Raw genomic sequence first — 288,358 nt, forward strand, 5'->3', positions numbered from 1 at the left:
GGCGCGGAGTACAGTGCGCGCATCGGAAAACATTACCCTTACCACATCACACTTTGTTTTATTTATTTTTCGCAATTCTCAAATACTTATCTGAATGATGATCATTCAGATCATGGTAGTAACATCTTTAATACTAATCATGGCGCTATCGCATTCGCGCGGTTCACGGTGTGCTATCGCGGAGTATCAATGGGCGCGGAGTACAGTGCGCGCATCGGAAAACATTACAGTGTGACTAACAGGTGCATCTCATCGGACCAATAGGCCTATTTCTCCCGATTGATTTCATTACTTTAGTAACGGCCTATATCCACGTCCAGATACTAATTTCGGGTCCTCCAATGTGGTAGCAGGACAGGGCTTGGAAGAAGCGAATGATGGGTTTCCAGATTATAGGTAGGCCTACCTAACTACCGAAGTAGGCCTAAGCATCACAGCTACAAAACAAAGAGAGTTGTTGTGTCAAGTTTGGTCTTGATCATTGAGATAGTAGTTTAAAAGGTCAGGGCAGGTATATGGGTAACGGGTGTTGGGTAATTGGCCTATCACAAGAACCGCCCGACCCGAGAACTGCGAAATCTAGTGTAACATTTTTTTCCATTAACTGCCCATGCCCCTATAAGCACCCACCCAGTGACTTTACTACACTATGATCCTCTTATCATTATGTACAGGATCTAACTACACGTGTATCAAAACACAGAACCATCTACAAATAAAATTCATATTTTGGGTAATTTTTTGTATGGTTTATTCTTTTATGTAAACAATATAAAAATAAGCACCCACCCAAAATTACTTTGTTAAGCACCCTGGGCGGTTAATGGAACAAATACGATACATAAGAAGCAGATGGACAGCAATTTGCAGTGTCCTTATGAGAGCCAATTGTTCTGTTGGCTGTAGATGTGATGATGTAACAGGATAAACTACCATTGCAATAGATGAGTACAAGTATATTGCCCTGCACTACAAGCAGGTTGCACTCATCACCTGTGCTTGTCTGCAATCATAGATTGAATACAATACCACTCTTTTCACAGATACTAATCTTATCAAAGATACTAATCTTACAGGTGCGAGTGATCAGCCTGATTTGAATATTCTATAGAATTACGAACCAGTTCTTTATCCCTGTTCTATGATAAATATGGTTGAATGCATAGGTAACATGTGAACATTGTAGTGCAGGGCGATATATTCAAAAATTATTCAAAAATAGGTAATCCTGTTACATCATCACTTATACAGCAAATTGGTTGTCCCTAAGAAAGCATAGTATTTCCCTGTACTTTCATGAATAAATTGTACAGTTATACTTTATGGAAATTGTTCAGTGGTCTCTTGAGCAATTTTGCACAGTTACTGACCATCTGCTTTATTCTTTTATGAGTGGCAAAAATTGACATGGTAATTAATTAGTTAGTATATGACTGATGATATACTTTGTTTGGCTTATAATTGGCAAAGACTCATAGCATCATGGATTGGTATAGGATCATTAGAATGGTGTCCACAGTAACAAAAAACAAATAATGTTTGCCAACTATAAGCCGATCAAAGTATAGTCCTGCAGTCAGTGTTATAAATAGTTTGATTGATGTGTACGTTCATATACCTGTAGCATCACAACTCAAGCACAAACACTGATATTAAAACTATAGTGTGCTAAATTCCTGTTTAGGCCAAAAAATTGTTATATTGATGTAATCTGAACCGAAATTTTCATTATGGGAGCATTTTGAAAAGATAAATGCACAGCCTGTTTTACCAGTATAACAAAACAATATGTGTACATCCATATCAAAACGATGCACTTGACGGCTGCTATGTGAAATGAGACACATGTAGCAGCCAACAAGTGCATCGTTTTGATATGGATGTACACATATAGCCCTTATTACTTGCTATTAAATGTGACTCCCTCCCAAATATTATTGTGTGGCATGAATGCAAAGACCCCTAATATAGGTATTATAGGGTCCACAACTTATAAGTTCCCCCCTACATACTTTTAGAATAAATCGAAAAATACTTGACGAAATGCAAACATGTAAAAAGATATGGGTAGCCTTATTTGTTTTACACATATGGACCAAATTATAGCGTCACACATCATTTCGTTCAGTCACAATGGGTTATTATGTAAAAGAAAACACCGTTTTTAACAGTGTTAAAAGTTGCATCTGAGTTCACAGGAGTCAACTCTCAAACAATACAGTAGGCCAGGAATATTCATGTGTTTGTTAAAGAAAAACTCAATCTTTGGTTTTCAAAAGCAAATCAGGTGTTTAAATCTTTTCTTTTTTAATGATAAATAGTTGGAATTGGGCAGGATATGTACTGCAGTGAGAAAAGACCATACATCGCCAGTTCATCACTTAAGAAAAGTCACATTTTAATCATGCCACGTTTGTCCGATTTCCTTCGCGGTCGAGCAATATGTTTGCTGGATAAAAATGTACCAGTGAAAGTGCTCGTCGTATGGGAGTTGTGCCTAATGCAATTCGAAAATTGAAAACAAAATTTCAGGTGACAGGAGAAGTAAAAAATCAGCCGAGAGCACCTCGTTGACGTGTCACGTCTGTTCGTCAGAAGATGTCAACAGTAAATATGGCTGAAACCAGCAACGGATCCGGACTTTGGTAAACAGCCTGCGCCGACGTTGTAATGCACTTGTTAACAGTGTAGGAGGACACATTTCCTACTGCACATCTTAGACGTTAAGTTTTATTTCCATTACAAACTCATGAACAGGCCTGACATACTGTATTGATTGAAATTTGACTCCTATGCCTATTTTTTTACATAATGAACCATTGTGACCAAACGCAATCATGTGTGACAGTGACACTACAAATTGGTCCAGATTTGTAAAACAAATAAGGTTACTCATATCTTTTTACAATTTTACATTTCGTTAAATAATTTTGGATTTCTTTCAAAAAGTATTAGGGGAACTTATAAGTTGTGCACTCTATATATTGCAAGTGTATCAATCTTTGCTTATATCAAATGTGAACGGACACAACTCCCATGTTGGCCCAATAATAATGTTTGAATGTTATATATTAATTTTTTTTTTGCATGACGTTTACAATATTTTTTTGCATGTATTTGAATTTCTGGTTATTAAGTCACTTTTGTCTTTACTTACTAGATTTACAACATTTGAACATGATGTTTGAATGATTAATGATTGCATTTAGATTGCCCAGGGTTCAGCAGCACAAAAATATATGTCCATTAGCCAAACATGGATTCATGTAGGGGTCAGCGGCACAAAGGCGTAACTCCATTTGAACAACTTACGGAGTTGTATTCTTTTGTGAAGACAAATTCAATAGATGAGATGAGATCTGTCTTTCTTTTGGGTGATTTGTGGTTTGCAGTCTTTGACTCAGTTAATGGTATAGTCATCAACATTGGAGTTATGTCTTTGTGCCGCTGATCCCATCACTAATCCACATATCTAATGGATGTAGGTCTTTGTGCTGCTGAGCCTAAGCTAGCTATCTAGATGCAATCCTTCATACCGCAGTTAATCTAATGGACATAGGTCTTTCTGCCTCTGATCCATTGGAATATTACATATCACTGATGTATACTTAAAAGATGTATGCTATTCATATCCACAGCCAAACATTCTAATTTAACAGTGTGTGACTGTTTGTTTGTTTAAAGAGGAAGCCCTGTCAGAGCAGTTCTTTTGGGGTGAAGCAAACCTGCCTGGTTATCAAATTAATCATTTGACAGGTGGTAATTGATGCAATAACATTTCAACATCAATTAGCACCTGCCAAATTCAGAGATAACCTTGTCACTGATTAAATTGATAACCATGCAGGTTTGGCTCACCCAATAAGAACTGCCCTGTTGAGGCTTCCTCTTTAATTTTGATTTCTTGTTTCCTATTTTTCTAGTAGTAATAATGATGATTCCAAATTGTTTATTTTATTTAAATATGGATATTACCATTCCATTGTTTCCAAGTAACTATCAGAATAGAACAATATCTTGAAACTTGCTTAAAATGTCTGTTCGGTCAAATTTGGTTAATACTTTTGACTTATGTATTTGTACATGTATAATCACTCACTGTGTTATGTTGCTGTCTTTCAATCAAATTTAATATTATCATTATAATAATTTGAATTATGTGTATTATTTTGAAGTATGGTGTAATGTAAATGTTTTACAGTTAATAATGCCTTTAAATACTGAAGCAATTTATTTCATGATTTGAAAGGGTTGTTATTTAAAAGATCAATGACGCTGTAAGTATACATGTACATGCTAACACATAATGTGTTGCATTCTGGGAAATCTGTTGGATGTTGCTGATGCTGATTTTCCACAAATTGGGGGGAAGTAGCCCCAATTCTGAATTTACTAAGTAATGATCCAAACTTACTATTGATGTATTTTCAATAATTAATAGAGACAACTACTTTAGGAAACTCAATCTGATATCAGCTTTAAATTAATATTTCAAATAATGCGGCAGTGATATTTGCAACATCCAACTGGTTTTCACAAATGGCATCATATGTGAAATTGGCATAAAAATACCTGGTTTATTTTTGTGGGCATTAATATAAATTTATGATTATTAGTATAGTTACAATTGGACAAAGTGTGCTGCTAGTGTTGATGTGTATACAATACAAACTCCCTTATCCAGACCTCTTTTAAATGATTATCTCTCTTATACGGCTGTGTAAAATTCATAGGAAAAATAATGGGTTTTTGCAATGACACCTTAAAGCCATAATGTGTGATTTGCTTCACAGCGACGCCCTCAAGTTTACCTTGGATTTCTACTTTTTGCATAATTAAAATGCCCAGTGGTGTACTAAAATACCACGTAAAAGACTAAGCCTGAAGTGCTTTAATAACAGTAAAATTTAACGTTTCATATTAAAACCGGGTCGACCCAGTTTTATTCAGAGTTCATCGATCGACTGCTTGCTAACATCTCCCATGGATGTCAGCTTATGTGTACACACATCGAGCGCGATGCTCCGTGTAGTATTACATGTTACGATCGGCGAGCGAGTACACGCATTTTAGGCGCTGGAATGAAATTGCAATTTTCTTCCTTATACCTCATTTATTTGGCTCGAAATTAAAAGGGGATAATGTGTAAAAATGTGATCAGTGAAAACAAACATTTAAATAGGAATCTATTCTTTATGCAAATCACACATTATTGCTTTAATTTTATGTTCTGAAGCATTAACAAGGTCATATATATACTGCGCCAATAAAGTATCCTTACATTTGGAAAAATAATCACAATTTCCAAACTGAACAATATTGGAGTAAAATTGTTTTTTTAATAGATGCACTGTCTAATCCTGCACATTATGACACCACATTGAATCCAATGTGACTTCAAGAAGTAAAGTTACAAGCATTTGATTAGACGAAGGTCCGGTTTCAAAAGTGACACACTGGCCTATTCAAAACTCCACAGACCACAAATCTGGTTTGAGAGTGGTGAATGACTAACTTATGCGTATGGCTTTAATTTAAAACAAAAGGAACAAAAGAAAACTAAAACAAAAGAACTGACAAATAAAGTGAAAGTTATAAAAAGTACAGAGAAGTAAAAACTGAAATAAAAACTGCTTTAAATAATGCTTCATTGAAGAAACTGTGTTGTCTCTTTGCTGCGCTTTTTGCGCCTTGTATAGGCCAGTTTATCACTTTTAAAACTGGACCTTCATCTATTCACTTGCTTGTAAATTTACTTCTTGAGGTCACATTGGATTCAATGTGGTGTCATAATGTGCAGAATTAGATAGTGCAGCTATTAAAAAAACAAATTTACCCAAATATTGTTCAGTTTTGAAATTGTGATTATTTTTCCAAGTGTAAGGATACTTTATTGGCGCAGTATATGTGTCTCATGCAGCACTAAAATACCATCTTTCAGTATTATATTAACCCAGATTGCATAATCTTTTTCTCGTTCCCATTTTGGCACTTTGGACATTCAATGCAGAATTCTCTTGCCCGTAATTTTCATTTATCGGGCCAATGCTTGCAATCGGTCCTATCATGGCTGGATGAAAGAGGTTGAACTGTAATTAGTTTACTGTAAAAGTGGCAATTTGCACACAACACATCTACTGTGAAAATAAAAACATGGGAATATGGTCTTTTATGTGTAAGTCTATGTACAAAATTGCAAATTTAAGAACAAGCGAAGTAGTTCAAAATTGGCAAATTGCAAAAAATTGCACACATACACACGCAAATAACCAATTTTACGGAAGTCAATATTGGACTAACCTGTACATTATAGACCACTTGACATCATTGTTTATCAACAAAGGCGAGGGACTGGTCTATCAATATGCTTGAACGAACTACTACACTGTTCAATGGCTTTCTTGTTCTATATGAAATGTGGTGGGCGATTTAAAATGCATGTGCCCTGAGCAAACTACGATGCGTATGCACACTGCGGGGCAAAGAACAATGGAAATTGCCATAATTCGCGCGATACTGCCGGGCAATGACGTCACATGTCAAGTGGTCTATATTAGAGTTAGTATTATCAACTGAGGTGCTATGCAGTGGATCTATTGTGAATGCAGGATTCAAAGTAGATTCAAACAATGTTTTTAATGTGTGATAAACATTTTATTGTAGCTATCGTAAACAACTTTACACTATTATATGTAGACATGAAGACATTGTAAATCTAAAATGTGACACGAGCTGGTCCATGGAGGTCAAAGGCAGCTAATTTGTAACTGAGATAAAGGCAAAAATATAAAGTAAAAAACAATAAAATACTTAAGAAAATAGACATCACAAAACTTCAAAACCAAGTATGCTAGACCTTTGGTGTTTTCAGTATATGATAGCGTAATGTTTGTAGTTGTTAATAATTATAATAACATAATTTTCGAAATGCTTCCTTTGATCTCCATGAACCAGATCGTATTACAAATTCATACTAGCTTTGCTTTGTATGGGAATTGGCAAAAAATGTCATTATTTACAACATTGGAAATGTTATTAAGCTGTAGATCAGGGATCCTCAATTGGCGGCGCATGCATCACTTGTGGTACATTGCCACATTCTAAAATGGTGCATGGCGGCTAGTTACAAAGTGTGCATAAAGATCATATTCATAGGTACCTCAAGTTGGTGCTACATGTATCTCATTTTGCTAGTGCCAGTCAAACACCTTTTAAACCAATATCCTATTGTTGAAGAGGATAATAAGTTTCTACCTATCATATGTCTGTAGAAAAAGGAAGTTTTTATACCTTCATTAATCAAGACATCATGATATGTCCAAAAGAGCCATCCTAATAAGCCATATAAAAAGGCTAAAATCCAGGAGCTTCCGAGGGTGCTGCCCCCCCCCTGGATCCCACTGGGGGTGGACCCACCTGGTTGTCAATCCACTCATTGTTGAAATTGAGTATTTGGTTTCACTATTTGCAACCTTAAGCCAAATTTTAGTGCTCTGTTGACCTACAAAGACAACAAATTTGGCTGATTCCATTTAGGTGCAAGTTGGGACATGTGTAAACATTACAAATATTCAAAAAAATCAGGGTTGAAAAAAATTAACCAATTTCATATTATAAGATCGTACATTATGGCTTTAATGGAAGACAATCTTATGAGGTTCCACAAAATGGCAAGACATGCAGATATTAATTTTTTTTTTTGGGGGGGGGTCATGGAACCATTTGGGACATTCCATGTTTATTTGTGTTCTAGATTTATTTTCTTGTAGTTAAAGTTTTGCAAGTTTCCTGTGTATAATCTATGCTTAAGGGGTACCTCACCCTGCCCAATTTTTTGCCTATTTTACATTTTTCTCAAAAATTATAGCGCATTGGTGACAAGTAAGATATGTATTTTTTATAGGGGTAAGGACTACAACTACTGCACTGGAAATTTTATTTCAGAACAGACAACAGTTGTGGAGTTACAGTCAAAAATGAGGGGAACCAAGATCAATAAATCAATAACTACTTGCCTTGAGTTGCTGAATTTTCAGTGCAGTAGTTGTAGTCCTTGCCCCTATAATATACATATCTTACTTATCACCAATGCGCTATAATTTTTGAGAAAAATGCAAAAATAGGCACAAAATTGGGCTGGGTGTAGTACCCCCTTAAAAAAGGACTTGTAAACAATTTATTATTGCATGTATTTTGTAGATAATTATGATTATTAAAAATTAGAGTCGTGCAATCTTCTGTCAACACACTATTGATGAGATATGTATAAAAAAACACCCTTTTAGGGGGAGAATGCGGACTTTGTATACCCCATCACTATGACCCATCTGACCTCAATATGCGTGTATACTCATTGAATGCTCAGTACCAGAAGTGAGTAAGCGCAATGGCTACCATGTGTAGAAGAGTATAATATACTGTGTGTAAATTTGCAAATTTTCACAGGGCAGCTATTGCACTTACCCACTTCTGGCACTTAGCAGACGATTTGAATGTGTCTGGTACAAAAATTCATACCCAACGACATGAAGCAATATTGTACGATTTATTCAAGTTGAGGCCCTCAAATTTTCAAAATTCTGATTTTATGGCTTCTTGAAGATATTCATCAGGACTGTTCATGGTAAATTGATATTTGTAATTTCATACAACTAGTCCAAATATTTCCACTTACTTGCAGACGTTTCGGCAAGCTGACAGCTTCCTTTATCGATGCTAAAAAGCAAACTTGATCAATACCAAATGACCAGCAGGGGCACTTTGGATGGTTCTAAAAAGATTCAGAAGTGTATACAACAGCTACAAAGGAAAATAAACAAGTAAAACTGTTTAATGAATACAACTACATCCAAAATGTGGGTGTAGAAAGACAAAACAATTTTTTAAACCTACATTTTGGATGTTATTGAAGTCATTAAACAGTTTTTAGCATTGATTTTTACTCAGTTAAAACTAATTGAGGATTCAGAACCAGAAAGCTGTAACTCACTGTGACTAGCTTTCACAAATTGTGCATAAAGTTGGCTCCTTGCTTTGGTCTTCAAAAATCAATATTTCCTCCACAATGTCTTTTGTTTTCTATTGAATTTTGTCATGGACTGTATCTGCTATAGTGCCTTGGCGACTTTATGCTCGATTTGTGGGAGCAGGTGATTGTGAGTTGAGGCTTTCTGGCTCTCAAGTTGAGAGTCTCATCCCTCGACATTTGTGATGCAATCAAGCAAAGTCAGTCGGAACTCAGAAATATTAAATTTTCAGTTTCTTAAAGGATAGTAAAAAGAGTTTCCAAAACAACAGGTAACAAAAGGAAATATTTCCTTTGTTTGATTGTATCTCAAAATCATTATTTCCGAGTTCCGACTGATTTTGCTTGATCGCATCACATATATTGCTGTATTGTATGACAAAGTCTTAGATTTTCAAAATTTCACAAGTCGATCATATTTGCTGATACACATATTCGCAATCTAGGCGATGGAAATAAATTTTCTTTCATTTCACATAAATAGTTTGGGCCAAAATTAAAATGCATAATCTGATATCTCGTTTTGTCTGTTTTGGGGGGAAAAATCTTAACTTGTCAGAAATCTTGTAATATTTCTTGAGGGGTCAATAGAGGTTATTGACCTATGCCATTGCAAATGACACCATCTTGGCACATAGTGCAATTTTATTCTAAGGGGAAATCCAAAATTTTGAATTGTCATACTTGAGGGCCAAAATGGTATTTCCTAAGTGTTATATAATAAAGGAATGTCACCAAAATGTTGATGATTTCTTTTCCATCCCACAGTAGAATATTTTTAAGTATTGAGGTGGAATCTATTTCAGGTGATATTTAGTTTTAAATTATTATAGGTGTGTTAACTGTTTGGGGGTTATGGTTTTTGATTGAATTAATAAAGTCCTTGACGATGAACCTATATAGTTAAGTTATAATTAATGTTACTTGTTTACTGTAGTCTTGAAGGGTCACCATTGGGCTATGCCAGTTAAAATCCATACACCCCCTATGGAAGACATGACCTTAATCTCCCTCACAGGGGGTGTAAATTTCAAATGAAGTCACAGATTCAGGTAACCCCATTTGAAATTCACACTCCCTGTGTGGGAGATTAAGGTCATGTCTTCCATAGGGGGTGTATGGATATCAGATGGAATAGTCCAAAATTGTTAAAATACAAGTTATTACACTCTTAATTAACACAGTCCAAATTGATCAGATTTGACAAATTTTTACACAAATTTCAGCAGATTTGATACGGGATCAACATATAGAGGTTGTGCGTGAAATTATTGGTTGGCTCCAAACAAAGGATCTGAACCGGTGTCCTTCACCATAATCATGGTACAGTGCAGTCCATTCAATCAAATGTTGTCATAAACCTATTTGGCCGTAGTGCATTTGTTATGTGTGTGAGACGAACTTTGGCAGTAGATTGCAATCAAGCTTTTGTTGAATGCATTTGGGTAGTCCGCCATATGTAAGGTATGATATGTCATATGCACAACCTCTATTTGCTGGTCATGTTAATGCCGATTCCAAAAAAATACAGCAGAAATATTTTTGGATTAAAAAATATCCAGTTTTGCAAAATGAAACCTGTATGGCTAAATCCTAATCCTTTAACTAACTGGCAGCAAAAGTCAAATTTTAATATTTTTGCAATTTGCAGTCGCAAAATTTTAAAGACTTGGGAACAAGTATTTTTAAATACTTGTTCCCAAGTCTTTAAAAAAATACTTAAAAGTATTTTTTTAATACAAAGAAATCAGTGCTGTATTTTTTTGGAATCGGGAATAAAACTGTATTTAGTTTAGACAAGAATTGCTTCAAAAGCGACCAGACTGTTTTGAGAGTGTACTCAACATTTCAGTCAAATCCTACCTTACTTTAGCTCATTGTATTACAGAAAACGGAACCCTTTGACACAAGCCATTAAGTGGGTTTATATTAATTTGAGAGTTGCCACACCAACAACCAAAATGTGTTTGGCTTACACTCATCACCTCCAGTGGGGGTGTGTTGCTGGTATACCTCCAGGGCGGGGGTGTGCCGGTGTGTGTGTGCTGGTGGGTACTCTCTTACACAATTTTCCCACCCCAAAGAAACATCACCCGCCGCTTCATGAAACAGGTATTATTAGGCAGCCTGAGTCCTGCACACACTACTGCTGCTGTTACAGCTAAAAGTTTCTCTGCCGTTCACAATTTTAGTGAAGCAGATAGTGGCAACAGTTATGCACTTTGTCATAAAAGCATCAAATTTAGCAGCGAGGCAAATCCATTATTTACACCCCCTTATTTTGCCACTACAAAAGATGCAGTCCCTGCTTCCCACGTCAGCTTTGCATTGCCATTAAACCATAGGCCATATTTTTTCAGATGCTTAACTTTGGCATCATGCCAATCTGCATCTTTGCTGGTCATGTTAATGCCATTGGCGTGAATGACCACAGGAGACACATTGGCATGGCGTGTCCTCCAATCATCATTGAAATAAAACCAACCGGAGATGAACCGAAGTGGGTCCAAGATGCTGTATGTTAGTGTCGGTATAACTTGGTTGTCAATCATAAAATTAAGTACTTTAGTATCGCTGTCCTCTTTTGATAACCTATTTATAAATTCTGTAACAAATTGAATAGTGTTTTGTGTACTACGCAGGAAGATCAACCCAGGACAACGTTTGCTGACTGGATTCCATGAGATAAATATATCATGACGGTTCCAGAAGTATGGAAATGGATTCTCTAACCACACTGTGTCAACATCGGATACCAAGACGTCTTGGTTGCGCTGAAGCAGATCAAGAACATACTTCCATCTGAAGTGTGTGTAAGATCGATCGCCAGGCTTCCTAGGTGTTGGTGCCTGGATGAGGCTAAGACTATCTGAGAACTTTGTCAGCTCATTATATGCAGCTAAATCGGTTGCAATTATTGTTATGTTAGGATAGATGTGCAATGTTTCGATACTTCGCAGCCAGTTTTCTGTCATGTCTACGTAGGTGTAACTGGACATTGCCAAGACAGTGAAGCCAGATTCTTTTCGTTGTTGATTGTAGATTTGTAGGTATCATTTGATTCTGATGTTGATGAGCCATCGATACCCAATCCCACCCGATCCATGGATTCATATGCAGTGTTGTAATGCATGCCATATTCAGTGTTGACTTCTTCATTCGACATGGCTTTCTTTTGTACGTGATGGACTTCAACTGATTGCTGCTTCGTCAGAACGTGGCCTGTAAAAATATGAACATGATAACTTGTTAGATCGAGTATATTACATGTTCACAATAATCCTCAAACTCTTGAAGGGGCAATGATACCCCACTTTTATATGATTCATTACCAATGAGGTAGATCTCATTGTACATCAATTGCCTGTACAAATCAGTGTGCAAAATATTTCCGTTTTGAAGAACCATTTGAGTTTGTTAAAGTCTTCGAGGGATCCGAAATGTGTAATTATTAAAGGTGGGTGACCTGATTGACAGCCTCATCTCCAACTTTACCTGATTGACAGCCTCATCCCCAACTTTACCGTACCAAAATGTAAATTTTGGTATCAGGCGAAAGCTGAAAGCGTCAAAAAACTGCCGAATTATAGTCTCAAATATGGTATACCATATTTTTGACTAACTCAGCAGTTTTTTGATGATATTTTCGGAAATACACCGATTTGGAACTCCTAATTTCAGTATGTTAATGAGAAAAATATGATCTCTTATTTGATATCAATTTATTACATGATCATGATGATTATCATTAATAAAAACACTGTAGACTATATACCATTTTTATGCTGTATTAAATGTCAGTAATTCCATGAAGAATTAGTCGCATTTACAATGAACATTTACATGATCTTTTTGCATGAATGCTTGAAAGTGACAACAGTTTATGTTACACATAAGTTTCAAAGAATTTGATTTTTCAAGTATATCAGGTCACCTTCCTTTAAAGAGGAAATAAAGAACAAACTTGGAAAGAATTCATCATCGTTTTGTTCTTCTTCCTCCTTCTCTTTTCCACCTTTCTCTTCTTTGTTTTCAACTTTCTTCTTCCTTCCACCACCGGCATCCTGTTCCTCTTATATCCAATTGCCTTTTCTTTGGCATCATCAGATGATCATCAATATCTTCTTTTGTTCTCCCATTTTTTATTCCTCCGCACCTCACATCCTTCTCTTCCATTCAATTTCTCTTCAAGGAAAGGAGATGTTAAAAAGGCCCACATTGCTCCTTGTCCATGGGCCCCGAGGCTCTCATATGCCCACTGTACATGTATCCAATAAAATAATTTGATGCGATTTATGCTGAATACCGAATAACAGGTTATTTTAAACCAATTGCGACCAAGGCAAAAACGGTGATTCACTGTACATTTATAACAAATCGGTAGCGTAAAACATGAAATTGTACCATAGTCCGGCGCTTTACCAACTGAGGTAATGGGGTTGAGGCCCACGTACATTTGTAGGTTTTGTTCGTATATAACTATGTGTATCGATGATTTACTCAAAACCCTTTACACTTTTGTGGAATCCAAGATTTGAACCCGAGATCGTACGTTAATCAACTTACCTATAACAAAGACCCCAATAAGGACTACAGGCATGAGGAATGCCCATCTTTGCAGCAGTGTCATAAAGATCAGTGACTTTCTACAAACAAACAAACAAATATAATCGTATTGATTTATCATTTACGGTGTAAACGTTTGAGTTATTTAAATAACATTTGTGTAAACTTGACCAAAAATGCGCTTGTAAGGTTTTAATTGCTGCGCTTTAACATCATGAACGGGTTTTTATTCAGGTTATCTTAAAAAAAAATTAACAAATCTCACTATTCGGACATGGTACCACTGCGTCATACTTGCATGCTTTTTGTACCACTCGTGCCTAAAGGGGTATGAACGTTTGGACAGTATTTATTGTGGGACATCAGACCTATCGAATTGCATTCTGAATACGAAGAATGTCCTTCTGATATCAAATAATTTTGATTTTTGAAATTCGCAATGTAATACACATTTTATGGCAAATCATTAAAATTGATATTTTGATATCTAACAATACTCGAAGTAAACTTTATAAATCTGATGACATGTACTTAAAGTGTATGTAGGTGGGATGAAAAGCCGACGATCAATTGAAAATTTTGACCTTTCGTATTGAAGATATGGATTTTTTCCCCAAAACACCCAAAAAAATTAGGTCTTTTTGGGAAAAAAATCCATATCTTCAATATGAAACGTTAAAATTTTCAATTGATCATTGGCTTTATCTCCCAGCTACATACACTTTAAGAATTTCATTAAATTTATCAAATTTACTTCGAGGACGGTTATATATCAAAAATGTGAAAAATATCAACTTTTAATCATTTGTCATAAAATTTGTATTACACCGTGAATTTCAAAAAATGAAAATTATTTGATATCAGAAAGACATTCTTCGTATTCAGAAAGCAATTCGATATGCCTGATGTGCTCCCATGTCCCACAAAAAAATACTGTCGAAACACCCAAAACGCTCATTCCAGATCTCTTAACATGCTTAAGGAGATACGACGATGTATCGGTTTTTGGCCATCGTATAGGCCTATATTCATTGCTAATGATAATGACTGCGGTAATAATTAAGGTGATGATGATGACAATAATAACGACTTGCAAACATAAATGTAGTTATCCTTTTATCCTTCATGTAAAATTATTGAATTATAGTATCAATAAAACCGAAATATATCATAATTTTCTCACATTAATTTTTCTTCAGAATGTCATATGGGGACACTATAAAAACGGATTACCTTCTTATACTCTGCAATCTCTGCATTTTCATATATTCGTATGGCATTAGCATTAACCTGCAACGGTAATCAGAGACAGACAATACATAAATTAATTAATTCTCATCGAACACAAAATTCAGCGCTCTGGAGGATTCATCAATACCTGAATATATTATGATACTTACTAAAAAAAAAAAAAACGGTTTGAAAACATTCGTTGTCAATTTTGCTGAAAGCAACTTCTTTGATAAAACGCACATGATACTGAGATATAAAAACATAAAGACAGAAGAGGGAGGGAGGAAGAGACAGCGGACAGACCGCTAAGGAGACATACATAAAGACAATCCGGTATACCGGACCGAGAAGACTGAGATGGAGATAGACAGTTGTTGATGCATATAGACAGACAGACATACACCCCTGCCCACTACAAACAGATAGAGACTGATACAATAGAGACAAATCGAGCAAAAGACATCCAAATCAACAATGAGAAACAGAGGGAGATGTTTTGCCGATTTTGGACGCACTTTCAAAACCGGTAGAATCAGATGTTAAGGGACCATTCACAAACACTTGTTAGGGGGGGCTGATGCAAAAACAAATCATCGCGAACATTTTTCGGGGCCCCTTTACAGACCTCAAAATTTCAGCCCCCCCCCTTTTGACATGAAAATTATGGGTCAACCCCATAGAAAAGCATATAAACTCAATTTTCCCAGGAAAATTTGTGGTCATTTTTTTCAGGGCCCCCTTAGGAGGGTCAACAATTTTCAGGCCCCCCTTTTTGCATCCGGTCCCCCTAACAAGTGTTTGTGAACGGTCCCAAAATAGGTAGGCCTATATATATAATAAAATTATTGTCCTGTTTGCTTGAACATTCCAAATTGGTGACAATTTAAATATTTTATTTATTATTTTGGTTCTTTTAATGAATTATACATTAGAGGACCTTGAGAAATTGTGTACATTTGCTGGTGAACCAGCGGCCAACATGGCCAAAAGGACATAATTATCTGCATGTATTAACAGTATTGTTATTGAAAAAAATAATTGTTGTTGTTGCAAACATCACTTTAATTGCGATTGGTTAACTTAAGTTCAATCTATACCGACTATTTGACGATTTGCCGTTGTTTTGAAACTAAAATGATACTTATCCCAATTTCGTATTTTGGACTTATTTATGAAATTGCATCGTAATTAAATTCAGCATTGTGCTAAGTGGGGCTTCATCTTTGTCAACACTGCTGTTTTCCTCGTTGTTTTTTGTTTTTTGGGGTTTTTTGTTTTTTTGCTCTAAAGTTTTCATTTCAAACATACGCAATTTTAATGACTTGTCCTCGGGGCCGGATTTACCTTTTTGGGGCCCTGTGTCAGGCCAAAATTTGGAGGCCCCAAACTCACCGTGAGGAAGGCATGTGCACTCAAGTTGCCATAATTTCAGACTATTTTAGCCCAAAATGATGGCGAATTTTGCTATAGACTATAGGGTACCTGCAGGTAATATGGGACCATTAAGGACGTTTAGCTTATGTGCATAAAAACTATAGAAGATATGCCCAAAAGAGATTGTTATGATGAACAACCTGTCCTTTAAGATTAATAAAACAGGCAATGTTATCTTGTTTTTATGTTTGTTTGGACGCTATGACGTCAAAATGACGTCATCGTCAAGTGTCCCATATTACCTGCATGTGCAGGTAATATGGGACACTGTGTTATCTCTATGGTGAAAATCAAAATGTTCAGAAAATCACTCTTTTGTTCTAAAAACATTTTTGTTACATGATTTTGAATGTTAAATGCAAATTTCAACAAGAAAATTCAATTTTCTAAATAGTTTTGCTTTTTGCATTGACAAAGCACGCAATTTCCTATGTGTCCCATATTACCTGCACCCATTCAGTTGAAAATCAGAGAAAATAATCATTTATAAAAGGAAAGTGCCACTTTTCAGTGGAATTTTACCTGCTGATAAGCTTAACCCATCACCTAAAGATCATAAAACGTGACAAATGCACCCTCAGTACCAGAGTATTAGGATACACAATCATAAAATGTGGCGTCATTGATTTTATATCAGGCCAAAAAAACGACGTAAATTTTTGGGCAATTTCACTCTTTTTGGCATTGATTTCCAAGAGTTTGATACACAGACTCCAAAACTGCATTTCTAGAAGCACAATTGATGTCTCTAAACACTTAACAAATCAACTTAAAGTGTGTACCTTCTCTAAGCTACTTTTTGTTAAAATGAAAACAGGTGTCCCATATTACCTGCTGTCCCATATTACCTGCACCTACCCTAGGTTAAAAAGAGCCAGTGCGATTTTGCAATGTACACTATTGGCCCAAAACATGATGTTTTGCGGGCTAAAAAGGAAGATGCATCTTCCTTTTTAGCCCGCAAAACATCATGTTTTGGGCCAATAGGTACTAGTAATTTGGGCATTGCACAGGGCAATTTTGGAGGCCCTGTGCCCGGGCCCATGTGGCCCAATGGTAAATCCGGCCCTGCTTGTCCATATAGGCCTAACAATTTCTACACAATTTTAGTCTTTTTACACTTTCGTTGGTATCACTGAAATGGCCTTTAAAAGGAAACGAGATGATTATTTCGAGTTACCAAAAGTCTTATAAATTCAACCATGTAAAACCTAAACAATCTAAAATTTCTTTGATTTTTAACGTATCTGTTCGTGTGTGTTCTTTAAGCGTTTGTAAATGCCTCCAACTGTGGAGGTGTGTGTGTTTTGTCACATTCACACTGTGCAGTCTGCTAACAACCGTGGAGCTCCACAGTTGAAGATAAGCTCAAAAATGGGGTTTTTGAGCCATAGAGGGGGGTATACCACCTGATTTTCTGATTAGAGCAACCTCCACAGTATGGCGGTTGGTGTGAGATTTGTGTAAAAAAATCTCCCCAGTTTGAATGTGGGTGTGTGAATCTCCCCAGTTGGAATATACACACACCTCCACACTTGGCAGCATTTACAAGAGTGTGTGTTTTTTCGCGAAATGTCCATTGGGCCCTTCACAATTGATTTTGAGTTTACTGTTTCCCTCCCGCCTCCAAAATTGAGAATTGCAAAATATTTAATTATGTGATTTTTATTTGACATTTTCTCTTTTAAATGACATTTTAATTACATTAATTTGATACTTTCGTACTTTCATCATCCGCAGTGTGACCGCTCATTTTAAATAAAGAAAATAATAAGTTCGTGTGTGTTCTTTAAGTTTTTTCGCGAAATGTCCATTAGGCCCTTCACAATTGATTTTGAGTTTACTGTTTCCCTCCCGCCTCCAAAATTGAGAATTGCAAAATATTTAATTATGTGATTTTTATTTGACATTTTCTCTTTTAAATGACATTTTAATTACATTAATTTGATACTTTCGTACTTTCATCATCCGCAGTGTGACCGCTCATTTTAAATAAAGAAAATAATAAGTAATTAATAGTTACCTTGTGCCTTTAAAAAATCTTAAACAGTAAACTAAGAATCAATTGTGAAGGACCTTACCAGCAGATATATGGTGCGGGGACTGGGCCCTGAGTCGGCACTGCAAGAATCGACAATCGTAATGATTGGCACTGCAATAATCGTAATCATATAAATTAATTAATTAGCTTTAATGATTCCATAAAGAACATTAAATCACTGCTCTATTGATTTATATCTAAATGAACTCACCTGATCCCACGAGTTTTCGTTCGCGTCTTAATGAAGTTACCACTGATGGCATCAAGTTTGTCGCAGTTTCCGTAAAGTTGCTTCATTTCTCGCCAAAAGTTTCGTTCATAATGACAACTTTTGCTAAAGCAATATCCTAAAGCACAGATTATCAAAGCATGAGTGTGCATAAGGCCTACTCGTGGACCCGGCCTGCTAGAGCGAGGTTCCTCAAGTGTTTAAACCTTGAATTTTTGTAAATGACTATAAATAAATCACAACAATTATAATAATATTATGCAACTTATACCTACCTTAAATAAATCGGTATTTTGTCTGGTAGATGATAGCAAATAGAATGGCACAAAAGTCAGATCCTTGATGATTTGATTTCGGCTTTCATATAAAGGTGTAATAATATATGTTAGGTTATCAAAACAACGCCATGCAACGAACCATTCCAGTATAAAAGCAATCATTTACCTTTTCGATCAAACGTGTTTTGCAGCTTTTTGCATAAATGTAACAAAAAGTCAAAATATGTAAGCTTTGTGCCATTTGTTGACCACACAAACGAAAAATACAATGCGGATCACAACTATCACACCTTGTGATTTCAATATACATTTAAGTTTTCTACACTTAAGGGGGTACTACACCCTTGCTCAATTTTGTGCCTATTTTTGCATTTTTCTCAAAAATTGTAGCGCATTGGTGACAAGTAAGATATGTATATTAGGGGCAAGAACTGCAACTAATGCACTGGAAATTTTATTTCAGCACAGACAACAGTTTGTGGAGTTACAGTCAAAAATGAGGGAAAACCAATATTTGATCAATAAATCAATAACAACTTTCCTTGAGTTGCTGAATTTTCAGTGCAGTAGTTGTAGTCATTGCCCCTATAATAAATTATCTTACTTGTCACCAATGCGCTATAATTTTTGAGAAAAATGCAAAAATAGGCACAAAATTGGCATGGGGTGTAGTACCCCTTAAGCATATAACTGTAAATCGTCATCAAGACCGGGATCTGTTATACAATATATCATTACATAATTAAGCATAATAATAATTAGCCCCTAGCCTATAGTTTATTCGGCCGGATTTTAAAGACTATCATTGATGAATAGTCAAGTTCCGGAATTGTCAAACTAGAGAAGCTTATACGTAGGCCTATATATAGCACAGAGGCCACATGATTTCGAGGTATAGGCCTAATATTAATGTTTTCGCACTTGACATTAAAGATTCTATTTAAAAAAAGGCTCCGATCTTTTGATTTTTAACTGTCATTTCTGAAAAACGACGTGAATGGAAAGTTGAGATATTCATGAAATTTGGGTTAAAATTTAACTTTTGTGATTTTTTTTACCATTTGTTACAAAAAATAACTTCCAAATTATGAGCTTGATAACTGGCTTGATATATGAACCTCATAGTATGCTGTGGAGAAATTATACGTGTCCTTAAGGGGGTACTACACCCCTGTGGTAAATTTGTGACTAATTTTGCTTTTTTCTCAAAAAATAATAACACATTGGTAACAAAAGTAATACATATTATTGGGGCAAGGAATCCAATTACTACACTGAAATTTCAGTGACTCAAGACAAGCAGTTCAGTATAATATGATAGGAAATGAGGTACATTCTAGCGGTACCTCTTTTCTTATCATAAGTAACGAACCACTTGTTTTGGGTCATTGAAATTCAGGCGTAATAACTGGATTCCTTGCCCTATAATATACATAACTTTTGTTACCATTGTGTTAATAGTGTTTGAGAAAAATGAAAAAATAAGCAAAAATTTATCGAGGGGTGTAGTACCCCCTTAAGTATCCTTTTTGAATGTACTCGGGACTGATGATGTGGAAGAGTGATGATCCTCAATCGTTTTTAATAATTTTCCACGAAATTTCTTAAAAACCTTGAAAGATTTAGTAAACTGCTGATTATTGTCAATATTTTTAGTCAGAGATCAAGTAATGATTTATAATTAATGTGTATTGTGTTCAATTTATAATCCATTCAAATCTTTATATTGTAGGTTGATCCGGGTGATGATCGCTTGTCATTCAGCACAATTTGGGTGCAACAAATCTATTCTTGCGTCAGGCCTAGCCTACAGATCATGGAAATATTCCTATACTGGTTGTCCCGATGGGTTGTTATAGTCGCGACCGGCGGGGGCACTCATATAGAAAAGTGACATAGTGGTATTTTGGGACGAAATTGTGTGAACAATAGGGGTCTTTTGAGGAAATGCTAAAAATTGGGGGTCTTTCGCGGGCATTGCATAGGCCTATGCTAACAAACTGGGGTCCTTCGGGGTAACATCCTAAAAATGGTATCTTTCGGCGTTTCGGGGCTTAAGAGAGTTTATTACTTTATGAGGCTGAAACAAGGGCCTTTCGAGGGAAGATCCTTAAAATTTGCTTTCGGGCATGCTAAAAATTGGGTCTTTTGGAGGCAAATGTTGTAACAGTAGGAATTTTTCAAAAAAGGGTATGGGAGCAAATATTCAGTTGTTGTATTGGGGTCGTGATCAAATGATCTGTCGGATCGGACCAATAAAACTGAGAAACAACGATTACGTGCAAGAACCCACACTATTTGTTGCCCAATTTTGAACACTTTAAAATTGAATTATTTTGAACCGGATTAAAAAGGATTTATTTTCCACTTCAGGCCCAGATTTCCGAAAATTAACACGAGGATGAGCACTGTCTTTGTAAGGTCTTTGGCTAATCTACTTTTATATCTATTTTTAAGTTTGATGTCTATTTCTACATATTGTTTTATAGCTTTTTATCTCTTCCAGATTCAACGTGGAATTGATCACACAAAAATTAAGGCTGACGGGATCACTCAAAGTGGAAAATTTTAGACATTGGTTTTGTATTGTATCTTTAAAAGTGATGATAAGTACAATAAAGTATACTGTAACATTTTTAGAAAGGAAATGATGCAAGGAATCCAACTAGCATGTCAGATTTCTGCAAAAACGAGAAAAGCGTCAAATTTTGATTTTCCATGGCAATTTTTTGTCGGTCCACTATAACAACTTACCTTGAGTATCCAAATTAACAAATATTGCATGGAAAATTAAAACTGCTCATTTTTGCAGAAATCTGCCGTGCAAGTTGCATTCCTTGCATTATTTCCTTTCTGAAAATGTATACTTATCATCCCCCGAGGCTAGATTGACCAGATAAGAATCACTTTTCACCATGTTTACCGTAAATAAACTGAATTCAACTGATCAAATGAAAGGGACACCGTAATTATATGATATCACGATTCAATTGAATACCTGAGTGGAAGAAGGGCCCAACTCCATCAAAACTGTTTTTGAGATATTAAGAAAAAACTTAATATTTGGAAAAGTTTTATAGACAGAATGTTTTCATCTTCAGGGAACCTTTAATACATGGCCATCATTATTACATACATTCGAAATTATATATGATGTTTCCATGGCAACGGTACAGGTCTTAATACGAGCTGGAGTTGGGCCTTTCTTCCACTAATATACTGCAAGTGGTATAGTTCCGTAAGCAGATGTGTTATAAATAGCTACAGAAATTTGGCAATTATCCATTAATTGCACAAGTTGAAGCACATAATGTTAGCAATAAAGTTTATTGTAGTGAAAAGCAGATTTCATGGAGGAACAAAAATTCCTCTTTAATCCAAAACTCCATGGAGTTGGGCCTTTCTTCCATGAAAATTATGATTAAATGTACGTGGCAGACTATTAGGCTCATCTTTCACACACAAGGAAGAGTCTGCTGGCAATAACATGCTGGGCGGTCTAACTCATTTTTGTTAAAAATTGGAGTTGGGCCCTTCTTCCACTCAGGTATTCAATTGCAAAGTGGCTTTTATATTCAAACATTGTCCAAATAGCTACAAATTTGAGCTATTTGGACAATGTATTGTATAGTACAATATTATTGAATGCGTACACGTGAAAAACGCATAATACATATCATTTGCATAATTCAATCATTTCATTTAAACAGAAATAAATTGGTTATTCTGTCGACAAACGTTCATTGAAATCCTTGTAGTATCAAAGGGGCTGTGGAATAATTATTGGGGGTGTGGTCCAAATGGCGTGTCAACAAATCATCCCTCCTCCCCCTTCGGCCTGAATAAAAACGGGTATAAAAATCGATGGTCCTCTTGCAAAATAATGTCTTGCTTGCAGGTTCACTCAAAGTAGGAAATTTTAGACGTTTTGCTTCTAAATGATGATAAGTACATAACAGTCCTATACATTTTTCAGAAAGGAAATGGTACAAGGAATCCAACTAGCACGTCAGAGTTCTACAAAAATGAGCAATTTTGAAAAAAAAAACCACCAAAATTGATTTTACATGCCATTTTTTTCAGTCCGTTGTAACAACTTACCCTAAATATCCAGATCGACGAAATTTACATATTTGTGTTATATAGACATAAAACTAGAAAGTTTTCCCACATTTTGACTTTTTTTTTCTTTGTTTTAAAAACACTGGTCAAAAAGGATCAAAATATGACTTTTTAAGTTTTGACTAAAAGTTTGGATATTTTAAGGTCCCCCGTTACCCTCACGCTCACCTTTTAATTATTGCACAGTCACAAATGTGTGGAGAGCAATTCCCCTGGGTTGTATTTTACACGCGTAATCTGTTTGTGCGCTTTTTAAATCTGTTTGAACTAAATGGGAAATAAATATATTAAATGCCTTTTTGATTTTCAAAGCGAAAACATTTTCTATGCACAAAGCAAACTTTAAGCAAGGCTGGTGTTTTAAAGTTAAGGCCACAATTGTGCAAACAAGTGTTATTGTTAATAAAACCTTCAATCTTAAGGGGGTACTACACCCCTGCCTAATTTTGTGCCTATTTTTGCATTTTTCTCAAAATTATAGAGCATTGATGACAAGTAGGCCTACGATATGTATGTATATTATAGAGGCAAGGACTATAACTACTGCACTGGAAATTTTATTTCCGCACAGACAACAGTTATGGAGTTACAGTCAAAAATGAGGGAAAACCAATATTTGATCAATAAATCAATAACTACTTGCCTTGAGTTCCTGAATTTTCAGTGCAGTAGTTGTAGTCCTTGCCCCTAATATACATATACTTGTCAGCAATGCGCTTTACTTTTTGAGAAAAATGCAAAAATAGGTACAAAATTGGCCAGGGTGTAGGCCTAGTACCCCCCTTAAGTAACTCTAGTAGATATGTGGAGAACGCTGTTCTTTCATATATACAATAAAACAAATGATGTGGTCGTTTTGTAACAGATGAAATTATAACTCTTAACATAATAAACATGTTAAAGACATGCAAATATTGCACTTTTCTTTTTTGATTGAAACCTCCTTATTCACAATACTTATTATTCTAATGATTTATTAATCTGTTCCAGTTACAGTGACACCTCATTAATTCCATTTCCCCTTTGGATGTATTTGCAATAAATATTTACTTCGAAAAATCAATATGCTGTTGCTGTATATAGGCAATAATTATTCAAATCAACCCTCCAGTGAACAAAACCTTTACTCAGGTAAAAATAAAAATAACTAGAGGCAAATGGTGGTGATAGACCACAAACCTAGCTGGGGCATGTTGGTGTTGTGGAGGTATCTGACCCCTGCAAAATGTTCCAAAAATGTTCCCCTGTCATGAGGTTTGTTGTCACCGAGTTTTGAGTCCTGTACTCCTCACAGATGTCCAGAAAATGCAATTCTAAGATTTGACCCAGATGACCTTTGACCAGACCCCTGCAAGATGTTCCATAATTCACCCCTGGTCATGAGTTGTCACTGAGTTTGAGCCCTGTACCTCTTACAGATGTCCAGATAACGCAATTCTAAGATTTGGCCCCAGAATGATGTCTTTTGAGCTGACCCGTGCAAAATGTTCCAATATGTTCCCCAGGTCATGAGGTTGTCACCGAGATTGAGCCCCGTACCCCTTACAGATGTCCAGATATTGAAATTCGAAGATTTGACCCCAGCTGACCTTTGACCTGCCCCCTGCAAAATGTTCCAACATGTTTCCCTGGTCATGAGGTTGTCGCCGAGATTGAGCCCCGTACCCTTACAGATGTCCAGATATTGAAAAGATTTGACCCCCAGCTGACCTTTGACCTGAAAAATATTCCAAAATGTTACTCTTCTCATCAAGTTTATTGTCACTGAGTTTGAGCTCCGTACCCCCTACATATTGCCAGAAAATGCAGCAATTCTAAGATTTGCATGACCCCTGCAAAATGTTCCCCTGGTTGTGAGGTTTGTTGTCACTGAGTTTGAGCCCCATAAATACCCCTTAGGGGGCTATCATTTTCTTTGGAAGGAGGATCCCAAATATACAGGGGGTCATAAATTTTCGGAAAGAAAAATACGGGGGGGCATAATACTTTTGATGACCAAAATGTAGGGAGTCACAAGATGACCACAGATAGTGTGTTTATTTTATTCAAAACTAGCGGGAGCTAGTAGAGTAAACAGGAGCAGTTAGTAAACGGGAGTGGTTAATAAAGATGTTGAACGGTGATGATAAACATTGTGTCTTGGACTAAAACATGAATAGGAATTATTATTATTACCCAGGTATAATTCTGGTTTACCCTGTGCACCCTGTGTTTTAGGGTTAGGGTTTGGTTAGGGGGTGTCATTTTCTTCGTGGGGGGGGGGGTCGGTGACCGGAGTAAAATTTTTTATGACCCTCCTATCGCGGGCACAATTTTTTTAGACCCCCCTATCTTGGGTCGAAAATTTTATGACCCCCACCCACTTCCACCTACACAGACTCAAGACAAATTATTCATTGCCGGAACAAAGGCGAGGAGCGCATCAAAACTTTAGAGCAAAGAAATTGTGTGGAGTGCGTTAAAATTTAATTGTGTGTGTAAAGAAGGCGCGCTATATGCGCAAAATATTTGCATTATATAATGAAAGATTGTGTGCAAGAATACATGCACAGCGCGCGAAAAGTTTGAGTCACCAGCCCTTAATAATTCTATACCCCCTATTTTGGGTGTTGAAAAATTAAAACCCCTATAATTGGTCTAAAAATTCTATGACCCCCACTCCCCAGTATATTCATGACCCCCCTTCCAAAGAAAATGACAGCCCCTTAAAATTTAAATTTAAATTAGGGTTAGGATTAGGGTTAGGTTTATAAACGGTGAGGATTAGGGTTAGGGTTATAATTGGGGTTGCTTAGGGTTAGGGTTATACTTGTGCGCAGGGTCTACCAGAATTATTCCAATACCCATGAATAGTCCTTGTAACTATCAGTAAATAGAATTAAATTAATTAAACTATGATCAGTCTTACCTTGTTAGTACTAGCTAGTATTTCTCATTCAAGATCACCATGATTACAGAAAACATCAAATGGGTGATAACCATGATAACAATAAAATGTACTGGTACCATTAACTGTACACATTTATAAACATTTATCATACCACGATGCACTGACCAATTCATCTAACACTGAAACCTTTTGGAAATGCAGTTTTAACTTGTTGTAGGGCATAAGGTTGTGCAATAGAAATGATTTACAATATTACTTGTATACCCTGACCAATTGACCCCTTAAACAGCTCAAATGTTACAGTCCATGACATATATACTACATCAAATGTAATGTGGCACCAATCAAAATCAAAAGATAAGCCAGAGCCTAATACTAGTACTTTTAATAGTAAACATAATATTAAACCCATAAATTTATACTACAATTACTGTTAAGGAGTGCCTTTAACACACCTGCATGGTTCATATCAAAAATCAAATTTCTATTAAAAAAACCTATATAAATATGCCATTACTGCTTCTCATATTCTGTCAGTTTCAATACATATTAAACCAACAAACTCTGTGCAGTATCCATACCTTCAGCATCACTCACAGGAGATGAGATTTCAAACCCCAGTAACTAAATTTCCACTGAATCTACCCATGCTCTTCCACACTCAAATCAACCCATGTCACAAAAACGAGGCTACAACCACAAACTAAAATTGAAACACATATCACCAACTAGGTAATTAGCTCGCAAAACTCTTGTCACCATGTCAATCCCTCAATAATACTATAGTAAACACCTATCACAATCACCAACATTCTGCAACCATATGCTGCAACAACCTTTCAATTCCAACTAACTGCATCCAAAATCATATTAGCCATCAATCCTCCCACACATACATTCCCATGGGCTTGCAGAAACAACAGGTCATTAATTACCTTTTCAACTAATTAAGTGCCTTAGGTTAAATAACAAATTACAGTAACAAACTAACAAACACATTCATTCCTTAAGAAAAACAATGATTCAAAAAGGCCAAACCATATCTTCACTAGTCAAATAATTCTTACATAGCATCAAGTCAGGGTTTCATACTCAAAGGGTAACAAAAAAACATGTGCAATTTCACTTAGTTGCCAGCGGAAGAAAACGGAAGATTACAGTGGTTTGTTTCAGCGGAAGAACCCGAACGATTACAATACCTAGCTGGGGGGTGTAAACCCCCCAGCTAGGTAATAATCTAGATGATCCAGTAATGCAAGTTTTGAGTAAGGGACCGTTCACAAACACTTGTAACGGGGGGGGGGGCTGATGCAAAAAAAGGGGAGCCCTGAAATTTTTTATTCCTCTGAAGGGGGGCTTTAAAAATGTCACCATGAGACACATAAAACAAATAAATAAAAAAAAATCCTTACCTGTTGAACTTAAATGCAAAGACTTAAATGCAAAGAACACTATTTTCTATGGGGTTGACGTTCATTTGTGAGCAAAATGGATGGGGGAGGGGCTGAAAATAATTTAGGTCCAAGGGGGGGGGGTCCTGAAAAACATGTGAATTTTTCTTTTTGCATCAGACCCCCCTGTTACAAGTGTTTTTAAAGGTCCCTAAGTTGCCTAGGGCTAGATTATAAAGGTTCCTGGATATGTATATTGAATGACATTGATGAGGTTGAATAGTCAAACAAGCAAACAAAATAGATCCAGCATTTTTGATTTTGAGTATTCTAATGATATAACTCTCCAAACATCCGCAAGCATATTATCAATCATCTAATCATGATAGTCCATCATGAAGGACCCTTGGCAGTCCACCCAACTAAGCACCCATGGAATAACTTGGAAGGCAGAAACCGAAAAGTTATGCCTTGTAAGTGCTCGATTGGGCCTACTGTAAAGGGTACGTTAATCAGGAATGCTTTCATATCACATCACAAAACGTGCACTTAAAGGGGTCTGGAATGAGCGTTTCGACGGTATTTTTTGTGGGACATGAGAGCACATCAGACATATCGAATTGCATTCTGAATACGAAGAATGCCTTTCTGATATCAAATAATTTTCATTTTTTGATATTCACGATATAATACAAATTTTATGACAAATTGTTAAAATTTGATATTTTTCACATTTTTGATATATAACAGTCCTCGAAGTAAATTTCTAAATCTAATGATAAATTCTTAAAGTGTATGTAGTTGGGAGGAAAAGACGACGATCAATTGAAAATTTTGACCTTTCATATTGAAGATATGGATTTTTTAAAAAAAAAGATCTAATTTTTTTTTGTGTTTTGGGAAAAAAATCCATATCTTCAATACGAAAGGTCAAAATTTTCAATTGATCGTCGGCTTTTTATCCCACCTACATACACTCTAAGTACAAATCATCAGATTTATAAAGTTTACTTCGAGTTCTGTTAAATATCAAAAATATCCGTTTTTAATCATTTGCCATAAAATGTGTATTACATTGCGAATTTCAAAAAATTATTTGATATCAGAAGGACATTCTTCGTATGCAATTCGATATGTCTGATGTGCTCTAATGTCCCACAATAAAATACTGTCCAAACGTTCATACCCCATCCCTTAATGAGCCATTTTTTAACAAATATGTCAGGCTTCCTACATGGTAAAACACCTACTTAGTGTATTAACCAAGGACCTGCTCCATGGTGCAACTATTATTATATCACTTAAAATGATACTCATAAGTCCTCCTAAACTTACTATTAGAAGTACTTCAGATGAAGGATGTTCTATATGGGTGACAATGCAATTTATAAAGAATTCTTTTTTTATGTTTAGTTTGCCTGACCAATAAATAGGTTTGATTAGAAAAATACAAACATTATGTTATTCAAATAATATTCAACCTAATATAATTAAAGCCAGACTGGTAATCATTTATATAACCATTTGAAAAGCAGTTAGCATACTGTAGCCCGTTTTTTATTGCTTTTTTGATACCACTTATTTGTTATTAGTTTTATAAACCAGACAAGCAGGTCCACCCACAGCAATCCCCACACCATCTCACTAAAATCAGAATTTTGGTATCCGAGGAAAGCTCATATTTCCTCATTGACCCTGTAAAATAGAATATGGCTGAAAGACATGTAGGCCTAGTTTGTTTTGATTTTGTGCATCAAAATGTGTCTAAATGGGTTAACTCATAGTCTAATGTTAATTCAATGCATTGAAATCGAATTGAATTGAAGTGAATTTTGGGCGATGTTCATTTCAATGCATTGGAATTGAATTGGAATCGAAATGAGTGGGCTTGGGCATGAATTGAATTGGATTGGAATTGAAATCATCGTGAGCAATGAAGAATTGAATTGGATTGGAATTGAAATCATGTTGAGTGACGAAGCATGAAGTGGAATTGAAATGAAATTCAGCTTTGATTTCAATTCAGCATTTCAATTCACAAGCAGATGTCTGTGATTCCAGATCATTCCACCTGTAAAAAGTGACATTCTCCTGTTCTGAATTCTGATACATTTCCAGGTCTATTCACACAAGAGACACACATTAAAAATTTAGCATCAATAGATCACATAGAACGTGAAGTTTTGCTCCATTTAAGCAAACTGTTTTCCCTAAACATGATAAATAAAAAGAAACAGTGGTCATCATAAACATAAAGTGTTACAAAACATATTGCAACTAAGTATTCTGGAAAGCTTTCATTTAAAAATGATAGCATAAAATACACATTGAAGAAAATTAAAAGTATATAAAATATATGATATCATTTTTCATACACAGGTATAGTTAAACTTTTTGAGACTTTTTTGGAATTCTTCTTAATCTTTCTTTAGAAGAATATCTACTGTCTCTCTTGTCATGTGGAACAATTATAGCTTCTATGTTCATAAAGACAGTAAGATCTTCTAATATGATGCAAATTGATTCTTAACATTTCCGATGTTTTTTATTGCTTGATATGATCGATAATGTGAATATGAGATTCCCCCCCAATTGCCGAAGATCTCAAACTTTTGGCACCAATCATAAAGCCCCAATTTTTCTCAAGCTCCTAATTTTTATGCTCAAAAGTCAATGTACATTTGAACAAATTGTGAGAAAACCATTAAAGAAAATGCTTATAATTATCTTTGACAGCTTTTTTCACACTTTTTCAAAAGTGCATGGATTTTGGATGTAAAATCTTAGGAGGAGCAGGAGACAAGTAGGGGCTATATAATAGTATCAAACCCTTGATGTTTGACATCTTTAACCGCATATCTTAAGTTTAGAAAATAATGTGCATGGTGGACAAGAAGTTAAAACAAATATTAAGATATTTAGGAAGTCATTCACCTAAGAACTAAGAAGTTCCAAAGTTTCATAAAATAGGACCCAGAGGTCAAGAATCACTCGCATTGTTTGAATGTGAAAAGTGAGTTAACATAACAATAAAGTGTCATCTGTTGAAATGCTTTTGTGACAAGTACTAAAAAAGTAGTGTACTTGATTTTGACTTTGTGTTGCTGACTCAAGTGTTATAAAATTGGTAGTCAAATTTAAAACATGCACTACAAAAACAGTGTCTAGATATTAAACACCATTCTAGACACAATCTTGTCCTCAATTTGTAAACATGTCTAAATGCTCAAAATTTTTGTAATTTGATGCCTTGTGTTAAGATATTAAACACTTGATGTTTTGAAGTTTGACATTTGTGTTTAGATGTTACATGTGTTTACAAATCGAGGACAAACAAGTGTTTATTTAACACAAACTGCAACTGTATTGGAATTGGAATTGAATTGAAATGAATGCTTAGAATTGAATTGAAATTGATTTGCTGTTAATTTCACTGCATTGTATTGGAATTGAAATGATTTTGAAAATGAAACATTGAATTGGAATCGAATTGAATTAATTCTAAAGCAAGGTGGATTGAATTGGAATTGAATAGCAAGACTCAGGGTGTTGAAATAATTGAATTTGAATCGAAATGAAATCAATTTTCCGGAGTGAAATAACAATATTCGATACTCGCATTGTTTAGGTATAAAACAATTGATATTTGTACTTTAATTGTGTAAATCAACCACAATTTTAAGCTGTGAACTTTTGGACACTTGAAAATGACATCTTAATTCAAAATTAAGTTTTAAAAAATTTAAAAAAAACCACACACACACAAAACAAAACGAAAAACACATTCTGCATTCTGCTATGGGCTTTGAGACAGAAGTATTTTTTTGTTTGGGCTAACATTGTTTCAGACTTAAAATGAACTGGGTTTGGAATTGGAAAAAACAATATAAAATATAATTTTTGAACAACACTTGAACTTCAAAAAAATATCTTGCACACATTTTAAATCATATAATTATTTATTTATTTATTTATCATTGACCTACTACAGGTAGTCATGGTAACAAACAGTAATGAATTTGTTCTGGACACTCTTTACATTAAAAAAATAATAACAACTTCAGTTTATCATTATCGACCTTGATGTAGTATTTTTTGCTTCAAAGAGGTAGTTTTGCAGCATGCCAATATGCCCTAGCTACATCTACGACGCATACGAGGGGGTATCCAAAAGTTTTTGACATCACCCAGAAGTGAAGGAGCTATATCGATGAAATTAGCGCCATATGTAAAGAAAGTAAACATACTTATGAGACCAATTTTGGAACATAATGTACATAAGGACCAGTGATTACACTGACAAAATTTCATCGATATAGCTCTTTCACTTCTGGGTGATGTCAAAAACTTTTGGATACCCCCTCGTACGTGCACATGAAGATGACATAATGATATGTGCAGGATGATGCGCATCACAGATGCACCTACGTATTGACATCACTCTCTCTAGGAGGCAAAAAGCACTATAGTAAGCCTACAATCACTTATTTCAAAACACCCACATAATTAAGAAAATTACAACCTATAATGGGCATGATTATCATATGCAGATCATCATTGCATCCAAGTGCAAGTATGCAAGTCCAAAATCTGCTGAATCGACACCGAGGATGAAATCACCCACAACATACATCCATTGCCTTTCTTACAGTGCCCTTGGTTGCTTACATGATATAATCATCTGGATAACCAATGAAAAGAGAGCTCTTACAGGTCAATAGCATAACCCATTCTTACCATATCTCTGATTGGCTCAATACACCACATAGCCCTAGTTCTTGAGGCTGCCACCAACCATAGGGTTAACCAAGTGCTTTATAGGTATGTACATTACCCATATCTGTTCAGTTTGGCTGGTATTCACTTCGGGTGTAAAACCTTTGTTCTAGATTGAAATTGGTTATACAGGGATATTTATTAAAAATACACATAATTCCCGTCGATCATGCCGATGTTTTTCTGTGTGATATTTATTATAGAGTATGAAACACTTCCAAGATTTTAAAAACAGTAATCCATGCAGGCTTGATGCTGTAAGTAAACTCCAATAGAGTATTCAACTATATCACTCTGACATTTTGAAAGTTCATAAAGTTTGTTTAACCTGGTATAAAGCCCCACCTAATATTCATTTTCATCCAGAACAAAATGTTACTGGAATTACCTTGTTGTAAGCATACTCAGTTAGCCTAGCATCAAGACAGGGATTTAGACAGTGCACAATCTGAGCTGCTTGGGACGGCAATTGTTAAACCCAGGCTACTTTTTGTACATTACAATGTATACAGCCCATAGCATGGTCCTCTATAACAATATGCGTACTGACGTATGGAATAAAGCGTAGTTTCAACATGTCCATCAATAACCTCAGATTGAGCATGTTATGCAAGGACTATAATACAGTACAGCTTAAGGAATAAGGCCATACAATCCCTCCTCAACAAAGTCTTGACAATAACGCTCATTTCATGTAGCCTTACATTAAGGATAGACAATTACACCAATTCCACTTAGATTTAACTTTCTCACAGTTTGAACTTTTGTAAGTTTAGAAAATGCACTCAATTGATGTCCAATGTATTTCACAATCAATCCATCCATCAAACTACCATCAGGAAAAACATAGGAAACAGAGGAAGATCATCTACATAGAAAAAACATTTACAAAAAATGTTCTTGTTGCACATTTTCATTGTTACATCACATCACATTATTGTAGTGTGTCGCTGATTAGGCCAAAAAAAAAAAGGTTTTGTCTCAAAGCTCGCGTGCGCATTTGTAAAATCGTGAGATTTGGAAAAAAACAAACAAAAAAAACCAATTTTTAGTTTTTCCAGAAAAATTCGGCGAAATTCAGATTTTTTTCTCCAAATACCATGAAAAAAGTCGGGAATAAAAAAAAAAAAAAAAAAAATTGTATTTCGCATTTGTTTTCAAACCACTCGTGAGCTTTGAGACAAACCATTATTTTTTTTGGCCTTATACCCACAGAGACGCACTGTACTGTTATCATAAATATGGAACACTGATAATTAACAAAAAACAAAAAAAAAAAAAAAAAGTTGGACTATAGTTGAATGCCACAGAAATAATTTGCGACCATTTTGAACCGTTCAACCTCACTTACTCAGCTCTCTTTTATCTTAATTTCTTGGGTACAGAACTTTTATACCTTAGGCTGCGATCACATAGAAGTATACTGTATACGTTTTATGGTATTCGCTATACGATATACGCTCATTCGATCAGGTTGAGTTCACATAGGAGTATACTATGTGAACTCAGTCTGATCTAATGAGCGTATTTCGTATAGCGAATACCGTCTATCGTATACAGTATACTTCTATGTGATCGCAGCCTTAGAAGCACATTTCTGCTGACCTTTATCATTATGCTTATAATTCGTCGGTCGCAACAAATAGTGGCGTAGAGTGAATGTTTCCAAATTTTCGGTTTTACATAGTGGTGTAAAGGTTTAGAGCTAGCTATATCCCACAGTTATTCCTTGCTAACTATTAAAGATACAGTTTAATAGTATGAACCTGAAACTTAATTTCAAATGGAATCGGGCCAATGAGAGATAACAGTGGAGGAACATCGACTCCGTTGATAGTAGCATATCCTTCAAAAACGTTTTGCTCAGAAACATATTTTGTCCATCACATATGCCTCTATGTGTTGCGACTGACGAATCGTTCAAAGGCTACCTCTTAATTTTTGGCAGTAATGTGTATTGCTTGAATAATGCCTTTCCTCCATTGGCACATATTCCTTTTATGGTATTATCTTCATGTAAGCACTCAAGTTAGCCTTGTATGGAGATAAGGATTATACAGCCTATGGAATAAAGCTATTTTTAAATAGCTTTATTCCATAGGCTGTTAAAATGAGGTTTTGACAATAGGCTAATTTTGTGTAGGCTTACATGAACAATAGACCCATTTTCTACATTCAATGCAGAATGACACTTCTCTTACCCAATTCTCTTACCCTGATTTTATCTGAGCAAGAAGCCAACATATATGAGATTGGAGCATATTGACAAAGTGCCATTTAAGTTTAATTGAAGCCTCCAAAATGCCTGGGCCAAAACGAGTAAAAAATATGCTCACATTTATACAAGACTTGGCAACAGTCTAGCTCAATATTACTGGGGTATTCAACAATTGCCCTTCCAAGCAACTTGACAAATTATTAGTCTTTACTGCATGCTACACACAGAGATTCAACATTTGCTATGATTTGCGACATACGCCACATCACAGCAACTGTCACGATTGACTGTGGTAGACGGGGCAAAAAAATCAAAACATACAATAAATCTGTGGGGTGGGGATCTTAAAGAGTGAAGTAACAATTTTGAGGTAAAATCTCTTTTTTTTAAATATAAAAATCAACAATTTGCTGCAAAATAAATGTTGAAAACTATATTTGATCCGTTAAGTTATTCTCCATCCTTAGTTCATAGATTAGGCCAAAAAAAAAAAAAGGTTCGTCTCAAAGCTGACGCTGCTTGTAAAATCCCACGATTTGACAAAAGACAAATGCGGAAATTTTTTTTATTTCAAAAAAAAAAATTTTTATAGTTTTTTCCAGAAAAAATCGGCGAGAGTCAGACTTTTTTCTCAAAATTTTCTCGCCGTGATTCTAAACCATCTATCTCGCTTTTTAAGAAAGTTTCCAAGCAGTGCACTTACTATAAAAATGTTGCTTTATGCCATAAAAGTTCGCGAATTCAATAAAATGCAGTTCCAATATCGCCAAAGTGCAGAATTCAACAGCATTGCAAGCACATGGATGAGTGTAAAAACTCAATAAGAACTGACATTTCATTTCAAATGAGTTCAAGTTTAGGCCAAATATCATTATATTAATCGAATTAGTGGAATATTTTGACTATAAAACATAATTCATGGTCAAATTTTTGTCACTTTTTCTTCGACTCACGCCGGGCCGGCAGTTCAGTGAGTTGTTCACAAATTACATGACAATCTAAACTGACCTAATCTGATCAACAGAGGGCCAGGTAGGCAATATATATATATATATATATTTTTTTTTTTTTTTTTTTCGGGCCTTTTTTTTTTTTTGAAAAAAAGTCGGGAATAAAAAAAAAAAAAAAAAAATCGCATTTCGCATTTGTTTTAAATTTCTCGTCAGCTTTGAGACAAACCTTTTTTTTTTTTTGGCCTTAAGGGGTCAATATCTAACTATCATTGAGGATGGCACTTTTGTTTAACAGCCACAACATGTTATCACCCATAAATTTCAGTAACATGCTTTTCTTCCTGAAACACATTAAAGTCTGAACTTCAAAAAATCTACATACTCATTTTCAGGAGCAAGATGCATTTTCTTAAAGAAGTTGCTTATCAGAAAGGGTTTTTTCCCTGTCAAAATTAATGCTATCATAAATCTTGCACAAGTACGACAATACTTAAGTTACCTCAAGGATGTCCTCTCTTTTCTTTTTGTATAATGCCTCTATGATATCACACATTTCTTCCCCCATTTCATATCTAGTACGAGATTGTCAGTATCAAAATTTCAGCAGCAAAAAGCATTGTTCAAATTGGGTAAATCCTCTTAAAAATGTCAAAAGTACATCTTAGTAAGAATTATTAAGTAATTGCATTGTGCAATTCCAGTTCAAATCCATACACCACTTATGGAAGACATGACCTTAATCTTCAACACATGGGGTGTAAATTTCAAATGGAGTCAACATTTAGGTAACCTCATTTGAAATTTACTCCCTGTGTGGGAGATTAAGGATGCACGTCTTCCACAGGGGGTGGGTGGATTTCAACTGAATACCCCACGGTGATATACAATATATAATCTCTCTACATCCCTAACCTTAATCCTAACCCTTACCCAATAACTACCAATTCTGAGCAAGCATATCATCTGTAGCATGATCACACTTAACACATTTATTCCATAAGAGCATCTAAATCATGTTGTGCTTGTCGTTTCATCTACTATACGAATGCTATTTTGATGTTAACCAGCACCATCATTTCACTTGCATGGTTATGCAAAGACGGTTATGCAACCCTACAAGTCAAAACCAAGGGTGAGAATAAACATGATTAAAGTTCTTCCAAGAAGGTTTGCTTTTGGGGGCAAAATTAGTTCAGTTCACCGGAACTTAATTCAGTAACAGAAAGGAAGCTTTTTCAATTCCTGCTCATTTCCCCCATGATACTTCATTTGTTTGTTTGTTTGTGGGTCAAATGTTGCATTCAAGTAATTCCTGTGTAGCCAATGTTGATTATAGGCAGTATGTTTTTGTTGATAAAAAGCATTGCATGATGTCCAAATTATTTATCACTAGCTGGTGACTTCCTGCGACTTCTATCGTCTGCTATCTTTGTGCTTCAAACAAACCCCGTGGTCTGCTAACTTGCACCCTCAGCATGGGCGTATTTTTTGGGGGGCTTTAGGCGCCAGCCTCGGGGTCAAAGTAGGGGCGGCAAAAACGAAGGGCGGCGGAAGAAGAAGGGCGGCAAAAACGAAGGGGCGGCAAAATTAATTCGCAAATAAAAAAGGGCGCAAAAAATTGAAAAAGCATAAAAATTTTTGAAAAAAGGTTGCTTTTAGGGCGCTAGCGCCTAAAATCATTGGGTCAACCTTTTCGGGCTGTTAAAGAAGGGGCGGCAAAATTGTTTCTTCTTCAGCCCCCCGGGGTTGGGGCGGCCACGGTACGCCACTGCTCAGCCTCGATTGAAATGCACTACCGGTACTCTTGACAACATAGGACCATCGTACATGACACAAATTACCTCTTTGCTTTTACCTGAAGCACATCTTTTGATATTAAAGATCTGTGTAAAACAGACTTAAATTTACAGATCACAGCAGCAATTGACGGATCTCATAATAATAATTATAATTTAATAATAAAATCAGAAAAAAAAGGTCATCATTCCAAATTATTCATGGAATGATTCAGGCACAAAACAGAAAGGCTCAAGGCTCAGTGTTAACACAAAATTCATTTGAGCGCCCACTGATATCGTATAGAGTTTAACAACTTACAACAACAAAATACGCAGAAAATAGAATATATTGTGAATTTATAAGCATCAGACACACTGCACTAAATGAAATTATTATAAGTTTTTAAGCTGCAAGCAAATTGTGTACTATTAAAATCGGCACAAGAGCGCATGTCACATGATCATTATTTTGTTTATTCTCTATGGTTACCAAGACAATTGAAATCCGAACAAGCTTTTGAAATTTGAAAGGTAACCCATCATGAGGACTGGTAGACATAGACATCATTTACCCTACTTAAAGCTAAAAATAAATGATTGCTTCTTTTGTACAGTAATAACTGATATCAAAATAAATTATTGCTGACATAGTTCCAAAATTGTACAAGAAGCTCTTGTTATATGCAGGACCTTATGTTCCAGTCCTCCCACATAACGGGCAACCTCTGGTATTCTGAATAAATTCACTGATATTACCATATGGTGATATGTATTTAAAAATAAAATCAGGCATAAATTCTGGATTACCCTTTGCACTATGGTTAGGCTAGGGTACAGGTTAGGGTAAGGATTAGGCTAAGGTACAGGATAGGGTTAGGATACTGTAAGGGTCTGGGTTATGAGTTAGGTCAGAGTGAGCCTAAATAGCTTGGAAGGATTAGGAGTGTAAGCTAGCTGCAAAGGGTATATATAGTCCATTTGGCATCCTTGAGGCAGAAATGTCAGTATGTGCTCCAGTAGGCGCAGTATTATATTCCCTGGTGTAGTGCACGTTAGAACATGATCGTTGCTAGGTCAACTGGCACACGCTTTCTTTGTTACGAACCACTGATCAAAATGATCACAACACAAAGCCTATGGTATATCATAATTCGGGAACAAGTGTATGAGCCCAGGCTTGAACCAGTAACCAATGGTTACCAACATGCACTATGACAGCGAATTGTGTGCGTTGAATCAAAGAACTGCTGCTACATGCGCAAAATATCTGCAACAAACAACTAACATCGCTATCTTGAGGAAGCCAAATGAGCTACTACAGAATTATTCCCTAAATTCAAAAAGTACCGAAAAAAACCCACGATACTTGCATTGCAGTAACAATAATATGCATTTCTCTTGCCACATTAAAAAATAAGGCCTACGATATTCAATTCTTATACATACAGCAACTATAATTTATATGAAACACTACAGAAATTAATCAAGCATTACAGAGCATTAGGCAAAAATATTCAAATAAAATACATTCAACAATTAAATCTCTGTTTACATTACAGTTCATCAATTGATAGTAATAATAATAATAAGTTTCATTCTAATAATAACAATAGTAATAATAATAACAATAGATAGTAAAACGTCACAATATGGTTAACAAATTCTTAGTATCAAACGTTACAAGTTCTTTTTTTTTTACTCATGTAATCAGAACACAAAAAAACATGTACAACTTATGTACAGGTTCTCGCCAAAAAAATCTTTTAAACTATACACCCAAATATCAGATTACTAATTCATTATAAAAAACTTTTTTTTTTCATACAAGGAAGGATAAAATTCTATTCACAATAAAGCATAGGCTATTTCATATAATATTCATTGAACCGTCCAGCAATGAGCTATTCCTGTTGAAATCCTTACACCCCCTGTAGAAGACATGACCTTAATCTCCCACACAGGGGGCTGTAGATTTCAAATGGAGTTACCCATTCAGGTAGCCCCATTTGAAATTCACACTCCTTGTGTAAGAAATTAACATCATGTCTTCCATAGGGGGTGTATGGATTTCAAATGGAACAATATTTATCGTATTGAAAATTGATTTCAAAATCAAATGCTTTTTGTGAACCGGGCAATTTTCATAATTCATATAGTTTCAATAACATGGCTAAATATAGTTCCATGAAGAAATTCCCAGAGTCTGATTCCAAAATTGAATATTCATGAACTGGGCATATTGACAATTTTTTACACTTCAAATGGTATGGATGAGTCAATCCTATGAAATGCTCGATTCCAAAATTTCTAGATTAATTTATTTCATGCGTCATACTTCCATGGTATTCTCAGAAATTCATTCCCGAAGTAAAAAAGCTTTATATCTCATGTTCTTCTAGTAATTGTTAAGCGTTGGGCAAATATTTTTTGCAGATGACACATACTTCACTAAAAGTACAACCAAGGCTTATGAAGTTCTCTAGCTTATAGTTTGAAGAACAAAGTGACAACGCGTGTGTGTACAGCGCGTTAACAGTGCGTAGTGCTGCGTCTCTGCTGCAGGTATGCGTGCCTTCAAAGTCAGCACAATGTGTGCGTCCGCGTCGGTACTTTGTACTTCAGCGTAGACTGATTGTAGTGTTTCATGCAACACTATTAATGTCACAATTGCATAAATAAATAACCACATCTTGGAACTGCATGAAATTAGTAATAGGTGTTTTCTAAGAACTATTTAAAAAAAAAAGAACTTTTTCTTGTATAAGTTATTGCTTGAGTATCAGAACTAAATGTTCTTCACAATTTTCCAGTTCAATTGATTATCTCTCAAAATTAAAAAAAAAAGGTTCTGAATATTATATGAATTAGCCTATGAAGCTCAGAAGATAAATTTTGACTGCTCAGTGCCAGAAGTGAGAAAGTGTAATAGCTGCCCTGTGAACATTTGGCAATTTACACACAGTATATTGTACTCATCTACACATGGCAGCTATTGCACTTACCCACTTCTGGCACTGAGAAATCGATTTGTTCACAAGATTTCATTTAGGCATCTTCTTCGGGAAGAAATAACATTAACAAAACAGTGATAAGGTCAGATTATAGTCCAACGTCTTTGCGTGTGATTATCTGTTGCGACAGAAATACGTTTTCCAGTTCTCCACAGCCACTTTCCGTTCTTGGCCTTAATTTCGTTTGGCTGCATCTGTCGCAACGAATGGATCATCGCCCGCAAGACGTCCAACTATAGCTCAGCCTATAGACAAGGGTCATTACTGATAACACTTTCTCCATGAAGTCATGGTCTAAACACAACAGAATCCCTCAACTAGGACAAATGGCTAAACTGTTAGAAAATGACATTTTGTTGTTTCCTCTTGGAAATGATTACACAAGGTTTCCCTCTATGAAAGCCAGGCAGAAGATTACCACAGCATATTGACTTCATTTACAGACTATATTTAGTTCATATGCTTCATAATTTCCTCAATGAAAGTCTTTACACAAGGGTGCCAAATTCTGCACTTATCAAGGGTGCCAAATTCTGCACTTACATGTAACAAGGGTGCCAAATTCTGCACTTGCTATCATAAAGGTTACATCATCTGATAAATCTAGCTATAAAAAACACTGCAGTCTAAAATAGTATCATTACTTTACAAAAGCTGGTTACTTTTACAACTTGATCTCTGACAGCAACTTACGCAACATGCCCATACCAATCATATTTTGCTCAACCTAACATATGTGTCCAATGTGAGAGGAATCATTTTGAAAGTTAGTTTTTATGATAGGTATGGGCACACTGATATATTGTACATGTACTTGCTGGGCTAGTGTGTGTCTTTGGAAGTATACTCCCGTCAAATGATAATCTGATTCCATAGTATCCCCACTCACTGTTACATAATAATCCCTATAGGCACTTGAACATTCCAATATGCGGAATCAATGCACAAGGTGTTTGTTGTTAAATAAACGTCAAATGCAAGAGGGAGGTATGTGCTTAATAATATCAAAGCACTTACGACCTTCTGCGACAGTTTTCCACACAGATATCCTTACATGTGTCAGTTGAACAAAATAGCGACTATAATAAATTGGTGTTAACCTTTGACCAGAGCATATTTCTGTGATGTTGACAAGGCGCAACTTCTGCATATGTCATTAGAACATGTACGATTTGCAAAGCACACATACTACGCTTCAGCGAGGCGCTTTGTTATTATCGCTAAAGAACGCTCTCTTCAAAGTTTTACAGCAAAATACTTTAAAACATACTTTTCTGTATTAGTAATGTCAGCCTTTTGACTAACATACAACTTATGTAAGGATTCTGTCCGGTAATGTAACATTTACAGAAAGACTATTGGGCTGACATTCAGTCCCAGATGAGGTTTGCCAGGGAGGAGAAATGTCAACACTGGATAAGCAAGCAGTACATGTACTACAGAGATGATTCTGATGAATTTAATGGATTATACACCAAGGTCACCAACTCACCATGTATCAAAGAGCGTAACAGTACACAACATACACCAGGTACAGTTACACGACTAACGCAGGCATCATGACAAGTTCCCTGTTGTCCAATTCAAGCACGGTGATCTTTGATACCTGAATAGTTGGGATATCTACATCCTCAATTTAAATGAGTTCCAGTTTTTTTGGATTCACCATCATTCCATTATGTGTCTAACACCTCTTGTGTTTATAATGCCCAAATGAACAGAATTTGGATACAGCAGATTCTGCAACATTTTCATGTCAGTTGTGAGAAACCAGTGAACCTCTGGACTGATTTGCTTTACGCTTGACAAACTTTGTTTGTTTTCCACGGAGCATTTTACCCCAAAATTCTATGCATTTTGCGACTTGGCCACCCAACGTTGTATACAATGCACCCACTTTCCAATACATGTATCATTTAATGTCACATTAGGCTGAAAATTGCCAGAGATGTGCTGGTTTTAGTTCCCATATATGACAATCCAATGGCAGCTTTCAAACTATTAGAGAGGCTATACAGAATCCACTCTCCTCCAAATTACATTCTTTGATCATGCCTTTAACAAGATCACCCATTCCCTCACAAAGCAAGTGTAACCTGTAAAACCCCTGAAATCACTCATTTCTTTCAAAATATTTTCACCAGCTTATTTCATAAGGTTACAGCAACTTTTCCATACGTAGTCCAATTTATACATCTAACCTGATCGAGTCTCAAGACTCCCATGAAATTTTGCTGTTCATTAAAAAAAGTTTTAAACATTTTTATAACAAGGTTAGTCCATTTCCTCTTTTTTTTCATCATTTTTTAAAATTAATATAAAAAAATTCTAGTTTAAAAATTCTTTACATACACAGCGTAACTGTACAAATTGTAAACAACATCTGCAGGAGAGACATTACGGTCTGTGAAATCTGAAAGATACAAAGGGAGAAACGATAATTTGTTAGGATGAAACTTTATTTGGCATGGTTATAATACAAAACTGGATGGCTTAGCAGGGCCTAGATTTTGATGAGAATCACAGAATCGATTCTCGTAATGATTCTCGTAAGATTCGGTTGCGAGAATCAACTTTTCTCATTGTATCATACAGTAAGTGCAGCGACTATGATGGATTTTGATTCTTGCAAACCAAGACAAAATTTGAGGCCCTGCTTAGATATTTAAAATCAAGTGTAAACCCAAGACGTTTCATATCAGGAGATATTGGGATTTGCAGACTAATTAGTAGCCAAAAATGTTGACTGCTTGGGGCGCAAAACTGTTAACTGCCAACGCTGCTTGGAGCACAGAAAGGGTTAACTGCTAAGAAAGAAGAGGCTTACACATCATACACTGGGACAGAGAAACATTCAAACATTGCAAAGCGAATGAGATCAAATCAAATGATGCTCGCCCCCAAGCGAGAGGTCTAGGGTTCAAGTTCCTGCACAGGCAGGTATGTCCAGAGTTTTTAATCTGGTATATCTGCCTATGCATGTTATGTTTCCACTTGTAATTTCATACTTAATTGTGCTAGTGTGCGATGCGTGATTCTTCTTTCCCCTGTATATTGATATATTAGGAATAACGATTAGGCATCATTAATTTGATCTTGTTCAGTAGTTTGTAATGTTGGAGTGTTTCTATGTTCCAGTGTATGATGCGTAAGCCTCTTCCCTTGTTTGCATAATTATATTAGGCTGGCGGGTAAGCATCATTAATTGATTTCGTACCCAGCAAACACAAAACGTTGTCCACATTTTTCGCAAAAGGCTATAAAAGGTTGTCAAAAAACGTTTAAATGTCGGGTTATATAAAGAGTATATTAAGAGTATAAAACGTTTTCATAACCTTAAAAACCATTTATTGATAATCTACTGCTCAGCAAACAAAAATGTTTTACAGAAAACGTTTAAATGTCGGGTTATATAAAGGGTATAAAAACGTTTAATAACATTCCAAAAACATTCTTGAAAGCTTGATACAAAACATTCTAAACAGAATGTTATTTTGGGGTTGAAAAAATATTTTATGAAAAATGTTTGCCCAAAATATTTTCAATAACGTTTAAAAACGTTTTCATGACCTTTATATAACTCGACATTTAAATGTTATTAAAAGGTTTTGAAAAAAACCTTTTAAGAACATTTCTGTGTTTGCTGGGTTCAAATATTTTAACATAATGTTATTTAAGTATTGACACAATATTTGGGAAAATTTTTGCAAAAATAGTTTACAATAACATTTTTTGAAAACATTTAAAAATATTGTTGTAGTGTGTTTTCATACAAAACGCTTTAAAACGTTATCATGACCTTTATATATCCCGACATTTTAATGTTATTAACACGCTTTTACCTAAACCAAAAGCCAAAATATAACTTATTTAAAACGTTTTTGTGTTTGCTGGGTACACTGGTATGTAATGTGTTGTTTGTTCTGTTTACCCTGACTGCTCACATCCATAAGTACCAGACTTGAGTCCTGTTTATCATGGACAGTCGTAGGTTACTCAGTTGTTAGAATGCTCGCCCCGCAAGCGGGAGGTCTGAGGTTCAAGTCCCCGCACAGGCAGGTATGTCCGGAGTTTTTAATCTGGTTTATCTGCCTATGCATTTTATTTTTCCACTTGTAATTTCATGTTTAATTGTGCTTGTGCACAGCAACTGATAGGTGTATCCCGTCATGCTCTGCAGTACCATAGTAGAACTGCACATGCCATAGAAAATGTACACAAAATGCTTATATCAGGGGAGCTTAGACTTTTGTTTGAAAAAATATGATCTCTAAAGTATTGTGAAACTATCCATAGCTCTCATTATCTAAGCGGCACTTGTTTATATTTTGTATACATTTGCTATGGAGCAAGCAGATAGACTGCAATGCATGATGGGATACTCCCTTTAGCTGCTGTGGTGCTAGTGTACGATGCGTGATTCTTCTTTCCCCTGTTAACTGCTAAGATTAAACAAAGGCAGTAAACCTTTTTCTGCTCCAAATAGCCTTAGCAGTAAGCAGTTTCATGTTCGAAGCAGTTGGTGTGTTCTTTCAGCTGGCAAAGAGTGATTTCTAGTATCTCTGCATTTTTTTATTTTTTGTCCTTTTTTAAGGGGGAAAAGTCACATGGATCAGGGATATTTCAACTCTTAAGTGTGTGAACGCGGAACTTGCATACGAGCAATGAACAGTCGAGTCGCATTCCCTTTGTCCTAAACAAAACAAAATAAATAAAAACAATCAGGTTTGTGGCTTTTCAGGAAGTGTTTCACAGGGGGCACCATATACCACAAATGACCTATAATCTGATGATGAAAAAGAATTGAGGCAAATTAAGTAGTGTTAAATATCAAAAATATCAATTTTTAATCATTTGCCATAAAATGTGTATTACATTGAAAATTTCAAAAAATCAAAATTTTTTGATATCATCAGGACATTTTTCGTATTCAGAATGCAATTCGACATGTCTGATGTGCTCTAATGTCCCACAATAAATACTGTCCAAACGTTCATACCCCACCCCTTAAAACGCTCTCCCTTATTTTTGAGCTCCTTTCCTTTAGTTGACCCTTGACCTCATCTTACCTTGTGTATATCCTGCTGTCTTCATGTACTTGCATCTCAGAACTCTTGAAGTCATTCAACTCCTTACGAATTGAAGCCTACAAACAGATCAAAAAAACAACTCAATGTAAATCCCATTTATGTTGTGTTTATCAAACTGAAACAATACATAGATTACAGCACTAACTATCAGGTGCACAAATTGAGTGACACACAGACAGACACAAACACGTCTAGCATTTCTATAGCCCCCTTCGTCACTTCTTGGCGGGGGACTAAAAAATATTGGGGAGTTGATGGAGTAATTAAAATCTTGTATGAGTGCAAAAAGTTTCAACAACAACAGTATGGCAATGTTGTTCGTTACATGATATAATATCGATATTTGGGTTTTAATATTGGGTGTGGGGGTGTGTGTGTGGGGGGGGGGAGGTGCAGACTGGTTGGGTAGTTCCCCATATCAGGTGAAAATGTGTCCCTTAGCACTGTTTGGACCAGAGCGTGTCCCCTCATATCTGAGATATGTCGCTGAAAAGTGATTAAAAAATACTACATTTTTTTGTACTATTTGTAATAACCACAATATCACCTCAGGAAGCCCTATTTTATGCTCATTACAAAACACACTTTATACTGCAATAACGGCAGGACAATACAATTTTGGACTGATTTAGAAACAAAATGGCTTCAATGCAAGAAGGTCATAATTGCTTTGATATTACTATGCATTTACAACCTTCTTTCCTTCACCCAACGGTGTCATCCTTGCTCTGGTACATGCATGTCTGCTTTTGCTATAAATAGGGCCCCTTGTCTACATTTCTCTACTATTGTATCATGTTGTATAGAGGCTACCCACAATTGAACACGACAAGATGCTGTCAAAATGTCACATGCATTACCTACATTGTGGTGATGTATCTCTGTGTATAATTTGTATCATGCTTTGTGCCATGCAGTAACAAACAAGTTGGCTGGCTGGCCTTGTTAGACATATCCAAATATGGGAATACCCATTTCAATGTTCAGGTTACATATATTTATCACCCCCATTAAATGTTAGCACTGATTGATATTTTGGTATTAAACGAGAAAAAAAACCCACCATTGTATACTATATTTTATTTTACTAGAGGGTCAGTCCATGTCGAAACAGATTGAGTGTACACCCACCCTCTTGGATTTTGCTCTCCTTTGGCTCAGGGGTACCTTTCATGGATCCCTAGGTGAGGTCACAAGAAAAAATTCAAATTCCATTTCGTTTTGAATGGCGGGCAATCAAAGTTTGGCGACCTCGACCAAAATTGTGAATTTAAGGGGTCCAAATGACAAAGTGCTCTCTTTGAGGGGCACTTTCTTCTTAATTGAATCAGTTGTGATCCTCTTTTTGAATGTGGTCACTCACTGGCTGTGTCTGAAATACCTAATGCCAAAAAGATAGATTTCGGAATGTCGTTGGGATTTCAGAGAGGGTCAAAATCAGCACTTCGTACTGTTCAATCAAATTATCTTGATTTTGAAGGACCCATGATAATGTCACAGTGCACTTATAGGTCCTAATTATGTTCAGAATGGATTAACCATATGCCAATGTCTATGAGCAATTAAAAAAAAGAGACATTTCTAGACCCCTACAGAATTTTAGGCCACCCCTAAAGTGGTTCAGCCACAAATGGCACTTTAAGTCGGCAAATTGTGACCCCTAATAACTTTAGGTGTACACCAGATATGAATTTCTAGTCTTTTGCATCTGAAAGAATGTACTTTAATGTTACTAGGAACATAAGATTTGTTTTGTATTTTTTGTGTTTTAGTATTAAGTTGACGCTTTCAAAAATAGTCATTTTTGCCTAACATACCATGCATACAAAATGCCAATTTTAGTATGATATTTTTTTATATTTTTGATCACTTTATAGCCATTTGTATTATTTATCCTGATATTTCAAGTTGCTCTTGAGTCAAGTAATAAGAAAAACTACTTTCTAATCCTCTGTATGGATTTTTAAGGGGTCAAAAATGCACTTCCTGGCAAAGATGCACATAAAGTACAGGTTATGGGGGTCAAATTTTCAGAATGCTCCCAATTATGTCAAGTAATATATCAAATTACTCGTATGGTCATGAGGATTCCAAAAATGTATAGTTTGTTATGTGTCAGACCTTTCAGGAGGGCGCTATGACGAAAAATGTTCATAGGTCAACGACCTTTTTGAAAGTATCAAAACACAAAAATACAAAACAAATCTTATGTTCCTAGTAACATAAGACTACATTCTTTCAGATGCAAAAGACTAGAAATTCATATCTGGTGTACACCTAAAGTTATTAGGTGTCAAAATTTGCCGATTTTAAGCGCCATTTGTGGCTGAACCACTTTAGGGGCCCTAAAATTCTGTAGGGGGTCTAGAAATTTCTCTTTTTTTTAATTGCTCATAGACATTGGCACATGGTTAATCCATTCTGAACATAATTAAGACCTATAAGTGCACTGTGGCATTATCATGGGTCCTTCAAAATCAAAGATAATTTGATTGAACAGTATGAAGTGCTGATTTTGACCCCTCTGAAATCCCAAACGAAATTCAAATCAATCTTTTTTTGGCATTAGGCATTTCAGACACAGCCAGTGAGTGACCACATTAAAAAAGAGGGTCACAACTGATTTAATTAAGAAGAAAATGCCTCTCAAAGAGAGCGCTTTGTCATTTGGACACCTTAAATTCCCAATTTTGGTCAATGTCGCCAAACTTAGATGGCCCGCCATTCGAAACGAAATTGAATTTGAATTTTTTCTTGTGACCTCACCTAGGGGTCCATGAAAGGTACCCCTGAGCCAAAGGAGAGCATAATCCAAGAGGGTGGGTGTACACTCAGTCTGTTTTGACATGGACTGACCCTAGATGAAATATAGCTCAATCCTTATTCCTTAGAAGGAGAACCTTATTCCTTAGAAGGGGATACTAATTACTTGTGAGGAAACCATAATTCCTTTAATTAGGAAATACCTAATAGGGAACAGAAGGCAAACTGGTTTTTGGTTATTGGGAAAAACCAAAACTTTTATCTTTAGTGTGATCATTTCTGTGATATAATAGAACAATCAAGTTTCTTATTCTCTTTTGCAACCAATATACTCAGGATAATTAATTTCTCAAAATATCAAGAGCTATCTTAAGAACTACTGAATCAATACTAGGCTTGTTTGTACTCATTTTAATGCATTTTTCATGCTGATTCCAAATATGGTCATGAAAATTTACATTTCTGAAATTTTTAAATTTGGTAGATTTTTTTTAAAACTTGTCGTCTGCAGTCGACACCCGCATGAAGAGAGTTAATGCCCAAGACATTAATGTCACAATATTATCCAGAGCTATTGTACAGTTATTTCTACTAATTAAATAATTAAAAAACATTTCATTTGATTTTTTACTCATTAAAATTATTTTGGAGTGGGATTAGTCCTCATATTGTTTACAATTTAGTTTTCTGGAATTAGAAAAAAGCTCTTTTTGTGTTCACCGGACACACTCTCAAATGTGGCCATTCAATTGTTGTAAAAGACAGACTGAGCACTGTAACATGACCAGTTTACATCCCCACAAAATTAGCTCAAACATTTATTACCCAGTTAACGGAAGGTGTAGCTATCGTAAAGAGCCAGTCTGCTAACCATCATGAACCAATAAGTCCATCCCAAGTGGCTCATAATAATATACACTCATCAAATGGAAATTATTACATCAGCTGGATTTATGTGTTGGCAAAATTTGACAACATTTAATGTCTCCAGAATAGTAGACATTGCCATTCATGTACTCGAAAAAATGGGTCATCAGTGTACAACCAGATACCGTAGAATATCATTCAATTCATTTAAATTTCAAAACCTTGATTAAATATTGAAATAAACTTTCTTTCAAGGTAAAGAGTTACCTTTCACTGCTATTGACAAATGCTATTTCTTTTCACATTTTTTTAACCAAGTAAATTCTGTGCTGGGAATTTTGGGATAAGGGTTAGTAGTGAGTAAAGTTATGTGAAAATATTTCAATTTCAACTTCAATATTTTGACAATGCTCATTAAAAATGTGGAAATCCATGATGATCTGGATTGATTCGGATTTTGGAAGTCCATATTGACCTGGATTTTTGAAGTCCACAATGATCTAGATTTTGGAAATCCATATTGATCTGGATTTTGGAAATCCATATTGATCTGGATTTTGGAAATCCATATTGATCTGGATTTTTAAGTCCACAATTATCTGGATTTTGGAAATCCATATTGCTCTGGATTTTGGAAATCCACAATTATCTGGATTTTGGAAATCCACAATTATCTGGATTTTTGAAGTCCACAATTATCTGCATTTTAAAAATCCACAATGATTTGGTTTTTGGAAATCCATATTGATCTGAATTTTGGAAATCCACAATTATCTGGATTTTTGAAGTCCACAAAAATCTGGATTTTTGAAATCCACATGGATCTGGATTTTGGAAGTCCACTTTAGCCTGGATTTAGTATCTTGAGTAGATTATCCCATAGTCATTTTTAGAAGCCTATAATTGCTGCATACCTTATCTTGTGGAGTAAGTTTTGTCCAAGGTTTATCAGCTCGCCTGTCGTATTCGTGGGCGTCCACGACCTCCACGTACTCATTGAATTTGATGATGTTCCGCCGCCTCAGTTCTTCAATTGTTGGTCGGAAGCTCAGCTAATAATTGTGCAAATGGAAAAAACAGAATGGTATGATTAAAATATTGACGCTGCAGTAGTGAATAGATTATTTTGGCATACAGTTTGACATACATTAATTAAAGCAACACACAAAAGTGACTGTAACTGGCTTTTTCCATTGCTGTACTGTATTGTTCAAAAACAGATAAATTTCAGATGAGAGTCACATTTTCTAAATAAACCTTCATCACCTATGGCTGCTACTTTACTCAGAAATTCAACTGAATGAAAGACAACGCACAGGTAATTCCACACGTTTGCTGCATCCCATAATCTCTGTGTGGGCACCTTGTCATGGTCGAGTCATGAATTTTTGAGTATAATTGATGATAGTAAACAACCATTTACAGTTGTAAATAAGAAACAAATATGCTCTGAAATCAGGCCTTATATCAAAAATGCCTGGACAATTAGCTCCTGGTTCCAAAGATGGTCCCTGGTCCTATAGTTTGTAGTGTCAAATATTAGGAGCCAAAACTTGGCAACCATGGGGAAAGCTTGGAAAGTATGCGTGCCTGCTTAATATATGCCTTGTCTGAAATCATTACAAAAAAACAAATTCAAGTCAGCATTTGATGCCAGTCAGCTAGGAACCTGGACCAAGTATTAGGAAAATAAAATGGATGGTTTCTTTTAATAATGAGCACATATATTTAGGGAAGTGAAAGATGAACAGTATTGAACACATTTCACTGATGTGCATCCCATTGTTGATAGCGCTCAGTGGCGTACCATGGCCGCTCCTACCCCGGGGGCTGAAGAAAATTCAATTTTGCCGCCTCTTCCTTAACAACCCGAAAAGATTGACCCAATTTTTTTTCGGTGGTTTGAAAAAGTAGAGAGCAAAAAGAAAGGGTTATAGGCGCTAGCACCCTAAAAGCAACACATTTTGATGTATAGTACCATTGTTCACAATTCTTTTACTACTTTTTCACATTTTTGCCGCCCTTTTTTCTTTGCTAATTCTTTTTGCCGCCCCTTCTTCTTCCGCCGCCCCTTCGTTTTGGCCGCCCCCTGCTTTTACGCCCCCCAAAATACGTGCATGGCCCTTACTTGGGTCTCCTCATGTGCCAATCTCATTGTTGAAGTACACACAAAGCTTCACCGACTGACACCAGCTATCTCCTTTTGTCTTACCTTTCTAACTAAAGTTCTCTTTTTCTCCTCCTTTTCAGTATTTATTTCGGACTCTGTCCTTTGATCTGTTGAAAAATCAAAAGAATAAATTATTCAATCATTCTTATCAAATATATATGGTTAATCACTTACAGGCTAATAAATGCGTATCATTTGTTGGAAGCGAAATTGTACAAAAATAATGTACGAGTACTGAGATGTTGATGTATTAGATGCATCAACATCTCAGTACGAGTGCATTATTTTATCAATACAATTTCTCGAGTAATAAGTAATATGTATTTAAACATGTTCAAGGACCACAAGTACATCGGTTTTTCCTGCCCAAAGACGATGATAGCAGATGCAGTCTTTTTACTTGTCAAGTAGAGATTTCTGAATATCCTACTCTCGTGTAGAACAATGTATCTGGTAGTAATTGCTAAAGTAGACATACTTGGGAGATATACTTGGGACAGAACTCCTTTCAAGTTGCAGTAAAAATATGGAAAAACAGGTGATTGGAATGAAGCACATTTGAACAGGTACATTTCAGTTAATTGACCTTTTCGGTAAATCCCATAAGCCTTTGCGGTACACCTGAGATGTCGCCATTTGACGTCACGCCGATCTTTGCACATCGTTTAACAAACATTGTTACTGTGCATTGCAAGTTGGCTTGACGTCAAATGCTTATGGGATTTACCGAAAAGGTCAATTTGTCTGAAATGTGTAGTAGTAAGTAAGTGTTTCCAGAAACTCTTCTTTTGCTCAGTCAGGTCAATCAAGGCAATAATGTGTCATCAATCTAGGGTTCAGAACCAGAAAGCCGTAACTCACAATGACCAGCTCTCACAAAATGAACATAAAGTTGGCTCCTTGCTTTGGTCTCTTCAAAAACCAATATTTCCTTCAAAATGTCTTTTGTTTTCTTTTGAATTTTGTCATGATTTATGGACCGTATCTTCTATAGTGCCCTGGTGACTTTATGCTCATTTTGTGGGAGCAGGTGATTGTGAGTTGGGGCTTTTTGGCTCTCAACCCTCATTATGTAACCCTCATAATGATTCTAATCATCTTCAAACCAAACCCTGTGTGCTCATTCAAAACTTCCTCCCTCTTTTTTCCTTGCACTAGGGGGCGGGGGCCCAAATAGGCAATTTTTGCCAGGGGACAATTGTCCCCCCTGGCAGCTACGCCACTGCACCCTTTCTAAAATGTCCACTGCACACTTATCACATGAAAAGGAAGCTCTTTTATTTCGCTACACTTGCAGCATATCTTATCTTCATATCACAATGTCTGGATTCCAACCTGAGACGTCAATGCCGTATCTCATCACTGAAAATCATTCAATATACATACATTGGACTATTCCATTTAAAAGCCACACTACCCCTGCTGAAGATATATGGAAATATGTTCCATAGGGGGAGTATGAATTTCAATTGGAATTAGCACATTAGGCAACTCCATTTGAATTTCATACACCCTCTGAGAAAGATTCAACCTGAATCTTCTGCAGAGGGAGGGTGAGTTTCAAATGAAACTGCTATTAATTCCATTTGAAATTCATACTCCCTCCGTGGAAGATATTTCCAAAATCTTCCACAGGGGTAGTGTGGATTTTAAATGGAATAGCCCATTCCGTCATATCATACCTCTGTAGATATTTTTCTGTTCCAATTCTTCTTGTGTCGGTCTTTGACTCAACCTCCTGCAGTAGAAAAAAACAGAGACATATACAAATTAAGTGAGGCCTTTTACCCTGTTTTCATGTTTTAATAAATGCAATATTCAACTTCAAATATGTGTCCGTCCATATCAAAACGACGCACTTGTCGGCTGCTACATGTGTCTCATTTCACATAATAGCTAGGAATAAATACCAGATTCATCTCAAGTGAAGGTCACTTCAAATCATCCGCAAGTCACATGGATTAGGCATACAGAGAAAATTCCATAACCATGTGACCTCGGGATGATTTGAAGTGACCTCCACTTGAGATGAGTCTGGTATTTATTCCTAGTTATCATTTGAAATGAGACACATACAGCAGCCGACAAGTGCATCGTTTTGATATGGATGGACACATATGTGACATGATCAAGGGAAACGAGTCGGATGACGCTAATATTGATTTTAAGATATTGGCAAAGAAACCGTTAAAATTCTTTTGTTTTATATTGTTTTCAGCTATGGATAAATTGATGTAACTTCGCAAAGAAAAGTTGTATCAACATGGGGTTCTCAGTTTTTGTAAGCTCTAAATGTCCTCTTTAGAAACATATGTAAAACTCATTTTTGACCAGGGTAGACATGTGACTCATTCCCTTGATCATGTCACATATATAAAACGTTGTTTTCCATCAATGATCTGGCCTTCATTCTTGAGATTGCCTGGCTCTGGTCTAGCAAATGTGATACGTTACTTCAGAACCAGTCTTAAATTATTTTTAAGCCAAAGCCAAAACTAAACATATCATACAATCTTGTCACAACATATTTCATGAATGTGAGAGATGTGTTCGTTTTGATTGATTGTTTTTTATTTGTTTTGCTTTTAATCAGCCCTGAGGTTGATAGGCCTAACTTGGAATGTAAAGTGATGGCTTTATCAACTGTAATTTTGTTTGGGCAAGTGTAGGGTATGATGGAGAAAAATTAAGGATTATACTTAAAATTTTGTATATATTATGTTTAAGTTAGTGACAAATGTAAAACACAATTCTACCAGTGCAAAAGAATCACCATCACTGCGACCATATTCATGCCAAACAATGACGAATTTGGGACAATAACTTTCAAAATACAATATTTTAGAACAATACTTGTGCACTTGGCTTATTCCATTGTCAAATGCAACAACAACAGCTGAATGGCAGACAAGTACAGGGTTGCCAAAAGATTTCAGCCCGAATCGCGGGTCAAATAATCGAAAAGTCGCCCAATTTTTCTCTTTACCATTGGTTTCTATGGGGCCAGGAAACTATCGGAAGTCGCGGGAGCCAATGTTGAAAAGTCGCCCAAATTTTTCTTAACCATTGGTTTCTATGGGACAGGAAATTGTCAAAAGTCATGAGGAAAATCTACAAAAGTAAGCCCACTTGGGCTACCAAATCGCTGGGTTTGGCAACTCTGCAGACAAGTATGATACAATGTGGAACACACAGGAAACAATGACTCAAAGGAGTGAATAGTTGCCTAGCAACCGATGCCAAACACGCCTAGTCAGAATGCTGATGCAGGCAATCCTCTGCGAGCAACGTTACACCATTCATTCAGGCCTGAGGAACTTGGCCTGACACATCATTTATCTCTACATAAACCCCACTCTCCTCAGTATTGGTTATTTGTAATAAGGGTCTTTTCTAGTATTCAATCAGTTTTGTGATGGTACTCATGATTTGGCGCTAGCTAACGTATTATACTGGAACTCGCAACCCGATTCTTAACCATTTGTGACCAAGATATACGCACACAATAATATGAACCACAGACGTTCATTACAATCATCTCAAACGTGAGCAAAATTCATGCTTTATACGTACAGTATGAACAGATTTAATTTGATCAAAAAGTACTTCACACTCCCGCCAAATATACCAATTAATCTGAGCATGATGTACTTCTTCTGTCGGGTAAATAAGGCGGTACTTTGCACTAACTTAACTTGTTAGTTTACCAGTAGGTGAACATGACTATGGGTCAAATGTAGGTGGGCTACCACCAAGGTTTACATACTGTATATAACACATATCTTGGTGTAGATTATTCATCCAGTAGTTCAAAACATTATTTTGTAAATTAAATCTAATACTGGAACTAAGATTTGCAACTCACTTTGCTACGTTGCGTCCGAAAACATCGGACTTCGTCAGGCATCTGATTGAAGATGTTGTGATGAGATGTTGTGACGTCACAACATCTGACGTCATCACAACATCTTCAATCAGATGCCTGACGAAGTCCGATGTTTTCGGACGCAACGTAGCAAAGTGAGTTGCAAATCTTAGTTCCAGTATTAGATTTAATTTACAAAATAATGTATATAACTTCAGAACATGAATATCATATGAAGTAACAGGGTAGGTGGTACTCTAGAAGTAACTCAACTACAGGGTCACTTCGCAGATTAAGAATCTAGCTGTGTATTTCCAGTTTTTGTGATATGTCCATTTATATATTTATAACTGCCTATCTACACTTGTATGCTCATGGCACGTATGATAAACATGACCTACGGTACCCGTGGAGTAGCTGAATGAGATAACCTGAGATAACCTCAGTATAGGAATGTAGCTGTGTATTTCAAGTGTTGTGGTCTGTCTGTTAGTATATTTATAACTACCAATGACACCTCCAGATATGTAGGCTGGTAGGCATAAGGTGAATCTGACAGGTAGCAGAGTACACTAATCATTGTGGCTTTATGATTCACAAGTAGCATTCCAGTGACTGTATTAATAGTTTACCATTCGAATGCTCAAGTAGCATTCCAGTGACTGTATTAATAGTTTACCATTCGAATGCTCAAGTAGCATTCCAGTGACTGTATTAATAGTTTACCATTCGAATGCTCAAGTAGCATTCCAGTGACTGTATTAATAGTTTACCATTCGAATGCTCTGGCGTTAATGCTGTGGCTAGGTACAATCAGACTGGATCGAGTCAATATGGGTGTGAATTTGAAGCGAATCTAATCAGAATTATCAGACCAAAGGCTGCATGACATTATAATCATCATAATTTTCATAGCATATCATACCATGTTTGTACACTTATCAAGCACTCCAAGTGTCTTAGCTAGCCACCCATCTGCCCGTCATTTTAGACAGGGAGTTTGCTCCTGGGATGGGCAAAAATAATGCGTCTGACAGATGCTACATTATAATTGTAGGTGTTGAGAAAGGCTTTTGACCTTTCTCAATGACCAGATTTGCAAAACAAGGCCATAGCAGCACATACCAAACTCTTCGAACAACCAATGGGCTGTAGAAGTCTGGTAAATGATTTAAAGGTCAAATAAGAACAGCAACTTTATTCAAGTGACGGCCAACCCTCAATTTATAGCCAAGACCCTTAGCAATAAGATTTCATGGTACATACACATAAATATAACGGAACAATAGTTCAAGAATACAGTGTGAAGTCAATCAAAGGAACATTTCAATTTACAAGCAAATCAGTCTTGCCTTGCTATGTGAAAAGTGTAAAGCATCTCGAATAAGCCAGGAAACATGTTTCCCTATTAAATCTTGGGCGTGTACAACATCACAGATGATGTTGATTTCCATAGCAGCATCTTATCTTATGATCTGTGTAAGGCAGGTTAACTTACTATGGCTACATCTGTAGAATGCCTCCATATAGATACATCATACATGTATCCTAAAATCACCTTGGAAGGAACAGTCCCAGGGAAACAACCTAAATGAAGACCCCCCCATATGATGGACAGACAACAGCAAAGCAAACTACAGTGCAATGGGAATTCTATCCATAGCTGAAGTTGGTCGGATAACAGACAATAGAGCTGAGTGGAGAGCATAGTGGCTTAGCTATCTTCAGGACCTATCCGTGTCATGGAAGGAACGTTGCAAAGTTAAGTGAAAGTGAACAGAGATGTTACAGAATCCTTGTGAGAATTATTCTCTAATTCTCAGCAAATATGAAACCAGTCAGAAAATATAAGGAGATAATTATTGAATATGTACAAAGTTCATACTACCACAATGTATTTTAGTCCCTAACAAACTCTATATGTGACAAGATCAAGGGAAATGAGTCGGATGTCGCTAATATTGATTTTGAGATATTGGCAAAGAAAGTGTTAAAATTCTATAGTTTTATATTGTTTTCAGCGATTGATATATAAATGTAACTTCGCAAAGAAAAGTCCTATCAACATGGGGTTTTCAGTTTTCGAAAGCTCTAAATGTCCTCTTTAGAAACATGTAAAACTCATTTCCGACCAGGGTCGACATGTGACTCATTCCCCTTGATAATGTCACATATATCCAGGATAAGGATAGAAAAAGTTTTGCAATTTTTTTCAGTGTGCTACAGGCATTGTATGATATTCCTCAATCAAGTCTACTAATTTGACTCCTTGTTTCTCTGTATTTTCACACCTCGCCGCCAACACTGATAGTGAGCGAAAGTAGGCCAGTACTATAGGTCTAAATCTTGTCTTCACTGTTAAGTTTAAGTAGAGCATGGCTAAAACTATATTTCCCAACTATGTTCCCAACCTAAACATCACATTTTGTGTCAGGATTCATTCCCAATGTAATCCAATTTCCTATACACTTATTGATCTTTCAATTTAGTTTCCTAACAAGAGAACTTAAAACTTAAAATGGAGGAAATTTTAGTCAATTACCATTGTTTTGAAACATGTCTGAGCTCCTGAAATATTACCCTAAAATCACACATTCGAGTATTGAAATAGGAAATTAAACCACAAACTGAATTAAGGAATCTAAGATTAGGACTACTTTTAGACAGAACTTGTCTATTCTTGTTGAAATCCACACTTCTTCTATGGAAAACGTGATCTTAATTTCCAATAAGGGGGGTGTAGACTTCAAATGGAGTAGCCCATTTGGGTAGCCTCATTTGAAATTCACACTCCCTGTGTAAGAGATTAAGGTCATCATCTTCCATAGGGGGTGTACAGGTTTCAATTGGAATAACTCAAATTGTGTTTTATCATGCACAAGGACCAATATGCGCTGTAACTGCTTTAAACCAACACAGCTTAAAGTCAGATTCTTACTCCACATCGCAGCGCGAGATGAAATTAAAATGTACCTTCTAATTTCATTGGGCGATGTTGCGATGTTTTAAAAAGCATGTGGGCTCTACATCTCCTTTTAAGGTCATTCTGCCGACCTTGACATACTAGCAGCCAATCACAAGCGTGCATGGTTGCGATATCGCAGCGCCATGCTATAAAGTTGAACAAAATCCAACTCCATCGCGGACCAAAATTTCCACCGCGCGATGAGAATTTTTACCGCCGAGCTCGTAAAAATCTGGCTCAGATTTCAGTTTTTATAGCATCGCATCGCGCTGTGATGTGGAGTAAGAAGCGGCCTTAAGACTGTTTCTTGACAATTATGATGCATGGCAAGTCTTTGTGAAACTTACATCAGGCTATTCCATGTAAAATCCACACTACCCCTGTGGAAGATTTAGCTAAAGTCTTCCACAGAGGGAGTATGAGTTTCAAATAGAATCAACATTTAGGTAACTTCCATTTGAAATACTCACTCCAGTTGTGGAAGATATTGGTAAAGCCATAATACAGGGGGAGTATGGATTTCAAAATAGTTAACTGTGACCAATTACATTGGAAAAACATACCCCCACTGTGGAAGATATTTCCAAAATCTTCCACAGGGGTAGTGTGGATTTCAAATGGAATAGCCCACACAAAGCAATCACAAAATAAATGATCTGCTGATGCCTTGAACCACGGCCTGCATTTTACAAGGAAACCCCATCAAATTTTGATAAAATGATGGATACAGGACAGGAATGGTTAGGTTAATTGCTTCCAACATAACATAAATCTGCTGAAAAAAAAAAAAAGATTACTGTTAAGCCTGTACGGTTGCCTCAGGACATGTTCACTTCTCATCGCATTCAATCCATCCATGTTAACCCCATGAATACTACCTTCTGATTGGCTATAATAAGGTTATAATGATTTATTGAGCCAATCAGCAGAATGGTAAGAATCAGTTGTACAGCTGAAGAGAATTGAGCTTGAATATTTAGAAGCTGTATTTTAATTGGTCACTTGGATGATTATGCCACAAATTAAACCAATTAAAAATGCTGTAACAAATTCTGTAATTCTCAAAGAGTTAACTTCATTTTCACAAACCCAATGTTATTCATCCATTTATATTCATACACTCTCGCCTCAACTCGCACAGCAGTCTCAAACCAAGATGCACTAAATCAAAAAACGCTTATCTTTTTAACATTTTCTTCTTCTAACATTGTTATATTTTGGCACAGTTGTCATGACAACACCTTGGTGGTTCATTGGTCATAGATAAAGATTACTGATAGAGCTAAATCTCTTGGGACGCATCGCAGACATATCTTACTAAGACCTGGCATTATACATATTCCATGTGTATGATGAGAAAAAGTGCAGCTAGGCAAGGCAACAACCATGAGAGTCTTGGTCTCTGTCTTTTCAAGTCAATAGACAGTACCTGATCTGTTAGCTACACATATATACTGCTTTATACCTTGAGAATACTCTGATTTAATCTAATTGCTTCCCAAATAAAAACAACAGTATCTGCTATGCAATTTCCTTGTATATACAACATTTCGGCTTTGGGAGAAGAGAGCAACCACGTTCGTGTAATTGCCTACAAAAGTGGACGCCGTTTAGGACTATGCAAACGTGGTCGTCTGAATCCGTACTCAATCGACATACTGAGCACGTTTTCCACCATTTTGTTTGTGTAGTTTTGTGTGTGTGATCGTTTGCAGGTCTACTTGAACCAAGGATGGTCCCCCATTCAGAGTGGTCCATGGTTTAAATGTGAAGTGCGAGTGTGTATCCTTGTTTGTTGGCAAACACCTATGCACCCCCACCTGCCTCCCAAGATAACCCCATGAGAACTACCTGCCGATTGGCCAAAACGAATATTGTGTCCAATTTTGAACCAATCAAGATCATTTGCAAAAGCAAGTTTGACCATAAATAGTCATAATTGGCAATTGAAATGAGCATTTCTAGTTATCAACCAATCAGAAATGCTGTAAGATGACCAGTATCTGCTGTTATTACTTAGGGAAAAGCCTGATTCTAACATGTAGGCCTATGCGTCACTATTTATTTATTTATTTAAACTTTCTTTACCCAGGGTAGCTCCTTCAATGTCAAGCACTGATTTCCAAGGAGGCCCTGCAGTAATTTAGTTGTGGATACAATGTACAACATTTTTACTTTGGAAACAATCTGATAAATAACATCTGCCTCTCATGCAAAAAGACAGTATATGCCATGTAATTTACCCATAGATACAACATTTTTACTTTTGATACAATCTGATGAAAAACACCTGCTTCTCATGCAAAAGGACAGTATCTGCGATGTTATTTACTTGTACATATAGCATTTTTACCTGGGGAGTACAGATCTAGTATACACTGCCAGCTAGGTACATCATATGGCCAAGGGACTACATGGTAATGTCTGATGTGTATTTAACATTTTCCCATACACGTCACATACTGTCACTACTTGTTACAGACTGTATAACATGTGCTGATGAGACACGCTTGGCACATTAACTACCGTACGATGATAAAACCCCTATTCACACATACTAGGGAATGATTGTGCAAAAATTGTAATCGGTCAAAATCCAGAATTGGTACGCAGGCATATACGCAAAACTGCTCTCTAAAGGTTTCAACTCATCCCATAAGGGGATGTGAGCAAAGATGCAAAAGCTTCTTACCGACGTTTTAAAATATAGGCCTATAGCTTAAATAATTTATTGGACTTATTTCACAACTCTATAAGTAAAACACAGAGGGCAGATTTGATTCTGGGACCTCTGGTATACTAGTTCAACATTCTATCAATCAATTGAGCTTAATGGGAAAGATTACTTAATTATAATTTGTCAAAACTTATTTCACAGCATTATGAGCAAAACACAGAGGGCAAAGAAAATGACCTAATTATTTTGATTCCGGGACCTTTGGTATACAAGTTGAACACTATCAATTGAGCTAATGAGTTTAATGGGAAAGATCACCTAATTATCAATATATAAATAGTCTTCAGTTGAACAAAATGTTTTACAAAATTGTGTAAAAAATATTTCCTAATAAAGCTATTTCAATACAGAAGATAGTAGCAAGCAACATCATTCATGTCTGCAAGAGCTTTTTAACAGTGTAAATTACATCAACGTCGTAAAAGTACCTTTTCAGTAACGATCTAGTAAATGTTACACCTTCCTAACATATGCTGTCCTCTTATATCGTTAACCTGGAGTACTCTTTGCAGAAAAAAATGTAATGACATCATGTATGTGGCATGTCAATTATATCAGATAGGAAATCAGTAACTATGTATACCACAAAGGCTCTATTATCTTGCCTGATATTGGCCATGCGCCTATGCTGATCATGTGAGCTGAAATCATTGATGCTATCTACCTGACTATATGCCCATCTGTATCATTTCAAATGGTGACAAATCTGAAAATCATTTGACTTTGTTATGTATTATTTTTTTAAAGGATAGTTTCCATCTTGACTGAGCGAACATTGATTTCCAAGTTTGGTAGCTTTGTGTATGAATTCTCTTTAATTTAAGATGCAGAAATGTGAAGGATGCGATGTAATGTAAATTAACCCCATGTCAGTCACTACCGGCCAAATTATCAGCCTCTACTAATTATTTTGATTGGGTACAAAGATGGCTATATCGTGTATTGAGCCAATCAGAGATATGGTAAGAATAGTCGGTAGGGCTAAAAGAAATTTAAAACTGGCCAGAGATCATAAAGCTTAATTTTGATTGGTTACTAAGATGATTATATCAAGTGATTAACCAATCAGTGACACTGTTAGAAATGCAGTACAGTAGTGCCCATGGGGTGAAAGGACAATGAGACATTTCTATACAAAATATGCGGCAAAACTTTAGAATAACAGTAGAATTAGGGTTAGGTTTTAGGGTTAGGATAACAGTTAGGGGTTAAGATTAGGGTCATGATGTTTAATGAAGGCCAGTGTCATAAAACATTACAAATAATTTGTTTATAACTTAAGTGCTACTTGTGCTCGTGACTGGCTTGTGTTTGACCATATTGAACAAATGTAACCGTACAGCACGAATGAGCCGTAAATTCCCTAAATTGTATTCTGAGTTACAGAGTAAAATGTGTATGAAGGTCGTATTCATCGGTCCCTCTAGCTGGCGCGACATCTATCTCATTTTAATAGTCAAACACCAATCAATAATCCTGTTGTTGATGAGGATAATAAGCTTCTACCTTAGATGTCTCTGGTCTTTGTTTGCTTTGGCTAAATCCTGTTCATCAAGTGGTGGGTTACCAAGCATTGTATTTTGTATAGGTATGTATAGCCAACAATTAACAATGAGAGAACTTTCTTGAACCTTGTTGACTTGGGGATGATTTGAAATGACTGCCAATTATGACTGTTTGATATTTATTGCCAGCAATGTGGAAAAAGAGGCACATGTAGGAACGAAAAAAGCTACCATTTTGTTGAAGGAGCAAAGTTCAACAAACCATAACCCCACTTCTGGATATCGTTTGAAGTCAAATAATATACCATTTTAAAGCTTATGATGTATATTTTCTAAACACGAAATAAAACAAAATTGACCGGGGGAGGAATTTAAGGCTCGTATCTGGTGTAGTAATTCACTAATTGTCTTTAGAACTGGCTAAAGACATTCTAAAATGAAAATGAAAGAATACATGTTTGCTTGAATCATTCTTCACAGAAATGGGTAAACAGTGTGAATTGCTGGCTGGTGCAGTCACAAATGCTGCACTTATACTTCAACAAGACTTCAACATGAACTTGTTCTCTTTTGCATTACTTCTAATTACATATAAACTAGTTCACTGAATTGGTAATATATTTTTCACTCAGTGTCACCGATTCTTATCCTGTATGTAATGTGAGGAAATAGCTATGTGATGATACCAGAAATTCATAGTGCTAAGCTTCACACATTTATGTTGCCAAGAAAGTTTCAATCTGCAATATGCGTGTATGTTGAAGACAGTCATAGCAAGGTCGCCTTAAAGCTACAACAAATTTGAGATCACTCCAAATTCTACAAATAATAGCTGTGGAAAAAGCAGTATTGTTCAGAAATTTTGCAGACAGCAACTCCCCTGCTCAGTGCCAGAAGTGGGTAAGTGCAATTGCTGCCCTGTGAACATCTGGCAATTTTCACACAGTATATTGTATTGATCTACACATGGCAGCTACACATGGCAGCTATTGCACCTACCCACTTCTGGCACTGAGCAGTCGCAACTGTATGTCGTCTACCATTCAACACTGGGCTATTCGAGTTGATATCCATACACCCCCTATGGAAGACATGACTTTAATCTCCCACAACAGGGGTATAGATTTCAAATTCAGTCGCACATTCAGGTAATACCGTAGATATAGAATTCCGTCTAGAAGCATATATGCCTATAAACTAGGGTTTTTTTTAACGAAAGATGTGAAAGGCCAATACCCTTCTCAAAAACATTGCAATAGATTGGTCTTACAAATATACATGTTTGTACAGCCGCCTTTATCAGTAATATAGTTGTTCAAACTCCAAATAACGTTTTTTGTTGAGAGTGTCTGCCTCTTGTCTCTTGTGTCAAAAAAACCTCGTTTAGAGGCATATATATGCTTGTAGACGGAATTTTACGGTATCATTTGAAATTTCATAGGGGTTGTATGTATTTCATTGTCCATGAATATTATAACAAAATAGACAGAATCCTCAGCAGCCAACATCAATATAAACCATCACAGCCATAATCAGATCCAACGTTCCTTTTAGGAGAAGTGCAACACAAACACTTCTTCTGTCCTGTCAGAATAGATAATACAAGCAGCTGAATGAATCCTCTGGGACCCGGATCAGTGGCAGAGGGGGGCAACGTGCCCCGGCGCCACCAAATTGACCAATTCAGCATTGATTCTGCGCCCCTCCAGCACATAATCAATTGAAACAATGCGCAATTATTCCAAGAATAGCAGAGGGGGCGCCAAATTTGTTTCTTGCCCCGGGCGCTACCAACCCTAGTTACGCCACTGACTCGGATTGCCGCACCCTAAAAAGATTTAAATCACTTTCTCAAATAAATGGAACACAAGTAGGTGCTCAGGGTAGATATTAATCTGTCCAAAACTTCCATTCCTCACTCTCCAATACATTCTCTTAGTCTAGTCTATTAAGAAGTGGCATAATAGAGGCCGTCATCATATGCCGCCATCTTGTGGGTACACGCTGCGATGGTCGTTCGATCCCCATGCGTGAACAGCAAAATCACCGCATCGACGCGTGATAACAGCTGTGTGGCAAGCTGCTCCCTGCGCGTAGTGTCCGATGCATGAACACACATATCATTTATACCCACAAGATGGCAAAGGCTGACGGCCTCTATTCCAATACATTCTTTTCTATCACATTAAACCCCTTCCCTAATCCTAACCCCAAACCTGCTCCCAACCTAAAACAAATCCTGACCCATTACCTAGGGAAAATGTGTGACTAGACTAGTATCCTAGCAATAAAGAAATACAATCGCCATAAAATTCACCCAGGTCTTTGAATGAAAGAGAACTGTTACCAAATTCTCACAAATTAAATAAATGTAGATATTTATATAGCGCTTTATGCCGTAAACAGCCTCAAAGCGCTTTACATTTATTCCGCCGTCATTAGAATATGTCGGAACCACTTGCAGCCTACAATTGGCGCATGGTTCATCAGTACAACGACTGTGACAACCCCTAACAGTTTCCCATTGCACCTTGGTGGGGTGAGGCAAGCGAGGCAAAGCGCCTTGTCCAAGGGCGTAACACGGTGGTGGGACGGGGACTCAAACCCATGCACATCAAGCGAGCTCTCAGATTATGAGTTCAAGGCCTTAACCACTGAGCCACCGTGCACCATTTTAGCTCAGGTTTTCTTTGTTTGCACATTATACATTATGTCAATCACTGCATAAATCCTCTATTACACAACTGTCTGAACTGAATCCAGCTGGGTCCGGGTGCAGCTGGCATTGATACAAGTATTACAATGTATGTTATTCTAATGCTGATCTTAGCATTAAATTGCCAAGCAACAAGTTTGAATCTTGCTGTTGAGTGTTTGTTATGATCAAGGAAATGGCCAACACAGGGCGTTGTACAGTTAAAAAATATTTGGGCGGCCATCAAGAATTAGGAAAAACAGCCAAAATGAGGTTTTTGTGACAATTGGTAAGATGCACAAACTTACCTAATCCTAAATCCTAACCCTGACTCGCATACTTTTTCATCCACATTGAATTCTAACCGTAACTCACATAATTTTCCACTCATATTGAATACATAATAGATTGACTTTGAGAATTAAAATTACCCTAACCATAACCCTAACTTTATATCCTATCCCCCTTACCTTTTTGCCTACTTGAATACTCCGGAAGTACAAACTTATCCTACCCCTAAATCCTAATCCCAACTCCCATAACTTTTCACCCACATTGAACACTTAATCATAAATCCGAACCCCAACTCACATGCATTTTTGCTGGAATATCTTTTTTTTTAAAGTACAAACTTACCCTAACCCTTAATCCTTATCCTAATCCCGAATCCTATCCCCTAATCCGAATCCCAAATCCTATCCCCTAATCCTAACCCAACCCCACAAGATATTCAGGAGTCATATCATTACTCCATATTAATGCATCCCAAGCTTCTCTGGAAACTTAACCCCATTTTGAATTGCATCTTACCTTAAGGTAGAAACATCGGCTACGGTGTCATGCACAGATTTGGTTTAAAATGATACAGGATGTGTAGTTGGGTGAGAAAAACTTGCCTGCCAAGTTTTAATTTTTGCCAACAAAGCGTTTTTGAGTTATGCCATTTTTTATCATTAGAAAGCCCCATTGACTTTGCACATAAAGTGGTTTTGACACTAAGCCTAGTTTACTAAAATTGGTAAAAGTTTGAAAATGGATACTATGTTTAAATATTATTTTTTCTCCTTTCTATCACATTTATAGAACTGCTTTTTGGATCTTTTTATTACAAAAATGTTACCAAATAATATTAGTGACTTTTTTTCCAATATATTGGTCAGTAATATAGGGATATTTGAAGGTAATGTTAGTACTTGCTCAAATTTTCTTGATTTGATCTAGAAACACTGAATGACCCAATTTCATAATTATTGTCTGAGCTAACCATAGGGCCAATTATAACAAACAAGGGGTCATATGAAAGGTTATTAAATTTAGAAACTTTTCTCGCCAGCTTTTTTTAATAAAGTGTTTCTATTTTAAGTTATGGGTGTTTCTAGATTTCCCTAATTTAAAAATAGAAAAAATGATTTTTCTCAAAAATTAAACACTTTATCCAAAAAATCTGGCGAGAGAATTTATTAACCACCCCACAAACTATGGAGACCATATCACATTCCCTCTAGGCTAGCAATAATTATTAGTAGAAAAAATTAGGGAATTTTCAAAAAATAAAGAAAAACATAAGCATTGTTTAAATTTTCATGAAACATTACAAATCAGTGGAGTAAAGACTTATCTTCAATTGGTTATATATTTGAAATGGATACATAATTCTGATTTGAAATAGTGGCTATTTTCCTGCATGGGTCTATTATCCGATGCTCCTACCTTAAACTTTATCTTTACAAGGTTCTTCCCCACATATCTACCTTATCCTTACTGTATCCGGACTGAAATTGGGTTTCATTAAAAAAGTAAGCCAATACAGCAAGGAGGCCTACTTATTCCATGTATGTCAACACAAAAACCACCAGCCAGCCAACCCTACTCTATTATCATGAAGAATAAAAAAACCCTTTGTAGCAATCTATCTATCTATCTACCTATCTAAATCTGATCAAGGTACCTGAATGAACTGTTGATATCGTACTGCCCCAAGGTAGCAAAGGGAGACATCTACAGTCACGCCTGCCTAAATCATGTCTATCAACACACAGGAATCCGACTTGCCTGCCGGTGCTTTATGTGGATTATTAGCTGTCTCTGCTTTACTGTTGTGTTTTGAACTTCATACAAGTGGTGAAATAAGTCGCGTAAGGGCATAGGCCTGCCTGCCTGCCTTTCATACAGAACGCTTTGATTTATGAATGTGATAAAGAACATAAGGGGGGAAAATCGACTGCCTGCCATAAAGAGACGGTTAGGTGGTGATGTAATAGTTTATAGTCAGTGTGTAATAATTTATGGACTTGACTGTGCCTTACTTAGGTGAAAAAGGGGGGCAGGGTCGCTAGGGAGTTAGTTAACCTTTTACTGGTGAAGTAGGTCGAGCATTAATAGCAGGTCACATAAGCAATATTGGTATATTCACACAAAGGACAATTTTGGGCACTTGAAGTCGCATTACATACATACAGTTATACATACAAAGAGACTTTTGTAACCTGCCAACAAGTGTGATGATATATAATGCAAACGCATTCTGCATATATTGTACATACTCTTTTATGCATAAGAATCCACAATTAATATTATCAGTACAGTCATTGCATGATTTTGAAAAGAAACCAAATTTCTTCCATGGGAACTGATGAAAGATGCAACTGACCTTTGCTCAATGCCAAGATACATGGTGCAGAATCCACAGATCTTCTGTTTTTTGAACATATGTGACATGATCAAGGATAATCAAGGATAATGAATGGTTTTGAAGGTTCATTATATCAAATCCAGTAGTAAAAGATGGTATATTTACTCACGTATTCAGTGACGTTTCTATGATAATCTATCATCTTCCTCAGACTGGCAACCCATACCACTGCTCACTGTCCTTTTGGCGAACGCCATAGGGGGGGCGTGGTGATGAGTTGGTCAGTGAGCAGTGGTATGGGTTGCCAGTCTGAGGAAGATGATAGATTATCATAGAAACGTCATTGAATATGTGAGTAAATATACCATCTTTTACTACTGGATTTGATATAATGAACCTTCAAAACCATTTTAACAACAATCCAGATGAACTTGTTCAAAGAAGGATAATGAATGTCGTTATACTGTTTTTGAGATATTGGCAAAAACAGTGTTCAAATTCTTTTGTTTTATATTGTTTTCAGCTATTGATAAATTGCTCATAACTCGGTAACCAGATGTCCAATTTTCATGGGGTTTGCATCAAAATGTAGCATTCGTAAACTTCCAGAAAATTATGTAATAAATTTCTAATTGAAATTACCGACATGTGACTCATTCCCCTTAATCATGTCACTTGCAAATCATCCTCTGGATGATCCATTAATTCTCTCCACATCAACGTACCTGACAAGTTTTGCTCCTACTGCACTTATTTGAACCTTTCTCTCTGTCTCTGACTTCTGTGGCAAGATATTCCTCTCTTCTAACACCTTCCTATCGGGTCTGTTACGTAGATGGAAAGCTAAACTGTCGTTACGTTTCACTTTGGCAGCTAGACTATCTAAAATGGAGGATGCAGAAAAAAAGTTTAGTAGTCATTTTGTTATAATCACGATGGAACTTCAACAAGGGAGGGCGAGTTAGCGCAGCGGTAGTTCCCTCGCTTTGCACCACTGAGGTCCCGGGTTCAAGCCCCGGCGCGGCCCCAGGACTCATGTGCACTTGGTTTATCCCGATTCCATGCTCGCTCTCGCAGGTTTTCTCCAGGATCTCCGGTTTCCTCCTGTATCGCAAAAAATCGGTGATTAGTTGTTTGGTTATCAAAAACTTCCTTCACCCAATGGAATTTGGGGAGCTGCACAGATAATTGGTGGATGTTACAATCTAAATGCGGATAGGTGTGCGCCGTTCGGCAGCAACCTAGTTGATGCGATCTGATTGTGATGATTCACAATTGCAGCGAATTTACAGCGCTTTGAGTCCTCTAAGATCTGGAGAAAGACGCTTTATAAATCCAAAATTTATTTATTATTAACAAGACTTAGAAATCATTGTTAAGTAAAATTTAGCTTTTTCGGATACCCGGGTACCCGAGTACATAATTACCCGTTAGGTGAGAGTCGTATGAATAAATGAATGGCATGCTTATAAAGCGCATTCCGTCAAATGACCCCAATGCACTGAACATCTTACACTACAACTTAAAACTACACATAATATATGCAAAGAAATAAAATATACACAGTTAAATGTTGAAAAGATGAGATTTAAGTGAACAAATGACAATTTGTGCAATTAATTTTCCATTTGTTGCTAATTTTGAACTGTTTAACTCCTTTTTAAATTAAAAATTCTAAAAATCTAAGCTTCCTTACATTAGCATATATTACACAAAATAAATATATTTGCACTATGTGATTTTTACGGTTGTTGCTGGAACACAAAAAGCACAAAAATAAATAAAGTAAAAAAATTTCCACTTTTCCAGGACCTTATCCTCCTGGGATGTAAATTAGACATCCAGTTCAAGTGCCGGTTTTTATTTGAACAAGGTGAAGTTTAAACTTACGGTGAGTATAATATGTAGATCTTTTGCCAGTTCCCCCTTTATTTATTTACGAGGTTGACTATTTTTCTGTGCAAATGACAGTGATTTAAGACAGCCTGCCATCCTGCCTGCTTTTGAGGCAGGTGCTCAAGCATAGGCTTGAGCTCTGTATTGAAACGCTGAACTACAACCAAGACTATTGTGTTGTGTATCAGGCAGACAGGTTTTCAAGTATAAACAAATGTTTTCATCCTGGGATAAGGGGAAAATCTTCTAACAGATTATTAAAAGTAGGATGCTGGTTTTATACATTCCTAAGGGACAGTTTACAAACACTTGTTAGGGGGGCCTGATGCAAAAAAGGGGGGCCCTGAAATTTTTGACCCTCCTAAGGGGGGGAGGCCCTGAAAAAAATTACCACACATTTTCCTGGGAAAATTGAGTTTATATGCTTTTCTATGGGGTTGACCCATAATTTTCATGTCAAAAAGGGGGCCTTGATATTTTTGAGGCCTGTAAATTTTTTTGCATCAGGCCCCCCCAACAAGTGTTTGTGAACGGTCCCTAATTAGGTCTAAATTTTTAAAGAAAATGCAAGATGGTACCAAACCCAAGTAAATTGAATGAAAACATTGTAAATATTTAAAATTACACCCCTTTTGAAACCTAACCGATACAGTTACACTTTCCGTTTGGAACGCTGTTTTTTTTAACAACCACAATACAGTTTATAGTTGTAGATTTTAATCCACATTTGTCACAAAAAAAGTGGTGCATTTTAAATATTTTATTGCCTCTAACAAATTGATTGACTTGTCTGTCCCCAGATAGAAGATACAGTACAAGGAGCTGCTAGAAAATACAGGGTGTATCAATTTTTTTTATGTAAACCTGCGCATGCCACAACATTTTCAAAGAAATGCCAGCATTAATAGTACAACATTCCATATATTTCCAATCCAAGATCAATAGCACAAATTGGTCTTGACTAATGCAAGTTAACCCTCATCCTATGGGGAGAGGGGCGGTGATTGGTGCAAACCCCCTTCAAGTTTTTGATCACAAGCATTAAATTACACATACATTGTACATGTATAAACCAACAAATGCATTTTCATTTTCGTAGGACCATCCTTTGCACTCATTTTAGTGTATTTTTGAAATCTGCTACCTTCCCCTAGATAGATAAGGCCAACCATGAAACTTTTGAGGGCGAGGATGGGGTGGGAAGCCCCAGCATTGGGGGAGGAGTAAAAATTACAATTGTTATTGATAATGAAATGATTGTGATCCAGAAAATATTGTTGCTCGTACCAAGATAAGCAGATCTATATCAGTATAAATCATTAACATTTTAGTAATTATTTGTCATAATTTATTCTCTTCTTATTTATGTCTCAACACCTGGCGATAAGCATCACCATTAGAGGTGTGGTCTTAATCAGGTATGAATTGTTTTCCCGATGTCGATAACCACAACCTATGTGTTTATTGAGTCAGGCTCCACCTACGTATATTTGGTAAATGCATTGTATTGCAGATATTACGGTTTCAATATTCATTGCATCGCTGAAATAAAGGATCTAGGCCTAAATAATGGGAAATATACAAAAACATATGTGACGTGTCATGTCAAAAGGAGACACTTTTGGGCAGGATCGTAAATAGAGAATTAGCCAAAATATGCCCGGGTGTGATTTTTTGTTGTTGCGAATTTGTGATGTTATTAATGTTAAAAATATTGTCTGATAGTTTCAAACCGGAATATAATTGGCATCTTGTATTTTTTTGAGATATTTTTAAGGCAATTCCTACTCTCATCAATGTCAATAATATTTTTAAAGGCCGATATCTCAATTTCCAATTTCATAATACCATAACTTATGAACTAAGTATTTTTGTGTGGGAATGTCCAATTTCATTGGGGAAAACGGCGTTGTGGAGCAAAATATCTCTTTATTTAAGATTTGTAAAAACCTAAAAATTGAACCTGACCAAAAGTGTTTCCTTTTGACATGACATGTCACATATTTATTTCCTGTAGGTGTACTAAAACCCAAGATGCGAGATGTCAGGGTGAAACATAACAGGCACACTCATTTGTAATCATTTATTTTAATGGTTTAAAGGACCCTCTGTGAGATGTCTGTGTCGTACCTCTATAGAGGGGGGGGCTTCATTTCACAATATTTTGTGGGTGGCATCAGCGTTCGAAATAGAGCCGGTCAGCCGGCCATTGGCCTGTAACTTTTAAGGTCAAGCCCGGCTGGCCTGTAACTTTTTGAGGCATATTTCGAACACTTGGTTGCATTTTTATACTGACATTACTTGCAGACACAGGTAATTTTTTTTAAAGAAACCCCTACTTCCTGTGTTTAAATGTCTGAAAAAATGCACTATGCGGAAAGGCGTCTACTGGTCAACAGAAATTTTGCTGCTAAAATTCTCAATCACTAATCCCCATTTCCTACACAGGTATTCCTAATCTAAGAAGCTTAGCTCATCAAACAGAAAGGTGGTTGTTAATGTTTGACTCCCAGTTGAGCAGTTAACAGCATAGACTCGTCACTGATGGACAACACACATTGCTGTATTGCCACACATATCTTATCTTAAAAAAGGTATTGTGTGTTTCTTATCATCATATTTTCAACTGAGCAGGTGGAAATCCCAGACATCCCAATTTCCCCTTCACCAGGTGTGGGATGTAGTCTTCATCCTTCCTAAATCTCTCCCATGTACACTTTTCCCATTAATATTGAATATTTCAACTGAATGCCCAATTCAAGCTGATTATTTAAATAAAATTTGTTTAAAAACTAAGAATTATGTAGTTAGAATTATGCAGTTCATTAAATTAAGGTGGCCCCCACACAAAAGTGTGTAAATAGCGAAGGTTTGTAAATACAAATAAGATGCACAATACCAAGTGTGAAGTTGATCAGTTATTGCATTTAAGCTGCAGAGTAAATGAATGAAAATGTTGGCAACATATGCAAATAAGCTCATTAATATTCCTAAATATGCAAATAACATGACACAAAAATCAAGCCTCCATATCCTATCACCAAACCAAATTTGAAGTTGATCGTTTATTGCATTGGAGCTGCACAGTGGATTAATGGTTTTGCTTCCGGATGGACACACAACCGGACAGACAAACAATTGCAATCAACCAACCAAACAAACGAAGAACAATCTGGGCGATAACATAAGCCCCACATATGTGTGGGGGCCAAAAATCAACAATACAAGAGAAAATTTGTTTAGACAACCCCACTGTCATAAATGTTAGAAGTCTGAAAAGTACGCACACAAAGTGTTAACCCCCCCCAACTCAACACATGAGAGTTACCAAATTGCGCAGAAAAGGGTTAATTTTTTTACCAGTAGCGAGGACCGCGAAATTGTCAAAATAGGGAGTATTTAATTTGCACTGGGCGATACAGGCAAAATTATATTAATTTATTGCTGTGATAGTCAATCCGATTAACTATGTCAATTCCCCATCGTATACCTCTGTTGGAGGCATAAAAATGTTTATCACAGTGGTTCATAGAATAGAACAGTACACAGCTTCCAGGGTGATACCACCAAACTACAGCCTCAACAAAACATATTCCAGCATAAAATTTCACCAGGGTTATGAAAAAAATATGAGTTTTCACCTGACTCCAAAATCTGCATTTTTATGGGTGGTAAAGTTGGGCGGTAGTGAGCCTGTCAATCGGGTCACCAACCTTTTATAATGCACAACAATTCTACCTCATTATTGAAATACAATAATAATTACTTGAATGAATCATTCAATTTCAGGTAAACCTGTAAAACCTTTCAAAGATTTTAATCTTGTTCACCTTTTCCAAAAAGTGTTTATAGCAATGCTGATGAATAACCAAAATAGTTAAATTTTAACCCAAATTTGAGGTATTAATAACCTATGTATAAATCAGCAAAAAGGAAAAACTGTTAGTAAATTGATCTTTTTCCTGAGCAAACCCTGGGGACGACACAGAGAGTTAATTCTATCATTTAAATACCTGAGTCATACCCTAGGCCTCAACAAATTATTAGCTTTTATAGATCTCTAGAATTACCAAGATATTCTGTTGATATCAAGTTCAAAAACCGAGAAAAAAAGTTCACATTTTTCCAGACTTGGATGCTTCAAAGTCTGGATGCTTCATAAATTTAATTGTTGTCTCCCCTAATCTTCCTGTTGGTGAATTGAAATTATCGTCAAAGTACTTATTAGCAATTTAAATAGCAATTTAAAGGGTTTTTTCAAAGTAGACATTTGGCATTCAGCAAGTCTGTATGCCTAGGGTATACATTTAATATTAATTCTTAGTATTATAACTGCCTCAGATATATTTTAAATAGAAAAAATAAACGGGTTAACATATAAGGACTAGACTGGGTCTCTCCAGATGATAAAATTTGGTCTTTCCATTCATCCTATAAATTGTTCGCCTACAATGATCAGTCTTACATGGTGACTGTGGAGTGATATCAATATCCCTCAAACTTGAGTCTTGCCCAGGAATACCGACATATACTAGCAGATTCCTATTGCTGCTGAACCCCAGAGGTATGCTGCTGCCTACAGTCAGTCTACTCTGAAGTACAAAGTACCAACGCGGACGCACACATTGTGCCAACTTTGAAGGCACGCATACTCAGCAGAGACGCAGCACTGCGCACTGTTTACGCGCTGTATACGCGAGCGTTGTCACTTTGTACTTCAGTGGACAAACTGTAGCTACTTTGTGGCTACTCTATAATAGTGCAGTACCAACCCAGTACTAGTGTGTGTATTGTACAGGTGATTCTGATGTGTGTACTCTAGAGTACTGGCAGTAAACACATATATGTACTCTAGAGTACCAAAGAAGTAGCTGAGCAGCAGTGTACTTCTGGTGGCAGAAATAATAGGAATCTGGTCGTGTAAGATGAATGCATACACACCGCCAGCTAGAACTTGCAATTTTCGATGCTCAACAGTTTTCTAAAAACTGGTATTAAAACTGTTTGGGACACATATTTGTACAAAATCAGCTCTGTGCCCTGAACAAAATGTATGTACATATAGAGTGCGTGTCAGTTTCAATTCTGCTATATTTGTAAAAATCTCTGGGGGACACAAAGCTATTTCAGAAATAAAATATTCTAAGGAAACCCACATAGTTAACAATAGTAAATCTGCACTGTGTGATCCTGCTTGAGCCGCAGTTACAGGTCCCCTGTCAATCACTTATTACAAATTATGAGTCCGTGCAGGAGAATTATGCTATTTATAATCAGGTTGATTTCTGGGTTTTGTTTTGGTGAACTACAACTGGTGGAGTGGGATAAATTTAACCTGTGTCACTGTCACATTTATAGGGCAGAAGCTGCACAGAAAGATTCCACATGCCCAAACAATTTCTTGTTTTATATAAAAAAAAATTATATTTTTGCACTGCAGGTCAATTCTGTAAATGTTAAACAGAACCAGACACATCCAACTTGGTCCTACAATACAGGATATTTCTAGCTTTCTTGGAACAACTGTTTTGTAATTCGACTGCTTAGTACCAGAAGTGGGTTAGTACAATAGCTGCCCTGTGAACATTTGTCAATTTACACACAATATATTGTGCTCATATATACATGGCAGCTACACATGGCAGCTATTGCACTTATCCACTTCTGGCACTGAGCAGTCAAATTATTCTTCATACCTGATCAGACATCATTGACAAGATTTAACCAAGAGATGACGGGAGAGGGGGGGGTGGTCATCATCATACGCAGAGGTTGTTTTCTGTATTCAACACATATGGGCAACAAAGTCCAACGCCCACTCGATTAACAGGAACCATGTTCTGCAAGTCCAACCTTAACTTGGTCAACAGCAATGGGTTTTACACACAACATAACCTCAACTGCTCAGTGCCAGAAGTGGGTAAGCGTAATAGCTGCCATGTGTAGCTCCCACGTATAGATGAGTACAATATACTGTGTGTATTGCACTTACCAACTTCTGTCACCAAGCAGTCGATAACCTCTGCACTCCACGCCCACTTCTTACTAGACCCCCTAATTTACCATACAAGGGAAAGCATTCCCTTCCATCCCACCCCAAAATAAATCCCAGATGAAATCTTGGGTATATTCACTTACTATTGTAAGTAGCATCATCTTCATCGTCATCCTCATTCTCTTTGTTGTTCTCATAGTCGCTAAGGCTATCTTCATCCGACTGATGACCTATGTCTCCATTACATTGTGGTTGGCTAGACGGGATAGTTTGTACAACACTGACAAACAAACAAAAAAGAAATTTTTATTGGTTACGGGGACAGGGATGGGTTTATATGTGACCATCCACAACGAACCCAGTGTAAAGTTGCACATTTAAGAATCGTAGATTTTGAAATTTGTCAAAATCTCCTTAAAACAAGCTTTAAGATGATATATCACATGCCCTGATTGCTTGAAAAAAAATTGCTTAAAATTTGGTCTCAAAATTCCTTTGTTTTCTATTGATTTCTATTTGGTTTATTGGTCCATATCTCCAAATCTGTACTGGCGAGTTTACACTGGGTTTGTCGTGGATGGTCACATATATAATAAACATTAATATAAATAGTATTTTCCGTATTCTCCTGTATTTGTCCAGTATTCTTTGGTAAAATCGATACAAAATACTGAATATCAATATTATTTTTTAACAACACTAACTTGGAATGTTGTTTAATTGCCAGAAGAATTACCTGACATATGTGTTGTGGAGCATTTCACACACACTGAAGAACTCGCATATTACTCACATATTATTTAAAGTCATTTCCAGGCATCAAAGTAACTTTTCTGATATCATTTGATTATTTATATTATAAACTTGAAGATTCAAAACCTTTTTGGGTATGGAAAAAACTTTTGTAATAATTTGTGAAAAAAATTCTTTTACACATTGAAAAACATGTAAACAGGGTTGTAGCTAGCTGATATTGAAAGTTAGTATGAAAGTCTTACATCATGTAACATCCACTTACCCAGAAAAGTTAAGCATTCCTCTATTATTTCTGTTAGTAGGCGTTCCTGGATTAAAACCTACTGATGATTGATGATGGATATCTGCAAGAGAAAAAAAATTAAACAAACGTTAATAATATTAATTACAATATAATTGATAGTAAAATTAAAGATTTATCAGCACATTCACACTTACTCTAAATATGCTGGAATCTAAATTTTGGTGAATTTTAGGTCATCTGGTTAAACAAATTACAGATTGTCCTCATTATTTTTTAAATGTGGACTGATGTATTGATGGTTAAATCCACCCAACACTGACTTCATACTTCATTCATACATACTCGGCAGTTTCAATGAGGCACTAATTCTTATTCTTCTTCTTCTTCGGTTGAGTCGGCATACTCAATGCTGTATGTTCGCCAACTTTTCAAAGGTTTCAGAGGAATTGCATTGTCAGAGATAATAATTTACAATAATAGATTCCTGCCATCAAATGCATCTGTTTTTATTTCAATATACTTGATTTTATAACTATCTGGACATGGTGATATAAATACTAATGTCTCTTGTTGAGTCATCATCCTTTAATAAAACATAATTCATTCAAACAAAATATCAAGTTGTGTTTAACACATCTTGGCATATTTTTCTGATGAGTGGTACCTAAAGTGAGGCATGAGTGCTATAAATACACCAATTTGCTGGATATTTCAACAATAAAATCAAACACAGCCAATGTTAAAACAAGAGCACCAATGGTGCTGTAGCTCATTTTCCCTAATTAAATATGCAAATTAGCTAATTAATATGCTTAACATTTGAGTATTTTTTGTTTATATCAGTTACTTTGTACCAAGTTTTGAATTTCTATGATCTTCACACAAAAACCGATTACACCTGTCGCACCTTAATATAAAGCAGGGCCAAATTTTTGAGCTGCATAGTCAATAAGATAACAATAATGTTAATTGGACCACTAAGTACTTATCTTGGAGACAAACAACTGGGTGAGAAGGAAAACAAGAAACAATTATATTGAGGGTTTAGGACCATACACTGCAAACCCAAAGTGCCTATATTTCAGCAGATCCTCTAAAATTGGTTTGGCAGTAACATTACTAAATATAGGCACAAATTTAGACCACTATTTGGGGAGTATACAATCCAGAAGATCAGATTTCAAATGTAGTCTGATAAATAGACTCAAAATTAGACATAGTGTCTAATTTTGAGCCCAAAACAGCATAGGGTGCATTTTACACATGGGTGGTTCTGGAATAAGAAGCAAACATGGGTATCATTATGGGCTCTTATAAATCATTGCAAAGGAGCAATTTCCATGGATTTCAATGGTGATGTTATTAATAGTAATTTTAACAGTAATTTTACATAAAGTTGTACAACAATCAACATTGAATAATAGTTAGTGATCTTCAGAAAAAGTGTAAAACAAACCATTTGGGCTGGTAAATTGGGAGGGAGCTAGCAGACCATGAATGTTTAAAATGTTAACATAAAACGTCTTCTGTTATGATGTGAAGGGTTGATATGAAAACAGGGAAAATCTGTTCCAACTGACCAGCAGGGAACCAAAGGATAAGCAATTGATAAGATTATAAAAAATCAGGAAAATATGACACAACCTCCAATGGGGAATAACATAAACGTCATAAAAGTTAAAAACTCTTTTCTCCATCTTTTAACTTTGTTTATACATTTTGTGTTATTTCCCCATTGGAAATTGATGTTGTGTCATATTTTCCCTGTTTTTAATACTCATTCTTTCATTTCTCTTGACAATTTTTCATTTGCCCGCCCTATTCCTTTTAAAGGAATTTTTATTAATGCTATTTTCATTTACAGCCTATTATAGATCTGTAGTTACAGCCCTTTAAACATGAGTGTATTTTTTTTAAAATCAGATTGTATGATCATCTACTGTTTGGAATTGGGGTATTTGCTCCACACATAATTCCATTATCTCTGTTGCTCAGTCATTTTATTGATATTGATACAACAACTTGACCTAACAAGTAGGTGTTAATATGTTAAAAAGACACAGAGTCTGGACATTAATTTCTTCTATGCTAATAGTCAATTGATTAAATTTCCTTGCATTTCTGGTTTATATTTACAGTGTACATGATCTGTGCAAGACCAATTAAGCCATTACATGTTGTAGCATTTAATGTGTTAATTGAAAAACTAGAACCATTGTGGTGGATATATTATGCTATATTATCTTACACTTCCCATAATGCATTTCTTCCATTTCAATATTCTGTACTGATTTGCTATGTTGTGCCACGGTCTACAAAATATAGCTCAGTAAACAGAGCACATCCAGATCTTGCAAAATATGTTTAATTCTTGACTAGCGGCCCTTGTTCAGCCAGTCTATTCTCAAAATGAAAACATGAAAAATGAAAAAAATGAAACCTGTACAAAGTAGTGGGAGCATTTGTTGAAATGAGGGGATGTATTATGTTGCAAAGGATTCTGGGAAGGGTAAGATATTTTTCTGTGCATGCTTGCTATCCCTATGGGTTTTCTTGCCCTAAACCTCTGTGTACATAATCTCTTATACCCAAAATTGTAAAAACACATACAGATCTAGGGTTAAATGCAATAGCTGCCAGGTGCTTTATTTTAAGATTATGTACAATATAAAATGCAGAAATTGTCAAATATCTATAGGGTAGCTATTGCAGATAATGGCCTTCTCGATATCATTACAAGTTTTGCAACATATGTTTGCCTGGCCTAATTAAGTGTATTAGCTCTCATTTTATTTACTCAGTAGTTCTGAATATGCACAAATTGGGAGAATTTGAGACACTAGTTGCTCATGGCTCGTGCACAGAAGTAAGGGCCTATAGACAGCACAAGCCCAATTGGTGCTTTATTTATTGAAGGCAAAGCAACACTGAAAAGCAAACATTGTAGCCGCACTGAATCAGTAAAGTTCAACATCTCTTTTACAAAATCACCAGATCAAGGAGTTTGTACAGTGTTTGTAATATGAAAAGCACCACAAACAGTCTGCATAGGAGACTATTCCATGAAATTTGGTAAAAATTTTCGTAAGAAAAAACACCAAAAATGACACTTTCCGTCCGAATTTTCCTAGCTAAATAAGTAACAATCATGAACGATCATGCAAAGATCGCAGCCTCAAATTACCAGATCCATTGCTCAAGCGATGTAGCAAGAGAAAGAAAAAACATACAGAAATCTAGACTATGCCTATAGTGCATTGCGTTTACGCAATGAGCTAACAAGGTCTACGTTTTCAACAACAACACACTTTGTGAAACTATTTCCTTATCCAAGGATACTGAAAACCATTGTAAACTGACATCAGTACAAAATTGGGCTATTCCATTTAAAATCCACACTATCCCTGTGTTAGATTTTGGAAATATCTTCCACAGGGGGAGTATGAATTTCATATGGAATAAGCACATTAGGCTGCTCCATTTGAATTTCATACACCCTCTGAGGAAGATTCAACCTGAATCTTCCACTGAGGGAGGGTGAGTTTCAAATGGAACTGCTAATGTGTTAGTTCCATTTGAAGTTCATACTCCCCCTGTGGTCAATATCATCCACAGGGGTAGTGTGTATTTTAAATTGAATAGCCAAATATTATAAATTATACCATACTGCTTCAATCCAAGCATAATTCCAGCATCAACTTACACAACACTGCGCCTTTATTTAAAGTTTAATATGAAACTTTAGAAAATCCTAGGTCTAAAAGACATTTTGGAAATGCAGACTAACGGTTAAATAAGAGTGTGGGTTTGGTCTGGTGAAAAGGGGGGAAGGAAAAGCTTAGCACTAGCGGTGCACAAGACGTCAACCTTTGCAATGGACGCAGGGTTCTATAAATAACACGCAACATGATTAGTTTTGCTAAACCCCAGTTAGGGACGCACCATTAGACTTCAAGGTGTTTTTTTTCACATGGAAGTTTGTTTTTTTTTTGCTGCCAAAGGCGACAAGTTTTTAAAAAAAATTTTCATGCATTTATACAGTTTGGTGAGGAAAGGGTTTTTTTTTTTTTTTAGTGTTGGTAGGGAAAGTTTTTTTTTTTTGCTCATGTAGTGGGGGTAGTTTTTTTTTTTCAAAAACTTCCTCCCCACCCCCTTGAAGTCTAATGGTGCGTCCCTTAGCAGGTGTCTGTTGAATTCTATGGATGCAACAAATTTGTCTTCTGGAGTTCTGTATTCAAGGGTGAATGAAACACTTGCTGCAGTACATTGAAGCAAATTTAAAGCAGTCAAATTTTTTAAAGTAAATCCCTAAAGCCATTCTAATATGTGACCATCCAGCACAACTGAGCCCTGAAGTCGCCAATCATCATTTTTAGATATTCAACCAAAATATTCTACTTGAAATTAGCTTTAAAATGATGTATATCATGTCTATAGTACTTGACATTTAAGTAGTGAAAATCAATAAAACAGTCAATAAATCCTTTGTTTCCTGTTGTTTATTGTTAAGTTCAATGGAGCATATCTCAATAGTGGCACTGGCGACATCCGGGCTCAGTTGTGGTGGATGGTCACATATATTTCAGTTGGTTTAGTATCACATATCACACAAGGTATTTTCAAATACAAGTCATTTTTTCAACAACAATTAATTAGCAAAAGCTCACAGTTCAGCACCTTGATTTTTAACACATTTTGATGCGCCATTGTGAAATACCCATAATTAGTATTTGGGTGAATCTGTAGTCTCCAACAACATTTGCCTGATGTAATTATTTATAATATGACTTGTTTACAGTAAAGTCAATAAGAAGTTGCGATATACGGCAACTGTCATCATGGAAAAAGTCTTGGAACACTTAAGAAATGCCAACATCTTCAGGAGTTTTCCAAAGTAAAGTGTTCCAACATTGATTGATTTGGTGAGGTGACGTGTACATTATCAATGTTGTAGATGTGTAGACGTTCTGTTTATTCCTGCAATATACATGTACACCATTTCCATGATCATGAAAAAACTCAGAATTTAAACAAAGTTGTGCCCAGTGTTCCTAGAACTTTTTCCAAGATTGTAGGTTTTTTTTAAAACTTGTCTGCACTCAAAGTCTCAAACCATTTCAGATCATTATATCTCTGGAATCTGGATTATCAAGTAAAATGGTGTGAGCAAATTTCACATGAAACCCACTCAGAAGTACTTTTACAGGTTCTTCTTAGATGTTAAATTGACTCAAAGTAATCAATGGACCTTGGTAGATTAGGCCATACACTATAAAAGGAAGTTTTCAATAATGGAACACCCCTACCAATTGTACAAGTGACTATGAATTCTGTTGAATATAGGCCTATTAGAGTTGGAACACTTGTCATGACTAAGGTGTTTCAGGTCACCTACATGTACAGACCAGTATACTGTCAGCAGTTTCCTTCTTTTGATGCTCTATATATATTTCTTCTGACCCACTTTCATGACAAAACACATCTGCAACACTTCGATGTCTTGACCACCTAGAACTTGACCATGTGATGGACGCCTTTGTAAAACTGACCACAGCAGGTCACTGAACACCAAAACTAAGACAAAACTCTTCCTGCCAGTACCCAATTGGCAAAATTGTAGAATGTAATGTCACTTAGTTGTTGACTTTAAGTTTAGGGGCCTCTTTCAGGAACACTTCAAAGCAATGTAAAAGAACAAACACACAGCAAGTCTGCAACATCTACATTATGTTCCAGACAACATTTCAAGAACCACTCTCCCTTAATTAAGCAGTCTACAACCATTCTACATTTAACTATGCACACATTTTATACAGTGATGCAAAACACTAAAATGCCGCTTTTGTGTCACAAGTCAGATCTGCTTGCCTGGAAAAATGTGGAAGCCAGAAAGATCCTCCTGAGGCCATTTTTTGTATTTTAAGGGCAATTTTGGCACTTGGAAGGAAATTCTTATTCCCCAATTAAGAAATATGTAATGAATAAATGGGACATATTGATATTTTTATGAGAAATTTAGCTAAATTCCTGGGAAATGCCTGTATATCTGAAATTGGCTCTAGGTCATCTGGACAATGTACATTCTTCTTGTCACCATTTTTATCTATGCCCGTGGAACGGTGGCATAGATATTGTATTTGTTCTGTTTAGTCTTCTCCTTTTCCTTCTCCTCCTCCTCAAGACCACTTCTTTGCACCCCTCTAGCTCAGGAACTAAAGTAGCCCCTGGGCCCATACTTGGTACAATGATGGCCCATGACCCCTAGATACATCCGAGGGTATCCCCGACCCCAGAGGTCAAAGGTCATGGGCTACAGGGGGCAATATGTGTGTACGATCCGTCCAGAAATTATGTAACATAAAATGCATTAATATAAATTTATGTTGAAGTGAAGTCGCCGTAGCATTGTAACATAATTTAAAAATAAAAATAATATACACACCGCCAGCGTATAAATTGCACAGATTGCGATATTGTCTAGAATCACTGATGAGTTATTGCAGTAGGCCTACTGAATGACGACACATGTGAGTTGGTAATTTCTAATTCTAGGGCCAAGGGATCGGTAAGAAATGCTTCAAGGGTGGTGTGTAGAGATATATGCCATCGGTGAAATATGAGGCCGTGAAGAAAAATTTGCGTGGGGGATAGGCCTCGTCCATGAAGCGTGCCTCTCGTCAGCGCTTTGCCAGGGGTGGTCTTGAGTCGTCGGCGCCAACTGAAGGCAATTAGTGGACACTTATTACAATGTGATTGAAAACTATGTTACATAATATGAAGGCCCAATTGAAGCAGTTTGTAGTCCATTTCTCATAGTAGCGTAGGCTACCTTGACTTTTTGACGAGGGGGGGGGGGGAGTGAGAGGCAAAGAAAATTGCCTCATAGGCGCGGGTTTATTTCGCGCGAAGCGCCGCATAGAAATTTGCAATTTACACTATTTTTTATCCAAGGTGTTTATCAAAATCGTGGCCTATTTAAACAAAACATGACTAAAGAATTCCCTTTCTGTTGGGATCATAGGCCTACTGATAATATTTTTCGGCTTCGTCGTGTGTATAATCTGCGTCTTGTTCACTTCCATCAATCTTTATACTCAGGCTAGGCCTATCCCGGATAGTAGGCCTAGGCCTATCACAGTCTCCTGAAAGTTGGACGTCCTCCTCCGCGCGAGGCCTAGGTAGGCCTACCCTAAAATTTATATCGTGGTAATGATGCACAAAATTAAAATCTTTTAATTTTGTGTAATAATATATTGTAGGCCTATGATTTGGCGCCCAATTGGGCGCTTTTTTATTTAAGGTGCTATGAGGATAATACTTACATCAATTAAAGTTTATAAAAAGGGCTTCCACATGGTGGTCACCAACTTTTGGATTTGGCGCCCAATTGGGCGCTTTTTTATTTTAGGTGCTATGAGGATGATATTTATATCAATTAAAGTTTATAACAAGGGCTTTCACATGATGGTTACTAACTTTTGCATTTGGCGCCCAATTGGGCGTTTTTTTATTTTAGGTGCTATGATAATGATACTTAGGCCTATATCATTTAAAGCTTATACCAAGGGGTATAAGTTCTCGTTTTGTGAATAGGTGAAGGGGGGGTAGGTGTGGTCACGGGCATAGATATTCGTGTTTGGTCAAACACAACTGTGGTTTCTAGTTTATTTTCTGTCTGTTACCTATCCTGATGTTTGACCTACAATAATGACCTATTACACATGGAAGGATGGGTGCCTTCAACCCAAGCTGTATAAACAATGTGGTACACGATATGTAGGTCACTATGGACAGATTCACCGGTTACATAATGATGCATAATTAATGAGTTAATTTGCATAAAAGCTAATTAATTATGCATATTAGAAGGCAGCTAGGCTATATAATATATTAGAACATATTAGAAACACTTTGGCCAAGTTTCAAGGCAAAATAATGCAAAATAAAAGTACCCTGAATATATGTAGGCATTTATTTTTAGCAAACTTTTTGACAAAAATTACATATTAGTTCATATTAATGAGCTTTTCCACTCATTTTAGCTCATTAACTTTATTGATTATTGATAAAAACAACAAGATACAAATAAAATAGAAATTGATATATTTTGAAAACCATGTCTGATTTGCTTTATTTATGCTCTATTTAATTAATCTGTTTAAAACATGCATTGAGCCCTTCCAAAATGCGTAAAATACCACCTTAATGTGTTGCAACTATAATTCGGTGTAAGTAGCTATCATCCAGTTTACTGAACTGAATGGATAAAAACAAATCAAATTATTTTGAGTTGCAAATTTCAGTTCTAGTATTAAATCTAATTTAAAAAAATAAAGTCTAACCTACACACAGCATCTACTCATTTCATTTTAATTATAACGGAGATAGACCTACTGATTACAAAAGTCGAAAATAAGTCTGTGGTTTATTTAAAGATATTCTTGTGCCCTAAAATATCCCAAGATTATCTTTATCAATGATCCATAACCTTCAGAAACATAAAAAAATCATCATTCTACTAATTATTAATCCTACTTTCTCTTCATCAAAAACTTGGATACTCAAAAGAAACATCACATTCACTTGCCACTTTTGTGCCTATTTTTGCATTTTTCTCAAAAATTATAGCACATTGGTGACAAGTAAGATATGTATATTATTGGGGCAAGGACTATAACTACTGCACTGGAAATTTTATTTCAGCACAGACAACAGTTGTGGAGTTACAGTCAAAAATGAGGGAAAACCAATATTTGATCAATAAATCAATAACAACTTGCTTTGTGTGCTGAATTTTCAGTGCAGTAGTTGTAGTCCTTGCCCCTATAATATACATATCTTACCTGTCACCAATGCGCTATAATTTTTGAGAAAAATGCAAAAATAGGCACAAAATTGGCCAGGGGTGTAGTACCCCCTTAATGACTGATATTCATCTTCCCCACATCGCTATTTTTGCTAACATGAATAATCAAACAAAGTTTTCCTGGATTAAATTTAGCACAGTAACTTTTTCTTTATAACACTGATGGCCAATTCCATGCCAAAAGTGCCTTTTGTAACGTCCGTAACAAAATTTTGGAACATAATTGCTCAAAACAGCAGCATTTATTTCAAATTTGCTAATGATGCCTCCATAGATTGATGTCAGACCTACTTCAAGATAGTAAAAAATAGAAAAAAATCTGAGGAAGCACCTTGACAGTTTTTTTTCATTATGAAAAACGTTACGGACGTTACATTTGAGATAAAATGTAACGTCCGTAACACTAAATTAACAGTGTAGGACGATACAGGAGTATTAATTTCAAACTTGCTTTTCATGTTTACATAGATTGGAGTCAGGGCTTGCTCAATATAGTTAACAGAAAAAAATAAAACACAGAACTGAATGGAGATTTAAGGATATGTACCATCTGTCAAAATGGCAGGCACTTTCGCGTAACGTCCGTAACGCTCGTTTCTAATTTCTGTAGCTAATTAACTAAGAAAGCCAAAACAAAATTGCTTCATTATATTGAACATTAGAGTATGTACTAGTAGCATACAAAGAAATAAAGTGTTATCCTAACAGCAAACATGTGTGCTATTCACTTAAAAGTTGCAAGTTGCATGTATCTGTAACGTCCGTAACGGTGGAATTGGCCTGATGCAAATTTAAAGGCACATTCACAGGACACATTTACAGATTTTGTGAGGGGTGGTTGACTGAATTTTTGACTTCATGTGGTACATTCCTTTAATTTGACATTAAATACCAAATAAAAAAAGCAAGAACATGTTTATTGACTAGTCAGAAAGTTTTGTGAAAATAATTGGATCTGATCAGTTGCATCAGCTCTTTGCATGGTTCTCAAACTTGATGGTATCTTGATCTGCGATAGGGTTTGGGCTAAAATGTTGCTAATTGTTGCAAGCTCTTTATGATACAACAAAATAAAAGCTAACATTATTACCAGTAGTTACTTCAGTAACATGTATGAGTACAACATTGTTATCCCTGTAGCTAGGAGATTTTTAATGGCACTATACTATGATCAGTTCATAATAGGTGCAAATAATTTGATTTTTGTCACTGTGCGAGTCCCAATTTACCCCAACATAAATTCACAAAATTGCACGCCTAGGTGCTGTGCCCAGTTACATATGCCATTCTATATCAATCCACAATGTTATGAGCCCCAGCTATTACGAGCTGATCAGAGTATAGATGACTACATTGTATACATGTACAACCCTGGCAAGCTACAATGATGTTCCTCACTCTTTAAATTTTGTAGGGTCCCCATGAAACAATATTTGTGCACAAATTTTTCAAACTCAAAAATCTCTGAATATCCCTTTTATAACTTTTTCATGTCATGCTGGTTCACTGGTTCTTTGTCCATATATAAAATACTTCAAAGCATTCTAAGTGGTACACAGAATTTTAATAATAAACAGACACTATTAGGAAGGAAAACATCAGGAACAACTCATAAGGGTGTACCCCCTTGTAAACTCTCTCCCAGGGGTTATTAAGATCACCCTGGGGAAACCTGTGTCAAAGTACTCTCTTAAGGTGGCTACCTGTCATACATAGATCAAATTTACTCATAACTTGCGGATAGTTCTAATATAATACGCAAGAAATTAGTACAAGTTGATCGCTCGCTCATTTCACAAGTTTATGCATTTTGATTTTGAGCAGATGAGAGTTGCGACAGGTGTTGTACTGTAGTAGACCTTGAGATAATTGAGGGTTAGCTAAGGGGAGGATGAGTACTGTTGGTTGTCATGCATGTATGCAGAGTAAATTATTTATATTATGCATTGGTCATCATGGACGGATTATGCTTCAAAAAAAGTTTCTTGCAATTAAATGTGCACTGAGCCTTAAACCTAACCGTACCGGTGGTTTGTTTGCTATCGGAAGTTAAAGAACAAACAAGAAGTCACCTGGCACCCCCTGGATTCGAACCTTTGACCCCTCGCATGCCACGCACAAGATCACAGGCCTGTACCCATGGTGTTTTCGCTGGCCTGGCCAGCGATTCCCTGAGTACCGTATATGACTTGGGCTGATTGCATCAGCGCATCATGTGATATCCATGCACGCACAGTGCTTTACATAGAGAGCTTTAGTGAGATTCAGTTCGGTTATTAGGATTAAACATTAACCTATCAACCCACCAACCGCTTCAGCAATCTCAAGATCCTTGGTTTGACTCTGAAATGGTCACCGGGTCTTATTGCCTGTAAAATACCTATACCCATTCACTTGTGTTCAAATAAATTTCTTATATTTTGTTTTGCTTGCTGTCACATGTACTATATGTTATTAAACAAATTAATTTGTATTATATATCTGCACTAAAATTGACCTTGCTTCTGACTAATTTGTCTGCACTTTTTGTTTCTTTCTCACATCCGATAATCTTTTAATAGAAGCATTTTTTTATATTATCTAATGCATTTTTTTAGTTCGAAATTACTTGATGTACATACATGAGTGCATTTTTGATACTATCATCTACCTTAATAAAGCCTTTCCAGTGATCATATCTACCATTTCCAGCATCCGATGAAGTCTGTTTATGCGATGAGTATCTCCCTTATTTATATTACTTGCCTTGCCATTTCACGATGTTGCTATACATGCATATCACATAATCTTTAAATTATAGCAAAGAGCTTCAATATCATCACACTGAAATCTGAGCTTAATTATATATTTTGTAGTATGTGAATATGGCAAGCAATAGATATTTGCGTGGAGTTATTTAAAATTGCTCATGTACAAGACTTTGTAAGTGATGTTTGCTCCCCTTTCACATCAGGTCTCTAAGTAAAAGTGATATTTTAATGGGGGCTAATTAACCTTAACCGTACTTAACAACACAAAACCACAATTCACAAAGCGTAGGCACAGGCAGGTATCACACATGATGCGATTGCGTCATCATGCGAACAGTCATATGGTCACGGAAACTTGGCCGGGCAAGCTACACCCCCGAGGCGAGGTAGGTCCATGCACATGTCTGGCACTCGAAGGGTCAGGGTTCAAAACAGCACCCGAGTAAAAAAGTTTTCTTTTCTTCTTCTTTCTTTCTTTCTTCCTTCCTCCTTTCCTTCCCCTCGCCAAAAAGCAGCAAGGGTGTTATGGTAAATCAATTTTCTTCAGAAAAATAACCTCTGCCCATTGTGTGTTGCTCATTTTAGACTATTTTTGAAAATACAGCGGCAAATTGCCACATTGCCCCTATATTCTTTGAGCCCTGCCATTTCACAAATAATATGCAACCTACTACATCTATTAATGAATTCCTCTGTATGACCATTTCATACTTTAATTACAGGAACTGCTATTATAAGTACATGGTAATAACTGGTCTTGGCTACTGAACGGTGTTTTATGGCTCATACCAAAGTCATATAACCTATTAATACTGAGACAACAAGGTGAAAAGTGTTTCAGTGACAAATGCGATGAAAGAATGAAAACACCCATTCACTAGCAAGTCTGAACCAATGACGTCATTATATCGATGGGGAGTGACTTAGCCACATGAAGGGAAAGGGTGGAGGGGGATCTGGGTCAGTACCAGGGGCGGACTGGCCACTGTGGCATTGTGGCGATCGCCACATGGGCCGCTTGGTTCTGGGCCGCTCAGGGCCGGTTGCTCAAAAAGGAGCGAAAAAGAAAGAAAAAGGAAAAAAAGGAGAAATGGAGAAAAAAGAGAAAGAGAGAAAAGGAAAAAGAGGAGAAAGAAAGGGAAAATAGAAGAAAAGGGGAGAGAATGGGGAAGGAGTATCTTAAGACATAGGCCCTAGGGCCTGAGGCATAGGTCCGAGCCGAAGGCCTGAGACATAGGGCTTAAGGTATAGGCCCTAACACTAAGCTATTATAGGCCGGCCACTAGTACCTACACCGCACACCGACATCGCCTGGCTAATAATTATTTGGTGCAGCAGTGACATTAAAATGAATACAGGGGAGCGATACACGTGAATTGCTATGCACGATTTTGATATCAGACGAAAATCTTCGGATACTGAGTTAGAAAATGATGAATATCTCCATAAATGAATTTTCTCAAGAAACCAGATGTGGTCTCATACACTTGAAAATACGTGTTGAACAGATATTATAGTCGTTAGCGTGCGCTTTGAAAATTGGCCGTGCGCTTTGAACTCAAAATTTGACCAAGACTCTCAATTTTATATTATGCGTTGGTCTTGTATGGACTACAGCGCCAGCAGCAGGCTATAGCGGCACTCGCTCAAGTGGAGAGAGTATAACCATTGACCGCAATGTCGTATACAAGCTTGCTCACAGAGCGAGAAATCAATTACCCGTCTATGTCAGTAGCCTTAGGTCACTTCGCTAATAATATGCATCTCATAAGGTCCGAATAAAATGGTCATGGGTGGCTGTGGCACAGTGTCATCGACCCTATATCTTCATGGCAGGAATAGCCATGGTAGGCTGAATCCACAGCCACGATTAGCCATTTGGTTCAAACCTTTAAAGCTCTTTAAAACTAATAATTAGTCGAGGGACATAACTAAGGCTACTCACAACGAGCCGGGTAATCGATCTTGGTTGTGCGTGAATAAGCTTGTATACCCCATTGAGGTCAATGGTCATCGACTTTTATACTGCCTACAGTGAGTGCAGCTGTACTACACGCTGCACGCTGTAGTCCATAGAGGACCAACGCAATATAAAATGGTCAAATTTTGAGTTCAAAGCGCACGGCCAATTTTCAAAGCGCATTCTAGCGACTATCATATCTGTTCAACACGTATTTTCAAGTGTATGAGACCACATCTGGTTTCTTGAGAAAAATTCATTTGCGGGAGATATTCATCAATTTCTAACCCAGTATCGGAAGATTTTCGTCTGATATCAAAATCGTGCATAGCAATTCACGTGTATCGATCCCGTGTATTCATTTTAGTGTCTCTGCTCCACCAAATAATTATTAGCCAGGCGGTGTCGGTGTGTGTGGATTCAACCTACCATGGCGATTTCTACTATGAAGATATCGGGGCGATGTCACTGTGCACCGTCGCGGCATCACCTATACAAAATAATGGCCTTTTGAATCAATTCTCTAGCAAGTAAACACAGCAAAAGGCCAATACTCTAGATGCCATACAGTAAAATTTTTAAATTTTAAGCCAACAGCAAAATATTGGGCTGGCTGTCAATGGAATATTGGTATTTCATTGCGCCTGCGGAATGAGGCTAGGGCCGGTATGGGCATTTGGTATTAGGCAGACATAGGAGAAAGAAACTTAGAGAAGAAAGGAGGGGATCATTGAGGGGATGAGTAATATAAGGGACTACACAGTGTGCCCGCTTTTTGTCTGCATAGTGATAGGGCTTAAGGCCTGTATAAATAGGGGCTGATAGGCCTACAGGCACTCGACTTTCGAAATGACTGGGATGTGCGGACATGGGACACCAGTTTGAAACTATACATGCTATAGGGGTCTTTTGGTGAGAGCTTCGACGCCATATAACCAAGGGGGTCATTCAGTAAGGAGGCCTCAAAAGGGGGTTCTTTCAGTGAGACTGGGACAAAACTTGGGTCAAAATATAAAAGTTGACAAATTTTTGATAATTGTTTTTCAAAAGTCATCAAAATGGGATTTTTTTTTGAGAAACAACGGTGAAAGACTACCAGAAATTTATCAAAAATTCTTTACAAAGGGGTGTCTTTTTGTGACAGGAAAAGAAAAAATAAGGGTCATCGAGTGAGGAGTTCAGTAATTCAGTAAAATAAAAAATAAAAAAGTGAAAAATAAAAAAGTGGTCATTGAGTGAGAGGGAGTTGAAAAATGGGGGTTAATGTGGGTTGTGGCTGCACTACACGCACATCGCTTCACTCATTTTTAGTGAGTGCCCCCCTCCAGGCCTTTGGCCCTTTGGACCACCATCAGCTATCAAAACTAGCACGGCTAGACCATCATTCGAAAACCTCTGGGCTGGGGTGCTCCTTGTAATGCAGGGATTACATTACATAATACTTACAGCCACCATAGACCCTAGAATCATTTCTAGGGTCTATGCAGCCACATTACTCAGTTCAATACTCAAACCAATTTCTTTCCCTTTTGATGTTTCAACTCATAGGCGTAGATCCCGGGGGATGGGGGATAAATAAAGATGTAGGCCTAATTCTATTATGTGCAAATGAGTCCAAACATAAAACATGCACACTACTTACAAATTGAATAACTGTTGGTTTGATCTTGATTATTGCAAGTGAGTGACAATTGATAAACTTATTTCAAGTCTGTACAAATGGAATTTGGCTTCAGAAATCGTTTTCAAATCCGGGCTCCCTGACCCCCTAGAATAGCTAAAACCCTTAGTTGTCCGGGGGCTTCGCCCCCTGGCCCCCCACCAGCGGCTTTGCCCCTGGACCCTACCAGCGGCCCTTACGCGGGCCCCTGGACCCCATGCGCTAGTCGCTACGCTCGCTTCGCTCGCTGCGCTCTATTTGTGTAATAGGACCGGTCTTCATAAATTTGCCACGGCCGCTAAAAACCACCAGTCCGCCCCTGGTCAGTACTGAATTTGCGTTTTGATTTTTTTTTAAATTGTTGATAAAAACACAAAGAATCAGTGGTTTTGAGCCAAAATTGATTAATTTTGGTTGAATAATTTTAGAAATTATGTTTGCAAAATTGTTTCAGCTTTTGGTGACATTTTAGGGTAATTTTAGCCTCCAGAAAAAAGGGGGAAAAAACAGAAGAAAAAAAATACCCGACCGACCGCCTACTTGAAAGGATCGTTTGCTCGTAGAACAGGTTTTCTCATCGCCTAATTGAAAAGTTCTCAAAAATGCTTTCTTCCTCCTTAACTTTACATGATGGTATATTATGTTGACAGAGGCAGAAATGTTTCTGCTTCCATTTACAGGGGAAAGGGTGGAAAGCACCATTTTGGCATGGTAGGTAATAATTGATGTGTTCTACATTTAATGTCACTTTGCTCTATAGTTTGTAAACTGATGGAAGCTGAAGTCCTTCAGCTTGCTATGCCCCACTTACACAGAGCCTGAAGTTGACTTCAGTCGAAATTAAACTTGACTTAATTTGCACGTAAACAGGGTCATCGTGTATTGAAGCTTCAGAAGTCGACTTCCAATGATGACCCAGAGCAACTTTTATTGAACTTCAAATTGCAGATTTTGCAGTGTAAACGAACACCCAGTTAATTTCATGATGATGGTTAATATTGAAGAATGACATATAAAAGTCAAATTCACATTTAGTCGACTACCATTCTTGGCTTGATGTACATGGAGTAAATACAATTAGATTCTATGTTGCAATTGAAGTCGTCTTCTCTGTGTAAATAGAGTCTATTTCTTGTCCACACTTATTGACACATCATGCAATGACTACTCAAGCCCTTCGGAAACCCTTACCGCTTAGAATTACAAAATCATTGGTGACAGGAGCTTCTGTTTTCGAATAAATGATAAACATAACGACAAAGGTAAAGAAAAGGATTGCAAAATTGGCTTGTTTATAAGTTATAGTCAGACGTACTAGACAAAATCCTTATTCGTGGTAAATATGCTATTTTAGGAAATAAGGCATGACAATTAGGTACCTGTGAGTACACAAGACCCCCTTTTTTGATAGTTTTAATTGACGTGATGCAATCAATGAGATGAAAAGCCCTTCCTTTACTACGTTAAGTGGTCAGGAATCCCTTGCATGATATCATGGTGACCATTCTGGTAAAATCTGCCTCCCAGGCTAGTTGAATCAGAAAATTATGCAAATACGGGTGTCGAAATGGCCTATTTTCAACGTCTCCGAAAAGGTTTTCTATGCCCTCTACCCCCCCCCTTTTCCGTTTTTGTTGATGTTTGTTTTGTTTTGTTTTTTTGAAGGGAGGGGGAGGGCCTAGCTCCATTGCATCCCCCTGGCTAATTGAATATTGAACGAGAGTGCTCCGGCTCTTAATCTCAAGAAAAAAAATTATTTCAATAACCAAACAGGTTATGCAAAATGCCATTGAAACTGCCACACTGTACTAACAGGATTTCCTGGGTATTTTACAAGGGACAGTCTTTAATACGTATCACTAATTGGTAAACATGTAACGCTCAAACCAAGTCAGGTCGCAAAATTAAATTAATTCCCAAGAATTCTGGCTTCTTTCATCTTGACATTTCCTGTCAGATTTTAAGGCTAACACTGTTGAGTAGATTGCGGGACAGTGCCTTGCTAAATGCCTGCAGTAATAATAATAATAATAATAATAACACAGACTTATATAACGCATCAAGCAAAGGCATCTGTGCGCTTTACAGCAGTACTCCAAACGTACACAAATTCTAGAAATATGAAGACATTGTATTATAATGGAATATGACACAATTTGAAATGACGACAACATTCCCATTTAGCTGTCAGTTCCAGAAACCCAAAACAATACCATCAATGCAAACCATGTACGCACGCAAGCAAGCACACAACCAGATGTACACAAAAAGTCACGCACACATACCCTTTACCCAGGGACCAATTAATCCCAATGATATCATTTTTTGGCAGTTTATCACTTCGGAACATACACATTTATACAACATAGGAATGACTCAAATGTATATTTTTATACTTGGGTTTCATAAAATTCAGCAAGAGATGTCACTTTTAACCAATTGAATTTTTCTAAAAATGATAAGAGGCAATAACTTGTGAGTGTTACTGATAAATGCAAGTCACTTGTGATTTTTAAAACCCCTGAGAACATCTGCCTTTCCTTTCTTACAGCCTTTCTGATTGGCTAATTATGAGATACAATCATCTGAGCGACGAATTTTAAAATACAGCTTCTAGAATATTTAGACTCTTCAGATCTACCACCATTCTAATGTTGCTGATTGGCTCAAAAAATTATAATAAATTTCTTCTATGTAACCAATCAGCAGGTAGTACCCATGGAGTTAAGCCTCTTCAGTCTTACCACCATGTCATACCATGTTGCTGATTGGCTCAATAAATCATAACAGTCTGCTTGTAACCAATCAGCAGGCAGTACTCATGGGGTTGATAAACTCACTAGTGTAAGTAATTGTTTCCGTGGGGAGGTGAAGAATTCGCTCGTACGATGCTAACATCACCTCATACACAGGTATGATTTATATGCTCTTGATGGGTCATAAGCTGAGAAAACATACTGATATTTCTTCCTTTCAATTTTTCCTTCAATAATGATTCCTAGTTTGATAAGATATAGCCCTATCTGTATGAAGCCATAATTTTTGACAGCATATATACGTGACATCATTTTAGGGAATTCATAAGTAGCAATGAGTTATATCTAGAATTGAAATTTTTTTAATCAATCAATATCTATATATATATGAAGTTCGCTGCTTTCTGTTCAATTTATAAACTTCTGCTGATGCAAACATAACAGTAATCCATAATTTGATTTACAAGTAGTACAGAGTGTATCAAAATGATTGGTACCCATTAGTATTGAAGTTTATTGACAAGCCTCTGCTTACAACAAATGCAACACCAGATCCTATTTAAATGATCACATTTTATAACCTTTTATAACAGTTATCTACAAATTAGGTACATCTTATGTTGCATTTTAATGCGGCAGTCATGTCCAAAATCACTGGAAACTGATGCGTACCAATCATTTTGATACACCCTGTATTGAGTTGCACATTTGAAAAAAAAAAAGCAATGCAGAGCTGCCAACATTTGAATCTTGAAAAAAGGGAGATTTCCTGTTGCAATCAGGGAGATTTGTCAAAATGTGTACATCTTAATGGACGAAACCATTTCCTTTCAGGGATTGCTCACGGAAATTTGAAAATGCCACAAAATAGTGAAAAACTGCGTAAAATTTCTAACTTTTGTGTGAAAAACAAAGAAAAGTGATTATTTAGCAGTAATCAACCGTTAAACAATCCATTCTAGCATTAATTCTAGGCCTACGATGGCAATGTTGAGGGGTTACTACAGTAAACAGAGCACAACATACACTTTTAAAACATGTTTGTTTTCACTTTTCAGTGCTTTATATTAGAAAACGGAAAATCACAGAATCGTCCAATTTGTAACACGGAATTTAAATTTTATAACACGGAAAAAACGTGGCTTTAATCATAGCTACCCCAGCAGGTATGGCGTTGATAATCAACAAAATACTACCACAATCAAGCTGGTATTACCCGTTTGTAGAATCAAGTCAGAGCACAATCTGAACCAAGCCCTTAAAGACTGATGCTTATCTTCATCAAGTATTCATACACTTTAATATCTGCCCATGAGCTACCTACGATACCCATCAAATTAATGCTATTACCCACCTAATGTATGAAAGTCGTTCGCATCAACCATTCATCACATCACAAAAGTGCGGGGCTTGACTTGCCCATTGTCAATTGAGAGTTGTAAATACATAACAGGCAAGTTGTAACAGGGCTGGTACTTGCCCTGGTGTCAAGTTGTAAATTTAAACTTAGAAGCACTAAAAATATTTGGAGCTGTTTCTGACCCTAACAACATTCTGGAAATAAAATTTTACATGATGAATTGAACTTAAAAGAAGCACTAGGTATATCTGGGCAAGTTGAAACATTGGTGGGCCCATTTTAAACCAAAGTAGCTGGTGTTTGATCAAGAGCAATCATGGTAAAAACTCGACATCAGTACACAGGTACATTGTACACACACTAACATTCTATTACTAGAAAAACCATTCAACATATTCAATGGGCCGACGCAAAGAAATTACCGTCAAAATGTGAAATACTATTAGTATTACTAGTAAGGGAAGTAGTGCATAAAACACTTTCTTATCACTCTATCTCAAGTTTTTTCTTAGCCCACAGCAGTTTAATTATATACAAAAACTAAACAGAAATAACATCCCGAGTTGTTTAATAATGACAGGAGGACTGATATTAAGTAGGATCCTATATCGCAAGATTCACTGGAATATTTAAGGCAAAAATACCCTTTATCAGGGTGAGTGTGCAAAATTACAACATATTTTATACATTACTAGCTTCTCACACAGGAAATCTATATTTAAGGGCATGAATGATATAGTAACATCCCCAATGTTGTCTGGGCATAGATTCCAAATCGCGGCCTTTCACACCTAGTGCTAGAGCAGGAGTCAGTAAACCTTTTTGAAGCACAGTGTCAAATTTCAAAATCTATCCTGTGGTGCAAGCCAGGGCAACTTGACTAACGTGTTAGGTCTAAGACCTGTTTAAGGGTCCCTTGTAGGGCATAGGAACAAACAGGGTCTAATTATGTTCTGGCTCACCAGCTTTATTTTGTAAACTTTCAGAGGGGTGGGAGAGGGAAAATGTTGAATTTATTTGCGCATAAATGAAGGTCAAATTTGGTTTTAAACTAGCCTAAACTATGATAACAGGTAGGTCGAGCTGGTAATGAATTGAAGTCTGTATGTTTGTTTCTAGAGACAACCTGCATGCCACGAAAACATACATACCAGAATCTTGTTGGGGGTCTATCTTGACATCCAGGACTGAGCAGGGTTGCAGAAGCATAGCATAAATTTGGAAGCTTTCATCATAGCGACATAAAAACTAGGGGGAGAAGATCATATCTCAGACTTCACATTCTTATTTATAATGTACAAGACACAACAGGAAAATGCCGACTGAGTTTAATAAGATGCTACCAACGTTACAATATGTTGCAGTATCGACCTTTATATGATTCAGAAAACATTTTTGACAACACTAGCCTTGCGGCGTTGTTTCCAACTGAGACATGTCACAGTCAGGTAAAGTAAAGACAGACTGATGAGGGGAAGTCGTTTGACAGACAGCCTCAGGCATTTCTTGCGAGTACCTGAGGGTACTACTAAATGTTAAGAACTCCTCTCTTTTAAGAAACAAGACAGATTTCTGATGGTAGATGGTTAACAAAATGCAGGTACAGCATGATCAACATCAGGGTACGGATCTATGAAACAGACTCTCTTCAAAACATGGAACAAGTGCACTAGATTTGAATGTGTATGGGATAAATAGTTTGTACCAGCATGCATCAAAGTCACATACTAGATGCACACATCTCTTAAGGTTATTAATTATTTTTAACTATAGAGTATATGCAATAAACCCAAGCGGAACGAGAGTTGCTAAGTAACCGCTAACCGAACCATAAACACATGCATGATCAGAGAGCGAGTCTTCAATTTCCCCATAGCTTCCCACGTTGTACACCACGTCAGTCGAATTTGGCGGTGTTCGTTTGTTTGTCCTCCAAGTTATAGCATTGTTCACTTTGTGTTGAACATTGTAAGTGGGCCTCACTAATGACATAAAGGTTACTGTTATATCATGTCAAGAGGCCACTTTCATGAATAAGCTAAAGCAGGGGTCGAAATAAGCGATAGCCCGATAGCCATGGCTATTAGGTTTTCTGTCGGGCTATTGGGTTTTATCTCCATGTAGCCCGTCAATACAGGGGTTTTCATCTTGGCATGAAAAATGAAAACATGTGAAAGAAAAATAAAAGCTTCGATCTCTAATATTTACGGCCTGTCCAGAAATTATGTAACATAAAATGCAATGTAACAACATTTGTTGAAGTGAAGTCACCGTAGCATTGTAACATAATTTAAAAATAGAAATAAAATACACTCCGCCGACATAATTACACAGATTGCGATATTGTCTAGAACCACTGCTGCTAAGTTATTGCAGTGCTGAATGATGACACGTACATGAGTTGGAAAATTTTCTAATTCTAGGGATCGGAAAGAAATGCTTTGTGGGTGGTGTGTAGAGATATGCCATCGGTGAAATACGACACAATGATCGGCCGTAGAAGAAAAAAAATGACAAAAAGTTACCCTTGAATTATGTTTTATAGTCATCATACTCCGGTAATTCAATAAATATCATAATATTTGGCCTAAACTTGAACTCATTTGCAATGAAATGTCATTTTTTATTGAGAAATGCATGGGTTCCATGTGGTGTCAATGGTGTTGAATTCTGCACTTTGCGAAGTTTACTGCATTTTGTGGAATTCGCTAACTTTTATGGCATAAAGCAACACATTTATAGTAAGTAAACTGCTTGGGAACTTTCTTAAAAAGTGAGATAGTTGGGTTACAGGCGAGAATCGTGGCGTGAAAAGCGAGATCACATTTTTTGCCGGGCTTTAACTATTTATACCATGAATCTATACCGGTAACACATCATTGACATTGTAACCAAAATCACAAAATCTGATACCAATTAATTAAAACGGTACATTCAATACTTGACACATTCAAGATTAAGAACCCTTCATTTTAGGATTTGGCGCATATTTTTAACATTTTCAGGGGTTCAGGGTTCTGAGAACCCCTGGTTTTAAAGCCTAGTGCTACCCCTGATTATCAGGCATGAGAATTTTCAGTTTAAAAACTGAATTCAGTTTTTTTTATAGTCAAAATTTCCGCAACTTTATTTAATTTCAGCCTGTTTTTTGGTACTTTTTGCCCAATTTCACGCGCATTTTCAGTTTTCAGGTTTTTTTAGGAAAGTGCAGTCTCATGCCTGGATTATGGAGGGTAAGGGTTACTCACTAATAACTGAATATTTGAACAAACGATTGGTTTGAATTGTGCGAAAACAATGTCTTTTTCAGGGCTATTGAATTTCCTTCAGGGCTATCAGAAAAAATGGCTAGATAGCCCGGATGGCTATCAGGAAATGGTCCCTTATTTCTACCCCTGAAACAGCCTATGTGGAGGAATTGTATGCATGAGCAATCACACCAATGACGTAGTAATGAATACCCTCTATTGTGATTTGGTAGTTCACAGCATCTTACGAATGGTAGTGAGCTTTGGCAAAAACTGCATTGCTTAATTCATAGCGAGTGTGTAGAAGAATTCAAATATCACAGATGTACTTTTATAGGTGCTGTGGTTCTTGAGTTACATTGTAAAGAGGGCTGAAACAACAACACTTTTGTAAAACGAACATAACTCATTAACAACAATAAATTAAGCAAGTTTGCAAAGTATACGATTTGTAGAATGAACTTTTGCAAAACATCAGCCTGTGTTAATTTTCAATAATATATTGATCTAGATAACGGAAATCAATTTTTAGGTTGCTTCCACCAACAATATCTCGTCTACCCTTAAGGGTTTATCTTATCCATTCAATTGATGAAACAAAGAATTACAGGTACAGGTGCACTATTAACGGTCGAGGCAGCACATACCGACTGCTCAGTTCCAGAAGTGGGTAAGTGCACTAGCTGCCCTGTGAACATTTAGTTATTTACACACAGTATATTGTACTCATCTACACATGGCTGCTACACATGGCAGCTATTGCACTTGCCCACTTCTGGCATTGAGCAGTCGATACATATAGAAACTTGCCGATGGATTATTTGCACTTTGGTCCATAATCAGAGACATCTGATTGTATCAATTTTACAATGTTTCAAAAACAATGGAAAGTCGTTCATACTCCAGCTATTGACTTAAAATTCTGTATCCCATGAAAAGCTGATTTACTAGGTTTGGGCATCTATATAGTATGCACAGAAGGTTGCCGGTTTATATCCTGTATCAGTGCATTCTCAGATATCTTCATCTGGAGTTTTGTGCCACCATATATTTTTAGTCATAATTTCAACAGATTAAATGGGCTAACTGTTCTTTTCTCTTTCAAAAGAAAGATGATCATATTTCAGACTTCACCGCCTTATAAAGTACAAGGTAAACAGGAAAGTGCCAAAGGAGTTTAATAAGACAATAACAATGTTACAACTTGTTGCAGCATCAAAGGTATGATTCAGAAAATATTTTGACAACACTATAGCCTTGAGATGTTGTTTCCACCTGTGGCATGTCACCATCAGGTAAAGCAAAGTCCAACTGATGAGGGGAAGTAGTCTGACAACAACTTGAGACATGAAAGACTTACCATTTAATGCATACCCTATACCCTTGCTGAAAGATAACGGTACTGTTTAAAGCAGCAATGTGAATTCTGCTTTGGTTGTGTGTTGTATTTAAGCACAAGAATGGGTAACTGTTAAAAGTCTGAAAATAGGCTGAGGCGCTTGGTGGGGAGGTTTATGGGCATTTTTTAATGTGTAAGCCAATTTGGGGCCATTTCCTGTCACCGTTATCAGCTTGACTCAAAACAATTTCTTTCATTCAAAAGATTCAACTGACGAGTTGTGGGAGTTTAACATATGTTGAGAACCAGACTTGGTTCAAACCTCACTCTGTTTGTTAAAGACTTGGGCTAAACTCAGTCTGTTGGATTCAAAGTTGGTTTGGAGTCATAACTCATCTGGACTCTGCCTTTAACTCCTACAACGTGAACTCCCAACGCTTTTTGAAAGTACACCTAACCTATACCAACCAAGAGTCTAAGGACTCACTCACCTCATGGTTACCCTAAACCTATCCATCTTCAAATAGATAGCTGATGACTTAAAATGATCAAGGTACACTCCAAGGAAATGGTTGCACTATGCCTAATTACAAGTATCACATAATTAATATTTGGACATTAATCACTATACTTCTTATTTATTGCAAAACCTTATATCTTAGCTTGACAGATTATCTGTGCCAACCAACCAAGCCGTAAGTGTATATTGGATCTCAATCACTCATCCTATTGCAAACCTACTCTCTACCATGGTTAACTTACAGCATCTACTCAGAAACATGTGTCTGAAAATCCCTAAATTAACTACAATCACTCATCTCATCAACCCAGGTAGTGATATTTGTGTCTTCTCCCTTATTAGGAACATCTATCGGCAATATATCATGTCTACGTCACCCTGCATCCACAGCGCATCTCATAATAGGTGTTGGTTGGTTGTCTGTGCCTAACAATCTATGTGTCTTTCAAGTTCCTAATTTGACTACAATCACTCATCTTACAAACCTTGTGATATCCACATCTTACCCTTCATTAAATAAGGAACATCTATCAGCAATATACCATGCCTAAGCCACTCAGCACCACAGCATATCTCCTAATATAGGCTGTTGCTCTGTGACTACCAAGTATCTAACGATTCCTTCAAATCTACCCATGCAGTGGTTTTCATATCTCCCCCCTCATTAACTAAGGAACATCTATCAGCAATATACCATGCCTAAGCCACTCAGCACCACAGCATATCTCCTAATATAGGTGTTAGCTGTTGCTCTGTGACTACCAAGTATCTAACGATTCCTTCAAACCTACCCAAGCAGTGATCTTCATATCTCCTCCCTCATTAACTAAGGAACATTTATCAGCAATATACCATGCCTAAGCCACTCAGCACCAAAGCATATCTCCTTATCTTGATGTTAGATCTTGACGTTTTTTGTTGCTCTGTGCCTACCAAGTATCTAACATTTCCTTCAAACCTATCCATGCAGTGATCTTCATATCTCCTCTCTCATTAACAAGTAACATCTGTCGGCAATATACCAAGTCTACTGTCTGAGCCACCCACCCACCCACCATACCATATCTCCTAATATAGGTGTTGGTTGTTGCTCTGTGCCTACCAAGTATCTAACAATTCCTTCAAACCTTCCCAGGTAGTGATCTATACATCTTACCCCTCATTAACTAAGAAACAATTATCAGCAATATACCATGCCTAAGCCACTCAGCACCATAGCATATCTCCTAATCTTGACGTTTATTTGTTGCTCTGTGCGTACCAAGTATCTAACATTTCCTTCAAACCTATCCAAGCAGTGATCTTCATATCTCCTCCCTCATTAACAAGTAACATCTGTCGGCAATATACCAAGCCTTCTGTCTGAACCACCCACCCAGTAACCATACCATATCTCCTAATATAGGTGTTGGCTGTTGCTCTAAGCCTTCCAAGTGTCTATAAAAATCCTAATTTGGCTGCAATCTATCATCCTACAACCCTACCCACAAACCAATCCAGGTAGATCGCCCCATCTTCACCCTCATTAACTAAGGAATATCTATCAGCAATATACTGTACCTTAGCCACTCAGCACCAAAGCATATCTCCTAATCTTGACGTTAGTTGTTGCTCTGTGCCTACTAAGTATCTAACATTTCCTTCAAACTACCCAGGCAGAAATCTTTGTATCTCCTCCCTCATTAACAAGTTACATCTATCAGCAATACACCATGACCAAATCTAAGCCACCCAGTACCGTAGCATATCTCCTAATATAGGTGTTAGCTATTGCTCTGAGCCTACCAAGTGTCTAAAAAAATCCCAATTTGGCTGCAATCTATCATCCTACAACCCTACCCACAAACCAATCCAGGTAGATCTTCCCATCTTCCACCCTCATTAACTAAGGAGCATCTATCGGCAATATACTGTATCTAATCCATCCAGCTACCATACCGTATCTCCTAATATAGGTGTTGGTTGTTTGTTAACTGACAGGATTGGTCATCGGATGAGGATGATAAGTCCTAGCTGTTTATTGTACACAGTGAAACCATGTCACTGTCAAATTGCCGTCTTAACGATTTTTACTACATAATTGACAAATATGCAACAGGAAACAATTTCAATCAATTTTTACTGTCAATGAATGATGTTGATCACTGACCGAACACAGCAATTGCGGACAAGATAGCTTTTGTTGCTTGTTATAGTCAAATATATCAATCACAAACGATGTTTGATATTTCGAATAATTTTTTTAAATACAGAGATTCACGAAATGTTTAATTCACAAAACAAGCTGCCTGCAATTGTGCTATTCATAGTAGCAGTTTTCTGTGACACAAAATGATTATTTATTTGAAAAAAATGTTTGTCTCAAAATAGCACTTTCTTTAATCTTACCAATTGTTGCTTTCATAGCACCAGATTTCTAAGACAGACAAAGTGTACAAATATTTACCTTAAAAAATAGTATTTATTTTTCATTTTCTTCCCCCCAAAATACACTGGACTTGCATATAAATTATAAATCCTTAATCTTCAGTAAAAGCAAAAAAATCCAAGATAACTTATGCACTGTAAGCTATAAGTGTAACCTATACACAACATTGGTAAACATTGTTACAAGTCTCAAATTGATCAGAATTTTTGCTAAAAGTCTTTTCTAAATTTAATCCTCTTGCACATTATACAAACCAGATCCCTACAAACTTCCTCTCTGCCAGGCCTCAATTTAAATGAGATGTACACAGATATTCTAATTTTGTACCAAAAATGAGACGTCTACTGCAAAAGCTTCGTGGTGACACAGTGTTTTGCTAAGGAAATACACGTGTCTAATATTAGAGTCATCGTTGACAACTCACTGTCCCCAAAGACACACCAGCATTAACTGAACCATTTTTTGTGTGTATCAAATGAGGTTTCAGAAAATGTTAAGTTTCCTTTCCCTGAAAATGATCACACATTTATTACTAATTTATCTATTTTAGGTTTTTTCTCCAGTCTGTAACTCACAATTGTTTGGACAGTTTTGTTGCTTACAATACATGTAGAGGAAAAATAAACCAAAGTCAGGGAGAGTGTGGCCTATAACGGTTAGTGTACAAAATGTACTTGCCTTTGGGGCATGAGGTTCCGGGTTCAATTCCCAGTGGTGGAGATTTGCTGGGATACTGACTTGGTGGAGAAAAAGTTCGAAATTATTTGGCAACATCTGTAGATTAAGTTCACAGATTTCTGTTCTCCATATGGTTCATTTAGAATCAGGAAAATGAAACATGAATGTACTCCGTCTTTGGAAGGATGTTAAGCTGTCAGTCCCATAGTACAGAGAGTCATGACTATACATATATCTCGCAGTCAGTTTTAAAAAGAGTAGGGTGTTAACCCCTGACTGTTCCCAATCCACACCAGTGTTAAAATGGACACAAGCAAAAATAAGCTTCATAATAGGAACTATCTTGGGTTGTCCAGGGTTGTCAAAAATTAACAAATCAAATCAAATGTATGTTACTGGAGACTCGAAACTCAAAAAAATGAGACTCGAAAAATGAGACCCGAAACTCGAAGTCGAAGATTAGCAACACACAAATCAAAGTCAGGGGAAGGACAAGGATTTTCGATATTTTTAGGTACAAAACCTGCACAAGTACCAGGTTTCAATCATTGAGGAGGGAAAGGGGTGGTGCACTAAGTATTAGGTGATTTCCTACCACAGAGAAATTCCTTTCATTCTTGACAGATTTCTAGACCTGCTACAAAACATGCTTCACTTGGCAATTCTATGTATCTTAAAATAAATAAATCAGTGACTTTATTGATTGCTCTAACTTGTGGGTGACCCAACCTGAGCCCTACCCTGTGGCCCAGCCTGAACCCTACCCTGCGGCCCAGCCTGAGCTCTACCCTGTGGCCCAGCCTGAGCCCTACCCTCTGCGGCCCAACCTGAGCCCCCACCCTGTGGCCCAACCTGAGCCCTACCCTGTGGCCCAGCCTGAGCCCTACCCTGTGACCCAGCCTGAGCCCTACCCTGCGGCCCAACCTGAGCCCTACCCTGCGGCCCAACCTGAGCCCTACCCTGTGGCCCAACCTGAGCTCTACCCTGTGGCCCAGCCTGAGCCCTACCCTGTGGCCCAACCTGAGCTCTACCCTGCGGCCCAACCTGAGCCCTACCCTGTGGCCCAACCTGAGCTCTACCCTGTGGCCCAGCCTGAGCCCTACCCTGCGGCCCAGCCTGAGCCCTACCCTGTGGCCCAGCCTGAGCCCTACCCTGTGGCCCAACCTGAGCCCTACCCTGCGGCCCAGCCCGAGCCCTACCCTGCGGCCCAACCTGCACCCTACCCTGCGGCCCAACCTGAGCCCTACCCTGTGACCCAGCCTGAACCCTACCCTGCGCCAACCTGAACCCTACCCCTGCGGCCCAGCCTGAACCCTACCCTGTGGCCCAGCCTGAGCCCCTACCCTGCGGCCCAACCTGAACCCCTACCCTGCGGCCCAGCCTGAGCCCTACCCTGTGGCCCAGCCTGAGCCCTACCCTGCGGCCCAACCTGAGCCCTACCCTGTGGCCCAGCCTGAGCCCTACCCTGTGGCCCAGCCTGAGCCCTACCCTGCGGCCCAACCTGAGCCCTACCCTGCGGCCCAGCCTGAGCCCTACCCCTGTGCCCCCGCCTGAGCCCTACCCTGCGGCCCAGCCTGAGCCCTACCCTGTGGCCCAGCCTGAGCCCTACCCTGTGGCCCAGCCTGAGCCCTACCCTGTGGCCCAGCCTGAGCCCTACCCTGCCCAGGCCCTACCCTGTGGCCCAACCTGAGCCCTACCCTGTGACCCAGCCTGAGCCCCCCCTCTGCGGCCCAACCTGAGCCCTACCCCTGCGGCCCAACCTGAGCCCTACCCTCTGCGGCCCAACCTGAGCCCTACCCTGTGACCCAGCCTGAGCCCTGCCCTGTGGCCCAGCCTGAGCCCCTACCCTGCGGCCAGCCCGAGCCCTACCCTGCGGCCCAGCCCGAGCCCCTACCCTGCGGCCCAACCTGAGCCCTACCCTGCGGCCCAGCCTGAGCTCTACCCTGTGGCCCAGCCTGAACCCTACCCTGTGGCCCAGCCTGAGCCCTACCCTGCGGCCCAACCTGAGCCCTACCCTGCGGCCCAGCCCGAGCCCTACCCTGCGGCCCAACCTGAGCCCTACCCTGCGGCCCAGCCTGAGCTCTACCCTGTGGCCCAGCCTGAACCCTACCCTGTGGCCCAGCCCGAGCCCTACCCTGCGGCCCAACCTGCACCCTACCCTGCGGCCCAGCCTGAGCTCTACCCTGTGGCCCAGCCTGAACCCTACCCTGTGGCCCAGCCTGAGCCCTACCCTGTGGCCCAGCCTGTGTCCTACCATGTGGCCCAGCCTGAGCCCTACCCTGTGGCCCAGCCTGAACCCTACCCAATGACCCAACCTCAGAGCAATGATTTTTACAGTGCGCTTCCAGACTTCTGATCATTATGCTAAATATACAAAAACATACACATTGTTTTCTAGCAGGAATTCTCACCATCACACAGAGTTAAATGACTTGTCCCAGCAACTCAAGCGCCTTATGAAGTTTTTCCCAATCATAACCCGCCACCACTTATAAATTGCCAATGGCCCACTAAATTAATTTGAATTCCTGTATTTTACATGTGTCTGTGGAAGACGACAGCTTTTTGGAAGATTTCCAAAGATTTTGCACACACCCAATATGATATACATTCCGTTTACCTGCCACAAGTGCTTTCAATGGGTTTGCTGATATTCATCTACACTAGCATCATTTCCAACATGCTCATCTGTCAGGACAAAGGTCTTTAACCCCCAATATACTTGTACACTCATAGAATGACCTTTCAATACATTTGGTACAGAATCACATACTTCACAACTCGAGGTCAAAGCTATAACAGTTGAATACAGGTATATGATCGATGGCATTAGTAATGAGACCATTTCAACTGCTCAGTGATAGAAGTGGGTAGTAAGTGCAATAGCTGCCAAATGTAGGAGTACAATGTACTGTGTGTAAATTGCCAAATGTTCACAGGGCAGCTATTGTACTTACCCACTTCTGCCACTGAGCAGTCGATTTTGGCTCAGTGTTAAGCTGTGATGTACTCATTACATTACTGGAATATGAAAGTGACCTGAAGTGACATTTGGTATGATACTGACATGACAATACAAGCAAAGGTCCTCTTTCTGAAACTGCAAAAATAACCATGTATACATTAATATGCTAGATTCCAAATGAGATGATTAAATTCAGGTCATGTTCAATCCAAATCAGTTCAATAAGTACGACCTTCTGACAACACCATGCCATCCAATGGACAACTGGACTTAACTGAACTATATTGAACTGAACTACATTAAATTGAACTAAATCATGTCATATACAACCATGCTGTACCTACCATTTGGGCCACCTATCCGCACTCCTCTCTTGGGCGGTAACTCTGGGGAGTCACTTTGCTTTGGCGGTGGCCTTGGACTTCCACCAGTCTTTGCTGGCAGTGGCGGTGAAAAATCACCCCGTCCATCTACAGAGCCTACCGGGTACGTATTGGCCCCGGTTTTAGGCACAGTTTCTGAGTGGTTAATTTCTACATGGGTTAGGAGTGTTGATGTGTCTTGTTTCTGGCCAATGTTTCCATCTGGGGTTTGTAATGTGCAATCTGTAAGGTCGAAAATATGATAAAGCAAAACAAAAATGGCAATGAATGAGTGAATATGTTGTTGATATGATGATATTGTTGCAAAAATGCAGAAAAATGTCATTTACAAATTAGTTATTATAAATATGTTGTAAACAAAAGAGAGTTAATATCGCAAAATGTACTAACAGCCTAGTACATAGAAAAGAGTGAGATCATGATATGATTTCAAATTGAAAACAAATTCTGAACAAGAGCACCAATGGTACTGTGGCTCTGTGCTTTTTGGTGACAGTGAAAGTCGAATGTGCAACAGGTGAAATCATTGTGTGACATATTACATTCAATGGTACATCTAAGCTATCTCATTTGCAGAGCATGCAATGATACATCAATCAATTTTGGGAATTACTATTTAGCCACATGGATCTAACCCAAAAGAATCCTGAACTTGCTTTTTCTAAGCATAGCGAGCGGAGCTCTTGTCCAGCACGGCCGGAGGGTCCGAGGCCCGCTTAAGGGTCCCGGGTGGGGTCCAGAGAGTTCCTGCACCACATGCAGGAAAGGCCATTTCAGAGGGTAAAAAGAACATTTCAAAGCTCCTGGCTTGTTCTACACTTTTAATAAAAAGTGCTTCCTTCTTCCAAAAAACATGCTATAAAGTTTCGAGTTTCCTATACTTTTATGCACAAGAGACACTCTTAAGAAATGTTTTTGGCTTTATTACATAACCAATATGGCTGATGTTGATATATGTGAAGCAGATCAATAAGGCAATAATTTTAATTGTTAAAATCATTTTCTGTGTTTGGCATCCACTGCCTCCCCCACCCCACCCCCACCAACCGGCACCCCATCATGGGCCTTGACGGTCAGTGTGCTTTTGGTTAAAATTTCAGGACGACAAACATTTTAGCAGATTTAGCACCCCAAAAGAGACCATTTTTGACATAAAAACCTGTTTTAGACTTTAAAAAAAAAAATGCTTCCTTCATCCTAAAAAGTGGTTTTAAATATTCAGTTTCCCATACTTTTGTACACGAGAGACATTCTTCTAAGTTTTATTTTGGCCTAATAACATGGCCTACATGACTGAAATTGATATATATAATGCATAATATAAAAACAATGATTCATCACATTTTTGACCCACCTTTCGGTATGTGGGAAGGGACCACATGGCGGAGGTACTAATGCGCATGAAGAACACATTGTTTGATAAGAGTAATTTGTAAAATTCGGTATGTTAAACACGCAGAGTGATGTCACTACAAATTGGGACTAAAATATTGACTGTACCTACCAAGTTTCATGCCCATATAACGGTTTTACTAATTTGACCTCATATGACCCCTGGATGACCTCAGATGACCCAGTAATGACCTTCAAACAATTGGCTCTGAATGTTGACTGTACTTTCCAAGTTTCATGTTCATATAAGAGGTTTTACTAATTTGAACTCAAATGACCCCTATGACCTCAGGTGATCTTGAAATGACCCTCCAAAATTGGGCTCTAAATATTGACTGTACCCATCAAATTTCATGCCCATACAACAGTTTTACTAATTTGACCTCATATGACGACCCCTGGTGATCCCGAAATGACCTTCCAAATGTTGACTGTACCGTGCCCATCAAGTTTAATGCCCATCCAACAGTTTTTATCAATTTGACCTCTGGACTTTCCCAAAATTTGGCTATAGCCTAAATGTTGACTGTACCTACCAAGTTTCATGCCCATATGACAGTTTTTACTAATTTGACCTCAGATGACCCCTGGTGACCCCAAAATGACCTTCCAAAATTTGACTCCAATGTTGACTGTATCCACCAAGTTTCACGCCCATCCAATAGTTTTTACTAATTTGACCCGAGATGACCTCTGGTGACCCCGAAATGACCTTCCCAAAATTTGGCTATAAATGTTGACTGTACCCACTAAGTTTCATGACCATATGACAGTTTTTACTAATTTGACCTCAGATGACCCCTGGTGACCCCGAAATGACCTTCCAAAAATTTGGCTTTAAATGTTGACTGTACCCACCAAGTTTCATGCCCATAGGCCTCACGACAGTTGTTAGTTTCGAACTAGCACCCATCGGGTCAAATAATTGATCTTTGTAACTTTTTTTTTTTTTTTGAATACTAAAAAAAAAAAAGTGATTTTCCCACATCCCTGCTGTCATTGATCGCTTGCCATTCCTTTTGATTTCTCTCAAAATTTAGCTCATGATTATTGCACAGCCTAGAGTAAAACATGAAACTTTGCAACTTGCAATGATTTTTGAAACCACTAATTTCAGTCACATTTGAATTTAATAATTATTATTATTATGTTCATCATCTAACATTAAAGTCATCATAGTTATTTTGAACTTTTCTATTTAATACTGCCCCCCCCCCTTATGACCTTGAATTATTCATTCATAACTGTGACGACCTTGAGACCATCCAATCAGAACAGATCAGAATCGATCAATACGCCAAAAGGTCATGACCTCCTCCTGCTTGTAAACATAAAACAAACAAGCTGCACCAAAATCATGGCGAGATCGGGACCATCGACGTAACATCGATCAAATAAACCTTGGTCTTGAATTTCTTAAGAAGTCCTGGCCTAAAACCATGTTGTTTTTCAAGAGAAAACATATCAATCTTTGATATTCTGAAGTATAAAATTGTTGTGCAAAGTGGAACATCATTAATTTAGGCTGTTTTTGCTATGGAAAAATACGGAAGTGGTTCAATTTTGCGAAGTGGGGTAAAGGAAAATCTCATTGATAATATAATTTTTCCTCAAAATAATGTCCACAATATGATTAAATAGACTGTATTTAACTATATTCTAACAAAACTACAATGAGTGTGATGAAATACTGAACATTTTGCATGACTTGATGACTTTCGGTCCGTGTTTTTGCACAAAATGGAGAGGTCATAAAAATATGTGCACTTGCGCAAGGAAAAATAGTCCACTAGGAAATTCATTTACCCGATCCATTAGTTCAGATTTATTCAAGATTTAGACATGTTCTTGAACATTTTTGGACATTCCTCAACTATTTCTTTAATTAAATTGTAAAGAAATAGTTAAGAAAAGTTATGAAATAGTAAATAACTTCTGAATCTGAACTGAATCTTACGAAATTACCCTCCGTTGGTTTCCGTCACATTCACGCAACTCAAATTATACAGACCAAAATAATCTCGAGCACACACGGGTACCACAAAACAACTCGTTCATCGTGGCTTTTTTACCAAAAAATCATATTTTATCGACAGTATTTGAAATCCACCTGGAGTGCAATCGATTACAAAATAAATAAGCAAAATTTAGAAACAAATTTCAAGACCAAATATCAAACAGACAAACATCCTTAGCATAAAAACCAATGCCCGAATTGGCTCTCTAATTGTTCCGATCACATAGCCTCTTTTAGCTTCGCTCAGAGCCAAAAACAAATGGTCATTGCACAACTTTTAATCTGGTAAGAATAGCTTACATGAAACTGTTTCCACTAGACAAGTGGTTTTCCCAAACTCACTCAATCCGCTTTGACTCATTCTGAGAAAATCACCATTTTTGGACTGAGTGAATTTTAAAATAGCAATGTAAGAACCAGAATGTGAGGACAGAGTGAGTTTTGGAAAAGTAAAGTAGATTCACCAGCGATAGGAGACTGAGCGTGTGACAAGATTCACCTGCGATAGGAGACTGAGCGTGTGACTAGATTCACCGGCGATAGGAGACTGAGCGGGTGACTAGATTCACCGGCGATAGGAGACTGAGCGGGTGACTAGATTCACCGGCGATAGGAGACTGGGCGGGTGACTATATTCACCGGCGATAGGAGACTGAGCGGGTGACTAGATTCACCGGCGATAGGAGACTGAGCGGGTGACTAGATTCACCGGCGATAGGAGACTGAGCGGGTGACTCTTCCATCCTAGTAGTTACTTACAATGTATGATTATGTCCAATTATTATAGCCTACATTCAAAACCCCACTTATGTTATCCCTTCCTGGACAATATCAAGAGCTGATTTCTACATTGATCACTTCAAATAAGATACTAGTGTCATAATTGAATGCAACATTATTAGGTATCAAGATTCAAAGATTCCATTCCTGGGAGACACATTATCTGATTCAAGACACTCATGGATAGTATCACACTCTTATACATTCTGATACACAAGTAGGCTAACAGAGGTTCCTACTGTACATGGTAACCCCATAACCTAACCCTATGTGTATCATACATCTTTATTCCTTGCCTCCCTAAGTTAACTGCAGAATCTATCAGTAAATCAACTGCTCAGTGCCAGAAGTGAGTAAGTGCAATAGCTTCCCTGTGAATATTTGGCAATTTACATACAGTCTATTGTACCCATCTACACATGGCAGTCACACATGGCAGCTATTGCACTTACCCACTTCTGGCACTGAACAGTCGAAATAACAAAGCAGATTCTGGCTGTCACTTTGTGTGTTTTTCATGATATTAGATGCATAGATATTTAAAATCACTAGCCTTTCGCACTGCCAATTCCCACCTAAAGTGAGACGAGGCATGTGAATTCAAACTTTTGCGAAAGGCCCTTGGATGAATGGCCTACTTTGGTCTCACACAAACACTCCATCTATAATAGATCATTGTTCACGTGTTCACTTTAGGTATCTCAAACCTATGGCAGTGCTAAATCATAGGCACACTGGAAGTAAGGTGCTTCAAAAATACACAGTATTTTATGTACACCTATTTCAGGGGTACAGCATGAGTACTCAAATGATCCAACAGGTACAATGTGAACTTCAGAGGTACTAAGCCATGAAGGAGAATCTTGTTGTGTAAAACTGTTACTTCATACATTGGTGACTACTATAAAAAGTTCTAGACATTATTATTTTCCAGTTTGTGGTCTGATAATGCCAAACTGATAATTCTGTAACAAAATAGTAAATAGATAAGATCATATGACGTCCAAAGAATCCTCAGAAGTACTAAAGCCAAGAAGGCGCATTCAGATATGTATGCCCATTACATCACACCCTTGTGAATCGGTTACATTAATATTTTTCAATGTTGTGGTCTGTTTAATGCCAAGCTGATAATCATAATAAAATAGTTCATGATTAGATCATGACGTCTCAACCATGAGTAAATCTGACTGTTCTCTCAACATGGGCCAAGCCCCACTGCACACACACACCACCCTAGGGCACAAGTCATGTTATTCTGATCTGCCTGGTCAACTTGGTGAATCCCCTTTTACTCATCACATTAAGTCAAAACACAGCAGACCTGATGCCGAGAGCAAAAAATTATTTAAACATCAAAATCAAACATTAACAAGGAGCGTCAATGTCAAGGTACATATTAATTGATGAGCTAATAATTAAGTCAAAACAACGCTGGAGACCTGATGCCTTTAGCAAAAAAATATTTAAACATCAACATTAAGGTGGTATTGGAGGCATTATAAAAGTGCTCTAAACATGCTTTAAACAGATTAATTGAGTAGAGCAAAGCACACCTATCAATATGCCTTTTGTTTGAAGCAGATCGGATGTATACGGTTTTCCAAATATATCAATTTATATTTTCTTTATATCTTATTGTTTTTATCAATAATCAATATAGTTAATGAGCTAAAATGACTGGAGAAGCTCATTAACATATAATTTTTGCCAATATTTTGCTAAAAATCCATGCATAAATGTTCAGGGTACTTTTATTTTGAATACTTTTGCCCTGAAACTTGGTCAAAGTGTTCCTAATGTGTTCTAATGTATTATATAATGAAGCCGCCCCCTAATTTGCATATTTGCATAATTAATTAGCATTTATGCAAATTAGCTCATTAATTATGCAAATATGCAAATTAGAGGGCGGCTTCACTATATAATACATTAGAACATATTAGAAACACTTTGACCAAGTTTCAGGGCAAAAGTATGCAAAATAAAAGTACTCTGAACATTTATGCATTGATTTTTAGCAAAATATTGGCAAAAATTACATATTAATGAGCCTTTGCAGTCCTTTTAGCTCATTAACTATATTGATAATTGACAAAAACAATAGGATACAAAGAACATATAAATTGATGTATTATGGAAACCGTATGTCCGATTTGCTCCAAACAAAAGGCACATTGATCAGTGTACTTTATCCTACTCAATTAATCTGTTTAAAACATGCTCAAAGCATTTCCTAATTTCTAGAAAATGCATCCAATACCACCTTAAACATTTACAACAAGCATCAATGTCAAGGTACATATTAATTGATGAGGTAATAACCAAAACAATGAAGCACAAAGCTTTGTTGTTCTACACAGCAGCTGAAAGGAGTATCCCATAATGCATTGCAGTATATCTGCATGCCCCATAGCAAATGTATACAAAAAATAAGCAAGAGCTGCTTAGATGCTTAGAGAGCTATGGATAGTTTCACAATACTTTAGGGGTCATATTTTTGCAAACAAAAGTCTAAGCTTCCCTGATATAAGCAAGTTATTTAAAGTTGAAATGAGGATTTTGTGTACATTTTCTATGGCACATTCAGTTCTGTTATGGTACTGCAAAGCATAATGGGATACTCCCTTCAGCTGCTGTGGTTGTTCTGCACACAATAAATAATCATCAAGATAGATGATACCTGATTTTAGACATCAGAAAAGAAAAGGCAACAAAACTGCCATCTCTGAACTCTAATCCTTAGACTGCAGCTCTTTTATAACATGGGTTGTTAATGCACTTTAATACTGTACCTGCCTACCAGTAGATTGTATGATTATACGACCAATCAGTGGGGTTACAAGTCAATCGTCAGAAAGGCCCTTAGTCCAAAAACCTATTTTAGTTGTAAAACCCTAATCCTTACTCTAACCCTAAACTAAACCACAAGATTGACCTATAACCTAAGTCCTAATCCTAACACTAAACATAACCCTAATCCAAACCCAAAATCTAACCAATTACCATAACTCTAATCCTAACACTTGCCCAAACCTAACCATATCCCAAACACTGACCCTAGCACTAACCCTAACCTTATTCCCAACACTAATCCTAACAGAAAATGTCATAATCCCCAACTTTAACCCTCTTCAGACTAACGACCATTCAGACCAATGGGCTGCTCCCATCAATGGCACTGCTTATTTAGAACCTACATGCTTTAAAAGTATGCTATCTGGGAAAAGAAATTGTGATTCCAATTCTAATAAGTGAAACATCGATCACCAAGAAATGTTTGCTTTTCCGTCCCAAACATGAAAACTGCAAGCTCATCAATATCACATAACTGGCAATTTGTTTCCACACAAGTAAAATGTCATCCCTTTTTAAAAACATTGAAATTTGCTGTCACCATCAATGGGAACATGAACTTAAAAATAAATCCTCTGAACATCACCACCTGGCAAGATTGACTGACTTTTGTAATCTGTAACTGACAGCAAGAGCAAATTGCAATAGCTCAGTGGACAAACCAAAAATCAAGTACATCTTAGCTCTTTTTATCAATTTTACTACATGATTTGAAAGTTTTCATAATAACACTGACTGGTAAATCATAATCCTAAAATGGACAAACCAAGCACTAAGCACTGGGTTCATTTTATCCATTTCTTTATGATTATTTTGGCAATTGCGTTCGGTATATCTGTAAAATCACTGTTACACCTAGCCAGCCCAACACATGGTATTATTTTCACCTTGACCATGCACTCATAATATATTATGATACAACCAAGATCACACTTCACACAAGGAAGTTATAGAATTCTTTGATTAAGAAGGGATCAAAACGTTAATCCTTTTGCAAAAATCAGTGCAAGGTAGAGGCATACTATTCAAAAAGGATTTGAATATACCACCAGATATATATAGCTTTACGCTTAGGTCATCTATGTATGATTAACAATATTTGTCCATCTTATACAATTTCTAAAATCAATTATCAATTTGTAGTGCAACCTTGACTAATTTCAAAAAGCAAGACAATTTTGAAAAAATGTTCAGAGAAATGTATCTGTTAAAGCAGACGATTCAAATGTGGTCACTTACCCCTAATACATGACAAATGCACATCCACCCAGAAATCATACACTGTGTTCATGACATTATTCAGTTTATGGCGTACCGACCGCACCCACGGACGGGGCGTTTTCCTCGGCGGCATGCGCCTCATATGCGATTTAAGCTCCTCATACTCCAGCTGAATTAGCCCCGTCTTATAATCCAAAGTGGCCCTGTACATTGCGTGGTAAAGATGTGTACGAACTCACACCGACCAAATAATACACTGTGCTTTAGTGCTGAACTGATGTAATCATCTCACCCAAACTTTTGTTGTCACTCCAAGTGAGCCGACTCTTACCGCAGAAACTTTCTGTGCACAATTTACATCACTCCACTCTCACTGCAACTTGCTGCGCCGTCTCCAAATGCGCGTTACATGAGGAACAGGAAGCCGTGGAACATACCTCAAAACTTGAAGGGGCTGAACTGAACTTCCACCTCCTAAAGGGACTATTCTGAGACAAACTCCTGCTATCCAGACCCTTTGTAAAGACTTCCTGTCAATTCCCTCTGCTTTAAATTCCCAAGTCTTAATAGCTATTTTATGCTGAGATAAGACAGAGAAGCTTCAAATTAAACTTTGTACACACAAAGGTATACTATCCACATCTGTAGATACATATTTTGTTGAGACCCCTGTCTCTGTGAATGTAGACCTTATATAATCAAACACACACTGCTTACAGTGTGGTTTGTGACATAATTTGTGGACAGGTAGTAGTTTAAGGCAAGGGGAAACACAGGCAAGAGAGGGGGATTTAGACAGCCGGTGAGTGATACACTTGAACTGGCATGTATCCAGTACAAGATCACACTTCATATAGTTCATACATACACCCAGGACAGATCAATGCTTCTCATTCTTGCGTGGAAAAAATCACAAATCTATACTATTCAATGTTTATGTGCTGTTACTTTCAAAAGGAAGATAGCATGTTATGCCAATATCTATTTGAAACTTTATACCCTAAAAGAAAAACATTTGTTTTAAAAACTATAAGATTGGAGAATGTTGAACTTTCCTGAATAGGATTGAGCTCCTCAGATTTTTTTATTGATTTTTTTTAGGGAGCGGGGAACAATCAATGCAATTTTAATACAGTAAAAATTATTTTTATTTTTCATAAATAGGCCTACTATTATTTTATCAACTTCTTTTCACAACATTACCATACTTAGTCTATTTCAAAAAGCGTTGAAATATTAGGTCATCAAAGTTGTTATTCCCCGTACGTATGTTTTCAAGGATAACATGAACTGCTAGAGCCCATCTCAGTTGGCACAATTTCAGGATTTCTATACTAGCCTGCCTCAACCAACCTCTGAACTTCTTTTAGTCCTCAAATGATCACTGGGTATTTTCAAAAGTTAATCTACATGCCAACTTGGGGTACATATACACCGTCCTGTAACTGATAGAATTCAAATGTTTCAGCAACTCACCAAGTTATTTTTGTCCAGTAGTAACCTTGGTAAGGTCAGCAGCAGATATCAAGCTTGTCTGCTTGTGACAGGCCATCAAAAGTCAAAACACCTTCATTGACAAGATCAAAAACCTTTTCACAGCTATGTTAATTAATGAAATTGGACAGATATATTAGTGGTGAATCTCTCTTTTGCAATCATAAAATCTTACATTTTGTCTCCACTTAAGTGGGTACTACACCCCTAGCCAATTGTTTGCTTATTTTTGCATTTTCCTCAAAAATTATAGCGCATTGGTGACAAGTAAGATATGTATATTATAGGGGCAAGGACTACAACTACTGCACTGAAAATTCAGCAATTCAAGGGAAGTATTTATTGATTTATTGATCAAATATTGGTTTTCCCTCATTTTTGACTGTAACTCCACAACTGTTGTCTGTGCTGAAATAAAATTTCCAATGTAGCAGTTGTAGTCCTTGCCCCTATAATATACATATCTTACTTGTCACCAATGCGCTATAATTTTTGGGAAAAATGCAAAAATAGGCACAAAATTGGCCAGGGGTGTAGAACCCCCTTAATTATCTATAAATCCATTATTTTAATAATAAGTAATTACGTAACAAATGACAAATGTTAAAATTACATACGATGTTCAAGACAGAACGTATACCATTTAAAAACAAAAATACTGAAAGATCAATTGGAAATAAAATCAAAACTGAAGTTGCAAATATTCTAATAATAACAACTACTAATGACAATATGAAATAACTGTCTCCAAAAAATGCTAATAACATTGTGTATAATTAGCCAACAGGGGCTCAATGGCTAGGCTAGCATAATACGTGCTTGCTATATATTCTAGTGGCTACAGGAAGCCTGTGGCCGTATGTCTGTCAATCAGTATTTCCTAGTGTCACTACGACAGACAACAGCAACATTCTTGGCACTGTGCCCGCAAGCCCGAGGAACACTTTAATCGCGGTTTTAATATAGGTGCTCTTTAAACTTGAGAAACAATTTCACTTGTGCAGTACCTTGATACTGGATTAGTGACAAATCATATTCTACAGTGCAAAGGTATCAGTTTCAAGGTTATTTTAAGTTTAAAATTGTTATGATTGTTATTTACTATATTTAAAAGCAATGTCTACCTTTCCTTGCTTTAGGTTTAGCTAAAGAGGAAGCCCCGCCAGAGCAGTTCTTCTGGAGTGAACCAAACCTGCCTGGTTATCAAATTAATCAGAGACAAGGTTATCTCTGAATTTGATAGGTGCTAATTGATGCTACATGTATAATATTAAAACATCAATTAGCATCTGTCAAATTCAGAGATAAACTTGTCTCTGATTAATTTGATAACCAGGCAGGTTTGGTTCACCCCAGAAGAACTGCTCTGGTGGGACTTCCTCTTTTAGAGGGTTCATTTGCTATAGCCAAAGATACTAGAACAAAGTTACAATTTGCAAATTAAAGACTATATAATAGTATGTGATGCATTTAATGATACTTCCATTGCTTTGGATTAAAAATTTGTAGCTCTGTTACCTTCTTTTCAAATTTTGTAGTGGGGGCAAAGAAATGTTTATGATACCCTGTGTGCTTCACAGGCTCTAACAATTCAAGGCTTTCAAAGAAAGCAGGTAATGAAGCGATAAATATCTAAGAAAATTTTTGTCTTAGGTGTAGATTTGACTTAACAAAGTTTACAACCACATCAAGATATAAGTTGGAAAGTCATACAACCTCCTTCTATGTATATACCAGAAGTCACCAAATATCTGTACTTAAGTTTGAAGTGGATCAACATATTTTCCTTTCCAATCAATTGTAAAAGTCGCCAACTTATTTTCATTTTAGTGATGTAAGGATGCACAACATGCATTAGTATTCTCATATCCCTGGTATTCTGATGTTGACAAATTTAGCTGATCACCAATTTGAGATTAATAAGGCATATACTGTGAGTTTTACTTCAAGCCTGTGGATTTTCTTCTACAATGCAAACTAAAAAATTTCTTGATTATTGCACGTACTCAGATATGAATTACATACATTAACTAGTGTGTTCCTATTTTTTGACTTGGCATTGAAAAGTAGGTAGCGCCACTTGCTTCAAAAGTGCAAGCACACAAAATATTCAAGGACATACGCATGCACTTCTAACTATTTTAAAGACGCAAGAGTGAACAAATTATGAGTGAGCCTCTGGCACAAGAAGAATAAGTTAATTAAAGAGTACACTAAGGATAAGTAGTTTGGTTGCAACTAAGGATAAGTAGTTTGGTTGCAAATTTTGTGTTTCACTTTCTTCTTTAAAATAAAAGAAAAAGTTTAACTATTGGATTGAATCAAAGTGAGACTGAATATTGGTAATCCTGCCAATTTCTAGCACTACTTTTGGTCATTTTGAGCTACTACCAAAAAATCTTCACTGATAAAGAATGTCCACTTTATAAGGTTCCCCACCAGCAGGTTGTGGCCCTGTTGGGAGGGGGGCTAGCTCATAACGCTGGAGACTACCAAGGAATAAGGCGAGAATATATTGCCTTAAATGGTTATTTGTACAGGACATGTGACACATTTTGGGAATGGGTATCTCATGGTCTCTAAGACATACTCCAAACAAAAAAGGTTGGCAACTCCTAAAATAATGGCAAGTTACACTTTAAAGGTACATGTATAATGGGCAAAATATTTCAGTTTCAGGTTTTTTAACCTCAAATTCAGTTTCTTTCCAAAATTTATCAAGCTGTTCCTTGAACTTGTTTGTAATCTTTGCTTCACCAAGTGAATCTGGGAGATTGTTACACTCAATATTACTTGGAATGAGAAGCAGTTCTTCCTGCAGTTTAATCCTTTTTTTCAATGCTGGCTTGTACAAATTGCAATTATGTCCCCTCACTCTGTGACCATGTGTGTCCTCAATCCCTTCCAGTCCTTTTAAGATCTTGAATGCTTCTATTAGTTCTCCTCAGAATATTCTCTGCTGTACAGTTTTCTCTTCTGATGCCGTTCAGATAGCTCAAATGTTTGGTGCTGGGGATGAGTTTGGTGACTTTTCTATGGACTTTCTCCATTATTGCAATATCTCTTTTAAGGTATGCTTATCGCTGTCGTAATGTGACATCATAATTGATCATTGCTAGGTCAACTGGTTCACGCTGTCTGTCTTCGGAACCACAATCAAAAGATGATCACAATACAGATTCAATGGGTTGTTAACATGTGTGCAAACTGCTCTCCTTAGTTGACCATTCTATTGTAAATGCTCTAAACAACTCTACTTGAAGGCTCCAGAAGAGCTATTTAATGCCTTCCTGCAAATTTCAAAAACAGTCTCTGGTATTTGATACAACTGTGATAGTAAATGTAATTTTAAATAATCAACCACAGCTTGCTATAAAGACAAAGTTACCATACAAAATGACATGGAAATCTTGTAAACCCATGATTTTACACCATCTGCCGATTCAACTCACGACACAAAGCCACCTTAATCACATTAATGCTTAACAACATGCAACAGTTTCAACTCAATGACCTTATCAACGAATCATCACATATTATCTACCCCACAATGCATTGCATCAAATAAACACTGACTGTACATCATTAATGAGGTCATGTAATCTCATTATCACTCCAACGCTACACCATTAATTGCAACGTGGGATTGGGTTATCAGTCCATCCTTTCCTTTAGTAATCAGCGTCAATCAAACATTAGCGGGTTCTTGCCCAATGGTTTGTACAACATTAATTCAATGATGATCCCTGGGATTAACAAAGCTTAACAAGCAAAATGTAGGAAATTGGGTTAATAAGACACAAGATGACAAGCATGTTAGACTGCCTGTATGTCAAAGTCCAAGTGGAATCACAAACAGCTTTCTGGGTTATCTGTGATTCACACATTAGCTGAATCTGCTTAGTCCGTACCAGTTTCTAACAATGACAGAATAGCTACACAATTGACAAATTTTCCCTAGATGTTCTAAACTGCTAGAAAACATGGCAATGCATGATTTTTTTTGTTTTTAGAATTAGCTACATATAACAACCTGCTACATGTATACTAACGTATCACGTAAGTTGAACTTTTTTGTTTAAATAAGACTTTTGAAAAAGTGCACTATAGTTCTTGGCAACAATAAAGCAACCACCCGTTAATCATAAGGTTTTTTTTTAATACTCAGGCATGAGGATGACCATCCATGAAAAAACCTGAAAAGTTTGAAAAAGCCTGAAAAAGCAAGTGAAATGAGGGTAAAAAGGCCATAAACAGGCTGAAATTAAAAGAAAGTGTGGATATTTGGACCACAAAAAAGCAGGAAATCCTATAAAAGCAGGAAAATTCTCATGTCTAAATACTTATTTTGAATTATTCATATCCTTTTATTCATGTTTATTCATTTATTCATTCAATTTACTTCTAAAATTAGCATCCCTGAAGCACTTGCCGTGCACCAATGTGGCTATTGAAAGTTAACACAGAAGTGAAAAAAAAAAAAATGATTTTCAAAGAAACAACATGAAAGCTTTGCATTAAAGCGCAATAAATGTGTTACTGTAGAAAACAGGAAACATAGGCTTAAGTTTTGTAAGTTCTGTATGTAACTCTACCATCTTAATCATAAGAAAATTCACTTTCAACTCAGAGGACATTCATGAATCTTAAGATTTTGAATTCAATCTATATGCATTCACTTGAATGTGAATGACTGATTTTATATGCTGTTGAAATAAACTTCCGGACAAGCACCTGAACATTTTTTCAAGTGTCTTTTCCTTTGTTTTATAAAAGGCATACACACAGAGACCTTAGAAATTTCTTCTTTTGAGACATTTGTTTACTCAGACATGAAAAAATAATTTGGAAAAAAATAGCTGAATACAGGTTACAATCAACTTAATCTGCTAGGGTTAGGATTAGGGTTGGAATTAAGGTTCAGGTAAAGTGTAGGGTAAGGGTTAAGTTCTGGTTGAGCATGCTGTATTTAACACTTGCCCACAACTTCAGTACCCTGACCAATATTATCCTTACATTAAATTGGTTGTTCTGTCTTATAAACAATTCTTTTTTTTTTTAATCTCCTGAAATTTCAGATTCACAAGATGCAAACTAATACAGCGATAACATAATGTAACCTTGACTGCGGTCCTAATATAAAAACACAGTCATATAAATTGAAATATTGAAGCAAAATCTTGTACAAAGCCTGAAGCACTATTCTATATGAATCATATGATTTTATTTTTCACCAAAGAATTTCAAAATACAGTTAATTTGGTTCGGTAATTTCTGGTCAAGTTACAGCAAATATTATTATAATGTGATTTTCTTTTGAAGAGATGACTTGCATGCCTACTTCATTTTATACCCTTATCCCCCATATGAGTACTACTTCTAAGTATATAAATGGCCTCTAAGAACAATTTTGATTGGTTCACTGAGGGGAATATCATGTTTTTGAACCAATCAGAGATAATGACAAGAAAAGTCAGTAGGACTACAGGGAATAAGCTTAAATTGCTAAGTAGATATCTAAAAGCTTGATCTTGATTTGTTACTCGGATGGTTATATCATGTTATTAGCCAATCAGAGGCTTTGGAAAAAAGTCAGTAATGCCCATGGGATTAATAGCAAGCTGGGCACTTGTTCTTAAGATGCATTAGCAGAAAATCATCTTTCTCGAAAAAACCTGTCAACTTCGGAATTAGCCCAATTACCTACTTCCATTTTAAATTTCACCAATCACACACAAAAACCCCAATAACCTTCATAAATATCGGCTCAAATCCCAGGGACACAAAAATCCATTTCAATAATAGTTACTGATCAAATCAGCTAGGCTATCTCACGCTATGCTCTCAAAACATTCTCACCTATCGGGACACAGTTCATCAATCCTAATATGTTTGTACATTTACAGATTAACCTTTGAACTTGTTGGGTACTAAAAAACTCATACCCACACCTTGAGGTCAATGTTTGAGCTATGAGTGTTTAAATTAAAGTTATTAGACCATGCCATTGACAATGAGACATTTCTTTGCTCTCCATGTCTCATTCTAACCATTTGGCCTTCCTATTTTACAAAATCATCAGCTAAATTTACATTTCTTGTCAAGTATTGTCAAGGCATCTATCACTCAAGCCACACTGAAATTTAGTTTTATCGTCAACCCACAAACCCTATCCTTTTCATCAAGCACAAAGGCCATGGTCAACCACAGATCATCAAGTATAATACAGATTAGAGAAAGATTGTGCAGCCAATGCGAAAAGGTTGAAATTGTAATAATAGGTATATAAAGTTTGCATATGCGAAATATTTCAATATTTTGAAAGATTTTATCAACAGGTCAATCGGTTCCTTTCAATACCCACCTGGAAAGCAGCATTGGGCTATTCCAGTTGAAATCCACACTCCCCCTGTGGAAGATTTTGGAAATATGTTCCACATCACAGGGGGAGTATGTTTTTCAAATGTAATTGGTCAGGGTTAATCATTTTGAAACTGATACTCCCCCTGTATTATGGTTTTACCTTTATCTTCCACAACTGGAGTGAGTATTTCAAATGGAGGCAACCCAATTGTCAATTCTATTTTAAACTCATACTCCCTCTGTGGAAGACTTTAGCTCAATCTTCCACAGGAGTAGTGTGGATTTTAAATGGAATAGCCCATTGCCTTCAAACCCATACAATATAATAAGTCTTTCCTCAACAGGTAATGAGGCATATAGCATGCAGAGCTCACATGCAACAGTTCTGCTATAAACAAAAATGCCACCTTGCTACTTTCACTATTCTCAAAAGGACATCACTCCCAACTCCATGTGGAGCCCTCCTTCTAGCTTCAATCACTTAGCAGCTTCAGCAATCCTAATCACATTTCATTATACTCCATCATAAGAAGATAAGATTTACAAATCAGACAGCTTGTTGAGTGCTGACCACAGCCAGCCATTGATTTGCTTATCCCAATTGACCTCATGATCTGATCTACAAATGATGTAATTTCTCAGAAACTGACCAACCAAAGGTATATATAATTAGCAACTTAATTGTCAAAGGTGCACCAGATGAACCCCATCAAAGCAACATACGGGCCCATTAACAGCTCAGTGAAACATATAGCCCTAATTAGAAGGTTTCTAATGCAACAGAGTGCTAACATGGATTCAGGGTCTGAGGATGGGGGGAGGGGTATAGACACTGCAATGTGATTTAAGTTTTTGCAAATATTGGGCTCTAAAATGATACTCAAGAGAAAGGGTATGTTATATGGGCTTGGGAAGATCAATATGTGTGACAGGCTTTTGTAAAGCTGAATCTGAGCTCTGAACTGATGCTCAGAAAGTAAAGGAAGTCAAAAATGAAAGACAGGACATTGCGAATCTAATCATTATAGTAGATCAAACCAGATCACAAATCATCAATGAAAAGAAAAAAGAAATATTTGCAATCAAACAAAGCGAGTACATTGTTGAGCAAAATGGACTGATTTTTATCTTATCAAATTGCTGTCATTCCCAATGGTTGTCCTTTGCTGACATCCCCATCAATGTCAAACTGAAAACTCCTGATGGATGAGACACGATAACGTTCATGCTGCTAAAAACCATACCATACTATACTATAAATGAATTGCAGTGTATTATTTAGTTCTGGAAGAGGTTCATTTGGATAGTTGAATGTTCAATTGGTAGCTAAGTTCTATAAAGCATATCCATGTACAAAGTACTCACATTTTATGGAGACTTGAAGTTTCGAAACCTTCTTGTCAGGTTTCCTAATCATGAGTGATGACTTGATCCAGGAACACTGGTGGTGTTTCTAGAAGATGTAGTGTTTCTAGAATTGTTCTGGATCAAATGGTCATAACTGTGACTGAGGTTGAATGCTGCGCCCCCTTGGTTGTTCATTGCTTTGTCTCACCTGCGACGAATCCATATGGATTCCCATATCCATCTGGGATATCTTTCGTCTTCTCGGTGGAGGAGCTTTTCAACCAAGGGGGTGCAGCATTCAACCTCAGTCACAGTTATGACCATTTGATCCAGAACAATTCTAGAAACACCTTCCTGGATCAAGTCATCACTCATAATTAGGAAACCAGACAAGAAGGTTTCGAAACGTCGAGTCTCCATAAAATGTGAGTACTTTGTACATGGATATGCTTTATAGAACTAAGCTACCAATTTATTATTTAGTTGCGCACATCTCGAAATCCATTTATCCAACATTGCACTCATTTCACATGACCGTAACACATTGTTCTATTCCTGTTGAAATCCATACTCCCCATATGGAAGACATGACCTTAATCTCCCACACAGGGGGTGTAGATTTCAAATGGAGTCACCTATTCAGGTTTGAAATTTGAACTCCCTGTGTGGGAGATTAAGGTCACATCTTCCATAGGTGGTGTACGGGTTTCAGTTGGAATAGTCCAATATCACTGATGAGAATGGGCTATTCCATTTAAAATACACACTACCCCTGTGGAAAATGTTAGAAATAAGTTCCACAGAGGGAGTATGAATTTCAAATGGAAAGAACACATTATAGGCAGCTCCATTTGACTTCCATATACCCTCTGAGAATGATTCAATCTGAATCTTCCAGAGGGAGGGTGAGTTTGAAATAGAGTTGGTTTACTAATCCTATGGATTAGCCCAATCTGTGAAGTGATCTGATCAAATCAGGCCAAAGGTAGCAATAATGAAATTGCTCTATTTGGCCTGGTTGGATCAGATCTGTTCTCTTTGGTATCAGGGCCAATGTCACAAAAACCTGCAACACATTGCAAGGTCCCCAAATGTGGTATTGCAAATAATACCAACTAGGGTTTGGAGACTTCGGATACATTGCCAGTCTTCATGAAATTGGGTCTTGATCACACTAGGGGGAGATTATAGTAATCACCTTGTCCATTCCCTGTTCCAGCAGGAAAGTTGGCCCTTGGGTCAGCATCACCACTTCCATTTAATTTACCTGTAAAAAAGGATGAAAAGAACAACAGAAATAAGGAAAAGGTTAGTTAATGTTACAGGGAAGTAAGAGCAAATGCCACAAGTACTACAATAATGACATGAAAGTGGTTCCAACTACCTATTGCTGATACCACCTATATACTTCCCATTGCTAATGCATTTCTTAAAACTGGAATACATTTCCTGAAATCAGACAATTTCATAAAATCTGTCATTCTAATTTTACCCCTGTGAAGAAACTTGTGTTACTTGTTATTATATAACATGCAACTTGCTGCAGATGACTTGTTTCTTTCTTTCTCTTTTTTTCCTTTGCTTATTCATACTTGTATTTTTACCAAATTTGAAGTCTGGCGTACACAGTGGCACAATCTGGACATGATAGTACAACAATACAGGGGCAACATTATATTTGAACACTGCCCCTAATAGTATAATGTGTTAACAGCCATGGAACTAATTGCACCTCACTTTTCAAGTTGGGGTGCAATGCCTTATTTGGGGTGCAATGCCTTATCAAATGCAGGTTTAGTAATGGTTCAGGCTGCATATAACTCGAAATCACAATTTATGAGTATACGGAGCCTAAAATTTAAAATGAATTCTTCAGCACAAAAAGTAGTAAAGTTTGAGTAAATTTGACAATTTTTCTTAGAAACTAAGCTGATTAGAAATGTGATGTATTTTTGTAGAGCTGCTTAATCATTATTTGGGGCTGGGCTTGGAGTGACAGAAGAATAGTGTGGGAAAAGCTTTATCACAATTTTGCACCCCCATTTTAAAAGTGAGGTGCAATAAGCATATTTTATGGTGTAAAATGCCATATGGCTTTCTTCCAGGTCAGTGTGTTATCGCCAAATTCAAAACCTGAAGTAATATTGCAAAATTTTGCACTGCCTTATTGTGCATGGTTGGTAATCGCTAGCTAGCTGGCAGTATTATGCAAAGTTATTATTATAAACATTTTCTGTATCAAATTCCATTTCAGTAAAAATTTAACAGAAATCTACAAGATAAAAGATTCACTCCCAACACCGAGTACATGTTTTAATATTTTATGATGAACAATAGTAATATATAAAATATGCATGTGACATTTGAAATATCTATTATTATCAGATTGATTGCAGTATAGTCCCACCCCGCTTTTGGGTGAACATTTTTCAAAATTGGGGTGGGACTATACTCAATTTCAAAAAAAAAAAAAAAATTTTTTTTTTTAAGTTTTTATTTTTTCGGTTTTGTAGTGTCCCTAGACCTTGACCTAAATGCTAGGATCATGGTTGACCTAAAAAAAAAAAATTTCAAGATATTTTGTATTTTTAATATGAAAATTGATAATTTGTATTTATGTCATAGTCTATTAATGATTTCAAAATGCATTGAATTTGAATGCATTTTGAAATCATTAATAGATTATGACATGAATACCAAGTATCAATTTTCATATTAAAAATACAAAACATCTTGAATTTTTTTTTTTTTTTTTTTTTTTTTTTTTTTAGGTCAACCATGAATGATCCTAGCATTTAGGTCTAGGTCCTGGATACTCCAAAGTTGAAAAAATAAATAACTTACAAAAAAAAAAAAAAAAAAAAATTTTTAATTTCTGAAATTTTTCGAAAATTTGAGGGCGGGATTTTACTCGAAGGTGGGACTATACTCGCATCAGTACGGTAATTTCCAAAGTAATAGTGGCACTATGTGCATGTATCAATAGTAATGCTGCAGGACTACTGTGTGCAATGCATGCAGCATGCTACTTATGTGATCATCAGTCACCATTTACCAGGAAATGACTGATAGCCTAAGTATGCTAAACCTTACTACATATAGCTAGTATGCTAAACCTTACTACGTACAACTCAGCCATGATCAGAACTACAATGAATCATCAATACCAGCTATAGAGGGCAGCAAACTACTTTCACAACTGGGTCGCATTCATCAGAGATGGCCTTTTACGTACACTCATCTAATTTACACTTGTAACTGGCACATAATTTGTCCATAATGAAGCACTTGGCATATGCCTCTGATGCAATAATAAGTCAACATGTGTTAATTTCTTGGTTTTTTTTATTCCACGTGCAACTATACTGCGCCAATAAAGTATCCTTACACTTGGATAAATAAACACAATTTCAAAACTGAACAATGTTGGGGTAAATTTGTTTTTTTAATAGATGCACTCTATAATGCTGCACATTATGACATCCCATTGAATCCAATGTGGTTTTCAGAAGTAAAGTTACAAGCATTTGATTAGACGAAGGTCCAGTTTTAAAAGTGACAAACTGGCCTATTCCAAACTCCACAGACTAGACATCTGGTTTGAGAGTGATGCGTTTGGCTTTGATTTAAAACAAAAGGAACAAAAGACAACTGAAACAAAAGAACTGACAAATAAAATGAAAGTTATGAAACGTACAGAGAAGTAAAAACTGAAATAAAAACTGCTTTAAATAACGCTTCATTGAAGAAACTGCGTTGTCTCTTTGTTTCGCTTGTTCCGTTGTTGGGAATCTTTTTGCGCCTTGTATAGGCCAGTTTGTCACTTTTAAAACTGGACCTTCATCTATTCAAGTGCTTGTAACTTTACTTCTTGAGGTCACATTGGATTCAATGTGGTGTCAAAATGTGCAGAATTAGATAGTGCATCTATTAAAAAAAAATTTACCCCAATATTGTTCAGTTTAAGTGTAAGGATACTTTATTGGCACAGTATATCTGCTAGCTCATTGATGCCACAAGGATGCATACATTTATCTTGATATCCTTGCCACAAGTTATTTTCTGGTTACCTGTTCACATGGTCAAATATCCAGGACAAAATGAATGTGTTTATTCCCCATTGTTTTCCTTATTTTCAGCAAGTCATGTTGCTAAGTACCAGGAGTGTGAGCATGTGTTATGTTTGACTGCGATTTCCTCTTTCCGCGCCATGAGTATTTTCAAGCTATACTCTCGAGGTCAACTATTTAGGATAATAATACGTTTATACCTTTGTTTCCTCTTTACAACGCATTGTTGCTACGTAGCAGGCGTGGTAGCACATGTATATGTTTTCCTGCCACTTTTCTTGATGTCATATTGGCCTCAAGGACGGACAAATCATGTTTGCATCATGATCATTCTGAGGTGATATCATAGCAAATGCCAAACATAGGTCATGGAGAGGGGAATTGCACAATTGGTTAATCATTATATTCAACCCTACACTGAACACCCTGTACACTGATATACGATGGCTGCAGTTAAAATGCTAACTAAATCAATTCAATATGATTAATTCTTCTCATATGAATGAATCACCGGTCTTCTCTCAGTATAAAAACAAATGCATTCATCATACTATCAAGTAAAATAGTAATAATTGGGCCAATTTCAAATTCGTTTTGACCACTTAAGGGATCTAAAATGAGCGTTTATTGCGTTTAGACAGGATTTTTTGGGACATGAGAGCACCTCAGACCTATCGAATTGCATTCTGAATACTGAAGCATGTCTTTCTGATATCAAATAATTTTCACTTTTGAAAATCACAATATAATACAAATTTTATGACAAATTATAAAAAATTGATATTTTTCAAATTTTTGATATATAACAGTCCTCGAAGTAAATTATACAAATCTAATGATATATTCTGAAAGTGTATGTAGCTGGGAGGAAAAGCCGACGATCAATTGAAAATTTTGACCTTTTATATTGAAGATATGGATTTTTTTCCCAAAAAGACCTATTTTTTTTGGTGTTTTTGGGAAAAAAATTCATATCTTCAATACGAAAGGTCAACATTTTCAATTGATCGTCGGCTTTTCATCCCACCTACATACACTTTAAGTATAAATCATCAGATTTATAAAGTTTACTTCAAGTACTGTTAAATATCAAAAATATCAATTTTAATGATTTGCCATAAAATGTATTCTCTCTCTCTCTGTGTCAGGTGGCGCTGTGTAGCGCTGCTGTGGTCTTCACAAGAGTACGCCATCTCACTCGATCTGATGCCAAGTGCGTTGCACCTTGCATTCCCTGGTTAGAAACCAGCTTCACGTCATTAGTCCAAGATGTTGGTGGCCGTCCTCTCCCTCGCTTGCCTTCCATAGCCCCTTGCAAAATCTGTTTTTCTACACCTCCATGTTTCCTGACAATATGGCCAAAGTACTTCAGCTTTCTCTCCATTATGCCGCTTCTGATGGTTAGACTAGTACCAATCTTGTCGAGGATCCAGGAATTTGTTCTCCTGTCTTTCCATGTCACTCGTGAGAAGCCTCCTGTAACACCACATCTCAAAAGCATCTACTCTTTTCCTATCATTCTTGGTCATAGCCCAAGACTCGCATCCATAAGTGGCAATGGAAAACACAGTTGCACGGCGTAGGCGTACCTTGAGGTCAATGGATAGGCCTCTGCTTTTCCATATGCTTGACATGCCCTGCACAGTTGTCCTTGCAATAGCCAGTCTTCTCTTAATTTCAGTTGTGCTGTCACCACTGTTGTTAATCATTGAACCCAGATATTCAAATTGCTTCACCTCCTCAATCTGCTGTCCATCTATCACAAACTCATCACTTTTCCGCTCTCTGTCTACAACCATTATTTTTGTCTTCTTTGTGTTCAGGAGAAGGTGTTTTTCTTCGCTGGCCTCTTTGATGCGCTTCAAAAGATCAATCAGCTCTACTCTGCTGCTACAAATAAGAGTGGTATCATCGGCGTACCTCAGGTTAGTAATTCTTGTACCGCCAAACTTCACTCCACCTTCAAACCCCTCCAAAGCTGTTCTCATTATGTCTTCAGAGTAGATGTTAAATAGGTTTGGTGATAGCACACAGCCCTGTCGTAAGCCTCTTCCAATCTTGAACCAATCTGTGTCTCCACTACTTGTTCTGACTGCCGATTCTTGGTCTTCATATAAGCAGCTGATCAGATCCACAAGATGACTTGGGAAACCCATCTTTTCATAGTTTCCCACATCTGAGGGTGGCTAACACAGTCAAAAGCTTTACTGTAATCTATGAAGCACATGTAAAGAGGAAGTCTATGCTCTCTGCATTTCTCAATCACATTCCTGATATTGACAATTTGGTCCCTAGTACCCCTTCCTTCACGAAATCCTGCCTGCTCATCAGCTATTTCTTGCTCCATTTTGTACTTCATTCTCTTGATGATGATCTTCAGAAGCACTTTACTTGCATGACAAATCAGGCTGATGGTCCGGTGATTGGCACACTCTTTCAAATTTCCTTCTTTGGCAGTGGAATAAATACTGCCCTGCACCAGTCTCTCGGCCATTTCTTCTTTTTCCAGATGATACCACATAGACGCCCACATTAGGTCTATCCTTCTTTCCCAGTTGCCTTCCACAACTCAGAAGCTACATTATCAATGCCAGGTGACTTAGCATTTTTCATTTGTTCCATGGCAAGCTCAACTTCAGATCTCAATGGTGGAGGTTCTTCCTCACTCGTTTCACACTGTACATACGCCTTGTCATCTTGTGCCTCAAACAGCTGGGAACTATACTGAACCCATCGCCTTTTGATGTCTACACTTTCGGTAAGAGTGTTACCTCTCTCATCATTTATAACATCCATCCTGGGGGTCCACTTCTTGGTAAGTTCTTTGGCAATACCAAAAGCTATTTTTGAGTCACCCTTACATCTTTCCATTTCCACACATTTCCTTTCGATGTAGTTTCTTTTGTCCTCCTTAACACTTTTGGAGACCTCTTTGTTTAAGCGTGCCCATTCTTCCTTTCCTCCATCTGCCTTTGCTCTCTTCCTGTCATCAGCTAGGTTTAAGGTCTGCTGAGAGATCCACGGCTGTTTCCGTTTCATCTTTCTAGGGATGTACTTCTTTGCTGTGCTCTGGACTGCTTCTTTCATGTCTTCCCACAATTCATTTGGGGTCTGCTCCTCTTCATTAACTTTCAGTAACTCGTCAAACCTGTTCTTCACATCTACTGAATATTGAGTGGGAATGTTGTCAACATCATACCTGGTAGGTGGTGCATTGCCTCTCTTAGCTCTCAGTTTTAGTTTTACTTTGGCTACAAGTAGCTGATGGTCACTACCACAGTCAGCGCCTGGTCGTGTCCTGACATTTTGGAGTGATGTTCTCCACCTCTTCCTGACCATGATGTAATCGATCTGGTTTCTTGTTCTATCTCCTGGGCTCATCCAAGTCCACAGTCTCCGTGGATGATGCTGAAATAACGTGTTCCCAATGACTAGGTTATTAGCTTCACAAAATTCCTCCAGTCTGTCTCCACGCTCATTTCTGATCCCAAGTCCATATTGGCCTATACACCCAGTTTTCTCCTTCATTTTGCCAATCTTAGCATTCCAATCCCCCAGTCACGATGAGTAAGTCTCTTCTAGGTATACTATCCATAACTCCTTGTACCATCTCATAGAAGTCTGTCATCTCGCTCTCTGATGCATCTGATGTTGGTGCATACACTTGTATGATAGATACATTTAAAGGATGTCCTTGCAGTCTTACAGTCATCACTCTTTCATTTATTGGATTATATCCCAAAACACACTTGGCAATGTGTATTACATTGCGAATTTCAAAAAATCAAAATTATTTGACATCAGAATGACATTCTTCGTATTCAGAATGCAATTCGATATGTCTGATGTGCTCTAATGTCCCAAAATAAATACTGTCCAAACGTTCATACCCCACCCTTAATGTCAATACCTATTGAATTTCAAATTAATTGAGTTAACTTCCATGATAAAATGGACTGTTAAATATAGCCTGTATGAAATATTATGGTCTATATTCTGTATGAGTATAATTTTTTCCAAGGTTCCTTTGACAGCGTTAACCATCGCGTATATGTGTGTGACGTTAAGCGTACATGCATTGGACCTTGTGCAAAATAATATGCGCTGAACGGCTAGCAGTACGCGCAATTTGTAAAAGGAAATCTGAATAACAGTATAGTACAGTCAAGAATGTGTGATTTGTGTAATTCAAACAAAAAATTCTTTTCAAGCAAACTACATGTATCATTTTCCCAAATTATTAATTTCTTTTCAATTTTTTTAATGTAACATTTGTCTAGTAGATTTCCCAAATGTGTCAGCACTCAAAAACCTACATGACAGAGAAAACTCATTCATAAATTGGAATTGTGTGAATTGAAAATTTATAATGTAAGCATTTGTTTTCTTGTCTATAGTGTTGAATTGTATATAACTTTATGTGTAAACTTATTTTGAGGTTTGTTGAGTAAGGGGCACTGCGCCATTTGGCGAAAGTGCTTTCCTGTGCTATTCAGTGCTCAGGAGGCCTCCTTTATGTTATTTTCTGCTTTTGATGTTTGTTGCCAAAAAAAAAAAAAATAAATAAATATAAAAAAAAAAAAAAAAAAATGAAAAAAAATAAAATAAAAAAATAAATAAATAAAATAAAAAAATAAAATAAAATAAAATAAAATAAATAAATAAATAAATAAATAAATAAATAAATAAATAAATAAATAAATAAATAAATAAATAAATAAATAAATAAATAAATTAATTAATTAATTAATTAATTAATTAATTAATTAATTAATTAATTAATTAATTAATTAATTAATTAATTAATTAAAATAAAATAAAATAAAATAAAATAAAATAAAATAAAAAAAAATAAAATAAAATAAATAAATAAATAAAAAATAAAATAAAATAAAATAAAATAAAATAAAATAAAATAAAATAAAATAAAATAAAATAAAATAAAATAAATATTATATATAAACTGCACCAGAGTGGTAAAGGGTAAAACGCATCAAAATCACTTGTACATTTGCTTACTAGTATATTTGCTTACTGGTAGTACTCCCTTATAGCACTACTAAATACTGAAGATCACTGAATCTGTCATTTGATAGCCACCATCACTCAATATGCATCTATTTCAGGAGAGGGCCATTTATTGAATTTACAAGACATGTGCTGCAATGGGATGTTTATGGTGCATTCATTTACACTGAACTCACTAAATTTAACACAGAGATACTGATTTTTATCTATCACCTGATGAGAGACTACGGCATTTCTTGCAGGTATAGCATCAGCCTAGAATCACGACATAAAGACTTATAACCTGCATATTGGCAGCCCCGATTGGCAGGGATCGTTTTTATCCAATTTCGATCTTTACGATGGGACCACGCTTCTAGGTTCATGATGGGATGTTGCAGCAGGCCTTGCACAAACATTACAAAACTTTCGTTTTATAGCATGGACTAAGCGTAATCAAGCATACTGACCAAATCTTATATCGCATACATTTATTAAATGAAAACAAGAGCACCAATGGCGCTGTGGCTCTGTGCTTTTTTGAATGTGAAAGTAATTGCAGTCGAATGTGCAACAGGTGAAATCATATACATTGTATACATGTGCCAGATCACACGCAATCATACATCTTGCTGGTTGGTAGCTATATCTTATTTGCAGAGCATAATACATCCATCAATAAGTTTCATATCCACATGAGGTTTTAGAAATTTGACCACAGATGACCCTGAGTGACCTTGGATGACCCCAAAATGACATTCCAAAAATTTGGCTTGAAATGTTGACTGTACCCACCAAGTTTCATGCCCATGCGAGTTTTAGTAACTTAACCTCAGATGACCCTGGGTGACCTCGGATGACCCCGAAATGACCTTCCAAAATTTGACTGTAAATGTTGACTGTACCCACCAAGTTTCATGCCCATCCGACAGTTTTTACTAATTTGACCTCAGATGACCCCTTGGTGACCTCAGATGACCCCAAAATAACCGTCTGAAAATTTGACTCTAAATGTTAAGTGTACCCACCAAGTTTCATGCCCATACAAGTTTTTAGTAATTTGACCTCAGGTGACCCCTTGGTGACCTTGGATGACCCCGAAATGACCGTCCGATAATTTGACTCTAAATGTTGACTGTACCCACCAAGTTTCATGCCCATACGACAGTTTTAGTAATTTGACCTCAGATGACCCCTTGGTGACCTTGGATGACCCGAAATTACCTTCCTAAACTTTGACTCATAATGTTAAGTGTATCCATCAAGTTTCATGCTCATACGACAGTTTTAGTAATTTGACCTCGGATGACCCCTAAGTGACCTCGGATGACCCCAAAATGACCGTCAGAAAATTTGACTCTAAATGTTAACTGTACCCACCAAGTTTCATGCCCATACGACAGTTTTAGTAATTTGACCTTAGATGACCCCTGGATGACCTCGAGTGACCTTCACCCACTAATAAATACAAACTTGTTCTGTCTGGGGTCAAGATGCACCCGCCCACCAAGTTTGAAGAATGTGCGACCCTAGTCTCCGAGAAAAAGGTTTTTGCATATTATGCATAAATTATGCAAATTAGGTAGGTAATTACCATATTTTGCGCTGAAAATCGAATCAGGTCGAGATCCTCTGGTCATGCTACCCCCACCACGTTTCATCATCATAGGGCTTAGCATTCTTACGGATCCCCAGAAACAGCTTCACAAGGCGGATTTCTTCAGATTTCCAACCATTTTGTAGAAGCGCCCGCATAAATTATGCAACTTAACAACTAAATGCGATACTTTTCGCCAAAAACTAATCAGGTGATCAGCAGGTGTGTATCATTCCTGTCACAAGGTTTCGCTACCATGCACCGCTATCAATTTGCGCTGATATTCGCATAAATTATGCAAATTAGCTATGTTAATTTGCATATTTTCACCGAAAACATACAATTACGGAGCAAACTTGGATACCCTTCCTCCCACCAAGTAGCGTCCCCCTGTAGGTCTTACGGTTCCCCAGATACAGCTCCGACAAACATTCGGACATCCCACCCCCACACACAGACGGAAATAGTGATTACTAAGTCCCATCCTGAACAAAGTTCAGAAATGAAATTTTATCAATTTGCGCTGATTTTTGCATAAATTATGCAAATTAGCTATGTTAATTTGCATTATTTTTCACCGATAACATACAATTACGGAGCAAACTTAGATACCCTTCCTCCCACCAAGTAGCGTCCCCACGTACTGCGTGAGGTCTTACAGTTTCCCAGATACAGCTCCAGACGGACACACGGACATCCACACCCCGGACAGACAGAAATACTGAGGCGAGACAAAAAATGAAATTTTATAACAAATTTTTGTGACTTGAGATCATTTGCATTTTTTGTAAACACCAAAACTGTTCTGTCCTGACATGTCTGTTGTGTCATGTGTGTTGACTACGGTCAAACCGAACACTCGTTAAGTTCTGTTCGGATCTGGATCTGCCTGGTCTGAATGCTGTACTCCGATTAAGCAGGACTAGCCTACATCACATCAGTGTTTATTTCTGATAGATTTCACTTCATGATTTTTTCTTCAATTTCATCACTTACGAAAGTACAAAAGTAGACAATCTAGTAGTCAGTATAACCTCGGAGCAGTTCGTGTGAGACCTACGTACATGGAATAGTAGTACATGGCTTCCGAATTTGGAACTTCACATGTTCAACTTGTGTCATGCCGGTCGAGTCCCGCGTTTACAACTAAAATCAAACCACTTCTATATTAAGTCCATCGCTGAATTTTACAAATAACTTAAATAAACATCTTTATATTTAATAAAAAAATATTATGGTATGCTCGTAAATGCTTCGAATGACATTTACCAGAAGCTCATGAGCTCAGAATGGTAAACAAACTAGCGTATTTTCACCTCGATTATGCACCGTAGCTCTCTGTGGTTGAGTTTGCAAGGTCAGTGGGTCAGTGAACTTAGTCTCCTATGCAGCCAGTTTGGTTACGCTCCTCCACAAAAATGTTTGTGTGGAAGGGGCAGAACCAAACTGGCTGCTGTGGAGACTACTGCAAGAATCGATCAATCACACAAAACTGTTTGCTGATTGGTTCAGAAATGGTGATGTCATCAATCAAGAAAAACTAATCGATTTATTGGTTCAAAATAGCCTCATAGAAAAGTACGAAGTTTGTTGAGCATCGCAGCTTATCGGTAAAAACGTGACCTTTAACAAAAAAATCGGCACAGTGCTTTCGTACTGCACTTGCGCAAGCCAAATAGTCCCCAGAAAAGTCATTTGTTCAGATTTATTCGGGATTTATTCAAGATTCAGACATGTTCTTGACTATTTTTTGACATTCCTTACCTATCTCTTTATTTAAATTATAAAGAAATAGTGAAGAAAAGTTAAGAAGTAGTCAAATAATTTCTGATCTGAACTAAATCTTAAGAAATGTACCTCCATTGGTTTCCGTCTGTATTACGCATCTTAAATTATACAGACCAGAATAATCTCTAGCACACACAGGGAACCAAGATATAACTCGATTATCGTGACTATTTTGGTCTTTTTTACCCAAAATAATACTTTTATCGCCTGAATTTCAATAAAATCTGGAGTGCAATCGATTCAAAAATAACTTAGCCAAACTTAGAAACGAAACTTAAGTCTTCATATCAGTCATTAAATGATCCTTAGCATAAAAACCAACAGCGTATTGTGGCCTGAAAATGAATGCTAGTTAGTTGCATGACAAAGGCACTGATAAGCTCCGCTCAGAGCCAAAAAACCACACAATGTGATGGTTCATGTGACTAATGATTTGATAACCCACAGTAAATTTCCAATATCGGCTGATCCGATAGCTGATACCGATATCTGTGTGTTGATGGGATATCTCATCGCCATCGGTGTGCTGATGGGGTGTTCTATCTATAGCGGAAAGTTAATTTCATTCCATTTAAAATCTGCCATAACCCTGTGGAAAATCTAAGAAAAGGCATTAACAGAGGGAGTGTTTTTCAAATGGAATAGGCTAGGGTTAAATTATTTTGAAACCCATACTCCCCCTGTATATATTGCTTTACCTATTGCCCACAACTGGAGCGAGTATATCAAACAAAAGTTGCCCAATTGTCTATTCTAAATCTTCTACAGGGCGAGTGAGGATTTCAAATAGAATGGCCAATATTATACCGATACTGCTAATAAAAAAAAATCTGAACACTTCATTGATGAGCCAGATCTCAAAATATATTGTGACAAACAACCCATTTTCACTCTGATACTTTGCTTGATTGCAACCAAAATAGATTGGAAGAGAGAATGAGCTATTCCATTTAAAATGCACACTACCCCTGTGGAAGATTTTGGAAATATCTGCCACAGGGGGAGTATGAATTTCAAACGAAATTAAACACATTAACAACTCTATTTGAAACTCTCTCTCCCTCAGGGGAAGATTCTGGTTAAATCTTTCTCAGAGGGTGTATGAAATTCAAATTGAGCAGCTTAATGTGTTAATTCCATCTGAAATTTATACTCCCCCTACGGAAGATATTTCCAAAATCTTCCACAGGGGTAGTGTGCATTTTAAATGGAATAACCCAATAGCCACTCCCAACAAATCAAGTCAACAATTTCAATCTCAGCTCTTGTATCAAGAGAAAGAAATTCTTGATAAAAAATCCTTTTTCTAAGTATAAAAGTAATATTTTACATATAATTTGCCACATTTTTTCAATAACATTGTATTCAATGATTCTTGATTGTCACATGAAGCCTTTATTAGAGAAATTGTAATTAGTCACCATGTGACATAAGCTCAAGTTCCAACAACAGAATGCAATTTATTATGATTTTGTAACGCATGTTGTAAATTAAACTGGTTTCATTATATAATGTGCAGGCTACCTCACATCATATGGATTCAAAAAGAAAATGTATTGCAAGGAAGTTTTGAGAGATTTTTATTTTCACAGTTGATGTGAGTGAAAGGTTAGGAAAAAAAGGATTTCCCTCCTTGTTTTTGTCCACTATATTCCTTCTTTTTTTGAAGGTTGGTTTTGTTTTCTTTCTCAAGGACCCCAATGAATTTTGTATTCCTCTAAATGGAGGGATTTATATGTTTCCTGGTTTTCCATCCATCATTCTGGCCGTCCGAGGTTTGCAAATGCAACTGTTAAGGCAGAACGAGATGTGATTTGGTGCAGGGATGGCAATTAGCGGTCTTCAATTCCAGTAGGTTTTGTCGCAAAATATGCTAATTTGGTAGCTCATTTGAATAAATTTGCAATATTAAAAACATCATTTAATTTCCCCCTGCTCCAAGTGAAATTGGCCCAGTGAAAATGATGCATGTCGAGGCATTTGCATCAACAACTGCGCAACCAGAGAAACAAGAAATTCTAGTTATACTTTTTATATTATTAATATATTTCAATGATATTTAATTCTGTCATGTGCTATTAACTTACTGTAATTATTAATATTGCATGTAATCCAGGGGTGTAGCCAGCTTTCTTGGTCAGAGGGGGCAAAATAAAATTTTGGGGGCGCAAAAAAAAAAAAATTGCAGTTGCATCATACATACTTATAACGGTTTTGTTTTTTAGAGAGACTGTACATGTCTTCGAACTTCAACAAAAGGCTTTACTGGGACGATGATTTTTTAAATTTTTTTTGTATTTTACATTAATTTCGCTCATGATTTGTCGTGGTGAATTTTGGTGGAAAAGGGGCTCCTTGTCCCTTTTCTTTTCCTTTGCCCTCTAGATTTTCTCTTTCATTTTTTGTCAGGCTCTGCCCCCCTGCGTGCTGGCTACGCTACTGATGTAATCATTACTGTTTATTTTGTAAATTGTAAATGTGAATCTGTACTTTGGAAACCTTTTACTGTGCAATTTTATGTTTATAATTAATTTTAAAATGTTGATATTCCAAATATAAATTTGAAAAGCCACACAACTGAGGACCTTCACAAATGCTATAAGCACATCCGGATATTGTGAAAAATTACACCCTTTGAAAATAACCTGTATTACAATATCTATTCCTGCCATCCCTGATCCTGTGAAAGACCTACTTTGTCAATCTGAAATGTGTGCTAAATGGCTTTTTAAAAGGGAATGGTCTATTTTCAAAAGGGAATGGTCTATTTTCTTTGAAAGACTGTCACTTAATATCTATTTTGTTTGCCACTTATTTTGTTTTAAACAAAACATGCAGAGTTGTCGATGGCACAGACAGCATCACAGCAAATAACAAAATCGATTCCAGGCAGAAAATTGGTTTTATCTACTATGCTGCAACTTGGAGTATTCAAACACTACTTTAATCGAAAATTGTTTTTGGGCGGGTGTGCATCGCACAGGAAATGAGGATGTCCGCTGTTCCTGGGAATCGAAAAAAGCCATAATTCAGAGATATGCCAACATCCTGGAATCAGGAGATTTCTTACAGTAATCGTGGGATTGTCAGAAATGTGGGCAAGTTAATGGTAATAAAAATTTTCAGGGAGATTGTTAAATTTGACTGTCAAAATGTGATATAATAAATGCATTTTCAGGGAACCTCCTGCATAATCAGGGAGACTTGGCATCTCTGCATAATGTATGATTTACGTCAAATTTCAATTTTGTTTCTTCACACAAACTACTTAAATAATAATAAGGAACACTGTTAGGATGGATTTTTGTCCGCAAAAATAATGAGGTGAAGTGAAAGAAACCCCACTGGCTATTTTGGCTGTTTAAAGCATGGGGGTTTTATGGGAAACTTTATGTTTTAGTAAGACGTTAAGTCGACATTGCTCCCTTGTTCTATATACAAACACAACACATGCAGTCAAGTTAGCTCAATCGATAAGGCATTCGACTATGGTGCAAGAGGTTGCGGGTACTAACCCTGGCTGTGCCTAGTATGTTCTCGTGGAAAAATTGAGTTCGCTTGAAATTCCCCTGGACAAGGAACTTACATGCTAATTTGTCTTGTTGTAACCCGTACGAAACTTGCGGAGCTCATCCTGGTTGCAAAGGTTATATGTGGAATGTCTAAGGTGTGCGCTATTGAAGCAGCCAAGTCCCTCAGCGAAAACCTGTAAAGTGTGCTGAGGCTTGTGGATCAACTTGTGCGTACCATTATATATAAGTGTTAAGTGGGCCAAAAACTCCGGTTTAAAAAAATCAACCCAATCCATTTAAAAAGATCATATGGCTTTAAAATAGCATTTCAAAGTGTTATAAGCAATGGCCACAGCTGGGGAGTGTAGGGGCAGACCGCACTAAAGAATCTCCTTGTAAGAGCACATAATATCATACTTGTAAACTTCCCTCTAATAAGGAACTTTCAATCTGACAAACACATTTAGTATAGAATCAGTTTAAAAACAGCAAGATATCATCAGCCTGCTACGCTAATTGCCTGAGTCATTCTTACATGTTTCTCATTTACAATTTTGATTTTCTGAGTAATAAACCCACAATAAATCAAATTTCCAGCTGCATTTTTCATTAACTTCATTCTATTGATGTATTCCACAAGTAAATGAAGAAGCATGGGGGTTTTATGGGAAACTTTATGTTTTAGTAAGACGTTAAGTCGACATTGCTCCCTTGTTCTATATACAAACACAACACATGCAGTCAAGTTAGCTCAATCGATAAGGCATTCGACTATGGTGCAGAGGTTGCGGGTACTAACCCTGGCTGTGCCTAGTATGTTCTCGTGGAAAAATTGAGTTCGCTTGAAATTCCCCTGGACAAGGAACTTACATGCTAATTTGTCTTGTTGTAACCCGTCTGAAACTTGGGAGCTCATCCTGGTTGCAAAGGTTATTTGTGGAATGTCTAAGGTGTGCGCTATTGAAGCAGCCAAGTCCCTCAGCGAAAACCTGTAAAGTGTGCTGAGGCTTGTGGATCAACTTGTGCGTACCATTATATATAAGTGTTAAGTGGGCCAAAAACTCCGGTTTAAAAAAAATCAACCCAATCCATTTAAAAAGATCATATGGCTTTAAAATAGCATTTCAAAGTGTTATAAGCAATGGCCACAGCTGGGGAGTGTAGGGGCAGACCGCACTAAAGAATCTCCTTGTAAGAGCACATAATATCATACTTGTAAACTTCCCTCTAATAAGGAACTTTCAATCTGACAAACACATTTAGTATAGAATCAAAAAAAAAACAGCAAGATATCATCAGCCTGCTACGCTAATTGCCTGAGTCATTTTACATGTTTCTCATTTACAATTTTGATTTTCTGAGTAATAAACCCACAATAAATCAAATTTCCAGCTGCATTTTTCATTAACTTCATTCTATTGATGTATTCCACAAGTAAATGAAGAATGCGGCTGGAAATTTTATTAATTAGGGGTTTATTATTCAGAAAATCAAAATTGTAAATGAGAAACATGTAAGAATGACTTAGGCAATTAGCGTAGCAGGCTGACGATATGCCAAATTATTCTCTGTCAAGGAATTAAACAGATCTACTTAGGGACCGCTCATAAATACTTTGGTGGGGGGACTGGGCAAAGTGTGGGGGGACACAAAAGTTTTGAGTTGCACAAAGGGGGGACCAAAAGTTTTGGTTACTAAAGGAGGGGGGTCAAAAAGTTTTAAACAAGAACATACCAAAAGAACAAGAGCATACAAATTTTTGCGCGCATATGTACCAATAAAGCCTCTTTTTACCCCGATTATGGCCAAAATAGTGTAAAATACATTTTTTGCTCATTACCGATATCCCATAAAAGCCTTTTTGGAATATCAAAGACTTTACATGTATTCTACAGTCGCTACAAAAAAAGGGTATATGTATGTATCCCACTGATAATACCGGTCAAAATGATGCAACCATTTTTTTTTTTTTTGTCTTTGCCACGAAATTTATATTTTGCCCCCTGACCAAGAAAGCTGGCTATGCCCCCTGATAAACAAGTCTTACGTATTAAAAATCTTGAGTATGTGCCCGGATGTTGCTCTCAATTTTCAGTGGCATAAAGACGGGGCGGGGCAGGTGGGGTCATGTGCCCTGGGAGCCACTCTTAGGGGCGCTGAATTGGCCAATTTAGCATCGATTCTGCGCCCCTCTAAGCGATGAAAGTCAAAATTTCAGGACAAGGTCATTTGAAAGATCAATTTAAGACCAATATTCAACTTTATTATAAATTATATGCTCCACGCGCAATAATTATTTCAAGAATCGGGATAGACACACTCTATCCTTAGCCCTGTGCGCCACAAGCCCTAGCTACGCCATTGTCAATTTCCCTTTATTGTGTACCTTTTATTTATTTTATTATTGGTTGTAAGAATTATTGGTTATAAAAATTAAAATGCATAAATTGAAATTAAACTTCATACAAGTCACAGCATGTGAAAAACACCTTCAATTTTCATGTTTTTAGGAAACAGGCTATTATAAATAAATGTATGAACAAACATGTAGGCCTATAATTTGCACAAATGGAATAGCCCCCCCCTCCCCAGACTGTTTTTTAACCTCTTGGAAAGGGGGGGGGGGTCAAAAAAGTTTTGTATGTCTAAAGAGGGGGGTCAAAAAAGTTTTAGGTTCTCTGGAGGGGGGGGCAAAAAGTTTTGACTCCAAAAATGTCCAAGTGCCCAGCCCCCCACCAAAGTATTTATGAACGGTCCCTTATTAGACACTTCTCGACTTGTAAGGCAAGTATTTCTCCATATTCAATATTGTATTATAACTGCAAAATCATTCCAACATCCATTTACCACACATCACCAACAGAACCTGTTAAAAATATTACCAATTTTTGAGCGATAGGTCACAAGAGGGTTTAATTTAATCTCCTTTAAAATTGTTCAAATGGGGCAATCTCCAGTGTGAAATAACACTAATGAGCCGGGCTAGAATTCAGCATACACATTCCAGCCCATCCTTCTTTATTCATACTTATCTGCAGGGTAAATAGCAGGAGAGGGAATTATAACAGGTGCCTGGCTGGTGAAATTAATGATGAAATTCACTGCCTGCATGAATTTATCACTCTTTTTCCCGCCGTGTATCAGGGTTCACACTTTTAAAGAGATAGATAAAGAAATTGTGCCACAAAATAGATTTCAAATTTCATGTCCTTTACTCCTTATAAATAGATATAAACCCACTAAATAAATGTCCCATTGAAATACATATGAAAATATATACAAGAAAGTAATTTTTTTCCTACCCCATGTAAAAATATTTTTAATAATTTGATCCTACCAATGTCTTAAATAAAGATAGAATTTTTATTTGAATTTGATTCTTTGATACAAGTTCGTATGTGGTCTTACTTTATGGATTCATACCAAAATTAAATTAATGTACCTCCCTTGGCTTTTTAATCAACTTGCCCATTATCAAAACTGGACTAGTTGTTGTGGTTCACAACTTGCCCATCCGGATGACACTTTACTTTTTTTTTCCATGACCCCATTTACACAGAGCCTAAAGTCAACTCTGAACACGACTTTATTTGTGTGTAAACAGGGTCGCCACGTTTTGAACTCGACTTCAGATGTCGACCCAGAGCAACATTTGTCAAATTCAAAGTTGACTTCAAACTCAACTTTTGCAGTGTAAATGAACAACAAATTAGAAGTTTACTTTATATAATGGTTATTTGAAGCATAAGCAAGTGATGGTATAAAAGTCGACTACCGTGTAAATACCCTGTCAAGAAATAATTCATGCTAATCCTTTGTTGCAATCTGAATATGATGTCGCAACTGAAGTCGACTTATTGCTGACATGTGCAAACGGGGTCTATTTTTCGCAATCATAAGGGAGGGGAATTTCCCCTAGCTCTCCCAGTCTGCCTCTGATGTAAGTAGTGTATTACTGTAATGAGGCGCTCATAATTACCATTATATGCTAATTATATACACAACTGATCTCACTGATATTTTATACCAAGACTAGGTGAATACCAAAATAAAACCTTTATTCTAAATTAATTTGGATGCAACCTTCCACTCCTTCTCCTATGCACACATAAAATTCACAATGGGACAAAGAAGTCCGTACTTTGAGCCTGAAATTTATTAAATTGGTTGATTGTGCCTAGAAAATTGATTACGCCTCTGAAATGTCACGTCATTGTGTGTGATGTGTCTACAGACTTTTGGTTATTGAATTTGTATGTTTTCTGTGCAAATGGTTTCTGTCTGTTTTGGTAAGTGTCTCTTTTGTGAACTGTATTGTTTTTATTCAATTTCGATTGCTAAAATGTTTTCTTTTATACACTGCTAATAATAACATTTTGCAGTTAACAAATACAAATGCATCGAAGAATATCATTATTTAAAATAATAAAAAAGTCTTTATATCATATATGTACTGTAGCAACTATTACTAGAGTTTGTTGTATCCAGGGAAAATGACCATGACATGATACAACCATTTCCTGGTAGCAATCAATTATTAAACATTAAATTTGTATGACGTTTAATATTTTGAAGCCAACAATTTACACATTAGCAATATGACATCATCATAGAAGCCAAACATTGAAATTTAAAAAAAATCAATCAAAAACCAAATTAAGGAGACAAATTTAACTTGCAATGCATCACCTTGTCAGGTCCACCCTCTCAAACTAATAGACTACTCTCATCTAATTTGAATCACTTAATGAAAACTGCACGTGCAGTATGTGATATTCTTCAATACAACATACTTAAATGTCACTTTCCCATAGAAATTGTGTAAACATACTGAGAGCTAAAGAAAGACATGCAATGACATAAGATGCGTTGTGCATTCATCAGTATGTTTTTTAATCAGCATCATCATCAATATTATCTACATCGCCTGGTTACCAAGTTGCCACAATATATTCAGCAGAAGGCAATGGAAATACCACACCATGCAGGGTTTTCTTTAAGGGGGTACTACACCCCTGGCCAAATTTTTGCCTATTTTTGCATTTTTCTCAAAAATTATAGCGCATTGGTGACAAGTAAGATACGTATATTATAGGGGCAAGGACTACAACTACTGTACTGAAAATTCAGCAACTCAAAGCAAGTAGTTATTGATTTATTGATCAAATATTGGTTTTCCCTCATTTTTGACTGTAACTCCATATCTGTTGTCTGTGCTGAAATAAAATTTCCAGTGCAGTAGTTGTAGTCCTTGCCCCTATAATATACATATCTTACTTGTCCCCAATACGCTATAATTTGAAAGAAAAATGCAAAAATAAGCACAAATCTGCGCAGGGGTGTAGTACCCCCTTAAGCATTTTACTGAAGGAGTCATTTTCATTTGTTAGACCCTTTCTATTGTGAATTTTTCATCTGAAGAGGTACAAAACATTGCCCAGGGGGTATTTTTTTATTTTCTAAAACAATGTGTGTTTCAATTTCACTGAATTGTTGACCCAAATTTGTTTTTCCAGGATATTTAAGAATCTAAATAGTGCATGGGGGATGCGGACAAAACATTTTCGCTACTAAATATATCACATCGGTTATTTGGAGGGCATTGTGAAAAATCTAAACATTTTGCCTTTGGAACCGAGGGATATTCCGAGGTCCAAAGCAAAATGTTTAGATTTTTCACAATGCCCGACATATTACCGATGCAAAGTTATTAACCTCATTCATAACTGTCACTTTAATCTCTTCACCTTACAAAATAACACAAAATTTTGCTCAAAAGTTTATAAAAATATATGATTTTTACATCTTCCCTTTCCAAAAATCGATCAGGCTAAAACAGGACGACCAATAACAAAAGTGTGTATCACAATCTGTGCAAATATGCTAGCGCGCAATCCAAATACGGCAGCCAGCGCGCGCGCAGTTTGTTTGACGCACAACAACACGCAGACGTCGGTCAATTGTGTGCGACATTGGAACAATTACGCATTTTGCGGTCAATTGTGAGATATTAATGACCTCGATTCGCGTTCGCGATTTCACAAATAACTAAATGTAATTGGATCGCACGCATCGCGTTTATTAATGAGGTCATGAAATATTACTACCGACTTGTGCCACCACTAGCCACAGCCATAATCCCATGGTTCCTTCTCATAATAAGAAGGGTATGTTTTTGTTGTCTATCATGACCAGATGAATTAATTGAATATATATGAACGCATACGTTTTTCACCCACAATGACTTTGTTAAGCACCCTGGGCGGTTAATGGAATGAATACGGTGCTCCAAATATAGCTAAATATGACCGATTTCCTGGTAACGTACCCTTTAGAACTAGCCCAATTGTAATACAGTATGCTGGTATGTAGCAACCCTGTATTGTATGAATGGTTATTTTTGCATATAGTATTTTTCACAATTTCCGACAAAGGGGTTTTGTATTTGTCTGTGTTTTCGCAAAATTTATGCCTGAACAGAACAACTTCATTACATGTGTGTTGTTCAATTCGCGACCTAACCTTTTTAAACACAAGTGTTGAAAATAACCCGTCACAAAAATAACACTATAAATACAGTATTATATGCAGTAATTGAATCCGATGACATTTACTGTTGTTTTCATGCAGGGACCGGACGGGATCTCACTGAGCAGTGGAATCAACATCTTTAGTTGCATTAACATTCTATTGAATACTTGACCAGATAAACGCCAGGTATACAATGACGGCTACCAACGCAACCTGCACCTGCCGACTGATGAGCCACGAGCCAGTCGGCTAGTCATAATATATAGGCCTATTTACCTGTCTTCTGTTCCATGGCACAGATATTGAACATCGTAGGGGGTTTGTGACTTTGAACTTAACTACAATGTACGCTTAATGTCATCATTTGAATGGATTTGCTTACATATACACTTGCAACAGTCATGCTAATTACAATGCAGGCCTTTATAATGGTATGGACAGTTTAGGAATCAGAAGTTGTTCAATTATTTTGAATATTTGTACTATGAAGCTGGCCTTACTTCCAAGTTGTAAGATTTGACACAATTTTTGACATCTTTTTTCCCTACATGAATGGAAAAAAAAGTTACCATTTTCTACCACCAGGAAATGAATGTCAAATTACATTATAAACATAATTTATAACTCATAGTTTATTGAAAAAGTTTGTTGCAAACTATTACAAAACTTCCTTATCATATCCTTTCATTATTTTCCATTAATATAATTTTTGCACTTCTTTATGGATCAGGATTTTCCTTTCAGAGAGAAAATCAAACTAAAAAATGTCCTACAACTACAGCATAGGTATCGATGGCATCACCAAAACTTGTTGGTTTCCAACCCAACCTCACCCATCTAAACCTGCTAATGCTGCCCCCCTTGAAAATTTACAAAGGAAACCTTGGCAAGAGCACATCCAAAATATTTGATCTATCAGAAAAGATGAGAATAGATCTCATTTTCTCTGATCTATATATCCCTTTACCTGACAGTGCATCATATACTTCCACTTAACCTGGTAATCCAATCATTTGTTTTGGTTCTCCTGGAATGTTTTCAGTCAACGCAAGCTCATATATGGCCCATTTCACGGTTAGGCGCCACTTTTTGATTTTCAACATATCTGGCCTGGTGTGTAAAAAATAATGGGGTTACAGAATTGACTGTTGGTGATTTTTCATTGTCTCTGTATGGCCTACCTCCACTAGCTTAATCGGCCTTTCTGCTTTTATCTTTCAGGGCGTACAGGGGTAAGAAGTGGTCAAAAACCACATTTTACTAGCAACCTGGAAACAGACATTTATTTTCCAATGCTGCCACTTTTAACTATGTTGAGCCTACCAGCTGCTTTTGTTGTTTTTATGTAGTGAACAAGTTGCACTATACAGCCATACATGAACAAAGTAGTAGTTGTCAGTTAAACTAGCATGAGAACCATTTAAATTTCTGAATTCGGATGTGACATTTTCCGTTCACATCCATGTTCTATATTCAATGTGGAATAGATCAACTAATAATTTACATGAATGGCAAACTAGTGTGTTTTAGTAAAGTTCAGAGTCTTGTTACTATTTGTTGAACAAATTACACTTGTTGCTCTTAATATGTAGATACAGCGATATTTTGAATTTTTGCCAACAAATTCCGTTCACAGTTTTGTCACATCCGATTAATTTTCCAAATAGTATAATTTATTAACAAATAAGTGGCAGAATTTTTTCTCCTTGATTTTTAAAAATCTCCTGCTACAAGCTATCTAATGATACCTTAAAATGAAAACTCCTTCATCAACTTAGCTTACAGATGTCATTTCAAAGTTTCCGTTCACATGTGTCACATCCATGGTACCTGTCACATCCAAAATAGTTTCTTCAAAGAACTAAGACAGGAATGGGACTAGGATGCCAGTTTGAAGTTATTTCATTACAGGTTTGTGGGGATCAAAAGGCACAACAAATCTTTAATTCAGTATGCCTTCTTTAATTGTGACAGGGGACTCAAAAAGCTTCAATTTCCATTCACATGTCACATCCTCAAAATTAGTAGTTTTTAGGTCAAAATACTTAAACAACATGATATTTGACTTTCTAAAATAGGTTTATTATTTCATACATGTCACATATGATTATTTCATAGCTTTGTTGATTGTCTTTAGGGAACAGTTTTGTATACAATTTACAGAAGCGGATGTGACATTTTCAATTGTGAACGGAATATTTCAGTATTATAAACATTTTGCTTGTCAAAAATATAAAGGGTCAGGAAAAACATTTTAGCATTGCTCAATTCAATAGAATCTCACAAAATATATGTGTTAGAAGTGCTTAAAGCTTATATTTTTGACAAGCAAACTGTTTGTAATAATGAAATATTCTGTTCACAATTGAAAATGTCACATCCGCTTCTATAAATTGTAAACAATGTTTTAAAATGAACACTAACACAGGTTGATATGTTTCAATATATCCCATTTAATTTACTGGGGGTGTGAAAACTTGTTGAATCATTATTTTCTGAAATATACTCTGCTTTACAGTGTGTGGTTTCCGTTCACATTGACATCAGTCACATCCAAAATTGAACAAACATCAGAATCTTGAATTTGACCTGTGTTTTCAAACTGGCTGATATTATTTGTGAACATTACCCATATTATGACCTTCAAAGCTGTGGAATATCAGAGTCATTCCTTGATTATTAAAATTGTTGAGTAAACCTTTTCATGTCAATTTCCTTTTTTACCACAAAATTACATTTAAGTGGCCATAAATTTGTCATTACACAACAAAAGTTGCCCAAATTTGGTCAGAAGAGAGCCTATGACACACTTGTTTATTTTAAATATCTATTATATGTATTGGACAGTCAAAGTATAAATATTCACTTCTCAATATTTATCCAATTTGTTAAAAAATTACATAACATGAGATAATAAATCATAATTTTCTTCAAGAAGTAGAGAGATTTAAGGTAGGAGCATCGGATAATAGGCCCATGCAGGAAAATAGCCACTATTTCAAACCAGAATTATGTATCCATTTCAAATATATAACCAATTAAAGATAAGTCTTTACTCCACTGATTTTTAATGTTTCATGAAAATTTTAACAATTCTTATGTTTTTCTTTATTTTTTGAAAATTCCCTTATTTTTTCTACTAATAATTATTGCTAGCCTAGAGGGAATGTGATATGGTTTCCATAGTTTGTGGGGTGGTTAATAAGCCTAATATATAAATTCTCTCGCCAGATTTTTTGGATAAAGTGTTTATTTTTTGAGAAAAATCATTTTTTCTATTTTTAAATTATGGAAATCTAGAAACACCCATAACTTAAAATAGAAACACTTTATTAAAAAAAGCTGGCGAGAAAAGTTTCTAAATTTAATAACCTTTCATATGAAACCTTGTTTGTTAAAATTGGCCCTATGGTTAGCTCAGACAATAATTATGAAATTGGGTCATTCAGTGTTTCTAGATCAAATCAAGAAAATTTGAGCAAGTACTAACATTACTTTCAAATATCCCCGTTATTACTGGCCAATATATTGGAAAAAAGTCAATAATATTATTTGGTAACATTTTTGTAATAAAAAGATCCAAAAAGCAGTTCTATAAATGGGATAGAAAGGAGAAAAAATAATATTTAAACATAGTATCCATTTTCAAACTTTTACTAATTTTAGTGAACGAGGCTTAGTGTCAAAACCACTTTATGTACAAAGTCAATAGGGTTTTCTAATGATAAAAAATGGCATAACTCAAAAACGCTTTGTTGGCAAAAATTAAAACTTGGCAGGCAAGTTTTTCTCACCCAACTACACATCCTGTATCATTTTAAACCAAATCTGTGCATGACACCGTAGCCGATGTTTCTACCTTAAGCTGGGAAATGATATTTTTATGAAAATCTGGTCTAATTTGGAAAAGAAAACCCCCATTAAATGAAATTTAATCCATTTTGAAAATGTTGAGTTTTTTTCACCAAAAGTGGCGCCTAACCGTGAAATGGGCCATATACCTAGCTACTGGATCCTAACTTCATATATCGACTGCTCAGTGCCAGAAGTGGGTAAGTGCAATAGCTGCCCTGTGAACATTTGGCAATTTACACAGTATATTGTGCTTATTCATCTACACATGGCAGCTATTGCACTTATCCATTTCAGGCATTGAGCCGTCAATATATTACCAAACAGTTCAGGTGCAAAACATGATATATTAAAAGGCTGCCTTGTGTTTTTTTATGACTCTTCTATATAACAGGAAGAACATATATACAAGATTAAATGCAGTTTAAAATCATTTCCACAAATCAAAGAGAAATATGTAGATTTCCAAGAGATATATGTGCTGTTCGTTGAGCATATTAGAGTGTAAACGCAGAAGTGATGCACAATCATGCTGATTGGATGATCCTCAATCATACAACAAGACTACTGACCCATACTACATGTACATTCACCTAATGATCACCATTGCAAACGTAACACAAGGCAGCTTTTAATGATATACTGCAACCACATACTTCATTTCCAATCTACTTGTCATTCCTTGAAGTGCGCTTGTATTTATAGAGACTAACAGGCACACGTATGGGGTAGAATCCGCTTACAGTCCAGTAACGTGCCATGAGTTTCGCAAGGCACTGTATTCAAAGATAACACAACTCCTTCCCATTTCAGTCAAGATCAACTGATATATCTGCAGGTGAACTAATACCATTATGTATCATTGAACTATGTGTCACATCACATTTTATCAATCGATCCCATTGCCAGCATCTGCACTGTATTGCAATAACTGCTAACCATATCAAAACCATATCCATTCTTGGTGCAAATTACCTATGCACATGTATGTATTGAAAAGTGACATATGTATTCAATGGCATCCATTATAAGGGCATTCACTCCCGTGAATGTTTTCTTACCTTTGAGTCTTTGACAACCCAAAAATAAATGTATTCTTACTATAAGACCTTCGACGATCCACAATTCTTTTCAGCTCGTAAGTCATAATCCTTGCCCCTCCCAAGTTTGATGAGTTCTTATGCACCCCACATTCACATGTTTGCGATTTCATTCAATGTTACTCCTATATTCTAAAATGAAGTAAAATAAACCAAAAATCATGTTCACTTACAACGACCCTACTTTTGAAAATAATCTGGCTGACACCAGATTAGCTAATGGCCAATTGATTGGTCAGTTGCCAGTAGCGAAGCCAGCATTTACTGACATAATGATTTCTTCATATTGGTTGAGGACACGCATGTATATACGCATGGCACGGTTGCATTTCAAACTCCAGGTGTTTTCCTCCTTGTGTTTTACATCAGATTGGTAAATTGAGCGCATTTAAATAGCCATTTTTGTCACCGAATCAAAGGAGCATATTTATTTCCACCTGTCAAATGGTTGGTTGGTTGGTTGGTTACAGGATCCCAGTTAAATGAATGAATAAATAATGAGTCTGCTGCCGTCATAAGACACTTTCACAAGTAAAAATAGCATGGCAATAAATCAGGGCAATTAGTAAATTTTAAAAGCCAAACTGTTTAGATACATGTCCATTAGGCAAAAAAAAATAGAAAAAGTATATTTCAAAATATTTGGAATTTTATTGCATTTTGTCACTGTTTAATTTTTTGAATTTTTTTTATTAAAAAAAAAAGATCCACAGGGGGTCACTCAGCCTCACTGTGTAGCAAAACCCTGCCAAAATTCATATATGAACCCGGGGTCAGAGGTAAACCTATGTATGTATTATTTCCTTGCTTTCCACTTTCAACATAGAACATAGATTTTATTGACTAGACCTATATGACTTTGAAGTGCCATGTTCATTCACAGAACATGAACAAATCACTGCAACCACACAACCAATGCATTGGTAAACATGGTAAATCACAGGAAATGTAATGTCAGCTTCCATACACACTGTCATACTCTCACATATCACAAACCAACATCAGAGGAAACAATCACTTCTAAATTGCACATTGTGATATCAACGAAACTCGAGCTGACAATAAAATGTGATATCATGTGCAGCTAGACCATGAAAGGCCTAATATTGGCAAGACAAACTTGACTATGATTATGCAAGGCGTATGCTTCACTTTTGTCATCAACTTTCCTTTACATAATGTCAGTCAATTTAAAAAAGAAATTCCAAAAACACAAAATCTGGACGCAACGTTCCCGGAACCACCGCTAGGTGGCAGCACACGACGAAAGCTTTGATGGAACACCTTAATTACTTTCATATGGAAAAACCAGGTAATGCTCTGAGATTCCCGAGATATCTATGATGTAGCCACAATTTTGACATTGTATCGCATAGAATGCCTTAGAATGGTTTCAAAAGGGTTGGAAACGCTGATAAATAAACGAAACAGCATAGATCTGGGCAAAAAAGTGCCTTTACTCGACAGATCTAAATGACCCGTGACATCTGTGTGACGTCACAGGTCTATACATGTACAGGTAGCCGGGTATAGCCCCCTTCATCTGGCCAGATGCCACTAACGGCATCTATCTCTAGTTCCGAAAAACTCTGGGTCAGTCAGGCTTGTAAAACAGGGTTGGGTGGTTGTTTTTCCGTTGCCTACGTTTTTTTGTTTTTTTTGCTTTTTGCATTAATTGTGAGATTTTATTTACTGGGGGTAAAATTTGTAACTTATTTCCAGGCAAAGTATGGCTGTGTTAAATCTTGTCCACTGTATTATTATAACAACTTGTAATTTTGCGCCAGGCACGTGCTTAATTCGAGGCCTAGTAATATGGCTGTCAAACTGGTCGGTTTCTTCTTGGCATCCAGTGTAAAGAGCCTAAAGCTTTATAACGACACGATCTGTTTACTTTCAAACACCATAATTTCCTCTAACTAAAATAATAGTCAATGTATTTTCAGTTCAATAACTATAATCTATAAGTTAAGCACCTAATACTACGGTAGTACCAAACACAACCTGATGTTCTTACATATGTACTTAGTCAAATTGAATTTTGATTATTCAAATTAAGACAAATGGTTAGAAACTGTTATTTGAGATGCATTCAATTGCATTTGTATTTTACATCAAAATATCAGTGACATTATATGCATGCAATGGTCTTTGCCAACGACTAATTTAATTACGCAGTAACTGACACCAAGATATTCCTGGAAACTAGTTCAGGGAGCAAATATTTGTCTTATTATCATATCAAATGCATCTTGTACAACTACTTAAACTTCAGCATATAGAATTACATGTTCTCAGAATTAATGCTTTCCGGTAACTGCAAATGTTGTAAGTGTTCATTAATTTGTTAACAAACCATCTGTTTGAGTGGGTTGATATTTTTTTCTTCAGAGGGTAGCTTTAAGCTTTACAAAACAACTCATCAACTTGCAATTGAAACTTTCTAATAGGATTTTGCTTCTTTGGATGAATAAATAATTAATGTGTGTCTTGCACAATTATATATTCCTCACCAAATAAATTGAATCTTGATATTCTTGAACATTTATTACTGTACGCACATCCTGTCGGTCGTTGATAAGTCAGTATCAATGCACAATTCTCCAATTGTGCATATCACACATCTAGCTCTTCAATGCCATTAGCCTTGATAACTCAGTGGTAGGAGCATCGGAAACAGCAGGTCCATGGTTCAATTCCTGGTCGAAGAATGCATTTTTGATCAATTCTCAGCCATCTCAAGGGAAAAACTAATTATTACACATCCCATGCTGCATTTGTGCAACTCAGACTCACCAAACTCTTACTACGGATCCCCTACTTTTAAATTTTCTGCAAGTTAGGGGGGTCCCTGCAGACTTGAGTGTTTTGTTCTACATTTTGTAGCGCTACCCCTGCCTTTTGCACCAAGTAGCTTCTTCATCATGTTGTTTTTCGCCATCACGCTTGTCGCTATGGAAGTGGGTGAAATAAAGGAATTTGAATCAAGGTCTATGGGTTCTAGCACTTCAATTCCCCCCAAGCCTCGATCTATTTCAGTGGCAAGAGCTTCCACTTAATAAACAGGAGGTTCTGTGTTCAATTCTGGTCAGGGATTTTTTTTTTCATTTCTCGGCATCTCAAGGAAAAGATTAGTTATTGCACATCCCATTATGTCAAGTAGCTTCTTTGTTGTGCATAACGCTGTCTACAATATAAACTACATTGAGAGAAGAAAATGGTTTTCAATCAAAATATGTGTAGTGTAGCCATACACTTTCTAACTAAGTGCACTTTAAAATTACGTAAATGTCAAGTATCCCGCACAGACAAGAAATGAGCAAACATTGCAATCTTGCAGAAAGGAAATTTTACACAAAAAGAACCCAATTATAGCTCACTTCATAAGTTACATTAATTCTGATGTTACCAAATGGCATAGTGGTAAGTGATGATTCCAATAAAATGCACTCAAAACTTACAAATCCTACCCAAAATGATGCAAATTTCTCACTCCTAAAACTCATAAAATATTTACTGGGACATTAGGCCAAGTAAAAATAAAAACATGTTTCTCTTCAGGGTTTTCGAAGAAGAAAAAAAAGAGGACGAGGGCTTTTTATTTTTTATCAAAAGATAAATGTACACCCATATTTGGGCATGTATTTAGCATATACATGTTTTATTTTTTATTCGGTTTTATTCCTTTTTTGTCATATATCGTAACATCTGCTATTACTGTAAAGTGATTTCCTTTAAAAACTAAAATATTACAATCCTACCTAAAAACAATGTAAATTTCTTACTCCCAATACTCATAAAATATGCAGTCACTGTGCCATTTCCCCAGTATACAAAATGTACACATAAACAGCAACGACTGTTGTTAATGTAAAGCAATTTCCTTTAAACTCACAATATGTTATGACTTGAGGAGGACTGAAATGTAACATTCTATAAAAGCAACCATGAATTTAATAATATTGTTCATAGAAATCGGGTGGGAAGTTGCTTTGCGTACTTGCAATATTGTATAAAGGCTGGGTAAAAATAAGACTAATAAATCATGACAGGACTTCAATATTGATGTCAAAATTACATTGGGCATAATGAAAGTCTGCAATTTAAAGAATTCAATTGTGCATCAATAATTCTATGCCTTCCCAAGGAAAAAAGATGCATCTGTACATACATACTGTCCGCAGATACTGTTTATTTTCTTGGGAGGTAGGTGATTTTCAAATGGCTATTCGATTTAAAATCCCCACTCCCCCCTGTAGAAGACATGGGTTTGATCTCCCACACAAGGGGTGTAGATTTCAAATGGAGTAATCCATTCAGGTAGCCCCATTTGAAATTCACACTCCCTTTGTGGAACATTACGGTCATGTCCCACACAAAGGGGTGTAGATTTCAAATGGAGTTACCCATTCAGGTAGCCCATTTGAAATTCACACTCCTTGTATGGAACATAAAGGTGATGTCTTCCATAGGGGGTGTATGAATTTCAATTGGAATAACCAAAGCAGTATGCTACTAAAGTCAAAAATAATAACAAGTAGCAAATGCCGTCATTGAAAATATTTTTAAAAGGTATGGATGTAATTTTATTTTTATAATCAGTCTGTACTGAAGAGTAATTTAATATTTGCTTTATAAAATAATAATAAATAGTCTTTTCACTTGGAAGGGGCAGACTTGTATACTGTATTATTGTGATTGATTTCTTCCTGTGAGGGTTACAAAAATTATGACGTATGTTTCCACAATTAAAAAAAAATGGAATAAAAATATTCCCAGTACTTAAAGGAGTATTTCGTGATCCTAGCATCCTCTATTTATGTCATTTTTCATTAGATATCCACGAAAAAAACCTATTCCTAAAATTTCAGTTGATTCCGATTTTGCGTTCGCAAGTTATGCATGATTATGTGTATTACACTGCTCCATAGACAATGCTTTGTAATTTCGTTCTGGTGCACCAGAACAAAATTCAAATTTCACGATATCTTTGCTAAACGAATTAATCTGCAAGAAATATTTTGTACATAAACATTATGTAGCCAGAGGTTTCCAGTGATATAAAAATCTCAACTTTTTTTTGAGAAAAGTGGGGGGATGAGGCTGTGGATCACAAAATGCCCTTTTAAAACTGAAGTAATCTTCTTGCAAGTGCCAGTGTGAATTTTTCTGATACTAATAAAAAACATTTGAGCAAAATATAATGATTTTTTCCCTTTTTTTAAATATAATGATTTTTTCCCTTTTTTTAATTACTTTTTTGCTTTCTTTTCTTCCTTCCTTGTTTTTCTCTCCCAATCAATACCCTGAAAGTATTGTATTTCCTACAAGAAGCAACTTGATTCTCTAGAGGTCATTTGAGGGCACTGATTTTTCATAATTTTCCCCCAGCATACTGTCACAGTTTTTGACCACCATATGAAAGCTCTTTCCTGATCTTTACTTTAACAATATGTTAATAAAAACCTTGAGTTTACTTAAAAAGCATAATAATATTAACGGTTCCGACACTGCCTCATGAAAATAAATTATAATTTAGGCGATAAAAAAAACACCATGTTCTACTGGCCTGACCTACCAAGAGTTTGCATTTTGCAGATTTTCTTGTTTTTTGTGTACATATGCGTCAGATTTAAACTGGAAAAAAACTCAAGCAAATGGAGCAGAACAAAATACAAAATACAAATGTTGGCAATTCAAAAGTTTTTTAAGGTCATTTGTAAAAAAAACATAAACAACATAGGAACGACGGAACCTACTTAAAAGATCTGTCTGCCCGTAGAAAAGGGGTTGCTCTTTGGCGGCATATCAATTATCTCAAATAAACCATGCTCCTAGAGTATATATTTTAAATCTTTTGCCAATTACTTTTGATCAAGCAAATGTACTTTTCAACCTCCTCACATTACAGGGCAACAAGAATGCCTGTAAATCTCCCAGCACCTCTCAGCCCTATCACTTAAAAACACTGTATCTACAAGTTAATACATAGTAGATACTGTGTATTTCAGTGGGCTGGCAGCCTTTAGATCGAGCTTTGTGATTAACCAAGTGTCGGGAACAAAAATTAGCTCGCACCTTTGGTGCATCCTTATCTAAGACATTAATCAAGAGTCTTGTAAAACGACACACTCGGACAATGAAACACTGCGCTAATTTATCTATTGCGTAGATACACAAGTTGTAAACTTGCGAGGTACACGGCAAAAAGATTGATGAACCTCTTTCACTCATTATGGGCAGTCTGCAGTTGCAGGCCGATGCTACTGAGTACAAATACAGTTAAAGGTATGATACTTGAAATGCATACATGTAGGCGAGCAACCAACTCTTAATACTCCAGGCTAATAACTATTCCAGTTTCATTAAAACAGGAGGCTCTATGGTTGGTCAGTCAGAAAAGTATGTTTATTTCACAAAAATTATAACTCCTAACTAACACTAACCCAGTGTCCAGTCTGATACCAATGCCATTTTATGACACTCCCATCGTGAGTGCTCCACGCTCGTAATCCGAGCATCTTGATCAGAGGGAACTGAGCCTATTCTACTCTTAACCTTTAATTTGTGATAAGCTTGACCCAGGCTGTTGGTCAGCAAAATACTTTAGATAAGGTGATAACTTGCATTGGTTGATCACCATCTGATTGCGTTGATCATAAACTGATTGACATTTTTTTTGCAAGTATACCTCTTCAAAATGCCAATTATAAAGTGTAGGATCTACGAAAACTTGATGATGATAAGAACAAAATCTAATTAGTTATACTAGAAATCAAACCTATACTTAAAGTTTTAAGGCAAAGCCAAAGAAATAAAACAATCGAGGCACATCAGGAATCATTCCATAAAAGGAGGGACATCAGGCCCGATTGAAGGATCACAGTCCATTTTCACCAATCTTAGGGTTTCAATTTGTTCACTTTGATATTGTAGCACATATCACATATATCCAAGTGTCAACAACCCCCAGTCCCGCTCCCCATAACCCTACACCTCTGAACCAATAAACAGATCAAATATTTAATAACCACAGACTCAATCACAACCGAAGGCAAAGTGGACAAGCGGTACAGGCTCAGACTCGTAATCGGAAGGTTGCGGGTTCGAACCCAGGCACTGGTGCTATCAATGTTATGCAATAAGACAAGGCTCTCCACCCAGGTGTACAAATGAGTACCAGCATAATATAGTGCTGGGAAGGTAAAACAGAATTGTTGTACGGGAAGAGTTGCAACCTCCCACACCCAGTTAATTCAGGGCAGTTTGGCCCAAACGACAAGAGAGAGATACGCACTTCGGCACATGAGAATTGCTCCCGTGCACAACTCCAGCCACCCCCCCCCATGATGCTACACGTCATGCCTTTGCCTTACCAACCCCGATCTTACAATTTCTATAGACCTACCAATCGAAATGTTATGACGATTTCTAAACACATGCAAGAAAGTGTACCTCATTTTGCTGCAAACCATTGAGTGACTTTAATAAAACATTGTTACTAAAGGCTAATGCTGGCCCTGGAAATATCCTGTATGTTGCTCTCACATGTAAATACTTCACCGCATCTTTTATCTCATCCAAATTCAATTCAACCTTATATTTCTTTTTTTCCCCTCTTACGGTTTCGTTTAAGGGATCTGGAATGAGCGTTTTGAGTGTTTCGACAATATTTTTTGTGGGACATGAGAGCACATCAGACATATCGAATTGCATTAAGAATGTCCTTCTGATATCAAATAATTTTGATTTTTTGAAATTCGCATTGTAATACACATTTTATGGCAAATGATTAAAAATTGATATTTTTGATATTTAACAGTACTCAAGTAAACTTTATAAATCTGATGATTTATACTTAAAGTGTATGTAGGTGGGATGAAAAGCCGATGATAAATTGAAAATTTTAACCTTTTGTATTGACGATATGGATTTTTTTTTCAAAACACCAAAAAAATTAGGTCTGATGTGCTCTCATGTCCCACAAAAAATACTGTCGAAACGCTCATTCCAGATCCCTTAAGACACTGTCAATTTATTACCCCACGAATCTATGCCTGCATTTTATAGTGTTTCAAATTTATATTTCAATCTGTCCTTGTTCCATAGACGGCCATTATCGATGCACAAAACATAACTATTTTTGGTTTGCCATTACCATTCTTACGCAAAAAAATTGCTACTTGCTAGATATTCCGCTCTATTTTTAGTTTGCACTGCAATGTCACCAAACCTTTTATTCAAGCGAGCAAACAAAACCACACTCGCATGTAACAAAATCATTGTAATTATTTGCTTTTTTTGACCATATATTGATATTAATTTCCATCGCTGAATCTAATTATACAATATGCTATAACATTTTGCTGTGACCAAATCAATATGCAATTGTAAGAAATGATTAAATCAGGGAAAAAGACCCTAAGGAAAGACATTTCCTTTTCTTTTACAACACAACGCTGTGGTAATTTTTGCAGAAATAATTTTTGCAATACATGTACACATACATTGTCCAACATTTTGCACATTTAATTTCAAGTTTATAAAAGTTACACACTAAATATGCATTTCTTACGCATTTCTATGCATTTTTCCACAACTTTAGATTAGAATGTAAAAAGTGAAAATTTATCAACTTTTACAGGACATGCAATATGTATAATGTCCCATACTTAAAGTGCATAATTTAAGATTACTTTATATATAAGGTTTGGAATTACTAGATATTTTCAAGCAGATATGAATTTTAGTTGAATACAATTTTTTACGAAAATCTAGAAAACAAAATGGAATATATAAATTTTGAATGCCTTGTGAAGTGGCCAGATGGAATTAAATCTTATAATTTAAAACAGGATTTGGAAAACAAGATATTTCTAATGACCAGCTGTGAATTTTTTTTAGTGCATTTTTTTTCTTCACGTTTTCATTCATTTTTGACATATCAAACCCATCAATTCTTTAAATTTTGTTACAAGTGAATTCAATTTTTAAAAAGTACTCAAAATCTAAGAGCCCCAATTGGTAAAATAAATCACTGTCGATTAATACATTTATTACTGGACCAAAGAAATGTGCAAAAATCAATTCCTGCAAAACACAGGAGTCATCATACAAAATATATCTATTCACACAAAAATATGCTGTAGCAAAAATAAGCCTATTTTACAGCTTTTGGGTAAACTAACCAACGTGTAACATATTTAAAACATTATCAGGTACCCAAATAAAAAAAAATGCTAGTTCTAAAGCATTACCTTGTCAAAAAATATGCTGTAGCAAAAATAAGTTATTTTACAGCATTTGAGTAAACAAAACCAGCTTGTAACTTATTTAAAACGTTATCAGGTACCCAAATAAAAAAATGCTAGTTCCCAAGTATCACCTTGTTAATTTTTGATAGCGTTTACTGTTCAGTGTTCGGTGTCTTTATTACCTTTGCTGTATTATTCAAAGAAAAAATCTATTCTTGTGTCCGACTCTAATCTAGCTAACTGACATTTATGAGACAGAACTACAGGAGCCAGTGATTAATGACGAGGATGAGAATACAAAAGATATAAAGTCCATTATCTGTACCACTTTATCTCCATTTGCAAGTAAATACGTAACGCTATACACAGTATACCAAGATAGTAAAATGCTATTCTATACCGTCTACAGTTCCTCAACAGAGCTCGGTTTGTCTCTTCCAAATTGAAGGAAAAAGAAAACAAATCTAGGGTACCATTGAACTAGTCTCTTTCATACACTATTGAGGTTATAGTTTTCCATGCCCAGCGCTATGCAGAGTGCTATTTAGATGGTTCTCAATGTAAACTGGATCACATGTTAGACAATAAACCAGGAACCAGTTCTTAATGCAGAATGTTCTTTTGTTTAGCACACATCTCGCTATAGATACAAAAATACATTGAAAACGGACCCATCTGAATGACACTCGCTCTGTTCCCAACTCTCTACCCTGCATGCTCTCTTCCCCAATCTTAACCTCTCTTAATCTCTCTTCCTCTCTCTCTTCCTCACTCTCTTCTTCTTCTCTCCTCCTCTCCTTTCTCTCAGAATCTAGGAAATTTGACATACAATATGTATATAAGCTGAGGCTACATGTAGTGATACACACCCACCACACACTCAGGGTTCGAATTCGTTAAAAAAATTTTGTGTAGCAGTTTTTGGCTAATTCATCATAATCAGGATACTTCCATATACTAAAGCACTATAAAAAGTGCTATACAAATGCAAAATTGGGTAGCAGTTACTTCAAAATGTGGAGCAAAGTGCTATGCGATACAGCCGAATTCGAACCCTGCTTGACACACTACAACATTAAGGCACCCAAATTCTGTTATGTTACACACCACAAGGTTGAAGAATGATGGATTCACTCCGTCATCACCTCAGGAAATCTACACAGGACTGAAGTATGCAGGTATTGATTCTTGTACATCCCCTAGCTAAGATATATTTTGAAATCACCCTATATATCTGGGATATGGCAGTTTAACTATTTACATCCACTGCAGCTGCTTATTAACATTAGAGCATATGGGATGGGATCAGGCAAACCAAAATTACCCATGTTGGTTAATAAGTTGATTGTGAGATATGGAAAAGAAAAGTGCATCCAATTTTGTGTATGTTGTATTATTTCATTGTATATATTTCATTGTTTTCAGCAAAGTAACTAAAAGCTACCATATTTCCAACACATGGAAGTCAGTAAATTGGGTGAGAATTTTAACCGGAATTGTTTATGCTGCATCAAATGATTTGAATTTTTTGATCGCATTACATGTGCATATCACCATCCACAAAGTACATTGTATTCAAGTATACCTTTCACACCATTTTCCGGTCACCACATACTCTGCTATTGTATTTCAAATGAATATGTTTGTTTGCTTATTTTGCAATGCACATGTTGTCACAGACAATCCCATTATTTTTTGGACTTGAAACTTTGACCTGACCTCTAACTAAACACTGAATGTCGGTAGAGCCATTTTTATCATTATATATTATGCACATTTAGTAAAAACCTATTTCAGGACAAACTCTGCTGCATTAAATGAATGTTTGTCTGCTTATTTTGCAAGTCCAGAGTCAAAGATGAGATCAGTTTCACTGCGTAGCATATGTTAAACCCGTGCATATCAGGGCAACACATATTTCGCAACAGCATATAAAATTAATGTTTGTGTGCTTATACTACTTATTTTGCATGCCCAGCGTCAGAGATGACTCCATACTATAGGGATTTCAAACTGACCTCGAATAAAGCTTTTTCACATGGTAGAACTATGTATATCATTATGCAGGTTTAGTTTGACGCCCTTAAACCGATTTTAGGCCAACACATACTCTGCCATTGCATTTAATGAACGTTTGTTTATTTGTTTGTTTGTTTAATTTGCAAGTCCAAGAGTCAAAAGATGACTCTATTATTTTAGACTTCAACCTTTGACCTCAAATAGCCTATTGATGTAGTAGAGTCATGTTTATCATTATGCTGATTTAGATGCTCTAGTAAACAGTACTACCAATATGGTCTAAATCACAAACTGGAAGTGTGTTTATATTTAGATCACATCTGTTAAAACAATTTCAAACAATTTGTTTCAGCGAGTCATGAAGTCAAAGGATGTTAGAGCATTTACATGGAACATATTTTTGCCTCATCTATGAAAACAGCATGAATAGAGCCCAACATTTTGTATTCCAATTAAATCATCTTTGCTCCATTGAAACTCAACATTTCAGTAATTATGTCTTCTTTCTACACAACAGCAGTTCCCAAAAGCATATTGGTTACTTATGCTCGTTTCTTTCATTCCTGATACAGAGTCCTTTGCATACGTACCTGGGAGAAATCATCCCCATCCTCAAACATCCAACTCATACCATATTAATTATGGAATTGTGCCAGCTACATTGAGAATATCTTGCGGCATGCTTGTAACACACAGCCTCATGTCTCCAGTCACAGTCCAACAACCTACACTGACTATTGCAACCTCTTCAATTGACCTCATGTTAGAGAGTATGAGCATCGATACCCAAACACACATGAGGTCACTTGTTGAGTATACACACTTAGTGAGGTTAAAGAACAGTGGCTTTGACAGTGAGCATAATTTCCTTAATGTAAATGATCCTACCTGTAGCCTGTACATTTAAATCCCCATCCACGACTGTTTTATCAGCATCGGCACTGGACCTGTCCACATCTAAATCTGAAAATAGATAGACGATGAGGGAAATGCGATCAGAGTCAGGCTAATTACTTGAAACTGGCCTTTACATATCGTGTGATACCGCAAACAACTATGCCCACATTTCATACAACACTTGCTGTATCGGTAGAAAAAAAAAAAAAAAAAAAAAAAAAACCAATGTTTGACTTGAAACGAATTATAATTGTAGCTCCAACACCATTGTGTTGCAATCTTAATTGTTGCATCTTATAAATTAGAAGTAACCAATTTTTTTTTAAATATCGAAAAAGTAATTTTATCATTATTATATTTTACATGTGCGCAATATAAATATATCTGAATTACCAATAAATACTTTTTGGTGTGTGTTTTGCCCACAAGCGAATCTTTCAATTTGACAATGTTGTCATAAAATTTAACGCCATTGAACCTATCCCTCAAAATACATTGGGGTGAGGGGTGATTTCCCCCTAAATACACAATTGCTAGGGGTGGCAAAATATTGAAAAAGTACTAGTAGTCCATGTACAGCTGCTAACCTGAAGCATTGTGCACTTTTTAGTTGAAGCATGAGAATTTCCACACATGAGGTACAAGGTCTAATGTTGATTTTGAGAATGCAGGGACTGTCTTTTGGAATTTGCAGGAGAGCATTAAATAGCTCTTCTGGAGCCTTCAAGGAGAGCTGCTTTTTAGAGCATTTACATGTACAATAGAATGTTACAAGGAGAGAATGTTCAACTAAGAAGAGCTAAAATACTCTTCTATATCAGATTTGAGGAGAGCAGTAGAGAGTGATGCTCTTGCTCTCCTCAAAAGACAGTCCCTGAGAATGATGTGAAGCCATTTTGGATTTGACCCCTGGTGCCTGCAAGAGGTCACAGAAGGTCATACAGGGGTAAAAAAAGTTTGTGCTACAATGTCTACGACCTAGTGTTATGGAGTTATCGTACAAAAACCTCATTTTGGGGTAAAATGTTAACTTCATCTTAAAATCAACATTGGATCTTGAACTTCATGTGTGCTTCTACTAGAAAGAGCACAATGGTTCCCAGTTTTGGAGCTTGGCAGCTGTGCTATAATAACATAGGCCCATCGAAATCACAGCTTCCATAACCTTTACTAAATCAGAATATTAAGTGTGATATAAGCTTGCAATCTCACCAAAAAGTCGTCCCTGTGAATTATTACCACTCCTGACTGATCCACAAATGAAATTCAGGTATGTTAATTAAAGTTTTAACGAAAGCTAAGCTTAAAATGAAATAATCTTACAATTCTCAAAGTATACTATTGTATCTTCCAAATTGTATGTCATCACTTATGAAAGTAAATACTCAAAACACACAAACCCCTCTACAAATGGATCGATATTCCGCCCACGTAAGCAAAAATAATTCAAACAATGTCAACTTAACCACCCCAAGAAGTCAATAATCACTAAGTGATACCCTGGTTTTCTCTGTATTGCCATTAGGCTAGCGTGTAGATTTGTTTGAACCACACTGTAATATGACCATGTAAGATACAAGCCATTTAAAAATGGAAATGGTTGTAATAGGACACCAAGTACAACAAGCCTAGTATAGATACACTTTCACTTCCATTACCAAGGACACAGTTCACTACAACCCATTTAAGTAGCTGTGCTCAACATTTGACCTCAAGTTGTTGAGTACGAGTTTTTGTACCCAACACATTCAAAGGTTACTCTATGAACATACAGACATATTGAAGTTAAAGAACTGTGTCATGATGTGATGAACATGTTTAAGACCCATGGGGTGTGAAACACTGATATTATTTCATGAAACTTACATAATCCCATGATATTTGATTTCTTAGAAGGTTTCAGCTCACAAATCGAAATTTACAGTTAAATTTACTAGCCTTATAGAGATGGGAATCTTCATGAAAATTTCAGATGCTTCAAAATTGTGAGACTGACTAGTTTGTGAACTGCAAAAATTGTACTGTGTTACAGGAAGAGACAGCTTTCCTTGGAATTGATGGCAATGTTTGTTTTCACATCCTGGCCATTCACACAGAATTCAGTACACTCATACACTGAAGGCAGTTGGCATTTCATACACATGCAGTATGCACTTTTTTATGTAGATCTAATATTTGATATATGTTTATGAACTGCTAAACTTGTGTTGCAGGAAGAGGCCACTTTCCCAGGAATTGATAGCAATATTAATATTGATGTCCTTGTTATTACACAGAATTTGGTATTTCTTTATAATGTACACTCACACACTAACTTGGCAATATATAAATATACAAAATCATTTCAGATTTTGGGGCCTGGTGATCCATCAAGTAGATAAAAAGTGGTATTATAAAATAATATCATGTTGGGTATATGACCGAGTTACTGTCAAAGAGTATGTTCAACATGTAGGCTACATTTCGGTCTTCTTTCATTTTCCTTTTAAATTTTCTTCCCCATGAAAACACAGGAATTAGAAACCAAGAAAAAATTCTATCTTTTCGAACAATATGGCTATTTACACAAAAGACAATCAAGAGTCATTCTCCAGGTAGTTGCACATTCTTTCATTTTCTAATCACAGACTTCACAGTCTCTCTCACAAATTCCACAACATCATGGAGGCCTATGAATCCCTCTCCTGAGTTTGATGTAAACTTTTCAGGAGTTACGAACTACCTTCAAGCCCTGACCATGGTTCACTATTTTATGCACCAATGTATATTAAACCACAAAAATAGAGGAGAATCTGGACTCATTATACACTTGTTATACCTTTACCTGTGCATTAGCGCCAAAAGCTTTGGGGGTATTCGAGGTCTTTGCCAACGAAACAAATGAAAAACAAATATATTTCATATAAGCAAACCCAAAATTAGCATACATGTATAATGTTAAAGTTTGTTTGGCTTATAATTGGCAAAAATGATTCGGGTTTTGTTTGAGTCCCAACTCTTGCTCGCATAAATTCATATTAGCGTCCGCTAGTCAAGCATTACGCAACACGCAACTAGCGTTAAATGCTGCGCCCAACTGCGTGCACGCCATTCTATAGCAATACACAGTGTTGTGAGTCTTTTTTTTTGCGAATTATAAGCCGAACATACTACAAGACTTCATTGAGGGATTAGACAGCTTTATTCTGTAATCCGTCTTGATACTCTAGGCTTAGAGCATGTTTTCCTTAGAGTAATACAACAATTTTGCATCAAATTGTATGATATTATACGCATTTGTGCCGCTCCTTTGACGTAATCAGTGCACCATGAAGCGTTTCAAACTTTGCCTATGGTCTGTAAGCTGCCAGAGCTGCACACAAGCAGTAATTACTTCTAGAAGCACTCTGGACAAAATACAAATACCTCTGATTATCCCCCCAATGCATGAATATAGATAGCAATTCCCGATTCTCGGTTTATCCTTCATATAAAAAGTGCACAGAATTAGCCTATCACAAAAATCTCATAATGAAGGATTATACAGCTTTTTTCCGTAAGCTGCTTAATTCCTCAATGGAGTCTTTACACCACTCTAGCCCATGGCTATCTTACACCAAGGATATACCCGGATTTTCTTCAATTTCTGTTACAAAAACTTACATACATGGGACTATTTCAGTTGAAATTCATTCACCCCCTATACGAAAACATGACCTTAGTCTCCCATTCAGGTACATGTAACCCCATTTGAAATTCACATTCCCTGTGTGGCAGATCATGTCTTCCCCAGGTGGCATGGATTTTGACTGGAATAGCCCCCATTTACCTTTGGATTTATTTTTTTACTTGAAGCACCCTTCTTTTTTCCTCTTCCACTTCCACGGTTTAAATAACCTAGAGAACGACGATTTCTTGCTTTTAGTTTTACGCCGTACGGGTGTCACCGTCGTCTTCGCCGCACCTCCTTCTCCGTTAACATTATCCGACCCGTATGATACATTTATGTCATCAGTTGAGCCTGAAATGAGAGCGACACAAAACGAGTGATTAGTTTGTGGTTGTAGAAAGTAAGTACATGTAATGAAGAAATTTATTGTCACATTCCGCGCAGTAAATCATCTTGATGTACCGGTACTAGGATTTCAAAACATACTCATCTGTTCTGACACAGTTCATTGACCCCAATACGTGTGTACATTCATTAAATGACCTTTCAATATGTTGGGCACAAAAACACATATTCTCAATTATGATAATTGAATAGAGGTTTGAGAACTACAGAGTGTATCAAAATAAAAATTCCTTTAAAAAAGAAATGGGTGCCCAATTGGAGCTTTGATGTGATCTGCTGACACAGTTTGAAATGTAACCGTTTCAGTATTGAAGTTTATTGAAAAGCCTGCTTCTTCCGTATGTAACATTGGATCATACTGAAATGACCACAATTTATAGTTTTATGACCATTTATAACATTTATCCCTAAACTAGGTTGATCATATTATGTTACATTTTGATGTCACAGTCTTGTCCAAAATCACTAGATACTGATGGGTACCAATTATTTTGATACAGCCTGTATGCTACTGGAAATGAAGCAATTTTGGCTCATAATGATATAAGGAAATGAGGAAAATAAGCATAATATATTATGTGGTCAAATGTGCCTGATTGGTAACAAATGACACACACGCAAATGGGGTGGGGAGGAAAATAGCAATTTTCTGCTTTAACAATAGTATCCCTCTGACAATCAATTTAGTGGAAATTTGGCAGAAGGAGAAAAAATCAGTTAATTTACAACCAAGAAAGAATCAGTAAATATGAGATATAGATAGAGAGATACCATACCAGAAATTGAAATTATAAAAGATTGAAATACTTGGTCAATAAGAAATGCATACATGTACTGAGCCAAAACCTCTATTGAATTATTATTGCTGAAAATGGCATCTAACATTACACAGTTCCTTTGTTTTAGGGATTAAATGATGATTCTTTCATGTTACATACAAATAAATAATCCAATATTCATCTAGTATTGTAGTATACTATATATCTAAGTGTTAGAAACTAGAATGATTCTTGAATAGCTACTCTAGTAGTTAAACGTCACTACATACTTTTAGTTTACCACTGTGTGCATAGTCCGCATAATGTGCAGTAATTTTTCTAATCTAGATTGCAAGTTAATTAGAGCGTAGTTAATTAAAATGTTGATGACAGTGAATGTAAATATCAATTATAACTACTTTGCTTTTCTTATGTACAAGTTAGTTAATTACAAAGCTTCTTAAAACTATCAAGTACACTATTGCTCTACTGCATGACCACAGTGCCAGGATTTTCTTGGGGGGAGTAAATTTCTGGGGGTATGGTGGGCAACACTCTGGAGTATAAAAAAAGGCACTAAAACCTCTAAGCAGTGTAGGGTGATCAGTGATAGCACCAGGAATTTTTTTTTTGTGGTGGGGGGATGGGGGCAAAAGTTAATTTCAGGGGGGGGGAAAGTGGCAAATTTTGCGAAAATTGTCGCAAAAAGTGGAAATTTATGTGATTTTGGGGTTTTGCCTCAAAAGTGGGGGAGGGGGCAAACTAGGGGCAAGAAAAATATTTGGGGGAAAATGACCCCTTGCCCCTGTAGCGCCGCCACTGGGGATGATGATGAATGTACTTTGCTGGTGGTTACAAATATGTTTGTGTTTGTATGTTGTTGTTGTTTTTATACCATACTGCTGCATTTATAAATCACTTTAGTTTCTATACACTTCCATGATTCATAATATTACACAACTTCCAAAAGTGGTGGCTTCACACAGACATCTAGCAAGCATTCAATGACCTTTGAAACAAAAAGCCAGGCTGTCCCTTTTGGGGAATACCCGATTACTTAAGGGATGGGGTATTGTGGGACATTAGAGCACATCAGACATATCGAATTGCATTCTGAATACAAAGAATGTCCTTCTGATATCAAATAATTTTGATTTTTGAAATTCCCAACGTGTTACACATTTTATGGCAAATTATTAAAATTGATATTTTTGATATTTAACAGTACTCAAGTAAACTTTATAAATCTGATGATATGTACTTAAAGGGGGGTAACCCTATTGGTTTTGGATATGGATTGTCTTTAAAATTACATAATAATATCAAATATCGCCTCCTTTATGCTGCTTTGTGAAAAAACAAGAGCATTTTCAGCGTAAATGTGAATAAATAGCCAAATTTGCAATCCAATACCTTGGTATACGTGAATTGCATTCTGGGCAGGCAATGACGAATGCTGACATGCTGTACAATGCCCGGCCCGTATTGAACGGAAATTTTTTTTTTTCGTACTGCTTTCAGAAAAAAGGAAACAAAATATATTTCCCTTGCAATATGTACATTTCAAATGAATATAAAAAAGTTTGGGTAAAATGGAGAGGAAAAAACCCTTCCGAGACCGGTTTTGAACCGGTACCTCTCGGTAAAAACAAACGCTAGTCAATTGAGCTATTTAACACACCACACTTATCGTTGCCGTTTTCATAACTATATACGGCGCACCGTCTTGCGGTGACTGATATTTCATTCATAATTCCCTCCCAGAATTCCAAAGTATTTACCATTGTTTACAAACTGGTATACCTGTAAAACCGCTGTGATTCATGATTTCTCCGAAATACATCGACTTGGAGCGCCAAATTTCAGGATAGTAATGAGAAAAATAGTATCTATTATGTGATACCAAAACCTCATCAACAATGAAAAAAATCGGGGATGATGCTGTCGATCGGGTTACGGACCTTTAAGGTGTATGTAGGTGGGATGAAAAGCCGACGATCAATTGAAAATGTTGATATTTCGTATTGAAGATATGGATTTTTTTTTCCAAAACACACACACACACACACACAAAAGGTCTTTTTGGGAAAAAATCCATATCTTCAATATCAAAGGTCAAAATTTTCAATTGATTGCCGGCTTTTCCTCCCAGCTACATACAGTTTAAGAATATATCATTATATTCATAAAATTTACTTTGAGGACTGTTATATCAAAAATGTGAAAAATATCAAATTTTAATAATTTGTCATAAAATTTGTATTATATCGTGAATTTCAAAAATGAAAATTAAATTATTTGATATCAGAAAGACATTCTCCGTATTCAGAATGCAATTCGATATGTCTGATGTGCTCTCATGTCCCACAAAAAATACAGTCGAAACGCTCAAAACACTCATTCCAGATCCCTTAACTGATTCAGTGACCAACTGAATATTACATTTGAGAACCAAGAGTTATATAATAAACAGCGCCATATAGTAAGCAAGAAAAAATCCAGGAAATGAATTTGAGTATATGGCCAATTCTCAGTGGAGAGTCTTGTTTAAAAAGATATTTGTGCAAAGACGTTTCAGAGACTGCTCAGAGTTAATCTTTAAGATTCCCTACAGTCGTAAGGTAACGCCCTCATTTATTAGCAGGGTTCTGAATTATTTTGTTCTTTCAAACCAAAAGAACATCAACAACAACAATCTAACAACAACAACAACAAAACAACAACATTAACCTACATAAACTGCGACAGAGATTGATACAATTATGCATTTGTACAACTGACTTAAAAACAATAAATAAATCCATTTAAATATTAATTATAAAATGTAATCACCCAGCTCCATCCTGGTCACCCAGCTGCATTTATGACCAGCTCACTTATTAGACTTCAAATTCTACAGTCGTGAGTGTAAGAGTGCAGTATCTGCTTTGTAAGGCACTTCCCTATAATATCTTTTACTTCAGAAACAGACTGATTCTAAATCTTCCAAAAAATACCAACCTCTCAAATAGACATGTATGATATCGTCGGGTCAGTGCACAAACGTCGTAAGTGACAGTTAGGGCAAAATTTGAGGTATGAACATCGTAAGTGGCAGTTAGGGCAAAATTTGAGGTATGAGGCCGTGTGTCTTGACTTGGGACCCTGGAAAAGTGGGAGGTTTGACACTTTGACTGAAAATTTCAACTTTTCTCTTTAATTAAACTATGAAGACAACATCATAATCCTTCAAGTTTACATTCATTTGAAAGCTAATTTATTCTGCTTGAACATGATACCAAAAGATAAGTAATATGACATTGCTAATTAATTTTACGGACCAATAAGTTAACGAAGTGCAAAGTGGGAGGATCACGGACACGGATCTTCGGACACGGTACAATGTAATCTCTATGGGAAAAATGAATTTTATAGGTACCAACTATGATCCACTTGAAATTTTAGTAATTTAATATTGTGTGGTTAATAGATGTATTTGAATGGACTTATTAATAGTTCTGCTGTAATATTTTATGAATTTTACTTTAATTAAACAGATTAATGACACTTAACGAGCTGCTAATTAAGAGTAAAACGATGATGCGACAAAGGCTCTGACATTCAGAAATTGTGTTGGGAGTTTGAACCTCTGTGATAGAAGTCAAATATCCACCCCTCATTAATGCTGTATTTTAGAAGCAAGTAATTAATAAAGAATTAAACAAATTGTTGGCCTGTAATGTTCTAAATTATTAGATTAATGACACTTAACAAGTTGTTAATTAGCAAAGGCTAAAATCATTTTGCCATCAAAAACGAGTCTGATCATTAGAAATTGTATGAACTACTTTGAAGAACTATATTGTCCTACAGGTCAAACATTATACTCCCTCTCATTTTATGCTGTTATTGAACAGCAATTAATAATATTAAAAATAAAATGCAACATTGTTTAATGTAACTGATCATTTAATTATCATAATCTAAGTCCAGGAACAGAGTTGACACAGTGTCAAGAACTAAAAGTAATGGCCCATAACAGTTCCAAACACTCGGAAGCTCCGCTCTGTAGCATTTGTTAACTGTGAAAGACAACTGAATGTCAGAGAGCTGTCATGTTATTGTATGGCATGTTTATAAACTGATTTTCATGCTTGTAAGGTTCGCAGAATCAGACACCAGCAAAGATCAAAAGTCTTCTACATCTAAAGCACCAACAAAAAGTGTCATTGAAACTGAAGAAATGGCAAACATTATTGCCAAGGATCAGTAATTGCCATTGAACCATCAAGTGATTCATATGATCACCACTTGTTTAAAAGTTGCATCAGAAGGCATTATTACAGTCAATGAAGTAGCTTTTGTTCATTCTGACTATAATCATACATTAAAAATGTCGATTGCAGATCAAGCCAGGAAGCAGCAACTCCACGGCTATGGAATTTCACTCATAATTATCAAGTGACTGCAAGAGAAAGGTGTTTGAAAGTAGATGAAAGACCAGCCATTGTACCAAAGCAAAATATAGTACAATATTATGTTGGTATTGACCTTTCACAGAGCAAGAAAAAAGCAAATTATTGTGTTCTTCAAAATGCAGACCATGAAGACATTTTGTGTTCATTATCGTGACTGCGCTTTGATTCAGCTAGGATTTATACAAGATGGGTAAAAACTGAGGATTAAAGCATGTTAGACAGGCTCATAGTTATGCCTTGTATTTTTGATGTTTAAAGAGCATGTGTGTATAACCAGAAAGCACTATGGACATGATTTTCCTAGACACATTATGCTGAAATAACAATGTAACGACTTTTACAGCAAATTTTATGAAGGTAATTTTCATCCTCATGTATCACAATTACCTTTATAGGGATACCTGTAAAACTATGCATATTTAGAATGCTCTTACCTTGAATAATCCAATTCTGGCATAGATTTTACTCTTGGATGTATCTCATCAGTGGACCAAATTTTTTGAGTCATACACTTTTTTATGGAAAAATCACTGATATTTGTACTTGTAACTTCTTAACCCTTACCCCTATCAAGAAAATAATGTCATTTTTGAATTCCTTGGAGCAAAAGCTTCAAAAATATGTATACTTTTAATAGTGTGAGATGTTTAGTTCTTACGAATCAAACGCTTGAATAAAAAAGGCGAATTTCTTGAATTTTGTCGGTGTCACGCAAAAGGTTCCCAACTTAAGACACACGGCCATGAACGTAGTAAGTGACAGTTAGGGCAAAATTTGAAGAATGAACATTGTAAGTGACAGTTAGGGCGAAATTTAAGGTATGAAAATCGTAAGTGACAGGACAAAATTTGAGGTATGAACATCATGAGTGACATACAAAAATGTATGTGCGAAATTTGAGGTATGAACATCATTAATGACAGTTAAGGCGAAATTTGGGGTATGGGCATCGTAAGTAACAGACTGTTAGGGCGAAATTTGAGGTACTGATACATCATGAAAATATTGGTAAATGCACAAATTTTAAGCTATTTTACAAGTCTTACAAGTAGAAGCAATTACATATACCTGCTAAAAAACAATACGTAAACAAATAGAAACACAAAAATTCTTCTCCCACAAAATGACAAAAATGCAGATACAACATTCTTGCACTCTACAAAATCAATTGTATTTTCACTTCGGAAGCAGATTCATAAAACAAAGCCTGCATCCCACATCGAAGCACAGTATCTGCTATCCTACATGTTTACAGATACAACATTTTGACTTGTGCAGGTTGATTGCCCTACTTGTAATATGATATCTCATTTACAAACAAAAGCTTTGATGAAATGACCAGCGTTCTCTGATCAGTCACCATTAAATCAACAACAACAACATTACTGAGTTCAAAACTGACTAAACCACAAAACTGAAGCAAAGATGAATAACACATCAGAAGATATTTCTGCAAGTGCCGAGATACGCTTATCTAATCAATTCAATCAACAACAAAAAGCAAAGTTCAACATATGTGAAGTAGTGCATTAAAATACATACACATGTCCAGTCCGAGTTATCATAGCATTCCCTCCACTGGACATAATGATGTGACTAGCAGCCAACAGGGCTCACAAGAAACCTAAGTACTGTCCGCTTGCTGCCTTAATCAAATTGACTAACCAAGCCACGTTCATACGTACATGCATACATTCTGTGATCGTACATACTCCCTAGGTACTAAGTAATATCTGGGCCAGTGCTTTTTGCAAATTGAATCATGTGTATTATACGCAGCCGAATATCAAATGAACAATCGCTTCACATTTGGTACGGCAGAAATATGAACTGACATTGATCGGAGGCAAATCGTGTCAGATTTATGCAAGTGTAAAATTTGTGTCAAAGCAATACAGTGATACCATCTTATCATAAGCCAATTAATGTATGGATTGGAACTGCTAAGTTAAGATTTCCATATGTGATGAAAACAAGGTGTATATGGTAGTATGCTAATTCTCTTTTTAGCAAACTCAATCAGGAATTTAGGTGGAGATGCACTAAATTTGTTCCCTGCCCCACCCTGCCCAAGAAGAGGTGCCTAGGCTTCTAATATTTTTTTGTTGCCCATAGTAGGGATAGGGTTAGGGCTAAAATGACCTAATATGATCAAAGGATCTTTTTCGCATTTTAACTCAGGTTGATTTAGGTGGTGATGCACTATTTGTTCCCTGCCCCACCCTGCCCAAGAAGAGGCACCAAGGCTGTTACTATTTTTGTTGCCCATAGTAGGGATAGGGTTAGGGCCAGCGTTTGAAATTTTGGTTGTCCGGTTGCCCGGGACAACTAAAAAAGTCACCGGACAACCAAAAATACTGATTCGGTTGTCCGCCGGACAACCATAAATCGAGCCAAAAGTCACATTTGTAGGCCTACAGACAACCAAAAACTTAGACGGACAACTAAAATAAAATGACCTAATATGATCAAAGGATCTTTTTCGCATTTGAACTCAGGTTGATTTGGGTGGAGATGCACTATTTGTTCCCCACCCCACTCTGCCCAAGAAGAGGCACCTAGGCTTTTAATATTTATTTTTGTTGCCCATAGGAGGGATAGGGCTAAAATGACCTAATATGACCCAGGGACTGACTTTAGTAATTTGCAGGAGAGCATTAAATAGCTCTTCTGGAGCCTTCCAGGAGAGCTGTTTAGAGCATTTACAATAGAATAGGATAGGCTCTTCTCAAAAGGCAGTCCCTGATGATCAAAGCATAGACCATTTATGGTCTATGATCAAAGTGACCTTTTTCTGCTTGTTGAACATAACATTTGGTGGAACAGATAGGCAAATGATTTTGTACAGAAAATCTATGATGTCCCTTTACTTTAATTAAATGTAGCTGATTAGTCTCCCAGCACAAGACAATCATCTTATTAAGCCACCGATCCATTGCACAACCTTGATGAAATCAATAGCATGACAATTAATGAAGACTTATGTAACTTATTTTGCTGGATGCACAGATTGCAGAAATTGTAATCATCAATGATTTTGATACATTGTGTTGCTCTTTAATTTCATGATTTCATCTCGATCAGGGATTTTCATATTAAATTAATCTCACCAAACATTTTCTTTTCCAATTCATGATGATGATGATGATAAAACTAACAATTTAACTTTCTGATTCTATTATCCACACCATTGTCAAACCACTCTTTTAATAGTTGTGCATTAACAATATTTCTGAACATAATACATGATTATGTTACGTAAACAATGGACAATGTACAGCGGCATTGAAACTGAATCGGTTGCTCTGCGATAATTCAGAGATGGATCAGTACAAGGACTTGTTATGTTATGTTCCATGCTATTATTACAGCAATGCATGTTACTTACATTGTGACATAATACATTGAATTATTCAGATATAAAATGTGATATACGTCATATGCTGCCTTGTGTTCGGTTTTATAAATATTATTATTGATAGTGTTATTGCTACTTTGGTTATTGTGTACATGTATGTATTTTATGCAGTTTGAATGGGCATTAGCAGGGTATTAGCTAGCCACCAGTCCACCCGTCATTTTGGATGGGCAGTTTGCAAAATTAATGCCTGTGACGACAGGCAAAATTAACGGCTGTGATGTCATGCTAAATTCTAAAAATAATGATTGAGTTAGACCAGACTAATAAATCAAGGCTATAACAATAACTATTTGAAATAGCTGAACCTCCAGAAGGGGCAGAGATCTGATTATGTTTTCAGGATCAAATTTTGGACAGGCAGTTTTGGGGAAAGTGACAGGCCCTTGTCAAATCCTAGCCTGGTCCAGTTAGCTCAATAGGTACAATGCTAGACTGTACAAGTTCGAGCCCCACTATTATAATTATGTTCTTGCGTACAAAATTAAGCTAGTTTTAAAAATCTTCTGGCCCGTTTACTTGTACGAAATTTGGGGAAGCTGAATCGGCTGGATCCTGGCTGCAATGGTTATTCTAATATGTAGGGTAATTAGGGTTCTGCACCTGTACAAAGCTGCATCCCTGAATGATGCTACAAAATGGTATTTATATAAGGTGTGTATCAAGCCAACATGGTAACACTAATGCTTGTAAAATGCAATGATCTTAAGTAAATTTTGCACTATAAAAATCATTTCAAATGGTATACACACACAAATGTACCAGGCAGCCATTTGAATACTACATTTTACATTTGAACTATTCAATTACATGCCATACCAAGCCTTGTATAACACTGAGCCTTGACTATCATTAAACCTTGAGGACTTGGCATTTAACAATACCAAAAGCAGAAAAACATCGTCATTATGAAATATGATGTGATCACACAAAATGAGTCGATTGTAGGTCAAAATTAATTGTATTTTTTCACTTAATTATCTTGTTCATTCAATAAACTACATACAAAATGATATTAAATTTATATCAGATTTGGACATGCAAATTTTGAAATATGACTTATTTCATGCAGTTGAAAAGAATAAATACAAAAGAATACGAACACTTTTTAGCCGTATTTCAAAATCAAGCTAGAGCGACAAATGACTGGTCTTGATTGAAAATGTCACAAATATATTTTGTATTGAATCAATAATATTACCAGGGACACTGGGTCTAATTCTATGAATGCAATGCAATTTACAATCATTCCTCTCTATACAGGGTAAATGAAAACAGTTTGTGTGTAACAATATTGATGTTAACTCGAGGCGTGTCAATTAAGGGTTTTAAGTATATTACACAAAATAAGCACTGCAAATGCGACCTAGTGCCCAACGGGCAAGACTTTGCAGTCTACATTACTACGTTATTACATGAAGCCGGGTATCTTTACTATTGTGGGACGATATCAGTATTATACATTCGCTAAGATCTCTAACATGCAAATCTATTATGGCACAGCTCTTTTAACCCCAATATGCTCATACGTGAATAGAATAACCTTTTTGCGTTTGGTACACAAACTCATACACTGCTACATCGGGTCAACTTTCCATCTATGGTTGTTGAATAGAGGTTTTGTGACTCGGTCACTAAAATGAGACCATTTCAACTCGTAAGCGCATGGGTGTACATCTAATTCCACAATCCAATCTAAAAGACAACTTGTCAAGTTCAATCTGCAAAAAGCACTTCACTGACCTGGATATTATGTGTTACAAATGTCCACTAGTGTAAATAATTACATCTTAGACCAGCTAACCTTGATTCCTGTTAACCTTCTCGGACATAGGATTCAACGTTTTAACTTCAGCTTAAGGGCTGGGTATGAACGTTTGGACAGTATTTATTGTGGGACATTAGAGCACATCAGTCATATCGAATTGCATTCTGAATACGAAGAATGTCATTCTGATATCAAATAAGTTTGATTTTTTTTAATTCGCAATTTAATACACATTTTATGGCAAATCATTAAAAATTGATATTTTTGATATTTAACAGTACTTGAAGTAAACTTGATAAATCTGATGATTTATACTTAAAGGCCCTTTCAGTGATTTCACAGGAACATTAAAAAAAATGGAAATTTGTCAGAGTTGCTTAGAAATAAAGAATAAGTCTACAGAATTTCATTAAACCACTTTTCCCTGAATACATCGACAAATTAGTCAAAAACAGAAGTTTTAGAAAGGTTTTCTACTTCAACTCAGATCGACTCGAGAAAATCGAGATTTTCGTACAGCGCCACCAATCGACTGGAAAAACTTCCTAGTCCAGTGTTTCTAACACGGAGGAAGTAGAGTATAAATTGATTTAAAACAGACGCTTAATTTTTAGTAGAAAACAAAATAAGCAATTAAACATGTTAAAGGTCACCGAGGCAAACTAACGGTCAATTCAAATATGAAAAACAGTTAAAATTGTGTATTTTGTTTAAAATAGTAGCTACTGATGTAATAAGTAGTAGAAACAATACGCAACGCGTGTTGGTACGTGGAGAGTGAGCTTCTTTCGATCTCGAGTCGGACTTTTTGTACTGTCAGTATCAAAAGTCCAGAATCATGCAAATGCTTTATTTTGTCTAAAATACACGGCTTTCGACCGAACCACTAGCAGGCTATGTTAGCACATCTATGCCAATTACAAAGGTACCAAAATCTGAATTTTGATGATTTTTACGATCGTCCGGATGAGCAAATCACTGAATGGGCCTTTAAAGTGTATGTAGGTGGGATGAAAAACTGACGATCAATTGAAAATTTTGACCTTTCGTATTGAAGATATGGATTTTTTTCCCAAAACACAAAAAAAAAAATTAGGTATTTTTGGGAAAAAAATCCATATCTTCAACATGAAAGGTCAAAATTTTCAATTGACCGTCGGCTTTTCCTCCCTGCTACATACACTTTAAGAATATGTCATTAGATTTATATAATTTACTTCGAGGACTGTTATCAAAAATTTGAAAAATATCAATTTTTATAATTTGTCATAAAATTTGTATTATATTGTGATTTTCAAAAATGAAAATTATTTGATATCAGAAAGACATGCTTCAGATTCAGAATGCAATTCGATAGGTCTGAGGTGCTCTCATGTCCCACAAAAAATACTGTCGAAACGCAATAAACGCTCATTTTAGATCCCTTAAAAGTTAAACTAACATCTCCATACAGAATATGTGTAAATGCATGAATCCCAGGGTCTGCGATGACACAATCACCGTAAGTGTTAAAAATGCTCACAGAATTGCTGCCCGGGGCGTTACCGGTCTGTGATCGTGTGCTTGGCATGCGGGGGGGGGTATCTTGTTCTGAACACTTGAACGTAACCTAACAGTACAAAATAATTGTGATTTTGCAAGAAAAATGTGTGAAATGGCCAAAGATGTAGATTTTATTATTTTCTTCAACAAGGAATCACATCTCATAACACTTGAAAGTAATGTGACAATATACTTTTTAAACAACACCATTTTTTCTTTAATTAGAATGCACATAATAATTGTAACTTGTGCAAGAAAAAGAATCTGTTGAAATGATTTGAGATGTGGCCTAAAGAGGTTGACTTTACTGCTTTCTGAAACAAAAGAAACCATATCATCATTCATCATAGACCTAGAATTCTAGGGTAAATGATCTCATAAACCAAAAGTCCAATTTTGACAAAACTTTTACCCTAGTGGGATAGGCTTTTACGACAGGCGTTCACAATAATTTAGGTTCCAAACTTGCAGCCCTCGAATTAACCCATCTATGTTTGTGTGTGTTTTCTTCACTTTTGAGAAATTGTCTTGGTGCCCTTCTCAAAATTTCAACAGTTGCCATGATGCCCTCTTGAAATATTACAAACTGCCGTGCTGCCTTGCCTTTCAGTGAAAATTCAAGGCAATTTTCAACTTGCCCTAAAAAAGTTGCTGTGCCCCTTCAGATCCTTATTTCGAGGGCTGCAAACTTGTCTGACGGCACACGCGCTAAAAACTCACTAATTGTTACAAACTTTCACTGTAAAATGAGCAAAGAGAAGATTAATACAAGTAGTATTTAATTTAAAAATAATCAAAACCAATTCAGCCCAACACACAGACACTAGACGGTTTGCTCAATTGTATCAAATTTGTCAGCAGATACAGCTCACTAGCCCCTAATGAAGTAAATTCAATTAATTTAATCCATGGATGCATTTTTTTCCCTTCGGGATACATGATATGTCCATTAAGAAATCAAAGTCTACTTTGTGGGATCATTATGGGTAGTCTTCTTTTCTTTTTCAAAATGAATATATATATGCCAGTTTATAATTTCATATCCGATATTTGCAGAGAGAAAAAAAGAGCAATTTCTGATCCGACAAGAACTTGTAAACCCAGGCCACAGCCTTCATCCTCCCATGTCGCAAATATTGTTTTTGAGATATTGGTAAAAACAGTATTCTTTGTTATATTGTTTTCAGCCATTGATAAATTGCTTATAACTCGGAAACTAGATGTCTGATTTTGATGGGGTTTGCATCAGAATGTAGCATTTGCTAACTGCCAGAAAATTATACAAAATTGTCGACATGCAACTTGTTCCCCTTGACCATGTCACATTTGGTGTGAGGATAAACCCTATTTTGGGGTCTATCCTTCATGTTTAAGCATTCATGAAATTAGCCTAGTGTCAAGACTTCATTTGAGGAATTACATGTACACAGCTTTATTCCATATTAAAAGCAGCACAATAGTACCTACCCTGGTACTATCACTAAGCTTACTCAGAGTATGCTTTAAGGCCATCTGAAGTTAAAAACCTAATGCGGAATGCACAGGTTTCACTGTGTCAAGATGAAGAATTATTTGAGATTTACGCTATTTTTGACGTCTGACGTGATATTTTTGTGTGGTGGATTTGAAAAAAACAAACAAAAAACAGCCAAATATAACAGCTTAAATAATGCGCAAAAAAATGGGTGATTTTACTAATGCGGACAGGTGCTTATAGGCAAACTAAATTAAGATGGCCTTACATGGAAGGTGATATGGTAATAACCTAGATTGGTGTTAAATCAAACACAGGGAACACTAGGATCCACAAATGCTCATCTATCAGGGCACAATTCTTTAACCCCAATACATCTGTACATTCATTGAACAACCTTTGAAAATTTGGGTACAAAAACTCATACTCCATGCAACTTGAGGTCAAATTTTTCACTATGATTGTTTAATTGAGGTTATTGAACTATGCCATTGGGATGAGGCCATTGTGGTCCATAGTGGTACAGGAACAGGAAGTTAATGCTAAATTATATACCATTACCAACAGCACTTCAACCTAGATGATTCTCTTATTTAATTGTTATTACAAAGAGGGTAGCAAAGTGGCTTTTGTGAGGGGTGTAGCTGTGGTTTCAGGGTTCAGAAAGCTGTTGATTCAGGTCAATGAATAACCCGTTTTATCAAAACATTTCTATATCATATCACATAGTTTTCAAGATATTTTTAGGTTCATATGAAAAAATGGGAATTCTAAAGTTCATAATTAATGGGGTTAAATTTCCAAAATATTATATCCTATCAGGCATGTGTGGCACTTATTTACTGATATTAAAGTGGTATCTTCCTATGTTTGAATCAGGCTGCGTGTACACCATACACATACACAGGGCTTGAAAAAATGTTAATTTCCCGGGAACTTCTGGAAGCGAGCTAAATTTTCAAAAATATTTTGCATGTTTTTATATACAAAAAAGACACAACTTCCCTCCAAATACCAGAATTTCCCTCAAAACACCAACATTTGAGAATGAGCTTCCCAAATTCCCCACTTTTTCGATCCATGCACATACATGTAAAAAAAAACACTCACACTTATTTAAAGGGATATTTTGTGATCCTTGCATCCTCTTTTTGACATTTTTCAGTAGATATCCACAAAAAACGCTCATTTCCAAAATTTGAGTTATTTCTGATTTTGCGTTCAATCCCCAGTTTTGCATGATTATGTGTATTACACTGCTCCATAGGTTACTGTGTTGTAATTTTGTTCTGGTGCACCATATTTTTGCTAAACGAGTTAATCTGCAAGAAATATTTTGTACATTTTTATGTATAAACATTATGTAGCCAGAGCTTTCCTGTGGTATCAACTTTTCAAAAGTGGGGGATGAGGCCATGGATCACGAAATGCCCCTTTTAAATCCCAACTCCAGTTGGGCTGGGGTATGAAACGTTTGGACAGTATTTATTTTGGGACATTAGAGCACATCAGACATATCGAATTGCATTCTGAATACGAAGAATGTCATTCTGATATCAAATAATTTTCATTTTTGAAATTCGCAATTTAATACACATTTTATGGCAAATCATTAAAAATTGATATTTTTGATATTTAGCAGTACTTGAAGTAAACTTTATAAATCTGATGATTTATACTTAAAGTGTATGTAGGTGGGATGAAAAGCCGATGATCAATTGAAAATTTTGACCTTTCAGATTGAAGATATGGATTTTTTTCCCAAAACACCAAAAAAATTAGGTCTTTTGGGAAAAAATCCATATCTTCAATATGAAAGGTCAAAATTTTCAATTGACCGTCGGCTTTTCCTCCTGCTACATACACTTTAAGAATATATCATTAGATTTATATAATTTACTGAGGACTGTTATATATCAAAAATTTGAAAAATATCAAATTTTTATAATTTGTCATAAAATTTGTAATATTGTGATTTTTAAAAAATGAAAATTATTTGATATCAGAAAGACATGCTTATTGCTTCGTATTCAGAATGCAATGCGATAGGTCTGAGGTGCTCTCATGTCCCACAAAAAATACTGTCGAAACCCAATAAACGCTCATTTTGGATCCCTTAAGCTTCCCCATTAGGCAAAAAAAAAAATTGTTTGCTTGTCCTCCACCAACCGACCCTAATCTGGAAAATCTGGAAAAAAGTTGGACTTTTTTTGTTATACTGTACAAATAAATACCCACCCTAATTTTGGAAATTCCAGATAAGGGGTTTTTTTTCTCCCAACATTTTTAACATCCTGAAAAGTTTTTTTACAGTTACGGATCAGGTACAGTAATTTGTTCTAACTTTCCATTTTCATATCTAACCTACTCTGCACTGATCTTACAATAAATTAGTGATTTGAGGCATAATGATAGGCCTACCTACATCCTGACTCTGGCTTATATAACTCTCCATCCAGCAAGAAACTCATTGAAATACAAACTTTCAAATCAATATCATAGGCCTATTGAAATTCAATTAATATACCATGCAGATAATAACCTTGGCCCAATAATTATTAGGGATCCAATTAAGATAAGCAAACATTACTGGGTAGATAACAGGAACTGAATTTTGTCAGTTGGAAGTAATTGAGTAAATCGCCTGTATCAAAATAGCAGTGTATTTTTCATAAATGCAGTAATAATAAATGCTCAGCCTTATCACAAAATAAACATTAGCATTGACCTTACCCACCAATCAGTAAAGCCTATTATAATCATGTGATGGCTCAATCCAATAATAAACATGCTTAGAAAAAAGGCAAAAAAATAGTCCTGGCTGTCATTGTCTCAATACAAGATAAGATGTTCTAAAAAGTCCTTGTCATGTGGGGCAGGATTAGATAAAGGGATACAAACCTGGGTATGAGACATTAGGAATTATTTCCTAGCCTCTTAACCACAGGGTTGATGGGCTACAATAGCTATTCAAGACACAATGTATGTAAGGGATAAACTGTGCATATGAGATATGGGTTCAAGTGGGGGAAATGTTCACTTTGTGAACAAAAAAAAATCCCTGACCGACCCAATTCTGAAAAAGTTGTGGAGGACAAGCAAACAATCTTGTTTGGGGGCCTTAAACACATTATTGCTTTCCCCAAGACACACCTAATTCAGTTTTCCAAATTATAAAACATTCTCTACTTAAAATTAAATCATGTTTACACTTGCCACAAGCCACACAGAGCCAAAATGAAATGATATGATACGGTGGAGAGGCCTGTCAAGATAACATAGCCACTATCATTAATTCATCCACTATATTAGCTCTATGAATAATTAATCTGTCATGATAACAATTATTGATATTGTATCCAGTTACAACAATCTCATAACCAATGGCGCAATTCATTAACCCCCACTCAACAATCATAGCTCAGCATTTGACTTCAAGTTGTGGAGTATGAATTTTTGTATCCAAAACTATCAAAGGTCATCTTGTAAAATGTACAGATATTGGGGTTACAGAACTGTCGCCTGGGAGATGAGCATGTTTGAGTGGATCCTTGTGTTTTTCCAGGGGTCGTAGCCATCAGGGAGTTCCACTCTGTGGGATTGATGATAATTGTGCTTAGTCTGTTGATGACATGCGGCAAATCACACAATCATATAAATTGACAGCTTGGCTAAAATTGCAGTGCTATTTCATAGTTTCAACTTTTAGTCTCATAGTTTGTGATTCATAAATTAAAACTGTGCATTATGTAACTTGTCTAAATTAAAACTCAGACAAAAAAAGTCACTTTAATGCAAGAAAGTTTAGTGCTTAGCAATATCAAACAAGCGCCAAAATGGCAAAGTTCAATGACCCTAATCCGAACAACCCTAACCATGAGTTTTTGTACCCAGCAAATCCAAAGGTCATTCTATATGCATAGAAGCCCGTTAGTTTTATGACCTGCGTACTGACAGATGAGAATGTTTGAAATCCTACAGAGAGCATCCCCCACCCCCTTATGACCTTCTTACATTCATTCATTCCACTACTTGTGCCAACTATGTCCTGAGCATGTTGTTTTGTAATAAGATACCACAAAACAGTTTAATTTTGAATTGCAAACTGATCTGCAATATGGCTACAGATCGAGGTTTTTTCGGAGCGATTGCCGAATAGGGTGCAACTCCACTAGTTTTATTACAAATCTGCCCTACCCCAACCCTAAACTCCGTAAACGAGGACTGGACTCAAGTCTAGCAAGTTGCACCCTATTCGGTAATTGTACCATTTTTTCAATCAGTGATACAAAATTATAATTTTAAACAAAATGGCTATCTCCATACCTTAAAATTATAAATCAACCAATACATAATATTGGAGTATATAAGGCAAAAAAAAAAAAAAGGTTTGTCTCAAAGCTCACAAGAAATTTAAAAACAAATGCGAAATGCGATTTTTTTTTTTTTTTTTTTTTTTTTCCGACTTTTTTCATGGTATTTTGAGAAAAAGTCTGATTTTCACCGATTTTTTCTGGAAAAAACTATAAAAAATTTTTTTTTAAATAAAAAAATTTCCGATTTGTTTTTTTTGTCAAATCGTGGGATTTGAGACAAACCTTTTTTTTTTTTGGCCTAAGAAAGTTGATTTAATGTATAAGAAGTTAATCAAATCCTGCATATTTTATTTATTTTAAATTTAACACGTCCACAAATACTCCACTTACGTATTTCTCGCATCTTAAATTCAAGGCCATGCAAACATATTACATATTTTTCCTCCACGAAAATTATACTGGTAACCCACTTGATATCTAATGTCATCTTTGCGATTGTTATTTTTACGGCAAAACTCTGTACTCCAATCAAAACAATTCCGGCACTTTTGGGAGAACATTTCCTGTCGATTCAAGGAAACCGACATGGGCTTTGGATCTAAATGACTAACAATGTGCTTCTTGATCGTTCAAAATTGCTGCTGACAACACTTACTGAATTTTGAATGAAGTGATTCATTATTAACCAATTCTAGTATCTTTGAATCTCTTGACTATGCATCGCAAATGGAGCAAGCTTTTCTTGGTTATAAATTGCACGATACACCAGAACTGACAGCCGAGTATAGATTTGAAATCAAAGATAATTTTGTAACCCCTTTACACCCACCACTTTCCTGAAGTGCTCACTATACGTAATTAATTGATCATGTCGAGGGTTTATTTACTGCATACAATATAATGCATACAATGTAGAAATGCAGAAATTGTCAATGTCTAATACTAGGACAGCTAAATTGCTGTTGGAAACTTCTTGCACTTTGACCCCTCGATATTTAATTTATCACTTTTGATGAGTAAACTAATTAAAAATCCTTGAGTTATGCTGTATAATAGATTACAGTAGAACACAAGACTACACAAATAGCATTTCACGATGCTCTAATGCAGCTTATAATTATTCCTCAATGTTTTCCAAACTCAGACAAGAATCTAATGTATTAATGTCATTCATCATATGGCTCAAGATTACTACGAATGACATGAATGGCACTTATACTGCAGTAAAGTCCGATAAATCACAGACAATCAGTCGTAAAACATACTGAGTGGATTTTCGCATGTCGAGAAATATTACATGTGTAGCGCAAGTTTGCTCTGGAGATCCAGGGTACAATGCTAACGGTTACATGTTTGATATCTGCTTCTGAGTGACTTCTCATGGAAATATAATTGAATCTCGCCAGACATTGCCGATGAAATGATTGCTTTCTGGTTTTGATCGTAACAAACATTCTTGATTGCTTTTTCTTAACGCTAAAACACAACTTGAGGTCTCTGAAAAAAACAATCAGGCAATCTGTACGGATCAAAACGCATGTCAGGGCGATGTTGTCAATCAGTCCTGGATGAATCAAGGGATATGTAGAGTAATACAAAAATTTTACATAACTGCTCCAAGAGTTTGAGCATGAATAGGTCAATTTGTATGTATAATAGCTCATGTTTGTTCATAAAATACATTGTGTAGTGTGTATGTACAATGTATATGTATGTATGTGTTAAGTAATTCCTTCTATAGACCACTTGACATCATTGTTTATCAACAAAGGCAAGGGATTGGTCTATCGATATGCTTGAACGAACCACTACATTGTACAATGGCTTTCTTGTACTATATGAAGTGTGGTGGGCTCTTTAAAATGCACTGCCCTGAGCAAACTACGATGTGTACGCACATTGCAGGGCAATGAACAATGGAAATTGCCATAATTTACGCGCATACTGCCGGGCAATGACATCACATGTCAAGTGATCCATTACATATAGTCCATATGGTTTCCTCAAGAGAGAGACTGACATCAGTGCATGCTCCAATGCACGTAGTATTAAATCGCTTAGGTTGACATAAAGAAATATCACCAGAATTACATATAGTCTAGTTTTTACCCTAGGCGGTCAAAGGTGGTCAGAAGTAATTCCAACAAAGGACTAATGTCACTCACTCGAGGAAGCCAAATGGCCTATGTGTCCATTAGCCTATCATGTAGTGCCATGTATGGCTCAGAAACACTGAAAAAGATAGACGACAAACAGGCTGCTGACTTTTAAAATGACATACCTAGGGAAAATCATGGGTGTTACCAGATTAGACAAAATCAGGAGCACCATCATCAAAGAAAGTCTAGGTCTGAAGGAGACAATAATTGACAGAGTGACCACAAAGAGACTGAAATACTTTGGCCATGTCAATCGAATGCAACCATCAAGATACCCAAACACCTGAACTCAAATATCCATGGAGACGGATCACATGGAAGACCAGCCAAGAAATGGTCAGATCGTGTAAAGGCAAAGTGTGCAACTGGAAACCTGAGATCCCTGGCTGAAGCTACCAGTCTATCACATGATCGGAGGATCTGGCAAGCCATCCTGAAACAGAAGCCAAAACACATTCCCCAAATGGTGTGGCCAGCTTAGGTCAAGGGTAGCTCAAGGTAGTGCCATCTGCTATACTTGGGTTTTTCTCAACTTTGGTAGTGACATAAAACTACACTTCACTGGTGGCAGTATCAAATCGCAGGTGTAAAGTTAATCGTGCCGAGTGTACACGCATGTTTACAAGGGCAATTGCAAATTTCACTCTACACTTGGACTTGATCCTGGTGATTCTTGTATACCTGGGTACCCACTGGCAAATAAGTTCGGATACCCAGGCACAAAATGACCAAAAAATCCCAGCCTTAGTTTATACACACTTGTACAAGAGTGGTTTGTCCACATGCTTGCAGCGCAACAATGTAAAGGTACTGACGTCACAACCAAAGTCACAAACCGATCTAGGCGCTTGTCTGAACCAGAATCCCCTTCACCAAGTTTCATTTTTTTTACGTGTTCCTTTTTATCACAAGTTTACAATCAAGACTACTAGATGCAAAAGAGGATTATATTATTCCCACTTTCGAATGGCTGACTAGAAATCTAAAACTACTTCTTGCAAATTATCTTTTCTTTGCAGGGCAAAAAACAACAGACTGCTCATTACAGAATATCCTTGAACATTGAATGAAACATGCTGCTTGTATAAGTTTGCACATACATAGCGAATCATTCTCATCTTCATAAGATTGCCAAAACCATTCCCAATACCTTTTTACAGCCCAAAACACAACACAGTGTTTTTTAGGCTAAAAAAGAAGATACACACAGAGCAATTACTACATTATTTTTTCTTCTATTTGGATTTTTAGGGGTACGTCCCCATGGAAAAAATTTAGGGGTGCGTGGCCCTCCGCTTGCACCGCCTATGGTGGTTTGTACAAACCCAATGTGTCTCTGCCAAAGAATTTGTTCTCATCTTTTTCCTTTGTGATGACATGCAAATTTAAATCAAAATTTGCCCAGAAAATTGTCCTCGTTTTGTCTCTCTCCTTTTCATTTCATATCCTGCATTCAAACTTCCACTGACATTCATACTTGAGTTCCTGCCATTATTATCATATTCCTGAAAACTATACAAAATATTGAACAAGTCTGCGGGCAATATCTGCCAATCAATTGCAGTTGCAAAGAGAATTCATTTTGCTCCATCATTTGATGCTGAACTGATCTATATTCAAATCCAATATAATGATTTTGAACCAATCAAAGAAAACCTTGCCTGCCCACAGATGATGAAAATAGCAAATTGCTCTTTTTCCAGTTGTCCTGAAACCATTACAATTAATGTGAAACTGGAAAATAAAAAGATTATTTCGTTGTACCGCAAGTGGAAAAAACATTAATATCCGGCACGGATTTAACTATAAAAGAAGATGAAAAAGAATGTACAGCAGCACTGTATCTATGGTAATCATATTTTGTCCTTGCCTGCCCTGGATTCTTTGCAAATTTCACACAATTTTAGAAGTTCAGAACATCCACATCTACATCTATTTAAACATGAAATACCATCAGACTGGAGTTAAAGAATTTGTGATGAGGGGCGATAGCAAATGACTAATACCATATTCAAATAATTCAATAGACTAGACAGGGGTGATTTTTTTCTGCAAAAAACTTGATAAAAATACCCCATACATTTTTTGAGCCTTACATTCACGGAGAAAAGTGAAGATGAAAATGTAATTTGAAATGCTGCATTGGGATTTGTGACCGTGCGTAATTGTGTCCGGTGTTTTGTTTGTTCTACTTCAGCAAGTGATGACTCTTAAGCACTGGCACTGCATAGCTCAATTTCATCAACATCACTGATACACATTACACATACATGTAGTAGATACCCTTACAACATCTTTTCAAATGACTATTCACACAATCAAGTAGCCTTAAAACCCAAAACTTGGGCATACCCACATAGATCATGGAGCAAAAACCCTTCCAATTATAGAAATCATCAGTTCAAAAATGTGCTGTTTTGGTGTGTGCTTTTGGTTGCTTTAATTTTTGATTGATAAAGAAGTTACAAATGGTGTGGAAAGTAGCAGTCCATTGATTCAACACTTTTTTTATTATGGGATACGCTTTTACTTTTCTCTGTTGACAAGGGCGGTCTTCAACGAACAGCTCTTTTCAGAGCCACCAAAAATTGTACATTAGCAGATAGGTGAGGTCTGCTTGTACACTGTTCACAAGGGGCAGTCTTCAGTGAACGACTCTTTTCAGAGCCATCAGTAGGCAATGGGTGACCTACATGTCTCATACTTAGGTATTTTGTCCTGAAGTCAGAGCTACTCCTGATGAAAGCTTGACAGTTGTCACAGTTCTAAACTTGCCCGATGGCAAACCTGCTAAAAACTTAACTTTTTTAATGTGCATCTGTAAATTTAAACACGTACATCTCATCATATACAAATACATGTAATGTAGACCTGTGCTTTGCAGAAAATTTGACACCACATATTAAAAGTGTGGGTTGGATTTTGGTATTCAAGTACATATCTGTGTGTACCTACAATGTATTAGAAGATAAAACTTGTGCTGTTTTCATTTGGAAATCCCCATTTTGTAAATACTCACCACACTTGTTGATCTGAGGTAAAGAACAAACCAATAGTTTGATGACGTGCTATAAACAAAAGTGCTTTAGTTAGGAGGCTGGCCCCCTCCCTCCATCAGAGCGTGAAATGTTGAAAATTCCAACCCGAAAGCTCAACATTGAGCAATATTATTTATCATTAGTTTTTAATAAATGTAATTAGACTTTTAACCCCCCAAGACAAAAAGACTTTCGTTTATATGATGTCATTAAACTTTTGGTTTGGTCCCTTACTATTAGCACAAATCACATCATAGAACCCAGAAGAGTAAGGAGAAGTCACTAAAACCATGTTTACCAGGATAAGGATGGTTACATTTGTAGTATAACTTACCAGTTTTGATATCATAACATGTCTAATGCACGGTATGATCTAGATCTACATTGTAAAATTGGTTTCAATGATTTCACCTTGCACATATATGGACCAGTTTTTAGTCCGACATTTTTTCATCTGTTGCAACAAACACTGTATGTGCTATTCTTTAGTGCAATTTTTGGTTCTCCCGAGCATTTTTGCTCAAATAGTCACCTTTGCTCGGGATTTATACTAAATAAATCTCGGCATTTTTGTCAATTGCAATGCACCAATTTTGTGTTAGCAGGAAACTCTGCAGTGTTACCCGCGTTTATCACAACAGAAAAATGCATACGAAATGTTGAACTATAATATCGGCGCTAACACATCACACAGTTTAGCATGCATGTCATAGAGGTTATAGTTTGTATCCAAAGAGTATCGACCAAAAATGCTCCTGCACATAACGTTATAATGGTAATTTTGGTTTGTCGCACACGCACATGGAGGGCAAAGAGTGTACCCACCGCATTTTTCGTCAAGAGCCTGATCCTTACAAAGTTTTACGCACTCAATGCAAGCATTTTTGGCACAGTGCAAGCATTTTTGGCATAATGCAAACAACAATGCCCTCCATGAGCGACACGCAAACATGGCGGAGTCGGTACTCTTTGGTTCTACCTCATTGAGGTATACCAGTCGAATGAGTCGATTAATGATAATAAAATTGTGTTAGAGAGAGATCAAAAGAGGAAGCACTTGAATGTTAGTATGGTAATCAATGCATAAAATGAGCTAAATCAGATCCAATTGGGAACATTTTGAAAGAAAAATGTTAAAAGCGTTAGTAGAAACTATTGGAATGGGGTTGGAACACCGCGTTAGTAGAAACTATTGGAATGGGGTTGGAACACTGCGTTAGTAGAAACTATTGGAATGGGGTTGGAACACCATGGATGAGGAAGATGATTAACGATGAAGATGAACAATATTTAATAAAATGACTGCAAACATTTACTCTTGGCAATGACGGGTGACTTCTTCTTCTTGCGACCCCGCCAGGAACTAAATGTCCAGCGCCCTCGTACCCGGTCCCCCATGGCGATTTCACCAGCACAGGCCTGTTGACGACTGCTTTGAAATCATTCAAAGCTTTTCTTTACTGGCCAGTGTGGTATGGAGTGGCGGTATATAGTTGTAGCAGAGATAGTGGTTGGTACACGATGTGGTGGTGATGATGTATCGATAAAACACGCTGATCTTGAAATGGGAGTTTTAGGGTGAACAAACTTTCAGTTCTTGAATGTGCTGCCTATAAAATAAGGGGAAAAGAAACAGGGAAAACAAAAAACAAAAATTTCAAAATCATGCAAGCATGCATCAAAACGAAACGTAAAATTGGTAAAAAATGATCTGATTAAATTAGCATAATAACTCAAATCAGAAGACAGAAAGATTCGAAAAAACGACTGACATGCCTAAACGATCAACTGGAAGCTACAATTTTACAAATTAGTCAATTGATTTGACATCTTAAAACATTTTAAAAAGTCACAATTTGACATTAAATCTATACCACATTCAACGCTGATCAAGCAATAAATAAACCAATTTCAATTGTCTTGGGCAAATCCTAACGATACTTATAACCCATCTGTCGCTACATAGTAAATTTACTGATTCACAAGTGAGCAGTCCCAATTCAGGGTAGCATCAATTGGTACGTTCAAATGGATTTAATTGGTAGTATGCTCGATGTCAGGAGCATGTCACTTCTTGTTTTCTTGCACGGATAAACGTTAATATTCTGTGTCGCAAACTTGATATGCAGCATGAAGATTGTTTGCCTGCGAGGAAACATGGCTCTGAATCAGCCTGGCACAATAAAACTGTAATTCTTGATTTGCATCGAGGGGAATCTAGTTTGAGGGGGAAAAAATAGGTGCCCCAAAAAGAACAAGCGAAATGATATGTAGAGTCATGTGTGTGTATAATAAATATAATTGATCAACAGATGTTAATTTCATGATCATGTAAATAAATATAATATATTTTATTAATCCACCTAAATGTACCCATTGTTAGCATAACCATTTTAACTGTTCCACCAGCAGTCCAGCACTATGAATTTAAAGATCTGAATTCAATGATTCCAATTTACCATCCTTCCCTGTGGTTGAATTGCAATCAACTGTCTATCATAAGTGTAATGGTTGAAAATTTACATGTACTTGGGCAAAAAATAAAAATTACCTTAGAAAGTTCCAAATCCGGGTCAGTTGTTTTTAGTTTATAAAAAAAGTTTTCCACAAAATTAGATAGGAAACCCATGATTTGTTATTTAGGCTTGTTTTAATATGAGGTTTAAACGGTCAAATTATAAACAGGCAAAAAAAATTGATTTGTATACCAAAAAATTGAAGAAAAAAAGGCCACACCCTAGATTTTCAAATTTTTGGGTCGGTCAGTAAAAGAGCATTACTTTTCATATTTAGATTAGATTATATACCAACATCTTAATTTTGGTACTTGTTCCATATTTTCATGACTCATGTGGTATATTCCCATATCACACTCAAAGCCATCCAAGGTGAAAGATGGATTGTTCCATGAGTGAAGTAGAACAATCCCTCTTTCACCAGGTGATTATATATATTTCTGCCATTACACAAATTTAAGACATTAGGCTATAAATGGAACTCGATTGTTAGTTTCCTATTGACCGCCCACATCACTTTTTCAATTTGACCAAAACTTTCATTATTTTCATAAAAAAGTCAATTATCTGAACATTGAAATGGAAATAATCAAAATTGAAACTCTCAAAATGTCTGCCATCCCCTGCTGATCATAATCAGCACCTTTTCTTAGTTGTAGGGGTAGAGGATGTAGTAAATAATGGAAATTTAAGGATTACCTCATCATGTTTCTAGTGATTACAAAAATTGCTCTTTTTTTCATTTTTATGAAAACAAATTCAAATATTTTCTCAATCTGTTACAAAATGTCTGTAAAGATGATCTAAGCATTAATACTGGTTTTGAGATGGTCTTTTATCAACAATATATACTTTGGTACTGGTGGGGTACCTAAATTTGGAGAAAGCTGTTCATAAAATCATTGATTTTGTTGACATAATGGATAATGAAAAGAGACCGAATAATGAATAATGAAATAGCGACCTCGTCCTTTTTTTTTTTTTTTCCAATCGGAAACTAATAATCGAGTTCCATTGGCCTTATTATAACTTTTCTATTTACTCATTTGACAACACAATGTAAGTTTTGGGTTTTTTTTTCTTTTGCTTAGTGAACCTTTATAAATGTGCCCTTATTAAGGGCTGGGGTATGAAACGTTTGGACAGTATTTATTTTGGGACATTAGAGCACATCAGACATATCGAATTGCATTCTGAATACGAAGAATGTCATTCTGATATCAAATAATTTTGAATTTTGAAATTCGCAATTTAATACACATTTTATGGCAAATCATTAAAAATTGATATTTTTGATATTTAACAGTACTTGAAGTAAACTTTATAAATCTGATGATTTATACTTAAAGTGTATGTAGGTGGGATGAAAAGCCGACGATCAATTGAAAATTTGGACCTTTCAGATTGAAGATATGGATTTTTTCCCCAAAACACCAAAAAAAATTAGGTCTTTTTTTTAAAATAATCCATAGCTTCAATATGAAAGGTCAAAATTTTCAATTGACCGTCGGCTTTTTCTCCCTGCTACATACACTTTAAGAATATATCATTAGATTTATATAATTTACTTCGAGGACTGTTATATATCAAAAATTAGAAAAATATCAAATTTTTATAATTTATCATAAAATTTGTACTATATTGTGATTTTCAAAAAATGAAAATTATTTGATATCAGAAAGACATGCTTCATATTCAGAATACAATTCGATAGGTCTGAGGTGCTCTCATGTGCCACAAAAAATACTGTCGAAATGCAATAAATGCTCATTTTAGATCCCTTAAATGCTCTATCCATGTACATGTACATCAACTTTCTCTTTGATCTCCATGATTATAACTTCTTTCTTACACATTATAGTACACTCACCTTCTGAAACATCACACTCAATTGTTTTGCCTTCTTTAAATTCAAATTTATGTTCTTCAAAACATAGACTGAGTGAGACAGTCTGAGATATAAACATCTCAAAAAAAGTAACTAACCCCCCTTAAATAATGGCCATTATTCAAAATGGGGCTATTGTATATTACAAATCTGTAAAATGCGTTGGAAGCAGAATTTATTTCTGCGCATTTTGACACCTCATTTGATACGATAGCCCAAAAATCAATAAAACACTGGTCAGTTTAATGTAGTGAGGTCCAGATTTGAAAGTTTCACTTACATACACATTTTTACAATTTACAAAAACACATTACACAGATTTCCTTCCATTACATTGAATGCAAAATCAATAGAATTTACTGCAACTTTCAAATCTTGGGCTATATTGATTTAAATGTACGCTGTGACGTAAATATTTAATCAATTGCTACAAATGATGTGTCAAAATGTGCAGTAATAAATTCTGCTTCCAACGCATTTTACAGATTTGTAATACAATCACCCGGTTTTGAATAATGTTCATTATTTAAGGGGGGTTAGTTACTTTTTGAGATGTTTATATTCATATCACTTAGTGGATACATGATGTACATTGCATGGTAATTTTTAGAAAAATTCTTCTTTCCAAAGACCATGGTATCACAAGTTAATGGATTGCCCTGTAGGCTGTGACCCATAATGTTCTATATTGAACCAGGTCTCAAAATAATATTGATTTCAAAGACCATGTTGTACTTTGAGCAGGTTTCACAAAAATCAGCTTTCATTTGTATGGCAAACACTGTTTACACCCCAGCTTGGCTACATTTTGTGAAATTTGCCCGTATCCCATCCCCATGTATATTTTTAGCCCTGATTTTTTTTTACCGTCATACATAAACAGGGATTCTAAATTTGGAATTAGTAAAGGTTTTTGTTTTTTTCAGTGCTTATTACATTGCCATAATAATGATAATATTCATTACGGTACAACAATAATGTACAAGAGTACCAAGACAATAATAATTATAAAGTGAATTTGTTATAATTTCTGTCTCCAAAAAATGCCAGGCGTAACTTAGTGCCCTCAACCTGACGAATAGGAAACAGGGTTAGTACACTTACAGCAATATGACCTTTCATTTCGGGGGCATCAGGATAGACTTTTCTTTGCATTTCCTCAACTGACAGTTAGAATTTGTACACAATGTACAATTTAATATTGCGTATTCAACTTTCAAGTATATATACCGTAATTCATATGGTATGTGCACGTAATCTAAGTCTGACAACATAAAATTGAAACATGGTGGATGGGTAATTGAAAAAACACATGTAATTTTCAAGTTATTCTCATAGATCCTATTTTGAAGAATCTTCAAAGGTGAATCCTTTTGCAGAGCTCTCTATATTAGTATTTAAAGCTATACTCGGAGGCAAATACACAACTTTTAAATTGTGCAAGCATAGTTGAATAAAAACCACAATATTTGTTGATTATAATACATTTTAAATCATAATTTACAAAGTTTGTTTTACAATATGGTATTAAACCAATTTTGATGTTGCTATTTAAAGGTAGGTATGGACTATGTGCTGGTTATAATACATCCTGTACACTAGCACTTGTAAATAAACAAAATAGGGAATGATTGCTCGCAAGAGGTACCTGCATATTTTTTTAGGAAAGATTGGATAGTTATTTTAAAACCAAAATATTATTATTATTTGTTGTTAATGTTATCACCATCAATTCAATATATATATTGTCATTTATATAATTACACGTACATGTATGTATAGTGTGTATCCAGCAAACACACAACATTTTACAGAAATTGTTTAAATGTCTGGTTTATGTCATAAAACGTTTAAAATAACATTCAGAAAACACTTTTGGATTTTACTCCAAACGCTCAAAAAATATGTTACAAGTGTTGACAAAATATTTTGCAAAAATGTTTGCCAAAAAAATATTTTGCAATTCAACATAAATGTTGTATTTTTCCATATATCAAACATTTTCATGACATTGACAGACTTTTATACTGGTAACCTGAAATGTTGCTTGGTAGAACCAAGACGTGATTTATAACACATTTATAACATTTTAAAACATTGTTTGCTGGATACGCAGTGTAAACATGTCTTTCTAGAGACGCTGCCTTTTTGGCTGTGCATGCAACATGTTCCGTGCTAGTACCAACATACTGTACATGGCTGTTCAATCTGGGGTTCAATCATACAAATGATTTGGTGTTTGCTATCATACATACGGTCAGTTGCTGTATACATTTTAGTTGCTTGTCCCTGACTGAGGATATGTATCTGTTCTAAACTTTGGTTTTGTTTTCACTTTTGTCTATCCCTGGAATTTGCAGTTGTACTCGTTCAATGATTTGCATGTACTATGTACTAGTAGTAGGCCTACTGCTTTTTATAGTTTACATGTAGTTTCTCTCTACTTGTTTTTGTCTTGTACTATTGTTCCCCACAACAAGTTGGTATACCTACATGTAGCTCCTTAATCTTTCTAGTATAATTCTTTCATGTCTGAATTAAAATGGCCGTACAATTTCCATGGAGTTGATTTTCTGGAACGTATTTGCCAGTTTAACACTTGAAAGCATTTCCCCCAGAAACCAAAACGAAACCGTACCATGATAAAGAGAGCGAATTATATGAACTTTGAATGTACTTTACTGTCCAAGCAAATTATCAGTTATCACCTGTTGACCAATATTAAAACATTTCCCAATCTTCTTTGACGAGATATATTCAGACCAGGCATAGATCCATTTCAGCTTTTCGAAATTGATTCAGGGGAATTCCCTGCAAACATGCATCAACCTAGCTACCTCTCTAGCCAAATCATTGAAAGGAAACCTGCCCTACAAGTTCATGACCCCGTCTTCAACAAGAGCGGAACCAGCTACGACATGCTAGCATGCTAGGCTAGGGCAGGCCAAATGATACAAAGCACTTGACTTGACCATAGTCCATACTACTTACACATCAGCTCATCGACTAACTGTAAAAACCCTGGACTGTCAGTAAAACATCTGTCACGAAAATTGAGTTGAAAATCCTCACAATCTGTGAAGTTTTCCAGTGATATTGTGTCCATGACATAATGATTGAGGTAGCACGGTCCCCCGTACATAATTATATAATAACTTTGTTTACAAAATCTTCAATGTCAAGAGTCAAAAATAGTTGGAAGTTGTTTGAAGACATAAGAATAGATGGCAGTATTTATATTTAGTGGCACCTGAGGCTGAAATCTTAAAAATATTTGAATAGCAGTTAGCAGGTAAAGTCTAGGGCTTTTAGTATTGTCTTTCCTACTAAATCAAGTGTGCACAGACAGTAAACAGACAGCCTAAATGTATGTATGTTCACTCTCATAATTTTGCCATTCCATGATTCCGTACCCGGAAGAGGCCTGACCAATTCTGGCACTGCAGTACATGCAGTAGTGTCAACAACATGTAAACAGGGTAAAGCTTACGAATTCGACAGGTTTCAAGCTTGACTGATAGCAAATGACATCCAGTATCACAATTTTACTCTGTATAACAGCAGATGACAACTTGCACATGTAAAAACAATAACATTTACATCGAAAATAAAGCAGTAAGTTTGGTTAGTGATGACATACACTTACCTGTCTTTTTAATGGACGTGGCCATCTGACATGTTGCGTTGAGATTGACAATGGAAGTGACTCATCATTTGTCGTTTACTGCGATTTCTCACCTCTCCATCAGCTAATTTGGAGCCGATCTTTCGAAGTAGGAACGTCTTCTGACTTGAAATATCGACAGATTTTACTCTGACACTTAGGAATATTCACAATTTTGTTTGTCCCTTACAGCACCATACACACCTGCATCGTACTATACTCGGAAACGGGACCAGAGATGATGTTCATCTGCCGAAAGCCCTGGAAGCCTCTGTTATTATTGGTTAGTTTGTGTCATGTGACCTTCTAGGAATGAGACCTTTGACCGTTTCACTCAATGCATATTCAATCAAATATGAAAATTTACAAAGTTTTGCAATTACAGTCAAAAGATGAAATAAACCATACTTCATCTTCAAGAAAAATAATAATTATACAAACCCAATACCAGCTTGGAAAAGCTTAATTAAAATTAGTAGCTTATTTATTTGTATTTATTTAATTATTTATTTTATCTATAGTTTCCAGAAAATTATAAAATTGTGCAAGGGGAGAAAATAATTTATTTATTAAAAATTCAATTCAATAAAATAAAACAAAACAAAACAAAACAAAATAAAATGAAATAAATTAAAATAAAATGAAATGAAATTTTATATAATGAAATTTTATGAAATGATATAAAATGAAATGAAATGAAATGAAATTTTATGAAATGAAATTTTATGAAATGAAATTAAATTTTATGAAATGAAATGAAATTTTATGAAATGAAATTTTATGAAACTTTTATGAAATGAAATGAAATGAAATGAAATGAAATGAAATGAAATGAAATGAAATGAAATGAAATGAAATGAAATGAAATGAAATGAAATGAAATGAAATGAAATGAAATGAAATGAAATGAAATGAAATGAACAAATGTTTAAGATATTAATCTGTACACATCTGTGGGTTTAATGTTTGTTAGATGAAATGAAAGACGTCAAGATGAAATGAACCCGAAGGGGGTATGTGCCTATCCGGCGGCGTTGCGAAGTAAAGAGGCCTACCGATACCGGTAGAAAACGTTGTTTTAGGGTGGGGTACAAACAAAAAAAGGGGGATCGTTGGGTAGAAAATTTCAAAAAGGGTTCATCGGGTAGAAAAAATTTTTTTATTTAAAATGGAGCAAAATTCTATTTTTGTTCCAAATTTCCCAAATTTACAATACAAATTTGCTGAAATAATTTGAATTTGAAAGTTTCCGCATGATTATTTTTTATGGCATTTTGATGTTACAATTCTAGAAAAAAGGGGGTCATTGGGTAGCCGCCATATGCAAGTGGTTTTTTTTAAAACCGTGGTCTGGTAGGCTATATTCGATTTCAAAAAAGGGAGCACATACCGTTTGAAATGAAATGAAATAAAACAAAATAAAGGAATGTATGATATTAATTTGTAAAAATCTATGTGGTTATGAAATTAAATGAAAGTTGAGAGCCCCCCCCCCGAAATGAAATGAAATGAAACGAAATGAAATGAAATGAAATGAAATGAAATGAAATGAAATGAAATGAAATGAAATGAAAATAAACGAATAAAAAGAATAAAATAAAGAAATGTTTTTAAGATATTAATTTGTACACATCTATTTGTTTTAATGAAATGAAATGAAATGAAATGAAATGAAATGAAATGAAATGAAATGAAATGAAATGAAATGAAATGAAAAAAATGGAAAAAAAATAAACAAATGTTTAAGACATTAATTTGAACACATCTAAAGTGCATTTCGTGATCCACAGCCTCATCCCCCACTTTCTCAAAAAAAGTTGAGATATTTATACCACTGGAAACTTCTGGCTACATAATGTTTATGAACCAAAATTTTCTTGCAGATTAATTCTTTTAGCAGAAATATCGTCAAATTTTACAACAGTGGCCTATATGGAGCAGTGTAATATATACTGCACCAAAAAAGTATCCTTACACTTGGAAAAATAATCACAATTTCAAAACTGAACAATATTGGGGTAAATTTGTTTTTTAATAGATACACTATCTAATCTTACGCATTTTGACAACACATTAAATCCGATGTGATCCCAAGAACCAGAAGTAAAGTTACAAGCAGTTGAATAGACGAATGTCCAGTTTTTTAAAGTGACAAACTGGCCTATATACAAGGCGCAAAAAGATTCCAAAAAAGTGCAACAAAGAGACAACACATTTTCTCCAATGGAGCTTGATGTCAAACAGTTTTTATTTCAGTTTTTACTTCTCTGTACTTTTTACTTCTCTGAACTTTCATTTTATTTGTCAGTTCTTTTGTTTCATTTTTTTTGTTCCTTTTGTTTTAAATTAAAGGCACGCATAAATTAACCATTCACAACTCTCAAACCAGATAGTTGAATAGGCCAGTTTGTCACTTTTAAAACTGGACCTTCTTCTAATCAAATGCTTGTAACGTTGCTTCTTGAAGTCACATTGGATTCAACGGGGTGTCACTATATGTGGCATGTGCCGGATTAGATAGTGCATCTATTAAACCACATTGGAACATATAATATTCATAAAATTTCATACAATTTCATAAAATTTCATTAAACATTTGTTCATTTCATTTCATTTCATTTCATTTCATTTCATTTCATTTCATTTCATTTCATTTCATTTCATTTCATTTCATTTCATTTCATTTCATTTCATTTCATTTCATTTCATTTCATTTCATTTCATTTCATTTCACTTTGTGTAGTCCTAATAGAACTGCATGTTAAATAGCCAAAATTAGCAGTTTCTTTCACTTTAGGGGGGGTGAATTATAGGGTGCTCCGTTTCTATATTACGCTCTAAAATGGTGGGAAAACGTTAGGAACACGTTCAAATAGGCCTATGCAAAATTTCCTCGCTGAGCTCGCATTATCATGATTATATGATAGCAAGACAAATTATGGTTTTAAATTCGGTTTCCCTTTCAAATGTGAGATTAAGTGATAACCTAAAGCCACGATTTCTCCGCAGTGTTACAAAATTTAAATTCCGTGTTACAAATTGGACGATTTCCGTAATTTTCCGTTTTCCAATATAAAGCACTGAAAAGTGAAAACAAATATGTTTTAAAAGTGTATTTTGTGTTACCGTTTACTGTATTATCCCCTCAACATTGCCATCGTATATGGCTAGAATTAATACTAGATCGAAGGGATTATTTAATGGTTGATTAGACCAAAAGGAAGATGCAAATCATAAGTTTTGTAACAATTGATCGGTCTACTGGGCAGGGGAGGGGACTCACTTGCCACCCTGCCATATGGCTAATGTGCTGATGAACAGTGGCGTAGATTTCTTTTTGACATGAGGTTGTTGGAAAAATTTCTTGAAAGAATAAGTTTATGACACAAATGCATGCAAAGCGCACAAAACTGTTGCCATATTGAAGCTAAACTCCACAATGATTTAAAAGTGTATTTTGTGTTACCGTTTACTGTATTTAATGGTTGATTACTACTAAATAATTAATCACTTTTCTTTGATTTATATTGCAAATCAACACAAAAGTTAGACATTTGACACAGTTTTTCACTATTTTGTGGCATTTTCAAATTTCCATGACCAAACCCCGAATTCCGTGAATGTTTCCGTTTTTCCGTAGGAGAAATCTTGGCTTTAGGATACCCCCCCCCCCCCTGTAGGACTACAGTACAATAAGTCATACCTAGAATTTGTTCTCAATTTGAATTTCATACACACTCCAAAAAAAACCTTCTAGAGTACCACAAAAAACAGGCCCATAGGCCTACCAGGATTTATTGGGGGGGGGGGGCTGAGTTGAAAAAGTGGACCTTTTTTTTTCTTCAAAATTTGGACCTTTTTGGACTGGGCGGATTTTGAAAAAGTGGACTTTAAAAATAAATTGACCTTTTTTTTTTTTACTAAAAGGCATAAACCCACCCAGCCCCCCACCACTGGTTACGGGCCTGCACAAAAAGGCTTGGACGATGATTGATTGTTTATCATCCCAAGGGACCGTTCATTATTTATAGGGGAGGGGGGTCGGGGGGATTTCAAAATTGAGTTCATAAAGTTACACAACCCCCTATCAGCAGCATCTAAAATTACATAACCCCCTATTGCTGCCAAAAAATACGTAACCCCCCCCATCGAGAAATACATTTTGCTGGTATACCATGGCCGGATTCACCTTTTGATGGCCCCTGGGCATGGCAACATGATTGCCACCTCTGGCTCTTCGTATAGAAGACACCCTCGCCCCACAATTGTAATCCAAGTTTTTTTCAAAGCTGTGCCCAGAAAATATGCTATTTCAATGCTAAAATTCAAAGAGAGATGTATTGGAGTCACCGAGCCAGGGGGCAAAATATCAAAATCGTCCCACTGATCTGCTACTAAAAGAACATTCCCTGGACAAATGCGCTCGAAGCGCACAGAAAAAAAAGCTAAAATGAACCAAATTGAGGACAATGTGTGGCCTAAAATCATTCCAAAGGATGATGCATATGGCTTTCACAACTTTTGGTTAATTTAGTCCCAGTATTTTGATACAGTATACAAGTTTTATGCTTTTTCCAAGCATCAGAGGAGCTGCCCTAGCACTCATATTTATGATAATTTACATTATAGAATGGGTGGAATTATAACTCTACGCAAATCTACTCACAGAATGGTTTTTTGAGATAAATGCGTGCCTCGCGCGCGCAATTTAACATTTTGATACTTAAAAATGGGGTTAATTTAGGGTCTAAAATAGACCAAAAGGAAGATGCAAATCATAAGTTTTGTAACAATTGATCTGTCTACTGAGCAGGGGAGGGGACTCACTTGCCACCCTGCCATATGGCTAATGTGCTGATGAACAGTGGCGTAGATTTCTTTTTGACATGAGGTTGTTGGAAAAATTTCTTGAAGTAGGCCTATTATGTGAATCCAGCCCCTTTTGGTGAGAGAATAAGTTTAGGCACAAATGCATGCAAAGCGCACAAAACTGTTGCCATATTGAAGCTAAACTCCAAATATGCTGCAGAAATAAATATGCGCGAAGCGCGCAAAAATTGATATTTTTGTGGCTAAAATGGCCAAATATGAGAGGTAAATATTGTAGTGAATCATAATCATAGTTAATAATTTAATATTAAATTTCACCTGACCCCCCCTATCAGGAAAAATAAAATCACATAACCCCCCCTGTTTGTTAAAGTGAAAATCACATGGCCCCCTACATTTTCCCCGCCCCCCCCCCCTGTAAATAATGAGCAGTCCCCAAAGTCTAAAAAATAGAAAAATCTATAAAAAAGACGAATCCCAGAAATTGAGGAGGGACGGGACCAGAACCAAAAAAAAAAAAAAAAGAAGAAGAGAAAAAAACCCATTAATTTTATACGGCCTTAGGCCTATGTAATGAAATTATTAGTTTCCCGTCACCCACCCGCATCACCTTTTCAATTTGACCAAAACTTTCATTATTTTCATAAAAAAGTCAATTTTCTGAAAATTGAGATGGAAATAATCAAAATTGAAACTCTCAAAATGTCTGACATCCCCTGCTGATCATTTTAAGTTTTTCTTAGTTGTAAAGATTTTGAGATGATTGAGGTTTGAGATGCTCTTTCATCCCGGGCTTTCATCAACAATTGTGTAAATTAAAGTTTTGACAATAATGAAATTTTCCAAAATATAAATGAATAATGAAATCATGACCTCATATTTCACTGAAAAAATGTGACGGGAAACTAATCATTTCATTTCATTAGCCTTATGTATAAATATGTGTCTGATAGAAATGAATCATGTTGAGTTTACACCGGCTAAAAGTTTGTTCACCTTCAATAACTACATCTTTATCTTAAAGTAAACTTGATTGGTTAAAATTTCACACTTAATCCAATCAAATCATTCGTATGAAGATACCTCGTCTTCGTCAGTTTGAGCATGCGCAACAAATTTGAACTTTCAACTCTGATACAAGGGCGATCAAGATTGGCAAATTTGACGGAAATTTTTTAAAAAGAAGGTGAGTTTTCCAAGAAAACTAACCCAAAGATTGTGAAATAATCAATCATGTTAAATTGGTATTGATGTATATTTACAGTTTAGCTGTCTGTTTGTAAATTTGGGCTGTTAGATTGCTGAAAAAACACACTAAAAATATACCGGACATGCCAGCTTTTTTCACGTTCAGCATGTTCAGTACGGTGCTCAATGCATGCAGTGACACATGCATGCACTCAGCTCATGTAGTGATGATCATGATGAGACTCATGTAAGCTTACTGTATACATACGATAAAACAGAGAAGATTATATAAATACTACAGTAGCATGAGTAGGGAATTAATAAGCTTCAATAAGCATATCATAGTCCAGTAAGCAGACTATAATTCAATGAATTATAGAAAAAATATTAAATTCGTGAACATCGACGATCGTGGAACATTCAACTACGCTTGTTACTCCGCGACTAATCATGCTAACTACACGCGCGTACAACGCTACTCTATGCGTCCATATTAGCGAGGCTGTCTGCGTACAACTGCTTACTACGCACAGCCACGCAAAGAGTATGTTCCATGATGTCCACGAATGTGATAATTTTTCTATAGCAGTCATGGCTTTCGCCAACAGTCAGTGACAGTCGCAACACCGCTCGTGTGAAAGCCAGTTTACTCGCTTGCCAGTCTCATGGACATGGGCCGGACGCCGTTTCTATGATGTCCATTATATTTAGAGACTCGCTTTTCCCATTTTGTGTGTAAATTTGATTTACACGCTTAACACTGCTTAAAAGGGCATTTCGTGAGGCACAGCCTCTAAAAAAAAGTTGAGATTTTTCGGCATAGGGAGTGAGACGACAACAAGGAATATCCAGGGTTGCCAAATGCAGGGCCCCAAAAAATGTTGACTCTTTCTGGGACCTTAAATTGTAATGGCAAATATTTTCTGTCAAATATAAAGTGCTGTGAAAGCGCATCACGAGCGCCAGTGGCCTGAAGTCCCACTGACTGGGGCCCTGGAAGCCAAAGGTATTTTGATGCTCTCTGGTGCGATCTGGGCCTAGTTTTGGACCATTTTTGAAAATAATAAATCATACTACAACAAAACTATTTATCATTTGCATCTGATTTCTTCATGAGTTTCTGCAAAATTCGGCAGCCATGCCAGCCATACCAATGCATACAGGCCCGGTCCCATCGTTGAATATTGTTGAATACGGCCAGTTTGAAAGTTGTTATTTGATGGAATCAAGTTCAGTAATATCCAGAAAATGATAGATAAATAAATGAAATCATTCACTCACCTTGGTAGTTGGTACGTGATCAATCATTCGATCCGTGACAATATAATATGACACTGACAGCATGCCTTCCGGCTGTGTTTACGTTTGCTTCGCTTCACGAGTCAGCATTGCCTCGTTCATAAAATAGCTTGACAATAAAACCCTTTTTTTTTTTCAAAAAGGACTTAAAAGTTGATACTAAGGCAGAAACAAAATGAGAAATATTTCTTGATGCTGGGAATACCATTTTCATACGAAACTCATACCAAACAATCAAGGGTAGCGCTAGGTCCAAAAGCTCGGGGGTCCTAACAGAAAAAAATGAAAAAATGGGGGGTCCCTAAAGAAATATCGGGGGTCCCAACTATTGTCTAGCCAATTCAATCTATTTGTGTGATACCATACTATTTTTTTTTTTGGGGGAGCAGGGGTTTATTAAATATTATTGTATTTTTTGTCTGTTCTTTCATTCTTTTTTTTCTTTCTTTACTTTCTTTTCTTTTTTCTTTCTTTTTCTTTTCTTTCTTTTTTTTCTTTCTTTTTTTTTTTTCTTTTTTTTTTTCTTCTTTTCTTTTCTTCTTTTCTTTTTTTTTTTTCTTTCTTTTCTTTTTTTTTTTTTCTTTTTTTTTTTTTTTTCTTTACTTTTTTTTTTTAATTTTCTTTTTTTATTTCAATCAAATTAGTATAATTACCTAATATTTCCTGCCCGCCACTGCCTGCCCAATAATACTTTTAATACTGCCCTCTATTGTCGGTATTTGCCAGTAAACAATGGCAGCCATAGCCAGAGATCTCGCCGTATTTTCGCTGTTTTGCTGTCAAAATTTTCACTCACAAAGCAGTATTACTGTGCATAATATTAATTATTGAAGTAAATTAGGCCATAATTTGGTATTTCAGGTGTTCAGTTGCTTAGAAAATGATGTGCATAATGCAAGTTGAGGAAACTTTTGAGCCTAGTTTTATGAAACCTGGAATGGATATAGAAAACAACATGTGGGAATTTTTGTTGCGTACGGCGGGACGCAATAACTCACTGCTTTTGCAATATTCATGCGTGAGATTCGGGTTTTGGTGGGTCCGGGACGCAAAAACGCAGCCTATCGCGACCCTTGCAAACAATAATTAAATTAAGCAAGATAATTATGTCTAAAAATAGCGTGTTGGGTGTCTGTCATTTAATACTGGTCTCTTCCGCATGCATTGTATTGTGTCAATCCGGGTTCTTGGAGCACGTGGGCGTTGTAGGCTCACAAAGACTGTACAAAAGACTAACGTTGTCCTTGCAGAATTTTAATGAGCACCGAAGTCGCTGACGACGGCCACGACGCACTGAGTTTATTTTTTTATGGATAATAATGACTGAAATTGAACATGGAGATAGGGAACGGGAAGGGAAAATGGACAAAGAGGCATATAATAAGGTGGAAAACAATAAATAATAAATCTTGAAGTTGAGTTTGAGAGTTTGAAACTTACAATTTTTATGATTTTTTTTTTTTTTTTTTTTTTCATTTTTTTTTTTTTATTGGCTTAAAAATTTTTCTGCAGCTGTTAATTTCTTTCTGGGACCGCCGGTCCCGCGGTCCCGTGGATTTTGTGGGCCTGGCCAAATGCAACAATAAATAAGCCCAAAATGCCAGCAATAAGTACAGATTTGATTTTGAATGACTGGTAATTAGATTAACAACCAAGGCCACGCGTGAAAATATAAACGCTAAAATTGATGGCCACCTAATTTTCACATGTATATGAAGAGCTTAGCCCTTTTACATCCACTTGAGCAATTTTGAGAACACATCAAAAAATCATCAAAAAAATCACTGATATATGGGGGTTTGCAACAAAGCAGTTTTTGGCGGGATGCTTGGGTAGGATGAGCATCCTAACAAAAACTGCTTTTGTTGAAAACCCCCTTATATCAGTGATTTTTTTTGATAATTTTTTGATGTGTTCTCAAAATTGCTCAAGTGGATGTAAGGGGTTTTAGTCCAGTCAATCTAAACAAATTAGTGGTGTCACTCACCACTAATTGCAACAGAATTTTTTTCACTTTTATACATTTTAGAGATGTCCCGTGAACATCATACCAAAAATATACCGAAATATACTTAGTGGAAAGGTATTTTTTGGCGAGAAAAAGATCATACAGGGGTCAAATTTCAAAATTGCTTTAATCTTTTTAAAAACTATACCAAAGCATTCCTCTAGTCTAAAGGATTCAGAAAAAGTATAGTTTGTCATATCTGTGATGTACCATTCTCGAGTTATAAGCAAAAAGGTCAAAGGTCAAATTTTGGGCTCCACGTGGGCGAACTTAAAATGGTCTCAACCTTAAAAATGGTCTCAATGTGTTCGTCCTTTAAAAACACTCCAAAATAAGAATAGTTTGCCATATCTTGGATGCTTCGTTACCTAGGTAGCAGGGTAAAAGAGGTCATTGACCATTGAACTCTATTGACCCGACCTAGTTTTTGATGTTACGCATGTAATTAAACAACCTAACCAGTGCAAATATTCTCTAAATGAATTATGTTTGCAAGCCGAACAATTTGAGACCATTTTGGTTTAAATCGGACAATTTTTAGTTTTTTGACCTCTGTTGAACCCAACATTTGACCTTTGACCTTTTCGGCTATAACTCAAGAACCGTACATCACAGGTATGGCAAACTATATTTTTTCTGAATCCTTATGACTAGAGGAATAATTTGGTATAGTTTTTAAAATGATTGGAGCAATTTTGAAATTTGACCCCTGTATGACCTTTTCCCGCCAAAAACTACCTTTCCACCAAGTATATTTTAGTATACTTTTTGTATGCTGTTCAGGAGACATCTCTGACATTCATAGGAGTGAAAAAAATTCTGTTGCAATTAGTGGGGAGTCAAAACCCACTTTGACTGGACTATTTTGAAACTAAGCTCTTCATATATCGAAAACACACCAATATCATTATTAATCAGTGTACCACCCAAAATATCAATAATATTATTATGATTTTTAAAAATCAAATCTAATCATTACTATTTCTATATCTACTGGATTGCAAGTCACTGGGCTAACTCATGTAATTGTTAACATACATGTATTGTAAGTTGTGAAAAATTGTTGTCACAAAAATAGGATATGCCAGCATCAACGATATCGTAACCATAGGGGAAAAATACAAAACAGAGAGACATTTCAGAGACAAAGTGTTGTCAGCTTCTTTCAGTAATAATTTATACAGTTCTGCATTTCTTTATATATGCACATACTGACATAGCACATAAAAAAATAAGCCATCTTTGCGAAACACAACAATATCTTCCTCCCCTACGCATAATAGAACATTCCCATAAATTAAGTCCACCGGAAGTTTCTCTCATCTTACCGACGACTAAACAAATGCGACCGAGAATGGCACTAGGAATGTTGTCCTGAAAATTATTTCATCGTGACGATCAGAAACGCCAAAAATTTATTTTTTACTACGCTGGATATTGTGCTGGAATCAAAGTACATGTTTTTTGTAAGGATCAAATTTGAAGGTAAATAGGCCAAATATTGCAAGAAAATCTACTCACTAGGCCGCTGGCGACTCCGCAGAAAATTCATGTCTATGCCAATATAATAGTGAAAACCAATAACAGTAACAGCGACCTTGCTAAAGCCCTTGATGACCAAATCCCTGTTGACATGGTCATCATGGACTTTAGCAAGGCCTTCGACACAGTACGGTACCACACATGAGATTATTACACAAACTTTAAAATTATGGCGTTACTGGAAGGACTCGTCACTCGTACATGGGTGTCAAACTTTCTCACAATGCGGAAACAGAGTTGTCGTGGATAACGATCATTTGCAGTGGGTGCCGGTTAGATCGGCGTTCCCAAGGCACCGTCCTTGGCCCGTTGTTGTTCTTAGCTTACATAAACGACCTCCCGAATAACATCTCGTTGGAGGTCCGTTTATTCGCTGGCGATTGTGTAATGTATCGACCCATCCACGACAAGTTCAACTCTGATGTTGAAACCCTCCAGCAAGACCTGGATAAACTGGATGTCTGGCAAAATACCTGGCTGATGCAGTTTAATGTGCAGAAATGTTGCACCTTAAAATATCTCATTCTAGGAAAAAAACAGACCACCAATACAAACTTGGTCAAAATATTCTTCAAGAAACAGAGACTCATACTTATTTGGGTATTCACCTCACAAAAGACCTAAAATGGGATGTTCATGTAAATCACACCGTTGCAAAAGCAAAAAGAGTGCTTGGAGTAGTTTGTAGAAATTAACATCCATGTACAACTTCTCTAAAAGCCACAGCATATAAAGCTCTGGTGCGACCGCACCTTGAATACAGCTGTTGTGTACATGGGACCCTACGACGAAAGAACTGAATACAGAAGGTGGAATCAATCCAATGTAAAGCAGCAAGATTCGCATACATGTCGAGATTATGGAAGAACAAGTAGCGTTACGGAAATGTTAAAAAACACTACAATGGGATACTCTCCAAATGCGTTGGCAGGCAACAAGGTTGACTACTATGCTACACAAGGTCAACACAGGCCAGGTTGCCATTCCGGCGAAAAAGTTTCTCACACCGATCGTCCGCCCCACTCGTCATAACAACAGTCAAGCCTACTTGAGACCAAGAGCAAAGAAAAACTGCTATAAAAGACTCGTTCTTTCCAAGAACAATCCATGAATGGAATGTACTGCCTGAACAATTACATGTAGTAAACATCCCAGTTATTAAAATAATACCGGTATGTAAAGTTCTGACTAAGAATGAGAATAAGCGATAGGAATTTTTGTTTAAAATTACTATCCTCAACCTGTGATAGATGACAGGCAGGTCCAATATTTTTTTATCATAGTGCGCCGGCATCCACTACTCAAAATATTGGACCTGCCTGTCGTCTTTCACACGGTAGAGGATAGTAAAAACAAAAATTCCTCTAACTATATGACCCCCGGGAAAGGTGCGTGACCATGCCCCATGGGAGGGTCATTTACCATCAAATTGTTGATGCAGGGTACAGTTAGTTTACCACATAAACTTGTATGGGCTGGCTCAAAATTCGGACCGCTCGCCATTACGTTTACTGTCTTACATTATTATTTTGAAATCTGTTGACGTTTTAATGATCCCTTATTTCCGGCCGACACTTAAAGGAGTGTTTCGTGATCCTAGCATACTCTTTTTATGACATTTTTCAGTACATATCCACGAAAAAAGCCTATTCCCAAAATTTCAGTTGATTCCGATTTTGCGTTTGCGAGTTATGCATGATTATGTGTATTACACTGCTCCATAGACAATGCGTTGTAATTTCGTTCTGGTGCACCAGAACGAAATTCAAATTTCACGATATCTTTGCAAAACGAATTAATCTGCAAGAAATATTTTGAACATAAACATTATATAGCCAGAGGTTTCCAGTGATATAAAAATCTCAACTTTTTTTGAGAAAAGTGGGGGGATGAGGCTGTGGATCACGAAATGCCCCTTTAATACCGGTAATAGTTTTCATGGAATAAAGGCCCAACTCCATGGAGTGAGGGGTGGTAGAGTTCATTACCGTATAGAGTTCACTCCGCACCATGTAACCACAATACTTCAAGTTCACACCCTGCCCTCTCTATCTCACTCATTCTCCCATCACAAAGTCTTGGTCAACTTCATGAATAATCTCTTCAACTGGTGGCTAAAGAAGACCACATGCAGGTTGCAAGCTATGACAGCTCTGTAAATAGCGAGTATTATAATCTGTGTACCGGGTACTGTATTATTTGATATGCATTTCATTTAAATTTGTTTTTATTTGTTTGTTTTTTTGTTTCATCAGATCTGACAACTCACATCCTTCACAATGGCAGTAAATGTTATGCTTACAGTACATACACAAACAGGGAACCTAAGTAGACACGATATTATACAATGGATAAACAACTGTCTTCAACTTGGGCCTGGAGAGCAGTATGATAAAGTAGAAAAATTATGTTCAGGTACATTTCATAAACTGTTCTGTCTTAAATTGTTTTTTATCTAAAAAAATTGTGTGTTGTTTGTCTTTATTCTAGTTCTTCTGATGTTCAAATTGTAATTTAAGATGAAACAGATATCACTTTTCAGTTTTCATCTTTTCTTTGATGGTGGTGGTCATAGGATAGATTGCAAATATTGGGTAATTCTTGGGAAATTCCCATTTATACTAGTTTAGGAATCTTTTTTAGGAAAGTTTTTGTCAAAAAAAATGGATATTAGCATTAATATTTTTTAAGAGTTGAGATGCAAAAGCTGAATGCCATTTTCAAAGCCATCAACATCTGCCCAATGATATCAGCCCTCGAATTAAGGATCTCAAGGGGCACGGCAACTTTTTTAGGGCAAGTTGATAATTGCCTTGGATTTTCACTGAAAAGGCAAGGCAGCACGGCAGTTTGTAATATTTCAAGAGGGCATCATGGCAACTGTTTAAAATTTGAGAAGGGCACCAAGGCAATTTCTCAAAAGTTAAGAAAACACACAAACAGTCTGATAGATGATTTTATAATGAAGGCGCAGGGGCTGGGGCACCGGGCAACTTCATTAGAGGGCACGACAAGTGACTGCCTTGGGTAAAGGTCCTAAAGGACATATTTTGAGGGCATTACGGCAGTGGGGATGGGCACCCACGGCAAAATGCCATGGGTGCCGTGGGTTAATTCGAGGGCTGAATGATATGTTAGCTTTAATGAATCAGATAGCAACGTTTGCACAGTATTTTTGTGGGACGATGTAATACAAATTTTATGGCAAATTATTGAAAATTAGTATTTTTTTTTAAATTTTTGATATTTAACAGTCCTCGAAGTCAACTTTATAAATCTAATGATATGTATGTAGCTGGGATGAAAAGCCAACGGTTGAAAAATTTGCCTTTCATATTGAAGATATACATTTTTTCCCCTAAAAGATCTTTCTTTTTTTTTCTTTCTTTTTTTTGGTTTTTTTTGGTGTCTTGGGGAAATAAATCTATATATCTTCAATACGAAAGGTCAACATTTTTATGATGGACAGCTTTTAATCCCAGCGACATAACATTTGTACACTTTAAGTACCGGTATTTATCATTAGATTTATACAATTTACTGTTAAATTTCAAAAATATGAATTTTTAATAATTTGCCATAAAATGTGTAAATCATGAATTTCAACAACAAAAAATCAAAATTAATTGATATCAGAAGGACACTCCTCGTACTCAAAATGCAATTTGATATGTCTGATGTGCTCTCAGGTCCCCCCCAAATGTTGCTATCCGAGCCTTAAATTGATGCCCTACTTAAAAAAATTCCAAGGTTTTAAAAAAAGTTTTGAAACTATGATAAATATTTAGTTTATATTTGACCAGTTCAATTAAGAAAAAAGGGATAATTATTTAATTACATTTTTTGTATCTGAATTCTTGATTGAATATGAATTCATCAACACCACTGAAATAGTACAGGTAGGTTTGAAATTGTAATATCAAATGTTGACTTCTCAGTACCAGAAGTGGGTAAGTGCAATAGCTGCCACGTGTAACTACCATGTGTTGTTGATGATTGCAATATACTGGTGGAAATTGCCAAATGTTCACAGGGCAGCCATTACACTTCTCCACTTCTGGCACTGAACAGTCGATGTACGTTTTGTAGTGAAAATATTGCTAACAAATTTAAAGTCTTCTAAGAGGAAAAACTTTCTAGTAATAGTAATGAATTTAAGTACAAAAGCACCACCTAATGAATATGCATGATTCATTGTACCTGTTTGCATCACATTGAGGTATATATGGCATTAAATCCTGATGTTGATTTCACACTTTCCATTAAATCCATATGTCTTCATTGTAATGTAATTCTTTATGCCGGTCAGAGTTGCCAGAAGATGGCATAAAACACCCAATTGGGCTGTTTATGAATCTCACAACACCAAGTAATCAATGAATAGCAATAGCATAGAAGTATCCCAAAAAAATCATAGGCTTTGTGCAAATTTAGGCTACCTTTCAACTTTTGCTGAGGTGGCAACGCTGCAGAAAGAAGGATTGTAAATCATTAGGCCTACTCTTTGCTGCATTACACACTCGCACTCTGATCACAAGTCAGATACAGTAGCAGGTAGAATTTGATCAAGAAGTGAGATCTAGCTGCAGCCATGAGTGGTAGCATGAGTCGACACGAATACCTGTTATGGGTGAATGACAAAGCCAGCATGGACATTCAGAAGGTTGAACAGTTGTGCTCGGGTAAGGAAGGGCATGGGTTCAAGATTTGGCAAAACTTGGTAGTGATGGTACTGTTAATTTACTGCTCAACATCTTTGAGTGGACACAAGCTACCCATGTTGTATCCTAGTTTAGCATTTTAGGATTAGCCATCAAGTACCAAGTTGTAATACATTTTGTAGCTTGATCATTTTATCGGTGGGGGCTCTAGTGTGACCTTGATCTAAGTTTGATCTCATCACAAAATTGAAGACCGTGTCATGTGACTTATGCGCAGACGAAAATGCCTGTGCATATCAAGACAGTCAGATTCTACCAGTTGGTTTCAACACTGCAAAAGGTAACTTGAGATACAGCCAAACAGCATACTGGGATTCAGGGCTGCTGCTAATTGACAGATGCAGGACGGGAGACCATGCAAAAAATGCGACTCGAGAAAGGGTTCAAAATTAGGAACCGCTGTAATTAGTCTCTTCAAGAGTCCTATAGGGCTCCAGTTAGCTCCGACTTTGGGGCGTGGGACAGTACACCTACAAGACAAGACAAGGGCTCTATGCAGGTAGATGTAACTTTGCTGGAAAATCAGATCTGGAGGGCTCTTATTTTTTTAAATTTGAACTCAATAACATTTTAGCATAAAAAGAGCAACAACAAAATTTGTTAGGAGATGATACCTTGTGGGCTATTCCCCCGACAAGCTTATTGCACGGTCAGTCTGTCACGTGTGGTAAACTGCTGAGCAGCCATTGAGACTTGACAATTACATACTCATGGTCCCAGTGCCATGGGCCTGCTGGATCTTTGGTAGTGATGCAATGTTTTATTTTATGTCTCTTCCACAGGTGCGGCTTACTGCCAGATAATGGACATGCTGTTTCCAGAATGTCTCTCAATGAAAAGAGTTAAATTCCAAGCAAAATTAGAGCACGAGTTCATAAATAACTGGAAAATTTTGCAGAATGCATTCAAAAAAGTTGGCGTTGATAAGGTTTGTTTACACATATCAGTATAACGTTCTTGTACCTTGTATGAAATTGCACTCAAATTATAGCTTAAGCTTCCAAGGGAAGGGATTGGCTTGCCTTTCTTTTTTAATCTATTCTGGAGTCCAGAAAAATAGTAGAGATAATTTTATACATTATCCTGTTTCGCTGCATGAAGTATTTGATTTAATTTGTGTGGCGAGCACCTGGATGTAAAATCTACAAGATATTAAAACATTTGATTAATAAATTATGATAATCTAAAAAATAATAATCATGATGATCACAAGTTAATTTTTTGTTTTCCATATCATATATTTCTATTTCTTAGCCTGTTGTTATAGAAAAGCTAGTCAAAGGTAAATTCCAAGACAACTTTGAGTTTGTACAATGGTTTAAGATGTTCTTCGATGCGAATTATTCCGGCGATGACTACGATCCCGTAGCCGCCAGAGAAAGAGCGAAAAGAAGGACGCTCCAGCGATGCAGCTAAAACAGGAGGACCCAAAAGAACGGCCAAACCAGTCACTACAAAACCAGCAGGTGAGATGATAATAATAATAAATTTTGAATTTATATCGCAAATTTTTCCAGAGGATTCAAAGCGCTGTCATTTTTGCTGCAACTGGTGAATCATCAGATCGCATCAACTAGGCCGCATGCAGCCGGACCCGTCGCAAACCTATCCACACTTATAATGTAACGTCCAATTATCTGCGCAGCTCCCCAAAATCCATTGGGTGAAGGAAGTTTTGATAATTAAAGGTCCGTAACCCGATCGACAGCATCATCCCCGATTTTTTTCATTGTTGATGAGGTTTTGGTATCACATAATAGATACTATTTTTCTCATTACTCTCCTGAAATTTGACGCTCCAAGTCGATGTATTTCCGGAGAAATCATGAAACACAGCGGTTTTTACAGGCTACCATTTTGTAAATAATAAAAATTACTTGGATTTCTGTGCAGGGAATTAATTGCGAATCATCAGTCTCCTCAACAGCTACTTTGGTTTTGCGTCATACACATTCTGTGAAAAAAGCGAACCACACTAACTGCTAAGGAGACGGTATGCCGTATTTAGTTATAAAAAATCCACGATGGACGTAGTGGGCTAAATTGCTCAATCGGTTAGCGCATTGTGCGTTACCCGAGAGGTACCCGGTTCAAAATCTGGTATCGAAAGGGTTTTTTTTCCTCTCCATTTTTATGCCTCCACCGGAGGTATTATGTTTCCTGGTTGTCCGTCCGTCCGTCCATCTGTCCGTCCGTCCATCTGTCCGTCCGTCCGTCCGTCCGAGCTTGCGGGTGCAATATCTCGGAACTGATAAGATGTACAGTGATGCAATTTGGTGGAGGGATGGTCATTGGCGGTCTTCAAATTCCAGTAGGTTTGGTTAGTGGGTCAAGGTCACCCAAGGTCATCTAGGGGTCATCTGAGGTCAAATTGGCAAAAAAGCGTCGTATGGGCATGAAACTTGGTGGGTACTGTAAACATTTAGAACCAAATTTTTTGAGGGTCATTTTGGGGTCATCCGGGGTCACCCAGGGGTCATCTGAGGTCAAATAACCTAAAACTGTCGTATGGGCATGAACCTTGGTGGGTACTGTAAACATTTAGAACCAAATTTTTTTAGGGTCATTTTGGGGTCATCCGGGGTCACCCAGGGGTCATTTGAGGTCAAATAACTTAAAACTGTCGTATGGGCATGAAACTTGGTGGGTACAGTCAACATTTAGAGTCAAATTTTTGGACGGTCTTTTGGGGGTCATCCGGGGTCACCCAGGGGTCATCGGAGGTCAAATAACTTAAAACTGTCATATGGGCATGAAACTTGGTGGGTACAATCAACATTTAGAGTCAAATTTTTGGACGGTCTTTTCAGGGTCATCAGGGGTCACCCAGGGGTCATCTGAGGTCAAATAACCTAAAACTGTCATATGGGCATGAGACAAAATGGGTCAAGGATCTTTCATTTGTTACACTTTTTCTAAAAACCTACACTGTCATCTAGAGATGGCCAGTTCCTAGTGAAATTGCACCAGTTAAAATGATACGCGTCAAGGTGGAGGCATTGCGGCCGACGCTTTGCGTCGAGAACCGCGCAAGTCGAGAACCGCTCTAGTTAACCCAAACTTTTTTATATTCATTTGAAATGTACATATTGCAAGGGGAAATATATTTTGTTTCCTTTTTTTTTTTTTTTGTACGAAAAAAACAACAAATGTTTTCCGTTCAATACGGGCCGGGCATTGTACAGCATGTCAGCATTCGTCATACGAATGGGAATTGTTGTTGTTGCTTGCCTGCCCAGAATGCAATTCACGTATACCAAGGTATTGGATTGCAAATTTGGCTATTTATTCACATTTACGCTGAAATTGCTCTCGTTTTTTCACAAAGCAGCATAAAGGGGGCGATATTTGATAATATTATCTGTTCCCCCCCTATTTCCAACATATTTTCATAGGGAATGTGTGATCAGTTTGTCCTGGGATTTAGGCTGGTAGGGACAGGTCCAGCATGCAAACAGAACAGGCCTATTCCCTCTCCTAAAGTGATTGTCAAGTGGCACTTTCAAAATTTGTATTAAATATTCTTGAAGTTTGAGGAATATAAATATTAATATTAATTATTTAGTCTTTTGTAATTCTGTCTACGAAAGGCAGAAACACCTTAAACAAAAACATTATATCAGTAATTTTGTTGCTCAAATTCCAAATAATGTTTTTGTTGAGTGTCTCTGCCTTTCGTCTTTTTCATTAAAAAAAACCTCATTTAGAGGCATATTTGCTTGCAGACAGAATTCTATGGTAGAATATTTTTTTACCAAATATTTTGTCAACTTTTCATATTATTTGCCTTCATGACCACCATCTTAAATATTAACAATCATGGCGATGCTGTTTCTAGATAGTATTTCTCAATCTCAATATTTTAAATATCCCTAAAATCATGGGGGAAAAAGTGAGTGCTGGTAAGCCCAAATTCAGTCTTGGTTCCAGCTAAATTCAGGTGAACCAGGACTCTTTTTTCCCAAACTGAGTCCTGATAGAAAAGCTGTTTAAATTGAACTCAAAGGTAGAATCACTCTGAATGGCTTCACAGAAGGAATCCTTCTACTGCCATAGTAAGTAGTAATTATTATAATGCCAAATATATGACACACAATCATGGACACATTTTTTGGACCGAGTTCCCTTACAAGATTGATTTTGTACTCAAAACTGAAAATCCAAATTTATATTGTTACCTGTTTCCAGCAGCAAGAACCACCGCACCAACAAGGAAAGCACCGACGTCAGCCAGGACTACTAAACCATCAGGCGGACATTCACAAATTAACGCAGCAAAAGATGAAGAGATAGAACAATTAAATGCAGAGGTTGGTAATAGTGTTTTACCTCCCCCCAAAAAAAAAAAATGCTGTGGGAAATCTGACATATTGGATTGTCACGATGGAGACCAAAATAGTGTACCTCAAAGAATTATGGGCAAAAGCCCAAAACTGAATGATAATTCGTTCACTAGAATTGGTGTGCAGACTATTGGCACAACACATTTGGCTATTCCAGTTGAAATCTATCCACCCCCTATGGAAGACATGACCTTAATCTTCCACACAGGGGTGTGAATTTCAAATGGGGTTGAAACCTAAATGGGTGAATCCATTTGAAATCTACACCCCCTGTGTGGGAATGATTAAGGTCATGTCTTCCATAGGGGGTGTACGGATTTGAACTGGAATAGGACATTATACAATAGTTTGACTGGCTTATATAGTAAAATAATTCAGAGGTACACTATTTTGCCTTCTTTGAGCATCACACAAACATGGCTGAGAGTCCACAGTTTAAGGGCTCAGATAGCGGCGTTTTCACATATTTTTTGTGGGACCTGAGAGCACATCGGACATATCGAATTGCATTTTGAATTGCATTTTGAAAATGAGGAATGTCCTTCTGATATCAAATAATTTTGATTTTTTTAAATGGAATTGCCGACTAAGGATATACTGCTAGCGATTGATCACACTAGCGCGCAATCATGCGATGTCCAAATACGGCAGCCAGCATCCGCGTAAATTGTTCGAATGCATAACACGTCACACAGCACGGTCATTGTAAAGTGTACTTTTTGATATCCAGCGTGTTGCATATTACTCGAGGAGGGGAAAGTAATTCTCCACCAGATTTTTTCATTATAATGAACCTGCCAACCATTGAAGCTTGTATACGATTTGCATGTAATGCGTTGTCTAGTAATTAGTAAGTGCCAATAAAGCTATCAGTGCTCTGCTGGGGACAATGTTTCCATTGGTTATCCAGCAAGCCAAAAGGAGTCGAAATAAGCTTAAACTGTCCACAATACATGGTTTTCATCTTATGCAAGGTTTAAGCTAATAATATCTAATTCCGAAAGTAGCTCCTGGAAGGTCAATTATCGGAGTGATTTTTATTTCAAAAGTAGCGTCCAGTCCCATTATAAAAAAATGAATTTTGAGGCCTAATGCTGTGATGATTTTCCCTCATCCATAGGTTATGCAACTTCGGTTGGCCGTAGACGGACTCGAAAAGGAGAGGGATTTCTACTTTGGTAAATTACGGGATATAGAAGTGATTGCGCAGGAAGTAGAAGAAGAAGACAACAACAGCACAATTGAGAGAATTACCAAGATCCTATATGCCACAGAGGTAGGTTATCAAGCAGGAAGCAGTAAATACTTTAACACCTGGTGGCTTTCCTACTTAGTTGTGAAAGTTTTGAAGTTTTAAATTTGTAGTTGAACTAGTTTTTAAGGGCATGTCATACTAGCAGTCGTAGCGTGTGATTTAAAGTATTGGGCTATTCCAGTTAAAATCCACACTACCCCTGTGGAAGATTTAGCTAAAGTCTTCCACAGAGGGGGTATGAGTTTTGAATAGAATGGACAGCTGGGTAACTTCCATTTGAAATACTCACTCCAGTTGTGGAAGATATAGGTAAAGCTATAATACAGAGGGAGTGTGGGTTTCAAAATGATTAAACCTGAGCAATTATATTTGAAAAACATACTCCCCAGTGGAAGGTGTTTCCAAAATCTTCCACATGGGTAGTGTGGATTTCAACTGGGATAGCTCATTGCTCGTGATCAAATGCTGGGAGGGAAAGTTTTCACAGCCGCTTGAAGCGTGCAATTGTTGCCAAGTGTAGGAGCGTCAATGTTGCTTGCGATTTGACGCTCCGACATGCTGGCGACTTGGTGATAAGATATTGGCTGTCGCTCTGCCGATCACACAGTGACGGAAGTGACGTCGTAAAAAAATGCGAAGCTCCTAGTAATTGCTTAGTATGACATGCCTTTTAGTTTTCTTCTTTAAAGTAAGTAAGCATGCTTCTTTTCTCGTATGATTGATAAAATTTGGTCTGAAAATCCAAAAACTTAAATTTTTCATAACAAGCACACAAATGTTAACTTTTTCACTAAAACTAAAAACTATATATTTTATGGTTTAAAACATTGTTTCTGGATAATAATGACTTTTGCTTAACATAGGTAACTAATCATGGGACTCTCTCTCTCATTTCACTTGCCATGCCATTACCATGCTGGATCTTTTGTTACACTATTCCACCTCCTTTCCCCCCCTCCCCCTTTTTAAATTTTTTGTTATCTGGTCATACTTACTTTACCCCATACAACCCATCCTGCGTTGGTGTCGTCGGTCGTTCGAATTCAGGATGGATTTGCCCCACCGGAAGACTTTGAGGACACGCTAAGTGACCCTTGCAGCTTGGAAGATCCCAGCAACGCAGCCGAGGAACAATACTAATTTCCATGTATGGGGATGGACGGTGTTTTATTATAATAGTGTGGTCATGTGTGAAAATATAGTGTTCAGGGTTTCTCCTAGGAGAGAAGATAGGGGAAATCTCCTCATACTTGCTAGAAGCTATCCTTTAAATCAGACATTTTATGTGCCTTTGATCCTTATGGCCAAATTCTGGTACAAAATCTTAAACAGGGTGTATCGCCCTTCATGTTTCTGTGTGGCCGCATTGCCATTGTGTGGGACTATACTGTATACCCATGACCAAGGCAACTCGGCAGATGCGAATACTTTAACAAGATTAAAACAGCTCCCGAGGTGTCGCAGATTTGCATTGATATAGATCATCATGCCGGTGTAACAAATTAGGTGGTCGTGGTCATAGCCGTATGGTTTTACACAATAATAGCATAGCAGAACAGGGAGGGTGCACAGCCCGTCTCTGATATAACTTGATACTGAACGAGAATTTGGCACATGATTTCCTTTCAGAATACATGCAATACCGCAAAGATATTAAAATATGTTGTAAAGAAAATAAAATAGGTGACTTAGAACTGCTCTGGTAGAAACTGATGTATTAGTTCAGATAACGATCGCTGAAAGACCCATCCTGGGACTGATACCCATCCATTTAAAGTTATGATGAAATCAAGATCTACTATTATAGAATTACTTACATAGAATAAAATCACAAATGCCAAGAACCGCCCTTTAGCAATAGAGCAGGGCCTAAAGGAAGAATAGATGATTAATTGTGTTTTCAATTTATTGAATGTCCCAGGTTAAAGAAGAAAAAAACGAAACAAAGAAAAGCAGGGGTCACTTACAAACAATTTAACATGAGGCAATATTTTTCCCAAGAAATTTTAATTACTCAGTTATAGAGAAAAGTCCTGTAGTTAAATTGATATTTTTCTGGTCGATGTTTGCTTTGAAATCAAAGTGTAGCAACCCTCTATGTTCTCCCTGTGGAGAAACCCTGTAGTTCAAAGTCGGTATTATATACATATGGTGGTCTGCTTGCTTGTTTTTTTTCTTCTTCTGTATATATTCACTTTTTAATATTACGATATCCATCATTCATATCACACTTAGCTCATGTAATGTGACTGCACAATGTTTGGTGTTGCCATGCTGTAACAGATGATTTTGTGTGTCCAGTGGCAGTGGGCAAGGGTAATTTGGATGAGAATCGGGAGTTTTGCAAGAATCATCGAACAATATTTGCAAGGTTTAAAATTGTGCAATGAACTAACAGTAGGGGGTTGAGAAGGGAAGAAATTTGGTAACCAAGGGATGGCTTTCAACCACTGGTTGACTGACCAGTGTGAGTCATCATGGGGGGGGGTTTGGAGGCACCAGGCCTAATGGGGTGGTACAAACTATTTTTCAGCAATATTCCTTGAGGGGCACATGCCCCTATGACGCTACACACCACTGACCGACATCATTCTGGCAGAACCAGCAATTGGTTGGACCTAGTTCCTATGAACACAATTGAACCTGCCGGTTATACCATGGGTTTGAAGCCATTCCTTACAGCCTTCACAAAATTTAAAAAAGATGTTATGTACAGCAATTATTCTAGAAATAATGAATGCATGAACAATGCCTCTGTCTGTCTGTCTTGTATTCACAAACATAACATGTATGTATAAACGTCAGCCACATGCTCATCCGCTTGAAATGTTTGAGTATTTGTTTTTGCACACATTCAGAATGATCCTTTGCTTGAACGGTTGAGTCGGCTCTTCCAAGTTTAAATTGCTGTAAATGTTAGAATGCTTGGCTCTGTCTTTGCATGTTATTATTGATAAATCGGACCTTACAGGGTTGTTTCATGCATTTCTGCCAGCTTAGATAAGCCAAGCAACATAAAAGCTTTGTACTGCAGATACATAAGCAACCACATGTTACTTAAACCTGAAAAATGGAAGTTGACCTAGAGCAGGGGTGGCCAGCCAGCAAAGGCCATCTTAACCAAATTCCAAAGGACTGCTATTTATAACAGAATCACCACATGACTAGAGGCCCACAGAATTTGCCTAAAACGAGAAGAGAAATTGCATTAAGGGGTCATGTCTGTGATAAGCATCTCTATATGGCGATAATGCATTGTGGTTCTTGGGCATCTTCATATCCAATAAGTTGCTTTGCTACGTTGCGTCTGGAACCACCAGACTTCATTAGGCAACTGACCCGCTGGACTGGTCAGATGATCCTTGTCACCCTTGTTACATGGCCCAGATTGTTTTCACCCTTGAAATATCGTTACATGTTGGCTCCTAGATGGTTGATCCTTCCTCATGGGGTGTGTGTGAAGGATGAATCTTTAATCTTTAGGTCTTGAGCCAGTTACCCATACATTTACCATGTGGTCCTCAGATCCAAAGAGGTTGGTCAGTGGTCACCTCTGATCTGATCTAGAGACTTGAGGGAGTAGAATCTACATGATAAGCAATGTTGTTAAATTATATCAAAGCTGTGCTTGAATGTTAATCATGTTTCATGTTAGGTGTATAGTGATAAGATATATTTCATGTCATCATTGTGGTGTTCATATCAAGTTATCTCCAAAGCTAGTATTGTATTGATCAATATGTATTCATAATTTGCATTATTGATCTTGCTGTGTGTAATGCATGGGAAAAGCACTGCGTCCTGTTTATTTACATTATAATCTGTTATTGATTTCAGCTTTCTAACTCCTTTCTACTTCTCTTCTTCCTTTCCCAAATACCAGCCAGTGGTACACATAGTTCGCACCATTTTGTTTTTGTGTCGTCTGCTTGGAGCCGAATGGACACTACAAAATACAAATTTGTCTTTGTATTGTGTATAATATTCTTTCGTTTTGTTTCTGTGACCAAAATCAGTTCTCTTAAATGCAGTCAGTTGCTATCGGTGCAAACTTCATTGAGTGTAGCTTCATGTCTCAAGTGTTCTCTCAAAGTGCTAGCATACATAATTACATTCATGTACGTTTAAAAGAAAGAAAATTTAACTGCACTTTACTTTGGTTCTCCTCAAATTCGGAAGTGACTTCAATGCAAATTTGTCTGATAAACCGCACTTGTAGTTGTATGCGTGCGTGTACGCTCAGTGTACTATTAGCTTTATATGCACGATCCAATAATGCGGCCAGCGGAATGCGCACTTACATCACTACTGAACTTGAGGTGAACCAAGTTTAAATGCAAGGTGGTCATTTAGGTGGATGGACAGTAAACAAAACAAAATGATAACTCCAAATTAACACCCTAAAATGATACAGTTTTCTTGTTGATATGTTTTCCTTTGTTCTTAATCCCTTTTTATGAAATCTTGCTCTCAGGGGACAGATCTAGACTTGGCTGATGAACCTAGCCAAATAACCGACAATACTGTGAGTTAACAGGGCTAGATTTTCGGCATAAATCTTCAAATCATTTTTCGAAAAAGAATCATGTAAACTTACTGTCAATCATGTAAACAAACTGTAGGCATGCATCAGGGTGGACTATTAGGATACCGTAAAAACTCAATAGTTAGCATATGTGCTTACTATCGAGCGCTTTTGAAAACATGAAATTGTACCCAAGTCCGGTACTTTACCAACTGGGGTTGAGACACACATTTGCAGGTTTACTTGTTCGCATATCTGTATCGATGATTTGCTCAAAACCCTTTACACTTTTGTGGACAGGGCTCTTCATGTTTGCATGTTTTAAAAGTGCTCGATAGTAAGCATTATGCTAACTATCAAGTTTTTTTACGGTATATGATATTGCACTGCACCCTTGGTCTCCAGTTCAGCATGGACCATCCATGGGTGTTTCAGATCTTCTTTTTGAAGTTGTAACTTAAATAACTGTATTTAGATTGTCATCTGTTAAGAAACACATGTATTTAATTATGTTGCTATTCCATGCCTACATCATGCCATTGCGTGAGTGAGCTTGTGTGAGTGAGCGTGTCATTTGTTCAAAATTTTTTGTTTCAGTGGTGCAACATTCATCAGGCTTTTGGTTGCACCTCTTCCATTCTTTGTTTGTCGTCATTTTGTTGTTTATTCCTTTTAATTGATGGAAAATCTAATTGATAATGAACATACTGTACCTGAGCTGATGCGAGAGACAAAAGCAGGTGGCACGTGTTCTGTAGGACACAACTTTTTGTTCAACCCTTTTGTCTATTTTCTCCATTCTAACTTTTGCATCCATGACAGCCAGCTAATTCATTCCCTTCAGTGTCCCAGTACTTACTTATCCAACATTTGCTATGACACTCCATTTTAAAGTTGATATTATTGTTTAAATGTGGTGGTACATGCACATATTGGCATCCTTCTTGAGAGTACAAAGCTCGAATGACTGCATGATTCCATACATAAGCATGGCAGCCAATTACACTATTCAGTTTGGTGTGCAGATATTCCACAAAGATATTTTATATTTTATTCACCTTTCTGCTTGTGTTTCTTTATTTTGTCAGCGAAGTACATATTTTAACTGCAAGCAATTCTTACTTTTTACAATTCGCCGTCGTAGTGCGACTTCAAAATCAGTCCTTGCCAGGTCAACTGGTTCAAGCTAGCTGTGTTAGGAGCCACATTCATAATGATAACAACATGGTCAATGGGTTGCTGACAGGTGTGCAAACCAAGCGTGAACCAGTGACTGAAGTATGATGTTTTCATCACTACGATGGCGAATTTATATGGGCTTCGTTTAAAGAAAAAATGAGAAAAGTCACTTGCTGTCAGTTGAAATCAGAAAGCAAAGAAAAGATAATACTTAATGACATAAAATTGGAACAAGTTTAACTTGTCAAGTCAAGTGGTATTTCGCAGATCGCATTATCAAATTGTTCACGCTAACCTTATCCTGCAGAGCGTGTACACACATACCTAGGCACTTTGTTGGTACACTTGCGGTGCAACAGTGTAAAAATGAATGCATTAGCAGCTCCATTTGAAGCTCACCCCTCCCTCAGTTTAAGATTCAGGTTGAATCTTTCTCAGAGGGTGTATTAAATTCAAATGGAACAGCTTAATGTGTTCATTCCATTTGAAAATCAGACTCACCCCTGTGGTAGATATTTCCAAAATCTTTGACAGGGGTAGTGTGGCTTTTAAATGGAATAGCCCAATATTGATAGGCACATTTGATCATATATACTAACTTGTTATTATCCTTACATTTACTTTCTATTCAGGATGGGTTTGAGGCTCCTGAAGAAGGCGAAGAAGGTGCAGAAGTACTGGATGAAGCGGGAGATGCCAGATCAGAAGAAGATGAAACCTTCTAAAAAAATGCCATATCATTTATCTTGGTAGTGTATACATTTATAACAACTAGCTAGATTTTTTTCACCGCCTCCTCACACTGGACAATGGAGGGGAAATGCAACAAAACCGTTTTTTGTTTATTTTAAAACAATTTGTTTGGTGAGAGTGACTGTTGCGAGGAGTAATGCCCAACTTGTAAATCTAATGTACAGTGCAAATATGCAATTCTTAATGCTGTATTTTGTCACGGCATCTCCCGTTGTTATGTTATGATGTAAAGTTTTAATGCCCCCACCTCCCAAATTGAAAGCAAATTGTTTTTAAGCTTTTAAATTGTTATACAGGTTGTTTGCATTTACTGCTTGTGTTGTAATGATTACTAATTGTGATGTGATCAGACAAAACGAGTTATTTGTCGGACAATATCAAAATGGACTTTTTAATTTCATTATGTAACCTTGTCGGAGCTTTTTTGTACTGAAAATCCCATGACAATTGGACTTACGATTCCAGAGATATAGCCATTTTAGTATTGTTCAAAACAATAAACACACATTAGAATATATATATTATTAGCAATATCTCAATATCAATATTGCCAACAAACGACTCATCTAGCTTGGTCGCATCACAACTTTCCTGGTCCAAATCGGAGGTAGCGATTTTCATGCAATGAGAAGAGAGTGCACCGACCTTTATGGACCTGTATCAAAATTGCTTGTTGCTGGTAAAATGAAGTGCTACTGGTAGTACTATGGGGAAGCAAGCATATTTAAAGCCATTTGAAGTGAATATTAATAACATAGATCAATGAATCAAGTCGAAGATACTAATATAGATCAAAATAATACTCCTTGCCACGTGAAGCAGTGTGAAACTTGCAAACTTTTTAAAAGAAATTTGTCAAAAATTGGCCGAAAAATCTAAACATTTTGAAAAATATACAGGAAATTGTATAATGTCATGTAAACATATAAACTTATGGTGTAAAAATGTTATGTTTTATTGTGAAATATTTTTTGTGGATTTTACAGTAAAAAGAGCTTTAAGGGTGTACTATACGGTGTACAAACATTAATTAATACAGTTGTGATTATGGGGGAGGGGGGAGGGGCGCAGGGGCAGTTTTAGAGAAACTAAAATAATAACCTCAACTATCTAGCTCTTTGTATATATATATTTACATCGATGAAGATGATAGCTTATGTGGAAATACATGTATAAACTTACTAACATTGACAATGACACAGCTATAATGTGTCCAGTCTGAAGTGTGAAATGAATTCAAGTAATGTGTTGCACATTGTCAGCCTACTATGCTAATTGCCTACATCATTTTTTGTGATTTTGAGAACAAAGTACAAAATATGATTCAAGCATGTATTTCAATATATATATATTCACCAATCTTTGCACAAGAACAAATGATAATGATACAAATGAAAGGGAATAATTCGAAATAATTAGGGTGATGACGTAACTGATGCATGCTTAAAACAAGGTTTTGTACTTTGTTCTCAAAATTACAAAAAATGACTTGGGCAATTAACGGAGTAGGGTGACGATATGGGTATTACCTTCACATAAACATACTCAGAGTTGGCCTAGTATCAAGACATACAGCTTATGGAATAAAGCTACAGCTTATGGAATAAAGCTGTATAATCCTTCAATAAAGTCTTGACAATAGGCTAATTTTGTGTAGGCTTGTGTGATGGATGGACCTAAATACTAAAGAACCATGTGATTTGTTCCACATCATGGGATCAAACTATCAAAGCTGATGGAGTGGAATTATTTCACACTTCAAGCTAGACAAGAGTATCGGTCTGGTCACAGGATTACCTATGGCTGATACCCCCGCTGTGGCAACAATTACTGCATACTACTATGTGTATTTATTTATTTTATTTTTTTGTTTTCTATACAAGCTGGTCCCATTTATGTTTAAATAGATGCCCCCTAAGCTTCTCATAACCAAATTTTAAATGTTGTGATCATCCCATCTGTAAGCACATGCAGTAGACTTTCGATTTTTCATACAATGCTTTTATAAAAAATTCATTGATCCATCCATGATTATTTACATGTGCTCTTATTCTGTATACATGTAATTAGTAGGTGCTATTTTGCATCAGTGTAGAAATATTTCTTCGTTGGGCAGGAAACACCTCCTATGTGCTTGTGGCCCCTGATCATGTTTAAAACAAAACTGCCAACAGGTTACATAGCAGGTTTTGCTTTAAACATGTTCAGGGGCCACAGGCACATAGGAGGTTTTTCCTGCCCAACGACGATTTTAAAAAGTACCTTGCCAAGGCAGATTAGAATTAAGCTCCAAGATAAGTTATTCCATTTTGAAATACATACATTTCTAATACTTGTTATGACTGGTTAGATGGATCAATCAATCCCCCCCATTTTGTGTCCAGTGTTTTGGCACTCTGCTGCACTGACAAATAGTGTGTTTCTACTTGCGTAACGGCAAACACCGGACTTACAGTACTATTAGCAACGCACCTTTTACTGGTCGTTTCTGCTGAGAATATGCTGTGTACTTGACAGTATGCAACAGGGTAATATGTTAACATTCCTATAAGAAATAACTGTATGGGCAGTTTGTACCGAGCTGGATAATGGGTCGTCATGTGTGTGATACAATTTAGTCTCAGTAGAAACATGCTATATATGATGGTACATGTATGGACAGTTTCTATTGAGCTGGGTAATGGATTAACACATGTGTGATACAATTAGTCTCAGTAGAAACATGCTATATGATGGTACATGTATGGGCAGTTTCTATTGAGCTGGGTAATGGCTCAACCCATGTCGGATACAATAGTGTCCGTAGAAACATGCTAGTAGCATACATTTGTATCAATACTATCATCACACAATTGTTTTGGAACTAGGCATCGGTTTTGTTGAGGGGACAGCAATAGACTCACGAGAAACATGTTTTAGATCTTGTATGCACTGTTTAAAAGCAATTTGTAGGAGGACAAGAATTCTCTTTGCATCGCAAGTGTCCGAGTTCATAATCCAAATTATCGAGCCATTGAAGCAAAAAATGATGATACAGTTGGTTTCTCCTTGTACAGTCTTCAGTAGTTTGTGAACTCTGATGCTATGTGCTGAAATATCAATCTTATAATGAAGGTGTGTTGAATAAATGTATGTAAATTTTGATTTGACCTGACCAAAGTAGCTCTAACAGTTCAACCTAGTTGTGAAGATCAACAAATATTGTAGTTGAAATTACCTTCATATAAGCTTACTCAGTCAGCCTAATTTCAAGACAGCGATTATGCAGCTTACAGAATAAAGCTGTCTAATCCCTCAATGCAGGGCCGGATTTACCTTTTGGGAGGCCCTGGGCCAGGCCAAAAATTGGAGGCCCCCTAACGCACCGTGAGGAAGGCATGTGCCCAAGTTTTTAGATTTTACTAGGACATTTGCGCAAATTGAAGCTGAACTTGACTAGATAATAAGCCAGTGCGTACAGGGCAATTTTTGTACACTATTTTGGCCCAAAACTGGTGTTTTTCGGCTAATATGGAAGATACACACCGCACAGGGCCATTTTGGGGGCCCCACAAATTTGGGGGCCTTGGGCCCGGGCCCATCTGGCTCTGTGGTAAATCCGGCCCTGCCTCAATGAGGTCTTGACAATTGACTAATTTGGTGTAGGCTTACATAAGGCTCCTATAGACCCAAAAGTAACACAATTGATAGTACTGAAGTGTTCAGCTTTGTATGATGTAACTTAAAATGTATTGTTCAGATATTACGATGGAATTTTTTTCTACAGTTGTGCTACTTGTATTACATGATGAGCAGTGAGCACTCTGGCACAATGAATACATTTTGTGCAATTGTGTTTACTGTATCACTTACCGTATTTCTTCAAATAAACACCCCTGAAGGCGTTACATTTTCGAAGGGGGGGGCGTTTGTTCAAGGTCAATTTTAGAAGGATAATTCCCGTTAAAATCATTAGGTAAACTTAAAAACTCGCACTAAAATGATGAACTATGAACTAGAAACACTGACTTCTGGTTCACTTCCAGGTTTCTGATCCAGATTTTCACCAATTATTGACACTATTATCGACCATGTGGGCAACTTGGTAAGCTTCTACACAAGGAAATATCGGCATTTTCGAAACATCTTGGTTGAAAAAAGGAGGGGGGGGGCCACTATTTGACGAAATACGGTATACATAGACATACATTTCAAGCGTCTCATCAAAAGAAATTAAGAACTTGATACAAGAATCTTAGTAAAGTTGTCAATATTGCCAGTGCAACTTGTGTGTACTTGCTTGTATTTAACAATTTCAAAGCATTTATTTATTCATTCATGTGTGCAAGAGAGTGCAACCATTCATTAGCCCATTTGACAAAGATTTGAAATGTATTGGAAAATGTAATCTTATGCTGGCAAGCAAGAGATTGATTGCATGATTGGTTCATCACTACATATCATACTAGATATAGGCCTAATATTTGTACCCAAACTAATTAATAGATATGTTGATTGTCGATAATTTTCCCTATAAATTCTAGCATCAGAAAACCAACAGTTTTTGCATGTAAATTGGACATTCCATATATAATTTTTTTTTGACAACTGTAAATTTCCTGTAGATGGAGTTTTCCCCCAAGATGTGTCAATAATAAATGCATCACAAACAAACGTTACTATCCCCTTCTTTTTTTTAGACCACAACTCAAAATCTATGCATCAAAATTTTCCAACTGAAATAGTACAAAGAACTACCAATTACCTGCACATTTTTATACTTCATTTTTGTTAATAGTTCCCGAATTGTTACCAAAGCATGGCAACACTTTTGAATAAAGATTCCGATTCCAAAGTTGCACTTAATTGATTGGAATTTTTTGCTTTGTTTTGCTAGAGTGCCTTGTTATCCATAACCAGTCGTGCAGAAAATGTCATATATTGCAATGGCTCGAGTAGCTTTTGAGTGTAACTTCGGAATCGGGTACCGTTTTTCATTCAAAAGGGTACCATGGGACTAGTATTGAGTTTAAAAGAAATGGGTGTATCTTTCACGTAAGCCTACACAAAATAAGCCTATTGTCAAGACTTCATTGAGGGATTAGACCAGTTTTATTCCGTTAAGATGTATAATCCCTGTCTTGATACTAGGCGGACTTTGAGTGTGCTTGCATGAAGCCGGTAATACCCACAAATGAGGTGTCAAAATGTGCAGTACATTTTAAAAAGTTGATGCACATATTTTGAGGAGTAGTGTTTCAAAAAGGGAGTATTTACCTTTTCTGATGCATTTAGAAGAGTTACACATGTTGACAGGGTTTTTTTTTTCATTTTCCAGGTGCTTCCTATGCAGATTAGCTAATAGCTTTACATAAAATGATGTAATAAATTAATCCAAAATCAGTAAATTGACTTAAATGAAACTAAAGCGGCATGCTGTCATTTAAAGAATGGATGAGTATTTAATACTATGACGAGCATGCATCTATGTGTAATTGTGTATGAGTATTTAACCCCCTGAGCACTACCTGCCGATCTAACATTGCCTCTGATTGGTCAATTACATGATATTTTCACTTTAATCACCAATCAGAATGGAGCTTTGCAAATAATTCACCCCAATTTTTATGTGTGGTGAAATTATTCTAACAATGTTGCTGATTGGTCCAATTGATAGTGAAAACTTCTTTTTGGCCAATTGGCAGGTAGTTCTTATGGGGTTAATACTTTGACGAGCATGCATCTTTGTGTAAAGTAGGAAAAGAGGGGGAATTTCTCTGTAAATAATAGATTGCCAAGTTTATTTTAAGCACATGAAATATTTTTGTTATATTCCATTTTGTTTTTTGTATGCAAATTATTATGTCCTTATTAGTACATGACTTTTTGATATAATGTGGTATCAAATCGAATTGTAGTACTTAGTCTCTGGCGAAGCTTTGCTAGCACATGCTGGTGCTACTGCAACAAAACCATTATGGCAGATGGGGTATGAAGACTAAGAAGCAACACAATGCTTCAGCTGATCGTAAAGTGCTTTCTGTAGTATGACCAGCTGCGACATGTTTATTAATTTTTGCATGTGCATAATGTATTATTTTTGTTCATTTCAATAAATTGTAAATTCCACAGTTTGTCAAACTTAATTAATTGTCATGTTGCTTGTGTGTCTGTGTGCGTAATGAAATGTTTGTTTAAATGGTTGTTCCGTGCGGAGTCACGCTTGGGTCCTGATGGGACCAGGCTCAAACAAAATGCTCAACTTCAAGGCAGGCCAAAATGCCTATAAGGAAAGAAAACGGATTTGCAGGACAAGAGAAAAGGCCATTCCCAACAATTACATGTTTTTCTTTCTTTAGGAAAAGTAAACAATCAACACATACGAGGGTGTATCAAAAAGTTTTAGAAATCGCCCAGAAGTGAAAGAGCTATATCAATGAAATTTTGTCAGTGCAATCACTGGTCCTTATGTACACTATGGTGCAAAAATGGTCTCATAAGTATGTTTACTTTTTTTTTACAGGAGCTAGATGTCACTACCTGCCTATGTAACCGCATAACCAGCAAAATGGAGAAAATTGAGGCATGCAGCATGATTAAGTTCCATTTTAAGGGTAGTGCCCAGAAAATCTGTGATGAAATAAATAATTCCTTCTCCAAAAAGCGACAGTGACATATCACAATCGCCACCGAAGATAACTTTCATTTCATCATCAATTTTCTAGGCACTGCAACCCTTCAAAAGTAGGATCTTAATAATGCTGCTTGCCTCAATTTTCTCAATCTTGCAGTTTATGCGCAGTAACTGGGGCAGCGGGTTATTGGCATCTATAGTGCCACCTGTAAAAAAAGTAAACATACCTATGAGACCATTTTTTTTTTTTAATGTACATAAGGACCAGTGATTGCACTAACAAAATTTCATTGATATAGCTCTTTCACTTCTGGTCGATTTCTAAAACTTTTTGATACCCCCTCGTACATGTGTAACCAATTGTTAACTTCTACAATCCTCAAAGTCCTTGGAACACCTTAGACATCAAACGTGGATTTTTAACGTGGATTAAATACTTAATATTGGGTATTAGAAGAAAGCTGGGCCTTCAATTAACACTTTTCCCTTCCCCGCCCCATCATTCAATGTTGCGATACTTTGGAGACAATGAACACATTTGCACGAACTTGAGGCAAATGTTATCTACTGAAGATAGCAATATGTCAGACTTGAGGCAAATGTCTAATGAAGATAGCAATATGTCAGAACTTGAGGCAAATGTCTACTAAAGATAGCAATATGTCAGACCTGAGGCAAATGTTATCTACTGAAGATAGTAGTATATGTCGGAACTTGAGGCAAATGTTGTCTTCTGAAGATAGCAATATGTCAGAACTTGAGGCAAATGTCTAATGAAGATGGCAATGTGTCGGACCTGAGGCAAATGTTATCTACTGAAGATAGCAATATGTCAGACCTGAGGCAAATGTTACCTAATGAAGGTAGTATTATATGTCAGAACTTGAGGCAAATGTTGTCTTCTGAAGATAGCAATATATGTCGGAACTTCAGGCAAATGTCTACTGAAGATGGCAATGTATCAGACCTGAGGCAAATGTTATCTACTGAAGATAGCAATATGTCAGACCTGAGGCAAATGTTATCTACTGAAGATAGCAATATGTCAGACTTCAGGCAAATGTCTAATGAAGATAATAATTATATGTCAGAACTTGAGGCAAATGTCTACTGAAGATAGCAATATGTCAGACTTGAGGCAAATGCTATCTAATGAAGATAGTATTGTATGTCAGAACTTGAGGCAAATGTTGTCTTCTGAAGATAGCAATATATGTCGGAACTTCAGGCAAATGTCTACTGAAAATGGCAATGTATCAGACCTGAGGCAAATGTTATCTACTGAAGATAGCAATATGTCAGACCTGAGGCAAATGTTATCTACTGAAGATAGCAATATGTCAGACCTGAGGCAAATGTTATCTACTAAAGATAGCAATATGTCAGACCTGAGGCAAATGTTATCTACTGAAGATAGCAATATGTCAGACCTGAGGCAAATGTTATCTACTGAAGATAGCAATATGTCAGACCTGAGGCAAATAACAGTATGTGGCAATTGGAGGGAAATGCTATCTACATAAGAAAGCAAGCTATGCTAGAAAATATATGCATACCCCCTATACACCAATCCGACTTCGCCATTACTGCGGTGTCCCTGATGTAAAACTGCGGTGTCCCGAGGTCGGGGGTTCCACCTTCCACCCATTATTTATTGTGTGCTATACAGAATTGTACCCAGGAATTGTACACAACAGTGATATTCAATACACGATCATGAGTATTGAATTACGAATTAAATCTCCCGCTCTGGTTCATCTGTGTTACCGACAATAGAGGGCCAAATACAGTAAAGGCTTCTCGGATTGGTGTATAGAGGAGTAAATTTTCAAGAAAAGAAATTTCTGGTTTTCCAGCTTTTTCCCTGAAAACGACAAATTTTACTTAAAAGCTTCGAAATGCAATCAAATGAATAAAAGATTATGGAATTGTATACGTCCAAAATGAGCCACTCAAAATTTAGACTGTCCCACAGTCTCGGTTCGGTCCGGCCTGGATAATGGACCGATACATAATTACATAATAGCCTATCAAAATATGCCATAGTCCTTCACCCCCACCCCACCCCACCCCGATTCTAAATACACAGCGACCAAAACCACTTCCCAGCGCCCAAAACCAGTTCCTCTTTTTACAAAATTGATGCCAGTACACTAATCACACCACGGAGGTATCATATTCGTGGAGGCGCAATAGATTATATAACGCATTGTGTAACTTTGTGCCGATTTGAAAATCCGCCAAGCTATTCATCGAGAGGTACCTTTTGTTCCAGACAAAAGAGTTTCGCCATTAAATCGGTAACTAACCTGAGAGCGTATTAACGCTTTACCAGGCAGGCTACTGTCAATAAGTGATCAAAAGAATGTCATGTGAAAGCGCCCACTTGACTGAGAGGTACCTATTGTCCTGATTAAACCCAAGGGTGTGACTGAGTGTTCGCCAGCACACCCCATCGTCGAAGTACAATTATTTACGACCCATCTTTACTTAGGCGCCTCATTTAAATAAATTCAGTAGAGTTATTGATCGATTACCGTAACAAAGTGCCATAGCTGCTATGTATATATAGGCCTATAGGTCTATCTGTGTCACTATCTATAATTATAACTCATATTGGTAGAGTTTAAACCGTTACACACAACTAAATTTGTTCACTTACGTGAGCTTTCGACACGACGACTCTGTGTCTTTTTCAAACTGATGGTGACTGGTTTATTGATCTGGGTTTATTAACTCCTTCGCAGTAGGCCTATATTATGTTGTTATCATGGTTATAGGCCTGTTCAATGAAGTCAAATGGGTTTCTTAATATCACGAATATCCATTGCCAGTAGAGGCAATTGAGGTAGTGAAGGAGGAGTCGAGGGGTGAAAAGTGGAGAAGCGGATGTGTGATCGTGATTGTAGGGAGGGGAGGAAGACAAAAAGAAAAAGAAAGGAAGAGGGGGAGAAGGAGAGAGAGAGGGAGACGGGAGAGCGATGGCGTATAGATCCGGGGGGGGGGGAAATCCCCAATATTTTGCCAGGGGGATTGTCCATAAAATCACCCCCACCCCACCCCATGTTGACGCCTGCGTGTGGGTTTCTGTCGAAATCAACCTCATATTTGGCCATGTTAGCCACAAAATGCCAATTTGTTTGTGCTTCGCGCGAATTATTCCACTTTTGTCCCATATTTCAACAGTTTAGTTTCAACAGGCCTGTGGTAACATTTTTCGCGCGCCACTGCTAAAGTGTAGGAATAAGAAAGAATAAGTGCAGAGAAAGGAAAAGAAAGTGATGAATAAAGAAAATAATTATTATTATAGAAATTAAGCATATAACAGCACTAGGCAGCCATTCAATGAAGCCAAAACCTTTATGCGTTACGTAATTAAAACACACAGTCAGATGTATTTCACACCTGCCAAACACAAGTCACCCAATTTCGAAAACTGGACGTTGAATGTACACTCTCATGAATATTGATTGGCAACATTTTCCAATATGTCAGCGCTCTAATCGGAAACAATAGAACAAAAGACCCTGCAGAGCGTGGAATCACACCTCCTGCATTGAACGCTAAAATTCAGTGAAAATGCTATGTAATCTACATTACCAGTCGTTCTCCATAGACCCGAGGGAGGGTCTACTCAAAATTGGGATTTTTGATTATGAACTATTTGTCTGCTGGATTTTTGCTAAACCATGAAATGGTCTCAACCTAATATTAGTCTAGTTTACTTAATTCCTTACTGCCTCAGCAACGTTTTGGTCTTAAATGGCCGGACATAATCTTGAAATGCCAAGAAGGTATGACACCCCCCAAGTGGTGTCAAATAAAAGAGAAATAAAAAATATAATAAAAATAGTCTGGATTTCTTGCAATCGTACTGGCCAAAACTCTGGAAATCTGAACTCCTCTATAAGGGGGGTGCATCTATCTTTTGGATGGAAAGTCAAAATAATTATGGGGTAAATGCTATCTAGGCCTACTTAAGATGTAAAACATGTGGCAATTTGGGGTAAATACTTTACTAATAAAGATAGCAAAATGTGGCAATTTAAGGCAAATGCTATCTAATGAAGATAGCAATGTGTGGCAACTCGGGAGCAAATGCTACCTACTGACGGTAATAACATGTTGCAATTTGCGGTACATACTATCTACTACCGGTAATAAAGATAGCAAAATGTGGCTATTTGAGGCAAATGCTATCTACTGAAGATAGCAACATGTCAATTTGAGGCAAAGGTAATCTACTGAAGATAGCATATGTGGCAATTTGGAGCAACTATTATCTACTGAAGGTAGCAATATGTGGCAATGTGACGGATGTTATCTACTGAAGATATCAACGTGTGGCAAATTGATGCAAATGCTATCTACTGAAGATAGCAATATGTGGCAAATATTAGCAACATGTAGCAACATTCGACGGATGTTATCTACTGAAGATATCAACATGTGGGAAATTTGGTGAATGATCTACCGGTACTGAAGGTAGCAACATGTGGCAATGTGGCGGATGTTATCTACTGAAGAAAATGTTGCAATTTGAGGCACATGCTATCTACTGAAGATAGCAAAATGTGGCAATTTGATGCAAATGATATCTACTGAAGATAGCAACATGTGGCAATTTAGGGGAATGATCCAGTGATGAAATCAACATGTGGCCATATTTGGGAAATTATCTACTGAAGATAGCAACATGTGGCAATTTGGGCAAATGCTTTCTACTGAAGACATCAACATGTTGCAATTTGAGGCACATGCTATCTACTGAAGATAGCAACACGTGGTAATTTGAGAAAAATACTATCTACTGAAGATAGCATTAACATGTGGCAATTTGGGCAAATGCTGTCTACTGAAGATATCAACATGTTGCCATTTGAGGCACATGCTATCTACTGAAGATAGCAACACGTGGCAATTTGAGAAAAATACTATCTACTGAAGATAGCAACATGTAACAATTTAGAGGAATGATCCAGTGATGAAACCAACATGTGGCCATATTTGGGAAATTATCTACTGGAGATAGCAACATGTGGCAATTTGGGGGATGCTATCTACTAAAGATTATAGCTACATATGGTCATTTTGGGAATGATCGCATGCAGTATGCACGAACATTTGAACTAATGCTATATCTACTGAAGATAGCTTAATGTCCAAATCGGGACAAATGCTATATACTGAAGTTAACAGCAAGTCCTAATTTTAACATACAATCGCTAACAGACAGCAGCGTGAAATGAAATGTTAATTGGATGTCATTTTTTGACACACACACGCATGTATAATTATGCCCTTAAAAATTAAAAATTTTCCTGTAGCTTGTTGCATGCCCTTGTTTTACATAAAAGTCACAATTTGTTCAGCGAACACGTTTATTTGTTTGTTCAGATCCAAAAGCATTCCAAAATTGGAGTGATTGACATCATTTAGAAGCGACCTATATTTTGAAAGACACATGTGGCTGATTTTGAAGATTGAATTGTGCTATAATTTGTTGATATTTATAGCGAAATAGTACTCATTCGCCTTTGTTTATGGTCATTGGTCATACGATATTTTCCGCAGCTCGCACTTGAGCCTCTGGCTACAATCGATGTTAAAAAAACCGGGAGGCAGGGCTGCAGGACTGACCACAAGGATTGGACAATTGTCCTTGGTCAAAGTTACACTATACTTTACAGATGACCACAATCAGAGCATCTATTTAAATAAACGTTGCTAAGGGCTATGAAAGAAAAGACGTATTTTGATTATAAGAAAATGAGCGCGCGATTGCCCTAATTTTTAGCTCAATTTGCTTTGCTACCGAATTTAAATGAATTGTCGCGTGTCATGCACTTACACAGGACACCATAATGCATTTTTTAGGCTGCATGCCTTGAAAATTTGTCAGTTCTCATAAATACACGATGTTACATTTGTGTTATCTCATTCACTCTACAAAATAATATTCAGTATTGTACCCAAGGGGGAAGCTGCCCCCTGAGAAATCTTGGTCCCTCCCTCCTCATCTCCGTGGGATGCTGATCGCCCTGATATTTAAGATTTTTGGCCTTTCTTGGAGGCCCTTTACTTTATAGCCCATCAATGACAATTTTCGTCAATGTTTGCCCACATTAAAAGCTTCCTTGCCCCCTTTTGCCCTAAAAATGCTTATAGCCGGCTTAATTCCGATGTAATTTATTTTAAAGTAATTGTCCTCAAAATAGTGGTGGAGATTGAACTCTATGATCATGGTGATAACGAAACAGTGTTATGGCTGTATGTCTACTGCTGATAGCAGCGGCGACGTTTAACTAGCCTGTGGCAAACCGTAATGTTCAGATATGCGCAAAACTGCTCGCAGGTTTACAAGTTACATACACTTGCGGTAGTGACATTAAAATTGTCACATTTGAATCATGAAGTTCATGGTCAAAAAAGTACGTGATGACACACTGAGATTAAGTTTATGTTGTTGTTTGTTTCTTTTTAAACCTTATGGCCCAGGATAATACAAGAAAGCCTATCCATTATGATTCTCGGGTAGGATGTACAGACAGCCAGGCGTTAGAGTGATCGGAACTGGCTGTGAGGTCTTTGTCAGCCACTATGTCTGCCCCTCAATGCAAATGCAATAATAAAGAGAGCGAATGAACCTAAAATTTCTCCCGAGTTAGTAGGTTAGTCTATATTTTTTCCATTTTCTTTTCAGTACTTTTTTTTTTTTTTTTTGGCGCACCCGAAGTGAGACGAATCCAATGAGCCAAGTCATGGTCAGGATTTGGTCGGCCATTCTTGGGTCCCCGCTTGCACCAAACTGGTGTTGTGAGTGCCCAATTGGGTGGATTAAACCCGCTTAAAATTCGATGTTAGATTCTTTTGTATTGTAAACTGTCATCATTCTTTTGTCTACGTGTAACACGGGTGATAGAATGCAATTTAAAATACCCTCCAAGGCCGCATCATTTCACATTTTAGGTGAGATAGAGCCGACGGGGACCCAGCTAATGGCTGCCGTTGAGGTGTAGGAATGCGTGAAATTGGATTCGTCTATAGGCTATTATATAACTTAGCCGTAAGTCATTATGATAATATTTGTGTCATATGTTGGCTTGTGATCAAGTGACTGGTACTCATAATGTCGGTGTTATTCGAAAAATGTGTATAACTTTAGTTTTAGCTGCAAAATCATCACACAACATCCCGGACAAAACATTTTATGGTGCCAAGCGCATTGCTTGCAGTAATTTGCCTCACTCTGAACAACCTGCCTTAGTGATTTAGCTACAGATAGATAGATAGATATTGCACGAGGGCTTACATGGCTGTTTCGCCCTGCAGCAGGTTTGTGTGTATTGATTAAGACTCAGCACACCATCTCTAGCCCTGGGTCAACTTTCTTTCATTTACCCCGCAGGCCAAAACCAAATTATACCGTCAGCAATAAGTAAGGTGCCATCCTTTGCTGACCCAGCTTTTCCCCTCAGGCACCCCGCCATCTGCCCGCCTGATAAATCGGTGATACGCGCTCGCGATGAAACTTGCCGTGTGACCTAATTAAAGGGCTTCATAGCAATAGAGAAAATTTCTATGAATTTTTCTTTTCAAAGACGTTGTCGTTGACATAGTTTAGTCCGTGTTTTGAATATTAATAAAAAAAATGTTAACCTTTCTCGTGTACTTTGCTTCGTATTTCAATTTTTGAATGATCGGCTTTGTGTGGTATTTACTTGAAGTGAAGCTTATTGAACTTAAATGAGTTTGGAATATTTTTTTTAGATAAATAAATATTGATTGAAATTCAAGTCTTCGTCGAAAATATTTGACATCACCTATATTTTGTAAAAATTGAGCGAAGCCTTCGTTATTTGTACAACTATTGCAGTATAATCAAACAGACCAACTTTATCTTACTATTTTAAGAGTATAAGATAAAGTAACACACTGTGTTCAAATTTCCTATCTACTTCAGATGACAGCAGACTACATCATTTATATCTGCTGCTGATAGCAGACTGCCTCGTCAGCGCATTATCATGATTATATCACCATGAGCCCTTCTTAAACGTGGTACAGCACATTAGCTATCTACTGAAGATAGCACACTTTTTCGCCATGCATTTGTCTCCGTGTTCTTTTTTACAGGACAGCGCAGAAGCATTTATACGATCATTGTTACTACTGCATTATTTATCGCTGTTGAATAATACAAATATCACATTATTTTGCCGTGCTGTCTTCTTAACAACATAGCACATGACATGCTAATCAGCTATCTACCGAAGATATATAACTAACTATAATTTCGCCATATATATTTATCTTGAATACATGACATCATCAGTATACTGTTGATAACATTCACCCCCTTTGTCAACTAGAAATATATACTATTTCGCCATGATCCTGATTTTGTTCGTTTGTTTGTTTTTGTTTTGGTATGACACTGAACAGAAGCTACCGGTATATTGTTGCTGATAGCATAATACACAATGCTTCATCAGATAGCACACTCTTTCGCCAGGTTTCTGTCATATTTTTACGCAGCACAATACATTAGTTATATACTGCTGTTTTAGCTATCTACTGAAGATAGCACATTTAGCCATGTACCTGTGTCGTCTTACATGAGACATATCACATTAGCATCTTATTCTGATAATATAGCACATAACTTTATAACAATATTTTGACATGCACACAATTTTATACACGTACCGCTTCATCAGGTATTTACTGAAGATAGCAAATTCAACCGTCGTGCATAAATACATGTCTTCTTTTTACACGGCACAACACATTAGCTATATCGCTTAAGATTACACATAACTTTATCATGTTTATCAGTTAATTGCTCTAGAGAGCACACTATTTTGCCAGGCAACTGTCTTTTCTTTAGTGGCATAGTTGATAGGACACATCACGTTATCAGATATCGGCTATGAAACTGGAGATAGCACACTATTTTCCATGATCTTGTCTTCTTATTTAACGCGGCTGTGTACTCAAGACGCTGTTTCTTTCGCAATATTGAGCTTTTTTGATATTTGTTACTTTGTTATGTTTTTTATAAATACAAGGAAAGAAAATCCAGATTTATAAACTCCAACTGCGCTATTTTATGGATATTATTTCACTATTTCATTCGTGTTTGCAATTTTAAAAGAGAGAAAATCTTTGTTGTATCAGCGGGGTGACACGCGCGCAACAACGCATCGCGCTGCGTATCGCGCAATTTGTTAACGCACAGATACGCTACGCATACGCGACGCTTATCTGCATGCGTGGCGCATCCTTTGGAAACACTAATTTCAAGTGGTCAAATGGCTCCGTTTTAGCTGATAAAATGTGGGTTTTTTCAAGTTCTTTTCCTCGATTTGAATATCAAGTTATGAATGGATTTCGCTCAAACTTCTCAACGGGCTGTGGATTTACCCGTTGTTCACATAATATAAGGTAGAAAAACGAAAACTGCCGCATTCTCCTATGAGATTCGATGAAAGGGCAAAATGTGACCACTTTAAACTTTAACGGCCATTATTTCAATGTTCATTTTCTCGGTAAAATGACGATTTAGGTACACGATAACTCAATAAATACAGCATCTATAGGTAAGCAAATATGATCATCGTAAAAAGCATGATCGACTCAAGAAACGGTTTTCATCATTTTTTTATATTTTGGTCTATTTCCGATTTTAGGCATCATTTTGTGCAAATAGGCGTTTGTGAATTTTAAAAAGTTCAATTTGATGCCTTATATGGTCAATATCTCAAAAACTAAGGCCAATATCAAAAAAATAAAAAAACCGTTTTTGGAATGGAGCCTCAAGATTGAGCTAAAAACAAAATGAAATATTTTGGAAAGCGTGTTTTTTTGTTATGATGTACCTAACAAATATTGCCAAAAACTCACTTTTTTGTGATTTTCTTCATAATTGTTGTTTTTACCCCAAATCTGTATTTATATTAAGATTTATTGATGTCTTGCCTTTATAAAAATGTATACTTTTATATGTCTTGCGCGAATAATTACAAAGTTATTGCACTTTTACTACATGCATGTCTGAGAGTACACAGCCACCTTAATAGACACAGTTAGGAGATCATTTCAACTGCTGATTGACTATCACTTTATAGTTTTCTACTGTACGACGTATATAGCATACTACTTTACCATGCGGGGTGAGTCCTTGGAACTCCCCTTAATTCTCTTCACGCGGGTGTCGACTGCAGACGACATGTTTCAAAAAAAATTTAAATTCAAAAATTTCAGAAATGTAAATTTTCATGACCGTATTTGGAATCAGCATGAAAAATGCATTAAAATGAGTACAAACAAGCCTTGGTTCCGTAGTTCTTAAGATAGCTCTTGATATTTTGAGAACATATTTCAAAACTTGAACTTTTTCCGTTGAAGCGCATGGCTAGCACGCAGAGCATTAATTTTGGACACCAACGCCGAGAGATACAATGGTCTGATCTTAAAATGTTTCATGGAGAACTGTCAACATTGAAATGTAATTTTTTTCAAGTGCTCTATACCAAATTTTGATCTCTTTGTGCTTTTTGTCAAATCGAAAAGGTAGTAGGCCTAGAGCAATTATGGTGGTTGGTAGAGTTATGAGGAGGAGAAGGAGGAGGAGGAGGAGGAGGAGTGGTAGAGGAGGAGATGGAGGATGAGGTGAGGAGGTGGAGGCGAATGAAGAGGTGGATGAAGAAGAGAGTATACTGCGATTATAGCTAAGAAATGATCGACTTAAGCTTTTTAAAGACAGCTATATACCGAATGGTATTCCAGGTAACGGGAACGCATGTTGATGTCTAACTTGCAAAATGACGTGCTTATGATAACTGACGAAATCTTTAAATATTCCGATGCTTGTTTTAAACTTCTTCTGTCATTTTCCCATCTGTGATTCTGACACACTGTTACTACTGAGCCAACAGCCAAGAACCAGTTGATGCTCCTTTAATATTATCTATTGTGAGTAGTGTTAAGCGCCAAGCCGTAAGTAACACAAGCAAACCGATCGTTGGCACACCAAATATTCTCCGCCTTCGGGCTGTAAGCTGCTCGCGGTCTGTACGGTTTTCCGGCAATATTGGTGCTTCAGTTCATGATACTAGTAAGAAGTCAATCATAACCCGAAGAGACTAAGTCCGTTAGCTAAAGCAAGTTAACAAAGTTTTTACCCGATTTGTAAACCTCGCCTCCAGCCTTTGGAAGGTAACAAGTCTTATATCTGTCTACTGCAACAAATTGTGTTAAGTTGCTAACGTAGCCCACGGGGAATGATTTTTATACAAGCTGAAAGTTAGCATGGTTAGGCAATATTTCTATGGGCTGTTTCTCTCCTAGAGGGAATGTGGCCAAAATAGGGCGTATATCTTGTAATGCTGTTTGTAAAGCATTGAGCGCCGTGGGGAGAGGATTTTAAACAGACGAGTCGCTGCATTGTAAAAGTATAACTATCAAATGGAATTTGTGAATCAAACGTGTTTAAATTCTGTTAATATTGATATTGATTATATATTTAGGACAAGTATAACTGAATGTCGTGTCAATTTGGATCATAATGTGATGTGGTAGAATATCAAGTCTTTATAAGTAACGGGTTGATGGCAATGTTGTCCAGAAGCTCTTTGCACACAGTTTGTGCTGTTATGTCTGACGGTCTTTCAGAGCATGAGAATCTGCTTGGCAACCATCTGTATGAAATGACTTTGTATGAAATGATTTCCATAGCAGGTTTAAAATGTTTCCGGTTAGCCTCTTTTTTTCCTATTACAGACAATTTCTGTATAAATGACATATGGGCATTTTAAAGAAAAACATGCAATTTGATTACAGTTCTTAGGGACCGATCGTTATTTACGGCAGGGGGGGGAATGGGTGTTTTGGCAAAAATATCGACAAAAAATTTCGCGTTCCCCCCTCGCGTCCGCTCAAAATTTTCGCGTTCCCCTTGTTTTCCCAATTTTCTCCATTTAAAATTTAACAATCCCCCTCCTGGTTCAACTAAAATTTCAGGTTCCCCTCAAGACCACAACAAAATTTCGTGTTCCCCCTAAATTTACCCATCCCCCCTGCCATAAATAACGATCGCTCCCTTATCTGCTCTTATCGTATCTTTAGTAAAATTAACAGATTTTGCTGGAGTGAAGCCGGTTTTTTTGTCATTTTACAATTTTTTTAAATATTTTGCTATATGTCAGCTTCAATGTAAGCCATAAGTGACCAACTGGTATTGGTTTATATGTCTTCCTTGTAGATATATGTACAGATTTTCCCCCCATTTCTGCGGCACTGAAACCTGATTTCATTTTTGCTTCGGCTACAACAGATGAAAAAGAGATATTGAAACTAAATTTTCTCATAAGCTAGATAAGAAACTGGTTATAAGCATGCAAAATATGAAACGGCTACTAATTGCAGAAACTTAGATATGAGGGTGGAGGTGGAACTTTTTGAATGACCCCCGTATATTAATAGTTATACAAGTATACAACTTAGAATGGAGTTGGCAATGGGACTTTTAGCTATACAAAATACTGTAATGCCTACCAACAAGCTCCAACAACTGGCATTGCAGAAAAATAAAACCGCACAAGTATTTCCAATGTAGCCTAATGTGCACTTACATTTCAGAAACAAGAGCACTTCGGCTCTTTACTCTTCACCGGTGATTTAATGATCTGTTTTGGGAAAAAAAGAAGATTGCGTTATTTTATCTATCGAAGACCTGAATAGGATTCGTGCAACATTTTCGATTTAACTCAGGTGCTAAACACAGCATAGAAGATTTGTTTCTCCTCTACCTCTAGAAAACCTGCACACATGGACATGAGATCAACCAAATGCAAATGCGGAGGAAAAAACTTGTTAAGCTGGAAAATTGATAAGTTCGGTATTGATTGACCAAGCGCGTGTTACAGGTGAAGGAGGAGAGACTCAAATCATTGAGTCAATTTTGGCCGAAAGTAGGTCATAAAAAACTAACAAAAAGCGTCGTTGTACATGGAATATTACACCAGTATTCGTTCAGCTGTGGATACTATTTTATCATTGTTTGTAATTAAATCCTCATGGCTATATCATCTATAGATTTTCCTATTACCATTGGTAACAGTGTGTAATATTAATAAGCATGTTGAATGATAATAATTCTGCATGGAGAATTTCTCTTTGTAAAATAATGCAAGCAAGAGTTTAAAAAAGTGAAGACATGTAATATTTACAAGACAGGAAACTTCGGACTTTTTATGCAGAACTACAGGATTGGTGTTTCTATTGGAGGCGGCAAATGGGGGAAGTGTATATGGGGAATCTGAACATTTTGCCCCAAATAGTTGGGTATTCAATTTCGTGTTCTGATCGAGGGAAAGTCCAAAGTTTGGGAGAAGCAAATGCCTCCATGCTCCTCCTTGACGCTGACTCTACTGTGAGATTTGACAATCAGTGATTTGTCTATAGAACACCCTATAATTGAATACTGAATCATACTGCAGTTACTGTCCGTTTTCCTATACACAATACACAGTGCTCTCACCATTGACGCGTGACCTCTACAAATGATGTATGTTGGAAGAATGGACACTTGCCTAGTTAACATCACTGTGTGAAAAATAACCAGCCAATATTTAATTTATTATCCAAACTTCTAGCAAATATATTTCTCTAACATGACCTAAAATTACAGCTAGGTTAGATGTTCAGAAATGGTCGCACTTTTGTAAAATATGAGTGAGGGCAAAGCATAGCTATAGCTAGCCAACTCCCCGTGTTAATTGAATGGAGATTTGACCGAAAATATTGGTAACGGACCGCTCCGTTCTGAAGGATGCCACAAAAAAACGGTACAAGCTACATTTAAACTATTCTAAATAGGTTCTAGAAAATATAGTTTTGTAACATGTCCTAAATTTTTAGCTAATTTCGATGTTTGAAGAGGGTCGCACTTTTGTGTTTTAGGAAGGATATGTAAACGACAGATAACACCAAAAATATGAAGAAATTATTTCCAAACCGTGTTAATTTAAGTCAACAATCATTATGTTGCTCATTTTGAAGAATGCTGGTTAACAAAAAGCAGATCATTGTCTCATTTCGTGAACAAAGGTACACATACCATTGTTTCCTTTCGTTTCCTTTATAATCGGTTACCCAACTGAAGCTATATAATACCAGCTTTATTGCGATGTCGCACATGAAAACAGACACTTGTGCACAACCAGAGAAGATCTGATTTAATCAGTTGAGCTGCTTCAATGAGTGTTATCTTGGTTTAATAGCTTTTAATGGGGTTTATCTCGACCTTTGCAGGACTTAAAAGTCCTGCAAAGGTCGAGATGAATTCTACTGTAGACATGACTGCATCATGTTTAAAAGACTAGTTTGTGCCTGACTTCAGGGCAAAGGCGCGGCGTGATTAGTTGCTGAACTGCGCAGTACGGCATTTTTGGTCTGATGACAGGACGTCATACGCAAATTAGTCTTTTCAATGTTTAGATCCTAAACATAAAATCATATGAAATGTGTTTATAGATCTTAACATTGAATATTAAACATTTAACTTACTAAACACCAATCTAAACACTTGCAGTCTATTGTCTCTTTGCAGGTTTAGGCCTATAGTGCAATGAGTTATTAAAATATCATGAATGACGTTGTTATTTAAGGTGCTGGTATAGTAGGAGGGGAGGGAAAGGTGGTCAGGAGGATGGATAAGTATAACATCAGCACCAAATACAACAAGTATGCACTGACTAATATTTTGTTTCAAAAATAACTGATTATTGATCATGTGTGCACACCGTCCGTATACTGAGTGCATGAATGCGTGGCAGTCCAGGTAACGGAAAACGCACGTTGATGTCAGAATTGCTCACGGCAATTCTCCATCGGTCGTGTATTATTTATGATAAAAGTTTAGCTTGTGATTACTGATTACTGATAAAATGTGAAAATAATTCCAATGCTAAATTTCTATTGATATGACCATATTAAGTGTCTGTGATTGTTTTTTGTTTGTTTGTTGTTGTTGTTTTTTACTGTTGTTAGGCTGGGGTACAAAGAAAATAATGGGATGGGGTGTATTTTATACTATTTTGGCCCATGATCAGGGTGAATTTTGGTGGGAAACGAGCTCCTTGCCCCCTTTTCTTTTCCTCTGCCTCCCCGGGTTTTTGGCATTCTTTGTTATAGGGGGGCGTCTGTGCCAAAAGTTGTGTTCAAAATTGGGTCACAAAATCGAGAGCCGCATATCTTGTGCACTATAGCGCCATCATTACATTGCATCTTTCGAGTACAGGTCACGCTCTTGGTTTAATGCAAAATGTTCTGCTCATCCAAAACTAGCATGATCTAATTTAGATCATGCGAGTTTTGGACTATAAAAATCGCGAAACCGTAAAACGATCTGTCGGTCAGCCTAGATATTGAATACAAAATCGAAAGGGGAAATGGTACTTTTCCCAGCCCCCCCGGTTCCCGAGCCACCACTGGTGTATGTAGGCCTAGGCCTACTTTAGTTTTGGATGAGCAGATGATTTTGAGAGCGTCACCTGTACATGAAAGATACAATATAATGATGGCGCTAGCAGCTGCGTTACGAGGGGAGCGAGCGGGAGGAACTTGGAGCGTGTCTCAAATGCAGGCTGCGCTGCATTCCCTTTTTGATAAACAATAAGGGAGCGAACGTTATTTATGGCAGGGGGGGGGGGAATGGGTAAATTTGGGGGAACACGAAATTTTTGTGTGGTCTTGAGGGGGGAACCTGAAATTTTTAGTTGAACCAGGAGGGGGGATTGTTAAATTTTAAATGGAGAAAATTGGGAAAACAAGGGGGAACGCGAAAATTTTGAGCGGACGCGAGGGGGGAACACGAAATTTTTGTCGATATTTTTGCCAAAACACCCATTCCCCCCCTGCCGTAAATAACGATCGGTCCCTAATATTGAAAAGACGGCACGAGACACATTGAGGGCGCTATTTGATGAAATAATAAAACGCCTGAGAACCAAGACTAAGAAAGCCTATCTCATGATTATGAACTTTGGATATTTAAAAAAGTTTCGTTCCACATAGGCCTATAATGAGCGTTGCTGTTATCTGACATAGAAATTGGTATCAACCTGTATTTTGAATTACGAACTAGTCTGAACTGGTTTCTTAAATGACGCTGGTAAGCCTATTCGGCCTATATTTGAGGCGACAACGTCACGAAAAGAGGTGATTTTAATATCACATAGAAAACGCAATTAACGTCATAGGTCTGAACCCTTTAATTATGAATTTGAGTGTTGGTAGCAATTTGTCTAACTTTATGATACAGGGCCTAGATTTGCCTAACTTAATGATAGGCCTACATGACCTAGATTTGCCTAACTTAATGATAGGCCTACATGACCTAAATTTGCCTAACTCTGTGATTTGCCTAACTTTACAAATAGGCCTTATTGAAACTAGAATAAAACATCAGACAAGTTTATAAAGTTGACAGGGCTGCGAGGCACGCCCTTCTCTTTTGCATCAATAAAGTAATATGACAAATGTAAACATTCTGACTGAGTTGAGTTTCTTTCTTTGCTTCACAACATTTGTAAATTCTCATTGCTCATAAACTGCATAAAACCTATTTTCCTTTCAGTACATTTTTAGTCCTAATCTGACCTCAGTGTAGTTCATGAAAAAGTCTCGCCACAAATCCAAAATATCTCTCAACAGACATTTTTATTGGCCTTGAACAAAACGAATAACACTCACACTGTTTTCGTTTAACTCATGAAATCCACAAATACCAAAAAGCATTAACTCAGACTATTTGCTGTAGCACTTTCCATTTCTCCATATAATTGTGTAACAAGACTGGACTCTTAGATAAACTACACTGTAGGCCTACATCAGGTTACTCAATCTGATAAAGTAATGCATTTTGAACCTGAGCACCTTTAACTCTGAAATAATTATTTATGTTGATCACTTGTCAAATAATAATATAGTGTAGTCTTGAAATGTGAAGTAACGATCAATTAGTGCAACCATTAGCCTGAGTCCCTTGGCCTCGATCTCGAAACAATTCAAAATGACCGTGCGTAAGCAGTTGTAGGACCGGTGGATCAAAACTATGCAACCATCGCCCATTGCCCAGGTGAAAAGGTCAAATACTCAACTTGAATCAATAATGTGACAGTCGTACGTAAACACAGGCGCTAGGCAAGTTTCTTTTGGCTACCAAATAATTTTCACTTTCCTGACACTATTCCTAGAATCAAACCCTAAAAGTTTATCATCTGATGAACCTACAACTAATATTACGCTACTACTCATGTACTAGGATAAATACTGGACGGGTGAATGGCCTTCCTAACTCCTTCAATTTGAATCATGCCAATGTATCAATCGATTGGCGTCAATCAGCTCATGGGCCTAGGGCTAGGCTAGGCCTATACGATAAAACATGGTGAGTGTACAGTTCCAATGTTAGTAAGCTTAAATTATCATAATCAAAATTCGGGTTTCATCATTAATATCACAATATAAAACAGACCTGAACAACATGCCAAAAATCGCGGCATGCATGATTTGCATTTATGCGTAAGCTTAACAGAATAGCTCTGACCCTTCAGTATCAGGATGGTCAACAGAGCTAAGCTTAAATTTTAATTCATGCATGTAATAACGATAGACAATAGACATTTCAGTCATTGGATTATTGATACTGCATCACTTTATTGCTGTTGAATAATGAAAATATCACACTATTTTGCCAAACTGTCTTCTTCTTGCCAATATATAGCACATGCTATAGTCTGTCCAGTATAAGATGGCACATGACCCCTTTCTTTTTTTCACTTAGGCCTAAATGTCAATAATTTTGTTCCAGAGAAGGATATGTTCAAGTTTTGGCAACATTCACTAATGACTAAAGCTACCAGTAGGCCTACCACACATTTTCCAAAAGTTTTGTACACATTTGATCTTTGTACCCAGGGGACCCGTGTACTTTTCCAAAGCTCATGTGCCATCTAATGCCCATCATAGGCCGTATAAAATTAATGTTTTGGTTCTCGTCCAGAGGATTTTCATGAATTGATGAGGGAGGGAGGTGTTTTTTTTGTTTGTTTTTTTTTTTCAATGTAAAATTAGCATTGTCAGTAGTTTTCGGTCTTCTTCAACAGTGCTCGAGGAAACGATGAGGCCCTTTTTTTTTTTCTTCAAATGTGAGATTCTGAGGGATAAACCCCCTAGAGTACCACAAAAAGACTTGGAAGTGATGCTTGTTCGCTAATAAACTTATTTATATGTATGAAGATTTCATAAATCATTCCAAAGTCTAAACAAATTGAAAAATCTAAAAAAAAAAAAAAATCTGACAAATCCAGGAATTGAGGAGGGAGGACGAGAACCAAAATATTAATTTTACACGGCCTTATACTGGTCAGACTTAGGCCTATATCTTCCGCTAATTGTAGGCATACATCTTTATATGAATACGCACGTTGAGTCGTTGATGTCATAATTGCTCACGGCAATTCTCCTTCGGTCGTGTATTATTTATGATAAAAGTTTAGATTGTGATATGATATTAATACTGATAAAATGTGAAAATAATTCAATGCTAAACTTCCATTGATATGACCATATCATGATATAAAGTGTCTGTGATTTTTTTTTTTTTTTTTGCCTTCCTGTTCCTGGGTTTCTGCCATTTTTTTTTTATAGGGGGTCACGTCTGTACCAAAAGGTGTGTTCAAAATTGGGTCGCAAAATCGAGAGCCGCATATCTTGTGCTCTAGCGCCATCATTATATTGCATCTTTCGTGTACAGGTGACGCTCTTGGTGCAAAATTTTCTGCTCATCCAAAACTAGCATGATTTAGATCATGCGAGTTTTGGACTATAAAAATCGTGAAACCGTAGAACGATCCGTCGGTCAGCCTAGATATTGAATAAAATCGAATCCCATCACAGTCAATTCAAAGCTACACCCTTTTTTGAAATACTGGTTACCAGCGACAGCGACTTAAAAAATGTATGTACTTTTTGAGAGCGCCACCTGTACATGAAAGATGCAATATAATGATGGCGCTAGCAGCTGCGTTACTTTTTGTGCAGACTTTACATTGTGTGCATTGTGTATAATTTTACATGTGAGGTGGAGCGAGCGGGAGGGAACTTGGAGCGTGTCTCAAATGCAGGCTTATTTCATTCCATGTGGGCATGTGATCATAATATAATGAATGGGTAAAATTGGTATTGTTATATAATATCATAGGCCTAGTACGCCCATTCGCGGATATTCTTTCCAGATCTTATGACATGAGGTACCGTAAAATGGGGTAACTTCGGTCAGCGGGGTAACTTTGTCGGTCAAATATATTTTTTTAAATGGTCATATTTTCGTACAGCAATATTGTTTTTAGTCATATTTGGTGTCAATTTGTTGATTTTTGACCAAAAAGGAGCATTTTTTAACATTTTTTCAGTAAAAATAAAAATCGATATTTGTGAGCAAGGATGTGTGCTTGACTAATTTTGCATGGGGTCAAATGTCACAAAAAACAACAACTTTCCCATATAGGCCTACAATATTCTGACCAAAGTTGCCCCAAATGCGGGGTAACTTTGGTCAGGTTAATTTTAACCCCTATAGGGCACCCTTACAAAATTATTAAAAAATCTTTCTCAACTTCAAGGTGTAGATGGGACCCCTAATGTCATAAAAAAGAGTTAATTAGAAATATAATTGGTTCTGTTTAGAAGCAGTGGTTTAAAAACTCTGAAAAGTGCCCAAAGTTACCCCATTTTACGGTACGGTACATGTATAAAAGGGGAGCCAAAATCCGGAAGGTTATGAGGTGGGCCAAACCGGGGGCCAAAAAACTGTGTTAGAAAGAATTTCCGGATATTAATTAATTAATAGGTCAAATGTTATGATAAGGTGCTAGGTCATTATGTAACAATTCACTTGATTAACCCTGAAAAGGTGCTATTTAATTACGTAATATTTGTGAATAATTATGCTGAACGTATCAATCATTAACTCAAGACAAGACTATTAACACATAAATGCACTCAGTCATAAACATGATAAAATATAGGTTTGTTTAATAACATTTAACAGGGACACACCATTCGACTTCCAGGGGGGCTGGAAGTGTTGGATCAGGGCCCGGATCAGGGCAAGTTTGTTTGATTTGTTTTGGGCCGATTTCTTCCATTTTCATGCGTTATTGATTTTGTATTTACAATTAGGTAGATCAAGTTGGGATTTTTTATTGAAAGCGGGCAAAGAGGTTTTTTTTTAAATTTAAACATTGCTTTGCAATTCAGTGCTCATTGTGCTGCGGTATAGCCGCTTTTTTCTTCAAATTTCATATATTATTGTATTCACAGTTTGGCTGGGTCAAATTGAATAAATAGTGATATAGTCGGCAAAAGTGGGCAACGTTTTATATATTAAAAAAATAACAGTCCCCCTCCCCGGTAAATATAATGGTCCCGGATAATGGTGCGTCCCTAAACCATGATAACTTGCTTCTATTCCAGCCGGGCATTCTTGATCAAGGGTCAGAGGAAACAAGGTCTTCACCGTACAGGGGGACCTTCAACCGCCAAACTTTTATGTCATCAATTCAAACACAGATAAATAGAATAACAATATTCAAGCGATTTTATCTGCTTCTTGCCTTGGAAATAAATTATTTGTCTGCAGGACCACTAAATACCTATGGTGATCTGAACTTGAATATGACCTGTGGTTAATGCGGGAACTAATCTGATCATACTGAGGCTATTATGTAGACTGTGTTTTCACATAGTCGCACTTTAATGTGTGTGCCATTGTGCTGACTGCTGATCTGGTCGAAATGTCCATTTTATCGCCAGTGATGTCACATCCCTGAGTCAAAACTCGCCGGCACATTGCTGATAAATATTGACCATTTGGTTTAACTGTCGTTAACCAAACACAGATAGCCATGCAACCTGGACGCCAACAAAGATATTCGAACAATTTTACGTGCTGGACGCAACTGCCTAGCAAATAGGCCTAAACTTGGTAAAACATGGATATAAATTGTAATTTCAGACATCTCCATCGAAGATATAGATGACGAAAGGTTCTTAAGGGGTTCTTAATTCTATCAGCTTCATGGTCATGATGATGGCATCTGCACCACCAATGATGTCTTCGTTCGGTGTTTGAAGGAAGTTGATTTTGTGCCTACAATAAATGCTGACGTGGTCAACATCAGTACCAACAGCCTACAGTACTATATTATCCGTCCCAGAAGAAACATATTGCGTGTATTTTGAGTTGATAATCATGAGTGAAAGAGGGGTAAGATAATTATAAGAATCACGTGCAATATGCATATAGGCATATGTTAACAACTGTCTACAACTATGGAGTACAAGTCTACAAAATACAAAGTAGGGCCTACTACATGTAGATGTAGTACTATAGTACTTAGTAGTAGGCCTATAAGTCATACAAGTCCCAGCAGCAAACACAAGTTTTCGTAAAAATGGTAGAATAAATTGCCAGAATAAAGGGCACGGTGAAGTTGGCTCGAGATTAGAGATTAGATATTCGTTATTACATTGAATATTACTCTTTCAATTATAGTTCTGCATTGATCAAGTGTACTTGAGTAATATCAGACATATTTTAGACATTCAAAATTTTTGGCAACATTTTGGCCCAAAGGTTGAATTTTTTAAACTTCGTTATTTGGCCGAATTGAGTGAGTTGTTTTTCCGGGTTTTTTTTTTTCATACAAAATGTTTTCATGACATTAATATATAACCCGATATTTGAAAATCTCACGGGCACTTCAATGAATTAAAGTAAACGACTGATTTATTTTTTAGGTTGAAAATGTAGCGGCCTATACGCACACCATTCTTAAAAAATTAAGAAAAATAAATAGATGTATAGGCCTTTTGCTTTGTACATGTGGAAAACTTGTTCTCAGATGCGGTGGGCGATTTTACCCTCCGTATTCATGTGCAACTTTTCCCGTCTCCGTTGAATTGGAGGATGCATGGGTCAGACCAGAGCCCGCGGTCAGACATTAAGGTGGCATATGAGGCATTTTCTGGAAACTAGAAAATGGTCTGAACATGTTTTAAATAAATCAATAGATTAGGGCAAAGTATACCAATATGCCTTTTGTTTGAAGCAAATCGGACATACGGTTTTCATAATATATCAATTTATATTTTCTTTGTATTTGATCAATAATCAATGTATAGTAATATGACTGAAAGGCTTATTAAAATTTGCCAATATTTTGCTAAAAGCAATGCATAAATGTTCAGGGAACTTTATTTTTGCATACTTTAGCCTTGAAACGTGGTCAAATTGTTTCTAATATTTTCTAATGCATTATAATAGTGAAGACGCCCTCTAATTTGCATGATTAATAAGCTAATTTGCATAAATGCTAATTTGCATGGGTTGCTAGCTAATTAATTATGCATACATTATCTGGAAGTCATACAACAGCCTTGCAGGAAAATAGCTCCTGAGTTAAATCAATTCATTTAAATCTGTAGGCCTAATCATTACAAAGAAAAGTAATTCTCACACCTAATTTTAAGAGCCTTATAATGTTTTTATTTTTTGAAAATTCCCTAGTTTTGATTTTAATAGCCTACATGGAAGGTGCTATGGTCACCAAACTTTCGGGGATGGTAAATAAGCTTAATACCTACATTCTCTCGCCAGGATTTCTGGATTTTTGAATTTTTTTTTCCATTTTTTATTTTAGGGAATGTTAGAAACACTGTAGCTTAAATTAGAAGCACTTAGTTGGAAAAAGCTGTCGAGAGAATTTAGATATTAATCTTATTTACCAGCTACCTCCTGTTGGCTAATAAAATCCTAGAATTTGGGTAATTTAGTGTTTCTAGAAAAAATCAAGAAAACACAAAAAAGTACCAACATTCCTTTTAAATATATACTTAAGTAATACAAAGTTAGAAAATAAACTTGGTTTGTATTATTCTGTGATATATTGGCAGCAAAATGAAACTTAAATTTTTTATATACAACTGCACTATAAAGGAGAGAAAATCAGTTTTAATAAAATCTTTGTTTTGAAAAGTTTCGCTATTTTGAGAAATTGGCAAAGTGCCAAAAAACCCTTCCCTGTAGTAATTCAATGGGATTTTAAGATGACAACAAATTGCATAAGTCAAAAACGCTTTGTTGGAAAAAATTAAAACTTGGCAAGTAAGGTTTTCTCATCGATACACACATCCTATATCATTTTCAAGGAGTTCTGTGCATGACTATAGCCGATAAAGCCACCTTAACATTACGTATCAAATTCCCAAATATCAATGTACAATGGCTAAACATTAAACGCCGATACTTTAACATGTCTTGTATTTAAACACGTTTACAAAGTGAAGGCAAGAATGTGTTTAGAAAAGTGTTTAAATGCTAAACACTGTTTTTACAGTCTAGATAGAATGACATGGTAAATATTGAACAGTCCCTCATCGAGCCATCATGTTCAAGCATCGGAGTATATATAAATATAAATGGTATAGGCCTAAATTGTTTAGAATCACGTTGCTTCCATTTAAATTTACAACAAAGCAAACACAAGAATGGTTTTAAACATGTTATAAACACGTTTTGGTGTTATTCAAAACGTATAATAACATTTAAATGTCGGGTTATATAAAGGTCATAAAGATGTTTTTAAAACGTTTTATTTTATATGAAAACAAGAAATGTCTTTAAAAAAGACGGCGCAGCGATTGAAGAAAAAATGTTGGATTTCACATTCACTGGGAGGACATCAGGCTTAAAAATGAGCTAACGACACTGTAAAAAAGAGAATGCAAGCAGATAAAGTTTGTATTGTTTGTTTCTTTTATTTTGTCTTACAAACCCACAAGGAGGGCACAAATTTATATGCTGAGTACCGTATACTTAGTTCATTTCTTGGTATATGTTTTGATGACATTTACTTAAAATGAAAAACACATTCACAAGTTTGTACTTAACATAAATGAGTTATAAGGTTTTATGCATTTGAGCCTTTATTAGGAATGATTACAAACATAATACTGTGGTATGGGGTAATACATGTACATTTATATTATAATAGCAATTCCTCACTGATAGCATGGATAGTGTCCAAGTCTGATGACGAGTCTTCAGGTTCATATTGTGGTTTGGATACCATTGACTGACATCGGGTATGGCCATTGCTTTCAATTTTGCGATGAATAGTTGTATCATTTTATTAACCAATTACAGGTAGGCCTATTGCTGGAACTTGAGCATTAAGAACAGAGATTTAGACTGACCCAAACCCGAAGTCAATATTCAGGGTGTACTAGAAGATATACAGGGTGTAAAAATGAACATTTTAATGAACATGTGGTATAGTTTTCTTTTCAGGAATATTTTCTCAATCTGATGACCACAAAATCAAACAGAGCTTGAATTGAAAAAGCCAACCAGAATTATATACTTTATTTTGGGTGCGATGTTTGCTTCTATATATACAGGGTGATCATTTACAACACCGTTAATTTTTTTTAAACGGTGTCAAAATGTTATTATTTTTTGCCAACTGTTAAATAACATGTTAAAATGATTTGCATCAGTTCAGCCGTATCGGAGACCAAGGTCTCTGGGACCATGGTTTCATTTGGGTCAATGTCAGTCACTTCATGGAGAATGAATACAAATCCAATGTATTTTGAAATATATTGACTATAATTACAGAAATTGTATATCTTTGAACATGTATTGAAGACACAAAATGTTTTTGTTTTTTTCACGGCATGTGAAATAATGCCACTTGCCCTCACATCTCATATGCACAGTTTATTCCTTACATATACTATGTCTTGAATAGCTATTGTAGCCCACCAATCCTGTGGTTAAGAGACTAGGAAATAATTCCTAATATCTCATACCCTAGTTTGTATATATTTATCTAATCCTGCCCCACATGACAAGGACTATTTAGCCCTTAAATCCGGCAAAGAGACTGTTCAGTGTAGGAAATTTTTAGCCTTTTTAAGTTTTTTATAAACATGTTTGCAATTGGCTTATAGCAATCACATGCTGGCAATACACATAACTGATTGGTTAATCAAAACTAGACAGGTCATGGTCAGTATACTGAATGTTTACTTTGTGATTAGGCCTATCGTCTGCATAGAAAACTATACAGCAGGCGATTTACTTCAGAAAAAGTTCAATATAGCTACATTGCACAAAACTAAGTCCATTATCTACAGTTAATTGAATGTTTATTGACTCTTGTAATAACCCAGCAATGTGTGTATAAAGCTGTATAATATATTTTCTGTTACAAAATAATAATTGGTGTTCATAAATGCAGGGCTATGAGACAAATATCCCTGACAAAAGTTAACAAGACCCGGAGCGAGCAAGACCAAAATGGCTGTGTAAATTTGTTTACTTAAGTGATAAGGCATCTTGCATACAATTTTCTTCGTAGTTATAGCCAAATTTGTTTCCTGAAGGTGGCTTAAAAACATATAAATGCAAAATGAGATCCTGTGGGCCTATAGGTGGCTTAAAAACCTAAATGCAAAATGAGGTTTAAAAAAAAATTCCAGAGTCAAGACGCAGGTATCATTATTAAGCCTCATATCACTTACCGTATTTATTGTCGAATAAGTGCAGAGTAGGTTAGATATGAATATTAAATTACCAAAGTAGCTCAAAGTAGGCCTACTATACACCTGATCCGTGAACTTGTCTTTTTTAAAGACAAATTCTTGTTTGGGTTTTTATTTTTAGTCAACCACGAATGATCCTAGCATTTAGCTCAAGATGCAGGGTTACTCCAAACCCGAAAAATATATTTAAAAAAATGGGCAGTTTTTGAGAAAAGCACAAAATCTGATTTTCCATGCCAATTTTTTTCGTCCATCAACTGACCCTTAATTTATAAAAATCGACGAAAATTGCGTTTTTATATGTAGCTAGGGCTATTATGCAAAACAATGTCTAAAATTCCCACTTTGAGTGATCCTGTGTGCCAAGTGCCAACTTAACATTGCCTTTTACATTGAGATCTAATTGTTGCAATAAATAATTATGGTTTGGGCATCCCTGCATATGGTGGGGTCATACGTACATATACAGGGTGAGTCAAAAAAGTGCAATAGAGAAAAGAATCCATTTTTATTTAAGACATGTTATAAATGATATATCCATTAGTGACCTTGTGCAAATCAAGGAATTGGCATTTACTTTTTTGTTTTTATGACACATTTCATAGCGATACCCAATTTTAATGTTTGTCCAAGAGACATCTAAAATTTGAATGTCAGCAGACTCTGTGTAAAGTAGATTTAGAACAACTGCCATTTTCTTAACCTCATTGGCATTGAAATAAAATGGGGCACCCAAAGTGTTATTGCCCTTGGTCTAGTTTAAGGAGAAGAAACATTATTTGTTGTTATTTTCATTTTACCTTTACTTTAAAGATGTTTATTCTCTATCAAAAACATACAAATTTGTAGGCGGGTTTTTCAAATGTCGAAATGAAATGCGCACAAATTGAAGTGGAGTGAATTACAAAATATGCAATAAGTTGGACATATTGGGATTAAAAAATTTGAGTTGGAGTCGAGTGAGGTATGAAGGACTTGAAGTAATGTTAGAACGTTTGTTTGAACAGAAAAAAAGAAATTGAAATAATGCAAAAATCAACCTTATTTAAGTTAAAGTCAGTTTCAGAGCTGGTGCCTTTATCGTGCATTGTGTGCTCTCATTCAAAATACATGGTGGACAAATAATGAAATTGGGTATCGTAGCAAAAAGGACTCATACAAATTAAACGGTAGTTGTGATTCACATCATTTTTTCACAGAAGGTGACTATTGAGTGTGGCATTTATAGAAACCTTCAATAATGGGAAAGTTCAACTTGGTTCTCACATATATATCGATTCTTTGCTCTATTTCACTTTTTTTACTCACCCTGTATATTATTCTGCGTGACCGGACTTCAAGCGTAGATCCAAAACTCGTTTGTCAGAATAACCACAAGAGTCTCGCAAGTCCACTATACCTTTCCTGTTTGGTGACTAATTGACACTATGGACCACAATCGCCTCATCCTAATGGCATAGTTCAATAATGTCAATAAACAATCGTACTAGTGCAAAATTTGACCTCAAGTTGCAGGGTATGAGTTTTTGTACCCAATTTGCCAAAGTTCATTCAATGAATGTGCAAATGTATTGGGGTTAAAAGAACTGTGCCCTGATAGATGAGCATGTTGTGGATCCTAGTGTGAATGACATTTGATTACTTTGGTTACAAAAACCCATACTCCATAACTTGAGATCAAATAATGTTGATGTGGAGTTTAATGAACTGTGCCATAGTCATCGAGGTCATTGGCTAACAGAGCGTGTTCGTCCTGGATATAAAATCGCCGGCCAATTACTTCATTAAGATTCATTTAGGTCCTACCGAGCAACTGGACCACTGTGAACTATGCCTTTTACCTTCAATCTTTGGAACAGCAAGGCTCACCGGTGACCGAGCTTCAACCATGTAAACGATTTGCGCAAAATTCAAGAGGTATCATCATTTATGGAATTCGGAATTCCCACCCCCTCCGAGCAAATTTCTTGAGGAATGTAACTACTGCATTATAATTATCAAGGATGTTGCGAATTTCGTATTTTAAAATATTGCTTCGTGGGGATAATTCCAGGGATAAGGCCTTAAAGTTTTGACACCATTGAATAAATTAAACATAATTATTATAAAAATATGAGAACGGGATTTTTTTTTTTCGGGGGGATGGGCAAAGTAAGCAGTGAGGGTTTCTTTGGCCAGAGGGATTAGGTGGGAGAGGGAAAACTGTTTGCCAAGAAGGATAACTTTTGCGGGATAACTTTTCCACCCATATTTAGTGAAATTCTTCAAGTTTAATAAAACAAAACTGAAAACCGAATCGTGAGTGATAATATACCCCATATTAGCCGGGCTTATTATTAGCGAACATGTTTTATTAGACTCAAATAAGAGTATAATTATGTTCAATTAACTAATGACATTTTACGATTATTAGGCTGCTCTCATCTCGTACAGAGCTTTGGCGTTACATTAAACACTCATTGTTTCTCAATGTAATTAACAAACGGAAAAGCCAATCAGACGTTGATATCCTTATGTCTTACTATGATGAACATCACATAATTGATCATTGTATTCCGGGTAATGAAGCTTAATGATTAATGAACTCTCACAGAAACAGAAGGAAGTCTGATGACCGGCCAAAGAGATTACATAACCTGACTGTGTGATCAAAGAATTAATACATAACAAGATATCCCGGGCAAGATATATATTTTAATAGGTTGCCTAAAAGCCCTGGCTACCCTTTATACATGATCGCTAATAATATTTTTAATGGGTTGCCTAAAATGGATATAGGTGTAGGGCTGGCACTTTCGCACTAAGGGGCATTCGGTGAGAGCAAAATGTAAAAAATATGGGGTCATTGGGTGAGAGCATGATTTTTGGCATTCGGTGAGAGCAAAATGTAAAAAATATGGGGTCATTGGGTGAGAGCATGACCTTTTTTTGAAATGGAATCTTTGGGTGAGAACCGAAACAGCGCCACAAAAACCGCAAAAATCGAATTTTTAGTTCTAAATAGCGTCAAATTTCTTTGTTTTTTCAAAATAAGTAACAAAATCAGTGATAATTGAAAGTTGCTGTTCAAATTGAACTTGTAAGGGTCTTTGGGTGACAGATCAAATGGAAAAATAGGGGGTCTTCGGGTGACAGAGCCGGGACAGAGCATGTGTTCGTAAAAAAATATGGGGTCTTTGGGTGACAGCGATGCTGAAAAAGGGGTCTTAACAGCCCTACATACGCGTCACCTCCAAAGTTGAAGTGCCCCCCCCCCCCACCCCGGGCCTCAGCTAGCCTCACCGCCACCAGTCACTACTTACTCCAAACAAGAACTGTCTTTAAAAGAAAACACGACACGGATGAAGATCATTTTATAATTTTGCATTATTTTACAAACGCCCCAGGAATGTCGGTAATTTGTTTAAGGCCATAAAAGTGCAATCTTTTAAATTGAATTTGGGTGGGTTTTTTCAAACCTGGCGTACACATGTCAGAACTCATATTTAATTGGAAGTGTTTATAGAACAACAGAGCAATTTTGAATTAATTTGTGCTCGTGAACAACGAAATGTGGTGACTTTGTACACATTCTCACAAATTTCTTTTGCTGGGTTCCAATTATTCGCCTGTGTATGTAGTCCAGGAAGCTGTTCAATACCACCAGTGCATTTTGCTGTTGTGTCAGTTGGATAACTAATTGGTTACTAACATGTGTTTAGAGTAGAGTACTGAAGTAATCCTGTGTGTAATTTTGGTCATTTTTATGGACAGGATTTTAAGATATGACCTTGTGAAAAAATTATAAGCTTCTTTGAGCCCAGTTTATGGTTTATCTCGTCATTTATACAATTACCAGTACATTGACTGTGTTATCATCTCCCTCTCTTTTCAGAAATCAGCATTTGTGGGCGTAGTGTTTACGGTATTCTTATTATATTCCATCTTTGCTGCCTTTCTCCCGCCTGATCCAAGCATTATACAGCATCGCTGGCCGTAAGTATATTTATGACGTAGGCCTAGTTTTGAACCATTTATTTTTATTATTGTGATAAAAAATAAAAATGTATTTTAAGGCAAAAAAAAAAAAGGTTTGTCTCAAAGCTCACGAGTGGTTTGAAAACAAATGCGAAATGCTATTTTTTAAAGTTTTATTCCTGACTTGGTATTTTTATGGTATTTTGAGAAACAAAATCTGATTTTCGCCAAATTTTTCGGGAAAAAAAGATTTTTTTTTAAAATGTCCGCATTTCATTTTTTTTGAAATCTCTGATTTTAGAAATGCGCGCGCAAACTTTGAGGCAAACCTGTTTTTTTTTGCCTGATGAAAATGCAACAATTATTGCTCTAAGAATAGCAATAACCACTTTGACTTCCAACAAACAAACAATGCTAGTTCCGTAGTTCGTTTATAATATAAACGAACTATCATATTATATGAAACAGATATTAATTAAGTAAAGTCGAACAATATTTAAATAACCATAATTGTTTACAGTGCATGAATCGAGCCTGGCGTATTTATCATGTTTATAGGTTTATTAAGGCCATCTTAATTAAATCCTGTGTCTCAAAGCTTGTGAGAAATAAAAAACCTAATACGGAATGCGGTTTTTTTTATTGAATTTTTTTTATGTGTCATTTCTGGATTTCGGACAAAATTGTTTTGCAAAAATTATCCAATGTTGCAAATATTGGAACAATAGACAAATTTTAATTTAAATAAAAGTCACTGCTACAAACTATTATTCTTCTCTTTTATTGTTTTCGTGTCCAAAAATTGCAAAACAAATCTGAAACTTTTGATCAAATATCAATTTTGGGTTTAATTTTTACCTTTTTGTTAAAAAAAAATTAAAAAGGCATAAAAAATTTTCTTGATTTTCAAAGAGGACTACGCGCACGATTTTACTAACGCGGCCTAATATCTCGAAAAAGTCTACGTGACAGTTTATTTACCGCAAAGTGAATGACTTGTTGTTTCAAGTGAGTTCAACAAACCCCCGGGAACAAACCTTCACATTGACATTGAACATGAATTGACTTCCCATTGAGTGCAAATCAAGTGCGTATGTTATTACAGTAGAAAGGGGGGGGTGGCACCAGGAATTTTATTCGGGGGCATGGGGAGAAAGTGTATTTCAGGGGGCAAAATCGACAAATTTTGCCCAAAATTGCCGCAAAAAGTGGACATTTACGTAATTTTTTTGGTTTGCCTCAAAAGGGGGGGGGGGCAAGAATAATATTTATTTGCCCCCGCCCCCCGTCCCCCGCACCATTATACGTGACGCAGCGCGCAGATGACGCCACAAAGTAGCCGGCGTTTAACCGGCCACCCCGGCACTATGTCACCTAATCGATAATGCAAAATAACGAAACATCCTTTAAAAAAAACCTAAAAACACAAGAATAGGCTATTGTAAAAAACACAAACATTCACAACATTCTAAAATAACGGAAAATATCAGTAGACATTAAGATAACACTGAATTTTAGGAGATATTCTAAAATAACTTGTTTTTAAAGGATACTTTGCGTTATCGATGAAGTGGCATGAGGCTTTTAAACCGAAAACCGGGGTTCATTTCTGGACATATAAGGGAACCGAAATCATTGTATATAAATATATGATACAGTCAAGAAAATATATGATGAAAATATCATGCCCAGCAAGAGAATAACAAATTAACGACACTTCATAAACATACATGTTTTAAATACACCATAATGTACAACAGTGTTCAGCAACAAAATTTAAAGAAACACTAAAAACACTAAAAAGATTGGCACAAGTGCCGAATTACTTTTTAATATTTTCCCCGTTTGTGTCTCTTTCATTTCCAGGCAGCCAAGATCTCCATATCGTGACGCAAACATTTCTACTTCAATTCCAAATGTCTCAACAACCATCAGCAGCGATGTGGGCACCACTCCCGAACCTGTCCATAATTGCTCCGCGTCGAAAACCTTGGTATACATTAAATCCCACAAAACAGGAAGCACCACACTTCAGACCATCGTCAACAGATTCGGCTTCTACCATAATCTTTCCTTCGTCTTTAATAAGAAATCTTCCTATAATGGTCACTTTTATTTTATACCTGTTACAGTCAAAAGTCCACAGACTTATTTTCTTCCACCTTTGGGTGTTCGCGCTGGGGATTATAGGAAATATAAAGATTACGACATGTTGGCTGTCCATGTACGATACAACAGGACGGCAATGGACAAATTCATGAAGAAAGACGTTAAGTATATTTCTATTATACGGGAACCAAGCGACCAGTGGGAATCCGCGTTCACTCAGTTCTTGTTTGAAGACGCCTTTCCAGATGCGAAGTCAATTCCTAAAGAGAAATGGATAGAAATGTTTTTAGAGAAACCATCTTTTTATCGCGAAAAATTACACTACATGAAGTTTGAAAATGTAATGGGAAGAAGGTGGTATTATGCGCAAAATAGTCAGATGTACGATTTGGGATTAGACACTGGTCATTCGTTTTATAACGAAACCATCATAAATGCCACCATCAGGAGTATTGATAAGGAATTTGTTATGATTCTTGTTTTGGAATATTTTGACGAATCTTTGTTGATTTTAAAGAAAGAATTATGCTGGGATTATGAAGATATTGTTTATATTCCTAAGAATCTGCGCGATTCGAGGCGAAATTTAACCGATGAAGTGCGTCAAAAAATACGGGAATTCAATTATGCGGATGTTTTACTCTACGACTATTTCAACAAAACCTTATGGAGAAAAATCAAAGAATATGGACCTAAGTTTGAAGAGGACTTGCAATATTTTAAGAATTTGAATCAGCACATAACCAACGAGTGTGGAAATGCTAACCGAAATACTTTCAAAAAGGGTAAAAGGATTTTTAAATATAAGGACTCTGAATTTTCACCAAAGAAAAATGCCACATTCTTTTGTCGTACAGTGGCGGAAAATAAAAGGGCATTATTTCAAAGGGTATACGAACGGCAGAATCCTTACAAAAAACGTCCACGTCCTCCTGCAAAGACACTGCCGAAGCAAGAACCCAGCCGAGTTTCGGCTGCTCGTAATCGTATTCAAGAAACCGCAATAGCCGCAAAGGCACGGGCAGTACGGTTACTTCAGGCTCACAATGCAAAGATAAACTCAGGAATTGCAAAAACCTCAGGGGCTAGTACTAACATGACTAATAACAATCCGACTTCGCAGCTCACTCCGAAGAAAAACATAGACGCACCTGTCGCAGAGCACGAAGATGAACATAGGCCTATATAACGACTGACGAAGGTGTCCGTCAAACGCTGACGAATCAGCAACCTAGATATTTGAAAGAAACTGAATCCTATATAATTTTGAAATGGTTATCTCTAGGAGAGTGCGTGCTTCTCGCTCGTGAAGCATCATTTTGCAGCCCGCAGACGATTTATGTCTTGAATTCTCCTTTGGAAAGCAGTATCCAGAATCGATCGCACCCTGTGGGATGTGACATTGAAAGAAGTTAATTCCGTGGCACGGATTGCCGATTTCCAGCAGCATAACGTCACTGGACGGGAAAAAACTCATGTACTTTTTTCCCTTGAACATGAATAAAGCAAACCATTCAATATATAAAGTCCACACCTACAAGTCTTTATCCATTTTCAAGGGCCAAATGAGGTGTTTCTTGCATATACTTGGCCCATGAACATGGATAAAGCAACCTCTTCATTATAAAGTCTACACGTACCTACAAGGCTTTATCCATGTTCAAGGATCAAAAGTACATATGAGGTTATCCCGCTCAGTGACGATATTTATCATGTTTATTATGTAAAAGCCACCGTATAGTCCGATATCTTGCTGACGTTTGACTGTTACGTTGCAACAGACGTAACGGCTAATTTTCCGACAGCGTCTTTAGCACGCAGCGGCTAAAGTTGCCCTGTGCAGAAAACGTCGAGAAGGAGAACAAAGAACTAAACAAAACTGTTCACTTGATCAGCAACTCAAAACTGAGAACCGAAGTCGATGCCAAGAAATGAAACACATCTGTCGCAACGAAAAATCGCCACAATGATGTTGGACTTAAATACGGTGCGTGTGTTTACATTCCCGATTGTCAACTTGTCAGAGCACGAAGACGAACATAGACCTATACCGTAAAACCTCGTCTACAAGCATATATAGTGTTTTTGATGAAAGTTAAGTTAATACGATACATGTTTAAATATTCCAATACAATAGATTGGTCTTTCAATAATACTTGTTTGTATATGCTTGGAACTGTAATTTATTTGCCGAAATTCCATAATGACGCCTGGTTTAATTTAGCTTTTATCTGAAGCACTCTATATGCTTGTAGACGAGGTTTTACGGTATAACGACTGACGAAGGTGTCTGTCAAACGCTGACGAATCAGCAAGCAAGAAATTTGAATCCTATATAATTTTGAAATGGTATCATTTTACAGCCCGCAGAAGATTTGTGTTTTGAACTTGCTTTTGGGAACAGAAAGTAGTATCCAGAATCAATCGTAGTTGTATGTGATGTGACATTGAAAGCAGTTAATTCCGTATGTGTATATCCTGGAATTCCGTATGTGTATTATGAACTTGAAAAGCTTGTTTCCAAACCAGGTTAAGTCCACAAACACATGTGTCTGATTTACCTGTGCGATATTGCAATGGATAGTAAGTTCAGTTGGATGCACCATTACAAAAGCAAATAGTGGATGGGTTCACAGTAACAATACTGTGTGAGGCCTTTGTTTCCCAAATGAGAACAATAGTCTGCATATTGTTTAGCAGCATTATTGTGTGTAATGTTGATGGTAGGCCTACAACTCTTTGTTGCTAATGTCAAACTTGTCAAAGTAGGCCCCTAATTGTAATTGTATCATACAAGTAAATGAGAAACATTGGGTTGTGGACTTAACATGGTGTGGAAACAAGATCTTCATATCCTACACACGGGATTGCGATTTCCAACTAACAACATATCTATGTATGTAAAGGCCACCGTATATTCTTGTTGACGTTTTGTTGACGTCGGGCTAATTTTCCGACAGCGTCTTTAGCACAAAGCGGCTAAAAGTTGCCCCTGTGCAGAAAATGTCGAGAAGAAGAACAAAGAACTAAACAAAACTAATCACTTGAGCAGCAAATCAAGACCGAGAACCGAAGTCAATGCCACTCACTATAGGCCACAATGGCCTCATCTCAAAGCCATAGTTCAGTTCAATAACCTCAATCAAACAATCATAGTACAAAATTTGACCTAAAGTTGCAGAGTATGAGTTTTTGTACCCAAATTTTCAAAGGTCATTCAATGAATGTACAAATGTATTGGAGTTGAAGAACTGTGCCCTGATAGATGAGCACCCGAAAGTTAGCATCTTATTAGTGTACTTCGGTTATATATATATTTATAAATGCGCTTTTATAAATACGCATGTGACCACCTCCGCGCTGCCATAACAGCTTGTAGATAGTAAGTCTCGAAGTGACCTTCTACATAGCGGGTGATCTTCCTATACATTTGAATGCAAAGGCGGAACAAAACGAGAATATTGTACAGCAAAATTGCCTATTTTGTTCAACTTTGTGATATTGTAAACGTTTCCGTCGTTGAATATTTTTTTCCGTCGTCAAATACTTTCAAAATGATGTTTTTGATAACATATTACATATTCGGATCACATGTGTAATAACTTTGCAATAGTCAATACTCAAATATGATGATTAGAGTCATGCGGTGTGACCAGCAAGTTTTAAAAAAAAAACGACTGATAAAGAAGAATAAACAGATGCGCCGCGAGACTATATTTACACGGAACAAAACGCTATTGTTCTATGATATTTTTCGCTGGGTACAAAATATATCTAAAACCATGCTAAATCTTATTTACTGTCCAAAGTGTCATATTTTAATAACTCTTTATTTCAAAAGTTACACCAATCTTACAGTCAATCCGATTGTTTGATAACAAACAAACATTCTTGCTTTATTTCACGCGGTATTTCATAGCCAAAATTAGTGGCAAATCATAGCTAATCATACTGATATCCACAATCTTTCGTCACTGCTGCAGCCATACATGGCTGTCGCTGTCGCACTAATTTTTCAGATTCACTTTCAAATATACATTTTCCTGGATATCCTACATACAAATTCTGGACCCCATTCGCCAAAAAATCAAGTTTTTCACAATTCTTTTATTCTTTCCGGACCACAGCATATATTCAAATCAATAAATACTCCACTTTCACACATCGTAATAACGGGACGTCCCCGTGGGGAAGTGGTTAAGGCCATGGACTTCTAATCCATTTATGAATTTTTGCTCAAGTTCGAAACTTCCCACCACTTTTTTTTAATGTTTTATTAACCCATTTATTGTCGTAAATCAAGAATAACACCATTTCTAACATCCATTGCTATTGTGATATTTTTTTTTCAACATGTTTGATTTTTTATTCATATTTAGGTCTAGGCCTGGGCCTACTTTCACCATCCAGATGCTATCACCATGCCTGACTATCATGACATCTTCGTCATTTAAAACACATTTATCAGTGGCTCTGTTCACCGCTCAGACTGAAATTATATTTGATATAAATATTATAAATTAAAATCACAAACCGCGAAAGATCGCCAACAACTGCCGCTGAATATTGATATCCAACTAGATTTCCCCACAGGGCTATAAAGAACCACAAACCGCGAAATATGGATATCCAACAAATTAAGACCACAAACCGCGAAAATTCAACTAGGTTGCCCCGAAGGGCTACAAAGAACCACAAACCGCGAAATTCAGATAGCCAAGTAGATTGCCCCGCAGGGCTACAAAGAACCACAAACATTAAAACACGATTATCGGGGGCATTTAGACGCTTCCGTAGTATAGGCTTAAATATATGCGCATTTACCAGTTCCGACATGAAGTAGGCCTAAATCGGGTTTACTCTCTGTGTATCCTCTGTCATTGCATGTCAACATTGGGTGTGTGTTGTTCATATTTACATTTTCTTTACATATTTACGTAGCCTTGAATAATTAAAGTATATTAAAATGTTTATTGATCATTGTGTACGCCTCTGAACATTACAGTCACGCGTGACGAGCGAGTTTGAAAAATAAACGACTGATAAAGTTTTGTTTAATTATTTATTGTCATGAATCAAGAATAGCAACTTCAAACATCCATTTTCGTTTTATTCGTTTTATGGTGCACTTCGTAACCTGATGACTTTCAAAGCTTGAAGAAACATGGCTACATTCATAAAAAGAAAAGAAATCTACCAAAAAACGTTGACAACGTAAAGAAATCAGCAAATTTAAAAAACCCACCTCGGCTCACTTTTTGAAACTTGGTCCCATTTTGAACACCAACAGCAAATCAGTGTTTTTATTTTATTTCAACAGAATACAGCGTTTCCAACAAGATTACAAGCCTACTTGTTATTCGTTTAATTCAATCATTAATCATGATATTATAAAACAAAACACAAAAAGATATTGACTTATCATGCAAGAACAAACCTTTCAGGTCGTTCCAGAAAGCTTACAAATTAATATCGCATCTGCACATTAAAGATACATAACACTTCTGGAAATGTTTTAAATTAATATAAATATGATAAAGTTTAAATCAGTACCTTTAACAAATGGGACCAAGTTTCAAAAAGTGAGCCGAGGTGGGTTTTTTTAAACTTGCTGATTTCTTTACGTTGTCAACGTTTTTTTGGTAGATATTTATCTACAGAGTTCCTATCCTTCTGTACAGTGGTCAATGCATGAGGATTTATGTCACGCTTGTTGGTCTTGGTATGTCGTGCCCATGAGTCACGTGCGTATTTATAAATATAACCGAAGTACACTGCTTATTGTGAGAGATGCTAATTATATCCTGGTGTATTTTGTGATACTGATGGATGTAAATTCATGAAACTGTGGAGAAGAATAACGTTTTTTGTCGTGATATAACTATAATATCCCGTCCAGAACCTATTTGGCTACCCAAATTTCACAGACGTTTGATTCAGACTGACGCTTTAATATTAAGATACGTGTATTATAGCCATTGTGCCTTGGTATGTGTGTTTACAACAATAAGATTCCGTGCGTTTCTGTTTCGGACGTAATATTTTTTCTGCAACCATAATTCCGGGACGCAAAATTTTTATAACCCATAGGAACACATAGTAAAGGTTTAGGGTTATGGTTAGGGTAAGTGTTAGGGTTAGGGTAAGGGTTAGGAGTTAATAAAATTTTGCGTCCCGTTATGGTTGCAGAAAAAAATTACGCGTGCCGGACTTGCTATCTGTCGCATAGATTGATTAAATCTCGCTTATTTAGTATCGTGTTCATTACATGCAGACGTATTAACACTGTCTATATAAGGGGTGGTGCAATAATTATGTGTACCCCGAGGTGGTGAATTATAGGGGGCAAAGATTTTTGGCAGGCCAAAAGGGGGGGGGCAAGCATTTTTGGCAGGTCGAAAGGGGGTCAAGCGATTTTGGCAAGTCAAAAGGGGGGGCAGCAACCGATTTTTGGCTCAGATATTTTCATATAGGGTATAATCTTCTTCCACGGTAAACCAAACAGCTTCCGTGGTAAACCTTATAGCGCCATCACTTTATGAAAGTACGTTATTAGTAGGCGTGAGTTAAAAGCTATCTGGGCTAGAACTATTGCGACTGTAGGGGTGAACTTGCCTACAGGTAAAAAAAAATACTCGTGGCGGTTATATTACACGTCTAGTTTAGGGCAACGGAGCGGGGGGGAAAGGAGGGTAGACCTAGGCCTACTCCCGGGACCTACTACGGGGATGTGCGACAGATCCGGGGTGCATTTTGGTTTATTGATGGCCCTCAATTTCATGAAAATTTGGTTTAAGAAAGATTGTTTTTATCTTTTTTTTTTTTTAATTAATTTGTTTCCCAAATTTTTATCGGAAAGTGTGCCATTTTTTTTTATTGTTACCATGATGGCGTGCGATAATAAATAGGCCTAGCTATTAATATAATTTTTAAATGCAATTTTATTATTTTGTTATTAATTGAAAATCTAAAATAGGCCTAGTATAAAATCGTATATGATGCCTTAAATTAAAGTTTAAAACGTTCTTCCAATATTAATAACTATTATTAAATAATTCCTAACATCTCGTACAACACGCCCCCGCGAACACCCCCCCCCCCCCCCCCACACACACCCCACACCCCTACACCAACAACCACATGCCAAGTCTAGGCGAAAGTCTACCTTGCACATCGTGCACGCGCGCGTGCACCATCCAGCATTGTCCCGCTAAAATACACTACCAGGTACCCTATTACGAGCAATGGAATAGCCCGTCAATCATGCACAGTGGTTGCTCCTGGAAGGAAGATTATACCCGATGTGACGCGGTTGCTCATGGAAGACAAGAAGGATTATACCCCTTTTCGATATTTTGGGCACCGTTTCTATATTATGCCCTAAAAAGGTGTAGGAAAACGTTAGGAACACGTTCAAATATGCAAAATTTCCTGCTCGCTGCGCTCGCATTATATGGTAAGACAATTTAAGGTTCTAAATTCAGGTTCCCAAAACTCTTGCATTGGTAAGGGGGGGGGGCAAAGATTTTTTGGCACATCAAATGGGGGGCAAAGGGGTTTTTGGCACGGCCACGGCCAGAGGGGGGGGGGGCAAGCGAATTTTGGCAGACCATTTTGAGAATTCACCACCCGGGGGTACACATAATTATTGCACCACCCCTAATGTAAACGTAAGGCAAGAGTGCCCAATATGTAAGTGGACCTCTATTTTTGATCTTGACTCGGACTAAATTTTTATTCAACCTTTTTGGCGGCCGGCTTTGTTATGTATTTATGAAAAATTTCTAATGAAAGTTTGGAAACATTTTGTATACCAAATGAATTTTTACGTAACTTATCCTATATTCAACAACAATAAAATACTTTTGCAAGACCATCAATTTTTACTTGTTTTGTTATTTTTGGAACATCCTGTACTTTGCTGTGAGATCATGGATTGTAATTACTGATATGATGTACCCATTCTGCTGTTTCGAATGAGTATAAAGAGTATTCACTTGTGGTACCACGGTAATAGGCCTACCTGTCATAGGGCCTGCACTTTGGCTCGACATTTGAAAGGGGCGTGAATTCATTTTTGGATACGCCCCTATTATAATTAGGTAATACTCGACTCACACACATTCCCTATATGTATATACATGTACCACATGTAGTAAATCTGCCTGCTTTATCTGTATTGTGCCGTTATTAAGCAAACACGGTAGTTAAACACGATTTCATCAAACATTATAACAATAGCTCTTTTACAGTGTGCAATCATCCGGGAAATAATTGGGCAATAATAGAGGATGTGCGTGAAATTATTGATTGGCTCCATACAAAGGAATTGAACCGGTGTCCTTCACCGTAATCATGGCGCAATGCAGTGCATTCAATCAAACGTTGTCGTCAACCTATTTGATCGTATAGTGCATTTGTTATGTGTGTGAGACGAGCTGTCGCGGTAGATTGCAATAGCTTGTAATCATGCTTTTGTTGAATGAATTTGAGTACTCCGCCATATTTACGGTATGATACGTCATAATCTAGGTGATTATTTGCATTGGATGTCTTGAATACGCTGGCGAGGTTGTGTAATAATCGGATTAATGCTATAACAGTAGGTGAATACAAGTTTTGAATATATCGCGTTGCAAAGCCCCATTCAGTGATCCCAGCGAAAGTGAAAAAAAAATCAAATTGTTACTTTTATAAAAAAAATTAATGAAAACAATTGGCAAAAAAACCAAGAAAACGGCAGTATTGACGAAGTTGAAGCCCCGTTCAAATACATGTAGCTAATTTATATAATACTGTCAGTATATAAATTACAGATTCACGTAAATGCATTATTTTTGTCTTAAATAGGCCTACACGGCTTAGGGCTGAACCACTAGCAAGTTGATGTTTTATGACCTTTGACATTCTTTTGTGGCGAGTGACATGATCAGTTCAATTCACGCCGAGTGTCCTTGACAGGTTTAACTCTGCTTCAGTGGTCATGAAAGAATTCAAAAGATAACCTCTGCCCCAACAATCCCAAGCAATTGCCTGAAACTGCTCTTCGGATGATGTATCATAAGAACTCAGTCGTCAAATGATGATAGTCATATAATGACAAAAAGATTATTACTGACTATATCATTGAAGACTGAGTTCCGCAGTCTTGTACAAAATCTGAATTTTGATGATTTTTACGATCGTCCGGATGAAAAAAAATCACTGAATGGGCTGTTAGTTTCCTCTTCTCCTTACACTGGCAATATGAATCAAAGAAAAATAAAGAAAAAAATAAATAAAACAAGAAAAAAAAAAAAGACAAAGAAAAGAAACAATAAAAGAAAAACAAATATGAAAAGTTCGAACAATATTTGGTTTATAAAATTAATGTGACCGTGATGAGGCTCGAACTCACCACCTTCCGATTTAAAGTTCGAAGCGCTAGTGTACCAAATTATGATGCCTTACCAAGTGAGCTGTGCTCCTGAGATACGAAATAAAAATAAAATAATACACTGTATACCTGCTTGTGTCGGTAGTTGATTTACTCAAATTCCATAATGGTACAGTGCAACAGAGCAAAAATTCCCAAAATTTAAAAGCTATATAATTTATGACCACTATACACTACACATAAAAATACTAATACAAGGGAATTTCAACGTAAGAATCCAAACAATTAAGTACCAACATGCACAGCATTGTCGTTATATCACATTTGGTTTTTTAACAAAATGTTATCAAACCTCTACTGTGATTGGCAGCTGCACAAGGCATCTCTTTGATAGTTGATAATGGCCATCCATTCAGCAAGTGGCTACTAACTGACCTTGACAGGCTTGAATGAGCACTGTCATCTGCTACAAAACCATCACACTCTAGGACCTGGTCACTCCATAATGCTACAGGGAGCACAGTACTTTGACAATGGAGTGAAAGACTATTATTATTGATTAGGCGCGGATTTTAAAAGTACAGCTCCTATGCGTGTATAGTAAAAATCATGTAACTCAAGTACTAAATGCATTATGCAAAATGCGCTCTGACCAATTTATAAAGCATTTCATTAGCTTTAATTTGACATATTGTTTGACATATTTGGAATTATGGTAAATCATTAAATAAAATATTTATTAATTAATCAATTATGTCAATTAATTAAAAATTTAATGCAAATATGCATATTTCTCTGACAGAATTGTAGGATTTGACAAGAGCCATCTTTCTTGTAAGTTTGATTCTTATAACATACCGGTATCGTATTGCGTCCCGTTATAGTTGCAGAAAAAAATACGCGTGCAGGACACACACACACACACACACACACCCACACCCCCCCACCCCCAGAGGATCGTACCGTTTTACAATCGTATAACATTCATTGGCGCTAGTAGTAGTAAATTCCAATTTTCTTTGCTTTACCTCACTTGTTCTGCTCAAAATTAAAAGGGGACATATCTGGCAGTAAAAGCTTACATTTTATGTTTAACTATTTGCTTAAACAGCACAAAACAGATAAATCAGACAAATTTACTATACACAGGCCTATACATGTATGGTATGCCAAGGACTGTTTAAGAATATAACATTAGATTTATGATATTTACTTCGAGGACTGTTATATATCAAAAATGTGAAAAATATCAAATTTTAATAATTTGTCATAAAATTTGTATTATATCGTGAATTTCAAACAATGAAATTTATTTGATATCAGAAAGACATTTTGCGTATTCAGAATGCAATTCGATAGGTCTGAGGTGCTCTCGTGTCCCACAAAAATACTCTCGAAATGCTCAAAACGCTCATTCCAGATCCCTTAATTTGGTTAATTTTCTTTGTCTTTTTTTTCTTCTTTTCTTGTTTTATTTATTTTTTCCTTTATTTTTCTTTGATTTATATTGCCAGGGTAAGGAGAGGAGGGAACTAAAGGCCCATTCAGTGATTTTTGGATTTTTTTTCATCCCGGCGATCGTAAAAATCATCAAAACTCAGATTTTGAATACTAGACTGCGGAACTCAGTCTTCAATGATAGTCAGTAATTTTTATATTTTGGACATTATTATGACTATCATTTAAGGACTGAGTTCTTATGATCCGAGGAGCAGTTTCAGACAATTGCTTGGGATTATTGGGGCAGAGGTTATCTTTTGAATTCTTTCATGACCACTGAAGCATAGTCAAACCTGTCAAGGACACTCGGCGTGAATTGAAAGACCATGTCACTCGCCACAAAAGAATGTCAAAGGTCATAAAACACCACTTTGGTGTCTTCTGCTATCTAAAGGCCTATGGCTGATTTTGTACCTTTCGTCATTGTCATAGATGTGCTAACATAGCTTTCTAGTGCAGTGGTTCAGCCGAAAACCGTGTGTCTAAGACAAAAAATAATGCATTTACGTGAGTCTGTAATTTATATACCGGTACTGACAGTATATAAATTAGCTACATGTATTTGAATGGGGCTTCAACTTCGTCAATACTGTCGTTTTCCTGTTTTGTTTTTTGCCATTTGTTTTCATTAAAAAAATTTATAAACGTAACAATTTGATTTTTTTTTCACTTTTCGCTGGGATCACTGAATGGGACTTTATAGCGCGGATTATTCAAAACTTGTTTTTACCTACTGCTATATAGTATTAATCCGATTATTACATAACTTTGCCAGCGTATTCAAGACATAGGTTATGTAGGGATAAACTGTACATGGGTATAGAGGCCCTGCATGCTTTTATCGATTGGCTCCAAACAAAGGATTTGAACCGGTGTCCTTCACCGTAATCACGGCGCAGTAGCCTACAGTCCATTCAATCAAATGTTGTCAGTGTGCGAGACGAACGATGTATAAATCTGGAGGTCACATTATCACTTATCATGCTTATTGTAAAAAGTTTGTCCAATGCATATACTGTGTGTATTGTTCCCGGGTATTGTCAATGCAGTCAAGCAAACAGGTATTATATTTTGAAAAGGCCGCTATAGTATATTCACAGGGGTGTCTTGAATGGCCAATCATATGGGACATAATCAAATTGCAGTGACTGCTTCCTTTGTTACCACATGTCAGTCATCTTGTGATTATTGGACCATGTAAACCTGCAAAAAACGAGCCAAAGTGCAGGCCCTTTGTGTGCGGGTTTTTTTGTCAAACAAAATCGCACAAGATGGCGATTGAAATCCTTCGCACAAGATCATTCATCGCCCTGATTCATCGCAAACCGCATAAGAAAACGCCCCACAGTGTCATCGACCCTATATCTTCATGGCAGGAATCGCCATGGTAGGTTAAATCCACAGCCACGATTAGCCATTTGGTTCAAACCTTTAAAGCTCTTTTAAACTAATAATTAGTCGAGGGACATAACTAAGGCTACTCACAATAGCCGGGTAATCGATCTTGGTTGTGCGTGATTAAGCTTGTATACCCCATTGAGGTCAATGGTCATCGACTTTTATACTCCTACAGTGAGTGCAGCTGTACTACACGCTGCACGCTGTAGTCCATAACAGGACCAACGCAATATAAAATGGACAAATTTTGAGTTCAAAGCGCACGGCCAATTTTCAAAGCGCATTCTAGCGACTATCATATCTGTTCAACACGTATTTCCAAGTTTATGAGACCAAATCTGGTTTCTTGAGAAAAAAATCATGACGGGAGATATTCATCATTTTCTAACCCGGTATCAGAAGATTTTCGTCTGATATCAAAATCGTGCATAGCAATTCACGTGTATCGATCCCGTGTATTCATTTTAGTGTCCCTTCTGCACCAAATAATTATTAGCCAGGCGGTGTCGGTGTGCGCCCTCTTTATTCTTATTACCGATCGCTGCTATTTAAAAATGAAAATTCCTGCTTTTAATTGGCAGCACCATAAAATAATTGTCTGTGCGGTTTTGAAGAAATCGAAAACCGCACAAGATGGAGACACCCAGTGGGAACAAAACGCCCTCTCTATTATTACTGAAACTTGTCAATTAAAAGACTATCTCTATTTATAATTTGGCCACATTGTAAGAAAGGAGTTATTATGGTTTATGAGATCAAAGAAAAAGTGAAATTCTTCAAGTTTAACAAAACAAAACTGAAAACCAAATCGCGAGTGATAATATACCCCATATTAGCCAGGCATATTAGCGAACATATTTTATTAGACTCAAATAAGAGTATTAATTATGTTCAATTAACTTAAAAGTTTTGACCCTCCTGGGGTGGGGGACTGAAAACAATGACCACACATTTTCCTGGGAAAATTAAGTTTATATGCTTTTCTATGGGGTTGATCCATGATTTAATAATAATAACAGGAGCTATTTTATTGATTATTGTTTCGAGTAGTTTAGTACTTATATTATCAACGCCACTACTGTTGCCAGCCTTAAGTTTTTTAGTAATATTAATTTGTGAAAATATTATCGATTAGCGAGATTGTGGTACCGTTCTGGGTTGTGTAAACTCAGGTGCCTCGATCAATACAGGGAAAAAAATGAATAGGCGTAGGCCTACATTAGATTGACGAATGTATTGACCTGATGGCTTTGGTCAAATTTTAAGAGATCAATATGAAAATCGCTAAAACTTTTTTTTCTTTCAGTTTGAAATAGTGTTCAGGGATGATTCTACATGTAGGTCAGAAATGAACTGATGGTAACTTCGACATAGTCTGGTTTATAAACAACGCCAACGAATTAATACATAGCAAGATATATGGGTTGTCTAAAAGCCCTGGCTGCCCTTTACACATTGGTATGTATATTTAATTTAGTGATGAGAGCGGTGGAAATTCAACCCCTTGTTTAAAGGGGCACTGACTTCGTGATCCTCAGCTAGCCTCACCGCCTTACTCCACACAAGAACTGTCTTTAAAAGAAAACACGACACGGATGAAGATCATTTCATAATTTTGCATTTATAAGCGCCTGGAATGTTTGTAATAGGTTTTGTGTGTGGAATAATTAACCGGGTGGGAAATACCGCTATTTATTGGTAAGTACGACCAAGGACATACCAGGAAATACTGTGAAATTCAAAATTCTTGAGTATTCAAATACTCAAGAATTTTCACGTTGAAATAGAGAAAAAAATACAGTCATAAAAGTGCAATCTTTTTAATTGAATGTGGCTATTTTTTTTCAAACCTGGCATACACATGTCAGAACTAATGTTTAAGTGGAAGTGCTTATAGAACAACAGAGCAATTTTTAATTAATTTGTGCTCGTGAACAACGAAATGTTTTATCTCATCATTTTAAAATAACCGGTACATTGACTGTGTTATCCCCCCCCCCTCTCTTTCTTTTCAGAAATCTGCATTTGTGGGCGTAGTGTTTACGGTATTCTTATTATATTCCATCTTTGCTGCCTTTCTCCCGCCTGATCCAAACCTTATACAGCATCGCTGGCCGTAAGTATATTTATCACGTAGTTTTGAACAACTGATTTTGAACTTATGTATTTGTGTCTTTATTTTAAAAACAAAAATGTCAAATAACGATCAAGAAAAAATCACGCAGAGATCATTTCCAGTGAAAATAAAAAGGTGTTAAATAAATTGTGATGACTAATTTGTGCTGTTTGTGGTAGAAAAACTGGATTAAATATGTTGGCCCAAGATCCGATCCCTGAGGTACCGCAGTCCGATCACATGTACCTGTAAATGTACCCGGACGTACTCTTTGTTGAGGTTTCCGTTAGTTATGCTTTCTGCTCACCTTGTTCAATTAGCCTTCAATTAAAGTTGCGAAGTTAAATTGAACTTTTGAATTAAAATTTTAAACACTTTGACATAAAGCAATATTGTTAAATTTGCTGGAGGACGCCCTCAATTTGTTTCAAAATTGGATTTTTACACAATTTTAATGTACAGTGTATCCCAGAAAAAAATTCCCAGGTGAATTAATTTGGATTGTGATAAAAGTCCAGCATTAGGCATTGGAATCAAAAACTTTAAAAAAATAGCGAGTAGTGCATTCTTTTTTTGCATAATACGCACATTTTATTTGATTCGCTTGACTGGTTGCGAAGAAATGAGTGATTACACATTAAATGCGCGAGACCATTCCAAGTTTGATAATCAAGTGATCATAATTAGGCTATAATCATGATAATCAAAACTATGACATTTTGTACCAAAAAATAAAAATCTACTTCAATAAAAAATGCAACAATTAATTGACATTTAGCATAAGCCACTTGACTTCCAACAAACAAACAATGATGGTTCCTTTTGAAATTAAATAAGTAAAGCCAGACAATATTTAATAATGATAATAATAATAATAATAATAATAATAATAATAATAATAATAATAATAATAATAATAATAATAATAATAATAATAATAAAAAATCCGCTTATATAGCGCTTTCAGTCCGAAGACCTCTGTAGGCAACAACAAAATATCTTAAACTACTGTACAACAAAATACAAAGCACCAACATAATTAAGCATACGCATCAAAATCAATAACAAATTGCACAAAGGTACTAAAAAGTCTACAAACTTACAAAAAACACATAAATAGTTAGGTGAAAAAAGTTCAATTTGGTGACCACTCTCTGGCTAGTAAGGTTTGACGATTGATTCGACTTCTATGGACCATTTAGAAAAAATTAGCCACTATGTCCCTCGCGAAAATCCCGGCATTTTTCGCTAGAGGCCAAAATCCAAAATGGCCGCCGCCACCATTTTGAAAATTTAAGTTTTGAACCAGAGCACCTATAATCATGCACAAAGACACTTTTTCGGATATGTCGAGTACAAGGATTCCGATTCTGACATTAGTTTGACATTATGGCATCATTTTCACCCAGAAATCTAAGATGGTGGCCGGCACCATCTTGAAAAATTTAGTTTTGAACAAGAGGACCTAAAATCGTGTACAAAGACACTTTTTTGGATAAGTCGACCACAAGGATTTCAAATTTGACATTACTTTGACATTACGAACTCATATTTACCCAGAAATCCAAGATGGTGGCCGCCGGCGCCATCTTGAAAAAAATAAGTTTTGAACCAGATTACCTAAAATCGTGTACAAAGACACTTTTTCCGGTAAGTCGACCCCAAGAAATCCGAATCTGACATTAATTTGACGTTACAACATAATTTTTGCCCAGAAATCCAAGATGGCCCCATTTGGTAGAGCGTAAATGTGATTTTTGAATGAGAGCAGAAGCATAAGTGTGTCATTTCCGCCTTATCTGGGGTTCATGTCTCTTATATGGGGTTTAAACTGCCTTGTCTTGGGTTTACATCCCTTATCTAGGGATAAGGCGCCTTATCTGTGGTTTAGACGGCCTTATCCTGGGTTTACGTTCCTTACCTGTGGCTAAGATGCCTTAACCTTAGCATATCGCAGTCTAAACCCAGATAAGGCATATAAACCCCAGATAATGCGCCGTAACCCCAGATAAGCGACGTAGACCCCAGATAAAGCAGTCTAAACCCCAAATAAGTTGCCTTAAACCTTAATAAGGAACATAAACCCCAGAAAAGGCATCTAAACCCCACATAAGGTGCCTTAAGGGTAGACGAGGTATTGTTGGTCGAAGCAACCTAAAAATCGATTTTCATTATCTAGATCAATATATTATTGAAAATTAACACCTTGATGTTTTGCAAAAGTTCTTTCTACAAATCGTATACTCTGCAAACTTGCTTAATTTATTGTTGTTAATTAGTTATGTACGTTTTACAAAAGTGTTGTTGTTTCAGCCCTCTTCACAACTTAACTCAAGAACCGCAGCACCTATAAAAGTATATCTGTGATATTTTAATTCTTCTATACGCTCGCTATGAATTGAGCAATGCAATTTTTGCCAAAGCTCACTACCATTCGTAAGATGCTGTGAACTACCAAATCACAACAGTTAAAAATAATTAATAACCTTAACTCTAGATAAGGGTTGTTAACACCAGATAAGGGTCGTAAACCTCAGATAAGGCATCTAAACCCAAGATAAGGCGCCTTAACCCCAGATAAGAGACGTAAAATCAGATATGGCAGTCTAAAGACATCATAAGTCCAAAACGAGAAAGTCAGAAACACACGAACAAAAGATGATTAGATTTTCCAGCCGTGAATATTGAGTTTGAAGAGATGCGTTTTGAGCTGAGACGAATATACCTTCGTCTCAGGTTTTGAGGACACGTTTGAATGAGTCAACAGAGTTAGATTTCTTGATATGGTCGGGACTGTTCCACAGTGAAGGAGCAGCGTGGCAGAATGCTCTTGAGCCATATGATACCGTAGACCAGTTCTTAGTTGGTGGTTGCAGAAGATTCTGCGTACTTGACCTGAGTTCACGGTGATCAGGAGAGTATGTTGTCAGAAGCTCGGTGAGATAAGCGGTGCAAGACCGTTCAGCGCTTTAAATGTCAACATCTTGAAGATGGCGCGCTTCTTAACTGTTAGCAAGGGGTGACACTAAATTCACGGTTGTTCTATTAGCAACGCAAAACCTATGAAAAATTCCGCTGGTTTACTAGTTAGAAAATGAGGCCAGTTATCGATCCGTTATGAATAATTCATGTTCGACCCCTTGGATTATGTAAATTGAGATTGGCAAATAACAACGTTGTTAGTTTTGCGAACTTTGCCTGTTCGATCAATGAGAGCATAGCGCGCCCCAATACATCTGGGCACAAACCAGGCGAACAAGATCCAGTTTATGAAATGGCGGAGAGGTATTTCCCATCAGGCACCAGTGATATGTTTTTTCAAAGAAAGTCTACTAATTTGATATGAAATGACATTTTGCAATAGCAATGTCAAAATCAGGACTTGCTGTCAATAATATGAAGGAAATACGTGACAGAGGCAAGGTATGAAATACAAGTAGTATAAGTTACAATAACCTTTGATACCCGACCTGACCTTCCATCATGGCGCACAGTGTCATCGCCCCGATATCTTCATGGCAGAAAATGCCATGGTAGGGTGAATCCACAGCCACGAATAGCCATTGTGTTCCCACCTGTTTAATAGCTTTTAAACATATAATAGGCTGAAGGACATCCGACTAAGGCTAATGACATTAGCCTGTGACTGACCTCTGTACGGTCAGCGAGCATACATACGCCATTGTCATATGCTTTTAACTGCCTTTACGATAGTCTCCTACACAGTCAGTTTGTGTCAGTCGGTCTGACACTCATCGATCCCGGGTCATCGATCCTGTATGTTCGTGATAGCCACATACAGTCTGGCCCGAGACTACCCCCACGAGGGTCTACGCTGCGCTATATAAAATCTGATGAATTTGGTCACTTTTTCAGCTCAAGACGCACACTAGTTTTCAAAGCGCAACCTAACGACGATAATTATGTTGAACATATATGTTCAAGTGCAAGGAACCACATCTGGTTTCTTTATACGAAATCATTTGCGGGAGATATTCATCCTTTTCCACCCCGGTATCAAAAGATTTATCGTCTGAATATCAATCGTGCATACATGTAGCACATTAACGTGTATCGATCCCGTGTATTCATTTCAGTGTCCCTGGCTGTACTAATGTAATTATTAACCGGGCGATGTCGGTGTGTGGCGCCTTATTCGTATGTGTTTCTATTTATGCTCTCAAGTAAAATAAAATACCAAACTGCACTAATCAAACATAAGGCCGTATAAAATTAATGTTTTGGTTCTCGTCCAGAGGATTTTCATGAATTGATGAGGGAGGGAGGTGTTTTTTTTTTTTTTTTTTTTCAATGTAAAATTAGCATTGTCAGTAGTTTTCGGTCTTCTCCAAGGAAACGATGAGGCCCTTTTTTTTTTTCAAATGTGAGATTCTGAGGATAAACCCCTAGAGTACCACAAAAAGACTTGGAAGTGATGCTTGTTCTCTAATAAACTTATTTATATGTATGAAGATTTCATAAATCATTCCAAAGTCTAAAAAATTGAAAAATCTAAAAAAAAAAAAAAAAAATCTGACAAATCCCAGAAATTGAGGAGGGAGGGACGAGAACCAAAATATTAATTTTACACGGCCTAATGTTACTTGGCTCCCAGCATGAATTATTGATTTTATACGGAGGTAAAGAAATGCAGAGTTGACTACGACTATGTGCAAGCCGTGCACCAATACTCCAAATATTTACGGTAAATCTGACTAATATGGTCACGTGTTGACATATCATGTGTTCAGGAAATCACGTGGCAACATTTTAACATTTTAAGATTTCAGGCTTGTTTACTAGTTAATTGCCATTTGTACTCTTCAGGGGCTGTGCAATAATTATGAGCCCCCAGGGTAAAATTTGCAAACGGCTCGATTTTTGCACATTCATGCTCGCAACATGCATCTAAACATTTAAGGTTTGTAAATTGGGATCCCAAAAATTTGGCATGAACAAGGGGGGCGAAGAATTTTTGGCGGGCCGAGAGGGGGGGGCAAGCGATTTTTGGCGAGCCGAGAGGGTTGGGGGCAAGCAATTTTTGGCGAGCCGTTTGAAATTTTACCCCCGAAGTCTCATAGTTATTGCACAGCCCCTTATTATTCATCTTTGTTAATTAACATATCGCTTAAATGCTGATAAATCGTGGTTGGCTGCCCATGATATCTGTTAAATTCAATATTTTATGCAGCAGAATTTCACACCACCTGACTTAGCTAGATTTCGAAGCTCTGCTCTTCAAATTCATGTAAATTTCAAAGTTTATACACTTGATATATTTAATATGATACAAATTTTTTTGTTATAACCAACTGGTACACGAAATATACTAGCTTATTACCTATACAGAAAGGTGATTATCAGCCTTCACTCAGCAATTTGACATGCCTGGCATATCCAGCCATTCTCCGTCTGGCTAACATAACTGTCGCCCTCTATACGCCTGGGCACACATTTCAATAACAATACGCTGTTTACATATCAATGCGGCCTCATGCTAATTTCTATTGACGCTTCCAGGTATTGTTCTATGCTGTTAGCCAGTGCAATTAACGGTTATTAACCATAATTGTTTACAGTGCATGAATCGAGCCTGGCGTAACCAAATATTTAAAAATATTCAGAAATCGGAAGCTTTAACTCATAGGTTTATTAATATCTCGAAAAAGTCTACGTGACAGTTTATTTACCGCAAAGTCAATGACTTGTTTGTTTTTAGTTTCATGTGAGTTCAACAAACCCCCGGGAACAAACCTTCACATTGACATTGAACATGAATTGACATGACCAAAACTTGAACTTCCCATTTAGTGCAAATCAAGCGCATATGTCATTCCAGTAAAAGGGCGGGGGGGGCAGTGGCGGCAGAAGGAATTTTTTCGGGAGGGGTATGGGGGCAAAGTGAATTTCAAGCGGGGGGTCAAAATCGACAATTGCCGTAAAAAATGGAAATTTACGTTATGGTTTTTGCCTCAAAAGTGGGCGGGAGGGGAAAGAATAATATTTGTTTTCCCCCTTGCCCCCCCCCCCTAGCGCCGCCACTGGGGGATAAAGAACTCGCTAAATAAATGACCGTTTCAAAATCCCGAAAGCTTTTTGCGGTTTATCACCATTATACGTGACGCAGATTCGCACATTAAGTAGCCGGCGTTTAACCGGCCACCCCGGCGTTTAACTGACCACCCCGGCGTTTAACTGACCACCGGGGTTCATTTTTGGACATATCAGGGAACTAAAATCATTACATATAAATATATAACATATAATATATGATAAAAATACCATGCCCTGCAAGAGCATAACAAAATTAATGACACTTCATAAAAATAGGCTACATGTTTAAAATACACCATAATTTACAATAGTGTTCAGCAACAAAATTAAAAGAAAACACAGATTGCACTAACTCAAAGATTGGCTCAAGTGGCATCGTTCTTCTGCAGAAATACTTTTAATATTTTCCCCGTTTGTCTCTCTTTCATTTCCAGGCAGCCAAGATCTCCATATCGTGACGCAAACATTTCTACTTCAATTCCAAATGTCTCAACAACCATCAGCAGCGATGTGGGCACCACTCTCGAACCTGTCCATAATTGCTCCGCGTCGAAAACCTTGGTATACATCAAAACCCACAAAACAGGAAGCACCACACTTCAAACCATCGTCAACAGATTCGGCTTTTACCATAATCTTTCCTTCGTCTTTAATAAGAATTCGTCCAATAATGGTCACTTTTATTTACCTGTTACAGTCAAAAGTCCACAGATTTATTTTCTTCCACCTTTGGGTGTTCGCGCTGGGGATTATAGGAAATATAAAGATTACGACATGTTGACCGTCCATGTACGATACAACAGGACGGCAATGGACAAATTTATGAAGAATGACGTGAAATATATTTCTATTATACGCGAACCAAGTGCCCAGTGGGAATCCGCTTTCACTCAGTTCTTGTTTGAAGACGCCTTTCCAGATGCGAAATCAATTCCTAAAGAGAAATGGATAGAAATGTTTTTAGAGAAACCATCTTTTTATCGCGAAAAATTACTGTACATGATGTTTCAAAATGTAATGGGAAGAAGGTGGTATTATGCGCAAAATAGCCAGATGTACGATTTGGGATTAGACACTGGGCATTCGTTCTATAACGAAACCATCATAAATGCCACCATCAGGAGTATTGATAAAGAATTTACCTTGATTCTAGTGTTGGAACATTTTGACGAATCTCTGTTGATATTAAAGAAAGAATTATGCTGGGACTTTAAAGATATTGTATATAGTCCTAAGAATCTACGCGATTCGCGGCAAAATTTAACCGATGAAGTGCGTCAAAAATACGCGAATTCAATTACGCGGATGTTTTACTCTACGACTATTTCAACAAAACCTTATGGAGAAAAATAAAAAAATATGGACCTAAGTTTGAAGAGGACTTGAAATATTTTAAGAATTTGAATCAAAACATAACTAACGAGTGTGGAATTGCTAACGGAAATACTTTCAAACGGGGTAAAAGGATTTTTAAATATAAGGACTCTGAATTTTCAGCAAAGAAAAATGCCACATTCTTTTGTCGTACAGTGACGGGAAATAAAATGGCATTGTTTCAAAGGGTATACGAGCGGCAGAATCCTTACAAAACAAGTCCACGTCCTCCTGCAAAATCACTGCCGAAGCAAGAACCCGTCCAAGTCTCGGCTGCTCGTAATCGTATTCAAGAAACTGCAACAGCCGCAAACCGAACAACACGGTTACTTCAGGCTCACAATGCAAAGATAAACTCAGGAATTGCAAAAACCTCTGGGGCTAGTACAAGTAAAAACCCGACTCCTCAGCTCACTCCGAAGAAGAACAGAGACACAAAAGACGCACCTACCTCACTTGTCTCAGAGCACGAAGACGAACATAGGCCTATATAACAACTGACGAAGGTCTCCGTCAAACGCTGACGAATCAACAACCAAGATATTGAAAGAAACCGAATCCCATAATTTTGAACCTGATGCTGGTTTGGGTTGCCTGCATGTAAGAAAATCACAGAGAGTACGTGCTTCTCGCTCGTGAAGTATCATTTTACAGCCCGCATTTCGAACTCGCTTTTGGAAACAGAAAGCAGTATCCAGAATCGATCGTAGTTGTATGGGATGTGACATTGAAAGCAGTTAATTCCGTATGTGTATATCCTGTAATTCCGTATGTGTATATGAAGAGCTTGTTTCCAAACCATGTTAAGTCCACAAACACATGTGTCTGTGCGATATTGCAATGGATTGTGATGCTATAGGTATAGTAATTTCAGTTGGATGCACCATTACAATGCAAACAGTGGATGGATGCACAGTAACAGTACTGTGTGAGGCCTTTGTTTCCCAAATGAGAACAATAGTCTGCATATTGTTTAGCAGCATTGTTGTGTGTGGTAAATAATGGCTTGTTGATGGTACAACTCGTTGTTGCTAATTTCAAACTTGTCAAAGTAATTGTAATTGTATCTTACAAGTAAATTAGAAACATTGTGTTGTGGACTTAACATGGTTTGGAAACAAGCTCTTCATATCCTACACACGGGATTGCCGATTTCCAACTGACAACATATTCTTGTTGACGTTTTCCTGTTACGTTGCAGCAGACGTAACGACTAATTATCCGACAGCGTCTTTAGCACGAAGCGGCTAAAGTTGCTCCTGTGCAGAAAACGTCGAGAAGGAGAACAAAGAACTAAACAAAACTGTTCACTTGAGCAGCAAATGAAGACCGAGAACCGAAGTCACGGTCA

General features: G+C 36.7%; 5 protein-coding genes and 1 long non-coding RNA gene across 11 annotated transcripts; 2 read left to right on the forward strand and 4 right to left on the reverse strand.

Moving 5' to 3' along the window:
• Window positions 1-9,729: 9,729 nt before the first annotated feature.
• Window positions 9,730-12,078, reverse strand: LOC140147170 (uncharacterized; the record flags this gene model as incomplete). The annotated part of the gene is made up of 1 exon (XM_072168950.1): window positions 9,730-12,078. A coding segment is annotated over one exon (777 nt), but the record flags the coding sequence as incomplete, so codon positions are not given.
• LOC140148299 (uncharacterized) lies at window positions 12,020-19,390 on the reverse strand. 2 transcript variants are annotated; one of them, XM_072170198.1, is made up of 4 exons: window positions 18,973-19,390; window positions 14,825-14,881; window positions 13,592-13,671; window positions 12,020-12,247 (listed from the first exon to the last, which is right to left on the reverse strand). In XM_072170198.1, the coding sequence occupies exons 1-4, from the start codon at window positions 19,114-19,116 to the stop codon at window positions 12,217-12,219; spliced, it is 312 nt and encodes a 103-aa protein (XP_072026299.1). In that variant the 5' UTR covers window positions 19,117-19,390; the 3' UTR covers window positions 12,020-12,216. The 2 variants fall into 2 exon arrangements, with proteins under 2 accessions (XP_072026299.1, XP_072026298.1); XM_072170197.1 differs by having other exon boundaries at window positions 18,804-19,390.
• Window positions 19,391-31,159: 11,769 nt separating this feature from the next.
• Window positions 31,160-34,675, reverse strand: LOC140148300 (uncharacterized). The gene is made up of 2 exons (XR_011858465.1): window positions 33,568-34,675; window positions 31,160-33,381 (listed from the first exon to the last, which is right to left on the reverse strand). It is a non-coding gene; the product is annotated as an uncharacterized lncRNA (long non-coding RNA).
• Window positions 34,676-37,387: 2,712 nt separating this feature from the next.
• Window positions 37,388-188,513, reverse strand: LOC140147171 (uncharacterized). The gene is made up of 13 exons (XM_072168951.1): window positions 188,357-188,513; window positions 168,079-168,135; window positions 164,127-164,201; window positions 125,707-125,775; window positions 107,000-107,260; window positions 76,144-76,225; window positions 75,269-75,405; window positions 67,960-68,116; window positions 52,518-52,573; window positions 50,878-50,942; window positions 49,580-49,717; window positions 45,015-45,091; window positions 37,388-42,358 (listed from the first exon to the last, which is right to left on the reverse strand). Exons 1-13 carry the CDS (start codon window positions 188,511-188,513, stop codon window positions 42,343-42,345), a joined length of 1,347 nt encoding a protein of 448 aa, XP_072025052.1. The 3' UTR covers window positions 37,388-42,342.
• A 16,600-nt stretch (window positions 188,514-205,113) lies between these two features.
• On the forward strand, window positions 205,114-232,955 carry LOC140147172 (microtubule-associated protein RP/EB family member 1-like). Its single transcript, XM_072168952.1, has 9 exons — window positions 205,114-205,203; window positions 212,310-212,469; window positions 215,558-215,703; window positions 216,030-216,178; window positions 216,210-216,241; window positions 218,964-219,085; window positions 220,239-220,394; window positions 224,848-224,898; window positions 226,710-232,955. Exons 2-9 carry the CDS (start codon window positions 212,334-212,336, stop codon window positions 226,800-226,802), a joined length of 885 nt encoding a protein of 294 aa, XP_072025053.1. The 5' UTR covers window positions 205,114-205,203; window positions 212,310-212,333; the 3' UTR covers window positions 226,803-232,955.
• A 21,276-nt stretch (window positions 232,956-254,231) lies between these two features.
• On the forward strand, window positions 254,232-286,223 carry LOC140148301 (galactosylceramide sulfotransferase-like). Of its 5 annotated transcripts, none has more exons than XM_072170199.1 (3): window positions 254,232-254,780; window positions 262,998-263,098; window positions 264,947-267,182. In XM_072170199.1, exons 1-3 carry the CDS (start codon window positions 254,673-254,675, stop codon window positions 266,376-266,378), a joined length of 1,641 nt encoding a protein of 546 aa, XP_072026300.1. In that variant the 5' UTR covers window positions 254,232-254,672; the 3' UTR covers window positions 266,379-267,182. The 5 variants fall into 5 exon arrangements, 1 of the variants encoding a protein (XP_072026300.1); XR_011858468.1 differs by lacking the exons at window positions 262,998-263,098; window positions 264,947-267,182 and adding exons at window positions 279,479-279,579; window positions 286,068-286,223 and having other exon boundaries at window positions 254,236-254,780; XR_011858467.1 differs by lacking the exons at window positions 254,232-254,780; window positions 262,998-263,098; window positions 264,947-267,182 and adding exons at window positions 278,801-278,921; window positions 279,479-279,579; window positions 286,068-286,223.
• The last annotated feature ends 2,135 nt before the right edge of the window (window positions 286,224-288,358 follow it).

This window comes from Amphiura filiformis, chromosome 3, assembly GCF_039555335.1.
Source record: "Amphiura filiformis chromosome 3, Afil_fr2py, whole genome shotgun sequence".
In the NCBI taxonomy this organism is placed as follows: Eukaryota; Metazoa; Echinodermata; class Ophiuroidea; order Amphilepidida; family Amphiuridae; genus Amphiura; species Amphiura filiformis.

Excerpts from the sequence above, each read along its gene's own strand:
- LOC140148299 (XM_072170197.1), bottom strand. The coding sequence starts at position 18,968 with ATGATTGCTTTTATACTGGAATGGTTCGTTGCATGGCGTTGTTTTGAT. Across the intron at positions 13,672-14,824 it reads AGATTGCAGAGTATAAGAAG|AAAGTCACTGATCTTTATGA; the intron begins GTAATCCGTTTT and ends GTTTGTTTGTAG. Across the intron at positions 12,248-13,591 it reads TATTGGGGTCTTTGTTATAG|GCCACGTTCTGACGAAGCAG; the intron begins GTAAGTTGATTA and ends ATATTTTTACAG.
- LOC140147171 (XM_072168951.1), bottom strand. The coding sequence starts at position 188,513 with ATGGCTTGCCAGATCCTCCGATCATGTGATAGACTGGTAGCTTCAGCC. Across the intron at positions 68,117-75,268 it reads AGATGATGCTACTTACAATA|ATAGTCTAGCTGCCAAAGTG; the intron begins GTAAGTGAATAT and ends CCTCCATTTTAG. Across the intron at positions 52,574-67,959 it reads GTAGGAGCAAAACTTGTCAG|GAGGTTGAGTCAAAGACCGA; the intron begins GTACGTTGATGT and ends TTTCTACTGCAG.
- LOC140147172 (XM_072168952.1), top strand. The coding sequence starts at position 212,334 with ATGGCAGTAAATGTTATGCTTACAGTACATACACAAACAGGGAACCTA. Across the intron at positions 216,242-218,963 it reads AGTCACTACAAAACCAGCAG|CAGCAAGAACCACCGCACCA; the intron begins GTGAGATGATAA and ends ACCTGTTTCCAG. Across the intron at positions 220,395-224,847 it reads AGATCCTATATGCCACAGAG|GGGACAGATCTAGACTTGGC; the intron begins GTAGGTTATCAA and ends TCTTGCTCTCAG.
- LOC140148301 (XM_072170199.1), top strand. The coding sequence starts at position 254,673 with ATGCTGACGTGGTCAACATCAGTACCAACAGCCTACAGTACTATATTA. Across the intron at positions 254,781-262,997 it reads TAATCATGAGTGAAAGAGGG|AAATCAGCATTTGTGGGCGT; the intron begins GTAAGATAATTA and ends CTCTCTTTTCAG. Across the intron at positions 263,099-264,946 it reads ATTATACAGCATCGCTGGCC|GCAGCCAAGATCTCCATATC; the intron begins GTAAGTATATTT and ends TTTCATTTCCAG.